Source organism: Actinia tenebrosa, unplaced genomic scaffold, assembly GCF_029948245.1.
Source record: "Actinia tenebrosa isolate PJP-AT-01 unplaced genomic scaffold, QUT_ActTen_1.0 PGA_scaffold1__47_contigs__length_23844297, whole genome shotgun sequence".
Lineage (NCBI taxonomy): Eukaryota > Metazoa > Cnidaria > Anthozoa > Actiniaria > Actiniidae > Actinia > Actinia tenebrosa.
In genome coordinates this window covers 18,699,035-18,907,148 of record NW_028292578.1, presented here as the reverse complement: position 1 = coordinate 18,907,148, position 208,114 = coordinate 18,699,035, and the positions used below count along the sequence as shown (strand labels likewise).

The following is a 208,114-nucleotide window of genomic DNA, read 5'->3' as shown; positions in this document are numbered from 1 at the left end:
TATTTTAATTTTTGAAATTCAAAACTCGAGAAAGATGGAAAAATTTTTATTCAAAACTGTGCAACAGAGCTCACAAGGAGAGATGTATTTTCATATTCAAAATTATAATCTTTGTTTATATAAGGTGCTTCCTGGGAATGAATAGAAACAAAGTGCCGCATGCTAGCAAAAAACATGTTTAAATTCCCATTACTTTCTCGCTTCCACTTTAGAATACATTGTAAACTCGCTCATGCTGGGTCAGAATATCGCCCTAAACATTAACAGTACATAAGATGTCAAAAACTAACACAATAAATTCAAAAACTCATTGGATTTTTTAATTTTCCATTTTAGGTTTTTTTTCTTTGATATTTTTCCACTTTCATCAAAGCTGTTTTTCAAGCACCTTTTTTTAATTAAAGGGTTACTTTTCCACGTGATACCCTACAGTTTATGTTTTCATTCATGATATTTAGATTTTTTATTTTTTCATTTGAATGAGCCGTCTATCCTCAATTACTTTATCTATAATCCCTGCCAATGAAATTAATTTTTACAATGGATAGTTCATACTTTTCAAATCAAATGAGTCATCCATAGCGTAGCTTGGGATATCAATCAACGATGGCAACTACATACAGAGCAGATGTTCTGAAAATAGGTTTTTCTTCACGACAGGCGGCCCGACATCTGAAATCTATTTCTTTCCTATCTCGCAAATACAGTATTTTACTCACCCCCACATTTGGTTATTAAGTTTGTGTTAAGTCTGTAGCTCTTCGCTTTGATAAACACCAGAACACACACAAGTGAATTCATAAGAAAAGACTACCAAAAATAATGAAACAATCACAGCCCCCACAAAACTTGGACGTTAGTGCTTCTCCTACTCAATCAACATAAGAATGGCACGATTCAAGCTAGTTATATACATCTTCTTCAAGCTTCTCTTCGTTTAATGAGTATCTCTTGGTAACTACATGTAACATCTTCGAGCGATTTTAACACTCGCTTCAAAACTGCTCGCTACGTTTTTGAAAAGTGTGGCGCTTTTGCAAGGATCTGAATTAGGTGTCAGCTATCTCAATCCTAATCCAATGCTATCTGGATTTTTCGCTGCGGTTTGAAAACGTTAATGAAAATCTTCATTTGGAATAACTTTTCTAGGATCCTGAACCCCATCGCGTCTTATCCAAAGCCTTCTTCATATGATACATGCTTGATATCAACGCGTCCGTTGCTTGGAGTAGGGGATTTTCATAGGAACGACTTTCAGGAGTCTAAGTTCTCGTTTATCTGCAATAAGTCGACTAGAATATTCTTTATTCAAGTGGATAGCTGTTATCTCGTACATGGATATTGAGTTGCGATCTTTATTTCCGTATTTTTGCACCGGAGAAAATCATTGCATTACATCGGCGGCACGTCAAATGGTGTCTGCTCGATAGAAGTTAATTTAGAAGTTTATCAACGAACTTGTCCACTTGTATCGATCTTTCTGCTCGCTGCACACAGAGAAACTGATGAATGAGACTCTGAACTTAACAGAAACCAATGCAAAGCTGGTTTCAAGTCGTTTTCTTCCATTTGCAATAATATCCTTTATCCTGGCGACAGGAGCGGCTATAGGCAATCTAATGCTAGTGACAGCAATCTACAAGAACCCTTTCCGCAATCTGCGCACCAATTCTTCACTGTTAGTTACCAATCTAGCTCTTTGTGACTTCATTGTTGGAGCGGTAGGCGGGTATGGTATGTTTTCGTACGAGCTCTTTCTTTATTATGGTTCTTTTCTGAGTGAGAATGTTGTTAATGGGATCGCTGCTACAAGTGGTCTAGCGGTTGTATGTGGGGTAGGCACTGTTGTCGTAATGGCTTTCGACCGCTATCTGGCTGTCAAGTCACCATTTTCGTACACGTCTAAAGTAACAAAATATCGCATAAAAGGAGTTCTGATCGTCATCTGGACCTACACGTTCGTAATCAATACAATATTCTTCGTTGCAATACCCAAAAACTTGGGCTGCTTTCTTTCGAGTCATCTTCACATCACTATACCAGCCTGTATCCTCAGCTTAACATACATCAAGATGCTACAACAAGTACAAAAACAAAACAAACAGTGGAAGACTAACCCAAGAAGAGTTAACGTTGCCAGACAGTTATCGATTCGAAACATCATTGAACGAGAGCGCAAACTCACATCAGCAATAAAGCTTCTCATGGCATTTTTTCTGCTCAGTTTTCTTCCCGTCTACATTACCATGAATATTCAGTACTTTTGGAAGCATCGTACCAGGTTGACATGGCTTCGAACGTTCTTAGAAGTATCATTACTCATAGTGATATCCAACTCGTTTATCAATCCTATCATATATGCTTTAAGGGTTCCTAAATACCGCAAGGCCTTCAGACACGCAATGGGGTTACGAGATAATATTGTGAACATCATGATGTCTGCTGTAGGGCCTATTTGAGAACAATGAATGCTTTCCAAACCTGGTTGGTATCTGAGTTTTTCTTAAAAACCTGCGTTATGTCTTCATTCATACACCGAAGTGAATCGAAACATGGTGACCAATTTGAAACAGTAGGCAGATTAAGATTCCCATTTTTCCTTCCCGAAAACGGCAAACGTGACCACGTTTTCATCGTTTCCCTACATTTCACTTTACCTTTTGCAAACCTTCTCGACAAAGACAAGTATTCTTTTGTTTACCTACTACTTGGAGATTTTTTCGATTCCTTTTCACTAATTTTAAAGAATTTTTTAATGGTCAACTGACGTTTCACGTTTGCCGTAAATGAGAGTCTTAAACTCTCTAGTAACTATTGTTCTTGACTGACTAGCGACTCGACTCGGACTAGCTTCGTGTTCACATGAAAACATAAAAGAATATTCACGCCAGTTCAAGAGAGGCTAGTGAGTTTTGCCCTGCTTTCCACACACACTGTTTTACGCTCAATCAAGGTTGTAAGGTAGTTTATTTAATACTTTGTCAGTGTTTGACCGTAGGTCTTATGTATGCAAAGTGTTAAACGTTTTCTTTCCATCTTGCTCTCAGCTTTTCAGTGTTAGTGTTATTTGTACTGGAAATAGAATAAACAAAATAAAATATTGGCATTTTTTAAAGAAATGAAGTTCGATCATGGCTCTTAAGTCTTGTTCACACTTACTTAGGCATCGTAATCTTGGTCGCAAGTTACGCTCTAAGTAAATCAATGCGACGCAAGCAGAATCTTAAGCCTCGCTTCCTTGTTATTTTCCGCCAGCTTCGAAATATTTATCATCATGATGATCGTGACGAGCTTAGTGATTGTTCAGTCCTTACGATTACGGTTACGTTTTCTTGGTGCACACCCGATCGCAAAGTGACTGTGATCGTAACTGTAGTCGTAAGGAAACAAAACCTGATCCTAGCTTATGATTACGACGCTGCTACGATGCACCTTATACGACTGCGCTCAAAGCTACAATTTTTGATTCAGGCTGAGTTTTAACTCTGCTTTACGATTGCGATTGCGATTACAACGCTAGTGTAAACAAGGCTTTATTGAATTTGGCTCGTATCACATTACGCGACACACCCTGAAGACACCCCTATGTAACCCTAATTATCCTAGCACACACACTACCTCAACACACACCCAAAGAACTCAGTCTAATATATACTGTTGATTCCATTCTTTTGGATTGAGAGGCGGTGGAGCAATTCCAAAAGTGAATTTTTCCTGTGACACGACATTCTCGGTTCCACATGTAGACATCCTTCCTTCCCGTTAACAGTGTACTTGCAACATTTTACAACTGCATTTTCTGTCGAAAGATCCAAACTAGACCCCTAATTGAAATTTACTTCGATTAACAATTTTTCTAGGTTTTTCTTTTCTAAGCTTTTCTTGTCTAATTTGTCCACGTATGCCTAATGGACTACTTCGACTATACAGCCGCCATCTTGGATCGCAAGGCACTATGGAACGTCCAGGGAGCAAATATGACGTCAATTGATATTAACAGCTCACCACAAGAGATTTCAACAAAAGGTGAATTAAGACAGCACATCGATCAGCTTTATCCATAAAAGAAGAAAAAACACGAAAATCTTCATCTTTGCTTTGTTTTGCCCCCTGGCAAGTTGGCCGCCGTATCGTCGAAGTAGTCCATTATATTGCGTGTCACAAAATACATATCTTGTCTACGTTGTCCATGCATGACGTCTAATTAAATCGTGGTCTTAAAGTCTTAAAATGCAAAGAACATTAATCCTAAGTGGCGTTTTCCGCTGTTTATGGGATTGGGTAATACATGTCTTGTTTAAGTTGTCCCGGCCATGCATGACGTCTAATTACATCTTGTTCTTAAAATGCGAAGAGCATTAATCCTAAGTTGGGTGTCTCCGCTATCTATGGGATTGAGTAATAATGCCGAGCGCCGCACACGTACGACATCCCACGGGAACATCGTAAGTGTATAGCCAATTTCTTGACCAATATTTTACAAATTTAATTTCTTTTTGCGTAATGAATAATTTTGAAATATATGGTTTGAGTGTTGATCTAATGTTGTGCTGTTTCGCTATTATCATAACTTCATTTCGACGCATACTAAAATTGATTGAAATCCCCCAGTCCTTAAAACTAGAGTATCCCATATATCTCTTGCCCGTATATTTTGCTCAAATGCGCTTGGTGGCGTTGCCCCTAGATATTTTTCGCCTTCACATTATATCATCGCGGCTATGTTGGTGGTATTAAACAAAAGTTCACTCTCAAATAAAGATATCCAAATCAGAACAGAGTCGTACGATTAAATTTAACACTTCTTATAAAAGAACTGTCATAAGTTTCGCTTTTTGATTGGTTGGGCAGGGGCGCTAGCGTTGTGAGAGCACACAGCACACAAAAAACTGGGTCGAGTTAGCATCGCAGTGCGTTGTGGGACTGTTTTAGGTGACATATTTCCAAGTTGGCGTCCACTGATTTCGTCCTCTAAAACAGTCCCACAATGTACTGCTATGCCTAATTAACCTCGTGAAAGGTATGATGTTTTTAACTAAGCTAGGCCACAATGCACAGGAGCACAAGACATGTATATTAGGTGATGCGTGGTCATAAAAGGCAAATTTCCTACTGTGTCTCGCATTTAGGCGTTGGAGTCTTTATAAAAACTATTTATCCCAACTTTCCCATTCATTCACACCAAGGCCGATGAAAAAAAATTGGTGAGGAAAATCCTCAATTTTTATTGAGACCCTGAACTGAAACAACCTGCCTCTGATCTTATCTACGTGAGGGCACGGTTTGGGAACGGCGCCTAATTCACATATCGACTTGGAATTTAGCTTGCTAGGTTTTGCAGAGGGAGGAAATTTGGAGAAACTGGCAAAAACCGGCCTCCAATCAAGGGAGAGACCTAATAAACTCTACTCCCTTGTGATGGTGAGTTCCTAAAATCGCCGGAACCCGAGACAGCAGGGATCAAGGCGAGTGCGGCGCTACGCCCAGCTTTCCTGCATTAATTCTGTTACCAATTATCTATACTATGACAGACAATCTAGAAGATCTTTGCGTTTTCCATTGAACTTTTGCCTATAAATTTGAAGTCTTTTCTCTTTTCCATATGCGTTGATGTTGATCAAGTTCAGATCTCAGTGGTGGCCTTCATCCAGAAAGCGATAAATGACTTGAAAATTAAATTTTTCATGATGTTGTGAAATATCTATGGCATTTAATATCACTAGTGGTCTCAATAGGATCAAATATGACAAGTTTATTGACTGAATTATTTATAACTATATTAAGACTGAGGCGATATTTAAGTCTCATTCGTTTAGTCTGGGACTTCTTTCGGGAAGTCAACCCCAATTCATTATTTTCTCTAGTATAGCTAAACTTTGTTGTGTGAAGGCGAGGCCAAAAGAAGAGATTTAAAATATTAATATAATTTTTGACATGCGATTGAATAAACTTATGTAAAAGTTGAGGTAAAACAAAAGGAAAGATAAAAATTTTGAATCTAATTATCGCATTTCTGCCACCATGCGATTGAATAAACTCATGTAAAAGTCTGGGTCAGCCAAAAGAAAAATATAATTAATAATTTTTTGCCTTTCTGTTATGCGATTGATTAAAACTTTGAGACAAAGGTTAAGAAATTTAAACGGTTTGCGTAGGGTGTTTGTTAATTAAAAAGGCCAATTATGACATTCATAGCGACCGGTGTTGACCATCACCACTCGCGTGGCGGAACCCCAGAGCATTTCACGGGCGTTTTGACTGGTATCGGACACAGGCATTTGACTTTTAACTTCCATTATAATTCTATTTTCTTATAAGTGTAGCCTTTATTCGTGGTAACACCATAGTTAATAGATTGTTAACTAATAACTATGGTAACACTTGGATTGCGATATTTTCGAAGGAAAAGCATAGGAAGCCCAATAAACAATATATTTCAAAGCACAGGGTTTCAGACTCACCTGCCAATGTATAAATTTACATTTAACACTTCAAAAGACCGCTTGTATTTTATTAGCTGTATCAATATGTTGGTGTTTGTTTTCAACCCATAGGCATAATAACACTGAAACAAAAATACCCTGTGCTTAAACTTAATATCTAATATATTGATCATATATTGAATATATATTGACGTGATCATGCAGAAAAACTTCAGTTATTGGACTGTCAAATAAACCCTCGACGAACATCAGTACCGACTCCCCTCCCCTTTCTGATATAGATATATTTGTCAGTATTAAATAGATCATAAATGCTTCCATGCATAACATCTCATTTTCTGTAAACAGATAATTTCCTATTCTTTTGAAATTTTGTTCGTTTTAAAAAATGGGTGTTTAGAAATGACAGTTTACACACATTTTTCCTGTATTAGCATTAAAAATAATAATAGTCCACATACAGCATAATCTTTTTCTTTATTGATTTGAATCTTTACTATCTTTCAAACGCCCACCTATTTGTATATTTAAATAATTTTAAAATATTTGTTTGCATTGTTAGCGGTGGCACTTGATTGGGTTTCGTGGACAATGGCAAATGGCGTGTCGCGGTTATACACATGTAATGTATAATTTGTGCATTTTGTTTGCAGCAAATTGAAGATCACAAACATAAACTGGGGGTTCAAAATCTCTCGAGTCACAAGTACACGTATTTCCTAAACACCAGAACCCTAAAAATTAACGATGTTACGTTTTCCCTGGGATGTAATCGTGTTTTTTAGTACAGCTGTCGTAGGATTTCTTCTGTATGTCGTATTCACACGTCCTCGCGAGGCTTACAAAGGTTATAAAAAAATATCAAGAACATTCAAAGATTCTAGCCTATCGATAGCTCTGGGACTTAAAGAAGACTTCCACGCCATTCAAGATAAGTTTTTCTCGGTCTTAGAAGTTTCTAAAGCCATAAAAACAGCAGGACTTGAAACAAGTAATTTAATCATTGGAGTGGACTTTACAGCGAGTAACGAATGGCAAGGGAGGAAGAGCTTCCATGGCAGATCTCTACATCATATTTTCAAGAACTCATCCAAGAAGTTAAACTCGTATCAAACTGTAATAAAAACTATAGGGAAAACCTTAGAACCTTTTGATGAAGATAATCTAATCCCAGTATATGGATTTGGAGACGTAAAGACCAAAGACCAAAGTGTGTTCAACTTCAACTCGAATGATCAGCCATGCAAGGGTTTGGATAGCGTCCTGGAAGCGTATAACGAAGTCGTACGAAAAGTTTCCCTCAGTGGACCGACAAGTTTTGCACCAATCATCGAAAAGGCTATCGAAATTGTAAGCAAAGACAGAACCTATTATATACTAGTAATAATTGCAGACGGACAGGTCGTGGAAGACCAGGACCTCAAGACTAGAGAAGCCATCGTAAAGGCATCGAACTACCCGATTTCTATCTTAGTTGTTGGAGTCGGGGATGGCCCTTGGGATCGAATGCATGAATACGACGAACTTTTATCCGAAAGAAAGTTCGATAATTTTCAGTTTATTGAGTTTAATGATATTGTTGCAAACGCTAAATACCCCGATGCTGCTTTTGCCCTCCACGCCTTAATGGAAATACCAGACCAGTACCAAGCTATCAAAAATCTAGGACTTCTGAGAGAAATTTCTGAGAACAAACAAAATGACACCTAAATTGGAATCTGTATTGAGTATTCGTGTTGGTTTGGTTGGTGTAGATAACTTATCAAGATACACATGAATAATTTATATCTTCATGTGTGTCATCGTCTCCCAGGAGATAGAAAAAAGTATACCATTCTTATCAGATGGTTTAAAATCAAAAAGAAGATTAAACAGGAATAATGAAAGCGTTTGGTAAACTAGAATGTTTATTACATGGAAAATACATGTACTCAAAACTATAAATGGAATAATTAGGCCTATTACCAATGCAGAATCCTTGGAAACAATAGGCCAGGCACTTAAAAACTGAGTGTAACTGTACATTTATATGATTCGTGAAACAATTTTCCCAAAGGGGCCAAGATTCAAGGGGGTTAAATGAGAGTTAAGATAGAGGCAAGGGGCTGGGGAGGCATAACACTTGACATTAGATTTTTGGCCTTAGTAACATTAAACTGTAAAAAAATGGACCCATAACACTTAACAAAACCCCATCTACACCCTCTAAATAACATGAATTGTGAGTGTTTCAATTTGATTACTTTTTTTGGGGTGAAAAATATTATGCAATTATAATTGGACAAGGTTGAGCAAAAAATATATTGATTTTTAATCAGTTATTTCATAATTTAATAGTGATCTAGTAGTCGTATAGACCTCTTGCATGCAATGTCAAAGCAGCTCAATTTGGATGACAAAACCAGAGAATTTCAATCCCATGAGAATTGGAAACTTATCATCATTGTTCTCCGAATTGAGCTACTGCAAGGTCTATACTTGTAGAATTGCACAAGCTCAAAATATGTTTCTTAAATATACTAGTAAGTTCTTCAGTGGAAAATCACAGGCAGCCCAATCTCGGTTTTTTCTGTATGTATATTGCTAAAACTCGATATTTATGAATCATTATTTATTAGTAATAAAATCGTTCAGTAGACTTGTCTAGAAACTTCTTGTGTCTATTTTAGTTGTGAACGACTCCTCTGTTGGGCTTCCTGTGGTATTTGAACCAGGCTCCTGGCCGTTCAAAAAGGAAGATGGCGGCAGAAAGTTGATAAAGATGGGCAAACGGTATTATTGTGATTTTTGTGATAAATCATTTGCCTACTCGCTGCAGAACCGTAAAAAACACGAGCAAGGAATTCAGCACCAACGAAATAGAAAGCTTCATTACGATTCTTTTAAAGGTGGATAAATATTGTCAGTTAATTTGAGGGGATTTGAGTCATCCTCTTTCAACTTGGGGAGTTTTGGTGTTACAATTTATACAAATATTTTGTCTCTTTCTGAACATTAGACCCTGTAGAACTGCTTGCTGAAGAAGCAAGTAAGCAGCCATGTCGTCGCTTTTTCCAGACAGGTAAAGTTTATCTTGACTGTAAGCATAAAAGTAGTATGAATTTGGACACCATTTGTCAAAGGGCTAGAGCCAGTGCTAGAGTCCAATGACAATTACCTTAGTTCTAAGCATGAGTGCTAAGTGCATGTAACTGATAACTTATAACTGACATGTATTTTTCAGGAACATGTAATTTTGGGACCAATTGCAGATACTCGCACACCAACCCACAGTTGCTACTTGCTCAAGGTAAGATGATTTTGTAAATATGAATATGCACTGTGTCTTGCCCTCACTGCACACTAGGCAGTTAGTCACCAAGTTCAATATTCATCTTGCCCATTTGGACAACTAATTATCAGTTAATTACAGATTACTTGTTAATTTATACTCTTGCATATTATTAAATTATCTCCTGTGGGATTTAGTGGCAAGTTTGAACACTGTCCACCATACATGTGTTGTCAGCCAGAAAGAATACTATTGAAAACTTATAAATTATTCTGTTGATGAACATGCTGCACAAGACTGGAAATAAATGATATCAAGTAATCAAGGATCAATTTTCTATCAGCTGAAGCTGCAAAGCAAGGAAAGGAAAAAGATGAACCATCAATAGAAGATTGGCTAACAAAGTGGAGAAAACGCAGAAAAAAGATGGAAGAAAAAGATAAAGCAAGTTTGGAAACTGAAGAAGAGAATACCCTTCCTGCTGGACTTCCCCATGTGAGTGTCTTACCCCCTTCTCTCAGACCCCCACCCCCTGGGGGCTATTCCTACCACTCTAGGGTAGAGTGGGGATAGTTTCTCAACCTACTCTGTGAGAATGGTTTTTATCTATCATCAGGCCAGTACTTGTTGGGGACTATTCTGACCTCTCTAGGGTAGGGTGGCGATAGTTACTCTACTCTATAAGAAAGGCTTTCTTCTATCTTTAGGCCAGTACTTGTCAGGGGCTATTCAAACCTCCCTAGGGTAGGGTTGGGATAGTTACTCTACTCTATGAGAAAGGTTTTTGTCTAAATCTTCAGATCAGTACTTGTTGGAAGCTATTCTGACCTCTCTAGGGTAGGGTTGGGATAGTTACTCCACTCTATGAGAAAGGTTTTTTCTATATCTTAAGGCCAGTACTTGTTAGGAGCTATTCTGAACCCTCTAGTGTAGGGTGGGGATAGTTATTCTACTCTATGAGAAAGGTTTTTGTCTATATCTTCAGGCCAGTACTTGTTAGGAGCTATCCTGACCTCTTTAGGGTAGGGTGGGGATAGCTACTCTACTCTATGAGAAAATTTTTTGTCTATATCTTCAGGCCAGTACTTGTTGCAATTGAGGGCTATTCTGACCTCTCTTGGGTAGAGTGGGGACAGTTATTTTACTCTGAGAAAGGTTTTTACCTAGAAAGGTTTTTATCGACATCAAGCTAATACTGCCACTTCTTTTGTCTCAACAATTTTAAAACAACTTTATTTTATTTCCATGCATATAGGTTTATGTACAAATAATAATTGACTAATAGTGATTAAAGAAACTAAATGAGATAAGACAATTGAGCTCTTGGACTGCAAACCAAAGCCCTATAATATGGCTTTTCTAAAATTTGTCTACCATTTTTTTAATGTACAGTGAACATTTAATGAGCATTTTTCACTGTGGTATATAAAAATTAAAATTTATTTTCCCTGAAATAGATTATTCTATTTCAGTTCCAAAATCCTTTGCTTTTAGTGTTGTTAATCATTATATTATTCCTCTCATGCATCAAGGAGATTTTTTCTTGGTTGTACAGTAAGTGATATGTTTTTTCAGGGTGTTTTCCTCACCCCGCTATCTACTCTGATAGGGGATTTTATTCCCCTCCTAATAAACTCTTATTTCTCCAAAAAATGTTGTCAGAAACAAATACATCTCTTCAAAATCTAAGTCATATATATAAATATATATACTCCTACATATTCCACCTCCCAGTAGAGCTTTGCTGGTTTGTCATTTTGCTATGCAGTAGTTTTCCAATGTAACAATCTTTGTTAGTTCATGTTAATCTTACACACAAGGCTATCATTGTACTCTTCCTTAGGCTATCTGTTTTGAAGTTTATCTGCACTCTTTCTTTTACCTTTGTATTGAGCCTTCACATCTGGTTTCATTTATGCGTTATTGCGAAAGGAACCTTTCCCTCCTAAGGAAGTAATATGCCTTTGAATGTTATCCTAACCTAAACCAGATGCAAAGGCTGGAATACCAAAGAAAGAGTGTGCAAGTAAGGTCATAAGCATGTCAAAACAGACTTCTCAGGCAAATGAAGGGTTATTAGGATCTTAAAAACCTGACACCCAGGGCACCTGATACTAAGTAAGGTCTTTATAGGTGAAGACAAATAGTAGTTTCAGTAGTGTTTTTGGCTCAGCCTCTCCTTAACTTCCTTTCTCTGTATTCTTTCCATGACATTCTTGCCAACATAGCTTGTAGACTCTCCTCTTTTCCTGTGGAGAGGTATGTTTTGGGGTTACAATACCCACAACTGACTGGACAGTTCATTTTGATGTAATCTGAATTGGGCCTGTCATTGGCACACATCCAACGAAAGAGTCTGCACACTGAGTGATGTCGGTTTAGACAAGCTTTTGAAAGTAAAAATAAATGTTACATGAATATTAAGTGGAGGATTGCTGCCGAATGTTTTTTCCTTTTGTCCTTCCCTCCCCAGCCCCCTCCCCTAGGGACTTTTGACTTGTAACCAATCTTCCTTGGCAAATCAACATGGACAGACAGATAGTGACCAAAGGAAATAGAGGGACTGCTCACAGTCTAGTGAATACAACTAATTAGTCTAGATGCAAAGTTTACCTATTTCAGACCACATGTCTTTCCCAAGAGTATCATTACTTTGTTTAAGAATTGTGCATGGGAAGACATATGGATATATGAATGAAACTCAAAAAAAAAATCTTATTCCCTAAGGAATGACATGTGGTCTGAAATGGGTAAACATAAATAATTTGGTCTATTTGAATTGAAAACTAGGGTGTGTCAAGGGCCATTTGGTATCTGAACCCCACCCTCTCTCCTCCTGCTCAAAATGGGAAACGACATCAGTCCACTATTAGCCATTTGGATGTTGAGGAAAAACTGGGCCGAATGGGCATTGCAATGCATTGTGGGGGCATATTTGATGGCAGCTATTCCATCCCCTAAACAATGTCAAGATGTACTACAGTGCCAACTCAACCCAGTTTTTTTTTTCAACCCGAGAATAGCTTATATTGCAAACTGAGTCCACCATGGTGCAAGTCATTTTTGTTCTGAAGGGGTAAATGAGGGGGGTAAAATGACAGTGTGTTTACTTACGTGGGCATCCTTGGCCACGTGGTCCAGTAGCCCTACTCACTCTATCCCAGCAACATCCATAGAGAGTACGGCTGCACTTGATAGGTGGAGCATGTGCTCTTCTGGAACCTCCTTCTGATAACATTCAAGTCATGTGTAAATATACCGACAACAAACCCCAGTAATCCACTACTAGTAGAGCAAACGAATATTGTTTTATTCCCATACAGGGCATTACATGTGGGTAGAGTTTGTTAGGTCTCTCCCTTTATCCAAGGTTTTTCTCTGATACCCCTCCTCCCCTCCTTTGAGAAACCCAACCTGCTTTTTGAATATTGGCTATTTATTATAGCCTGGGTTGCAACCCAAAATAGTTGGGGGTGGGGCGGATGCGGGAAGGGGACTCTTCCTATTTCCCCTAATCCCCACCCCTCCCCCCAGCCCCATCTCTTTAGGCCACAATGGAGGCTAATTTATCGTTACCTTCTGGACATAATCCACAGGTTCCTCTGCATTTAGTTTGAGCTACTAATCTGATGCGAGTATTTTTCGATAAACATATTCGTTCACCAAAATTTTTCTTCATCTTGACACATTCTTTTGCCCACGATGGCTTGTCTTCACAAGGTTCTGGAAACAAAAAATGCCAACAATATATTATCAATTATTTATTCGTGATTTTTTAAAATTATTATTATTATTCTGTATTTCCCAATGCTGGTTTCTGTAACCGCCATCTTGGCTGGACAAACCATTTTCGAGTTTATATTGGCCGTTCCCTGAGCTCGAGTAAAAACAGGGTCGAATTGGAATTGCAGTGCATTGTGGAACTGTTTTAGGGGACGATAGACACCATCTTGGAAATATGTCCCCTAAGACAGCTTCACAATGCAATGCAATGCCAACCATTTTTTTCCTCTCGGGATGGTAAGCCTGTGTTCCACAACTATAGTATCCTACATGTCCACCATGTCTTTTGTTATTTCATCGGAGGGAAACTTATCGCTCGGCATGAACTATCTTATGATTCTGGTCAATCGCAGTGGCGAAAATCCAAACTGTTCAATGCTTTTTTGTTCATAGGTGTCTGCTCTAACGACAGGGTCTTAGTACCCAGAAAAAGACTGTAGGCCTTTACTTTGTAAAGCGCATTGAGTCAATGTGAAATGCGTTATACAAGAACCCCATTATTATTATTATCGTCATCATCATCATCATCATTTTTATTATTATCATTATTCCCTACACTTAGGAAGCCTATACGAGTCGCATGTGCACGAAACTTTTCTTACGGACGTGAAGGCAATTTATATTCTTTACAGCCATTCTCAATCACACGCGCCCTCTAGCGATTGTTTCTGTCGCGACGAAGAAGCTTTTCGTGGACGTCAATCAAGAGGTTTCCATGACATTCTAGACACGTGCCCTTATAGCTTTGTGTTTTCCGACAATGTTATGGAAACGCCTTGTGATTGACGTCCACCAAAACCTTCTTCGTCGCGACAGAAAAAATCACAAGAGGGCGCGTGTGATTGAGAATGGCTGTAATTCACCCAGTCCACGCACCAAGGCGTGCGCGCCGCACCAAGCGGCCTCGATAGACCTGTGTACCTTGAGTGTTCGGACGCAAATGCAACATTTTCAAAGGAATGACACGTGGTCTCAAATGGGAAAACAAACGCCTAAGTTTATTAATAGAATTCTTTCTGGCTGACAGCACATGTTGGTCAGTCTTGGACCACCATTTGTAGCAGATAATGATCGAGATTGTAAGACGTTTACCAACTGATCGAAACACAGCAACACGCAAAGCATCAAACTTTAAAAATCTTATCTGGATGAGTAAAATAATTGCGTTTTTTTTTTTTTTTTTTTTTTTTTTTTTTGATTTTGGATTCTTAATTATGAAAAATAATATAGAAAAGCATAGTTAATGTTTCTCTAGGAACTATAAAGTATATAACTACAGACTACGTAAATGAATCCAAATAATTCGCGTTCTATTGGCTAACTGATCTCGTAACTCATTGCTAACTTATAAGACATAAAAGCGTTTAAAATCCAATCAAGAACTGAAAACTCGTGTGTCACGGCAGAAGAATAAGCGATGATTACAAGTCTGGCGATATACTCAACAAATACGCTCCAGCAGAATGCGCTTTGCTACTCATACTTTTGTGTAAAATTGCACAATCTCTGCGGTTTATTCGCGGCTCCGAGCAGCAGTACGCCAACGCAGTTGTCACTGACGCCCGCATAGTCAAATGGTTTCCCATTTCCTGAAGTCTTTTCAACGAAGTATAACATATGGTGAAAGTTTGGCTATAGAAAGATTGCACCTTCCTATAGCTTTCTTTTCTCCGCTGTTCGCTTGTGACTTATAAATCTGTTCAAAAAGGTTTTAACTGTTAAAGATGTGTTTTAAACAAATTTGAGTGAACCGCAACTTTTGGTCTATGGTCATGCGCAGGACGAGTCGCGAGTACAAGGTCACGTGGGAAGCGCAAAGTTCATTTTGATTTCCGCCAAGCGACGCTCTCAGGAAATTGCTTTCCTTTAGACTTTTATAATCTTTTATTTACTTCACTGTTTGTTAATACCGTGTGAGCCCTTAGGCACATATACTGAGCCGCCGATTTTTAACAAGCTAAGATCACTTGAATCTCTAAACTAAACCAAGTCACTCCGATTACTAGAAAAGAAAGATAGACTCATTGATACGTTTGAAATAGGTCCTGTCTTGAGAGAGAATTACAAACTCTTGATAATTCGTAAGATAACAAAAAATCGGCTGATCTGATCAATGAGGTCATTATTAAAGACGATATGATACTGCTTGGATATAAAGCAGCCTTTATGTTATCGCAACCTCAAGTTGCCTACATGATTAAGATTTTCGCCTCAAAATAAGGGCTTTTGGTCATTCTTTCACGTAGTGCCAATTTGTTTTTAGCGTTTGATTATTGCCCATTCGAGATCACGAGGCAAGACCTGAATTACCGGGTATGAAAAAAGCTACTCTGAAATACACTGTATTCAGTTTCCTTAAAGAATGATGATGATTTCCCAGTGCTTACATCTGTTTGCATTCGCACAGGTCTACTGTCTTATAGTCTTGTTACAGGGTTCGTGCTACTCCTTGAAATCCTTGAAAAGTTCTTGAATTGAAAACACGTTTTTAAGGGCACTTGAAAAGCTCTTCAAAATAGGGAAAAACGCCAAAACTCCTGGAATACTTCTTGAATTGAATGCAAACTTAATGCTATTTCTAACTTTCCTTTTGAAATAAATAACGATTAAAATTGATTGAAGAGTTTTCGTATATTTTGTAAATAGCCTAGCTGAATATCTTGGTACTTTTGGTAAGAATGCGTAAATTAAAGATCTATTTATCTAAGCTAGTGGCCCCGGCTGAATTAGCTGCACTGTAACATTCAATCAATGTTTAAACCACGTTCTAATGCAAAAAACCTAGTCCTTGAAAATCGAATTTTTGTGCTTGAAAAGTGCTTAAAAAGTCCTTGAATTTTGTAACGAAAATGTAGCACGAACCCTGTTAGATCAGTGGCGCATAATAAAACGGGCCCCAGTATTCGAAGATATGAAAATAAATTGTATCACATCAATTGTATAGATAAGTCATCCATAATGGCCGCGAAGAATATAATTTTGCGCGAGTCCTAAAAAGTTATGTTGCAACAATTTTTTTCCTCCGCGCAGTCGGCAAGAACACGAAAAAGAGTGCGTGTAAAAGTTTTGACTGAAGACTGCCCATTTCTTTACTTTAAAAAATCTTTTAAAATACCGTACTCGAACTCGGCATTTCTGAAGATGACACTTGTCGAAAAAGTTCAAAACTTTTAACAGGCTCTTACTTTTGCCTATATATTTTGAAAAGTTCTTATCAGCGATTTTCTGAAGTTGCGACAGAGTCTGATGACTTTATCTTTAAGATTTGACGGTCACTTTGCAGGTCAGATAATATTAGATTGGTTATATCTCAATTATATTAATTAAAAAGCTAACCTAGCGAACCTGACCAATGCAATTAAATTTGATGATTGAGCTGGAATATTGCCGCAAATGCTTCCTAAAGAATCAAAGGAAACTACTGCCAAAATCAAACGACCAAAAACGTAACATTTATAAAGCGCACTTTCTCAGTATATGGATATAATCAAAGGCGCTTTACATTGTAAATGTCAGATCGCTTTTTATACAATTTACAAACATGAGAGATGGTTAGTATGAGTGTAGGCACTAAGGGTGGTCACTGCCAGGACGGTTTTTCTTTACGTCCTCAGTGGTTCTTTTCAAATCCATCCAAGTCCTCATGAGGGAGTGAAAAATCTATGTATCGCGGAACGTTGCCTAAATATTGGACAGTTGAAGTTTAGTCTTACAAACCCCTCGAAATCCACCACTCCGTTTAGTCAACGCCTTAGTGACCATGATATCTACAACGACTTGAGAAATCTAATGTATCGCGGAACGTTGCCTAAGTATTGAACAGTCGAATGTCAGTCTTACAAACCCCTCGAAATCCACCGCTCCGTTTAGTCAACGCCTGAGCGACCATGATATTTATAACGACTTGGAAATACTTTTGGCTTGCCCGGCCAGTCAATACGCGCGACGAAATGAATTGATTAAACTCGATTAATCCAACAGAAGGGCTGTAGCAGTAATAACTGATGACTGGACCGTCAATGGAGTTGACAGTAGAAGTAGAATCTAGAAGGTCAATATATAGAATGCCATGTTTTATCCCCTTATTTAATTAAAAAACCCTAAAAAATTAATGAAAGTTTCCAAAATCGTCAATCAGAGTATTCCATACTGAAACTTTTTCTTGAAAATTGTTGGTTGAATTTTTGAATGAACACTGAGCTCTTTCACTTTCAGCCAAAAGATAATCGGACTTCTTTACAAGATTAAATATGAGCATGCTATGTTACAAAATTATTTGGAAAAACTAAAGATTCTACTCTGAGTTTCTGAAATTTTTATTCTGAACTAGAAACCGGAATGTAAGCACACCGGACACTGGTTCTGTTAGTGGTTAAATAGGCCATTTTCGAACTGTCTTCTACAGCGTCTGAATATTCACAAATACCAACGGCAAAGTAAAGAATGCACAACTTCAACAATACAAACACTTTGAAATTCCACGGACCTTCACTGGAACACATGAATATTCTACACAAAATCTAGGCTAGCCATGAGCAACAGAGTATTTTAAGGAGGCTTAGTCGCCGTTTTTTTTTTGAGAGTCGTTCTTTCCTTAGCCTGCGCTGCATCCGGAATTTTCTGTCATAACTTTACGAGTAAACGTTCGGAGGCAGGCAGGCTATTCTTTCCTACGCGTCACGCCGGAATTTCTTAGCACAAAGGGTGTCTGAGCTAAAGGCCTTCTTGGTAATAAAGAATTTACTTCTTTATTTTATCTACATGTACATCTCAGGACACCCGTCATGATAAAGTAACTTTCATTAGCTCTCTCTATTATTACCCTGAACATATATTATTTTCTGGATAATGACCAATAGTGCAAATCATATTTCCGTGAAATGGAAACGAAACCAACGAAAGAATTGTAAAAAAAGGGGAGTGTTTAGTGCTATTTATTGTCTATGCTATTTCATTGATATATATGGTTTGCACTCTCATGCTCATTAATAGTCGAGAAACAAACACTTGCGCTTGCCCGTCGTGAATAACGTTTAAAAATGTACAGCTCTCAGCGCGTTTGTAATTGTTGCATTCTTATAACTTCCGTACAGACTTGTCCCGCAGAAAACCGACCCTTCCATTCATAAGGACATGCAAGTCTACGTTTTCCAACCGCGAATTTAAAACCTAGATTGAGCTGCAAATGGACCTCAAGCCACAGGGTAGCCCATTCAAGAGTCTCGTACAGAATGGAAGAAATTCTTTATCCTACAGGGAGCCACTACCCAACTGTTCGTGGATCGTATTGTATGATAAGTGTTTGAGGAAAAAATCTCGCTATTACTTTCCTGTTTGATCTTTTTTTTTCTTTCTACGACCAAATTAGTCGTGTTTTGTTTAGGTAATGTTAGAGTACATACCATATATCCGTGAAAAAGTTTGTAAGAAATTTCCGGCAAAGATTTGTACAAATAGCGCAGCGCACTTATTCTAAAAACAGCTTAAAGATTCGGACAAACATTGCATTCTGTTTAACCGCTACGAGGATTATACGAACCGATTTTATTATTTTTACTTAAAGTTACAATAATAACCCATGTAAACTAAGACCAACTGCGATCGGCTGTGAAAATTGTCTGCTGAAAGTAAACTTGTAAGTTTGTTTGTCCGAATTTCGCCTTTGTCTTCGTTTTTATGACGTCACGGTTGCGCTGCGCTATTATTAAGTCTAGTAGACCTCAGTAGACCGTAGACCTACAAAACTTTGAACCAATTTGTACAATTTTGTCAGTTAACGTTTTCACGGATATATGGTATGCACACTACTACTATGTTATAAAACTGACCAACATTATGGGTGATAAGTCGCGAATGATGAAAAACGATAAAGGTTTTAAGGTACGAAGCCACGGTACTGATTCCAGGCTGCAGTCTAATAAAAGGTAGCCTGCGCGTAGCAGCCCAAATGCGCCGCTACGCAAGCTAGAGAAATGGATCCTGTTCAGCAATTATTTTAAAATGCATAAGTCGACATTAATTAAACACGTTAAATATCAGGGACTTCAATGAGAAAGAAAATAGCGAACAGGATGTCTCGATTTGTTTGCTTTACAAGGTTTTTAGCACGCGCAGTTATGTTGTCTGATACTGATGGGGTTATGGCCTGCAGAGATGATTATCACTGAAGGGGTGAATAAGGGCGGCAATTTTAACTGACAGAAGTAATCAACGTGCAGAATTGTAACATATCACTTCATCTATTCTGTATGCGTCAATCCTGCGTCCGTCATTCTATACATCTATCAATCTATAGCTACAATCCTGGACAAAAGTCATTGGGACACTTGAAAAGTCAACGCTAAATTTTTTAATATTGTCTTAATATCCATAATTTCTCAATGTTTATACGCCATTTCATCTCTATGAAGCTCGCCCCCCCTCCCCCAACTCAATGTTGGTCAAACCACACATCATCGCAAACGCCCCGTTTGCCCCAACATTAAATTCGGGGGGGGGGGGGGGGGGGAGATAACAATTTCATGTAATTTATGTTGCTGTCCCAATACCTTTGTCCAGGATCGTAGATCTGTCCATCCATCCATTCTTCCATTTGTCTGTTCACAATCGATGCATGCGATCTAGATGCCAACAGCACATGCAAGTAACCCATCCCAGACTCACTAACTCTGGTTTGTTTCTGTTTAAAATAAATTAAACCTCCAAACAGACAACGTTAACTGATTACATCAAGTGTTCGTTTCTGGGAAGAAAACTGACATTCTAATTATATTACAGTTAATTTACTCACTAAGACAAACAGGCAAATGAGATTCTAGTGGTCATCGTGGCACTTCTACTCGGTGATAAAGACATAGTCAACTACACGATTTGTCTTCGGCTTATCCGACTCAGTATCCTTTTAAAAATGTTGATTTGCTGTTGAAGCAGACGGTATGTTCTCCGTCTTTATCAACGACGTTGTCTGGTATCATCGGTATAACGGATAACTAAACAACAAAACAAAGTGCAAAAGAAGTGGAAAAGTAAATGGGAAAAAGTATGTGTGTTTTTTTCCTTCCTAAAGTCGGTTCTGGGATATAAAAATGTACTTTTCGCTTTGAAAACGGACCTTAGCTTAACGGCCTCGGTCCGTATACTCAAAACCTTGGGCAAAGTGTTTTCTTAGGTTATATAACCTCTATGTAAAAAAAACCCAGTTTCATGCGGTTGAATCAAACAGACATTTGATCAATGAAATAACTACCCAAGTTTATGCAAGATGGAAATAGTAGGCGTTTGCTCGTGCCCCAGCTCGTCTGAAAAAGCAGTTACATTCGGTATTTGACAGCAGGAAACCGACCCTGATGACCGAGTTGGCTTGCGTATCACAGTATGTATTTCTATATACTCTCTCAACACCGAGAGTAGTCAAACAAAGTTTTTTCAGTAACTGGAAAAACCTAGATATAAGATCTTGGCACGCGCGCAATATTCGGGAAATTTAAAAATTCAATTGCTTTTTCCTTGAAATTTTTCCCCGTATGAAACGCTCGACATACAAAACACAGTAGCGTGGCAGACACTCTCTGTACAACTAGAACAAGCTATATAGATCATGGTTGCGCGTAATCTACATCAATAAATATTATATTTGTTCTTGTGTTTAAAGAAAATGAATTGTAGAATTATTTGGCACCAGACTAGGAACTAGTTACTTGTTATATACTACGTAGCTAACTTTAGATTTCGGTTTTATATAATGAAGATATTTCAATTCCGAGACTAGTCGTCGGCGCTCACGAACATATATCGATTATCATACGTCAATGTTTCCGAGTCCCCTCATAAGCAATGACAATGTATTGTTTTTGCTCTATGCAGTAAGAATCGATGTACTACTTAAAGGATTGTGGGGGAAAATGACGTAACAAGCGAGACTATGGGAGAATAATGAGCTAGATCTCGTTAACTAAATACCTTGCAATGTTATCGCCGCGGCTGTTTATTGACTTAAACGATACTAATCAGAGAGCTAAAATGGCTTCTTATTCATTAGAAGCACGTCTAGAAAAATCCCGTCAAAATTTGAAGTACCAAAAAGTATTCTTTTAGAAATATTCATTCAGTGATATTCATACTTATTATTACCTCTCGTCCGAATCCAGAAAAGTCTTTGATTGATAATAAAGAATTTGTACTTTCTAAGAGCGTTTTGGACATGCGTAGAGATGTGAGACACTTTTACATGACTTAACGACTGTCCACGTATATGATTGACTCGCGAGTTCCAATCGATATACTCTCGTAAGATTTTAAGCCATCCTGAGCCTGTGAGCAATTAGCCTTCCTGTTTCACTTGTAAGCTTGAGTTTTATCCCTGAAGCGGGTTTATACAGATAGATATTAGCAGGGTTCGTGCTACATTTTCGTTACGAAATTCAAGGACTTTTTAAGCACTTTTCAAGCACAAAAATTCGATTTTCAAGGACAAAGTTTTTTGTATTAGAAAATGGTTTAAACATTGATTCAATGTTACAGTGCAGCTAAGTCAGCCGGGGCCACTAGCTGAGATAAATAGATCTTTAATATACGCATTCTTACCAGAAGTACCCAGATATTCAGCTAGGCTATTTACAAAATATACGAAAACTCTTCAATCAATTTTAATCGTTATTTATTTCAAAAGGAAAGTTAGAAATAGCATTAAGTTTGCATTCAATTCAAGGAGTATTCCAGGAGTTTTGGCGTTTTCCCCTATTTTGAAGAGCTTTTCAAGTGCCCTTAAAAACGTGTTTTCAATTCAAGGACTTTTCAAGGATTTCAAGGAGTAGCACGAACCCTGTATTAGAATACCCGGCACCAGATGAGAGGAGATACCATGTCGATGATTTAATGAATAGGTTTTTCCGGAAGGAGGTTCGATGTTAAACTCCAGGTCTCACGCAAAGCGTTCTCTAGATGCCCCAAGACTCTGGACGTACCACGCTATCTGAACTTTCGACGCCCTAGCACAGACCTTGCAAGAAACTCCCATGTATTGCACCGCGTTTGGCAGAATTTACGCATCTTGTTATCGAAACCACTTTCTTAGTACATTAAAAATGATTTAGTTCTAAATCTAAATTCCTTGTGGATTATCTTGTCGATTGAATCATTTGACACTAAACTCCAATAGATATGCGTAAAGGAATCATGTTATTTAAAACGAACGCCTTGAGAGAAAAAAGTTATTTACCAAAAATCTTCAGTGCAAAAATTCTCGAAAACCCTTTTCCAAAAACTCATATTTTCCTTCATTCATGGTGAACAATCCTTCGCGGTTCCGTGGCTTCTTTAGACAGCCTAAAACGTCCAATAAATAAAAATTTTGCACAAACTTACCTCCCGTAACTGTTATCGCTGTTGCGAAAACCAGAAACACTACACAAGCGAACATCTGCTTTGTCGCAGACATCCTTGAACGATTTGTTGGTTGACACTGTTTCTCTGTTGTAATATCTACGAAGACTGGTTCAATATGAGGAGGTAGGGTTACGACCAGTCGCTTTATAAAGGCGGGACTATTTAGTAATGCGCTGTTGGTATGTAAGCCAACCCATAACCCAATCCAAGACCCACGACCATCCTAAGTAAGGGTCATAACTAGACAGTTTGTTATCAAATTCCAAGAATAATCGAAAGCGGAATCCACCCTATTTAGCTGTTCGCTCTATATACGTACATATATGAATATGCAGCTTACCAATTATGGAATAGTTTTCTAGATTTCTGTTTCGGATACCTTTGCTCGTTATGTTAGTAACTTGTTCAGCGCAATTTGTTGGGATGTTCAATATAGGTGCGCGATATCCAGCCGTCTCCTAGTTTTTTATACAAGATATCTCCTGCTTTGGAGGTTGGCTCTTGTGTGAAATAGTAGAATACATTTTGCATGGGACCGCATTAAATTAACAACACTGCTTGGTTTAAATCTGAAGATCTAACACAGCGCTTACGAATCCTACTACAACATAAATGTCTAATCGAATAACAGATCAATCGTTCAAGACACGTGTTATACGTAAGGAGCAAAATCAGCCCACGGATCAAGAAACGCTTTCACTACTCCTTTACATCGGAGCTCTGGTTCAAAATAAAATACTCAATAAGCCAGAGATTGTGAGCAAGCTCATTCAATGAAGAAACAGAAGTTACAAAAGAAATGACAGCTTTGCTCTTAGCACCAATACCTTTGACGATTCTATCCGGCGTACGACGCACACTTCACTAGGAACTGCTATTTTGATACACTCTAGAAAAAAAAAAAAAAAAAAAGCCAGCATTTTCCCCCCTCCCCACGAAAAAAATCTTCAGAACTCAGCTTGGGAGTTAGTTGAAGTAGACCAAATGCAAGACTGGATAGCGGAGACCAATCTAGCAACATTTTTCCATCCAAGAGATTTGCGATGCTACTCGTTTTTTTTTTTTGCTTTTCAAACCTTCGTGAAATGTCAAATATTTCTGGGCTCTTCATTTATAGATTGATTTAGAATGACTTGCTCAGCAAGGCGCTTAAGTGAGTATTAAAAATAATCTTCTTCACTCTAATTCCTTAAAAGCGTTCAAGAATCTGTTGTAATTCTTCAAACAAAAAAGGGTTATCACTCACGAGTCCATTCCATTGTTCCTGCTTACTCAAAATTAAGTCCTTGGAATGGTTACAGATAATATTTGATAACTGATAATTTAATTCTTATATTGCGCGTGTTACATAGGAAGATGCTAAGTATAAAGATATAAATTATGATCTATACATGCCATGTAGGCCCGTTGCATCAGCCCCAAAGCAGCGCAACCAGGAGGGTAAGCAACAAACTGGCCATAAGACAAGACAAACAATCGGAGTAATTTTTAGCTGTATATTAACGAAAAAAGGCTAAAATAGAATAACGCTGTCTGACTTCGACCTCCTATCGTGACGAACTAAAAAACTTTATTTGGATTTTGAAGAGAATTTTCTGGAAGAATATTATGACGTCAGTGAAAATAACTGATTTCGTTAGAACCTAAAACTGCAATGGTTTTAAAAGTCATGCATGTTTGTCTTGAAATAGACATTATTATTTGTATTATGGCGGACAGAAACGCAGGCCCTACATTTTGCCTAGCACTTTATCTAATAACAGAAACGTGGATCAATCCGGCATGCACAATGGCCGGAGACGACCTGTGTTTAGTGTATAGTTATAGGGAAGAGAAGTCAAATTTTGAGGCATTGTTAAATGTTGTTCTCTGTCATAAAAGACACTGATTGTACTACGCTTTTCATCTTCCTTATTTCCAACTCAAGGAATGCTAATGCTTAACGCAACCACACAGAATACATTACGATAGAGGATCGATTTATTGTTTTTTCCACGCAAATCTACATATTAAACGTCACGATAATAAGACTACAACACCCTGGCACCCGAATGATACGGAAAAACATATCTTGCTTAGTTAATGCCTGGCATCTTCGCGGCCGGCAATGAAAACATGGCTCGTAATCCCCTCCAAAAACAAACTTTATATTCAGAGAAGTAAGATCAATATTGACTTAGGTGTAATTCTATCATTCTGGCTATCTAAGGATTCCATAGCATAAGCTCTAATCATTTTGTTATGTAATTTTCTTATGCTATGCTCTAAGTAGTCTCTCAGTGGTTGGTAGAAACCCGTCTGATTTCAGAGTGATAGCGGAACTTCTACATTGATACTTTGAAACAATACGTCTGTAGGTGCTCTGAGGGGGTTGAATATTGATAATGATTGATGAGACTTCCACAGTCAAAACATATTAGTAAACATGATCAGATAGTTGGTATATGGTTACTACCTTAGAGAGTAAGCCTGCATATCGTGCGGGGAGTTATATAGCTAGCCGACATGCGTAAGTCAACGCCATACGATCCCCCCATACATGAATCTTACTCTCATGCGACATCAGTAGCAACATTCCAACGAAAGAAAACAGGATGCTCGTTATTTAAAAGTTAAATGCCCTAGTTAGTTGATTGAAATCAATTGCGCGTTGAATGTTCTGCGCATCTCTATTGCGCATATTACTTTGCCTTGCGCCTCGTCTTATAGGTGCAGTCTTCCCGAGTGTCGCCAATTTGTAACAACGTTTGTGTTCATAAGGACTGCTTCTTACAGCGGTCATGACAGAACGGGAGCGTTTACGATTGTGCGCAGCTAAAAATACAAAGTAAAATAAACCTGTAAGATCTGAGTCAGCAGATCGCAGTCCATTAGTTGTCAGTCCAAACCCTGCAAGGACAAGTAGTTTTCTCATAACATGTCAAACCCCTGTGATCCATAATGATATTCAAACAGCGAGAAAAATTATATATCATGCTATTGTTTTCGACCCTCAGCAGGCAGCATGTTTTTCTGTTCTTTTTTCTTATCCCCTGCACAGGTACAAACTATTTAACAAGATAAAAGGATAATCTGGTTTAGATTAGTTGAATCTGGCTTATTTTTCTATGAGAAATTGCACGGAACTGATTTCATAGGTCTGAGATCAGACCGAAACGAAAATTTCTCTTAAAATATTTGGAAACTAATGTAATTCAATTGCATGGACCCTGGTTGCAACGTTCTAAATTTCAAAAATATAAGGCTATTATTTTCAAACACACGTCGCGTTTTTTTTAATGATTGTCTTTCAGGCGCCTCATGGGAAGGTAGAGAAGTGAAATCGTTCATGCAATGTCACACAGGAAATATTTTTTACTCATAAGTTCCCCCATGCTTATATACACCTAAAATAAATGGCTCAGTTAAGGCTGGTTTAGACGGTACGATTTTTGCCTACAACTATCGTATACAACACGCTCGCGTCTGTCGTAGGCGAGTTGTAGGCTTGATTTACACGCTACGACTCGAGTTGTAGGATGGCGCGACCGTGTTGTATACGATAGTTGTAGGCGAAAATCGTACCGTCTAAACCGGCCTTTAGAAGTTCTAGTTAGAGAATTTTAATTTCCTTATGATCTTACTTGACTAAGATTTAGTCTCTCTTTTTAAGCGGTATCATTCCAAAAGAAATTAGTATTAAATGAGATAAATTATCTCAATAAAGATGTTTCCGGTTTGGCCTTCAAAAAATCAAGCTCATGGGTGCGAAAATTAACTCAGTACAGGCAAAAATGTTTGGAATATTCAAAGTATCTATTAAACACTTTTGTAAGACTAGAGTTCCAATTTACTTTCCTCTAACATGTGCCGGGGTACCGGTTTCACTGTTTCACAATCCTGCCCAAGACTTGAGGTGAAAGAGGTAGGCTTTCGTGGATAGCGATACTAAAGGACATACAGTAGAAAAAATCGGGGCAAGTTTGCTAGGACAAAGAATCAAATGATTATCAATGTGAAGTCGGCTGTCCTTTATTTTAAAATTTGCTACATATGGTGGGAGTTCTATTTAAAAACCTCTCCTCTCGCTGAGAAGTACAAATAATTAGGAACAGATTATGGAACGCACCCCCAACATGAACACTTATAGCTGCACGACTGATAAATGGCTTCCGAGCATTGTCGCGAGCTGTTTCTTTGGGATTTGATTAGTTCAGACAAATTTGTCAAAGTTTAACCACCAACTAAATCAGACGATTTGCCTTTTAATTCTTGTTGTGTGATTGGTTTAGACCCGGGTTTAGACCTGATCAGACAGGGCGGAAGGTATTTTGAGTGTAATTAGATGAGACACTGATACAGCACGTTTATAAGAATGCTACAAAAGTCATCCTTGCTTTATCGCTTCCTTGCTTCCTTGCTTCCTTGCTTCCTTGCTTCCTTGCTTCCTTGCTTCCTTGCTTCCTTGCTTCCTTGCTTCCTTGCTTCCTTGCTTCCTTGCTTCCTTGCTTCCTTGCTTCCTTGCTTCCTTGCTTCCTTGCTTTTTCAGCTGACTTTCCTTGCTTACGAAAAGCTATTTTGGGTAAAGGAAGAAAGTGTTTACAGAAAAAGTTTTCCCCTAAATTCTGTAAAGTGGTGCTACCGGAGTTTTAGTGTGTGCAGCGCATGTTTGCTTGTCATAAAACAATGGCATTTTAAAAGCAAAAACTGTTATTTTTACCGAAAAGTTCAGTAGCCACAAGGTTAAATAGCTTGGATTTATTAATGTCAAAAAATTCATGTGTTGAACAAATTCAAGCCAGATGCTATTCGAAGCAAGACGGCTGTTAAGATTCTACACTGTAAGGCAAGTTTGCGGCAATTCTCAGTTTTTCCCTTACTTTCAACTCCGAAAGCATTTCTACATTATCTTTATCGATCTATACACTCAATCGTACAACCTTTATCTTATAGTCGGAAGCAATATACCTATATTCTTATCTCGTTCTTCTGATAACTCCTCAAAGGTAATATGGTTGATTATTTTGAGGTATGTAATTTCATTTTCGTTTCATTGGCGTTGTATTTCTTTTCGTAACGAAGGAATTACCCTCCGGGTATTTGCGGTATGATCGAGAGGTTATAACACCTTCCAGATCTACTAACATGTATAACGGAACGCTAACAAGAAACATTTTCTTATTTCAGACCCCTCCAGCGTTACTCGGTTAACTGTTCCACATGAGAAGACAGTCACATGAATATGAATACAACTCAAACAAAGAATCTTATTCTCAAGAGAGTGACACGTGGTCTGAAATGGGAAAACATTTCACCCAAGCTAAATCGGCCTATTTCTAATGTATACAGCTTAATTTTGTCCTCTAAATTGAGATAAAATTATATTTGAGCTGGCTGCATTGAGAATATAGTACTGCAAAGGGTCTCGTGACAAATCTAGCAAAATGCTTTTCAAATTTGCAAGGTGATTCCCTTATAAAAAACAAAGGCCATAGTCACGATATCATGGACCTCAGTCCGTAAATAAACTGACATCGATATTGAAAACTTAAAAGAAAAAACAGATGGGTTCGCTGTAGGTGCTTGTCGCTTCCATCTGGTCCGTCACCCCTGGACCGCCATTACGATGTCTTCCATTAAAAAGCATCCCATTGTTGACTTTGCAAGTTACACACTGACATCAGACAGAGCGAGTAATTTTGATCGATATATAATGGACGTTCATTTGATATGTACGTCTCCATTATACTATTATGGGAGATGGCTGAGATTCAACACAATGGACAACCAGCTACAACCGACCCCGGTTAGCTAAATAGTTTGTTTACGTACCCAAGTCTAGAGATACAGTATTCACTTGTTCGTATTAGACATTTCCGATTTAGCGGCATAGGGAAAGTATATTCCGCATTCTATAATCCGACCGGAATAGCATAAATTAAAAAGAGCTATCATCATTTTATTCCAGATTTAACCAATAGAATTTTCAAAACTCCTTATCTTACTGTTTTCTCAGCTAGTACAATGTATTATTAGGTAAATAACAACTGCGAAAGTTGTCTGTAACTATTGTTACAGACGTTACTCCTTCGTCTTACTACTATGGTCCTTAATATTTAATCCTCTTACTACGAAGAACTAATGTCCCAAACGTGATATACTTTTGAACTTTCTTATACACCTGTTATATTCAACGCACCAAAACAGTCACAACTGACTAGTAAGCGCTAGTTATTATCAACATATCTTGAGATTTGTTTACAATATCAAGCTAGGAATTTTTCTGCTCTCACTAATATAAATGTGTTACGCCAGTTTGTTTTACTTTTCCGAAAAGTATATCAAAAAGAACATATATAACACTACAGTGTTTTTAGAATTCTTTTCCTTCGATTAGCAAGAGCACCACTAGTTGCTATTACAAAGGGTTGAAATGGCCTCATGTGTCGAAAAATATCCGAGGTCGCTGAGTAAATTTTCAGCCGGGAATCCAATGGCGTGCTCTACGCGGATACGAAGCGACCTTAGCGCTCTGTTGGCATTCTGTTGTCGTCTGTTGTAAGCAATACGCCTTGGAGTGATAAGAGGTGGGGCGTTAGCGTATCCCCCATCAGCTAGCAGCCTTGCTCGTCGTGGTAGATTCCTTCTTCTTCCATGGCCTATAGCAAGAAGTCGTCTGTATGACTCCGCATCGTTCATGTGCCCCGGAAATCTGCAAGACGTTTGTTAACTATGAATACGTGTAGTACTAAATTTTGCTTATGTTTGTGTTTGTTTATATATGCAGTAAAATAGCAGCTAGATCGAAATACTTATGCACAACGTGACAACGCTACTATATAGCAAACTTACCCAGCTACAAGGAGTAAATTCAAACCATCTGCAGCATCAGCAGCTGTACTCTTACTGGTTCCGAAAATAAATGCCAGAACATGAAGTTTTAGGTATTGTCTCAACCACATAATCACCAGTAGAACTCTGTTGCTGACGTCAAGATTACAAGATCTTCTTCTACCTGTAGTTGGCACCCGAGGTGTGTGTCTCGGACGGGTAACTTCTATACCAATTCTTCGTACAATAGCATCAAAGTATTCTGGTGTTTCCCCGGTCATGTACCATGTGTGGATTTCTTCGTGCTAAACAATAAACATCTCTGCCACATGTTACGATGGTTAAGCAGCTGATTGCCAAAAAGTCGGGCTAGGAGATTAGCCCCTGTTGGTGCCGTAGAGACAAGCGCAACAAGTGTGATGAGCAGGTTCCCTTTTACATGCATAGGAAATAAAGGGACCAAACGTTTTGGTCTTTGAGGACTCAATTTTATAGCTGCAAAGATACACAGCAGGGTTACTACAATAAACATTGGGAAAGGTGGGACATCCATTGTTGACTGACGCGAACAGGTAGTGTATTAAATGTATATGCAACTTTTCCGTTCGCAGTCACGAAACCAAACAAAAATATTTAAAAAAAACATTACGACCAGTGCACGTGTGCACGTGCCTATGTATGCAAATTTTTAGGGCTCTTTTCACTTTTCTTAATCCTGCGAGAAAGGCGCGATGGACAACAACAAGCAAAGAAAACCAAGGAAAAACTACACTCAAGTGGAAGATACTCTTCTTCTTCAAGCTGTGCAAACATGTGGAAGAGAGTGGAAAAGTGTTTTGAGTTTTATGAGAAGGCATGTTGAGGTTTTGGGAGAAGCAGGTGATCAGTATTTGGCTAAAAGAAATTCCAACAAAGTGTTGGAGGAGCAATTAAGGAAGAGAGCTACTTAACTGCGTAACAACGCTCTTCCTTCATGGTAAGAATGCTGTTGACCAAAGAAGAAAGGACTCTCAATAACGGTATTATATGGAGTGCGATGATTCTTTTATTTCCTGGTAGGAATGCCAGTGAAGCAAGCACGTCAAATAAAATAATTGATGAAGAATACTCGTCCGCATCCAGTGTGGAATAAACTTGTAATAAAGATACTGAAGAAGTTGAAGACATTTGCAGAGCTATCAATGACCGCGAAACAAAGTATGTGTTAGATGCAGAAAAGAACGAACCAAATGACGACCCTGCTGACATCCTTACACGAATCAAGAAAACAAGAGAAAGCGAGAGGATGGAAGACAGGTAATTTATAAGCAGACAGAATTACTTTTAACGTTGCTCATACCTATTTGATAATAAAACCTCGTTAATTTTGCTATTATCCTTTCAGGAAAAGACCTCTTAAGGAAAGCTCAAAGTCAAGTAAAAAGCTGAAGTCATCTAGGAACTCCCAGGTCACCAGAGAGAAAAAACTGGACAGCTTACTCGAAGCAATCCCCGCCGTTCTTGATGCGGCCCAAAGTGCTGCACGAGAGCACCAGAAAGCATTAAAAAGCTGGAGGGCAGTTCATGGTCTTGACGTGACAGATTCTTTGTCAGATGAAGACTAGCACCTTATATGCTTTATAAGTTCTGTTCACGTTATTAGTAAATAGACATTAAACATCACGTTTTTTCTTACCGCAGAGCCTGGCCGGCATGGGCACGTTTTTGTTCTTTCCCTGTAATTTAACTAGTACCTTTTACAAACCTTTTCACCAAAGACAAAGGTTATTTTATTATATATCTATTGCTTCTTGAAAAGCTTTTCAACTTCTTTTTACTTTTTTTTCGTTTGCGTAGCACAAATGTTTGTCGAAAACACGAGATTCTTACTGAATCTCTCAAATATCTTGTTTTGTTCTGAATTTCAACGCATTGGTTATGTGCACAGCCATTTCCACTGTAGAAGAACTAACAGAGAACTTGAATAAAATCATGTTTTTCCCCGCAGAGGGGGTACAGAGTTGGGAAGCAAGTGCGTGTTTACAGGCAGTGGACAATCTCAGTAGGCATCCACATATCAACTATATGTTAGCAATACGTACGTGTCCATGCAGAAGGAAAACTTCTCGAAAATAATAACCGTCGTGATATTCTACATTATATGCTAGCATTCTTAGTTCTTTTATAAATTTAAGGGCGAGCATTTACATTAGTATATTATGAACGCAACTTTTTTATATAACTGCGTTTCAACGGGACGAGATCTTATTCTCGAGCACACTGCTCGTCAGTTAAGCTAATAAAACAGGTAGTGTTAACGATTATAATTGTGCAATACCTTAAGTTAAATAAAACAGGTATACTGAAAGCTGTTTCATTATCTTATTGAATTTTCTGGTCATAACGATGATTCTAGCCTTATTCCGCTGGTTAATGCTTATTCCGCTAGTATATGCCTATTCCGCTCATATGCCGCTAAATCGGAAATGCCTATTCTATTCTATTCTATAAACCAATAAGCTATTGTATAGTCCGTTTGGAGACATGGACCTCAATAACATAGTTAATTCCTATAACCATTTTACCGCACTTCACTCAATGCCTACAATCAATTGAACTTTGAATTACCTAATCAATGTTACAAATAATAGCCTGGTTAGAGTATTCATGTAAGACGAGTTCGATACATTTTGGCGTTACTCTGCAGTTTAGAGGTATTTTCGACTGAAATCTCCACAAAGAGAGTTACTCCAGTTTTCAGCGTGTTTGTCTCCCCACCTGAGTTTGCCAGGGCTGCGCATTATCTAAGACAACGTGCATTATTGAAGCGGTTTCTCCGGGGAGAGAAAAACACCGACGTCATAGAAGCTTATACAAGAATGACAAACTCATTCTTTTCCATCTTCTCTTCTCTCTTGTACAACACGTTTTGCGATAAAACTTTCCAAAGTGTGATACCTATATTATATAGTGTGCCAAAAGAAGATAGAGTACATACCATAAATGAGGGGGGATTGGGAAAATTTTGGTAGGAAAAAGGGGCGATGGGAAAATTTTTATCAGAAAAATGGGGGGATGCACAATTTTTGGAAGAAGCTACAAGCCTTGCTTAGGGGGGATCGTATTTTTTTGCATGACTTTAAGGGGGTGTTAAGAATTATTCTGGACATTTCAAATTTTCACCTGCCCCCCCCCCCCTCCCCCTCTGCCATAAAATGAACGCAGCCTAAAATAGTGCAAAGTAAGTCTATGCATTCTAATAAATCGCTCTTCTCAGGATCGAAGCGTCCCCGGCTTTGAAGATTAATTCCTCTCGTTCTAAGACAATTACCTGCAGATGCTTGGGCTGTCTAGTGCAAAGGTGAATGAGATATTACCACTACAAAAGACTGATAAATTCTGTTTTATCGTTGGCTTATCTGGGATTCAGACATACTTAAGCCCTAAAAGATAAACGCACAAACGCCCATCTTCGTAAGAACTTGATGTTAGTGGAAAACGTAAGAAATAGAGATTTCCTGGACTGCGACAGATCGATCAAAATTTCAGTTGATAGATGTATTCATTTAAGTTTTATAAGTTTTTGCGAACTGTCGCAATATTGCGTAAGTAAAGATACGAAAACACTATTAAATGTAAAGCAGTTTTACATCGGACTTTGCATTTTTTTAAATTTCTGACTCCTTTAGACAACGTGTTTTAAAATAGTTTTAGAATGGATGGAATCTGCCGTTAGTGGAACGAAGATTGATAGAACAGTAGTAGGTTGTCGGAGATTTGGTATCATTATGGGCGGGAAAGTATACCGCCACATTCATGCGTACACACCGCTGTATAATCAATAATTTTACGATTTGTACGATAAAAACAAGGCGAAAAGCCATTTAAATCATAGTTAAGGCATACTGTACCGTGCATATGAATATATGAGGCGCCTCTATCACGTGGTATATAGTAAGCTGAAGTTGTGGACTTTTATACAGCGCCGGTTATGCTTTCGATATTAGATAATTTTACTTATCTAGTAAGGCTAAAAACCTGAAACCAAAAGAAGAGTTTACACTAGATGCATTTTTGACTGTTTTCGTTAAAGTAAACCTTCTGGGTTTAAAATTATAATCTTACGAGTTTAGATAAAACATATGGCATCATTTTGTATTGAAGAAAAAACACCCATAATACCAGAAATAACACTCGCTTTGTCGACTACGAAGATCTTACTGATTATTTGTAAAATACGTTGAGCTGTACACAGAAGTTCCCACGTTGCTCGAACCGAGATACCATCTCTGTTTACCAAAGATAACAGAAAGATGGTTGACATGCTATTAAATGTTGAGGACTATAACTCTCTAAGTTGGGAGGAGATAGACAGTCATATGCCCATTATACTGAGCTGGCTTCATGATCTTGCTCGTGCTGACAGGTAAACAACAACGATGAAATAGCACTTTATAAGGAACTAGAAGTTTGATACGCTTAATTAATGGCTGGTTCTTTGAACGTAGTTCATAATAGTAGCGAAACGGCTTGTACAATGAAGGTTGTCCATGCAGTCATGCAGAAAATACCCATAATACCAGAAATAACACTATCCGACAATTTTAATTATTTAACGTAGTTAGTAATAGTAGTGAACTGGCTTGTAAGATAAAGGTTGCCCAGTCTTGCAGACGATTATCAATGAAGTAGAAGATAAAATGATCACTAGAACGACCAGATAAGCTCGATAAACATATATTTATCGTAGAGATTAAAGGTCATTGAAGTCAAAGAAATTACGCTTAATTGAAAAATGTTGATCAGAAAATTTAGCTGACAAACAAAGTCTAACAATAAACCACTTAATGGGATATTTTGAATTTATTTTGAATTTACTTTGATATCAACAGGCCAAAGACGGATAGCGCCCGCCATTTCCAGCTTCTTTGGACGGTTGGGCGGGCGCAATGTATATACTTGCGACAAACGTTACAAATGTTGCAAATGTTCTTGTGGTCAAAAGCATTTAGCAAGAGCTTAAAAGGCCAAAATCCCCACCAACATCATTTCTGTCGTTAGCTAATAGTGTTTTTGCTTTTGATTAAATAGTCAATGTAATGGAAAGTTTTATACAAAGGATCTCTAAAGGTCTAAACATAGCCTTAGGGCTAGAGATCAGTAGATTACATTTTTTTCTGTATTGATCATCTGCTTTTAAGCTTAAAAACTTTCTTAGTCCAATATTTATTTAGAACTTGTTCTATAGACTGATTTTTAATCCGTGAAATAAAACTTACTTTATAATTTTGTCGGTACTGTATATTCGCAACATTACGATGTAGTGCGTTTTACAATAGTCCCCCGGCCACCCAATATGTTTGACTTTTTTTTTAACTTGTTATCGGTAATCACCAGTGGCGGAGCTCAAAGGGTCGACTGTTGTCTCTCGAGCGGTCTTTTAGAGATTTCTAAAGATATACATACTAAATGCAAAGCAGCAATTGAGATTCCCCAAATATAATCAATATATATGGTAGTGAATCATCTGTTAATATAATTGCCGTTATCATCTTGAATTATTTTATAGTTTTTTCAAACCTTCCTTAATGAAATACAATGATAACGATTTTTCTTATCACTTTTTATCACCAATAAAAACTCGAAAATAACATGCCAAAACTGTTTCATTCGTATTCAATGTCGAATCAATTAGGCTAGGCGGGAAAGACAAAGAATATGGTTTCCTATGGGGGTATATACCTGCACGAGTTTTACCTGAGTTTTTCGGAGACCTTTCTAACAATCTGCTAATACAATTTTCCTTCGAGTGGCTGCAAATTTTATCTTGAACCACATCTATCATAACCCTAATCCAACCCGTAATATAAGTGTGTTCAGTTTAAAATCAAGTCAGACAAAAAAGCAGGTCGCGAACATAGTTAATGGGATTATCCCATAACAAATTGCTGTTGTTACGAGGCTAGCTTATGTTATTAAATAATCGTACTTTACTGAATAAGTTCGCGAACCTTTTGCATATGGTTGTGTCTTGCGATTCCTTAAAGAGTCCGTGGTTCAGGTATTTGTCAACAGGCATTAGAAAGACATCAGTCGAGTAGCGATGTCAGATACGGAGTGTCGATAAATGCTGGATGAGAGAAAGGTCACTAACACTGAAAACACTTAGGATATTTTGATACAAAGAAGTTCTGATGCCCGGTGATATGTTTGGAATTTTATTTCAGCGAAATAGCTAGATTGATCAAACCCCAAAACAAACTAAAACTAATTCGATGACTTGCTATTTATAAGTCAAATGCTAAGAAAAAATGTTCGAAATTATACGTTGAAAACGCCTTTTCTTCAATCGTATGATCAATTTGGTGGCATTCATACCAGATACGAGCCGAGGTCGTTCTAGAGCTAAAACCCTATTTAAGAGGTTATCAAGGAAAGGATATTTATCAAGATCGCACGAGTGATTCCCCTACTCCGCCCGGTTCCAGGTATGTGATTGTTGGATTAATGATTCATGATATAGTCAAATGCTGGGTGACTATTGAACAAATCACGCAGGAACAAATATCTTTTATTGGGTAATCAGGTAATATATAGTTGTGATCTGTTTGCCTATTGATGGTTTTCAACCATTCCCAAGAGAATTAAATAACAAAAGACACGGCTGCCATGTTGGAGGATAGAACAGAAGAATTCATTGACAATTCTTTTGTACCTCCAACATGGCCGCCGTGAAAACCATCAATACATGTAGTTGAGATGTAGCTGGGGTCAGTACTGGTAACATCTCGTCTGAGTTTTGATGGCACCAGTTACATGCAGCAAGTTAGAAGATTCAGTTGATGGGAAAAAAAGAGTTGCTGCATTTTGGACGAGTTGCTAGAAAAAAGGAACGAGTTGCTGCAAATAAAAAACGAGTTGCTGTATGTTAGACGAGTTCACTGCAAATAAGAAACGAGTTGCTGAAAAAACAACAACAACAACAACAACAACAAAAAACAACGAGTTGCTGCATGTTAGACGAGCTCACTACAAATAAGAAACGAGTTGCTGCAAATAAAAAACGAGTTGCTGCAAAAACGAAACTGCAGTTGCAGCCACTTTTTCTAAAAAGATACTGCCAAATTGATTATAATATGCATTTATAAAAATAAAAAACTCTAATCTGGATACGATGGGGTTCGAAACCACAGACAGAAAAAAAAACAAAAAACGATTCAACTTTGCCATACCCCCGAGACATCCGCAGAGCTGAGGCGGCGTATGGACTTCGGACCTGACGGCGATTAAATCCTTCTGCCCTTGGGTGTACGAATTACGCAAGAAAATGTTCTAGCCGAAGCATCAGGGGAGAGACTAGCCGGCCCCTAGACCATATCGGCTAATCCCTTGCATCTCTGCCACGCACGGAATCGGTTGAAAATATAATGTTAAAAAGTCTAGCCTATCTGGTGCATTGTTTTCACGGCCATTGTTATGCTGATTCACCTGGAACCGTGGCTCAATGGAAAAAACTTGGGCTTCCATATCATGATACTGAGTCAAGCCCGGTTGAGGGAAGTTAGTATCTGGATGGGTGACCGGAAACTTATTCCTACTTAAATTTTTTGTAAGTTTACTTTCGTAGCTTTTAATCGCCATTATAATCCGTTTTAGCTGATAATTCGTCTAAAATTTTAAAAAAATTGGGCATTTAATCTATCTAACTTGCTGCATGTTCCTAATGGGCCAACGTAAATGTTGCTCAAAGGAGGATCCACTAGTATCCCAGAATGAATTGCGAGTTAAATATAACGTTTTTTCATTTAAACAGCTAAAATTAAAATTGTCGAAATTGAAAACTCAATTGTGCTTAAGTAGAGCGCATGTCATACCTTTTAGCGATATCTACGGGGTCGCTATACCCGCGCGTGTACCACGAGTCAGCCTAGGGAAACCTCCTGGCCGGTCACAGCGCCTTGTTGAAATCTTATAAATTTTTTTCTGTATGCGATCATCCCCCTAAATATCGCTTGACTTATTAAATGTATCGTTTATGATGCTAACACAAGTACAAAATGGTAGTGGTAGTGGTAGAGTGCAAACAATATATCCTTGAAATATTAGTATAAAATTATTCGCTCGACCGCAACAACCGTACGAATAAAAATCGCGAATAATTCGTACGGGAGTCTGTCAATGTCACCTCGTACGGGAGTCTGTCAATGTCACGGAGGGAAATGTCACGCAATAGAATTTCTGACGACTCCCGTACGAATAACGATCGCGAATAATTCGTCAGGAGTGACAAATGCTGGTAAATATTCGCTGAACAGATTCCTTTACGAATAACGACCGTGAATATTTGATCATACGGGAGTGAAAAATGTTGGTAAATATTCGCTGAACAGACTCCCGTACGAATGACAACCGCGAATAATTCGTAGGGGAGTGAAAAATTCTATTGTTTTCTTCTGTTTAAGGTATGAGACCTGAGTTGTGGCTGGAAAAAAATCCTCACTTTTTAGTAACTAGTTAGCTTGTTTACGATAATATGAATCCATATTCTCGATTTTAATGCATAGAATTGAACATTGAATTTGAACAATTTAGTAATTAGTGTTTCACGGATATATTGTTTGCACTCTAGTGGTAGTGGTAGTGGTAGTGGTAGTGGTAGTGGTAGTGGTAGTGGTAGTGGTAGTGGTAGTGGTAGTGGTAGTGGTAGTGGTAGTGGTAGTAGTAGTGGCAGTGGTAATGGCAGTGGTAGTGGTAGTGGTAGTGGCAGTGGTAGTGGCAGTGGTAGTGGCAGTGGTAGTGGTAGTGGTAGTGGCAGTGGTATAGTGGCAGTGGCAGTGGCAGTGGCAGTGGTATAGTGGCAGTGGCAGTGGCAGTGGCAGTGGCAGTGGTAGTGGTAGTGGTAGTGGTGGTGTAGTGGTAGTGGTAGTGGTAGTGATAGTGGTAGTGGTGGTGTAGTGGTAGTGGTAGTGGTGTAGTGGTAAAGTACAAGAAGAACCCACTAGTGATTATGGGTTTCCTGTGTCAGGCTAAGATCCAGATCTCATCAGGATTTTTACAAGTCGTGGTTACCAAGTAAAATATGGCCGACTGAATGAAGTATGTACATTTCAATATAGTTTTTTGAAATTTTTCAATCATTTCCCCTCTAAAACCATTAAAAGAAACCAGGAAAACCTTAAACAGAAACCACAGGAACGATTTTCACAATGGTAAGTGTTCTTTCAAGCAAAAATTGAACGAAATTTGAAATTTCTCTTGAAGATTTGATGAGTCACTCCAAATTTAAAATTTTCTTTTTTCTTCTAGTTCGGGTTCAACATGTTTGAGCCTATGCCAAGGAATTTTAAGACTCAATATCGTTGCTATTCAGTGGTGATGTTTCCTGGTAATGAAAGAGAAGACGTTGAGAGAGGAGGAAAAAGTAAGCCAAGCTTCAATATATTCTGCAGTCTTTCATTTAAACTCGTGTTAATTTTTAAGTTTTCATGGTTATTCTTATCGGGGTGGCTATTCGTACGTCACACGTACGGCGACTTGTAATTGCTATTCGTGCGGGAGTCAAAAATGTCGTCGATTTTCTCGGGAACTCTGGAGTCTTTTCCAACCTAATAACGATATTTCTTTTAGACCAGTTAGGCGAGTCATGTCAGTAATGTTATTTTGATTCAAACTTATTTGGCGAGTCTGTACTCAGTAGTAAGCAACCCCGGGGGGTACTCCCCTATATTCGCTGTACGGGTGCTTGCCGCCAAACAGGGTATGGTTTTCAGCGATTCTACTCTGGAACAGGGTATATAAAATCGTGCTCGCTCTGGAACAGGGTATATGAAATCACACTTGCTTTCAGCGATCTTGCTCTGGAACAGGGTATGAATTTCAGTGATTTTTACTCTGGAACAGGGTCAGGGTTCAGAGGGCTCAGCGGCACATCCCTACCCTAAACAAGCAAGAGTACCCCCCCCCCCCCCCCCTCCGGGCAAGCAACTCACTTTCGCAACACTTAGAATTTTTTTCGTGTAGTCTCAGGTCAGTGTCACAGCGGGAATTATCATGCAATAGAATTTCTGACGACTCCCGTACAAATTATTCGTGATTGTTATTCGTACGGGAGTCTGTTCAGCGAATATTTTATCAACATTTTTTACTCCCGTACGAATTATTCGCAATTGTTATTCATACGGGAGTCTGTTCATGAAATATTTACCAACATTTTTCACTCCTGTATGAATTATTTGCGATTGTTATTTGTACGGGAGTGTGTTCAGCAACATTTTTCACTTTTATATGTATATATAAATTTTAATTCTTTGTTTTTTTCCTCTCATGCCAGTTATTATGCCGCCATCTGCATTGGATCAGCTTAGTAAGTCCATATCAATTTTTTCTAAAATAGCCATAAGTCTATCAAGAAATAAATAACATTTGAACTTAACATAAGATTAGATAAAGAAAGTATCAATAGTAAGAATCCATTTAATGGTATCTTTCCCAGACCTTTCTCACTTGAATGTTGTCCATTGTTTTTTTTTAAATATACCACATTTCTTATGTCTTTTATTGTACTTTTCAGCACGACTTAACATTGTATATCCAATGCTGTTCAAACTAACAAACAAGAAAATCAACAGAACAACTCATTGTGGAGTCCTGGAGTTTGTCGCTGATGAAGGCAAGATATATCTACCCTATTGGGTCAGTATATCATCTTTCACTGCCAGGATATAGGTTTTTTTTGGATAGAATAAAGAAATGGTGAAAAAAACCCCCAGAAACATAATTATGATATGTACATGTAGAATGATACACATTGTTTCGGCATAGTTCAGTGTTTCTTTTTTTGTTTTTTTTATTCAGAAATACTATCAGTAGGCAGCCCCACGCATGCTTTATGAATGTTGATGCACTACTAAAGAAACCAAGGTGGCATATCCAGAGGCGGATCCAGGATTTTGTTCAGGGAGGGGTGCTGGGCACAATTGCTTACCCAGAGAGGGGTGCACCACTTAGAATCAAAGGCAAAAAACAAAATTGCTTATCTTCGAAGTAGGAGCACGAAGTGTAACCAGGGAGGGGTGCGCACCCCCTGCACCCCTCCCCTGGATCCGCCTTTGTATAGTGTACTCACCTCTCAATTAACTCTGTTGTCTCCGGTTCAATTCCTTGATCCGTGAGCTTTTCTCTGGACTCTCCAGTTTTCCTCTCTCCACAAAACCTAATGCTAAATTAAGTTCAAATTTGTTCTGTGAGTTAGCTTTGCCATGACTTTGATCAGCTAAGAGGTTTCAGGGTATTGATAAAAGTGGAACAAACACGTATGAAGTTTATTTGTTTCAGAGTCCTTAAATATGACAAAAAGTAACTGGTTCTCAACCCGTACTGATTTGTACCTATTTTATATTTTTCTACAGATGATGAGAAACATGTTGTTAGAAGAAGGATCAATTTTAGAAGTAGAAAGTGCATCTCTACCTGTTGCTTCTTTTGCAAAGTTTCAACCACAGTCCTGTGACTTTCTGGACATTACCAACCCTAAAGCTGTGTATCCTTAACATATTTAGAATGACTGAGCTATTGTGGTCAACCTACACCGTACAGTGGAAGGTGTCAACCACTTACTGACCCCTTACAACCACTTATCAAACCTTTACCAACTACACACCAACCACATACCAACCAATTACCAATTACAACCACTTATCAAACCTTTACCAACTACACACCAACCACATACCAACCAATTACCAATTCTTTACCAATCACTTTTCAATTCTTTACCAATTGCTTACCAACCCTTTACCAAACTACTTACCAATCGCTTACAAACCACTTACCAACTACCTACCACCTACCAACCACCTACCAACCAATTACCAACCCTTAACCAACCACTTACTGACATCCTACCAACCACTGACTGACACCTTACCAACCACTGACAGACACCTTACCAACCACTGACTGACACCTTACCAACCACTTACTGACACCTTACCAACCACTGACTGACACCTTACCAACCACTGACTGACACCTTACCAACCACTGACAGACACCTTACCAACCACTGACAGACACCTTACCAACCACTCACTGACACCTTATCAACCACTGACAGACACCTTACCCACCACTGACTGACACCTTACCAACCACTGACTGACACCTTACCAACCACTGATTGACACCTTACCAACCACTCACTGACATCTTACCAACCACTCACTGACACCTTACCAACCACTGACTGACACCTTACCAACCACTGACAGACACCTTACCAACCACTGACTGACACCTTACCAACCACTGACTGACACCTTACCAACCACTGACTGACACCTTACCAACCACTGATTGACACCTTACCAACCACTGACAGACACCTTACCAACCACTCACTGACACCTTACCAACCACTCACTGACACCTTACCAACCATTTGGTGACACTTTATCATAGAGTGTAGCTTAATCCTGATCAGGAAAGGCAAATCATTGTTATAAGTTTTGCTCTCTCATCTGTTGTGAGAGACAAGTATGACTTATTCCTTAACTGCATCTTGTAGTCTAGAGAATGCTCTTCGATCTTTTGCTTGTTTGACAACTGGTGATATCATAGCAATTAAATATAATGATAAGGTAGGAATAAAACTGTCATGCGTCAGATGTATAGTAATGTAGTTTCAAAGGATTATTCAAGTTTGAACCTTTGCAGCTTCTCCTAAATGTTTTGTTTTTGACAGTACTGATACATGAAAATTTAGCAGTGAATGCTACTGTATTCGTCATTGGTTTAATATACTTCAACCTGGGGCATAAAGTTTTCCCATTTCAGACCATGTGTCATTCCCTTTGAGAATAGGATTCTTTGTTTGAGTTGTATCCATATTCTTGTGTCTTCTCATCTTGTGCTACCATTAAACAAAGAAATGATACTCTAGAGAATGACAGGTGTTTTGAAATGGGAAAATTTACTCCCAAGCCAAATTGGTCTTTAATAATATCTATTTCTCGCCTCAGCATCCAATTGAAACAATACACAAAGGGACACTGTGTTTTAAATGACTTGCTCTCAAATTTATGTAAAATTTTTTTTGATATCACAATCAGGTTTATGAGTTTTTGGTTATGGAAACCAAACCAGGTAGAGCAGTATCTATCATTGAATGTGACATGCAGGTATACGTCAAATTAATTATTAATTAAAATTAATATTTATTGGGGATTAAAATAATGGCCTGTCATCAGACAATGTCCTGCAAAAAATGGAACTTTTCTGCTGGAATCTTTGCCTTGTTGGTCATTTTGACCAGGAACGAGGTATAACTGAGCTAAAACTATTTTAGCTAATCATTATGACCAGCGACTGATTGGCTATTATTTTGATTAAATGCATTATATTTTACAACCATTGAGCTCCCCATACAGGGCTCTTCCATGAGGTTTGCTTCATGTACACTACATTATATATTTAAAACATACAACACTCCAAGTGCATGTTGATTTTAAAGAGGGGGGAGGGGAGGGGGGAGACCAGAGAACAGAGAAAAAAACACGCTTGGAAAGAGAGGAAACAAAACATCAAACAAACTCAACTCACAATGTCATGTGATCTATTGCTTTTTGCTATCATGATATTGAAGTGCTTAATTTAAAGGTAAATGTTTTTCACTACTAAGCCTATTATATAGCCTGCGTCACATCCGGAATTTTCTTCGTAAATATGAAGAAAATTCCGGATGTGATGCAGGCTACCTATTATAAGGATAAAAACAAGTGTCTACAGCAGCAGTTACTTGATTTTGTTAGGTAGAGTTTGCTGCTCCTGTTGGATATGTCGAACCAAGTAAACAGGGAACTTCACGGGCACCGATGGATGAGGTAAACAGTTTGATATCTTTGAGGTTTGAGATCCTAAATGGATCCAGAGTTATGGCAAATTTCGGCAATAGAGTGTTTTCAACTGACGACTCAACAGTGGCCATGTTACTAAAACAATACATTTTCTGTCCTTGGGGAAATGAACTCTATTTTTATGCAAAAACTGTGCAGAAAGTTTTTATTGTTTGGTACACCAACATGGCTGCCTTCTCACATGAGTGAAAACTCTCTGTTCTAAATTAGAATCAGTAAATTGATCTTCCTTGTTTTATGAGGGTACTATATAATAGCCAGTTGCTAACAAACCTGTGCCTTTCCTTCCATGATTGATTTGGAATATAGAAGTTGTTTTTTTTGTGGAGGTAGGAAAACCAGATAATCTGTAGAATAATCCTTAACACAACAAGCAGCTCTACTCACTAATGATGGTGAGTCCAGGGATCAGGAGCATAGCAATGAGAGCAAACTATTGTTCTGCCATTTGACATGGCCAGTGGCACTTGATTATACAAAACTTCATCTATGTAGTTCTGCCTCGTCTCCACATTATTGAAAGTATTACTTATTATTTAACAAGTAGAATGATAAACTTTGATGTTTTTGTGCAGCAAACGGACCATCCACACCCAGCAACACAGGTCGTCACACCAGTAAGTCTACAGTATAGTTGCCAAAATAATGAAATAATAATATATTATACAATATGTTACTAACTTCCATGGGGAAAGATGAGGAGGTCCTATCTGAGGTCATATTCTTGCATTTTACCATTTATGCATGGTTTAATCTCAACATAGTATCAATTGATGAAATTGTCAATCATTGTTATCCTAAGATTGAGTGACAGACAATGGATAGTCCTTGACAAAGGTCATCTTTCACACATTTCTTTTAATGAATTGGTTAATCAAATCCATTTGTTACTGGTAACTGATAAAACTATCCCCCTTTAAGGCTTTTCCTGGAGAAGGCAATCGCTTGGATGGAAAAAGAAAAAAGAACAATTCAGCGACAGACTCTTTACCCCTGAAACCTGTCATCATCAAAAGGTTGGTCATTAGTAGACATAAATATGTTTTCATAGTTTGGAAACTAAATTTCATTATTTAGTAAATAGTGAACCTTTCTCTCTATGCCTTTTCACGACTAATCAATTTCAGAGAGATCTTAAGAAACCCTGGCAGTGACCTCCCTCAGTATCTACATTCATACCATCTCTCATGTTTGTAATCACCTTTGAACATACAATATACACAAATATTACTATATAAACCATACATTATCATCAATAAACTATCCTATATAACTCTTATATTTTGTAAGTAAACTCATCATCGCTATATTATGTAGTGCTTATATTGCTGCTGTCATCAGTTATTTTGTGCAGTGGAATCTTGCATGAAATAGCACCCACAAATGATAAAACATATAATACTATGTACATATTTTCTGCTTCTGAGCCCCGTAATTTGTTTATTTACTCAAGGTTCTCCATGCCAGGAGGTGCATACGGCAATGAGCTGACAGTAGCTCAGTGGTAAGAGCACCTGTCTGTCAATCATATTTATTATTTTTTGCATTTATGTATTCTAGGGGTATTCCTAATTATGACTACAAACCAGGAAAGATAACGTTCAAGAGGAATTTAATGAAACCTACCAACAATCAGGTACAACATACCTACAACTTAGATATATTATTACATTATTATTAGTAACATTGTCTCGTCACGATAAGGTGGCAGGGTATACTAGATAGCAAAGAGTTCAACCTGATATCAACAAAGTACAATCAACAATAGAACAGTTTTGGCCGACATACAGTACTGAAGTAGGAAACAAATGTGGCATGAAACTGCTATATAGAAGTTGACTTTAATGCAGTACTGACTTGTATTTACATGGTACAACATGTCATTTCACTATTACACACTAATGAAAATCACTAATGAAAATCACTTCAAAGTTAAATAAAACAAAACAAAATGAAATGAAATGAATATTATTATATTATATGTAATAATTATATTAATGACAATAGTTATTATATAATTAACAAAATTGCCAATAGAGTGCAAACAATATAACCGTGAAACTTTAGTAATACTAAATAGCACAATTTCATGCAAATTCCATTGTTTTCTATTGTTTAATTAGCACTATTTCGTACTATTTAGTAATTAGTGTTTCGCGGATTAATTGTTTCCTCTCTATGGATAATTATTACCGTAGATTATTATGATCATACAGAAATTTATTTTTTTCCTGTCCGGTATCCTAAAAAATGGTGTGTTCTGATTGGCTGTTTGAGCGGGCGGTATTTTGTCAGTATCTGCCCGTGCGCGTGGTCCGGTATCCTTTGCCGCTAAACGACAACACAAAATGATTACAAAAAAAAGCAAAAAAATACGGGAAAAAAATAAATAAGTTATTTACCGTCCTATAGTCGGTCCGGATAGGGAAAAACTGTGCCCTCGGTCTTGAAAAACGGACCTCAGCCTAACGGACCTCCTGGCCTGTAAATAACATATATTTCTTTTTTAGCCGACAGAAAATATTGAAGATTTTGAACCTTTTGGAGGAGAAGGGCAGACAATCCGACAGAAGAGAAAAAGCAAAAGGTAGAACTGCAAAAGATTTACTTCAAGAAAAAAAATAGTCATGATAACCAAAGAAAATACAGATTAAAGCAAAGGACTGAGAGACATTATTTGACACTCTTTCAATGAGAAGTTGTATTTTCATATTGGTATTGTCTAATTCCCTGTGTTTCCATGCCTCATAGTGTCAATAAGGGTATTATATATGTATTGGTATATAGGATAAGTTGACAAATTTACTTGAATTTGAAAAAAAAATAAAAAAATGAAGATGTAAATTTACAGACAAAATTTTGTTGCTTGAAATTTTTTTTGAAAGCACTAAAGTCCCAACACCAAAATAGATAAATAATAATATTCAAGGGAACAACATGTGTTTATACTTTCAAAAAAGACAGTCTGTGGACGAAAACCCCTTCGCATTTGATAAAATGCAATTGGTATTTTTTATATTTAATTATTTTGGGACAAAGGTCGTATTTCCTTTTGATATTATGCATCTAGACATAAAATACTAGTTTCTGAAGTACAAAAAATGCTCCATCTTTTCATTTAAAACCATAATACAAGGTATAGAGTTCCTAGATGTGTGCAATTAATCAATTACACAGAATGAAGAAAATGAAGAAAAAATGTATAACCATTTTTATTTGGCCAATCAGAAACGAGTATTAAATGAAGATGTGTTATTTTATATTCTTACACAACACTATTCAATTTAATCTCTTAAATATTACAAATTAAAAAACATAGTCAACTAATTGAAAACATGTACAATGAAGTGAAATTTAGGTGGTTTATATTGTCAATAAGACACTTTTGACTCATTCCAATGTGTAACAGTAACTTCAGCAGTGAACTTAGGTGTAATGTTTTCCCATTTCAGACCATGTGTGATTCCCTAGAATATTACTTCTTTGTATACAACTCAAACAAAGAATCTCATTCTCAAGAGAATGATACATGCTCTGAAAAGGGAAAACAGTGTGGTTGGCTTTCAAGCTATCCAGCAGTCAATAGGCCTCCTCGGCTCTGACGTGATGTTTTCCCATTTCAGACCACGTGTCATTCCCTAGAGTATCATTTCTTTGTTTAAGGTTTGCGCTCAGTTGCTCGGTTGAATATGGATACATCTCAAACAAAGAATATTATTCTTGAGGGAATCACATGTGATCTGAAATAGGACAACATTAAGCTTGAGTGCTCCAGAGCCGAGGAGGTCTATATTCCATACCTTGGATGCACCCTTTTAGACTTAATCTGTAATCTGTGCACTGATACATGAAGATGATTGCCATTTGAAACTACATGCGATCAATGAACTTTTTTTTTTACTGAAAGGGAAGATTCCTGTTGATCATGTTGTCTTGAAGTACTTCCCTGAACTTGATAAATGAACATAACTGCTCAACTGCAGTGTAATATAAACGTATATTCTTTTGAATTGTCAAGCTTCTTCAGAAAGCTAGTCTTTTTTGTAACTGTACAATACATGTAAATTGGATACATGAAGTTTGTTGCTCCATGTACTTACAAGGCAATGACATTTAGTCTTCTAGATACAAGTCTGGTCACCATGGTTGCTATGTATATCTTGTGTTGCAATATTTTACTGGACACATGAAGATGATTGCCCCTGAACGAAGCAATAACATCTAGTCTTCTAGGTATAATGCAAGTCTGATCACCATGAAGATAGTTGCTGTACAATGTTTTACTGCGTACATGAAGATGTTTGCACCTTTACAAAGCAATAACATCTGGTCTTCTAGGTATAATGCAAGTCTGGTCACCATGATGATGGTTGCTGTACAATATTTTACCACGTACATAAAGATGTTTGCACCTCTACAAAGCAATAATTCCATCTGTGATTTATAAAGAAGGAGGGCTTGCACAATAGGAAAAATCAAAATGATTTCAAAAGCAAAATTTTCGAGTCTTTTCATAACCATTCCATCGACAACATCTTTGAACAGTGATATATAAATTGAGTATTTTTCTCATCCTTGTATTCTATACATTCTATACAGTCGTTGCTCTGAGATTCCTCTGGATCTCGTAAGGTGGAGGTGGTTCATTGGGGATGACCTGTGGATTTGGGAGCTGGTGTTGAGTTTTACATTTGTTGACATTGCGAACAGGCGTATAAGGTGGAGGAGGTTCAAATGTTCTTTCTTGTTGTTCCTCTCGTATTGCTGGTAATCGATTATTTAAAGGTGCTGTGATTAGAGTACAAAGACAACAGTAATCAGTACATTCATAATTATCAATTAGTATCCAAATTCACAATTGAATCAATAGGAAAGTTTGATCATATAATTATTTTAAATGAGTAACAAAAAACTATTGGTAGTTTTTAAGATCTTCCTCTGCTACATTGCACTTATAGCCACCTTCTGTCAAAAATGTCAGAGAATCAAGTTCTGTAGAGTGCAAACTATATATCCATGAAGTAGTACAAACGAAATAGTACGAAATAAAATGAGTGAAACCATTAAAAACAAAAGAAATGGATGTTGCTATCTATATTGGGTACATCAACTACTGGTACCAAATTTTTCCCCTTCACTCCCCCCCTCCCCCCTGCAAACACAATGTATACAAGCAGCATAATCCTATTCTAAGGTAATGAGCCGTCAGGTGCTGTAGTAGAGTACAAACACTATAACCATGCAACATAATTAGCATTAAATACTACTAAACAGTGTACATATTGTATAATATTATAAAAAGTTAACTAACAATATTGTGTAAATTAGTGCAACGTTTTGTAGGTCTCAATCTACTGAGGTTTACTAATTTACTACTTGTGCAAATTTGTGCAATTTCTGTGACGTTTTTCACGGATATATATGGTATGCACTCTAGTGCAAAATGTTGCACACTTTTAGTGTTTGTACTCGAGCAAAGCTCAACTCGCTGGCTATTATGTTATTGTTCCTGTGCTGCTCACCCTGTTCTTCTAGATTCTGATTGGTTGCTCTATATCCACGATTCTTTTTTACATTTCTGACAATCACCACAATCAACAAGATGACCAGAATCAGTAGACCAAGAGAAAGACCGATTATTACTGCCAACTGTGTGCCATCAGTTCTCTCTGGTAAGCAAAAAAGTATGTTAGTCCTATCATAATTTATCAGATTTTACTAGGGCTGCGTTCATAATGTATGGCAGAGGGGGGAGGGGGGGGGGGGGGGGCAGGTGAAATTTAGGGGGGAACGGATGCAAAATTTTTAGAAGAAGCTACAAGAGATTGCCCCGGGGGATAGTTATTTTTGGGGTGACTTCAAGGGGGGATCTTAAGATTTTTTTGTCATTTAAAGATTTCACCTGCCCATCTGCCATACATTATGAACGCATCCTAGGTAGTACATGCACTTTGATTGGTTGAGAATTGTGCTGTATTAGTGAACAAAGCATGGTCTGACACCAACCAAACAAACATGCGGCCTGCTTTGCAATATGCAAAAGAACTGAAAAGTACAGCAGATTTTTTTTCTTCCATATTTCTTTCTCTTTGCCTTTTTGTGTGCTTTTGTCACTTCCAGTATGCTGTATTATTGAACAGAGAACAGAAAAAGCTATACTTCTTACTTAGAGTTCAACAATATTATAGTGTTAATAGAGTGCCGATGCTTTACCTTCAGGACAGGTATATTCACAGCACTGTCCATCTACAGCCTTGTAATCTGGGCATGTTGGCACTGCACATTTCGTTGCGACGCACTTTTGAGGCTGTCCAGATACACACTTACAATGCAGACAAGGATTCTTGCCTGACGGCACAAAGTATTTTCCATTGGATATAAGATTGCTGTTGATATCTCGGCATGACCCTACAGCTGTGGAAAAGAAATTAAAAATTAACAAGTGGTATAAAAACGTGGGTTTTCAAATGAATGTTTTCGTTGAATTATGGATGCTGGAAGTTTGTCATGGCAGAAAATTGCTTTTTGACTGACAATACATCTTTGGTATTGCTTCACAGATATATGGCAAACACTCTAAGTGGTACTTTTATGACAATTATTTATCTATCCATATCATTTTATTCAGTATTATTAACTAGGTATGGCTAGGTAGAGTGATGGCTGTCAGAGGAATTTTTGAATTCAATTATTTCCAAATTGAACAGACATGTAGTCCTATTGCAGATTAATTATATCCCAAACTATACTAAAATGATTCCAAAAGTCATAGTTTTCCCTTGAAAGAATAAGAATAGAAATGATCCAAATTAATCTTTAATTTGGACAAGAAAGGGAATTTGAAAATAATACAATAGTTGGGATTTAGATCCTAATGGATACATGTGTTTATAGAGTGATGATACAATTGGTTACCCTAATAAATTTACTATAAACAGTATGTATGGTGTTTAAACATGTAATATCTGATAAGGGCGTGTGATGCATTCATGCTTCTAGCATTGAGACTACATATAATTTATTTTATTCTTATTACAATCAACACGCAGCGAAGGTACTGTATTATGTTTTTAGTAAATACTGGAAGAAGAAAAACCTTGGATTTGAAACGGATGAACCTAAGTTTTTGCTTTCACCTTTTAATCATAAATAAGTATGGGTGTATATCTGGAATTGTAATTAGACCAGCTGATAGGAGTATGTTACACCTTAAATCACAAATGTACAATGAATGAATTATCGTTGACTGGATGGTACAACATTCAAAGTGAGAGGTTAAACAACTAATTTAAAATAGGTTTCAAGTAAAGCACATAGCAGTTTAACACTGCTTAAAGTAGAATCAAGATTAGTCTCTAATACTATGAATATTTAGTAAGCAATTTTGATATATGAAATATAGGGTACTACATGTAGATCTTTTACCTGACATGGTAGCAATTTCTTTCAACTCTAAGTTAATAAATGAAACTATGATCTTGACTTGAGATTAGAACATATTAATAGACCAAACATGATGATACAGCTGAATTCCACAAGATGGATAGCTCCCATGCACGCACCCTGTTTGCTGTCACAGTGTGTGATCTATAATGTGCCTAGCTTGATCAGCTAATATCGTATTTGACATGTGGATTAGCTTAAGTATTTGTTTATGTAGAAGGAAGCATCTAGAATATACCCAGACTGAAAGGTCAATTGAAAGTAAAAGAGCTAACTATACTTGGATCATAAGCAAAAGCATTTGACATTGAAAGTAGCAACTAGGAGTATCACAACCAGCATATAAACATGTGCTGTGCTTTGCATGACTGCGTGATAACGTTAGATTCATTCACATGCATAAAGTTATTCGAGTGGAACAAAGTTCAGCAAGTCTGGTCTTGCATGGTTTTAACCCTATTAGACCATGAAAAACCTATTCTTATTACTACAATGGGTTGATCAACATCTGAGTAATTTGTGTTTACTGATTAATGTCTCTGGAATTTAAAGAATGTAGCTGTCTATTTAGATTACAGTAAGATCATTACATGTTGTCTCATAAATTTAGTATTGGAGTAATTTGATAACAATGTGGTATAAATTACAGAATAACTCTTGTAACTATTTATCCTAGTGACGGCCTAAGGGTGATTTTTAAGATCTTTATTAAAATACCACCGTTTTCCCATGACAGATTAAGCATATGTTAAATATTTAATCAGTGTAGACAAATACAGTACTGTTTTTAATTATCTGATGTAAGTAGAACTCAAATGCTTTTCATTTTAATAGTGGGATTGTCTAGACTGAATCTATTTAACTGCAATCATGATAGTAACAAGATCTTTCAAGTTAAGACTACATATTTTTTAACTTTAGAGTTCAATCATAATACTCAGGATGTGGGGGGGGAGGGGATTCTGATTGGAGTAAAGGGTCTTGATTGTCCTTGACCTTTTATGGTTTCAGATTTGTGATTTGGAAAAACAATTTTTCCTCCTATATAATTTATTATCCTTCACCTTTCCAAAGGTGGTCAAGGGTTTATATAACAGCAAAGGCATACAGCTATTTCTAAAAATATTGAAATAGTGAACGGCAAATGGCGATTGGTGATAATATATTGCCAATTGCATGACCCAAAGATGAAGTGGGCATACATCCAAACACTAAGAATTGAGGCATTTTAAGTGGTTTCATTGACTACAAACAACACTAAATATCTCAACGACAACATCTGTGTTATTTATAAGAATAACAATAAGAAGCACAAGTCATTCCAGCTATTTTTGGGTCTTGGAATGACCTATCACCTATTGCTTATTATCTATCTCTGTTCACCCATTCAACTTTTTTTGAAATTGCTGTATATAAGAAACCAAAGTATATATTACATGTATGAGAATATATAAGAAATATATATTTGTACTGCGGTTGTAATGAATTAAATTGAGCTGATCCTCGCAGTATATGAAGCAACTTATGCAGCTGCAAATTGAAAAGAAAAATTTTTTCTGAGTTTTTCAATTTGCAGCTGCATAAGTTGCTTCATATACTGCGAGGATCAGCTCAATTTGATATATGTATCATAATACTTCGATTAACATTGATATATGTATATATTTACCTCTAACTGCTCTGTGGACTCTTCTCATCAGCAAAGGAGGCTCCTACAAATTGAAAATAATTGAACATAACCAAACTAGCAATACTGTGTATGGCAGTGTAGTCTATCAGGGACCATGGAGTGTTATTTTGATTAGGGAGGAGGGGCGGGGAGCTTTTGATTAGGGGGAGGGGGGCTTTTGATTAGGGGGAGGGGGGGGGGGGGGCTATGATGCTGAAGGTGGAAGCACATAAGGGGTTTTGAGTGCAGGTCCCACCATAATATCTTTAAATTGGAGCCTTAGAATTGTATTTTCAGTGTTTTTAGGGGCATTTGCAACATATTTATTGCATTCTATTGCATTAAAGTTACGACAATTTTTCCACATTCTGGCTATTGGTATTTTAAGTAGCAATAATAAAAAAATTATTTTTATAAGTAGTTCAAAATGGTAGAAAAATTATTGTGTGAGCAATACTCCCCAGCCCCCTATATGTAGCTCTGCAGGTCCATGGCTATAGTAGTATATGAGAGCCAACTATAAATCTTGAATCTTGAGATAAAACTTCGAAACTCGGCAATAGACTAACATCAATCAAATAAATTGTTCAGTATTTTTACATATTGGTACTCTGATTGACAGCAGTGTATTGCCTGATTTCCCAGTCACTGACTGATGTTATCTTGATCAGGGCACAGCAATGAAAATTGTGGTAATGCTCAAGATATATTATATAAATTAATTAAATATAACACTGAAGAGATAACTAGCTAAAAACTAGTGTGAGCTGCAGTCGATGTTTGTAATGAAACAGTAATGATAAAAAGGTAAATTATACACAGTGAAAAGATGAAAAAAGAAGCAACCAAAAGACAAAAGAAAGGGTTAGTTTGCTTTCAACTAACCCATTCTTTTGTCTTTTCATTGCTTGTTTTTTGTTTCCTTGCCTACCTTGTTCTCATAATTGCTTTCTTTTGTCTTATTCTATCATATAAACACTCCTTTCTACCACCTCTTTCTCGTTTACTCCAACGAAGGACTAGCATCGGAAAACGTCAGTAAGTTTTTTCATCTTTTCACAGTGTATAATTTACCTTTTTATCATTACTGTTAAATATAAACACTGTATCTTGCAAGGCTTCTGACAGGTATCACTATTTTTATACTATTCATTACAATTTATTCTTCTAAAAGAAATTAAAAATGAGTACACACCTTCATTGCTGGGAAACGTGCATCTTGTATTTTTCCTGAAAATTCAAAGAATTCAAATTTAACACATTTTAAAGTGCAAAATATGGTTCCCAAACAAGTGTTTTTTTCCCATTGCATAATAAGTAATTTCTTACTGAACAAAAACTATAACAGAAAAGCATTCATTGATACATTTTCAACAACATTTGATCCTAAAAGTAAATCTAAAACCTTACATTTAGATCCTAATGGACAATAAAACAAGTATAGAATGTTGCCGTTATAATATATTGTAGGCAAACAGCGAAAGCTGGCTCTATGTAGAATACAAAAAAACCTTTGCCCCATAGAGATAAGCTGTATTTTGAAAATCCTTCTTTAAATGCAAATGAGTTAGCCTTCCCAAGGTCAAGCTTGATTGAATAAATTACATCTATATATTTGTCTGAAATGAAATCTAAAGATATTGAATTTGCAATTTTAAGATAATTGTTAGAATGTTGAATGTAAACATAATTTCAGTGAGATAAAATTGAAAATTATGATATATATATTTTTCTATAAATGATAATTAATTAAATTTGTTGTTTTTGTTGCAAATTTTTTGTAGCAAAAATCTTATCCATAATTAATATCTTTTTGGCAACAGTCCCTGACACAAGTAAACATCAATAGACCTATTTAGCTTCGTTGTTTGTTGTGAACCATTTCAGAGCATGTGAGTTACTCTTGGGAGTTGATTCTTTCATGTGTAAATATTTTAACAATGTTCGTCATAAAAGAACAACTCTCGAGGGAATGTCATGTGATCTGAAATGGGCAATTTGCATACGAAGGTAAATGGGTCTATTATATTTATATTATTAAAAAAATCATAAATATGAAAAATACAAAAACACCACAGGAAGCCCACACAACAGAAGGTTTTGTAGAATGGCATATAATATCATCAAGAACCACAGAGCACCCTAAAATGTATACATGTGTGTGTTGAGTGTTCTTTTCCCTCCATGGTCATAGATTTGTAAGACCACATCAATACTAGGTTCTTCCTCTCCCAGTAAAGAACTTGATCTGGCATTAAATTCTATACTAATGGATTGGGGGCTAGGAAAGTATGGAAACACAGCCATGTGTTAATCAGATTACGCAAGCTGATTTCAGTCATATCCTGATAACAGCCTCATCCTAGACTGTATTCAATTTCATGATTACTGCATGGTGATATAGTGAAGCCTATATGATTATTTACTGAGCGCACATGTGTATATACATAGATATAGCAAAACACTTATGTGGTTCATATTACAAGACAGATAAGCTATCTAAGTAGAATCATTGGTTCAAAATTAGTATATATTATTATGAACCTAAGTTTTTTAGTTTTTTCATTTTCTAATTGGCGGTCTAAAATATTTCTAGCCTGCTATTTATAGAATTTGAATACTAGCAACTGGATAGCAACTATATAGATCCATTATTTACCCTTTATAGTAAAATTCATTAAAAAATTTAATCTATGGTCAATATATATATATATATATACATTAGGACAAAAATGTCTGGATTTTTAAACCAATACTTACTCATGGTAAGAAGCTGCACATGGCACAATGACAAAAGAGTAAGTACAGTTACGGATATTTCTGATTAATGTGAGTAACAGCTCAATATTTGAAATGCAAATAGCTTTTTTATACTCTAATTTCAATAGTAATACCCTGACATCTTCCTGGTACCATGAAATCTCAGCTGGTAGTATTTCCACATTTTCATTACTTTAAACATGTGGAAGTCATAACATTAATCCTTTTTTAACCCTTTTAAACTATTTTTTTACAGAAATACTTGATGTAAAAGAAGGAATGGTTCAGAAATATCATTGAAAATGCCTGGTTAACGTTTTTTCAATTTACGTTTAGATACAAGTCGAACATACAAAAGGTAAAAGATGATAGTTGTTTTGATAATGAGAAATAAACAGATCATTTTATAACGATAAAAACTTTAAATTTATGACGTCTAGATTCTATAGCGCTGTTTATCTCTCTGTGCTCTAATGATTGGCGTCCATCAATCAAAAAATAAAGAAGTCTGATGGAATAATAGAAAATGACAAAAAAAAATTCTAATTAAAAAATCTAAATTAAAAAAAGGCAATTTTGTAATGATGCAACATAAGAATGTTTAGTTTTTAGTGAGCATCATTTTAAAACATCCTTTTTTGTTCAGAATTGACAAAAAGGAATAAAAAAAACAATGAAAAATTGGATGTGAATTGGATGCTCATAAATTGGATGGTTTTATTTCTTAAAAGCGTGACTTGCGAGTGCTAATAAAACAATTTTTCACGTTTTTCTTGACACGTTTGAAAAAAAAAGACACTTCACGACTATATGAACAATAATTTAAGGGTCCTCAATGACAAAATTTAAGTAAACTGCATATTAATAATGGGATTTGAAGATAAGAATTTTTTCCCTTTAACACGATTGTCTTTACGCTCCGTCAGACGTTCGCGACCTCGAATGAATTAAAATTTCAGTATTTTGACTAAAGTCGTGGTTTATATTTTAGTAAAAGATTAATTTTTAAACTTCTAGATTAAGAAAATATTGTTAAACAAGATTATCCATAAAAGTGAAGGATCTGAGTTATTAAAGGGTTTCATTTTTCCATTTTCATTGAAAGTCAACCTACGAACCTTCGCAATATGCTCCGAGCTATAAGGTCAAGCGTAAAGATCCATTAAATCAGTTTACTCCAACTCAAAGTAAACTAATTAGGAAAACAACGTTTTATTTGGAGTACGTATGAAAGACAAGACAAGTCTATGAGAAAGCTTGTCGTATTTTACGGCTTATATTATGAGGCTTTTTGAAAGCCATAGATCGTGTTATAATTCGAAGGACACCGGGCAGCAACAGCTTGAACACTGTTTTGCATCATTCGAGTATTCTTAGCCTTCCGTTCTCGTACTAAAGCTAGTTTTCATACTTATTTTTTAAGCCAACACAGGTATTTAGCCTGGAATATAGAGCATTCGCATCTAATAGTTTGCAAATAGCTAGTAAATAGAATGTTAATGAAGGACCGTTGTGTGTCGAAGGACACACAAGACCTTCTCTCTCACTTCAAAGTAGATTCACAGCACTGCACGCAACGCAAAAAATAGCTTATTCTTACCTTGCCCGCAACATAGGGTCATCAAACATGTAAGAAGCCAAAATAATACGAGCATTCCGTGCTAAGCTCCGCTAAAATCTTCTTTTAGTCCTGCCATTTCAAAACTTGCGGTCTAAATATTTAATTTTACCAGTTTACTAAACAGATGCTAATTATGCTAATTTATACCCATTGTTATGGTAACGGTTTTCTTACTCCAGTTCAGGAGGTGGTTTAGTTTGTTCAGGTGAAAATACCTGTAAAAATCCATCGTTAAATTTCTCCCTAACATTTCCCTGCTTAAACTTCCCTTTCTATCTTCCTTTAAAAACTGTTTTCAGAATCTCAAAATAGTCAACCGTGGACGAATTTTACTCTTCTTTTGTCCCTTGCAACAATGAACACTTGAAAATAGAATAGAAGCCATCAAGAAGTATAGTAAACTCTTCATTATGATAATATTGTATAACTGATTCGTTACAAAAGAAAAAAAGAAAAGTTTAACTTCAAATTATCGCTTTTTTTAAGCATTTGTGCAATTAGTTAAACAATAGTATTGGCACTCCCCCAATTCTGGAGACGCATTAATATGAATTAAGTATAGTTGTTATCTAATAAAACAACTTGTTATTTTCTTAACATGAAGGATAGCTTAAATTAAATCGGCAACTTTTCAATACAGGTGGTTTTCTTGTTCCGCCATCTTCTCGAGCTACCCGGCAAAAAATCCGGTGCTGACCGTGAGATTATTTGTACTGTCGACTTTCATCCAATCATTGTCTGATTTCGAGATATTTAATGTGGCATTAAATGAAATAAGATTTCCTGGTCCAAAATCTCTTATATTTTAGCAGTACACATGGTAGGATTTTATTATCATCCCAGCCATTTGTTTTTCATGAAACACATTAACTATTGATTGCTTGGCTTTTCTGATAACACGAGGTCCATCTAAGCTATGACTGGTGCTTAGATTGATGAAGCGACTGAGTATTCTGACAATGGGTTTCAATAAAGAATGCAAATAGCAGCCGGTGGTGCACTAACAGGGGGTCGATATTATGACAAAGTTTGTAACTTTGAAAATAATGTTATGGAGCTAATTAATATCCATCACCGGGGGGTACGCAAATTAAATGCAATGATCCATTTAAACTTTAAATTTCACGAGAAAAGAAAGTTTCAAACCCCGAAAACAACTTCAGGGCTGATGAAGTCAGGACACGGCTTCCCCACAGATCTAACCCTGAAACAACCTCTCGGGGCTGATCAAAGTCACGGCACGGCGAACCCAAAGATTGAATTGGAATTTAGCGTGTTAGTTTTTGCAGAGGGAGGTGTAGCCTCCCACACAGACGTTCTTAGGTCGGAGCTCAAATCAGAGGAGAGACCCAACAAACTCTTCTTGCATGATTTCAAGAACGACAGAACTATAACTGATGAATTGAAAAGTTCAGATTTCCTTTTTTAACACCTTTACATCCTTTGAATGAAAATTAGCGGACCTGTAAGGCAGTACATTGGTTGATTATCCGCTAGTAAGCCCGTGTCAAAAATGGTATTTGGTGCTTTCTAAGGGGGCTGAAAAATGGCCCAAAATTCGTTGGGTTAAATTATGGAACCTTTTTTCATGGTCTGCCAACAATTTTGGCATGTGATTTTTGATGTTAGAGGAATATTGGGCTCGTTTTTCCAAGCTAGTTTTTCCGATGAAACGACGTGGCAAAATTTTGCCAACAAAAGTTGGGCCGTTTGTTAAAGGCCTAACGATGATTGCAGACCGCTGCATATTGATTATAATCAGTAAAATAAATGCAATAAGACTAAGACCAAAATCCTAAAAAAATAACGTCATGTTTTTGGTATTCTCGGCAGTCGCATTATGACGTAATCGGCAATCAAGAGAATTAAATACCACAAAAAAGAGGACTAGTCAAGGTGCAACATCTATGGTGTTCACTTGCCGATTTATTACCTTATGGAGACAAAGCTCATCAACATTGTAAGGCCGGGGGCTTGGGAAAAAGCGAGGATGCTCGTCGTACCTCGTACGGATATATAGTTTTGGTTCGGCATCAAATGACTTCTGCTAATAGCAATCAGACAAATGAGTAAATTGTTTTAGAGTTGGTACCGGCTTTTTTGGGTAAAAATCATTAGTTGCCACGCCCACCTGGACAGGATTCGGGTACCTTTAGGGGGACATTTTAAAAATTTCTGACGAGCATCCCTGTACTGATCCTTGCCCTATTGTATATGGGAATACCCCCGGGGTAAAATGCTGCTTTTGATGAACCTAGTCAACGAAAAAATGACAGTGAGCCGTCAGTGCTCACCGAAAAAAAAGTTCTCTTTATACAGTTTTTAAATGCTTGTTTTAGTCCGAGTCTGATCCCACGTCACTCATTTCCTCTTCTTCAGATTTCTCTTCATCCATTGACTCTTCTTCCGATTCGTCTTTCTTTGTTTTCTTTTTTGGTTTAGCTTTCGATTTTTTCTGCTAAAAATAGACGAAATAGATTTTTAATCAGAGAGCTACACAAAATACCTTGTAGGTGGAATATGGTTATCGTATAACTTACAGCACATACACGTTGCGACATACCATAACATTGAAATGGCTTCCCATAAGAATGGTTATCGTATGAGTGGGAAACATACGATGCTAAATTACAGCACGTACACGGTACGACATGCCGTAACATTGAAATGGCTTCCCATAAGAATGGCTATCGTATGAGTAGAAAACATGCGATACTAAATCACAGCACGTACATGATACGACATGCCGTAACACTAAAATGGCTTCCCATAAGAATGGTTATCGCATGAGTGGGAAGCATACGATACTAAATTACAGCACGTACATGATACGACATACCGTAACATTGAAATGGCTTCCTATTTCCATGCAATTGCTTTTCAGTAATTCACCCAATCACAACGCGTAGTTACGGTTACGGTTCGAAACGTTCAGACCTCTGGATTTTTGGTTTTCATCAATCAAAGAATCACTAATAATTTTCAAACATTAAGATATATGATCAAAACGGGAAGCCAATCGAGGATAATGTTCCACACCTTTTTTCGATCGTCGTCCGAATCTGATGAATCGCCACTGGACTCTACGAATTCAGCGCTCTTAAATTTTTGTCCCTCGATGCTTTTTCTTGGTGAACCTTTCTTGGCTTTCGTTGGCGTGTCCTTCTTTTTACTCGAACTAAAAGAATAAAGAGCAAAGTTGAGACGGCTTGGACCTGCGAATGGCGCATGCGTGCAGATATGATTGGTGCGGAGGGCGGTGACAGCATAGTTAATAACTATGGTGATAGAGGCAAACAACAGAAAGCGGCTCTGGTAATAGAGCGGTTCTCTTATGAGTGGGAAACGTACAGCACTGTCTTACTGCACTTACATAGTACGACAAGCCGTAACATTATAATGGCTTCCCGTAAGAATTATTATCGTACGAGTGGGAAACATACAGTACTGTCTTACTGCTCGTACACAATACGATATGCCGTACTCGGTAACTTGGCTTGCCACTGCCTTCGAGGAATTATTCCAACATATTGGTACAACATAAGGCAATGGATTTCTCGTATTGTTCCCACTCATATGAAAATCGCTCTGGTTCTAGAAATATTAGTAAATCTCAAGCTTTAGCGTTGTTTAGCACTTTCAAAATGGATTTGAATTGACGGTAACAAATGGTTGAAATCAACATCGGTGTGATGTTTAAAGAGAAGAAAACTGTAGTGCGAGTGTAACTGACCTAGCGCCTCCACCCTCCAACAATTCTTTCTTGTAGTTCTTCATCTTTTCTTGGTACTTCTCCTTTTCTACTGCAGCTAGTTTTTCCCATTTCTGAGAAACAAAATCATATCATGAGCCAAAGAGCAGTGTCAACCTCGGTGGAAAACGTGCTACTGTAGTAACAGTGTCCATTGTTGGGTTGCAAGCAATCCCAAGAGAGTCAACGGACAAAAGAAAAAAAAGAAGAAAAAAAAATGGCGGCCATTTTGGTACCGTTAGCAATGGATGCTAATGAGAAATCTTTAAATTTTTTTAAATGGCACCAAAGTGTGGTGGAATGAGAGCTTGTCAAGTAGTAATGCCAATGCTGCGACATGTCGCCTCAAGTCTGCTAAGATTCCAACAGGCACCCTAAACTTCGTTTGTGTTGAGTTTATGATGGAAATATTGAAACCAAGCCACGTTTTTAAAGCATAATAATTACGCAATGCTCCTAAATTAGAGAGTATGGAAACTGAATAACTCTTAGTGATTGAACCCTGTTTTTGACTCTCTCAGCCATTGTTCAAGGTATACTCACACTTTTGTCGGTGAGGACTTTCCACTTTTCTCCAGCAACCTTTGATACTTCAGTAACTGAGATTCCAGGGTTTTCGTCTTTGATTTGCTGTCGAGTATCGTTAAGCCATAACATGTATGCACTCATGGCTCTCTTGGGTGCATTGGGGTCTTTTTTCTTCTTGCCCTTCTTAGAAGAGGAGGCCTTAGAAACCTGGGACAAAATACGGATTGAATGAATATGGAGAGAAGGGAGGAGATAAGATGAGATAAACATGAGATGAGATAAGAGAGATAAGATAGATAAAATAAGCGAATATGAAGAGAAGGGAGGAGATAAGATGAGATAAAGATGAGATGAGATAAGAGAGATAAGATAAGTGAATATGAAGAGAAGGGAGGAGATAAGATGAGATATAGATGAGATGAGATGAGAGAGATAAGATAAGCGGATATGAGAAGGGAGGAGATAAGATGAGATAAAGATGAGATGAGATGAGAGAGATAAGATAAGCGAATTATGAAGAGAAGGGAGGAGATAAGATGAGATAAGATGAGATGAGATGAGAGAGATAAGATAAGCGAATATGAAGAGAAGGGAGGAGATAAGATGAGATAAAGATGAGATGAGAGAGATAAGATAAGCGAAGGGAGGTGAGGAGAGAATAGGATACGATAAAGGATCGTAATTTCACTTGTACGTTTTTGTTTAAAATGCTGTCAGCAGATCTAGAAATGAAAAAGAAGGGGCAAAAAATGTGAATACTCACGTCTGCTTTAGCCTTTTTCTTAGGAGATTTTTGCTTCTCAGCTTTCCTTTTCTTTTCAGGTTTACTTTTGGATCTCTTGGATTTTTTCTCTGATTCAGAGTCAGATCCGGCTTCCGAAGATGATGTTGATGCTTCACTATCAAATCTGAAGAAAAACACAGCAGTAACGTATTAGTAACAACCTCAAAATATTCAACAATGGTGAAATGAGAAACTAATAATAATAATAATAAAAACAATAAAAATAAGAGGATAACTGGATCAACATATTTAATGGACAAGGCCACAACAAAAAACAGTATACAAATTTAAAAAGAAAGACCAAAAAACAACAACAAAACATACAAGCCAGAAGGTCAGAAGTGAAAAAAAAGACAAATAGAATGCATGAATGAAAAAAAAACCACTCATAAATATATATATATATATATATATATATAAGAAACAAAGAAAAAAAACAACAATAAATATATATATATATAAATATATATAAGAAACAAAGAAAAAAAACAACAACAAAACCCACAAGCCAGGACAGAAGCGAAAAAAAGACAGATAGCATGCATGAATGAAAAAAAAAACCACTCAAAAAAAAAAAAAATATATATATATATATATATATATATACATAAGAAACAAAGAAAAAACAACAAGAAGGAAAAAAAAAAAAAGAAAGAAAGAAAAGAGAAATGACCAATATTGAATAAAAGCATGAGAACAAGGCTACTTACTCTTCCCTAATATCTCTATCACTCTCATCACCAGGAGCAAATGATTCATCATCTGAATCTGTATAACATTAGAAATTGTGAATGAGATATTACAACATAACTGAATAAAGCAACTGTTGGTAGTGTAGTGTTTGACTGTTTTATTCTAATTACTGTGCTTTAGATTTAATTCCTAACTAGTTAGCTGAGCTTGATTAATGGTTTTTCTTAAACAAATCTGTTTTCCCTTCTTTACCTAATATCAATATGAGTTGAGTGTTGTGTGTTTTACCACTTTTTCATAGGTACACACCAATTGAGACAAATGTTGTGACAGGTAAATTGCCTTTAAACTACCTTAAGACAAATAAGTCAGTCCCATGTACCTTCTATGAGTACTATTTACTTTTACAAACTTTAAAAAAATTACCATTAATCAATAAAATTGTTAGAGTACATATATGTAACAGTATATGCAAACTGAAAGAAGGTACATGGGAATGTTTTATTTGATTGACAGCAGTGTATTACATGATTGCCCTGTCACAATTGTCACCTCAATCATCACATGGTGACAACTTTCTGCAGTCGATTAACATTGCCAATCTACAAAAAGCATGTAGCATGTCCCTACCATCTTCTTCGGACTCTGAATCTTTTTCAGCGGCCTCAGCTTTGACTTGTTCCAGATAAGCATCATGTTCATCATCATCAGAGTTGAACAAGTCCTCATCATATTTTTGACCCTTTTTGGAATTTTTGACCTGTAGAAGTTAAAAAAAACTGATATAAGGATTATTGTGTCCTACTCTTACCATGAACACTCAAGTCAAATTGTTTTTATTTATTTTTCAGTTTGGGCGCAGCTACCTAACTTTACAATACAATACAATATGCTTTATTAGAAGCTCCCAACTATTAACTAATAGGCCATTTAACGGATCCCGTTACTCAACTTCAGCCTCGTCAGCATGTAATTATTCTTTAGAATTTGACTACATACAGTCCGCAGTAATGAAAGGAATTTATACATCAACGAACAATTGAAACACTTAAAAATTTCACAGGTTGTAGGCAATTTCTAAAGAATATATTACACACTGACGAGGCTGAGGTTGAGTAACGGGATCCGTGAAATGGTCTATTGTATGATATTAACATGTTGGTTTTAAATAATTTGTCTATTAGAGCTAAAAACTGTAACCTTGTACACTAAAATAGTTACCTTTCCTGTATTCTTGATACGCAAGTTCTTTACAGTCACAAAGTCAAACAGTCTGCTATATTCTTCCCTGAATTGAATGCGTAATAACATGATAAATATAACAATATTCAACACAAATCATACTCTTTACGGCCTATGAATATGTGTGTGTTTTTTGTTCACCTTAGTTCTTCTTACCTTTCAATATTGCTGAAAACAATTGTAGTACCATTTTTGGTTTCCACTTCAAAGTCAAATGACCTGCTTGAACTGCCACCACCAGATACACGAGCAAAGTTCACACAAGAGATCTCGTCAAAGCGAACATGGACTGGAGGCTTGTGCACGAAAATGAATCCTCTTTCCAAGGGATACAGAAGACCACTGCCAGCTCGATAAGAACAGGTCATGCCACTTCCACCAGCATTGCTGAAAACATATTGTTTTTTAAAGATATATTATATATTCCAGTACCACTGATTTTTTTAGTAGTAACTTCGCCAAAACCTACAGAATCTTGAAAGCAAGAGTTATTTAATGGTATGCTAGCCTCTCACCTCTTGGAACATCTCAGGTTTGATTCCTGGACTTGGTATCACATTTGAGTAGAGTTTATTGGGTAATATATATAGCAATATCCCTCTCCCTCAATTCTAGGGCTTTTTCTCTGGGTTTTCTGGTTTTCCTCCCTCCGCAAAACCTAAGATGCTAAATTTCAATTTTATTTTAGCCATGCCCTGACTTTGTTTAAGATCAGCATGGATGTTGCTTCACAGTTTGGCAGATAAAATTGAGAAATAAAAGCATTGTTAAAAGTAATATGACAATCATCTGCACAAAAGGAATGGCACAATCCACACACAGGTACATCTTGACAGACCTTTTTAACTTAAACATGATTTTTCCCCATTTCCGACCACGTCATAATTTCCTTAGAGTAATAATTTGTCATTAAATGGCTGCACATGAGAAGGCACAGATGAATATGGATGTGACTCAAACAAAGAATCTTATTCTCGAGGATATGCCAAGAGGTCTATTTGGTCTTACCTTTTAAAGGAGCCAGGTACTGTAATCTTCTTTCCTACAACCGCCTTCATAAGCCTACTAATGATTTCATAGACTGGTCCACTCATTTCTTGTGTTATCTTATCTTCATATTTTTCTTTGATTTCTTCTCTATAAAACAAGCAAAAGATTAGTATAATGAAATGAAAATGACTAATAATTCATTGCTCTTCGACAAAAAAAGTTCTTTTTATTAAAAATATTTAGATAGCAACATAACCGAGGTTAAATAAGTTTTTCGTGTTAAACACAAACAACTTACTCTGACATGTTCAACTTGACATCAAACTCGTCATGCTTTTCGAACTGTGTTATCAGGAAAGGATAACGTGTCTGTCCCTGCTTGATGGGTGGATCCATGCTTATCTACAACAAAAGACACAAACTCAACTGAGTATTCTAGATTGCTTTTTGGTAGGGGTGCAAAATTGTTATGGCGTTGCCCTGAAACAACCTCTGGGCTGATCTAAATCAGGGCACAGGTAATTCACACATCAAATTGGAATTTAGCTGGTTTTGCAGAGAGATGAAAACTGGAGAACATAGAGAAAAACCCTAGAATCAAGTGAGAGATCCAATAAAGTGCACTTTCACCAAGAGGTTTATAATCAATCCACTACATAATTTTATGTGACACTCAATACCCTCCATTTCATAATACTGTGTTTTAAATACTAGTAAAAGATCCAAAATTGCTTTTTGTTTTCTGAGGTAAGATCAAGCTGAATCTCTGAGGGTCACCATAATAAAAATAGTAATAATAATAATAATAATAGTAATAATAATAATAGTAATAATAATAATAATAATAATAATATAATAATATATATATATATTTTTTCTTCACAAACCGTTTTAAAAGACAATGATTTTATAGGGACATCTATTTAAATTTATTGTAGTTAGTTTCCTTTTAGACTGTATAGGTTACGCTGTGCGCCCCTATACAGGTCATAGATTTTTTGCATCTATACGTTTTAGTACTGCACATATATAAGAATAATAGTAATCATCATAATAATCATAATAATCATAATAATAATAATGGGGTTCTTATATAGCACATTTCATATTGTCTCAATGTCCTTTACACTTACGAGCAGAGGGTGTTTTGTGGGCTGTATATTAAGGAGCTAGTACATGTAGCAGCAGTGCACTTTAAAGTCATGAGGGATTTGTTAGTACATTAGTGTTATGACCATGTAGTCACCAGACTTGCTACTTACCACAAAGAACATGAATCTCTGGTCTTTATGAGGGAGAAGGAAGAGTCTGAGAATGGTTGTGTATGGAATTTTATAGTCATAGGTTTTACCATGAAGCTGCAAGAAGGTAGGGAATACTTTCATGGTGTAACGACCCCTAAAGAGAAAAAGTAATGAGATTAATTCTCGGCTGATAGTTGTCCACTCATGGTACTAATAATGTGTAATGAACCTTGGTGTTAAGCAAGCCACATCAGGAATAGTCACAATAGCATCTCCTGTTATCTGGATGATATCAGCTTTGGATATAACATGATCATGGAAAGTCTGAAAAAAAATAGGTTGGCATAAAAATATCATTGTAGACACACACTGCTGCAAGAGCTCAATGGACAACTTAATTGGCCTCTATATTATCTATATTATTTTTTTATTTAGTAGCTTTAAAAGGGCAGCGAAAGGACCCTAGGTCAAGGTCCATGTTAATCTAAGTTCAATACAATTTCTACATCCTTTAGAAATGAATCCTTCTCTATTCTTCACTTCTCTTTTACTCTGACGAAGAACTAGCGTCCTTTCCTTTCATCTTTTCACAGTGTATAATTTACCTTTTTATCATTACTAATCCTTCACTATGTAATCTAAGTTTTGAAATAGTTTCTACATGCTTAAAAAAAGAATCCTTCACAAAATTAATATGGGTGCCCTGGAGGGCTGCTTTAGGCCTCACTCAACCCTCCTCCCACTTAATAACTACTCCTGAGAGTACAGCATATGTTGAGTGGGCATGTTCTAAATTGGTATATATTGTACCTTGACTGGGTCAGCATCTGTGCTGTCTGCTACTTGTGGGATATAAAACCTCATTTCCATTAAAGAAATCTCAGCATCATCATGTTGATGAAACTCAAGGGTAACTTCATTGTTGCCTGTTCATGACAGTCCAAAAAATAAGAATTAACAAAGAACAGCAAGACTGAGCCCTAGAAAAAGTGGAATTTACAGTACAGCTCACAGGAATATGCATGCATTATGTGTGTCCAATGCATCCTATAGTGCCAGCAAGTATGTCAAGTACACAATACTACACGTTACAAACTACACCAAGCTATATGTTACTGTAGATGTCTAGAGTAAACAAGCTTTGTCCATCCATAAAGTGCTTTAAAGCCAGAACAAGAAAATTTGAACTTCAAAATGGTAGTCCTGACCGGTACCTTCTGACCAAACTTCAGGATTTTGACCACTCAGAGATCCAATTAGATTGCTTCATTTTCACCTGGACTAGCCTTGCTTGCAAATGGCAATGAAATAATAGAGAGCTCTATTTATACCTGCAGTTGTTGCTTGTGAAACATCCTTCAGCGGTATCTCAAATGCTGGTTTTCCATCCACATCAAATGATAAAGCTGTCCCTGAAGTATAATGATAAAACCTTTTAGTTACATCTGTTGAAATCCAGTGACTATGTGTATGTTTGAGACACTGAGATATCGTATTGAATCAACCAGAGATTGATATAAGATTACTAAATTGTAGGTACTGGGATCAACCTAACTGCTCAAATTTGGGTCATAAACATTGTATTGTGGTGTGGTTAAGTGCCAATCAATATTTAGGAAGCCCTTAAGTCAACACAATTAGATAGACCTCTTTATCTTGATTGTAATGTTTTCCCATTTCAGACTGTGTCATTATCTCAAGAAAGACATCCTTGCTTGAGTTGTATCCATTTATGGGTCTTCTCATGTGTAACCATTAAACAAAGAATTATTAGAAATGATACTCTAGGGAATGACACTTGGTCTGAAATGAGCAAACAATATACCTAAGGTAAAGATGTCTATTGAGTACTGGGATTCATCCCTGATGGTACCTTCAAATTTAGCTGTTCCCCAGTTCCATCCTTTAACAGAGAGCTCAGTATCTTTGATTTTGGTGTTGTAGAATTGGGAGAGAAATGCAGAGAGATTTTGATAGTCCTACAAGAAAAAAATTAATTTCAAAAAGTAAAGTTATTAATGGATAAGCTTGCAGTGCAGACATTTCAACTGGGGCAACTTTGAAAAGCTATCTGAGGGCTAAAAGTACTGGTTGATCAATAATTGATTGCAGGTCATGATGACTGGGCAATTGTTTTAGCTCAGTTATACCATAAAATCATAAAATTTACTTACACTTTCTTTAAATCCATTAAATCTATACTGTGCCCCAGATTTTAACAAAACTTTCAACTCATGTCCTCTTGCAACACGCCTCCAATTAGCTGCCTCAATATCATCTTTGTTAATTTGGTCAACTTTTCCAGTTTTACTTGCTTTAAAAACAACCCCATTTTTGTGAAGTTTTAATCTTCCTGCATTCTAAAAAGAGTAAAGATGTATAATCAATACATGAGTAAACCTGAGGAAAGATAAAGGCTGTTTCGAGACCAAATTCAAACAGCTGATAACTAGTTGCAAAACCTTCAAATTTTAAAGTGCTACTCAATCACAGGATCAAGATGTTACAATTTGCAGTCTCAACAAAGTAGGCTTTGGTAGGCATCAATCAAGGCATTTCCATGACATTCCATAGGCATGTGCTTTTGAAAACTCTGTGTTTTATGATAATGTTATGGAAACGCTTTGATTGACATTCACCAAAACTCTATTTTGTAACAACAGAAAATTGCATGAATTCTTGGGTGTGAAAGGAGATAAAAAGGTGAGCCTCTAAATATAGTGTCATGCTGTCAAACATGTTGGCCAATCAGTCAAATATGAAATACAGGGTGTTTTATCTTGCATCCCTGATAATACCAGACATATCAGGGGCCGCGGAGGTGATGGGGGAAGGAGGCTACAGAACCCCTAATTTTTTCCTTTTTCCATACTAGTCTCTTATATTTTCCAGTCTTAGCCCCAACTTTTTCCAATATTAATCTCTCATATTTTCCAATCTTAGCCCCCCCCCCCCCCCCCCACCTTTTCGGGTTGTCCGCGGCCCCTGCATATATTCATCGTCACAGATTGATACCAAAAATTAGTTCCCTTCAGAACCAGGACTCAAACTGAATAAAACATAGATATTGTTGGGCACATTATGGAAGTGAAAGAACAGCGCAAAAAGATTTAAAAAAACCACCATACCCAACTGACAAAAGAAATAGATAAGCTTAAGCTTAGAGCTCATTTCGGTAAAACTTAGATGCAAACTAACTAGAGATTCATCCATATTTATCCATACGACACACGATTGGCAAGTTTATTTATCTCTGTTAGTTTAACGTTTAATAAATGCTATTATTACGAAAACTAGCCCTTTCTAATGAAGTTTACCAGTAAGAAATCGAAAGGCTAATTGACAAAGTTTCACGATCGCCATTGCTTACCAAAGATCCTCGAACAAGAAGAGCAACTTCGTTGTACTCCAACCCCTCAGAAGCCATGGCTCTTCTCTCTTCAAGTCTTTTCGTCTATTAGTCTTTGAATCTAAAGGATTTAGGCCAAGATTGGTTTATTTTATCTTCAACATATGAACTAATTCCAACATGGACGTTTATTATTCCCTCGTGTGGAATTCAGGGAGACTGGCTCTAGGTTTTAATTGGTCCAGGAAAAATTCGCGGGAAGATCGTTCCGATGGAATATTTGCGCGGAAATAAAAATTCTTAATATTTTTTCTTTGCTATCCTTCTCATAAAGGTGAGTTACTCACTCCTCTAATATCGGCTGCGTAGGAGACTAGTGTTTGAGCTGACTGTTGTGCTACCGGCGAGTCCCAAGAGACTCTCACGAGAGGAGAAGGGAGTCGAGGACAAGGGAGCGCCCACTCGCCCAAATCCTGCACATTTTTTCACACTTTGGCTCTCAACCTTGGCAAAGTAATTGATCAGCTGTCATATAAAGAAGGCATAGTCAAAACCGCCTCTGATTTTTGTTGTTAGAAGACAATCAAAATTTAAGAGATCATCTCCGCTGTCAATCAAACAATCGGTCATGATCAATCAATCAATCAGTCGACCAATCAATCACCTTGTGGTAAGACTTTGTGAAATCCAATATCATTTCCGGTCTGACTTGCTAGATACCTAACTAACCCCACCTTCCAAGTAAATCAATCCTACAGTGACCTTCGCGCTTGTCTAGCGGCAAGGTAGCTCAGAGCATTATTCAAATCTCTGTCTCCGAGCTTTTTGCAACCATGGATAGGTTTGGCTTACTAGCAATTCCTATTCTGTTGCTTTTGAGCGCAAGTCTCTACGAATCCCAACTACTTCGCCCCCCACCTATCAACATAGCGGCTGGGAAACCTATAACGGCTACAGCAACATGTGGAGTGGGAGTCAGTGAGCCTGAACTGTACTGCAAGTTGGCGAGTGTCCCAGGCAAGTTTGGAATCAAAGGACTGGAGTGTGATCGCTGTATTCCTGATTCCTACTCCAAGGATCATGCTATAAAGTACGCAGTTGATGGATCAGAAAAATGGTGGCAGTCTCCACCGCTTTCAAGAGGACTCAACTATCAGAGTGTCAATATAACGATTGATCTCAGACGGGTATGAGTTTTATACATAACCTATTTAAAACCATTCTTAATTTTGCGTCTATCTTTAATGAGAATCTTTTAGACCAATCAGCATATTTTGAAAGAAAAAAGAAACAAGTCATGTACTCATTGATATGATATAGGACTGTGATAGGGGTTTTTTGATTGACATTACAGCTTCGCGTGTGGCGCGCGCTTCATAAAATTTGTCACGAAACTTTAGTAATCTTCCAAATACAGACCTCTTTTTAATTGACTTAGAGAATAAGTTCATCCACAGGTTTACTAAATTAGTATTTAATTCAAAAGCGCACATTATTATTATTATATTTAGTTTTGTTACGGTATATATTTTTGCTTTGAAGCCATTTTGTAACACGAGAAGTGATGAGAAATCCTCATGACCCAAGGTGTGAACCGTGCAAGCAATAAAAAGTGTTTTAAAAACATTCTAATTTTTTTACGTGTTTTAAAGCTTATGGATTATCATTACAATGCATATCTACTTCGGCAGTTATCTAAATTTTATTTAAGTTCAACTTCGTTTTGCGCATTTCGATGGTAAACAAAAGAATTCGATCTAGAACAGAATGAACCAAAAGGCGAAAGAATGCAAAGCATGTTATACAGTCCAACTGAGGTTTCCGGTTTCATGACTAGAAAAAAAATCTTCCCTCTTTATAGCTTTCTAATCATTTTATTTTTAATGCATATCGAATATGAATTCTTTATAATTATTGTTTTTTGAAGGACGCATAGAAAAGCTCATAAATTTGAGGGGGGAAATCGGACAGACAGACTACTGACTAATACCCAGGCTTTCTTCACCTTGTACAACCACGTGTGCAAGGGCGACGAAGCGCGGGTATTTTGAGCGACAAGAATCAGAATTTGAAAGAACTTTTCTCTTACTTTTGACGAGCTGGTTTTTTCTAAAAGTTAGAAATTTTCTTTTACTACCTTATTTTAAAAGTTGCTTGACATTATTCAAGTAATTTTGGTTCGTTTAAGATGAAAACACGATAATATTTCAAGTGTTTTTTAAAAGCTTTATGAGAGTTGCATGTAAATTGAAATAATTATTCAAGGTTGGTTTTAGCTAGAGTTATTATATAATGAGGCGTAGTCCAAAGAAAGTACCGCAAACAATTAGTTATTAGTTAGTTAAGATTGTTTAATGGTCCTAGGATTGTTTGCTCAGGGTTAGACTTCATTTAATGAAGAATATTCAGTTTATAATAGTTAGTTCCAGTTTAAAATGTTGGAATTTCAAAGTATTTGTATTGTTGATGTTGTGCATCCTTTACTTTACCATTGGTATTTGCAAATATACTGGTCCTGAAATGAGGCAAACTCTTGAGAAAATTAGTCTAGAATATCTGGATGCAGCAGTATTTTAGAAATTTTTGAAAATGTCTATTTTTAAATATATTTATTTTTGATTTGGTTATCAACAGGAATATCAAGTTGCATATGTCATCATAAAGACTGGTAATGCTCCTCGACCAGGTGTCTGGTCGCTTGAACGTTCTGTTGACAATGGACGCACCTTCACACCATGGCAACACTTTGCCACATCGCCAAGTGAATGCCGAAGATACTTTGGTATAGAGACCTTGCTTGCTCTAACGAGGGATGATTCTGTGAAATGCTCTACGGAATATTCTAGTATTCCACCGTTTGAGAACGGGGAGGTATGTAAACTCTTTCTCTTTGTATATTGAATATTTTTATTTTTTTAATGATGGCATTCATAAATTTAAACTCTGGTTCTTAATCTACCTGATGAACACCCTAAGAGGTACCAGCTTACTCTCTGGTGGTCCATTAATTTTGTGACACCCTAAGAGGAGGTATTACAATTGAAATAATAAGATTTTAAGCATATTATAGATAGTTAGATAAATAGCTTATGCTGTATATATATATATATATTTATATTTTGATGTAATTCTATTTTTAGTCCACACGCCCCTTGTGGAAATCAGCTAAAAGTTGTCGGGGCAAGCGTGTTTTAAAGTTGACCTACCAAATTGCAGATTTGGAACCCTAAAAGGTACAACGAGAATCCCCGCCCATTTCCAATTGGAGTACCCCCTCTTCCCTTGGGCTTGGAATATCACTATATATATCCCTGGATTGGATACTAGCTTTTGCATGTTATCTTCTACAATAGACATAATTTGTGCAATGTTTTCCCATTAAAGATCACATGTTATCCTTTGAGGATAAGATTCTTTGTTTGAGTTGTATCAATATTCATGTGTCTTCTGATGTGCAAACGTTAAACAAAGAAATGATGCACTTGAGAATAACATGTAGTCTGAAATGGAGAAACAGGGTGTCACGGTCATAAAGGTCTTTCACCTGGACCTTTTTATACACTTTTGTTGGGACAAGACATTTGTGTATAATTGTGTGTTTTCCCCATTTTCCATGGAAGTTGATTTCCCAATCATTTTCTTCTAGATTCATATTTCATTGGTTACAGGAAGACCTGGTGCATCAAACTTTTCCTACAGTTCTGCATTACAGGTAGTTATTATGTCTGTTATCATTATTAGTTTGATACTGACAGCTATTTGCTAGATTATTTTAATATCAATCTGGATGTTTGTAACATTTTAATGAGCACTTCTTAACGATTGCTTTTTCTATTATTAGGAATGGACCAGAGCTACTCACCTTCGTCTGCGACTGATGAGAGTCAAGACTCTTTTAACAGATCTTCTTCCTCTGGCCAGGGAGGATCCTACTGTTACGCGTCGGGTAGGAAATTGCTGTATGGAAAGCACGGGTAGTGGCCATTGCTAATGAGCAGCCTCTCACCAATGCGACCCGGGTTCGACTCCTGCTGATCCTGGTGTCATATGAGAGTAGAGTTTTTTGTTGGTTCTCTTCTGTAATTCGAAGGTTTTTCCTCAGGGTTTCCCAGTTTTTCCTCCCTCCACAAAAATCAACTTTTAAATTCTAATTGGATCTGTCAGCTGCCTTATCATTTGGGCTGCAAAACCTGTTAAAGGTGTTACGCCATCCACCTATGAGTGGTAAATGCATTAGATTATGCTACATATTGCGAGCCTTTAAAGTATAGAAGGCTCAGCAGCCGTTGAATTTCCTTGGGTATTTTATATAAACTCGCCACCTATTTTGGTTAAGGTTCTCAAAATTTAAAGGTGTTGGTTATTTTTGGTTGTTTTTAATGTCCATTCTTCTTATCCATTTTCAGTACTTTTATTCCATCAAGGACATTTCTGTTGGTGCTATTTGCATGTGTAATGGCCATGCTGATCAGTGCGTGGAGTCTCAGAGAGGCTCAGCAGTTGAGTTTGTTTGCCGCTGCAAGCACAACACATGCGGTGCGCGATGTGAGAAATGTTGTCCTTCGTTTGTGCAGAAAAGGTGGAGGCCAGGAGCACCAACTAGTAGCAATGAATGTGAAGGTTTGCAATTTCATTCTTATTTTCATTTTCTGAGTTTAGTTATTTAGGATCAAAGGTGTACAAAGAGAAATCTTTGCTAAACCTGTAGATATGGCGGGGAAATCTAAAGATGAAATGCGCACTACAAGTGTATTCACAGTAATATGGTTCATTGCCCCCCAACTATGACCAAGACCTTGCTATGCCCCTGTTTAGGATGTATTTTCTCAAAAATATATTTCTGACTAAATATATACACTTAATTGAAAAAACATAGTTGGGTTTGAGAAGGTCATATCATCAAAGCTAAGACTGAAAAGGATTTTGGGTACTCTGAAATGTGTATTATATTTGTATATAGACGTGTAAAAATGCACAGTAGAGCAAAGTTTATCAACCTGGATTAACAACATGTTAAAGCCATGATGCATAAAATGTGCACAGGAAGGGAAAACTGCACGCATGAAATTAACAATTGTTTGTCTTCCCATGCTCCCCTTCAGTCTTAGCTTTGATGATATAACCTTTTTTTGAACCTGACAACGTTTTTTCAATTCAGTATGAACATATGAAGTTCAAACAGTATTGCTATTAAAATTTTGTATCTTCAATATACTTATTTTTTCTTATTTTTCCCACGATCCACAGCTTGTAACTGCCATCAACATTCATCAGAATGTTATTATGACCCAGTTGTTGCCGAGACCAAAAGAAGCCTTGATTTGAACAATCGGTATGAAGGAGGTGGAGTCTGTGTCAATTGCCAACACAACACAGTTGGAATTAACTGTGAAAGATGTAAACAAGGATACTATAATCCTACTGGAATACCCAAGACCGCTCGGGATGCTTGCAGACGTAAGTGACAAGAATCTATTAACTTTGTATTAAAATTAAAGAGGATGACAAACTCACTGCTAGATACTCTGGAGTAAGTTTTTTGTAGCCAGCCTCTCATTAATGTGACCTGAGTCCTGTCGGGCTTGGTGTCGTTTGTGAGTATAGAGTTGTTTGTTGGTTCTCTTCTGCACTTCAAGGGTTTTTCTCCTCGTTCACTGGTTTTCCTCCCTCCATAAAAATCGACTCCTAAATTCCAATTCAATCATGGAATGAGGGCTATTAAGTACTACCCTCATTAAAAAAAACTAGGATGGTATTTAGTTGTGGCTGTGATTTTGGCTAATCTAGTAAATTTGAAGATATTCTGCAATTGTTCAAACTTAAACTTTCTTGACCAATGATCTAGTATTTTCTTACATTAATATTTTAAATTAATTTCAGCTTGTAACTGTGATCCAAAATACTCTACTGGTCGCTGTTACGATGGCAGTGGTGACTGTGAATGCAAACCCAAATATGGTGGAGCGCGTTGTGACAGATGCAGAGAAGGCTTCTATGGATTCCCAGACTGTAGACGTATGTACCGCAATCAAAAACCCCTTTAACATGATTATTTTCTCCATTGCTATGCTAACTCATAGCTCTGACTCCCCTTAGTTACCGTCGCAATGTCCCACAGACTCAACAAATTAGCTAGAACATTCCAGAATTTAAAACTCTGATTGTTGAAAATGGAATATAAATTGTTTCAATTGTTCACTGTGATGCCAAAATAAGATAAAATTGCCTCATATTCCTTGTTTTACTTTTTAAAATGGGTTCTACCATGCCGTTGTTTGCGGGTCAAGATTTTAATTCCACTATTCTATTGTATAATTCAAAACCATGACTGGATTCTTTTTTTTCAGCCTGTGATTGTAATCCTGCTGGCACCACTGGACGAGTCTGTGGACCTACAGGAAACCAGTGCCCTTGTAAGCCAAACTTTGCTGGTAACAAGTGTGACAGCTGTGCACCTGGTTACTTTGGATACCCTCAATGCCAACGTAAGATTTTTATCACTGTTTTAACTTTTATTAAATGGCACTATTGGCAACATAAAATCTTTCAAATGATATTCATTGCCTCTGAGGAGGGGGGTGTAAAAGGGTTTCTGTTTAAGGAAAGGTAAATCAGCAAAAGCATTTTCTCCATTGAAGTATAAGACTCCATTCTGAGGCTTCAATGTGAAGATTCAAACCTTGCCTCTTTCATGTTAACTCCTAGTGAGCATTGCATGAAGATCTCAACACTAACCTACCCCAACACTGTCATGGTTACTACAGTATGCCAACCATTTACATCAAGACCATGGCCTTTTTGAGTCATTTGATTATTTGTTTCTTTTATTTCTTCAGGCTGTAACTGCGATAATTATGGTTCCTATGATAGCTATTGTGAATCTACAACTGGTCAGTGCCGCTGCCGACAAACCTACCAAGGCAGACAGTGTAATCAGTGTAACAGGGGTTTCTACAGCTTTCCTGAATGCAAGCGTAAGTATTTCAAAGTATCTACACTATCTCCTCATTGAATACCAGGTGGTCATGGCAACACCTTGAGTGTCAGTCTGGCCGGGTCGCACAACAGACACCAATGCTGTACCAAGTTGAATCTACATGTGGATGCTTACACTTGGCATGGTTGCAAACCATTGTTTATATAGGGAACGCTGCTATTATTGATATTTTTTCAGGGGCTTAGGTAGGGGCGCTAATGGGCCAGCCCTCCCCCTTCACACAACAAAATGGCGGATTTTTAGAATCTAAAATTTAATTAATGATAAATTAAAGTTGTAATGTTAAATTCAAACGTAAAAAGTAATGCAAGTTATTTTTGGTTCAGAGTTTCAGGTGCTCAAACAAAATGAAGGATTTTAAAATTTGGGCCTCCCCCTTAGGAAAATCCTGGCTACGCTCCTGCTCTTTCCATTCATTCATTTTATACAATGGATTAATATTTTCTCTTTTGGACTTGCGTCACTTCAATTCAACTTTAGACGTCTTGCACCCCATCATTTCGAATCTGTTCCATAATCCCCAAGAGGTGTGCACAAGATCTCACTGTAGATCTTTTTAGTTCAATGTAATATGTATATTTCTCATGGTTGTGTTTGATGCCTTTTCTATTTGTTTCTACAGCTTGTAACTGCGATTCAGAAGGCACTGCCCCTGGCATTTGTGATCCAGTATTTGGTCGCTGTATCTGCTTGAAGAACTTCGCTGGTGCTCGTTGTGATCAGTGTAACGATGGCTACTACAGATTTCCTGAGTGCACAGGTAAAGCTACTCTTAACTGAGGCCCTAATCATGAGTTTAATGGAATTGATATCAGGGATTACACTTCCGTAGCACTTTTTAACTCAGGCCATGAGACCCACAAAATTGCTCAAATTTGGGTCCCATGTATTGTGTTGTTGGTACCAATCAACTCTTTGGAAGATATCATCAACATGAGTGAAGTGAGTAATGGAATGGTACCAATTAATGAAACACATTGGAATTGTGAAAATGCCTTGATCGTATTTTGTGTAAGAATGCAAGATTTCTGTGTTAATATGATCCTTGGATATCTTGTACTTTATTCTAAGGTGGTTTTTTTCTGGTCAATTACACTGCAATAAATTTTCATTATTTAGGAAGAAATTCAACCGCACATTTGAAGTCTTAAAACCTTAGATATGAATGGTTTAAGATTACGGTCTTTAAATTATGCAAAATGGAACTACCTTGATGGATGCCATATTTAGTGCTCCTTTTGATGACAGCAACATTTTTTGTAACTGAAAGAGCTGCCCTGTTAAAATAAAGGTGTCATTCATTCATTGATTCAATAAATTTTCGCTATAATATTCCATGCTGTTATTAATTATTCATAATTTATTGTTATTCTTTAATATTATCAGCTTGTGGCTGCTCTGAAGAAGGCTCTGTCACCCCACGCTGTGACGCCAGAGGTATCTGCACTTGTAAGGACAACTACATCGGCACCAAATGCTTAAACTGCAAGCTTGGTTACTATGACTACCCAAGGTGTATCAAGTGTGCATGCGACCCACGAGGTGCGGTCCATGAATTTTGTGACCTGAATACTGGTCAGTGTACGTGTAAAAGAGATTACAGAGGGCTGAACTGCAACCAGTGCAGTGCGGGAAACTATGGGTTTCCCAACTGTAGACGATGTCAGTGTAACCCAGCTGGTATTAAACCAATCAGTGGACGACCATTTGGAGATTGTTCTTATTCTAATGATGTAGGTATTTGTATGTACATGCTTGCCTTGGATAGCTAACAACATCTGGAGCCATGGGCACAGGGGGGGGGGGGGGGGTGGGGTGTTGCTTGATCTTGGCAATCAGTGTAAAGGTCAAGGATTTGTTGGCTTGAAATCTTCTGAAAAACATATCCTTATTCAAGATTTAGAAAGATATCTCCACAAATGTCTCTAAAGCTCTTTGTGACCCAAGATTTTACGTAATTTCCGACTGATAACGTCACATAATATTTTTTATATATTTAGGCTCCCTTAATGTCATGAAATTATTCTAGGGTCAATGTGATTTCAAAGACAAGTGACTGACAGATGGATAACGTCACATTTTAGTACTGTATATTTAGGCGCCCCTTAATGACGTCATGCATTTATTCCAGGGTCAATGTGATTGCAAAGACAACGTCCAAGGTCTGGTCTGTGGCGAGTGTAAGCCTGGGTTCCATAATCTTCAGTGGTGACAACCCAAGGGGCTGTGATGCGTGCTATTGTGACTTGGCAGGGGTAGTGGCGGGAATTGCCAACTGTGATGACAAAAATGGACAGTGTACATGCAAACAGCACGTGACAGGCACGAGGTGTAACACGTGCAAAGTTGGGTACTTTGGACTTGAAGAGAAAAGGGAATTTGGCTGCACAGGTACGGTTTCATTTCGTCTTACTGCTGGGTTTCAATCAGCTAATAAAATTCATATTTTCTGAATCTCATTATCTGCTTCAAATGGTGGCCAAACGCTGACCACCATGTGCTGTTAGGCAAATCTGTCAATACTCTGGTTTCGAGTTCTCTTTGCTCGGTCTTAGTCTCGGTTGTGCGTTAAGATATTCCGCTATTCAACTAAAACCTGTGGCATTTATTCAACTTGCATTGTTCCGTAGTACGTACATGCCTTACTATATATTGGGCCTTAATATAAAAAAAGAACACATTTGTACACGATCGAGGTTAACACTGAGCAAAGAGGAACTCAAAATGGCGTAAGGAAATGAAGAACATGCATCATGCTTTTGAATTTTTCTTCCCACTGCTCACAAACTGAACTCAATTTATCCAAATAATCAAAAACAATGTTGTTTGGATATATAGGTTACGCAAATGTAAACTAAAGATGCATCAACTTTATTTAGAGGACTTCTCCATTTTAAGTGGTCATCTGAGCCACAGCGAAGGTCTACCCATTCACAATAATATTTTTCAACTGAGTGTTCATTGGTCCGGCTAGGGATTTAACCTATTACCTCCACACAATAACGTGATCTCCAACCCACTGAGCCAACAGGAAGGCAAAAGGCCAAAAATTATGAATGTACTGATAAATATCTCAATTTCCTCAGGGTGTAACTGTGACGTGGGTGGATCGTATGACCAAGTGTGTGACGCTAAGACTGGTCAGTGTAAATGCAGACCTCATGTCGAAGGTCTTGACTGTAGCAGGTTAGTGCCACATTACATGATCTCGTTATTCTATCTGCTTTAGCTTCAAATACCCGTTATGAGGAGCATTGATAGTTTTAAAGGGTTAAGGGCGCAACTACGAACGCTTTAACATAGGTCCTTGGCTCGAGAGAATTTGGGCAATACGCAACTCTGCGGTTTTGAAGTAAAATACATTATCTTTACCTTTGGTGGCGTCCGTAAGGATATGGATAATGAATGCATAATAATAATGATGATGGCGCTAATGATGAGATGATGCCGGATGATACATAATCAGATGATGAAGTATGTTGTAGGAGAGTACATGATACAGGCATGATAATGACACGGTTAATGATAATGATGAACGTAAATAATGGTGATAAGAAGATGTTGATGATAACAAGGAATGCTAGCGATAATATTGTATTGTGATAATGGTAATGTTGACTAAAATGGCGATGATGACGCAAAATGCGACAAATTGATGATAACTTAATTATGCTATTTATGATGATACTTAATGATGAATGATAACACTGATGTTACATGATGATGATGATGACTTTATTATGCTGTTTATGATGATACTTAATGATGAATGATAACACTGATGTTACATGATGATGATGATGACTTTATTATGCTGTTTATGATGATACTTAATGATGAATGATAACACTGATGTTACATGATGATGATGATGACTTTATTATGCTGTTTATGATGATACTTAATGATGAATGATAACACTGATGTTACATGATGATGATGATGACTTTATTATGCTGTTTATGATGATACTTAATGATGAATGATAACACTGATGTTGCATGATGATGATGATGACTTTATTATGCTGTTTATGATGATACTTAATGATGAATGATAACACTGATGTTGCATGATGATGATGATGACTTTATTATGCTGTTTATGATGATACTTAATGATGAATGATAACACTGATGATACATGATGATGCTAATAAACAATGTTTTGTCTGCACTATTTTTTCTTACCAAGAGTTAATCAACACCTCTCACATGACAAAATGATTTATCAATTCAGGCCAATCAAAGAATACTACTATCCAGATCTACTTCATGTCAAGGCAGAGGTAGAAGATGGCTGTGTCCCTGCTCCAGCTAATGGCGTGCAAGGTCGTGACGTACCCGGTCTATTCCAGTCAGATCCCGCCAGGCAAGGAGATGATAATGCTAACTGTAATCCTGTGCGATATGGCTTTGACGAGGCGATCTATCCCGGTTTCTCGTGGAAAGGATATGTTGGCTTCAACGCTTTGCAGGTACTGTAAGAAATATTCAAATGTTTTTGAACTCTAAAACAAACAATGAGCTGATCAAAGTTAGGGCACGGCTAACGCACAGATTGGATTGTAATTTAGTTTGTTATGCTTTAAGGAGGAAGGGAAACCGTAACTTCCTGAGAAAAACTTTCGAATCGAAGGCCTTTTCTGAGCTCGACAAACCAGGTACATTCCGGTCTAGCTTGGGTAAGCAACATCATGAAAGACGTGATGAACAAAAGATGTTTGCACCCAAGCTAGACCACAATGCACCATGTTCGCAATAACAGAAATGGTGGAGATCTAACAAACTCCACTCACATATGAGTCCAGGAATCGAACCCGAGAGTCCATAATTTCATTTTAAAAATGTTACAACTTAATTTTTGTTCGATACTAACAGAAAGAAGTCAAGATCACCTTGGAAGTCCCAAGGACAGGCCGCTACCACATTGTGTTTAACTACGCCCTAAACCACAGCAACCCCGTCAAGGGAGAAATTTCACTCAGTCCACGTGGTCAGGGATCAAAGCAAAGCAGTGCTGTTACATTTGGTTCTACTCAAGTTGGATCGACTTATGTCAGCGGGTTTGCTACAGCAGGAGAACCAGGACAACCATCTCAGTTTATGTTGACACAGGGGACTTGGGATTTGACATTTAAAGTACCCCCCTCTAAGCTTCTTGTTGTAAGTCAAAATGATTATAAATATCCATTTTGCTTTTAGTTAGTAGTTAACATATGTTTCTTGGAGGGATATTGGGGAAAGAACACGAAGAAGAGCAAATGTTGGAGGTATATAATAAGAGACGTTCTTTGCATATACCGCCAACATGGCCGCCATGTATGTCTTTTGACTTTCGTGGAGACCAACAGTGGTATTCAGGGAAATGCCCAAAGACAAGGCATCAAAGTTTGAGGAAGCTTAGAGATCATGGATCAAAACGTCTAGTTTTATTTTTTTTAGTATATATGAATAAAAATTGATTACTGCGCAAAATGGACATGTGACATTCTTTGCTGATGAATTGCAAACGGTGTAAATGATTGCCTGTTAATGTAATTGAAAGTCACTGCTTATGCAAAAATCTTTAATGCAATTGTATTCGGCTCTAATGAATGAACAGTTGGATGTAGTTGGAAGTATTTGCGCGTATATTGGGCTAATCTTTGCGTAAATGTATAGATATTTTCTGTATTTACCTCTGACGAAGGAATAACGCTTGAAACGTCAGTAAAGTCACACAAAGTAAGTTTCCTTGTTATTCACTCGTTTTTTAGGATTACATCTCAGCAATCCCTCAAGAATACTACGAGGCGTACATCCTCCAACGTAAAGTAAACAACCCGTGTATAGTGAATAGCCAAGACCCGCTGTGTGTTCAGTACTCGTATATCAACACCATCAGACCTGACTTCCCTACTGTCGAACTGGAGACAGGATACATCATTACACGACAAGGAAGACAACAGACTCATGTGTTTGACGACAAGAAAGTATTGAAACAACTGGACTTCAACGCTATGGCTTATCTGGACAGAACCCAAGTTAGTAGTATTCTCCGATTGCACGTTACTACATCGCAAGGGCGGATCCAGGGGGGGGGGGGGCAAAGAAAAAATTAGATGTTTTCTTTATTGTTTTGCGTTGTGTTGATGGAAGAAAATTAATTAGCCCCCCCCTAAAATTTGGTTTGTTCTTTATCGATGAAATAAAGAAATTTATTTATTTTTATTCATCAATTCATGTTTGTAGACTCGTGTAACAGAAGACGTGAACCTTCCCAAGGTAGGAGACTATGTACTCGTCATGCAATACTACCATCCTTCGGACCAAACCAAGACGCTAGACGTGTACCTCCGATCAAGACGCAGCCAGCAGAAAGGAACCTTTTATCTTCACAGCTGTCGCTTTAAGTTTGGCTGTCGGCAGGTTGCTTTGGATAAAGACAGGAGACTAAAGATATTCAAGGCCAATGAAATCGAGCGACGCGTTATAACTCTTCTGATAGATTCTGATACATCTGTAGCTGTGGTAAGTAAATGTTACAATTCGCATTTCTACCGGAAATACGTCATGACTAATGCTTCATTGTTTCTTTTACCCAGGACTCCATCACCGCTATTCCACTTGAACAATGGAATCTAGACTACGTAGTTCCCAGGCCTCTCTGCACCACCAAGAATAATAAATGTATTTCCACATCGTACCCGATCCCTAAAGGTGCTGTCGAGTATGACGTCGCTGCAGACGGAAGTAAACCGCCTCCTAATATATTGGACCCTAGAACCACTCTCAAGTATTTAGAAGGCCAGGTGAGTCTACACAGAGTACCCAATTGTCATAAATCTCTTTACCCTTTGCTTAAAAAAATATTAAACGCGCACGTGCTGTGTGCAGTTATAAAGCACGCGGAGATTGGCAGAACACGAGAGAAGTGTTAGAAGAAGCACAACATTTAGCAGAGTGTTTGTTAACGCTTTTCAAGTGTTCTGCCGATCCCAAAGTTTATGACTGTACACAGCAAAATACAAATTACAAATTAGAGGAGCTGTTATTTCAAATAAGAATGACGAAATAGGATGAAATAGATGTACAGAAATAGATGTATAGAAATAGATGATCACCGCGACCTAACATCTATTTCACCCCGGCCTGCTCTGAGTCTGACCTCTAGCTCAGCTGGTAGAGCATCGGTAGTACAATTCCGAAGGTCGTGGGTTCGAATCCCAGCGAGGTCGGAAATTAATTTTTCCGAATTTAATTCCAAGGGCTTTCGCCCGGAATAACCTCGTTCCCAAGCACTACAACTTACCTATATTATCTTCTACTATTTCATTAGTGCCACGCGGTCCACATACTCTCATCTTAGCATAACACATAATTGAGTTTCTTCTGTCTTTTCTAGACCTCGTACAGTATCAGTAAACTGAAGACGGGCAACTACACCATCGTAGTCCATTACTATCAGCCAAAACATGTGACCTTCATGTCTGAAGCCACCGTAACCAGCGATAAAAAGATATCTGGGCAAGTCCAATTTGATTATTGCCCTAATGTTGAAGGCTGCCGAGCCGTTGTACAAAAGAAAAATGACAGGACGAATGCGTTCGATATCGGCAGGCCATCGGGAGAGTTCCAGATGGAAATTCCACGGGGATCCTCGGCTTGGATAGTAAGTATTTAATTAACCTCTTTCAACAAGACATAGGGGATGGTACTCAGTGGCCTAGGGTTTAGTAGAAGTGGTGGGTTGGGTCGTTTGTCATAATTTCATTATATTTTGCTTACGAAGCGAAAATGAAAGAAATTGTTTAGGATTACTGAAAAGTGCTTATAATGGGCTTTCTGTGGATTTGGCGGGAAAATTCTCGCTAAGCGCGGCGCGCGCCTTTCCGACTCTCGCTACACCGCTGCTGGGACTGAGTTAAATTATATGATTGAAAAAAGAATTATACAAAGACTCAAAAATTTAGTGTATATTAGAGGGCAGGTTAAATAGAGGATATTACATAGCCGCCGCGCAGAGATACGGATTTTATCTCCGAGTGTTGAGTGAACGCAGCGAATGAGTAAGATATTTTCAAAACGAGAAGGTAAGATCCGTAACTGCAACGGCCATGTAATATTCTGTTTAAAATATGTTTATCGAATTATTACCAATGATGTTATTTTCACGTGTGAAAATAACACTTTTAAGTAACAGAGAAAAATAGATATTTCATCTATGATTATATATTAAAGCCCCTTCTCCACGGTACCTCCTAAAATTCAGTGATAACTCTTGTGGTTATTTCCAAGAAATATTGACTCAAAAGAAGAGCGACTGGTCAATTCAATTTATCTTTTTTTTATTTTCTACAGGACTATGTTCTCTTCATTCCACGAGACAAGTTTTCTCAAGAGGTAGCTGATCCAAACCCCGTTTCCTTCTCCAAGGATTTTGTCGTGGACTGTGCTAAGGACAGTTTCTTTATCAAGCCCTCTGCTTCATCCATTTGCACTAAGCCTGTCTTCTCACTTGTTACGGCATTTAACGATGGGTAAGTGGTTTTGAGTGTGTAAAAGCTAGATTTGGTAAAACGAAGATTGTATTTTCTTTGAAAAATCGATCGAGTTGAGATCATGGAACCATGTTGGAAATTGCCACTTCCAACCCTCGATTAAAATCTAACAAAAAAAAGAAGAAAAAAGAAAAGAAAAATAGAGAAAACATTAAAGCATGGATGAGGTAGCGGTGTGAGCGCTCGCCTCTCACCAATGTGACCCGGGTTCAAGTCTCTCCATGCTCGGTATCGTATGTGAGTAGAGTTGTTTGTTGGTTCTCTCCAGTACTTCGAGGGTTTTCTGGGTTCTCCGGTTTTCCTCCCTCCGCCAAAAATCAACTTCTAAATAAGCCTGAAGCGAGATGACGTTTTACCCCCGACTCTAGACCATAATAGTTTTTAAAATTCTTTCATATTAAAATTTTTGATTCTTTAGAGAATACAGGAACAATAGTCATAACTAAAGAACAAAAGCAGTTTGAAAAGGTTTATGGTCTAGAGACGGGGGTAAAACGTCATCTCGCTTCAGGCGTATTCCAATTGGAATCTAGTGGATGAGGAGCTACTCTGTGGAAATGCCACTGCTAAATCCTATTTATTTTATTTTATTTATTTTTTCATTAAATGTGTTAGCGCATGATAACTAAATGATACCCCTTCCGGTCAGTCTCCAACTTTATAAAACTTAATCTTAAAACCGGAACTAAAGTTGCATAGAATGACTGGTAATAATTGAATTATTCTTTCTTTTTTATCTCCAGGACATTCCCTTGTGAGTGTGACGCCCAAGGAGCTGTAGACAGTGAATGTAGCAAGTTTGGTGGTCAGTGTCGCTGTAAACAAAACGTCATTGGTCGCAAGTGCAACAGGTGTAAGACTGGTTACTATGGTTTCCCAAACTGTTACAGTAAGTGCTTGTCTTGCTTGTGCAAATAAGTGTGCCTGGTCGTTCAAAAACAGCAGTATTACTCCATTTTCCAAATTCCATTCATTTCTTTCACTTTTAGAATGCCAATGTGTCTTCTGTAACGAGGTGACGGGAGCATGTGATTGTCCTACCAACACCGTTGGACGCAACTGTGAGGTCTGCCTCAAGGGGACCTACGGATATGACCCCATCTTGGGCTGTCAGGACTGCAAGTGTGACGTGTCTGGTGTTATTGGTGGTGATGTTGCTTGTGATCCAGTCACGGGAAAATGTCCCTGTAAGCCCTCACACACAGGTCGCCGATGTAATCAATGTGTACCTGGTCGCTATGGTTACCCGTACTGTGATAAATGCGACTGCGATAACCGGGGTGTGGTCAGTGATGTATGTGATGCTAAAGGAACTTGTCTTTGTAAGGTAATTCTTAATGTTCTCGATTATCTTAAATACTTAGCCTTTTCCCTAGAAATCTCTCATTCTATCTTTTTTCACCGGCATTAATATATCATTGACATCCTCCTCCTCATCATCATTATCATTTGTGAGAGACACATTATTGATATCATTATCTGTAACAGGCTGGTGTATTAGGAAGACGTTGTGATGCATGTGCACACATCATCATCTTCATCATCATCTGTATCAGACACATTATTGATATCATTATCTGTAACAGGCTGGTGTAATAGGAAGGCGTTGTGATACATGTGCAGCGGGCTACTATAACCTCGATGCCAAGAACCCTAATGGTTGTACATCGTGCTGGTGCTCAGGATTGTCTAAGATATGTTCAAGCTCCATTCTTAAAAGGTAACAGAAAATCAACCCTGAAATAGGCCGTACGGTACAAGCATCTTGTTCATCAGGCCTTATGTAGTGTTTTTTGTAAACAAACTAGACCAGAATGCACCTTAAATTGTTGTGCTCGGAAAAAAATATTGACCATGCTAAAGATTCTTAAACGAGGGTAGTCCTATTCCTTCCAATAGACCTATCCCGCATTCGCTTGACTGGTCACGAAACAATGGTTTCAAGTCGAGGTTGAACTTGATGAATAAAAGAATCGAGTTCAGTCTCGACTTCAAACCATTGTTTCGTGGTCAGTCAAGCGAATTCGGGATATGTCTATTCCCTATACAGGCTGCACCTTAGATTCTCCTCGTAGTCTTAGGAATTCCATGTCTCAATAAATCCAAAATGCTAATCATTCCTATAACTCATATCGTGTTATAGATTCGCTATCAGACAAATGGATGGCTGGCGCATAGAAAATACTCCTGCTCAGGTAATCAAGAGTGCCCTGACCACAGTAATGGTGTCTGTAGCTGGCAAGAGAACAAACCCAGGCAAACCCATCTACTGGATGGCACCAGACAAGTACACAGGAAAACAGGTATGGAGGATTTATAACCAGTGTACCTTACTGCAGGGATTCATAGTTATAGGTGGTGCGCGTTCTTTCGTATGAGACTAAAAGAACAAAAGATGGCCGCCATGGTTGTTGGCATAACGTAACAAACGACCAAGTCTTTTGGTCATCCAACATGGTGGTTAGCACGTCACATGCACTCGGACAAAAGTCATGGCCGCCTTGTTGGTTGGTATAACTTAAGCAAACGACCAAGCATTTTTGTCATCCAACATGACGGCTAGGACGTCACATGCACAAGGACAAAAGACATGGCCGCCATGTTGGTTGGCATAACATAAGAAAACAAGACCAAGTCTTTTGGTCATCTAACATGGCGGCTATGGCGTCACAAGCAAACCAAGAATCACGTCTCTCGAAGATATTCACGTAGACAAGAAATAGAAGCCACTTATGTGAAGTGCACACACTTACTGCGCATCTACATTGAGGGATTCCCGCTGGACCTCGAAAGCAGCACTCGCAAATGCACAGATGAATGGATGAATGGAATAATATTTGAAAGTGCTAATTGTTTTTTGGACACATTTTTAAAGCTTTACTTATGCCGTCATATTTCAGATTTATTCATATGGAGGTAGTCTAACTTACTTACTAAGGTATACAGTACCAGTAGAGGTGACTACGCCAGTCCTGACTACCTATCCTGATGTTATCATCAGAGGGAAAAATGGAGTAGAAATGACCTACAAAAAACAAATGACGCTCCAACCGAACAGAGTCCACAAGATACAAGCACACTTCAATGAGGTACTACCTTTAGTTCCAACCATGCGCTTGAATTAAAGTTTTCACAAGTTTTGAGTGGTGCGCAAGATGATAAGGTTAATAGTGAAGGACGAGTTGGTTGGCACTGCGCGTAGGAAAGGGATATACGCATTTAGGCTGGGTTTACACGGCACCGGACGAATTTCTAACCGGTCAGGAATTTGACCTGTACATACCGTTTACACGTAACCGTTTCTACTTTTTATAAAAAATGATACGTTCGGTTTGTGCTCAAACTTGGTGGCTGTCAATCTGATCTTCTTAGAAATACCTGCATTCTACTTTCTTTTTGACATATATATAGCTGTTACGCAACTCACTCAGATAGATATATCTATAACTTTTTCATCTTTATTAGTGAATTCATTTTTGATATCTTGCTTTCTTTTCTCCAGTCCTTGTGGTCTGTTGCTAACAACAGTCGATCAAGCCGTGCAGACTTCATGTCTATCTTAGCAGACATTGAGTCAGTCAGGCTGCGTGCTTCTTACAGCACTGCTGTAGCTGACACAACCATTTCTGACGTGCTCATGGAATCTGCTTTAGAATCGAGTGTCGGTGAAATCGCAAACGAAGTCGAAAAGTGCGTCTGTCCAGCCAAGGCTTCTGGTACCTCTTGCGAGGTAAGTACCGCACCCTTCATGCTCCTTTTTTGTTGTCGATGACCTCTTAAATATTAAGAGAAAATTCTTTTCGTATTCAAGCGGTGAGCACAAAAAAAAAAACCTATTTTCTTAAAGAAAGGCTGTTGTACAAGGACTAAAGTCTTGTTATTAAGAAAGTTTAACGGCTTGTTTGGAAGTGGAGATGACCGATGAAAATGGAATCAAAATGCAAAAATTTTATTCGAAAATGATAGTTATGAGGTTTAGGCCTTCGTTTTTGAAAAACATTTCCTCTTGATTTGCACCCACAATATAATGCTAAGAAACCCAAATTTGAGCAACGAGAGTGTCTTTAACTTTTACAATCTTGTATGTCAGTTTTGTGGTAAAGGATATACACGTGGTGCCGACAACAGGACCTGTGTCACATGTCAGTGTAATGGTCACTCTAATGACTGTCATCCAGAAACTGGCGAATGTTATGGCTGTCTCCACAAAACAACAGGTATGAGAACCACTGCAACGAACTTCTTAACTGTGTATGGGGGAATATATATGAAATATATATTTGTACTGCGGTTGTAATGTATCGAATTGAGCTGATCCTCGCAGTATGTGAAGCAACTTATGCAGCTGCAAATTGAAAGACTTCTTAACTTTAAGGTGGCTGGACCCCCTCACGCTTGACCGCTACCTTCCACGTTTGGAACGCTAGTGCATAAACGTGTTTTATCCGATTGCAAATCTTTTTTGCACATAAGTCACATAAAGATTGGATTAATGTTTGATTCAATTTTTAATAAGATCGGACGTCATAACAAGTGATTATGATGAAATATTTGTTTTCGTTTAGAGAGCAATTTTAGCCTTGCAGAGCGTTCAACACTAAGATGCTTCGTACCACATAATTATATACTAGATGCCTCCATTTGTAGGGATTTTTGAAAAAATCTATCTACCTAATTATGAGATATTTGAGATTATTTGAATATGGTTCATAATCTACTTCAAAACTAAACAATGGATTTGATACGGCCGAAATTAATTTTCAGAGCTATATATTCACAAAAGTCATTGCTCATTTAGTTTTACTCTGTATCTAGTCTTAAAAGGAACATTTTGAAGGTAATCGACTTATGCGATTTTGTGAAAACGTATAATGCATAAGACGGGGTAAACATTCGATGCGCACTTTTCATCGCAGTTTTCTAGTCAATCTTACTAGATCTTCCATTATTCTAATATTCGTAAATAATTTGTCTCAAAACTACGTCAGGATACAAATTAGAACTTAAACTAATATTACACAAAATTGCAAGACTATTGCATGGTGCGAAAGAATTTGGTGTTATGGTCATTAGCAAACAATAGAATTCCCAGAGCATCAAATCATTGGGAAACGATCAATGTTTTCTGTATCTCTCGTTCGCTTTAGACCGCTTTAAATGAGTTCAATAATCTTGCAATTTTGTGCAATATTAGTTTAAGTTCTAACTTGTATCCTGACGTAGTTTTGAGAGAAATCATCAGCGAATTTTAGAATAATGGAAGATCTAATAAGATTGACTAGAAAACTGCGATGAAAAGTGCGCATCGAATGTTTACCCCGTCTTATGCATTATACGTTTTCACAAAATCGCATAAGTCGATTACCTTCAAAATGTTCCTTTTAAGACTAGATACAGAGTAAAACTAAATGAGCAATGACTTTTGTGAATATATAGCTCTGAAAATTAATTTCGGCCGTATCAAATCCATTGTTTAGTTTTGAAGTAGATTATGAACCATATTCAAATAATCTCAAATATCTCATAATTAGGTAGATAGATTTTTTCAAAAATCCCTACAAATGGAGGCATCTAGTATATAATTATGTGGTACGAAGCATCTTAGTGTTGAACGCTCTGCAAGGCTAAAATTGCTCTCTAAACGAAAACAAATATTTCATCATAATCACTTGTTATGACGTCCGATCTTATTAAAAATTGAATCAAACATTAATCCAATCTTTATGTGACTTATGTGCAAAAAAGATTTGCAATCGGATAAAACACGTTTATGCACCAGCGTTCCAAACGTGGAAGGTAACGGTCAAGCGTGAGGGGGTCCAGCCACCTTAAACCTTTAAAGTCTTATCGATACCCTCAAAGAACCCGTCAGAGCTGATCAAAGTCAGGGCACGGCTAATTCAGCGGTATGGTTTTACAGAGGGAGGAAAAAAAGAGAACTAGGGAAAACCCCTCGAATGAAGGGGGAGACCTAATAAACTCTACTCATATATGATGCGGAGTCATCTGGGTATCGATTCAAGACTCCAGAGGTGAGAGGGTAGTTTACTATCGTTACGTCACCCTAGACACCCTTGATTAGGTTCACTTTTGTATCCATGCATAACAGAATAAGTTGTTTTCCTTAGCCTCTCAGTTCTCAAACAGCTCTCGCTGTACCCTTTATGGGATTCCTGTGTTGTGCTGATCACTAGGCCTGCTCATTAACGGTAATACGCAGGGATTCCAAGCCCGAAACCTAGCTGATTACGGTATACAAAATGCGAGGACAGTCACCAGAGGAAGCTACTCTGGTGTATGCCGAAACTATTTTTTAGTTTAAGTATTTCATTGAATACTTAGTGTGAATGGTACTCAATATTGTTATATTTACGATATTTACGATTTGTTTTAAATTTAAACGTTTCAGGCGATCGCTGTCAGACCTGCGTCAAAGGATACTATGGCAACGGTACCAAAGGAACCCCAAACGACTGCCAACTTTGTAAATGTCCTTTGGGGATCTCTTCCAACAGCTTTGCATCTGAATGCGCCGTCGATATCAATGGCCAGCTGACATGCGTATGCAACACGGGCTACACAGGACTTCAGTGCGACCAGTGCGCAGACGGTTACTATGGAGACCCAACTGTGCCTGGTGACTACTGCAAGCCGTGCAAGTGTAATGACAACATAGATCCTCAAGCTCCAGGCAGCTGCGATCCTTTTACCGGAGTGTGCACCAAATGCATCAACAAAGCTGCCGGAGATAACTGTGAGCGTTGTCGGGATGGTTACTATGGAGATGCTGTGGTTGCTAAGAACTGTCAAAAGTGCAAGTGCAGTGCGTGCGGAGCTATGACGTCATTGTGTAATTATGCGTCCGGGGCGTGTATGTGTAAGAACAATGTGATGGGTGAACGATGTGACACGTGTAAGGTGAGTTGAAGGGGATCTTTTGGTACATGTACTTATTCATTCACTGACAGCACGCCTTGTACAATTTGTGGTTGCGACAAAATAAAGTTTTGGTGGACATCAATCGATGGGTTTCCATAACATTGTCGGAAAACTCAAAGTTTTCAATGTTTTTTTTTTCCAAGGTCGCGTGCCTACGGAATATTATTAAAACGTTCAATAAAAACCTACTTCATCGCGACGACGTTTCTGTGCGCGCTATTGAGAAGCATTGTAAAATTCAGAGTTATTTTTGATATGACTCCATCGATGTGAAGAAAGCGATCAATTTGACTAAGAATCTAGCTAGAAATTCTTCAAGTAAAAACTTTTTTTGTCACCAATTTTTTTGACGTAAACATTTTTTGGATGCAAATCTTCCTTTTGACGTAAACTCTTTAAAATTTCGAAAACGACTCCATTCTTCCAGGAGAATAATAACGGTCAAAATAACTCTAGTCACTAAAGCAAATTTGCGATCTCTAAAATTCTCAGGCCAACACATGGAACTTCGACAGTTGTCTCGGATGTGAAGACTGTAACTGCGCCAACGCGTCTCTAGGAGCGTCGTGTGATGTCAAGACCGGTCAGTGTATCTGTAAACCAGGAGCAATCGGTAGGAGATGTGAACGATGTCAGGCAGGATTCTGGAACTACCAAGTTGATGGATGCCAAGGTATTCTAGACTTCAACTCATTGATTGCCTAAGATTGAGCGAGCATGGAACTAGGTAATAAATGCACAACATAGCAAGCTCTCAAGCATGGAATACATTCCTCACAAAAGAAGACCCTAGTGTGGCTTGAGGGGCATCCCGCGTATTGCTGTTGCGAGAGAGACTGCTGGCCAGAAACTCCTCGATGTTAACTGTGCCTAACGCATATAAAATTTAATGCGCACTAAAGAATTCATAGATTTTTAAAATTTATTAGACACTTTGACATTCATTCGGTTTGTTTTTATTTGTTGTTAGCTTGCAACTGTCCTAAAGATGCGGCCAATCTGTGGGGATTCTGTGATGTCAACACAGGACAGTGTTGTAAACGCGGTGGAAACTGCACCATTTGTCCACCTAACCATATCCTGACACCCAGCGGTTGTGAATTCTGCGGGGAGTGTGTTGGACGACTGCTGGATGTTGCGCAAGGGTTAGACGAGAATATCACCACTGTGTTGAATCGTCTAAAGAAGGGCGCAGCGGGACAGATTGCACAAGCCAAGTATAAAGACCTCAACGATACTCTCAATAAGTAAGAAATATTACACCAAAGCAAATTGTTTTAGTCTTTACTCCCTTTCGTTTTCGCACTGGACTCTGAAGATGACTTCCGCTTAGGTTGTCGAAACGTCAAGGACCACCAGCAACAGTCTTTCTCAAGACTACACTCACCCGGACGATCACACTTCACAACAACAAAAATTTCATATGACTGTGAAAATCTACTGGCTCAAACGCTCACGCCAAGGACACGGCACTGCCTTAGTACGCCAGACCTATTGCGCGATAAAAAACAAATCGGCATTGGTGTTGTACTAGCTATTCTTCTGCAAAATTGCATTTATAGTTGTTTCTAGTGTTTGAATTGCCCTTTGTTATCCAGGCTTATTCCACCAACTAACAAGTATAGTAATACTATGGAATCGATGTCTGTTATAGTTGGAGTATCAATCGTCAATGGCACAGGTAAAATTTTGAATTCGTCAGTTCTCCCTCAAATCTTTACGAAGTTTTTACATGTTTTATCTGTCTGGTTAAAGTAAAAAACGTTTAGGTGTCGGTTTTCAATAGACCAATTCGGCTAACGCAATGTTTTGGACAATTCAAATCTACTTTTTTTCTTAGTGTGTGACGAATTAGAGTGAAGTCACTAAACCTGTGAAATAGAAATTAGACTAATACACTGCTGTAGACCCTAATTCTTTTCTTTTGTGTCTATTTGAGTATTACACGTTGACTAATTGTTTTATTATTTCACGGCCGGGATTAAATGCTTTCACTCTATAATACACTAAACTTATAAACTATATTATTCATCAGCCAATCCCCGACCGTTGGCACGGTATCCGCTGGACAAAAGGACAGGAGGGAAAGATATCAGTAACCGGGGACTTGTTGATGCACAACTGTCTAATACTGATTGGGTAGATGGTCCTGATGGACCTGAGTCTGCGGTACAGCTACAGGGAAATCAAAACAGCTTCATCCAAGTGAAGAACGACGGAAAACTACACTCCAAGAGGTTGGTATACCGAACGTGGTGCACAAACATCTTTTGTTCATTGTTGTCTCATATGGTGTCGTTTGTACCCGAGCTAGACCAGAATGCACCTTGTATTATTAAACTTAGAAAAGGTCTATATTTCGCTCTCATTAAAAATATATGTGGTTAATCATTCTTGATGTTTTGCTATCATGCTTTATACGGTGTTGTTTGTATCCAAGCTAGACCAGAATGCACCTTGTTTGTCGAACTCAAAAAGGAGTCTATTCAAACATGTCACTCACAGAAATAAAATGCATATTTATGTGTATGATAGTTAATAATTCTGGATATATTTCCATAATGCCTCATATGGTGTTGTTTGTACCCAAGCTAGACCAGAGTGCATATGCCAACATGTCGCTCTGAGAAATATAACGCGGAACCATGTGTTTGATAGTTAATCATTCTGGGATGTTTTTCAGGTCCTCGTCGATTCTCCTGTGGGTGAAACATGAAGGCATGGTAGGCCCTATAATGCACTTTGGCCTCAACAAAGCAAGGATTTGGGTGATTGAAAACGACGTCATTGAAGCGTGCTTTACAGTTGGTCGATTTCCAAACTGTCGAAAAAGCCAGAGTATGACTAGGAACAAATGGATTCACCTGGCAATGGTTTATGATTATGAAGCAGGTTCGTACGTTGTTTCTTACATTGTTATTACCTTCAGGGTTATCACGTGATATATCACATCAGGGGTTTTGTTTTGTGGGTGGGTAGTCTAGGGATGGGTTGGGCTGGGCACTTAAGAGCGGCAACATCAGTAAAACGTTAAACTTTCTTTAAGGAGTGATTACACGGAGCTATTTTCTCCGCAACTTGTTTTGCAGCAGCACTTGCTGCAGTTCTTGCTTCACAGTGGAGAGACATCAGATAAAATATTTACTAACAGTTGCCATGTTTTTCAGGAATGATTGAATTTCGGGTTGATGATCAACTGGTACAACGAACCCCCCTGAACTCAAAGTTACCCCTTGCTACCGATTCTAAGGAAGTGCGAATGGGTGCTGTGCCTAATGTGGATGATTTCTTCAGTGGTGCTGTGGCTTGTCTTCAGATATTCGATCAACCACTAAACGCGCAACAGATATCTGTGTTAAAGAAAGCCTGTCATCCAGGTAGTAATTAACCTAAAAAACCTTATTTTATCAATACCCTGAACTTATTTTTCAGTAAAGGGGTTTTTATCTTGTAGTTATAATTCTATAGTTTTTTATACACATATCTTCATAGTTTATATATTAGAGGGCCACAGGTTTGTTAGCATATTGCTATTTAGTGCTACCCTCAGTAAATAAAGAGTTTATTATTATTATTATCATTATTATTATTGTTATTATTAGCTGAGCAAAATAAGGGCATAGCAAGAGAGCATGAATAAGAGAGGGAAATTTCTTGTATAGTGTTGTTCTGATTCCTTCAAAAAAAAACGAAACCGCAAGAGAACACGCGCGCAAGTTAATGACGCACGACAGTAGGGTAAGGCGAAATTTAAACTGCATCCGGTTACTAAAAATAGCTTAAACGGGAATTTACATGGCGCGTACGATAATAAGAAGTCCCCCCTCCTCTTATTTATGCTCTCTCGGGCATAGATAGCTTACTGGCAGATCATACCCTAACTCACAGATCGACTCAAACAACCAAACCAGGGCATCGCTAACTCACAGATGCAACAGGAATTTAGCGCGTGAATTAGGTTCTGCGGAGCGAGGAAAACCAGAGAACCCGGCGGAAAAAAACCCTGGAATCGAGGAAGTGATCTAACGAACTCTACTTAAATGACATGCGGAGTTCAGAAGTCGAATGTCAGCCCCTAGAGGCGACTGGAATGTGCTACCGTTACGCTACCCTTGACTCAAACTGATACAGAATTTCTTAATAAATTAGTAAAGAATTTTGTCTTGAAACTCGCGTAAAACATTTTAAATGTTAAAACTAGGGGGAAATGGTATCATCCGACTAAAACTCATATGACTGTTTCACAATGAAAAGTTCTTATATAATTTTGTCTTGAAGCGCACTACAAACGTGGGGACAACTCTTGTCCCTGGTCTTCACTTGTCACTGTGTATTGCTGTCCTCTGTTGTTTTCTCTAATAACCATTAACGTCTCTTTGATACCTCAGATTTCGTCCAGCCAGTACCAGGTCCAGATAAATCCTTGTTGGAAAGAACCAGTGAAAGCGAGACCAAGACCAACACAATGCAAGACCAAGCGTCTATGGTCCATAAGGGTGCCAAGGAGTCTTCTAAGAATGCAACTAAAACCAAGACAGATGCTTTGATTCTGGAGCAGGACATTCGTGACGCTCTCAACAGATCGCGCAGTAAGTTTTTTTTAACATAGTGTAATGAATCTTTGTATTTTATCGACACTCTAAAGCAACCTCTGGGCTGATCAAAGTAAGGGCTGGCTGACTTACAGATCAAATTGGAATTTAGATTGTTAGGCTCAGGTCAAACGTCGAACTTTGCATGAGCCGAACCTAATTGAAACAATGGATAACAAGGCAGTCTTCTTTGATGTATTTAGGTTCGGCTCATGTGAAGTTCTACGTTTGACACGAGCCTTAGTTTTTGAGGAGAAGAGAAAAAACCGGAGAACCTGGAGAAAACCGCCTCAAATTGAGGGAGAGACGTAACAAAGTCTTGACTTGGTAAACCCAAGATCTAGAGTTGAATGCACTACCGCTTTCACACCCTTGATTTCTATAATAAAACTGGGCTGTTGCTTGACAGAACCTTGTTATTAGACTACATTGAGGGACAAAACTTGTCCATCAAGCTCCATCACCATCCAAAAAGTGAAAGTCAAGTAGCATGCGCCTATTACACAAAAACGAGTGTTCTGCGCTTAAAGAACTATGAGTCATGTTATGTGTGAAACTAGTGCAGAAGTACTCTACCTTGGCTTCCATGATGTGCGTTAAACCAAACACTCTCTTCCCAAAGATTAGCAGCGTGTGTTCGACTCTGCCTTGAATAGAACCTTGTATCTTCAACGTAATGTTTTCCAATTTCAGACCAAGTGTAAAGGTGCTGACACACGGTGCAACATTGCACGCAACAAATTTGAACCGGGGTGACACACGTTGCAACGAAATCACGCTTGTGTCAGCCCGCTTTGCTAAGAAATTTGATCAGCGGTTATAGATTTGTTGCAAGCTGATTGAATCAAAATTTTAAATGTTGCACGCAATGTTGCAGCCATGCACGCAATGTGGCAAGAGTAGAGCTCGATTCAATTTCAGATTTGTTGCATGCAACGTTGCACCGTGTGTCTTAAGCTTAATTATCTTGAGAATAACATATTGTATGCATATTTATGTACACTTTTAATGCGCAACCGTTAAACAAAGAAATGGTAATCACGAAAACGACACGTGGTAAATGGGAAAACATGAATTATGTAATCTTTTCGTTTACTGTTATTCCTGTCTCTATTTTAGGTATTATCAACTTGTCTGGCAACATCGTCGAGAAACTGCAAACAGGTACTGCAAACCAAACCATGTTACTAGAAGAAGCAGAGCGAATCCTCAAAGAACTTCAGAACAGAGACTTCACATCCTTAAACAACACCGTCAATCAAGAGCTGAGCTTTATCGAGTCAGTATCTGACAATGCCAAGATGCTGCTAAATGAGACTCTTGGTCTCCACAACGAGGCCCAGAGGGCTAGGGAAATGATCGCTAAGCTGAAAGGAGAGTTTAATGGGCTGTTGGATAAGATTTTAGGAATCCTGAAGAACGTCAGCATGGCAGAACAGTGGAACGAGAAAAGCAAGAAATATGATTCAATGGTTTGTAAATAGAATATAGTAAACTTCATGTTTGCGCCAAGCTTGCGCCAAGCTTGGTGTATGTGCACGTACACCAAGCTTCGTACCACAGGATCAAATTACTCCAATTACGACGCAAGTGAAAACCAGACCTAACAGAAGTGCGCAAACACTTGATAACTGAAAAATGCGTATTTTAAAGGTCATTTTACAACGGTCTTAGCTCGGTTTTGGTGGTAAACGATACGAAAACTTCGTAGACGTACCGTGACTGCACCATAGCCGTGTTGTGATTGGATGAGACACACGGAGACAATAAGAAGCCCCTTCAATGTTACGGCATGCCAAACCGTGTACTTGCTAGTCAAAACCATAAATTTCTTACTCAAACCAAAACCACTTTATCATGTTTAGTAGTGAAATCCTCAATTGTTTGATGTCTTTATTCATACTTCAATCTCCAGACTCCAATCATGAAAGCAAAGGCTAAAAAGAAACAAATGGAAAACTCTCTGAAGATGGTTCAAGAAATTTTAGGCCGGGCCTCGTCCAGTCTAATGAACGCTACCAGAAATTTTGAGGTAAGAGTGCTGTATACATAAATACAGTTTAATATTCCGTAAACATCTCTACAAGATTATGGACAAGTATTTTCTGAAATTATTTTTTGGGAAGCACAGTTGATGCATCACCTCTTATTTTTTTTGCTTTATTTTTGTTTTATTTATTTATTCTTTTTTACTTTAAGGGGGCAGTTGTCAATTGGGACTGTGTCATGTTACCGCTACCTGTCACATGCTCGTCTTTTCTTTCCTTTTTGGTGTTGTTTTGTTAGTAATTTCTCTTAGGCGTAGTGTGTGTATCTACTTTAGTGACGAAATCAGCAAACTAAACTAAACTGTAAAAGGTCAAACACACTGCTGAATAACTCTGTATGGTAACCTTTGAAAACTGTTGTGCAGCGACTTCTCCAGAAGAAATGATGTGCGCAAACAAAACAAAGCAAAGCAAAACAAAAAAACAAACATCAACATAAATGCCCTTCACACCCCCTTTACAGAAACCAGTGGAAGTTCCGGTATATTTGTTTTGGTTTGAACTGGGCAAACCGTTTGGGTGGAGAGTACCCAAAGGAGCATAGGAACGTGTCCAGCAAGATCAAGATACTGATGTTTACATTTGTTTCCTATATATGTATACAGCACTTTAATGGTAGCTTCGGAAGACTAGATGATCTGATTCGTCAAGTCTACGACAGGTTCAAGAACTTAACCATGGCAATCGATATGCTCCACCCTTTAGCAGCTAAAGCGTCCAATCATTCCGAAGTTCTTAGAAAACAGGCCAAGATTCTGGAAGATCTCCTGACAGACACCCAACAGTTTGCTGAGAAAGCAATCAACGCTTCAAAGGCGTATGCAAACATTGCATTGAAACTCAACGAAGCGCTGGCAATTGCTAGGCAAGCTGAGGGAAACGCAACCGAAGCCCAGGAGCAGGTATGTTGTGTGAACACTTGCCTTAATATAATGTATGGTATATTTATTTAAATGATATCGATTATTCTGAAAAGGACCCCAAATACACAAAACAAATGGCACAAATTCTACTGAGAAAAAGTGTGATGTATTTTTCCAGTTTCCCTTGCATCCAAGATAATTTTGAAAAGGGTTAACTGGAAAAGGAATAACTGGACCAATTTGGAAATAAGAAGCGAGGAGAGGCGAGGTGAGGTGAGGCGAGGCACGAGGTGAAGGAGAAAGAGCAATGTTTTGAACTTATTACAAATTATTCTTTTTTCTACTAGTCGAAAGCCGTCAACTCCCGAGCAGAAGCCACGAACGCCGAAAGTCAAAAACTGGCTAACTCTTCCTCCTCGGTCAAAGACAGAGTTGACAATCATTTGCAGAAACTACTGGATAATTTAAAGGATCGCATTGCGCAGCTAAAAAAGAAAATCACATCAGTGGAAGAAGATCTAGGGATGATAAACAACACCTTTGATGACATAGATAAATATGGAGACATGGGTAAGTAAAGATCATGGAGTTAAAATATCACTCGAAATATCACTCATATTATCAATTACATATTAGCACAGGGACCCAACCCAATATTTAAATACATCTACTTACAAAAAGGTCTTTATGTTGGCATACTAGTTGCAGCAATGCGCTTGTTTTGATCATGATTCTTACGTTGAAAAAGGTGTCACTTAAAACAGGAACGCCAACGCGATTTAGGTACATCCACATCCCCTCAAAAAACTCCCCCCCCCCACCCCCCCAAAAATGGGGCCTTCTATAGGATGTGAGTATTTTGATTTTGAGTATTGACCAATATTTTTTCTCATATTCAGGTGCAAAGGCAAAAAGTGCTCAACAAAATGCCACTGATTCTGAAATGATGGCAGATGATGCTTACAGAATCGCTAAGGATATTGAGGTTTGATTCCCATGTTGTATATATTGTTCAGTTTGAAACTCCTCCTCAAAACAGTCCTCTGGCATGTGTTGCTCGTCGGTCTGCAGTGCTGCGAATAGGAGCACTGCAACGCCGCAGACCCCCAAGAAGGCAGGCTAATAGTCTTCTTACTTCAAACAGCAGCGTTAATATATCACTATGGTAACAAATCAATTCGGCCCAAGGCCCCTTGGGAAAGGCTATTGACTCCTCAGTCAAATATGTCTTGATTTTGCTGATATAACACAAAGTCATGAGAGCTGTTACTTGATCTTGTTTAGGGTCAGCTGCCTGGACTGAAAGAACTCCAGAACTCGATCGTTGCAGCAAACAGGAACATCTCCGAGGCTGAAGATCAAGTAATGGATGCTTTGAACAAGTCAATGCACATTAAGGAAAGCATCCGGATTGTGCGCATTAATCAAACCAGGATTCTTAAGGAGTTGAAAGATAATGTCTTGGATGTAATAGAAGAAATTCAGGTAAGACAAACCTGAGGCTGGTGTAAGAGTTTCTTGCCTTCTTCCTGGAAAAAATGAAGGAGTCAAAGTTTAAAGGCCAGTACTTCTACAATAAAGTAGAGGTGAAAGTTCTAGGTCTTCCTGGACGAAGGAAGGCAGTGTAAAATTCTTCCTGGAAAAACTGTCGTTGTTTTAAGGCCATCATTTTTTCCTGGACAAGCGAGGGTCGTGTAAGTTTTAAGCCTCCTTCCTGGACAAAGGGGAATTTTAAGATTCAGGCCCTCTATTTGGAAGAATGCAATCGACCTTTGGTCATGCGGCAGCCATGTTCTTTCCCATGAGAACTAAAGCCTTTGTTTCTGCCTGTTTAATGTTAGCCGGACAAACTGCAGTTTCGATGTCAGGCGTTTTCCGTCAAACTTTCAACACTTTGCAAGGCATCATGAAAAAGTTATTGCTGGAAGAGCCGCCATATTTCATTGATGCTGAGTGCTTCTCCGTGTTTGCTGGCGTTTTTCGGTGTCTTATCCCGAGCAGTTAGCGGTAAACCTTATGCTAAAGGTCTCTATTCTCAAGTTTGGCTACTGACATTTTACTTTTCGTTATCAGGATATGCTGAGTGATTCCCGGGAGCTGCTTAACAAGATGTCTGTGGTGATGGACTTCACAAATGAAACCGTTTCTAATCATCTTGCACCTCCTGTCTCTCGAGACTTCTCCACAATAAAAGACATCGAGCTGTTTATCAAGCCACGACTCACTGATGCCCTGCTTTTGTACCTTGGCCCAACTTTGTTTACCAAGAAAAGGATAATACGACAAGCTGATCAAATGTGTGAAAATGACTTCGTTTCTCTAGAATTGAAAGCTTCTAAGGTAAGCTCATTTTTTCCTTGGCTTAAGCCATGAGTAGACGCATAATTTTGTGTCAGATACATGCTAGCCTGTGCTGCTGCTCGGCAGTCTGCGATGTTATGAAGGAAATAGAGGTCTTCTATGCCTGTCTTTTTTCTCTTCTTTGCCCCTCTCCTCTTCTTGGCCCCTCTCCTCTTCTTTGCCCCTCTCCTTCTCTTCTTTGCCCCTCTCCTTCTATTCTTTGCCCCTCTCCTTTTCTTCTTGGCCCCTCTCCTTCTATTCTTTGCCCCTCTCCTTCTCTTCTTTGCCCCTCCCCTTCTATTCTTTGCCCCTCTTCTTTTCTTCCTCACCTCTTCAATCACCACAGACCACCAAGCAATGCAAGCAACATACATGCCCATCAGTCGATAATATTTTTACTATAAGTTCTCAATGTTGTTAACAATCCTTTCCCTCAATGAGTTTTGCCTTTCTACTATTGATCCATTTCACTTAGTACCTGAGATAAACTTATCTAATGAATGATTGATTTGAAGGTTCGAGCTGTGACGTGTGTGTCTGGAAAACTTGTGACCCTTGACAGCACGGAGGAGATTAAAATCGTTAAACCTGGTACCACAACTACTATCAAACCACCTCCAGATCAGCTAGCTAAGCCTGTCTTGGACCCTTGGTACAAGATTCACTTCAATATGTGAGTACATTCGTTCTGTCATAGTTATTATGATTTACGTGTTGATGACGTCAGTGATAGTGATGTGAATGATAATGGTGAGGGTGTTGGCACTTCAGGATGATGCCATATTGATGGTGGCGGTGGTGGTGATAGTAATAGTCACTGTAATGGTCATTGATAGTGATGGTAATAATTGTAATGGTAATCAATAATTACACAGTATAACAGGATGACTATACTGTCTCATAATGATTGATTTCCTGTATTTCTTGACTAGGTCTGGCAATACCTTTATACTAAACTTTGAATACTATGAAAGTAACAAGAAGCCAATCAAAAAGATTAAACCTTCAATAAATAAGGTAAGTGAGCTAGAAAATCTTTAGAATGGAGATATGAGATAGGTAAACGCTCATTGGATCATAGAGTGAAGTCACTAAACCCGTGAAATAGATATTAGACTAATACACATTAGTAGACCCAAATCCCATTGTCTTCTTTCGTGTCTATTTGACTAGAGTGAAGTCATTAAACCCGTGCAATAGATATTAGACTAATACACATTAGTAGACCCTAATCCCATTGTCTTCTTTCGTGTCTATTTGACTAGAGTGAAGTCATTAAACCCGTGCAATAGATATTAGACTAATACACATTAGTAGACCCTAATCCCATTGTCTTCTTTCGTGTCTATTTGACTAGAGTGAAGTCATTAAACCCGTGCAATAGATATTAGACTAATACACATTAGTAGACCCTAATCCCATTGTCTTCTTTTGTGTCTATTTGACTAGAGTGAAATCACTAAACCCATGCAATAGATATTAGACTAATACACATTAGTAGACCCTAATCCCATTGTCTTCTTTCGTGTCTATTTGACTATTACACCTTGACTAGTATTTTTTATTTCACGGGCTAAATGCCTTGACTCCACTCTTTAGATTGACTTGCCCAACCCTGTGTTGTTGATGGTTGGTGGGATAGATCACTATATTCTATAGTCATTAACCACCTAATAACTCCTACCTCTCATTGTATCGTACTATTTAGATTGACTTACCCAACCTGTGTTGTTGATGGTTAGTGGGATAGATCACTATATTCTATAGTCATTAACCACCTAATAACTCCCACCTCTCATTGTATCGTACTATTTAGATTGACTGGCCCAACCCTGTGTTGTTGATGGTTAGTGGGATAGATCACTATATTCTATAGTCATTAACCACCTAATAACTCCTACCTCTCACTGTATCGTACTATTTAGATTGACTTGCCCGACCCTGTGTTGCGCATTGACAAGGACAACAACTTCCTGTTGGTTGGTGGGATACCGAGTGGCGTCAAAGTCCCACCCAACATCAACATGAATAAATATCAAGGACCTATGGATGGACTGAGGATCGACTTTCTTCCCGTTGGACTGTGGAATGCAGAGGTATAATAATTGTACTTGTCAATAGAGCATCCTTCATTGCGCCGTGATTGCGTGACAAATGTGTCTACTGTGCAGTGGTTGTGTGACCAATGTGTCTCCTGTGCAGTGGTTGTGTGACGAATGTGTTTCCTGTACTAAATCTATACTAAAACTATTCATAGTTACGAGTCAGACAATAGCAGCAGTTTTCCCAATGGAATAAAGATCTTGTCCCACAAACAGCTACACCGTATCTGTTTTAAAAAGTACTACAAGGATTACGAGGCAATTTCCTTTTATTTTCACAGGACATGAAACAGTTGAAGCAATTTATAACCAATTTTCCGCGATCAGAGTTTTAAATTCTGAGATATTCTAGATAATTTGTTGAGCTTGTTGGACATAACAACGGTAACTAAGGGGAATCAGAACTATGTCAGAAAGAACCCATATCTTCTTATGTATTTTTCTATTATTTGGCCTTCCAAACAAAACAAGAGTGCGCAATGATTGTTTGATGGAAATCTGCTTCCCTTTTCTAAATTAAAACTGTGACTTTTTATATTCACAGAAACTCGTCTCCCCGACTGTATTTTACGATCGCTTGGCCTTCAAACCCAAAGAAGAACTCAACACATACAGATTCAATGGCCACGGTTACCTCAAAGTCGGCCCCTACAGAACAAGTCAGTTAAGTAGAGTCTCTTTCAAGTTCAAGACCACCGAATCACGTGGTCTCCTCCTGCTCGCCGTCAGAGACAAAAGGCCTGAAGTATTCATGATGATGGATATCGTCGACTCCACCTTCAGGTTTATGTATAACCAAGGTAGAGGGATACGCACGATGATGGCCCCAACTCCCTGCAGTGATGGTCAGGATCACGAGGTGTCACTGCTAGAAGACCTAGACACTCGACAACACTTTACACTGAAGTTTGACAGTGACATATTAGCCTATATGAAACGATATTATGATATTGGAGGTGCTGATTTAGTGTCTGCTAGATATATTTACTTCGGTGGTAGAGAGAGGGGCAACAAGAAGGAGAAACCCACGCCTGTCGGGGTGTAAGTATAACTTTCTATTTATTGTTTATTGAATATGACACTGCACTGAAATAATGCTGGCTGGCTGGCTGGCAAGTGAAACGTTCAACCGAAACGGCTTCAACCACTCACCATTTCATCTTATCACTATTCGACAAATAATGGACGCTTTTTTCCCATTTCAAATCTCTTTGGAGTAGGAATTTTTGTTTGTCTATCCATATTCATGTGTTTTATCAAACGTTACATGGACTGTATAGCGCAGGGTTCGTGCTACTCCTTAAATTCCTTGAAAACTCCTTGAATTTAATTCACATTTTCAAAGGCACTTGAAAAGCTCTTGAATTTTACGATTTTAGCAAAACTCCTTGAAAACTCCGTAAATTTTTGCTTTGATCATTACTTGCATGGTGCTGAAATAAATCTAGTCAGAAAGATCGGAAAATCTGAAAGTCAGCCATGTGCAACCACCGTGTAAAACCTTGGCATATTTAGCTGAACATACTCCTTGAAAATTCATTTTTGGGTCCTTGTATGCTTCTTGAATAGTCCTTGAATTCTAAGTGGTTGCCTCGGCAAGAACCCTGATAGCGGCTGCCAGACGCGCTTTCACATGCTTTCAGTTCGACCCCGTTGAGCTGCGCCACTGCTGTACTCGCGGTGGTGATTACTGTCAAACAAAGAAATCAAACTCAAGGGAATCAGACATGCGCAGTCTGAAATGAAAAATGATTGTAGCGTCTCTCGCAGCCGGGGAGAGGATTGGGGGACAAAAAAGGGGAGAAGGCCATGATTGCAGAAAGAAAATCTGAACTACGGTGTTCTGGACGGACCTTGACCAGTCTTTCTTCCCTTCTTCATTCTGTGATTTAAGTTACCACAGGGAATCCATTCCATATTTTGTTATAATTACACTAATGACGCCTTGGCATCTCCTTACAGGGACTTTGATAAAATAGTGGACTTTAGCGGCTGTATTGCTAATCCTACAATAGCAACAGTTCTGAGAGAAGATATCACTTCAGTTGGTTTTGAAAAAACATGTTTACCTCGGGTAAGCAATATTTAATAACTATTCGCCGAAGGCGAAGTGAATATCGGGGAATAATAACCGAAACGAAGTTGAGGTTATTATTCCGATATTCACTGAGCCTGAGGTGAATAACTGTTTTAGTATAAATACACAAGTGATTCTTTCAAAAATAAAAATAAAAATAAAAAAAAGGAGATAAAAGACACATTTAAGACAATAAAGCGGCTGGCCGCCATTTTGTATTATCGCTGGAGGTGATTATCGTGTGATTATCTGAGTTTCTCGACCAATCAGCGCGCGAGATTTTCGATAATCATCTGTGTATTTATACTAAGCATAAAGAACAATGACATACATCTTTCCTGAGATAGCGATCCGCGAATATGGTGCATTGTGGTCTAGCTTGGGTACAAACATCCTTTTTCCACCATGCCTTGAATGGTGTTGTTCGTGCCCACGATATACCACAATGCATCATGTTTATCAAACTCAAAAGAGGCCTATGAAGAAATCAGAATATTGTTATCAGTAATACTTTCACATCGCACAGCAGACATTTATTTTCATGGGAATAAACATCTCCAGGGGAGCTGACGGGAAGAAGACCTTGTCTTTACGTGCAATATTCAGGCCTCTTAATATTTCATGTTATTTACTTCAGTTTATCCTACTTGGATTCAGTTAATGATATACTATCTTGCTTGTTTTCCAGCCTGTACGATACCTAACCTTACTAGCGCCCGACAGCTATCTTATCATGGATGGTTTGGGAATCAAAGCTCGATCTTTTACCTTGAGCATCTCTTTTCGCACCAAACAGAAAACTGGTATCTTCCTCCACCAGGCTAACGTAAGATAGCTGCATTTATCATTTGTTCTTTGTTTGTTTGTTGTGTATTTGTTTTTGATTTTTCTTTACTTGTTACTTTTAATAAATAACAGAATCGGGAGCTCATTGTTCTGTGAATCTATTCATCCATCTATCTATCCATTCTTCCATCCATCCATCCATCCATCCATCTTCCACCCATCCATCCATCCATCGTTCCATTTATCCATCCATCCATCCATCCACCCATCCATCCATCCATCCATCGTTCCATTTATCCATCTTCCACCCATCCACCCATCCATCCATCCATACTGACTTTTGTTCATCTACCCATCCAATCTTCATTCTCATCCATCTCCTTCATCCATTAATGATCACTATTTCTTCTGATTCCAGGGCGAATTCTTGAGCCTTGGAATGATTGGAGGTAGAGTTGTGTTGAAGGCAAACACTGGTGGGACTCCTAGGACTCTAGAAACTGACCTAGAAAACTACAACGATGGCACATGGTACCATGTCTTCATTGTCAAGAGAGAAACTGAGTAAGAATATTGGTTTGTGGTTGAGTTCAATATCTCTCTTCCATCATCTTGTTCTCATTGATCACTTTATATTCACGACCATCATCACTTGTTCATCACCATTACCAGAACTATCATCAACGATCATTTTTATTAGTAGTAGCATTCACCATCAGCACCAATCAATATCATCGTCACTTTTATCTTCATCATCACTGGTCATTACTAATAATATTATCACCATCACCGTTCATTATTATTGTTGTAATCATTGATTTACGATCATATAAAACAACCAAGTCAACCCATGACCTAAGTTACCTTTACCTATTCTAGAATATCTCTAAATGTTGGATACGAGCACAAGAAAGCTGAATTCCATCAAATGCATCAGTCGATTCAAACTGGAGGAAACCCACTCTATGTCGGTGGATTCCCCAAGGGCTACGATGATAGAAAGCAAAATGACTTCTTCTCTGGAATGAAACCTAACTTGGCTGGTACAACTCTACGAGACTTGGTCTTCATGGGAGAGTAAGTGTCCTGGCCATGTATATATGATGGTGTATCTATGAGGTTGTAGAGTTAAAGTTATAAAATGCTTCTCAGTCACACACACGGAATCGGACAGTTTTGCCGTCGCGAGGAAGTAGGTTTTGGTGGACGTCCATCAAGACGTTTTCACAACATTCCATAGGCACGCGCCCTTGACAGCTTTATGTTTTCCGGCAATGTCATGGAAACACTTTGGTTGACGTCCACCAAAACCTTATTTTGTCGCGATGGAAATTTTTACGATTTAGCGCGTGTGATTGAGAAGCCCTGTAAGGTTAAAGTATTAAGGTTAAAGTCGTTCTGTACATTTTTTTCTCGTGATTTCTTACATAGTACGCTCACTTATAATCTTTTGGTTGAAAAAACAACCTAATGTTACTCGTAATACTAGTCTGTAATGATGCAAACACGTTTTTCAAAAAAGTAATCAATTAGATGCTATCATTTCATATTTGCAAAGCGTGTCTGCGTCATCAAAGACCTTTTCCAAAATGATCTTTGATACAATACTTATTCTGGTCCTTTTTCTTTCAGAATTAAAAGCTTTATTAATTACCGAAGGAAGATGAACGTTATTTTCGATGAAGAGGACTTCCCATTACCTCGCCCTAGAGACCTTATTATCCCTAAAGAACCGACCACGCCTCCTATAGATGACCCGACCGATAAGTCTACGACTACCGAACCGACCTCAATGGAACCAACTACAGTGGAACCGACCACAATAGAACCGACCACGATGGAGCCGACAACAATGGAACCAACCACAATGGAGCCGACCACAATGGAACCGACCACCATGGAAGCCAACCACAATGGAACCGACCACAATGGAACCAACCACAATGGAACCAACCACAATGGAACCAACCACAATGGAACCAACCACAATGGAACCAACCACAATGGAACCGACCACAATGGAACCGACCACAATGGAACCGACCACAATGGAACCAACCACAATGGAACCGACCACTATGGAACCAACTACAATGGCCACCACACCTACTATAACAGCAGGATGTTTTTCTGGTCCCGCACTAGCCACGGATAACTCTATCATGAGTTTTAGTGACGATCCTAACAGCTTTGCTAAGTACGAAAAGGTTTCAAAGGACCCGGTTATGAAGAAAGTCGTAGGATCAAGGTTTGTCATGAATGGGTTTAAACTCCAGTAAAGGTGTTGCATCATCACGTGCCAGCCGCCATGTGAGAATTAAATTCTCTTTCATGAAGAACGACTTTATTGCTCTTGACATCCAACATGGCTGCCGTCACGTGATCATACAACTTCAATCCACTTTTGTTTTCCCATTACCAACCACGCGTCATTCCATTGGGTATTATTTCTTTCTTTACCAGTACCGATTATAAGTCACATCGATAAGAGTGATGAAACTCAAGGGATATTGAAAATATTTTGAAATGGAACAAAACAATGGATATTATTTAACATAAGAAAAGAGCACTTATTATTTTGTCCTCCAGAACAATTCCTCTAAGAAATCAATGCAAGGAATGTATACCCAGCAGACAGGACATTGTTTTCGACCCATTAAAAACACGCTTTTGAAACTTGGAGCGTATTTCTTCGAGGCCATGATAACACAGGAAGCCCGATTCCATTAGGAAACTTCTCCTCCAACACCCCACCACTATAAATGTTAAATGAACGAAGGATCTTCAGTGATAACGGGGAGGGAGTTTATAGAATCTTGCAAAAAAAAAAGTTGATATCCAAATTTTGCAAATATTTTTGTTAAATTAGAATTTTATCTTATTTTATTTTATTCGCCCACTGTAGCTCTCTCTCATTGGCTTTTGGTGAAACGTTTTACCACTAAAGGCGCGATTACACATAGCAATTTTCTGTGCAACTTGTCTCGCAACGGCGTTGCGACACAAGTTGCAAGAATGTCTTCACGATGCAACGGAGACTCAATCCTTGCCAAAAGTAGAAACGAATTCTAGTTTAATTTTCGCAACGATTGCTGCAACTTGTTTCGCAACATTTTTCAAATTGTGCTGTAGGTTACACGCTGCAATGCTCCATGCAACTTGTGTTGCAACACCGTCGCTACACAAATTGCAGAGAAAATTGCCCCGTATAATCGCGCCTTAAAAGACTAACTCTTGTCCATGAATCTCTCTCAGGACCAAGATATCTCTGGAGTTCCGTGCCCTTGGTCAAGATGGTATCATATATTATGCAGGTAGTGGTGTGCGACAGGCAGACTTTCTTACTTGTTATCTACTGTCTGGTAAAGTCAAGTGCCAGTTCAGTGCTGGTAGTGGTATAGCGGTTCTTGTTTCGACCAAGACCTACAATGATATGAAATGGCATACTGTAAGTACTGTGTAATAATAATAATGATAACAATAATGATAATAATAATAATGATAATAATAATATTTTTATCATCATCTGTATTAGATATTTGCAAAAGGAGGGGGAGTGGTGGTGTTAAAGCCGAAAAGCCCCTCCCCATGTACGCGGTTCCTGTGAGACACGTGTCCTAACAATCCCCGTGTATGACTGCACACAGCACGCATGCGCGTTTTCTACAACGGTTTCTGGTTTTTCTTAAGAGAAGCGCCGGTAATGCGCCGCTATTCACCCGTCATTATGTATGAGTAGTGTTTTTGACGATTTATACCTGATCTGCAAGAGTTTTTCTCCAGGATTTAACGCTTCCTTCTTCCTCAAAATATTTATCTAAAAAATCCAATTCAACTTAGCTTCGAACGCTGCCATTAGAAGACTCTGACTCCTGAGACGCATGGTCACTTCCGGCCTGTATATTTATGTCGTATTTTATTTTATATTATTTGATTTTATTTTTTGAAGATTAATTCAATTGAACTTCTCGGTTTTTGCAGCTTCTTTTCACCCGCAAGTTAAAACAGGGAACCCTGAAGATTAATAACGAAAAGGTCGCGCAAGCTACAGCCACTGGGGACTCCAGTATGGTAGATGGACTGTCAGACTTCTACCTAGGGGGAGTACCCAAGGGATATGACACTAAACGTATTCAGGTAAGCAAGAGAGAAGGCTGGGTGGACAGAGATGAGCTCCGAGATTTTTAACATAACGAATTGGTCGGTTAACGCAGGTGGTCGCTTACGAGAGTGGTCGATGAAAGAGCCGAGTCAACTACATTATTCTTTGACCTTCCAAGATGGCGGAAAAACAAAACGGGAATTTTATGAGAGTGATCGCAAGGGAGATGGGCGCTTGTAAGAGTGGTTGTTTAAAGGGGCACCTAGATGAAAATCGATGAAAATTGGAAATGACTTTAAACTTGGGTAAACCTATGTATATGGCCCCAATAGTAGCCAAGCAACATATTTCTTGACAGTCAAAAGTGGGGTGTGAAAATGATAAGTTTTATTCAGCAACTAAATTGTGAGTAAATAACGTCATTTACTCAACCCTATTGTTCTTTTTGCTTTTAAACCAAAATTTCTCAACAGCAAGTGGCTCCCAGGCTAAAATTTTCACTAATCTTGTTTACATAATCATAATTGAGTCATATTATCTTCAAATACTTCAATTATTCGGACTTTCAAAAATTGGGGCGTTTTCATCCAAGTGCCCCTTTAAAGAGATCCATCTTGGACCTTCTAAGATGGCGAAAAATCAATTTATGTTCTTAGGAACCTTTTTATATGAATAGACTTTATATTTAGTTTTCCATACTCATATATGTTGTTCTTTACCAGGAGAGACAGGCCGCGGTCAGTTTCCCTGGTTGTATTCGTAATTTCGTGGTTTCATCCAAAGATCCTGGTGCTCCCGCTGATGTGCTCGGTGTCGTAGGTTGTGCCACCAATAATCTCGAATCTGGTTCGTTCTTTGATGGAGGATTCATTACACTAGGTAATGGCGGGCATCAATCATACCACCAGCTGATCTGAGAATAAATATTAGCCAATCAGAATCGAGAACATTTGCAAAGTTATGGATTCCAGGCCACGAAATGGAAGAAAAAAAACCGTTGCTAATACACGCTTGGTAACAGTGACACAATGTGTTTTATATCTTTATTCCAATGGCAGGCATGTTTTTACTTTTCGCTGCATCAATTTTCACAGGCTTCATGACACCACAATTTTGGGGTGACGTCATTTCTAAGTCACTATTTCAGATCAGCTAGGATATAAAAACGATTATTATAATTATTTTAAGGCAGGGGGATTACATACTTTCTATCTCATAACAATGCTCCGGTATTGTCAGTATGATGTCAATTAGTCAAGTTTTTCGTACGTTTTTCATTCTTAGACCAGAGACAGCAAAACATCCATCCATACCCTGTAATATAGACAGCATAGTATGGGATCTTAGTTATATTCACAGTTTCTTATATTTTCTATCCATACAATGCTAACGAACGTGGCGCGGAAAATCAGACTCAACATAATCACCTTCTATGTTTATTAGTTTTATAATGCAAAAAAATCAGAAAGAAAATCATTCGCGGTTCACGGTATGAAAAAAAAAACCTTTTAAAGAGCAGTGAAAATAACCACGCCCTTTAAGTTCGTTTCACGCCTTCAAGATACAAACTAGCTAGAATAGACAGAGTGCATATAATATACCCGTGAAAGACTTTGTGAGAAATTGCACAAATTTGCCCGAATTAGTAAGTTCAGTAGATCTCAGTAGAACCGTAGACCTACAAAACCTTTAACTAATTTGTACAATTTTGTAAGTTAACAAAAGTTAACTAGTTATGGTATGCATAAGTTAATTAGTTATGGTAGCCACTCTACTGCATTTATACAGAATATTGACCAAGAAAATTCGTATTTCTACAGTTGAAACGTTCCGTGTTGGTTTAAAGAAGACACTAATGCTGGAGATTAAGCCACGAGTGGATACAGCTACTATCTTTTCTTCCATTAACAAAGGAGGGGATTTCTTGATCCTGGAGCTTGTGCAAGGAGACGTAAGTTGAGGGCTTCATTCTACATAATACAATCAGCATAATCATTTATACGTTTGCACGTTACGTCATTGCGGCCATGTTGGTGCCATTTAACAAAAGATTTCTCATTAGCATCCATTGTTAACGGCACCACAATGGCCGCCATGTTTTTGTATTTTAACTCTCTTGGGAATGCTTGCAAACCATCAATAGACCGATACCAGCTTTGCTTTAGTGTCCACCAAAACAATGGGTAGTTTTCCCCAATGGAATACAGAATGTCAAAACTCGAAGTCATAAGATTTTTTAGTAGTTTTAGTATTTTTTCTTAATTTACCTTACATGCGCAATACAATGCGATACAATGCGCGATGCTGTAGAATGCCTAAATCTTGCAGTGCTGGAACCTTTTAAGTACTGTCCAAGCAGCTGTTATGTCCTCCAAATTGAGCTGTGCACTTTCCGAAGTGCTTCAAGGGGTTTACTGCTATGCTTTTTACGAGGAAAAATGCAGTTGGAATTTTTTTCAATACTTTTTCTTAAAAAATTTGCAGTTGATTCTTCGAGTGGAAAACGGCAATGGTGCTTTCGAAGTGATCTACTCTCCAAGCGACAAGAAAGAGTTGTGCGATGGTCAGTGGCATCGCATTAGGATTGTCAAGGATAGGAACACAGCGTCCCTAGAAGTAGACAGCAATGGCCCGACTAAAGTCAAGGGAAAAGGATCTCTGAGCAACACCGATGTGAAAGACCCACTCTACGTAGGTGGAGTACCAGGTGAGAGTATTGTAATAAGTACACTTTGTTTCACAGGCTAATGAAAACCATTATATAGGGTCTTCTAACATTTTGGCACAACTTTTCAAAACACTTTTTTTCCCTTTGCAGATGGATTTACCCACAAGGCAATGAAAACAACTGCTCGTTTCAAGGGATGTATTCGAGGGTTCCTGGATGGTGACAAGGAGATTCCTCTCTCCCGTCCTGTTGAAAAATTTGGTGAACTCTTTGTCAGTGGCTGTCCTGCAGTGTAGCCTTAAAGGGTGGGACTGACATCATTAGATAAGTGATTTTTTCCAAACTAAAGCATGTTGTTTGACCAGACTCTAGAACTTCTTCATGTAAGGTAATCCAGAATTAGATTTATAACATTTAGTAATGAAAGTCCTAGCAGGGACCACGATATACTTGTTATTCTGGCATGCTTTACATGAAAAGAAATGCTAGTAAAATATAAAAATGTTAATCTTTACTTTAACGGTAGTCATTATTTTACGTTGTCAATAAAGGTTGAAGTTTTAGGCTCAAACTGTCTTTGTTGTGTCGAAATTAAAATCTACATTCTGTCTGCAGCTAACAGCAAATGATTAGTTCCAAAATCATGATATTCTGGGTCTGACAGATAGCATAATAGTAGTAGTATAATGATAACAAGAAAATATTTGTGTTAATTTTATTTAAATTCCTTTAAAATCAACAATGACTTAATCTACTTGTTTGTTTTTTTTACATTCCCACTCATAAACCAAACAGTACCGTTCTTTACCACCTTTTTTACAATCTAGTATATTTAAATTACATACATAGCAGATTTTATAGAAGTAGAAGCAGAAACATTGCTCCATAAGTTGTACTTTTATATAAGATTTGCAATATTTCTTGACCTGTACAAATTCTGCATTGCATGAAAATAGTTGAATAACTAAGTGCTTTAAATTAAATAACTTATAACCTGTAAATGTTCTTTTTGTATTTGAAATACTATAGTCTACAGCAGTTTAGTTTTGCTTTTGAATTATTTTTCTCCTCCACTTCATCTCCCTCTCCACAGAATGGGAATGACAAACCTCTTACACCCATGTTGTCTCAAAAAAGAACTATATGTAAACTACATACTCTCATCAGTTACCTTACCCATCAGAAATTACATTCCCTGTATATAGACCTTTACTCAGACAGTGAACCTGGTGCATTGTGGTATAGCTTGGGTACAAACATCTTTCATTCACCATACCTTACATGATGGTGTTTTACCCAAGTTATACCACCATGCATTGAGTTTATTAAACACAGAAAAGGCCTATAGAGAGATGTGGAACCACCCTTAATTTTTTGCAGCAGCATGAATATAAGACTATTGTTATCATCGATTCTACAATAAAAGGGTTTATGAATGTTGTGTACTAACAGCAATATAAGGAAAACAGTTTACTTGTATGTCAATCAGACCCAACTCCTTCCCCTTCATTAACTCTAACATTTGCTACCAACTTTTCCAACAAACTTCTTCTATTATCACTATAATCTTGTCAAAGCTTTAACATAATTTATATTGCATTGCTAATACACTTGCTTTAGGGAAACTGGACATGAGGAGTGTCTTGTGTTTAACTTGTAGTGTAAGGTGGTGGACTCTCCTTTGGGGTGTCCTTGACAGCATCTTCATAATTTGGCAACAAGCCCTGTGTCTAAAGAAACAAAGCAATAATCTATCAGACATCTTTGTCTTTAGGTCGATTTTAAAGATTTTTTCCCCAAATACTGTAAAGTTTCTTAAGTGTCTTGTTATATCTGGAACTCAAATGAGACAACAAACTCTACTCATATGTGGCCCTAAAGGTGCAAGGCAAGTGCAATACTGCTGTCCCACCTTTAATTGATCCCTTCTGTTACTAGCTTCTATCATGTACATGCACCCATCAATATTGTTCCCTCCCTTGCCACAAGAGGTTAAATGATTTGAACCCAGGTACGACAAATTAATTGTAGTGGTAATGATATATGATATATGCATCATATATACTTGAACATAAGCCTCTGGCTAGGGAGACTCAGCAACGACTCCCTGTATCATGACATAAAAAATTAATAGAAGATTCTATTCAAATGATTTTGATCATTTCTTCATGTATCGCACTAGTTTACCTCAGTATCACTGCCATCCACTTCAAACATGAAGGTCTGTGTAGCCCGTTTGATGCGATAGTTTACTAGCACCTTGTAGCATGACCACACACAACAGATCAGATATCCCTGTAGGCAAAAAATCACTGAGAATTAAAAAACGTTTGGCCAATACAACAGGATAAAATTCCAAGGAATGCTACATCCTCTAACGTGCAGACTGTTATGTCAGGATGACATAGGGGGTTCCATGTGGCTCATGTTTAGGGCTAGAATAAGTGAGCGTAACACATGAATACAGCAAAAAGTAGATTGTGATTTGTTTACTTCGAGTAAAAATTGTTTTCTTGGAATCTGTGTGATTCTTCCATGAGTTATTTGATTTCATTTGTTATTGCGACCCAAAATTACGCGACGTGAAGTTTAAAAATACTGGTGTATGAAACATGATGCCACACCCACCCCACTTTGTCATATAGATGAATTGTCATGTACTGTACATGTATGTGCAAATAGATGCAAAGACAAGAAGTCCAGCACGATGACATTGTTTATTAAAACACTGTACCAACCTTAATCAGGAGGATGATCAGGCAAAGCAGGATAACAGTCATCATAAGGGATCTCATGTCTACCTTGTCAACATCATCTGCATATGGGAAGTTTTGCTGCAAAAAAAAAAAAGGTAAAATAATTATCATTTTATCTGCCTGTACATGATCATCTTTTGTTAGGAGCAAGTATCACTGACATTCCAGTTAGTTATTCAGTGACTGAGACTTCATCAGGGGTGCATCCAGGGGTAGTAAAAGGGGTGACTAGTATCGCATGGCTGGTAAAACCTTGGTAATAGTCACCTTCAAAGATTCCCGGATCTGCCACTGCTCATATGTTTGGTCTCATTTTCTTTCTAGTAATGTGATTGGGGATTACTGAGTACATGTACAGAGAGAAGGAGAAGTGGACGAAATCTTTATAATAGAAAGGGTAAATGGGCTACTTACATTGTTCTTTAACATAAGCTTGAGTTCTGGAATGTAACTCACAGCACCAATAGCACCCAGTAGGTTAACACAGAAATCAAAGACTTGTAGACAGAAAAATGGTAGAAGGTAACTCGGCTGGCGCTGTAGAAACATGCAAACAAGTATATTCAATATACGAGGGTTCAGGGTTTTTATTACGTTTTGAAATAGTAGAAGGTCATGATGGAGAGTCCTGGCAGGGGTTTATTAAGTTTTGAAATAATACGAGAAGGTCATGGTAGTTTAAGCTGGAGAAGTTCACTCACTTACCAGAGCATTCTCTGATCTCTGACCCCAATGAAAACCCAGAGGGCTATTAATAAAGCATTGCTCAATATGACTATGGAGATTCCTATTTCTATTAAGCTTTTACATGTAGCTGTTATATCACAAAATAACAATAACTCTCAAACTACACTGTAGGTAAAAGCCCAAAGATCAAATTGGAATTTAGAAGTTGATTCATTAAGAAGGAAAGAAAACCAGAGAACCTGGAGAAAAACCCTTGAAGCACAGGAGAGGACTAACAAGCAACTCTACTCACATACGATACCGAGACTGCTAGGACTTGAACTCGGGTTGCATTGGTGAGAGGCTGCGCATTAGCAGCACAAGCCACCTGTGTTTCCCTATAAAGGTGTTTGTGTCAGGTATTTTTTAATTACAATTCTTGTTTTTATTTAGCTAAGATGTATCATTACTTACTGTTATAGCACCATAGATGAGGAGACTTGTAATAACAAATGAACAGAAGGCAATTGCCAGGGCTACTGAATTATCAGCTGGGAAAAAAAAATCAAAATAAACAAAATTATAGCAAGCAATAGTGGTATAACAAAAATTTTTATGTACCCTGTTCGTTTCCCTTTTTTAAAAAAATTCAAATTCCTTTTAATTTTTTTGTGAGTAAAAATAGCTCAATATTGTTTGCCACTATTTCAAGCTTTCTCAGATTTCCAAACTGCTTTTAGTATGTTCTTAAAGTTATAATCATTCATATTATTATAATATAAAGAGATGTTTTCTTACAGGATCTCGGCACAGTTCCATATGTCTGGATGTATTTTTCTTCATACATTTCAGGATGAAGCAACATCTGTGATAATACTACGACTCCAGCTATGTGGACGAGCTGCAACAAGATAATTATTGGAAAAAACATTATAAGATTATCATATCGCTGTCTTTTACAGAAGAGTTGGATCTGAAAGAGCAGGTTTTTTCCAAGAATAAAATCAATTTGGGGAATTTTTTGCTTAGTTCAAGTTGACATAAGGGAGTTTCTTTTATCGAGCTAAGACTAAGCACCCAACCTTATCCATAGCAGTCACTATAAATCAAATGAATTTATTAGATCAGGTGATCAATCCCTACATTATTATCGATTATTTATTATCATTGATCTTTACTGGTTATTGGTTTCAATCAACTACTCTCAATTTAAACTTAGCAGGAACAACGTATGCCCCTCCCCACCAACCCACACTTTTATGAAAATGGTATATTATTGTCTTAGAGTTCTGTTAATAGAAAAACAGATATTAGCCCCCCTAACCCCACTTTAAAATAGTGCTCCAACGCCATCCTTAACTATCTAATAACTGGGTATTTTAAGGCTTTATGTTAGGAGTATTTATAATAAATTTGAAGTGGAGATGTGGCATGGCTGTCGCCTCTGCTATTTCAGTCTTGTGATTGTCTCGAGAAAAGTTACAACATGAAAAATAACATTGTTTCAGCATCTTATCTTACTTCCTACTAAACCAACTCATTTTCGTATTTTCCACGATTGTGCTAAATCCAGACAAACATAAGAGGATATATAGAGGATATTACATGGGCGCGCGGAGATACGAAATTTATCTTCGAGTGTTGAAAAGATCTCTCACAATGAAGTATGTTTTAGCTTTTTCAGGCAATTCTTTCCGTGTATTTTCGAATAGCCATCACAATGGTGTTATCTTCACACGTGAAAATAACATGTTATTTTCACGTGTGAAGATATCAATTTTTCGAAATAGAGAAAAATAGATATTTCATTGGTAATTATATAATAAAGCAAAATATTATACGGAGCCCAAATATCTCGAATAAAAAATTTAGAAGAGCTACGACTTTTGTTTTGTTTTGCTGGACCTTTTGTTTAGACTAATTCTCCGAAAGTCTGTAGAAAGGGAATGATTAAATTCCACCAAAAAAAGGATTTTTTGACACTTAATATTGCAGTGTTATGGCTTGTTAAAAAGCCTTTTTTATTGCCGAAAAACAAGAAAATACAAAAAAAGGAAAAATACGAAGTTACGAAGTCACAAAAGTTCGCGACATTTAACTCACCAAATGACAAAAACCAAGGACAATAGTCCCAATACGAACATCCATACAACAACAGCAAGTCTTCATGATACTTCCATCATCGTCTAGATCGGTAGAAGTTCTTCTGGGCTTCATTGTGAAAGTCTTTTCTCGAAGGACGTTTTCTTTACGAAAAAAACAAAATGTCCTCCAATATTTGCCTTTCGTTTTCTAAACATGAAGGGCATCACGGGAACAGTGATGTCATTGTATAAACACCCATGCCACTTCCGAGTAGTTCCGAGTACTTGGCGAACGCATTGACGATATCAGCATTGAATGTCAACTTTTATTATTTTGCAAAAATTCAAGCTAATCCCTTCAGAATGTAAATTCATTCGATAATTGGGAATCCCTGAGAATTACAGATTACTGCTAGTTATATTTTATGCATAATGAAACTATATAAAGTAGTAATATTTTATCTGCACTATATACTCGTCGATAGATCGGGATCAGTCGGGACGTTGGACTGTACCGTCGATGACCGTCGATACTAAATTCGGAAAGATATCGGGCATATCGGGTCGTTTGAGCTTTTCTGATGGTTGTCTCCACAGAGATATTGGCCAAAAAACAAAGATTACCAGTTGCACGAAACACACACAAAAAAAATGACAGAGAGGCCGTTTAGCGTGGCTTTTCTTTTTGGAGCATCCCTAATAGCGGTGTGCTATTATGTTGGCTTTGTTCGTCTTCCAGAGTGGACATTACTCAACATTTCCCTTCATGTTTTGGGTGTCCTTGTATGCATTGTTAACTATGTTAATGAATACCTTGGTTTTAATCAACTGAGCTATAGGTTAGTAGCCACTTAACTACGGATGGAAAATTAGGGTGTTCTCTAATGTACTGCCATTTAACTTCAGAGACGCATTTTAGAAGGGGGGTGACTATTATTAGAATTTTTACAAGGGTTTGGCTGGAGTGCGAGAAAAAGGGGGTTGGTTGTTACTAACGATATTATGAGAAATGTGAGCAAAGGAACATTTCCAAATGAGCTTTGCAAATGAGTGACTTTCAAATTAAAAGTTCTAAGACTTGGCCAATTTTCTACCTATCCCCCACCTTCCCTTTGTTTCAAAATACGAGAAGATGAAAATAGACCTGTTTAGGGAAGCAAAGGAGGCTTAGTGGTGAGAGCCTCTTATTAAGTGTGACCTGGCTTTGAGTCCTTCTGGGCTTGGTGTTGTTGTTAGTAGAGTTTCTGGTTGTTTTTCACCTGTTTTCTGAGTTCTCCGGTTTTCCTCCCTCCTCAAAAATCATCTTCTAAATTTCAATTTGAACATGGAACGAGGTTTGTTAGCCACTAGCTATTAAGTGTTACTCTCATAAAAATAAGGCAGTTTTTTTGGGGGGCATGTAATGTTTTCCCATTTCATGCTGTGTCATTCCCTTGAGTATCATTTCTTTCTTTGATGGTTGCACATGAGAAGACACATCACATGAATATTGATTCGTCTCAAACAAAGATTCTTATCCTCAAGAGAATAACACTTGGTCTGTGATGGGAAAACATTGTGCACAAGGTAAAGATGTCTGTTGTATCAATAATTGAGGAAATTATTATATTTCATGCATTTTAGCAAATTTTCCAAACAAGTTGGGAGTTTAAATGCTCGTCTTGGATGGACAATAACATATGCTATGCCTGCAGTAACCTACGACATACTCTGGTTCATCTATGGTAAACCCTCAAGTCCTTTTCATTTCATTGCTCTTGGAACTTATAATGCACACTTCATCAAACGTATTCTAGAATGCTTGTTTGTCCATAAGTATTCCAGAAATATTGAAGTGATGTCTGTCATTCAGGTAATTTAAAAAGTATGATTATTTTCTTTAGCACCATTTATTGTTTACTGTTATATTTAGCACTGGCCATACTATCTGGTTATTAGCTGAGCAGAGCCAATGTAAAAAGGCTCCCTAGCCCCTTCCCATAGGGATATTAGACTCATCATTAATTCTTCCTGGGCCAAATTAAACAATACACACAGTACTAACAAAGGTATACACAGCCAGATAACTAAAGGCAAATAAACTGATTGTTCTGTGGGAAGCATGGGTTGTATACATGTAGCTATTAGAGTGGTTGCTGGCTAACCAGTGCAACCTGGGTTCGATCACTGGACTGGGTGTCATACAGTAGTAGAGTTACTAGTTGGTTCCCTCTTGCACTTCAAGAGTTTTTCTCTGGCTTCTTGGGTTTTCCTCCCTCTGATAAAATCAACTTCTAAATTCCAATTCGATCACGGAATGAGGGCTTCAGCTTTGTTAACCACTGGCTATTAAGTGCTACCCCAATAAATCAAGGACCAATCATTTTAATATATATTTATTAGTCTTAGTTATTTTCTCTTTAGATTGGTGCATTTTACACACTTGGAGCATCAGTACAACATTACTGGTGTAATGTATACACAAGCGCAAATGATGGAAACCGGCTAATGAATAACAAAATCCTTTTGATTGTTGGGTTCGTTGCTTTTATTGGCGGAGAATTCATAAACTTCTACCACCATGCTTTGTTGGCAAGCCTACGACCAAAGGGATCAGCACCAGGCAATTATGTTGTACCATCTGGTGGTCTTTTTGATTTGCTTGTTTGTCCACATTACTTTGGGTAAGAAATATCTATGATATTAATACTATGATATTAATATTATGAGATAACTGTCGTAAATCTTTATGATTTATAATAGCATATTAATTTATAGTGCACAAATAACAATCAAAATTTTTTCAAATATGCAAAATTTTCAAATGCATATTCTGTTTGGTCAATGGTGCATGCTTTATGAGAACACACTGGACATGTGCAAGGATATGCACCAAAATTAGTGCAACAACTACAGTGCAACCACATTTATTATATTCTATGAACAGTGGTTTTGCTGCCAAACAAGCTTTTACCTGCCTTTTTTTGATGAAACCATGCCTTTATGACTGCACACAGCATGAGCGCGAGTTTTTTATTTCTTCATTGTCATACTTTTGTGTAAAAAATTATACTTTTCTAATAATTTTCCATTTTGATTTAAATTTCTTTCTTTTCTTGCTAGGGAAATCATTGGATGGTTTGGTATGGCAATTTTAGGTCAACATTCCTGCCTTTACCTATCATGGTTATCTATGGTCGCATACCTGGCAGGCCGCAGTCACCAGACCAGGGAGTGGTACCTTAATAAGTTGGATCACTTCCCTAGAGAACGCAAAAATCTCTTCCCTTACATTTACTGAAAGATCTCAAGAAAAAGCATAGCATACCTCATAGAAATGATTATGAATGATTTGTATTTGTGTTGATTTTATTTTTATTTTGTGTTTGTCTGTTTTGGAAATGACATTAATCAGATTAAAAAAATATTATAAGATTTTAATTTCGCATCTTACTTTTAGATTATTCCATCTCAGTAAAAGATCTAGCAATCTGATGATGGTGATTTTGAGCATTTTTGTCATTTTAGCAGGTTACAGGGTTCATGCTACTCCTTAACTCCTCGAAGACTCCTTGAATTCAATTCGCGTTTTCAAGGGCACTTGAAAAACTCTTGAATTTTATGATGTTAGTGAAACTCCTTGAAAACTCCTTGAATTTTTGCTTCAATCATTACTTGCATGGTTCTGAAATAGATGTAGTCAGAAAGATCGGAAAATCTGAAAGTTGGCCATGTGCAACCACGGTGTAAAACCTTGGCATACATGTAGTTAGCTGAACATACTCCTTGAAAATTCATTTTTGGGTCCTTGTATACTCCTTGAATTTTAAGTGGTTACCTCAGCACAAACCCTGAGGTTAATAATCACAGATCACAGATAAACATCCACTTAACATCTCCCTTGATTCATGAATTTTTCTCCAGGGTTTTCAGTTTTCGTCCCTCTGCAAAACCTAACACACAAAATTTCAAAACAGGTAGACCTTTTTCGAGTTCCAAATTACCATCGTTTTCCTTGATTACAGGCTTATTTACTCAGGGTTAGCCTTATACCAGTCACAATATTAACAAATACTAATGGTAAAAAATGCAATACAAACACTCTGAAATTCCACTGACCTTCACTGGAACAGGAGTATTCTGCACAAAGTCATACCATATTTTGATCAGCCCAGAGATTGTTTTCAAGATATAACAGGGTTTGCTGAGGGAGAAAAAGCCTGCAGATAACTAAACTTGGCATCACATGTGAGTAGAGTTTGTTGGGTCTCTCCCTTAAATTGAGTTTTTTTTCTGTGGTTTTCTCAATCAGCAATGTTTGCATAGATCATTTGCATAAATGACATATAAATTTTATTAGCACCACAACCAAAATGACGGGGTAGTGCAATATGACATTTTAGTCTTTGCTATATCAAAGTTATTCCATTACAAATTTTAACCTTTTTATAATTGTTTTTATTTAATTCTTTGCATGTTGCACAAGTCTCTGGCAACATACAAGGTCAACACTGTACATGAAAAGTTACTAACTAATATAACTTTAACAAATATAAATATAACTAAAAAGAGGACAATTGGTTATGCATTATGCTTTCCCATTTCGGACCATGCCATGTGCCATTCCATTAACAAATACTGTATCTTTGTTGAATAACTCGTTCTATGATGATATGCAAAGGAGTGGAATAACACGATCAAAATATAGAAAGATATCATAAATTGTCTAAACCACTTATAGATCTATTTTTTTGGGCACAAGTAATGTTTTCTCATTTCAGACCATGTATATATTATTCTTCCAAGTTTTACTCACTGGTTCACAAAGGAATATTACTCAAGGGAATTGTAAGATATAAAATGGAAAACATCCTAGGTCTTTGCACCTCTTCAGCTTGGGGTATAGACCTGTAGTGTGACCATAATGTTGTTTTTTTTTTTCATTTAAGACTTCATCAATCCCTTGAAAATAATGTTTTGTTTGAGTTGTGTTCATATTCATGTGTCTATTTTAAACAAAGAAATGATACTCTAGGAATAACATATGGTCTGAAATGAGGAAACTCATACAGTAGTAATAATCTATCATATGACAACTTATAAGACTGTAAATACTAATAGCCATTAATCAGAAACTTGCTTTTCTTTTAATAAATACATGGAATGTCATTAATATCAGAGTGCATGAAGAGAATGCATGTCACAAACAAAAATATTTTCATCCATTGCCAGCCTTATTCAACGTGATTATTGACCGTAAAGCTAGTCACTTGGTGAAAACAAAATTTTAACCAATACTCCATTTTACAGTTCTGTTTGAGTGACCATGAATAATAGTTGCAAATCGAGGCTGCAGTTTCCGCACATAGCAAAACTATACTTTTTATCATGCGCGAAAACTCCAGCCTCGGCTTGGAACGGAACTGTAAAATGGAGTATTGGTAAGCTTATGATAATTACATTGTATAAAAAAAATTACCTTATAACATATGGTAGGAGAACTTTGAATTAATATATACTTTCTCTTTAGTAAATGATGCTCTTATATTTAATTTTAAATTACAATTTCAATTGATAGTTTTTGCTATTTCTATCTGAAGAATGATTAAGATGCAGAATTATAAGATTATATATTTATAATATATTATTTCCCTATTTTGTTCTGGTTCATTTTTTTTTCTTTATCTCTGGCAGTTTGTCATGTTTCTCTGGTTTCCTTTCTGCAAACCTAGACAGCTCCAGGAATAGCATGTCAAATATGCAAGCTGTAGAAGCAATTTTTGGTTTAAAGAAATTATCCTGCTTGTAGGCCTTCGCATGAAATAACTTATTGACACCTGTACTAAACAAAAAATTTTTTCAAGGTCTTATATTTATCAACTTCCCCTTGATCATGCTGCTTTGATGAACGTCCAGCTGTTAAACTTGGATTAATACTCTCAACTGTCCTTTTTCCAGCTTCCAAGGAACATAAACAAAATACTGAAGAATATGAGTGTAAAAAATGGCTGTCTTTCAAAGGCTGTCCTTCAGTTGACTGCAAATCTAGACCAAGTTCACCATTCCCAAAGAATCCTCCAATAGGAACTTTAGGGAACACTTGTTTAAAGATTCGAGATTCTACATTTCTGGAAGAGTAAAATTTCTCTCCTCGACCGACACAAGACACCATGAAGCAGGCACAACTCTCTGAACAGGAAACATCAAAGTTATGAAGTTGTTGCAAACTCTTGGTAACTCCATCAGCAGTTTCACCATGGTGCACAATAGAAACTGCCTGAACATCCTCGCCAGCTATACCAAGACCTATAACGCCAGTATTTTTGATTTCATTGTCTACAAATAGTAGAGAGTCTACCAAGCCACCAATTATAACAATGTTTGACTTTTCTCCATCTTCACAGCCATTTATCTATTAAAATGAGATATGAAACAAAAGTGAAGAAATATAAAACAAATTTATGTTTAGGTACTCTTATGGAAGGCATGTTGTTTTACACAGGGGAGAGGGCTAGGGGATTCGCCATAATTCCCCCATTGTGGTAAGAGTTTTTCATTTGCTCTTTTTCCCTTTACTCCCAAGATTTACAATACAATACAATACAATACAATAGACTTTACTTTAAGAGGGTAGCACTTCACAGTTTAGGAAGTAAACTGATGACCCTGTAGCCCTCAAAAGGGAAAAGATAAAAATGAAAAAAAAAAAAATCCCAGCATTTTTTTTGTTTTGTTTTTGTTTTTTTTCATTTATTTTGCTAACGCACTCATGCAGTCCAAGATCTTTCATGAATTCCCTCAAAATAAACCATAGCTTCCCCTCCATTTTTTTTCTTCTCAAGCAAACCCTTACCTGCCATATCCCTGACGCAACTTTTCCTATAATATCTAGATTGTATATATCTCCTTTTGCAAACAGAATGGCAAACTTAAGTTGCTTATCAGCAGGAATGTTCAAGGATGTTTCCCAACGTGATTTAAAAGACCTGTTGTTGCGGACATCAGTGCAGCTCATGTTGAAGGTACACGTACTAATGCCATCCACTTTTGGCATGATTAAGAGTGACACCCCTTCTGCCATTTCAATCTCTTCAGGCTGCTCTCCCTCTTCACATCCTATTATTCCACTTCCAACACAACCAATGACTGTACAACTTGCTGGAAGTCTCGACTTCACTGACGTTATAAGACCGCGAACTTCATCTCGTCTAGGTTCACAATAATCTTGAGATCTGCTTACAAATATTATTGCTGCTGCGGGAAAAATTCGGAGATTTTCCAAAAAGTCATTGATACAAGAAACCATCAAATCCATTGATAACTGAAATGAAAGAACGAGAAATGAGAGAATGAAAGAATAAAATGAAAGTGAAACAAATAAATTACATAAACAAACAAACAAACACACACACATATATACAACTTCGAGAATTTTATAACTAAACTATAACTAACTTTGTTTACAGTTTCTTTTACAATCTAATAGATGTAAATGAATGAATTATACGCGAAAGCTATATCCCCCTACGAATGTGATAATGACTAAGTTTAATGAGTTTGAATTTAAATTATAGCAGACATCACCAGACCAAAATCCTCTTACCAAACAGCATTTAATTTCTATTTATCAGAATTTTTGTGTCACTTGATCTTAAGATACGACAAATTTCAATAAAAATGATGTTCTTAAATAGAATTTATAAGCTGATGTTTTCAAGGTCTCACTCCGGCTTGAATTTTCTCAGTTTTAGAAACCGAAATAGCTAGAAGATTCAGCGTAATAAACACGGTTTACCCACCTTGGAACTACAAGGAGTACCAATATTAGTGCCATGATGAACCACAAAACTCGCCCATTTTGATTTTCGGAAGCGAAAAACCCTCTTGGTCATGTCTCTCCATAGACGACAAACTTGAGAGGTATTCGCGAGGTCTCTGGCAGGAAGGAACGATAAAACAAGCTCTACAATTTCTCCGAGGGCTAATATAGACTGTGGAGTCGGTCTGCCTAGTAAACTCGAAGTCATTTTAGGGTTTGAAGTGAAAGAAAATGGCTCAACTTGCTTAACCAATCCTTCCCTTTTAACCTGTGTTTACAGGGAGGCCGCTATAAATAAGAGAAAAGACTGGGTCAGAGTAAAACACAACCCCCCTCCCCTCCATAGATACTTAGAAAAGTGCTAGACGTAACTTGAAGGACTAGCTTTAGGTATTTAAAACTACCAATTAGAGAGTGTGAAACAGGTATAGTGTATCTCTTCCCTAGTCCTTAGAAAAGAAATGAGGATTTTACCCCACCTTGATAGGAAAAGGGGTAGCAATATTATCACCAATGATCAGTCTTTGCTATTGATTCATTTCAAATGCAAATTATTTTTATGTAGAAAGTTTGTGGCACAATTATCCCAGTTTAGATAGTTTTAATACAAAGAACAGGCAGCACCCTTGAAAGTGTTGGGGGCTTGAAAAACATCTGCAAATAAATATAAGTGGGCTCCCTGTGGATTTTACGAGTACCTCATAACCTCTGGGACTCTATAGTACAGAAGCTGGCCCCTCTTTTGACCGCTCCACTTTTGTTGGGCTGCCTTTGCTTACAGAAAGGAGCACAGGAAGCCAACAAAGGCAAAGCAGTCAAAGGAGGGTCCAGCATATGGACTAGGGACTCTCTTGCTATGACACTGCTTTACATTTTCTGAAGGTAAAATTTTCTAATCTTATTCATTTTTCTTTATTCAATCATTCTTTTTATTTATTCTAATTATAATGAACTAGATACCTTTTTGCTAGTTTTGTTAACATTAGTTTAGATACAAATAATATTATATTACAATTATTTATTTGAGGGTGGGGTGGGGGCAACCAATAATGTGGTAAGATCTTAAATTTTTGTTTTTTTTTCCATTTTTTACATACACTTGCAAATTTCCTGAAGTATTGGAGTGGGAGGGAGGACTCATATTTCATAAGTCAGGGTTTGGGGTGTGCAAAACCCTAATGGCTTAAAAATGGGCCTATGTTGTGGGATCGACTTGAAGTTCTTTGGTATTTTCTACCCCACCTTCCATACTACAATAAAAAATGGTCCATCAAGATACTATTTATGTGCTATCTTGAATCCAGTATACTGAATGCAACAATCTGTTGATTACAAAGAAAATGAAACAAAATATTAATATACTTTCACATCACAAAATATCAATAATCATAACTTTCTCACAGTTACTTTCATATTGAGTTTTCATTTATTTTCAAATGCAATTTCTTTCCGTCGGTATGCCTTTATTCTTTATTATTCATCAAATGATGGTGATGATGATGGTGATGATGATGATGATGGTGATGATGATGGTGATGATGATGGTGATGATGATGATGATGATGATGGTGATGATGATGGTGAAGATGATGATGATGGTGATGATGATAATTATGATTATGATGTTGACGATGATAATACAATGGGTTTGACAATGGATGATAATCATGATAAAAAATACCTTGTCTTTCAGCTGTTGACAGATTTGTAATGCTGCTGTAAATAGTACAACACTGTCTTTAAGTCTCGGAATGCTGCAATCAACCTGAAACACAAGCCTGAACATCAATTGACTTCAATTTGGGTAGAAAACATAAAACTTGTGATCAAAATGAAATTAATATATCATTCAGTAATATACAAAAACAAAACAAAGTGATCAAAGACTTTAATTTAATCAAACTGCAACCTGTGAAATATCATCATATTGATAGGTTGCAAACATTTCCAAGAGAGTCAAAAGACAAAAATATGGTGCTGTTAACAATGGATGCTAATGAGAAATCTTTTGTGAAATGGCACCAATGCTCACCAATGCTCCCTGCAATCAAAGAATATTAAACCAGGAAATGGCTCACAGATGAAATTGAAATTTAGTGTGTTTTTTTTTCAGAGGGAGGAAAAATGATTGAAAAACCTGGAAAAATATTTCCATGATATATGAAGCAATTTTTTGTGTATATAATCTGTTGAATTCAGTACCTCAAAGTGGCTGTTTATTTCCATCCATTTTGAATTGTGTTCACTGAAACAAAGTATTGTCACATCATCATGAAAAAAAGAAATATTGTTAACAGAAATACCAAGATTACAGAGCAATTTACTAATGTCCATAACACTGAAAGTGGGTAGGGGTGCGCTGAGGGTTGCAAATGTAGTGGTTATAATTATTTAGCAGAAAGTGTGTGCAATTGGGTGAGAGTATATATAGCTTCCCCAGCCCCTCCCTCTCGGCAGTTTATGGATACCATACACAAAACATTCTTAACTAACATTGGAGAAAATGCAACAAGATATAAATGTGGTCAATATTTTCTTACAATGTGTGGCCCACTTGATCTCCTTCCATTACTTGTTTCTGGTGACAAAGAAAAATCTATAACTATATATATTTGTATACTTTACATCCTTGAAACAGCAAGAAAAACCATCCTACTCATTTCACACAGTCCAAGTCATAGCATAAATTTACTGTCCATGGAATCAATTATTTACTGCTATAAGTGTTTAAGAGTGTTATTTTACAAAATTCTTACAGGATTTTGAGGAGGCACAGGAAGGGTTATCAATGTAAACACTGATAATACTAGCTTGTCACAGTTGATGTAAAAATTAGACGCCACATCTTCAGGAAGGCTGGGCTTGAAAGATTTCTGAAAAAAAGTTTCAAATGTATGTTCAACTCTCTAACCAAGTAGTAGCTACACTACCTTTAATTATTAATCTCTTATCACAAACCTTGCTGCTAAGACTTAAACAAATTGGTGAATTTGGGTAAGAGTGCTTGCTGATGCAAAATCAGTTCGATTTCCAGACTCTGTATAGTAATGTGAGTACAGTTGCTGATTGGTTGGTTGTCTCCTCTGCTTCAAGGGTTTTGCTTCTGGTTCTCCTGTTTCCCTCTCTCCAAAAAATCCACTAATTCCTATTTGAATTTCAGTGTTTGAACAGCTATTGCTAAATCTCACTCATTCATTTATGACCTGAGTGTCAGGCCATGGGGGAGGGGAGGGGGATGGACCAAGAGAGCCAAGAGCCTGATACTTGGGTTAATTCATATATTTATTTTTTTATACCTGATTACTTGAGTTAATTATATCAAGGACTGGCATCTTTTTGGGAACCATCAAGCAATTCTTTCCTTTTGTGAGACAATTAGCTATATCATCAATGATCTTGAATAAAGACATAAACATCATCTATTAATAAATCTTAGTCATAAATGTATGCCTTGACTTAAAATTTCTTGGGTAATAGGAGTACCTTGCTGACTTCTCTGCCAGATGAATAATTATTCATATTTCTCATTTCCTCCACTTTTTCAGTGCAAAGTTGGAGGTAGTTGATTGCATCTTGAATCTGTTAAGCAAAATAATATTAGCCTTATTGGAAGTACTATAGGTATAATTACCATTTTCATTGCTACATCAAAGCTTTCGAATGTCAAAGTTGGTCATAAGTCTGAAGTAGCTGGCTGTGGTTCAATATAAGGTACATTATATGAATGTCTATATATTCAAGGTAATTTATTTTTGAATTTCATTAGTTTTCTAACAATCAAACATACCTGTTGAAGCCTCCATGGATGGCTGTCCCTGATAAACACTCTGAAACCTGAATTTGAAACCTTTGGGAGCCTAAACTTAATATCCTGAAAACAGTACCAATAATAAATATACCAAAAATGCTTACTGGTGACTTTCTTCTATTTTATGATCTGGCCTCCTGGACAACACTCAAATTCCAGATCCTTGGATGGCCAATCACTAAACTTCCTTTAGATCTTGACCTTAGTCCTATCTTACACAGAAAATTAATTTTCCAAAAAAATTACTAATGGTATTTAATTTTCTAAATATCAATTTATTAAAACCATAGCACCTAGCTTTTACTGGGAAATGGTGATGATTGGGCCTCATTTGCAGATATCCTCTTTGGTTGCCATGCAAGACTTTAGTGAAGCATTGCATGACAACAATACGATAATGACAAAGGGTGATGACAATTTAAGATATAGTGATAATTATTGTTTGTGCATTTACTTACTGCTTTGGAGATGTCTTCTCCTTCAATGGCAATGTAACCCTTTAATAAGTCGGCACTAAATTTTCACACCATAAATAAACAAAATAAATAAATAAGTTTTACATGTGAAATAATCCTTTTTTAGTTTATAGAAATGCATATTTTTTAAACATGTTTTATATACAGTATTATGTTCAGTTCAAGTTTAACTAACATTGATTTTTATTATTTACTAAAGATTAAGTTTACTACCTACATACGTGATATCATCATTATTCTGCAGCCCCCCCCCCCCCTCACTTTTTGTGGCAAAAATACAAATATAATTAAAAAACGTTTACTATCTTTTTATAGCTATTTTCCTTTTTTCAATATGCTTAATTTTCAAATGCCAGCCCCCCCCCCCCCCCCCCCCCACTTTTCAATATGCTCCGCGGTTCCTGCATAAGTAGACACTCAGTCACTAGACCCAATCATCTATTATTTCATTTCCAAGTATGTGTGATTCTCTTGAGTATTATTCATTTCCTCACCAGTAGGTTATGAGTAGATACATTTATTTTTTAAATAAAGAGACATTCTTACTTGGGAGTTGATAGCATGAAGTAGTCTTGAGGCTTTGGAGGATCTCCTATAAATTCAATTAGCTATAAATTATGGTTTTGACAATTAACCTTGGCAAACTAATTATTATTATTTTATATCCATGGTTGAGAATAATAGCTGATCATCAGACGATGTCTGGCCAGAATACTCCATTTTCGGTTCCGTTCGAGTGACCACGAATAATAGTTGCAACTCAAGGCTGCTGTTTCCGCGCATAGCAGAACTATACTTTTATCATGCGCGGAAACTCCAGCCTTGGCTTGGAACAGAACTGTAAAATGGAGTATTGGAACTTGTCTGGTCAAATCTTTGCCTTGCCACCAGTCAGTTTGACCAGTAACGTTGAGCCAAAAACCAGGTATGACTGAGCTATAACTAATTTGGTCGGCCATCATAACAGGCTACTGACAAGCTGTTGTTTTCAGCCATGAATATCAGACCCAAGCAGAAAGTGAAAACATTTTTTTGTCAGACTTAAAACTCTGTTTTCAAATTGTTCAAATAGAAATGATTAACTAACATGATGTTGGTAACAAACTAAAACAAATAACATATTGTCATCTTAACTTTCTTTATAAAGCTTTTATTTTGCTTTCTAGTTCTGTAATTTACTTGTGTGGAGTTGACAAAAAGGTTTTCAAAATTAATCAATATGTACATTTGTACAACAATTTATATATTTTTGTATAATAAATACCTTGTCCCTTGTTGGATGTGGATACGCTGGAAAACTGTAGCCACATTAGACATTCCTTCAAAACAATAAATATATCTCAAAATCATGTTTTAAAAAGTGTTTTTGGGAGAATATACAGCTGATCTATATCATGCGTGACCAGTAATTCCAGTAAGTCAAAAGTAGGACTTTATCACGACTTTATGCTTAGTTTCAAATCTCCAATCAACTACTCCGATACTTCGATACTTCTTTCTATAGATTGTAAAGCTGGAATTTGTTTTCTGGTATTGCGATGTCAGTTGTGCTGGAGATAGGCCCATATAGCCATCATATTACTTAAATTTAACGAAAGATTTGTCATTAATTTCTTTTGTTATATCAACTACATATTTTGTTTTTTTATTCCTCTGAGAATTATTGCAATTACCTCCTAAATTATGCTTGGGGGGAGGGGGGGGGGGGTGGAAATCAAAGTAATTACACAAACTTGCAGTGATAACACCAATAATATACTTAGTTAGTTTTTAGCCTTAACTTCGTCTTGTCTTGACCTACCTGAAGAATTGCATCCATATGTCTGAGAACTTTTGGAACATGCTCCCTCAGTAACCAATCAAACTCCAGTTTCTGGAAGAGAAACAAGAAATCATGTAATGCTAAGCAATTCCGTAATGGTTGATAATCAGTTTTTATTGTATTAAATGAAATATTTTAATGAAAATCTTACGCACCATCACTTTTAGTTCTTCTTCATCCGCCATCTTGAAAAATGACAAGTTCAACCACAGGAAGCCCAATAGAAAATATTCAAAACAAAAAACTTTATCAATTGTTCTAGATCTTACATTATATCTTTAAAACGTGGTATCAAAATTATAAAAATCTGAGTCTCAAGGATCCCATTATAAAAATAATACAATAAACTGTAAAATCGTTTTTGTTTTTTTAGTATTAATGGGTTGCCTGTTTGTGGGCCCGCGATCTCAAAACAATAATATTAGAACCTAGTTTTCCCTCGGTTAATACATTAGAAAAAAGTTCGCAAACAAACAAGACGTGCGTACACAGTCAAATATGGCCAAAGAATTTTTAGCACTTATTGCCCTTTTTCTCCAATGTAAGTACTAAATTACCTAGTTCTCATGAACAGCTACGTCCTCTCTTTCTTGTACAAGGCACACTTTTGATATTTTATCTCTTTTTCCCAGGGCAAATTAGCTTTGAAAGTCAAGAGTACGAAGCAGACGATCCAAGAAATGCGTTCGAATTTGGCGCGTTGACGGTAGGTGATTCTTTTAACTTTTTAAGGAGAAATTGTACTCTTATCTTGTTAAGCTATTTCTAAAATCATGCGTTTATGACTTCCGCTTGCTGTTATTTTGAGTTTGGGTTTTGAAGAGGCGCTAATCCCCATATATTAACCTTAAAATGTTCATGCCACTTAGTAAGATGTTCATCACCTATATTCATCCAGGTTAAATCTTTTTGGATAAAATACAGTTAATAAATAATTTTAAAAATCAACTTTAAAATTGTACATTTTTCTATTTCTAAGACTTAAGTAAACGTGTTATTTTTACAGAGGATAGACAATATACACATTTTCTAATTAGTGACAATATAAAAAATATATCATTGCCATGACAGTAATGATTAACGTTCCCTCGAGTGATAGCATCATTATTACAGCCAGTAATCTCCTAGCAGCTGTTTAGTAAAAGAAGCATACACATTATAGACGGTAAGATAAATAAAGCGTCCTATTTCTCGTTCTAGAACAAAACCTCATGATCTATCCGTGTTAATTAAAAGTTTTATGTAATCAAATCTATTTGATCTGGTTGTCCTATTGTATACTGGCTGAAGTACCATGTGCAGCTAATCAGCCAATCGGGTCCTTTTATTGTCTAGCCTTTTTGAGCGGTTGTTTATTCTTTTTTAGTCCAATATCCTTGTTTTAATATTTATTTTTTCTATTGCACTCTACAATATACACTCTGTTTTCTATGTGATCTGACTATCACACTCAAATAAATAGACTTTTTTTGTGGGTTCAAATGAAAACCACTCATATAAAAATATATTTTAATATTTTTACATTTAAAATGTTTGTCTATTTTGGCAGAGTTTTAGGATGTACTTGTTTAGATTCATTATTATCTTTATATGATTTAACGAGAGGATTAGATTAGATAACAGATATATCTTTGAGATTGCATATGCTTAAAATATGCAGGACTATATCTGTTGATCTTCGACATCATTAACGAAATTGTATATTGTTGTGATTTATATATTGTTATTCATTTTTTTAATTTCTCTTAGAATTAAATAGCAAAAATTAATATATTACAAAAATAGTAAAAGTGATGAATAAATAAATAAAATAGAAAATACAGATAGATGCTGTATTAAAGTGGGGATGCAATTACTTTTAATGGAATAAAACTTTTAAGTTAATGTATCAATTACCGCTGACAATATATATATATTTAAATATTCATTTTATTGACAAAGTCTAAAAATTGCTTACTTTGGTAACCAAACCTGAATTAAATGCCTTAAGTGTCTTCTCATGCAGAACTGTTGAACAAAGAAATGATACTCCAGGGAATGACGCATGGTCTGAAATTAGAAAACATTCTACTTCAGATAAAGAAGTCTTTTAAGCTATATGTGAAGGTTCTGGTTACTATGGTAACCTGATTCAGAAATAAGGTTTATATGAAGACTTTATTCACCTTGGTAACCAGACTTTGGTTGCCTTGGTAATCGAAATCACTTAGGTTAAATCTTGTTTTCACACTCGTACGACAATTGAATGAACATAAATATCAACTAGTATTTTCAAAATTCTGTAGAAATCTGATGCTGAGAACTCCACCAGTCAAAGCTCATTAGGTAAGAATTAGATGAACAATTTAATTTAAGTTTTTTCCTTTTACTGTTATATTTGGAGCAGTGTACTATATGGATGGATGGACATGAAACAATTTATCAATTCCTAAAGCAATTCAGGGCACAGCTCACTTTCAAATCAAATTCAATTTTAGCTTGTTAGATTTTGAAGAAAAGACCTAACAAGCTCTATTGATAATTAAATGCCAAGCCCAATACCCCAGAGGTGAGAGGTGATGATAATATCACTCTACCACCCTTCATTCCCCATGTGCTTTTATAAAAGATATCCTTTGAGCAACCAACCAAACAATTGACATTTATAACTTGAATTTATTTCATAACAAGTTTTATTGTGAACTGTAATATTCTTTAATAGGTATTGAAGATATTGTCATGATTGTCAGGACGCAATCCAACTCATTTCACAAAAAGAAGGCCAAAATATTCCTCAACCATATCAAGGACCAACTGAAGCCTGAAGATAAGGTAATGGTTTGTTTAAATTAAAATTTATATTGTACATACCAACCCAGAAAACACTTCTTCAGCTATTATATAATGTTTTCCCATTTCAAACCATGTGTCATTCCTTTGAGTACTATTTTTTGTTTAATGGTTAGTGTATAAGAAAATACATAAATATAGATACAACTCAGACAAAAAATTATATTCTCAAGAATGTCTCATGGTCTGAAATTTTAAAGAAACTTATATTGACTGTTTTTCTTAATTGAATAGCTCCAGAAATTATCTGCCACCCCCCCCCCCCCCTCCACGGAGGATTTTTCAAAAGACCCCATACCCCCAGAAATTTCAATTTTCTTTCATGTCAAACTCAATATTTCTAATTATTCCTTCTTTCTCTGACTCCCCCACCCCTCAGAAATTCCAAATTACTCCATGGGGGATTGTGTGGGTATAGATAGTTTCTGGAACTACACATTACCATTTCATTCCTTATTGCTATTGGTGATAAATGAATTTTATCTCTTTATTTGATTTCAAGGAAAAATTGGTGGTTAAAATGGTTCACCAGAACTGGGCTCCCTTTGGTGCTTGGACAATATTTCCTATGTTAACAAAGTTAGTTTGAGTCAGCCTTTAAATCTTGAGTTTAATTGCAATAAGTATGACCGATAGATGACCATGTAGAATATTAAATCTTATATATTTATCCCCTTATTTTCAGGTTAAATGAAGAATTTAGTGAATCAAAATCCTGGATATTTTTCTGTGAAGAAGATACAATCATTGATTTGCCTGCACTTCTGAAAGTGCTTCAAAGGTTTAATAAAAGTCAGGTAATGAATCAACTTACCATCAACAAAAGTGTGTACTGTATGGTCAGTATCAATAATTATGGTGGCAGCAGAAGTAGAAGTAGTTGTAGTAGAAGCAGCATGCAGCAGTAGGAGTAGTAGTAGCTTTAGTAGTGGCAGTGGCAGTAGTAGTAGCCTTAATAGTAGCAACAGTAAATAGTAGCAGGAGCAGCAGTAGCAGCAGTAGTAGTAGCAGTAGCAGTAGCAGTAGTAGCAGCGCGCAGTAGCAGTAGTAGTAGCTTTAATAGTAGCAACAGTAAGTAGTAGCAGGAGCAGCAGTAGTAGCAGTAGCAGTAGCAGTACAAGCAGTGGCGGCAGTACCAGCAGCAGTAGCTTTAGCAGTAGCAGCAGTAGCACCTATTGTTGCAGTAGTAGTTATAGCAGCAGTAGCAGTAGCAGCAGTAGTAGCACTAGCAGTACAAGCAGTGGCGGCAGTACCAGCAGCAGTAGCTTTAGCAGCAGCAGCAGTAGTAGCTATAGTTGCAGTAGTAGATATAGTAGCAGCAGTAGCAGTAGCAGTAACAGTAGCATCTAACAGCAAAGTCAGTGCTAGCTGTTTGCATATAATTCAACATTTATGAAATTTTACTCTCTCTTTTTTCAGCCTTTGTTTCTTGGTCATGGCATCCAAGATCACTATCCAGCCATTATCCATCACTTTGCATTTGCGGAGAATCCATCTAAGTTCTCATTTCCTGATTTCTCTGCTGGATGGGCCATCAGTAGTTCTCTTCTTAAAATGTAAGAAAATCACTGAACTATTCCTAATATTTTGATAAAGGAGTACTAGTACATCCTCCTAAACTTGCATGCACTGTATTTTGGTATAGTCCCTTGATTTGAAGGTTTTTTTGGAGGGGGGAGGGGGGTCTTTGGTTTTCCTCCTTTTCTCCTTCCACAAAGCCTATATTAATAATTCAATCTAAGATTTAGTTATAACCTGACTAATAATTTGTCTCATAATTTTCAAACCTCAATATTTTGAATTTATTGAAAAGTGCTAACAAACCAGCTGGAAATATTTTGTTGAAAATTGAAGTTTTTTTGATGTGCTTTTGTTCTCCAGTTTCAATGTAGACGTGTGGTTTTTTTTCCAGGTTATCATCAAGATTAGAGAAAAATCCAATGAAGTCAGATTTTACAATTGATGTTCAGCATGAGGTGAGACATTATATGACATGGCCATAGGACATATTTGTAAGCTTTGCACCATCATGTGATGGCAGCCATGTTAGATGGCAGGAACAATACAATCGTTTTACATGAGAAAGAATTCAATTCCCAAAAGCTAAGGGATTTTATTGTTCTGCTATCTAACCACAGGTAGTCCAATAGAGGCTTTGTACCATCCCATGGTGGCAGCCATGTTAGATGGCAGGAACAATACAATTGTTTACATGAGAAAGAATTCAATTCCCAAAAGCTAAGGGATTTTATTGTTCTGCTATCTAACCAGATGTAGCCCAAGCTGTACTATGGGACTAGGCACATGATGGTGCAAAGCCTCTATTCAATGTTGAACATCACATGAGCAATTAAGCCTCCATTGTTGCCAAATTAGTGTACTGATACCCATTTAAAAACCTGGATGAGTGGAGAAAATATTCTAACATTTTCTTTTTTGTCTTTCAAAGGTTGCAATGTACATCTGGAATGATGGAAAAGGAATTTCTTTAACTGACGTGCCTGAATTCTGCACCAGTAAACCAGGAGAAGATAAACTGTGTGCAACGTCTTTTAATAGTACTCCATTTGATTGTGTAAGTACAATTATCTGTAGCTCAAAGTGACTAGAGGTAGAGTGCATACCATACTGATCCGTGAAAAAGATGAATTCAATAACAAAGTTGTACAAATTAGTGCAAGGTTTTGTAGGTCTATAAGGTCTACTGAGGTCTACTCAATTGACTAATTTGTACAAATTTGTGCAATTTCTCACAAAGTTTTTCAGAGATAAATGGCATGCACTCCATCACTCAGTGCCTTCTGCTATCAAAACAGACCAGCTTGGGTGTAATGATTCCCACTTAATGCCAAGTTTCATTCTTTTGAGAATAAGATTGTTTGTTTGAGTTGAACAATATTCATGAGTCTTCTCATGTGCAACCGTTCAACAAAGAAAAGATACTCTAGGGAATGATACGTGGTATGACATGGGCAAAACAAGTGTCTCTCCTCCTCACCTTCTGGATGGGATGCTACTCCATAGTAGGTGAAAAAAATAAGCTTACATAAATTTATTACATTTTCTTAAGCATGTATCTTGGTTTTTTTTTTTTTTTTCGTGTTTTCCCACTAGGGAGAGGTATCTTTAGACGACATATTTTTTGCTGTAAAAACCACACAAAAGTTTCACAAGACGAGAGGTACAATTTATCACACTGCAAATGTTATGCTTCATTTACCTGCGTTTAATCCGGAAGGTGTACAGCCAATCACGTCCTCAGCATGAACAGCATCGTCATCGTCGTCATCGTCATCGTCATCGTCGTCATCATCATCATCTTAATCATCAACATCAATAATATCACTATTATCGACAATATCATCATAATGATCCTGATATTTTATAGTCAGTAGTTTACTTATTAGGCTTACTATTTGTTTTACAGTTCCTATCGTAAAGGACACACTAGGCCTTCATGCAAAACATCTAGTGTATTACAGCGAGACAGAAGACCCTGATGTTCCTACAGAAAACATTGGTGTACCTAACACAGAAATGGGTGGGTATTTAAAGGCCCTTTTCAAACTTTACTGACATTTTCTTTGTTCAAGTTTATCTTTGCCTAAAAAATGAGCGTATTCAAATTTGTTATGCGTCAACCGCGCAAGCATAGACTTCGTTGAAAATTCGCACTAAAGTTCAAGAATGAAAGAAGATGTGGTCTTTTTCTAGGTCACTGTGCCAAGCTGCAGGCCATTATCGAACGATCATCGAAAGACAAAAGATTTAACAAGAAACCCTGGCTTGTCGTGGTCGATGATGATACGATCATGAGGTAACGGCTCCCCTGTGACCACTGGGGTGAGGCTGGGAAAATTGGTTAGAAAAATGAAATAAGAAAGAACAATGAATGGCAAAATCTGATCACTGCATAGCTAAGACGAATCAAATCCCCGCAATTGAAACCGTAAGACAATTCACCGATATTGCATTAGGGGTAAAAGTACGTTTTTCCTCAAGAATCTTTTGAAAAAATATTTTAGATATTACAATATAGTCAAACGATGTTGGTAAACTATGAAGAGTTTCAGTACATTTCTTCGAATAAGATGACAATCGCTCCGAAACAAGTTATCATGGATTACGCAAGTAACAATTTTTAGCGCACACTCGGAAGTTAGGCGTGCTAGGGCTTAATAAGAAAATAAATATTACAGACCTAAAGTCCGAACGGATAATAACGTTGATATATAGAGTTATAACTAAGTTATTAATAATTTTTTTGGCTTTACAGCGCGCCTCGAATGCAGCGTCTTTTAGCTTGTTATGATCCAAAAGAGGTCATCCTTCTGGGTGAAAGATATGGTTATGGAGTGACGACTGGCTTCGGGTATGAGTACGTCACAGGAGGTGGAGGGTGAGTCAACTGCCTTCAATAAAATTTAATAAGGGTTCATGAATACTGTTCCTGGAATTACTGGAAAACTCTAGTGCCCTGCAAGGCTCCATGGAAATACTCATCATTCCCACCAATTCCTGGAATTCGCTGGTAAATGTGACATATAATGAAGGAATAAGGGCTTTTTGATAGTTTTTCTTAGCAAACAATTTATATATTAAAGCAATTTTTCCCTTGGAAATTTAAATGAATAGACCCCTTGCATGTGACATCAAAGGAGCTCAATTTGGAGGACAAAACAAAAGAATTTAACAATCTCCTAAGAATCGAAAACCTATTGTTTTCCCCTCCAAATTGAGCTGAATTCTGAAGTGCTGCAAGGGGCCTATTACGCACTAGGGTCCCCTTGGGACGTTTGCTGCAGGCGTACTTCCAAGCCCTGGGCCCTGGAAAATTTACATTTAACCATAATAATAAAAAACTCTTGGAATTTCGTCATCTGTCAGTAGTACTGTATAGAATAATATTCATATGTGAACTTCATGAGGCAGTCCGTTAATCTATTTTTTGCTTTCTTGTTAGCATGGTCTTGAGTAGAGCAGCAATCAACGCAATAATTGAGAGTGGCTGTTCCTGTTGGGAGCAGAATTCCCCGGATGATATGTGGCTTGGAAACTGTTTTAGAAATATAGGTGTTCCAATCATACACAGCCCGGCGTTTCACCAGGTAAGCTATCATGCAACATGCTCTTGTATTGCATCCCAAATTATGAAGACTCAGTGTTTCAGGATAGCCCAGCGTTTCATTGGGCAAGATGAACAACATTTAGATGGCTTTCACGTCACTCAGAGATAATTTATTCATACCACATGAATTTTGAATCAACTTAATTCAACTCAAACGTTTAAAAACTGCGTTCTTTCTGTTCACATTTAATCGGAGTTTAACTGCAGAAAGTGTAGAAATTGCAACTTTCATACAATCCCACGTTTCGTGCACAACTAAGGTAAGCTGTCCTGCAACCTGGTCCTTCAGGAAATGGTCGTCTTAGCATACCAAAATAGTCACTTCTTTAGGAATCACAAAGACATCGTTTTTTAACTCCCATTTATCATTTTCCCATTTCTTAAAAACTTTGCTTCCTTGGCTGGAGGTTTACTTATCATACTTAAAAAGTCTCATTCGTTTTTAGGCACGGCCCATTGAGTACGTCCCTTCCCTTCTAGCTCACCAGACTCCTGTGTCGTTCCATAAACACTACGAAAACGATCCTTTGGCAGTCTACAGAGATTACTTAAGCTAATGGTCAGAATATATATCATTAGATAAATTGAATGCCAAAATCTCAGTTTAGGCAATTTGAGAATTTCCGGCAATGAGAAATCAACCAAGATTTTAATGCGGTTTTAAACAGTATTCATAAAATTATATATAGTTCTTAAAGAACTTGTAACAATTTCAAATGACATTGCAATTAGCAATGGAGGAGTGAACCCGCTGCTAGGACTCTCTTGTCATAGCGTTGCTCTGCAAAGGGGAGATTTTTACGTGACACACAGTGCACAAAATTTTCAGGAACAATTTGAAGTTGAAGTCTGTTTCCTGCAAGACTAGTTAAAGGCATCCAAACCGTTCCACATTTAGTTTTGAACCACTAGAAATGGGTTCCAATTTATTAATAAAAATAATTATATTATTAATATATTAGTACGTCATTAGTATTCTGACTAGGTTATAAGTATATAAAAAAAAAACGATATTAGTACAGTAAGATTGAAATCTTTAGATTTAGCTTAATCTTTAGCAGACATTGATAAGATTTAATTAGTTTTTTTCTGAACTGTGCGCTTTTGGGCGTTGAACTTTTAAAAGTTGACAATTTTTGAAACGATAAAAACAAGATAAAAATATTCACATGCTTAATTTTAGTTTGAGAATACGGTTTTATGCCTTCTGTAGCGGGTTCGATTGCATTCATTCGTTCCGATCCCGATTCCTACGCAGCCCTGCCAACCATATCCCCTGGAACTGATCAATATATGTTATTAGATGGGGGGTGTTGCGTGAAAACGATTCAACGTCACGCTTGGATCGTCGTAAAAAATAGGAGGGCCTGGAACGGTCATAAAAACAATATAAAAACATTATAAAAATATGTTTTAATAAAGTATACGTCTTCATTGAAAATAAATATTCCAGCTAATTTTATTATTTCTTAACGAACTTTTTTTGTAATTGAATTGATTGAATTTTAGCTATGATTTACATTGTAATTAACAGTGAATAGTAAACTTGTACTTGACACTCTACTCTACCTTTGCTGTGTTTTGCTATCATAATGGTGAGTAGACTTTTGTATTTAAAGCTAAGCTCCTTAGTTATTACATGTAGTAAGGGCTCTAGTCCTTAGCTTCCACATAAACTTCATTTCTTCGCCCCCATAGTCTGAAAGGAGCGTCGTGGCCAGCAGTGTAATACGTATCTGTTACGTAACGCTTTCCATCACGATCCAAAGCAGCTCTGAGCTTTTTCAGATGTTCTGTATTCAGTTGATGTTTGGCAAAGCCTCCAAAATTGCACACGTAGAACTTCTTTTCCCCTTCTTCTTCGAAGAACAGGCCTTCTTCAGTCGGGGCTGGGCAATCTTTAGTAGGATCGACAAAGAAAGACATTCTTGCAGACTTGACCTGGTCTTGATCCACTTCGACTGTCAAACGAACTGGACAAGTCATGGCAACCTTAGATTTGGTCTCATTCTTGCCTCCAATGTAATTGAAAAGCTGCCAAAAAGACTTGCTCGATCCTTCCTCGTAGTCTTTGACTTCCATCTTTGAAGTAATCCATTTAGTTGGTCGGTATATTCTCGTTTCGTAGTCTTCGTTACTTTCTGAGGTTAGAACTTTGAAGTTCGGCCCCTGATTACCGTGGTAGAATTCAGGCTGGTGGAATTTAGTCTCATCGATTTTGGGTTTCTCTTCTCCTTTCAGCCAACTTAACATGGTGAAAAGTCTTACGTTCGATGTGGTACAAGAGAGTTTTATAACAGACCTTGCAGTAGTACTGTTTGTAATAAACATGAGAGTGAGTCAGCATAACATTGTGTGACATATTTCTACATTGGTCACGCCAGGTTTTCGGGACTACACTTCACTTTGCATTCAAGGATGACAAAATATATTCATACTATTGAGAGCCCTTTCTATCCATTATTCTATATCCTCCTCACCAAAAACAGTATCTTTCAAATAAAGATTTGCATCTATAGCTAGTGCTTGTCGTGGCCTGTTTATATTACCCCATAATAGGATAAACCCTCCCTCCCTCTACGAATTAATTTACCGAAATATTAAGCAAACAATAACGACAGCGAACAACAGCTATGAAAACAATCAAAAATTTTAATATTTAATTTGTACCTAGTTTCACTTCCCGGCCGTAGACAGTAATCTTAGAATTCACTACCATGTTGCCCTCTATCATTGAACACCATTGTCTGATACTTGCTTAATTGCTTATTTTCTTCCCCACTTTCCTACAGGTCGACTGGCAAAAAAATCCCAAATCTCTCAATTAATTTCCCTCATTTTCAGTATTTTCTTCTTTCGTTTTTTCTACTTCCTCTGTCTGGTCATCTGCCTGGTCATCTGCTGCCAGAAGAATCATTTCATTGCGACGGTTCCACAGCTTGTATGGCGGGTCATAACCGGCAGAGAAATATTCTGCTCTTACGTAACTTTTTCCGTCACGATCCAAGGCTTGCATTAGACGACATCTACTGTCTGACCAGTCTTTATCCTTAGCCATTCCACTAAAATGTGCAACGTAAGTAACTCGACTGTCTTCTTGCTTAAGAAAGACCTTTTCGTCTAGAGGTTTCGGGAGGTTAGGTAAAAGTGACGATGACAGGAAGAACGACACATTGAACACTTCGACTTTAGTTCCATCAGCATCGTCCTCGCTCAGCTTCACATGAATTCGTACGGGCATATTCATATCCATCTTCTTCCCTTGGTCATTTTTACCGCCGATATAGCTGTATAATCTCCAAAATGCGCTCATGAATTCCCCTGGTGGTGCGTTGGACGAGACCCATTGGGACTTGTCGTAGAGACGGGTCTCGTAGTCATCACAAGTTTCAAGAACTTTGATCAATGGCCCATCAGCTCCACGGTAAAATTCAGGAATGTGGAACTCACTGGTGTCAATTTTGGGCTTTTCTTCCCCCTTAAACCAGCTTAACATCTTTAGATATCTTTGATTTTAGCAGGGAGGATCGTGAAAGCACGAGCCAGGTACCTAAGCAAATCGAATTCAGTTGTTATGAGTAAGCAGAGAGGACCCTGGGGACAAAGTTACTGCCCGGAAGCCAGAATCTTGCGACCAGGTCGTCAGGGCGCATGCTCTATCTCAGGATCGCTGACTTTAAAATGCCGGCTCAACCTTTCTGACGGCTTGTTTACGTCTTCTATTTGCAAAACTGTATATGTTCGAAACTGGAAATAGGATTTCATTCGATTTGACTCAAGATTCGAAGATATATAACCATTCTTGTCGATTTGTCTTGCTTGGTTTCCGTTGGTATGTTTGCTTATCCTGCTAATCAGAGTTCGTTGCTATGTTATTCTGAACATCCAATTCATAGAATTTTAAGGCCGGCACACACGAGGGAGATTGCTCCCGCAACACGCTCCCGGAGCAAAGCTCCCTCATCTGTACCAACGATTTCACGCGGCAAAAAAATATTGCGCAACAAAACTTTTGCCCCCGGGTTTTACTCCCTCATATCAAAATGGTTAAATATGATGGAGCAAGTTGAGGAGCAAATCTGTTGCAGAATCGTGTTTCGGGAGCAAGTTCCCTCGTGTGTACTGAAACTTTTATTGCTGCACAACAACCTGTTTCCAGTTGGCCAATCAAATTAATTGTTGGATTTATAACTAGTTCCCATGCTCCAATCGGGTTGTTTCAGCGTTTAGCTCCCTTGTGTGTGCCGGCCTTAAATTAGGGTTTCCAAAATCCTACGATTTTCGCTATGAGGAGGCTCTGGGTACAAGAATGCGAAGTTGGTAAGACGCGGGATGCGGTAACCTGAGTATCAGGCCTTCAGGGTAGCTGGGGGAAGAGAGCCTGCATGATACTCAGGTTAGGGATGCGGAGGTCCCAACGACCTCGCCCCTTTTGAAACTACTGACACAGGATCAGACAGAAAACCTTCGGACTTTTTATAGTACTTTTTAGGTACGTATACTGTCACTGCTGGAATTCTTTCAAATAAGATGGCGGCATCATATATCGTTAGAGGCATTCCCGAGGAAGAGAAATCCCTTTTATGAACTACTTGATAAAAAAATTTTCCACATTGATTTTCATTTCCCTCAAATTTGAAGCTTGTCGAATTGTCCTATTAAATTAAGCGAAAATCATAGCCTGCGTAGCGACGCTTTGGGGAAGGGGGAGGGACTCTATTATATATCCAGTGGCGGATCCAGAACGATTTCGATGGGGGCGGGGGGGTACCTAGAAAGGCATCACATGAGCGTCCCTTTTAGGTCTTTTCTTATACTTTATTCTTCATATTTTTAAACTCTAATTGTTCAGGTGAATTGAAAGGTGACTAGTCAACTTCATGATCATCATGCGAGTTTTTGTAGCTTGATATTTTCATAAAAAAGTTAGTGTTGCACGATTTTCCTGACAAAATTTTTTTGAAAAAAGATACGTTATAAGAAACGTGGCTGGATTTCGATCTTTCCTTCGTTTATCTAAACTGAAAATGTCCTTATCATAAGCCGACCCATGACGTGACCCTCCGTGGCTGCGTGTCCTTGGTTGTTTTTTTATTGGAATTTTGTCTGATATCGATTACTTATGTATCTTGAAAGCAGATCGATCGATGTAATTGAAGAAAACTAAACAAAGCTTTATTAGAGATCATTTCATCTCGGTTATTGAAGCCGGATCAATCTAAACAGCGTATCCAAAGCAAGGTAAGGTGAAGAAAGTTATACACTGCACACAGATAAGAATTTCTTTATATAAGTTCTCTTAATATCTAGGATGGGTGTTCGAATGTTTAGAGTACCAACTGAATAACTGTCTTTTTGACTAGAGTGCACGCACTAAAACCGTGAACAGGAGGGAGGAGATGACTCAAATGGTTTTCCTATTAAAATTCTGAAACAGTCATGTATGACAGTGTGACGTCACATAGCAACCAAATCTTGGCGCGACGCGTCTACCAAAATGTCACAATAAAATTGTAATTTTAAAGGCCGGAATCTTGAAACAAAAAGCGGTCAAAACAAAGATTTAAAAGTTTATACATCTTTAATTTAACGTAAGCATAATAATTACTCATTAACTTATCAAGTTCAATACTTTTTTTTATCATATCAACGATCTAAAACTCTGAAAAGATAAATAATTTGAGCTACTGGCCTTTCGTTTTCTCTCCATTTTTTTCCCTGCAAGAAAAGTTATCGCGTACTTAGAAAAATCTTTTCTCTTCTTTCCCTTCATTTTATAAACCCAAACAAGGACGTTTTACTACTAAGCTGTTGGGCTTTTAACTAAGCTAAAGTACGTTTTCCCTTGTCTTTCCATTGTGCTCATCAATCCTTTTAAGTGTCAAAATTTACTCAGTAACTCGTTTATCGTATTCGCCTTCGTAAACCAGTCGTACTTTTTGAACATTTTTTTGTCGCAAAATCAACATTTAGATAATAAATCATATCTGCGTTCAGTATCTTTGACCTCCTTTCCTCGACCTTGGATAAAGCATATTTTTTCTTTGTTAAAAATCGATTTTTTTCTTCTGAAATTCTATTTATTTTACAGTAAGCTTATATATTGTTGTCAAAAAATAAGCTTATACAAAAATATGTTGATGACATTTATCAAGTTTAATTGAAAAATATTTTCAAACATTTCATTTTGTGGTTAAAAATAAATTTATTATTTTATATGGAAAAAATTATTTGCTTAAATTGCATGATTTTTTTATATTAAAAATTGATTGAAAAATATTGCAAGTTGTTAAAAATACATTCATTGGATATTTTTTTTTAAATATTGAAAAATTGATTTATATGATAACAATCATCTTTTACCCCACAAAGTGAGGTGAAATTTAAATACTGAAATCCATATTTGTATAGTTGAAACCTCACTGTTAAAAATGGCAATTTTGAGGATCTTCATTTATATCTTCCTTTTGTATGACCTGTATTTTGACTCTGTTGGTGGTTTATTTTCTCAAGACTACTATCACATTGCACAGGGGATGATAGCAATCATCCTCTACCATGTTTTAACCTGTTTTATTTATCAAAATTCTCTCCTTGGGCCATGCAAAGTCCCATTTCTGGACTCTCCTTTTGAAAAAGACACTATGACACAGAATAACTCATTGCTGAAGAGAGACAAGCTGTACAGACGCACAAAAAAAACACAAGATTCGACAGTTTGCCTTGTCTCTGTGTTTAATATCTTTTGTTGTTACAAAGATGTGTGTTTGTGTGTGCTTTAGTGGTACATTTGTTACCAATAATATTTAATCTTCTGTGACAGAGTCAAAAGACACTATTTTGGACAGTAATTATTTAGTCATAAATCTATATTTTTAATTAGGAATGCCTCGTGTACACATAGGAATGTAATTCTTTAGTTAACTGTTTGCGTGGAAAATGCGTAAGCAAGAAATAATTTCCGTACGTAATTACATTACAGTGAGTCATGCCTAGGTTTGGCGCTTGTTTACGTAAGTTCGTGTTTGGGACATCCTGTTTGCGCCTAGGGCGTGCAACATTGCGTAGGATGTGTAAGGTCTTAAGAATGCAGGTTTTCCCATAAAAGTAGGCCCAAACTAAGCTTAAATCAGTGTAGTAAAAGTTCTTGAAGACGTTGCACATATCAAGACAAGGAATTCTCTACGATGTAAAGAGATATCCTGTAATCTCGTTCCCGTTTTTTTTTCGTGTATTGTAAAGTTGTGTGGATTTTTCAATAAATTCTTTTGTCAAAACCACTTGCAATCTGATTCATAGCTGAGCGCCTTGCCGCCGGTTACATTTTTGGTGTCAGAAGTGGGATTGCAAGAAAGTTGACATTAGTAGTTACTGATTATTTACCAACGGGAACGAGATTGAAATCATGGCAGAAGAAGCTGTGGCTGCACTCACAGAGCAATTGGCTGCACTCAAGGCACAGCTGGATGGCATGCAGGCTGAAGGAGGACCCCCTGCCCAACCTGTTCCTGCACCAGTGGTGAAAGTGACAGTGCCAAGGGAGAAGAAGCTGAGAAAGTATGCTGGTGGCAGAGACGACAAGGTGCTTGAAGACTGGATAGCGGATGCACAGAGGTCTGTGGCTGCCCAAAAGTTAACTGATCAAGAGGCGGTGGATTTCCTGTACCATAGCTTAGAAGGAGCGGCTCGAGATGAAGTTCGACTAAGGCCTGCGGATGACTGGACAGACCCGGAGGGTTTCTTCAGGATTCTGAGAGACGTCTTCGGAGAGAAGCTCACCAAGACCCAGCTTCTCCAGAGGTTTTTCGCCAGAAAACAAGGTGACAGGGAGCCCATCCAGGACTTTGCCCATGCCCTGATGTCGATGGCGGAGCACATAACCAGAGTACACGTAGGAGCCCTGGAAAACAAGGACCAGAACCTCAGAGACACATTCGTTGAGAACTTGCGTGACAACCTGTTGCGCAGGGATCTCAAGCGCTATATCAGAGAACATCCCGAGAAGACCTTCAACGAGGTGAGGCAAGAGGCCTATCGTAGCTCGGAAGACACAGATAGAGGAACACATCGCCATGCAGCGGCCAAGGAGGTGTTGGTGGAGAGCAACCAAGTAAATGCCATCCAAGAGCTTACAGCAGGACAGAAGGCCCTGGTGGAGAGGCTCATGCAGCAACAAAAATTGCTGGATGAGCAGCAGAAGCTGCTAACCCAACTTACCATGAAGTTAGCAAGCCCATCACCACCACGAAGTCCCCCACGTGGTCCGAGGAGATGTTACAACTGCCACGAGCTTGGACATCTTCGGCCGAACTGCCCAAAGCCCCTGAAAGACAAGGCACCAGCAGCACCACAGAAGGAGTCAAACTCCAGCTCTCCACGGCAGTGAGCCACGCCGTGGAGAGGAACTGTAGTGGCTCTAACTCTCTTTTTCAGAACGAAAAGGTTGTCGGGACAAGTCCCACAGTGGTGGCGAGGATTGGCGGAGTACCTGTGAAAAGCTTAGTGGATACGGGCTCCATGGTTACCCTCATCACCGAGTCGTTCTACAGGGAAAAGCTACAGCCAACCCTAGGAGACCTACACCCTGAAACAAGATTACTGCAGCTGCGAGGAGCTAACGGTTTGGACATCCCTTACATTGGATATATCGTCGCTACAGTAGAGATCGGAGGAGTGGTGGTCCCTGGGTGCGGCATCTTCATCACGAAGGACACAGCAGCCACTACAGTAATGCAGAGGAGGGTACCTGGCCTACTGGGAACCAACGTTCTTGGGCAGGTGCCCCAATACCAACAGATCCTGCAAGATGAAGAGAAGAAGAGTAAACGTAAAACTGGGTTCGTGAAAGTAGCCGGCTCAGACAAAGTCTGGGTCCCTGCTTTCACAGAATCTGATATCTTGGTCACAGGCCCATCATGGGGCACTGATGCTGTGATCGAACCCCTTGGTGTACCAGTAGAAGGAAACCTCACCGTGGCCAGTACTCTCGTGGATACTACCAAGACGTGTTACTATGTCAGAGTTGCCAACCAGACGGCAAAGGACATATGGCTAAAGCCGAGGACGCGGATTGGAATTGTGCGAGAGGGAGAGATGGTCAAGAGAGGAGAGCAGTTGGAGTTCCTACACGAGAATAACATGGTGACAGTGTGCTGTAACCTTAGTGCTGACCCTCAGATGCCACCCCAACGGGAAGCTGTGGGCAAAGTACGTTGGCAAAGGATACAGACACCCCCTCACGGGATTACCCTGGAACATTTCCCTGGGACGGAACTTCAGAGGGAGAAAGCTCTCCAGATGTTCGAAAGAAATGAAGAGGTGTTTGCTTCATGTAAGGAGGACCTTGGCTGTACAAAGACAACATATCATCGCATCTACACAGACGATGATGTGCCTGTCACAGAGCGTTACAGAAGGATTCCTCCAAACCAATACCAGGAGGTGCAACAGCATCTACAAGACTTGCTAGAAAAAGGAGTGATATGTTCAAGTGAGAGTAACTATGCCTCCCCAATAGTGCTTGTACGAAAGAAGTCTGGAGCCTTGAGGATGTGCGTCGACTACCGGAAGCTGAACCAGAAAACCAAGCGTGATCAGTACCCCCTACCAAGGATAGAGGAATCACTGGAGGCACTGCGTGGCGCAAAGTACTTTTCCACCATAGATCTGGCATCAGCCTACAATCAAGTTGAAGTCCATCCTGATGATCAGCACAAGACTGCATTCACAACGCCCATGGGTTTGTTTCAGTACACTCGGATGCCGTTTGGACTACAGAATGCCCCAGCGACCTTCCAAAGGTTGATGCAAGGAGTCTTCCGAGAGGACATACTTCACACCCTGATGGTCTATCTGGACGACATCATAGTCTTCTCATCCACCATTGAAGAACATCTTGAGCGGTTGGAAACGGTATTCAGTAAGCTGAAGCATCATGGATTAAAGGTTGAACCAGCCAAGTGTCAACTCTTCAGAGATCGGGTGTCCTACCTGGGGCACGTGGTCTCTGCTGACGGTGTCGAGACAGACCCTGAAAAGACAAAGGCAGTTAACGAGTGGCCAGTTCCCCAGACAGTGCGCGATGTGCGATCATTCCTTGGTTTCGCGTCTTACTACAGAAGATTTGTCCCCAAGTTCGCTCAAGTGGCAGGTCCGCTGCACAAGTTAGTTGCTGAGCTCGGGAGCGGAGGAAGTAACATGACCACCCGGAAGCAGATTGGCGTACTGTGGACAGAAGAATGCCAAAAGAGCTTCAACAAGTTAAAGAATCTACTAACCTCAGCACCAGTGCTGGCCTACCCGGACTACACCAAGCCCTTCATCCTAGAGACGGATGCGTCCAACGAAGGATTGGGAGCCGTGCTGTCCCAAGAACAGGACGGAAGAGTCAAAGTGATCGCTTATGCCAGCCGAGGCCTGAGAGGTGGAGAGCGAAACATGGAGAACTACTCATCGAGGAAGCTGGAACTACTAGCCTTGAAGTGGGCTGTATGTGAGAAGTTCAGGGAGTACCTGCTGGGATCGAAGTTTGTCGTCTACACAGACAACAACCCGCTGACATACCTACAGTCAAAGAGTAAGCTGAAAGCTGTGGAGCAGAGGTGGGCTGCAGAGTTAGCAAACTTCAACTTCACCATCAAGTACCGCCCTGGACGTCACAACCAGAATGCAGATGCTCTAAGTCGCATCAACCGAGATGAAGAACCAACCACAGTTGAAGTAAGAAGTACACTAGCCTATTCTACCAATACTACAGACCTACCAGAAGAGGTACGTCAACATTTGATGGTATCAGCAGCGTTCATAAGCAATACAGAGACAAGTGCGCTGGAGGAGCAAGCAACCTCATTCCCAACCACACCTCTCACAGAGATCCAACGACTACAGCAGGAGGACCCATGTATCAGTCGTCTCCTCCACTACCGAAACCTTGGACGTCGGCCAAGTAAAAGGCAAAGCCAACAAGAGACAAGGGATACAAGGAAGTTGCTTAGTCACTGGAACAGGATTGAGGAAAGCCATGGAGTTCTCTACCGCCGTACAGGAGTCGGACAGGGAAGTGAGCTTCGGTTACTGCTACTCCCCACATCAATGAAATCACAAGTACTGAAGGGTGCGCACGATCAATGTGGACATCAAGGACAAGATAGGACAGAACAGCTCTTGAGGAAAAGATGTTGGTGGCCCGGTATGCAAGGAGATGTGAAGCAATGGATCTCAAATTGTGAAAGATGTGTCATTGCCAAAGGATCCTACCTTCCAGTCAAGACGCCGATGGGCAGCCTACTAGCTACTAGGCCATTGGAAGTGCTAGCGATGGATTTTACCTTGCTTGAGCCTGCAACAGATGGAAGAGAAAATGTCCTCGTGTTAACAGATGTGTTCACAAAGTTTACAATTGCTGTACCTACCCGTGATCAGAAAGCTACAACCGTAGTCAAGACCCTGATTAAAGAATGGTTCCTTGTGTATGGAATCCCCCAAAGAATACACTCTGACCAAGGCAAGTCATTTGAGGCAGAACTAGTCAAGGAGTTGTGTGCAGTGTATGGAATTAAGAAGTCAAGGACAACCCCCTATCATCCTCAAGGAAATGGGCAGTGCGAAAGATTCAACCGTACACTACATGAGCTTCTAAGAACTCTACCAGCAGAAAAGAAAAGAAGGTGGCCTGAACACCTGAAAGAGTTATGTTACGCCTATAATGCTACGCCACATGCAACGACTGGATACTCACCCTTTTACCTGATGTTTGGTCGAGATGCCAAGCTACCTTTGGACATTCTACTTCCTGATGATGACAGACAAGTGACAGTAGACAACCAGCAATGGATTACCAAGCACCAGACTCGTCTACGAGAAGCTTACACCACTGTGACACAAAACTTGAAGGAAGCTGCTACCGTCAGAAAGAAGATCCATGACCAGAAGGGCAGAGCACTGGCCGAACCACTACAAGTTGGAGAGCGAGTACTCCTTCGCAACCGTAAAGTCAGAGGAAGAAACAAGATTCAAGATAAATGGGACAACCAAGTGTACAAAATCGTCGAACGAAGAGACAACAATACATATGTCGTTGAAAGAGCTGATGGACATGGAGGAGATAAAGTTGTTAGTCAAGGAGAAATGCAAGTGTGTCCAAGACCAATGCTGGAGATACGAGGACGACACAGGCAAGCTGACAGGTCTAGACAAACATGTACTGCATCGCCAGAATCATCAGATGAAGAAGATGACATTGGAGGAATGACAATCGCCTTTCAACCAATGACAGAACCAGCTGAACCTGATGATGATGATGATAGTGATGATGCGTCTGAGGAAGAACTGGCTGCACCTGTACTCCGACGTTCCACAAGGACAACGGCAGGCCAACACAGCAACCTCTATAATCTTCCAAGATCCGCACTTCAGTACTGACGAGTCCACCTGCGTATCATTGTTCCTGAATTTGCTCGAGGACGAAGCAAACAAAAAGGAGGGGCAAGTGTGACAGAGTCAAAAGACACTATTTTGGACAGTAATTATTTAGTCATAAATCTATATTTTTAATTAGGAATGCCTCGTGTACACATAGGAATGTAATTCTTTAGTTAACTGTTTGCGTGGAAAATGCGTAAGCAAGAAATAATTTCCGTACGTAATTACATTACAGTGAGTCATGCCTAGGTTTGGCGCTTGTTTACGTAAGTTCGTGTTTGGGACATCCTGTTTGCGCCTAGGGCGTGCAACATTGCGTAGGATGTGTAAGGTCTTAAGAATGCAGGTTTTCCCATAAAAGTAGGCCCAAACTAAGCTTAAATCAGTGTAGTAAAAGTTCTTGAAGACGTTGCACATATCAAGACAAGGAATTCTCTACGATGTAAAGAGATATCCTGTAATCTCGTTCCCGTTTTTTTTTCGTGTATTGTAAAGTTGTGTGGATTTTTCAATAAATTCTTTTGTCAAAACCACTTGCAATCTGATTCATAGCTGAGCGCCTTGCCGCCGGTTACACTTCTATTTTTTCCCAAATTCTTTATGACACAATATTTGATGGTAGTATTATTGTATATTTCTTGCTCTTTGAGGTGGGAACATTTATTCCTTATGTTCTACATTTAGACTGCTGTATCTTAGTTGAAGAGGTATTCAGTGAACTATTAATTCCTAGTATGAACTTTTTATAAATGTATACTGAATGTTAAGCCTGGTCATAATAATTGTGTGTATGATAATTGCAATAATCAAAACTACACTCACCCCAACGATCACACTTCACAACAAACTTCAACACCTGGATTCAAACCACTGATCAGCCGTTATCTTAAGCCCTGCTACTTATGCCCAGGGTTGGGGGGGGGGGGGGGGGGGTAGAGAATTGGGAGGAGATGCTTGTCAAAAATGTTGAAAATGGCTTCTAAAATAATTATTTTTACCCCCAAAAAGGTACAAACTATCTATGAGTGCTAAGTGACAGAAGGGAGGTAATAATTCTAAATTTCAACTGTCAGTTTGGCTTTCATTTTTTCATTTCATTTTTTTGCAAAGAAACCACCGAACCCCCTGGGATATAATAAACAATCGATCCCTTATGAAAAGCTGCATACAGTATGTTCATGTAAAATGTTGTCTTTTCCCCATGTCCTTTTATTTGCTTGACTTCTTATTTTAAATCTAGTAATAGTTTATGGTTCAATCGTCTATTTTGTATGAATAATGTTTGTCTTTGTTGCTCAGTTGTTTTCATCTCTGCCTGCATCTCTGAGTGTTAAGTGGGAGCCCTGACATAACACCCTGGTCCTGGTATAACAACTTGTGCAGCAATCGTAGAGATTATAAAAACATTATGCATCACAGGAAAATTTCAGTGACATTGATATCTACTCGTTGATACTTAGAAATCGCTCGAATTATGAAAAACAACCACAACAACTTTCAAATACACTTTCCTTTCCTATTTATTAAACTTCATATATTTAATTGCGAAACACGCCAGTTTAACATTTGAGTTAAAAAGAACCAATATTAAATATGAGCTCGCCCAACCTGGAATATAAGATCATATTTCATGGATTAAAATCATTTTAGGATAGGAATAGAAAAGTACAACATGGATAATACAAGCTTTACTATACGACTTTTGTGTGTTTAGAATAAGGTGGCAAAATATTATCTACAGATAGAGTATAAACACTAAAAGTGTGCAACACTTTGCACTATTTAGTAGTAAATAGTGCTAATTAAACAATAGAAAACAATAATAATTTAACAGTATTTAGTGGTATTTATGTTACACATTTATAGTGTTTGTACTCTACTCTGGGGTAGTTTATTATTTATGTAAATAGTTAATTTTAAATTTGATGACTTTTGATTTTTTGATTCACTCTTATCGAGTTAATTATTCACATATTTACCTTTTGCAAGTCTGCCTTGTTGACTTATGATTTGTGCAAAACATGGTGTCAAACCCAAGGGAACGTTTTTCCAACTTCAAACAGATAGATGAGCAGTTGTGCAAAAGGTTTCTTCACGAAACTCCGCAAATACGAAGATGAATACCTAGGTTCCTTAACCTCCTTTTGTGATGCCATAGATCAAATCTTTAAGTCATCAAGGTCTTAAAATATTCTTGTGTGTCGTCGTTTTTCGAGTGGCTCTTGGAAAGGTACTTCGCAAAGAAAAATTCAATAACTAAAGATCTTTTTCGTTAAAAGCATCAAAGTAAGTGAAAAAACATTTTCGAAGGACTCCTTTACCCATATGACTGGTTCATAAAGCAATATCTTTGAGATTTTTGGGGGAAAAACGGGAAGATAAACACGAGCGTTTAGTCTTCCCTCTTGGCCGCCATTGTGAAATCGCTGAACCGCGACGTGACGTCATACTGTCATACATGACTCATTCATTGTTTACCTTGGAGACGTCTCCTCCCTCCTGACCGTGAACATTAAATAGTACTAATAAGTACTATTTCATACAGAATCCTTTGTTTTCTATTGTTTATTTATCACCATTTAGTACTAAAAGTTAGAAGAACGATTTCACGTAAGCGTTTTTAACATGCTAATGCCGAGTATTGTCGAGTATTTACAGTCAAACAAGCTCACGCGTTGACCCCTAGAGTCGATTAATGATTTGAATTTTCGAATTTTGATTTCATTATTCAGTTGAAATTTACGTCGAAAACGAAGTTGGTGAAAATTCCAATCAACTTTAAATTCAATATACGACATTTTGATTGGTTAATCAGTGCTAACACAGGAAGATCAAGAAAACATGGCGGCCAGAAATAGTCTTGGCCGTGTTTATGTGCCGGGAAGACCTTTACCTGATATTATTCAACAGGAAATTGTTCATCTCAGCGATAGCGGATTGCCCAGTAAAGCAATTTCGCGACAACTGAAAATTTCTAGTTGGGGAGTCCAGAAAATACTCCAACATTATCGATGATATGGAACTGTGTCTCCATTCGCTCAAGGCGGGAACGTTCCCTACAAAATACTGATGATATCCTCCAAGTAATTGAGGCATGGAAATTACAAAACCTAAGGGTTCCACCCCACGTGGGAAGGCAAACGTTGCGTGACAAACCCTAAGATCGTCTGCATAGATGGCTACGTATGGATCGCCTTAATTAGAGCATTATTTTCTTATAACTATCTCGTGATCTCTGTGTTTTGAAGAATGGGAAATTAACTATTGTTCTTTTATATTGTTGTAAATTTTATAGTGCGTGCCGGTCAGGTAGTTGGACAAAACATTACGCCAACCAAGAACGTACTAGCATAAACACAAATCTTACCACGTGGTCATCCACCAACAAAAGATAACATCAGTTCCATTCCAAATTCCGTACTCTACGTCTTTCGCGGGGCATTCCTTTGGCCTCTAAACCCGTTTGGAACATCGTAGGAGAACAGATAATCACTAGAGGTAGTTACCATTCACTACCATTATCGTTGAAGTGCGACCCACGAAGTTCAATGTCTTGTTTGACGACTAGCATTTCAACTACCGTCAATCAAAGAACTGCAAGAAAAAAGCAAAATATTGAGGGGAAAATTTGGGCTGAATTAAAGATTTTCAATCTAAATCGCACTTCAACGATAATAGCAGTAAAAGGTTTGTGCCGATACTTTGACCTGGTACTGAATTCAATCGAACTCAGTCACCTATTCTTTTATTGGCAATCGCGCATAGGAACGAACTGAAACCTTTATTTGGTGAGTCCAATGAAGCTCGATAAGTTCGGCTTGGTTTGGTTCGATTTAAGAATCGATTGCGAACGCAACCCAAATGAATCGAACGATTGGAGTTAGATAGAGTTCGATTACTGAACTTTTTATTACAGTTCAGTACGCCGGGCATTAGAGAGCATTGAAGCGCTTAGCTAATGCACCAAAACGTTTTATTCAAGCTTATCCCCTAGAACGAATAACTACTCGACTAGAGAGCTCTGACTACGGAAAATATCAAAACTGTGTTACTTTATTTTAATATTTTTTTTGCCGTGATTTTACACTTGAATGCGTACGTACGCGTGAGTCGTTTCTTTGCTATTTTAAAATCTCATCGAATGTACAGCCAAAATGTTGAAATACTGAGACAATACAGAGACAGAACCGTCGCCCATATGAAAAATTGATTTAATTAAATTTAATTAGATTAAATTCACATGCTTTCAGTTCGACCCCGTTGAGCTGCGCCACTGTTGTACTTGCGGTAGTGTTTTTACTTTTACTTTTTGTTTTTGTTTTTACTCGGGCTACCTGTGGTTTACAGTGGCCCACAAGTCTCACGGCAAAACAAAAACTCACGGCAAAACAAACTAAACTCACGGCAAAAGGAAATAAATTCACGGCAAAATAAACTTAATTCACGGCAGAATAAAGAAAGCCACGGCAGAATAAACTAAACTCACGGCAGAATAAAGAAAGCCACGGCAGAACAAAGAAAGCCACGGCAGAATACAATAAAGGTTGTGGTGGGCAACGACGTATTGGGTTCCCTGTTGATTTTTTTACCGCGAGCAATTTGTCAGCGGTTTTGATGTTGTAAATACAAATGGCGTCTGGTTAAATACTCATAAATTTACAATGCAAAGTTTATCAATTTATCATAACCTTTAAAAGACTTTAGACTTCAATATTGACCCTGAAACAATAAGAACGCTTTATAATTATTCCAAAACAAAAAGTTTCAATGATAAGAACCTAAGCTTGACAAGAAATAATTAAAAATGAATGTATGTAATGAAATTAATGGTTTTAGGAGATATTTTTGAAGAGAAAAATCGGTTCAAGGTTTGTCATCGCCGGGTATGTGATTTCAAGCCGATCGGTTGTTTGGATGCTCGATGTTCTAGCTCAATCAATCGCGTTTGAATAAAGTTATCAAATGAAATATCCACCACTTGGCACCATTTTGAGGCGCGCAAGTAACAGCTCTTATGGTCAAAGGCCACCTTTCCTCATTTAGTTCTCGGGATGTTTTGGCAGTCAGGAAACAAAACAACCCTTCGTTCGCGAGGGTTGCCAGTGAAGTATTGTGGCCCTCAACTAGTTAATTGAAAGTATACACAGTGTAGATATAGGAAATCCCCAACTGCAAGAAAATTCATACAAAACCGGAGAGACAGATTTGACATTCATAATACTTTCTCGCCAGGAGATGTTCACACAACGACGGTCAAATGCAAATGAAGCAAAATGAAACCTTTAAGGCACAATGCTTCACGCGACTTGATCACCCTCCTCTGATTCTGCCGTGGCTTTCTTTATTCTGCCGTGAGTTTAGTTTATTTTGCCGTGGCTTTCTTTATTCTGCCGTGAATTAAGTTTATTTTGCCGTGAATTTATTGCCTTTTGCCGTGAGTTTAGTTTGTTTTGCCGTGAGTTTAGTTTGTTTTGCCATGAGTCTAATTTGTTTTGCCGTGAGTTTTTGTTTTGCCGTGAGTTTTTGTTTTGCCGTGAGACTTGTGGGCCACCGTAGTGGTAAGCCCGAGTCTAGGTTTCGGTTTTAACTATGATCTATCTAAATATCGACGTTATCGAAAATGTGTAAGCCTGCGCTGCTCGGCGGTCTGCGGTCTGCTCAGCGGTCTGATGAGAGAAAACAACAAATCTCTCTAGATAAAAATGCGTTTCCAGAATCAAGAATTCTTGGACTTACATCAATAACAGTGAGGATAAGTTTTTTGTTTATTTTTTTGTTTGCAATTTTGAACAGTTTCTTCAGCAGTTTATCGTTCGTTCAGCTATCATCACGAGCGTGTTGATCGTTGCCTTGTGCATGGTTTTGGTTGTACAACATTTCATAAATGTGTCAACAAAGACTTTGGCAAACTCTTTACAGCATAACTGCGATATATTCGAAAAATTTGCACAATTATCTATATTTGTTCATCCCAATAAAGAGTCATTGGAACGCAGGTCTCGTTATGCTTAAAATTCCTTATTCATCAGTATGTTGAGCACAAGCCTTGTGTTGTTTCGCGTGATCGAAAACCAAGTAGAGTTCCAGTCAAACAGCTCACCGTTCTTTTGCACAAAAGCAGAAAAATACGGCCGTAACTATAAAATATACGGTCATGGTAACTATACATGATATTTCATCTACTGTCGATTTCCTTTTCTCTAGTGCATGCCCTTAGGTAATGCTTTGCAAATTTTAATTAGAGAAAATCACCAGTCATTCCTGTTAACTATTTAATGTAATATTACAAATTTGAATGTCAATATTATACCAATTGTATTCCTTTGAGAAGTTGCTGTTTCCCATCATTATGCAATCCACACACCAAAAAACTTGGCTGGGGCTGCAAGTGCTTATACTTCATCAAATACACTACGGTAGCCCGAGTTCACGCCACGAAGGGCGTCTAGTTTTTTTAAATTGATTAAATCATGTTTATATTAAACAATTCCTGTTGGTTAGTTTTCTTCGCGATTGAGTAACTCTTGACAATCAGATCTTGAGATAGTATGAAGATTTTTTTCTAGAAACTGAGTCATTTTGTGCCATTACTAAAACCAATTATAACAGCGAACCAATTATGCATGTTTTTTCTTAAAACCACAGCCGGCTAATGCGTAGTCTCCCCCACAGCCGCTTTCATAGGGGAGAAAGCGTTGCGTGACGACACTGAAAACGGCTATGGGGGAGACTAGCTAATGCGGTCCCTGAGCATGAGGTCGCGAAGCCACGAGGAAGCAAAAACAGGTTGGCGGGCTCAGTATAATAATAGAGAGTAGAGAGTTTTAGATTTACGTTCACGGCAAACGTGAAACGTCAGTTGACCATTTAAAAAATATTTTAAATAGCTGAGAAAGAATCGCAAAAAAGTCCAAGTAGTAGAAAAACGAAAGAATATTTGTCTTTGGTAAGAAAGTTTGCAAGAGGTTAAGTTAAATGCAGGAAAACGATGAAAACATTGTCACGTTTGCGGTTTGCGGGGAGAAAAAAATTAATCTAAAACTCTCTATCAACTCGGTGGTGCTCTGCTGAGAACGCTTTCCACCCCCTACCTCTTTGTAATAAGAATTTGTATCAAGGAATTAGGCCATTACAGTGCTTTCTGTGTGTCTCTTAAAGGGGGCAGAGGATAGGATAGAAAACGTGTGCGGAATAAAAATCAAAATCAAAACAAAACAAACAACTTGGAAACGTGCTTAGATGCAAGGTCACTCTTTAACTCTTTCTAAACAAATTCTAAACGTCAACTCAAGATTAATATAAAATATCTTAAAAATCTATTTATCGGCTCCCATAACTATGGAACAATCATCTCTAGTTTTAATGTTGTAGTTGAATTGAACAGTTGAAAGATGGAAAATTATTTTCCTTCCCTTGGGCTTCCTGTGTCATTGCCACCTGAATCCTAATAATCCCTTGGAAGGGGCTCAAAAACAGTACCATTGTCACTCAGATTCTCTTGGTCAAAAATGGACGAGAAGCTTGGTTCCAGTGAATCAACGCCCAAATCTCCTCTTGAACGCAGCGAAGGCCACGAGTTTGATGACGTCTTCAATCACGTCAAGTCCTTTGGCAGATACCAAAAAATCGTGTACTTCTCCTTACATATGCTGATTTTCCCCATCACCACGCAGTTTGACGCGCTGGTATTTGCCTTCAGTACGCCTAACTTTCACTGTGAGACTGCCAACGTCACGTGCCCTTCCAAGAAATGTTGCAAGGGATGTACGTCATACGTGTTCGACGGACCTTTTAACAGTACCGTTTCCGAGGTTAGTAAGTTTTGCTTCTGTATCTTGTTGTGCTCCGCATATAAACAGGTTTCTTTCCAAAGGAATAAGGAAAAGGGAGTCTGAATTTGTCTAGTAGTTCCCTTCACAGTTCCCTGCGCCATCGTTAAAGGTGACCGTGCCTGTGCATGGAAGAGAGAAAACTTTTTTTGTTTTTTTCTCCAAATTGTGCTGCTTTGACGTCACATGCAAGTGAAATAAGTCGCCCACTAGCCTGTGTATAGCCGCTTCACACCCCTTTCCCCTACGGGAAAAGGAGGAGGAAGTGTCTGTATTGCGTGACTTTGTCACTCGCAAAATAATTCGCTCACCCGTTATATCGGAGCAATAAGAGTGTTTCAATGTGGCAAGTCATTGTAGCCTCTACGATACGTCACCAATGATGCAAGCCGTAGCTGTATTACTTGATCGTCTTATTTTCTATTTTTAGTGGAACCTGGTTTGTGACCGTGCGTACCTGGGTGCCATTATACAATCTTGTTACTTTGCCGGGATGACGATTGGTTCGTTTGCGACCGGGATGATATCCGACGCCTGGGGACGAAAGAAGTGTATCTTCTTTTCCACTGCCATCATGGTATGTCAAATACGTCAATATTCAGTTTGAAAAATGACGGCGCTAAGCATGTTCACGCTATGTAATAATACTGTGACACGGCGCCGTCACGGTCACGTCACGCCGTCGCCGTCACGTCGCCAGTGGAGTGAATGATTTTAGCACACGAAAAGAACTGTGCTTAAGCAATACATTAAAGCATTGTAGTTCGTGTAAGCTCGGGGTCACCTTAAAGCTCCGCACCGCACTTCTCCCGTGAAGATGAAATCAAAAGCTGATATATACACCTTTTAGCTTGGAGTAATTTTTCCCCATTAAATACCACGTGTCATTATCAACATTATCATTTCTGTTTAACGGTTGTGCATGAGAAAACACATGGATACAACTCAAAGAATCTTATACTCAAGGGAATAACACATGGTTTGTTTGAAATAGGAAAACATTACGCCCGAGCTAATAGAGTCTATTACTGTCATTTTGCAGCTTTTAGGTGGTATTGGGTCTTCTGTCGTCGACTGCATCTCCTTTCTTGGATTTCTTCGGTTTGTTGTCGGGTTTGGATTGAGTGGAGCCATGCTTGCTCTCTATATCTACTGCGTGGAGTTAGTTGGCCCCAAACGACGTACACTTGTTGGAAATATTACGTTCGTTTACTTCAGTGGCTTTGGAATAGGCGCTGTCTTCTTTGCGTATTTTATTCGTGAATGGAGAATGCTTCTTTTGGTCCTCACACTTCCTGCTGTGCTGCTGTTTCCTTTCTGGAGGTTCGTTTGTTACTGATAATTAGTCCTTCCTTGCTTGCTTGCTTGCTTGCTTGCTTGCTTGCTTGCTTGCTTGCTTGCTTGCTTGCTTGCTTGCTTGCTTGCTTGCTTGCTTGCATCCATCCACCCCTCTTTCCATGTGTCAGTCTATTCAAATGTTTTTTCAAATTTCTTTCTCCTTACCTCCATTACGTACCCCAATCTATCATGTACTTGGTGTGTAGACCTACGCCTGCTTGACAGGTCTTTTTAAAACAAATCTCACAGGGTAATGCCCGAGTCCCCTCGTTGGCTGATCGCCAATAACAAGCTGGATGAAGCTGAAAGAATCCTCATGAAGTTTGGAGGGAAAAGGGGCAGACCAATTGACCGCGACCAGTTAAGAAAACTAATTTTAGACGTAAGGGAAGATCAGGTAAATAAGGAAGCAAGTGCTAAAAGGTACACACCTCTGGATCTTGTTCGCACCGCAAAGATGAGGAAATGGGCCATCATCATGAGTTATCAATGGTTAGTTTATACTCGATTTATTATTTATATAGCGCCTATATTTCATATGGATAAGATTAAAGGTGTTTTACAGTGAGTTATAAATTAATAAGAGGTGGTCAATTGATTAGTATGAACCTGTGAATGTTGCTCTGACCACCCCTTGAACCCACTACTTTATGCAAACAGTTCGATGCTCAACCAAAGGTGTCACATTTTCTTGATAATAGTCTTCTTCACAGTTGCCTGCGCCATCTTTAAAGGTAGCCGTGCCTTTGCATCGAAGCTAGACGAACGGTGAGCTTGCAATGATAGAGACCTTTTTCAACGCCTTAGACAATTATTCTCATGTCTCTAACATTGCAAGCTCACCGTTCGTCTCGCTTCGATGCAAAGGCACGGCTACCTTTCAAGATGGCGCATGGAACTGTGAAGGGGACTATTATAATGTTCTGTATTTGAGTTGTAACCATATTCATGCCTTCTCATGCGCAACTTTTATATAAAGTCTTAACTAGCTCCAGTCAAACTTGTTGGTTTTCCAGTCCAACAGACATTCTTATTCGAAAGATATTTAGTTCCACCAAATTTATGTCATTTTTTCCCAATCACCAGGTTCGTGGTTGCATTGGTGAGCTTCGGTATTCTGTTGTTTGTGTCTCAGTTGGCTGGAAGCGTCTACCTAAACTTCCTGATTATCACTACTGCACAGGCATTCAAAGTTGTCTTAACGTACTTTGTTTTTTTGAAGTGAGTTCTTCAATAACTTTAGCTCGATCATTTTATTATGCCTCGAATATCTTGGTTTGAGGTTAAAAGTTGATTTATTGACCTAATTCGTTGTGGGGCAAGGTTTTCTCATTAAAATTACGTGTCATTGCCTTGAGAATAAGATTCTTTGTTCAAGTTGTATCGATTTTGATGTTTTTTCTCATGCACAACCATTAATTTAATGGTACCCACCGATACGGTTGGTCCGGTTTCAACCGGACGACCAACTTTCGGGAAAAAAATATCAAAAACCAAAAACCCTCTAAAACCGGACCAATCAGAGATTTGTGGCTACGGCCCTGTTAAACCAAGAAATGCATGATAATCGTTAATAATGACACGTGGTATTTAATGAGAAAACATTACATCACCACACGAATAAGGTCTACTGTCAGACTCACTAGGCTATACTACTTTATTCAGGCGATTAAACAACTGCAATGGGATCTTAACACTACAATTCGTAGGTCATCAAGCCCATGCTTGGTTGTTTCTACAAATATTTAGAAAATAGATCAAAATCATAAAGGCGGATGATGCATGACTAAGAGTCGTGACGTCACTTATCTTTTCTCAGGTTTGGTCGTCGTATTGGCCATGCAGGCTTCATCGTGCTCGTTGGAACCATTCTCCTTCTTGTTCTTGCCGTAAACAAAGGTAAATCGTAGATTAGATTTCGTTGTCTAGACTTTGTCAAAAACACTCTGAGCGACCCGCCCTCCCCTTTGCTCTAAATACCATACAACATTAACAGTATCTCCCATTACTATATCTAAAATGGCGGATATGACGTCAGTCAAATTTACCGCCAAAAAAGTGAGGGGTACATAAAGGACGTTTTAATGTTCTTTAGTGTTGCCGGATACCTTTCAAACCCTGAAACAACCAGCTGTGAGAATGTAGCTTTAGGTTTTGTGGTGGAAAGAATTGCAGATGGCATGTAGGTAAAAGACTACATTTGGCCCAGCACCAAACAGCCTAGCTAGGGTGCTTTCCATTTACCCCGAAAAGACGGAAATTCAGGTTGGAAAACAAATGTTATGTATTATTCCGATCGGAAAGCTCCGGAAAACTCGGTCTTCCGCCGATTGAGGTAATCCACTTTTCCCGCTCTTTTCAGTTCTTTTGGTAAACGCGTGTACTATTTTTCAAAAGTGAAAGTTTCCCGCCTTTTTTACTATAAGCAAACGCTTTTCCAACCAGATAGATTGGTCTAAATGGTAAGCGACTGTGATCTATTAATGAATAACCGATTGTTTCAGATTACCCTTGGGCAACCACAGTCCTGTCACTTCTTGGTTACATCTTGATTGACTGTAACTGGACGGGTGTATATATCATCACTCCAGAACTCTTCCCAACTGTACTAAGGTATGTTCATCATTGACACTATATATCACAGGGGCGGGACTACGTTTTTTAGTTGGGGGAGGGGGGAGCAAGTTCGACCAAAACTCCCATCAACCATTTACTGTAATGCAAGGCTAACACTAAAAATATGAAAGAAATGCCACAAATTCCATCGAGAAAAAGTGTGATTTCTTTTGTGTTTTCATGTTAACCTCGCATCCACAATAATTTTGAGAAGGATCCATTTGTAGTTGGTTAATAACATATATTAGAATTAGACTCTATTGTATGGCAAGCCGTTACTGCCAAAAGGGATCGAGATTTTTTTAAGGGGGGTTGAAATTTTTTTCTTTGTCCAGATTAACTTTTTAGCGATCGAAATATATATATACACTGTTCAATTTTTTTATTCCAGCCTCAGTTGCTGCTAGCGAGTTTTTCTGCTTATTCTCGCTAGCGAGTTTTATCGAGGTGGAAATTCTCGCTAGCGAGTTTTTGAACCGAATTCTCGCTAGCGAGTTTTATCGAGGTGGAAATTCTCGCTAGCGAGTTTTCTTCATGCTTCAATGACACGTTAAACTCATCGTTAATGATGAGCTTGGCGTTAGGTGCATATTCGGTGGGATGGGCGGAGCCAGGCACAAGTTAGCGGTAACCATGGTCACCCTGTCACCACCCACCGAACACCTGTCACATTGACCGCGATCAGTCAATGGAATACTTACCTCTACTTACCTGTACCAGTGGTAGGGATGGCGGGCGGGAAATTAAACTCGTGTTGTAGCGTAATAGCGTAATAGCGTAATAGCGTCGTATAGCAAGTGCTAGCGATAGATAGCGATGGCGAATAAAGGTTCGCGTGGTTGGCATTAAGCTAGCGTGATCACGTGTGTAGCGTCTTATCGAATTTCGTAATGATAGCTATGATCCATATCTCATACAGGCCACAGAGATCGACTAGAATAGATTGCGACATGCTATAAACAACTTGCTAGCTGAGTCGATCAACGATCGCGTGAGGTAATAAATGCGTTGACAGCGGAGATAGCGGTATGCGTCCGGACAACGCTACTGCGAGATGTCATTGACCTCGAGTCTAACTTAGCCTAAATTACATTTAACCACATTGATACTGGCGCGTATGGAGGGCTTGGGTCAGAGTGATATATCAAAGATGGCGGCGCTCTCGCACAAAGAAGAACTAAAGGAGTTTTTCGTTGGTATTGATAAAGTTTTGCAGCAACTGGAAGGTTGTACTGACCTGCTACTACTTGAATATCGCCGTAGGGAATTGGAATACTATTTAGGCATCCTGGCAGGAATTATTTATGATTTGGAGTTTAAGAACAATAACGACAACCAAGATAGCAATACTACCGACAGTGAAAATCTCCGGCTGGTAAAAGAGCTATATGACTTTTCTTACCATAAATGGCTATCCTCAGCCGAGAAAGAAGAGGAAAGCCATGAATCAACCTACCAGCTTCCCACCGAGGAGACCATGGGGCGCCCAAAATTTGTAGTAACAAAGCAACAGCTGGAGAGTCTGAGAGAAACCGGGATGACATGGTCCCAAATAGCTTGTTGCTTGAATATTAGTGAACGAACACTGTACCGACGAGTACAGCAATTTAATTTAAACCGGACGTTCTCACAGATTACAAACTCAGAGTTGGATGAGGTCCTTAAAGAAGTAGCATCACTCACTCCAGGAGCAGGAGAAAGCTATATCCGTGGAAGTCTAAAGAGTAGGGGAGTGTACGTTCAACGTTGGAAGATTAGAGAGCGATTGTACCACCTTGATCCTGTTGGTAGGGCGTTCAGGAGGAACAATTCAATACAACGTCGTGTTTACAATGTCCCAGCACCCAACTGTTTATGGCACATTGACACTAATCATAAATTGATCAGTTGGCGTTTTGTAATTCATGGCTGTGTAGATGGCTACAGTAGAACAATCATCTTCCTGAAATGTGCAAATAACAACTTAGCTGAAACTGCACTCCATTTTTTTCAACAAGGTGTAGACAATTATGGTATTCCTAGTCGAGTTAGAGGTGACTGTGGTGTGGAGAACTGGGATGTAGCAAGGTTCATGGTTGCATGTCGCGGTACAGGGAGAGGCAGTTTTATTACTGGCAGGAGTGTGCACAATACAAGGATTGAAAGGCTATGGAGGGAGGTCAATCGTGTTGTCAACCATTACTATATGGCCATTTTCAGACACATGGAACAACACAGAATACTCAACTCCAATGATGAAATCGACATCTTTGCTCTCCACTATGTTTATCTCCCCCGTATTTCAAGGTCACTTTACGAATTTAATGAACAGTGGAATTATCATGGCATGCGAACAGCAAGTCACTGTTCACCACTTGCTCTCTGGAATTCTGGAATGATAGCAAACCCTAGTGACAGTGTGCTGGACTTTGATATTGACAGCTATGGAATTGATTATGACACTGTAATGCCTCTTGACATTTCTGATGTCAACAACGTTGCTGTCCCTGAGTGTCTCTTTAGTCTTGGAGAGATTGAAATGGCACAATTAGAAAGAACTGTAAATCCATTAACTGATGATGGTGACTCTGGAATTAATCATTTTTGTGCTACACGTTCTTTCATTGATACCTTAGAATAGAATGCCGTTGTGCAAAACAAGTATGAAGGCTAGTAGAAATAATGATTTGTCAAGGTTTGGAATTCTTCAAAGCATAATATTCTTGATTCACGTTATCAACACCCTGATTATCGATCTTATTCCCCTTCCTCCTCCCTCCACACGCACGTCCAACCTTAAGTGAATATCTGGATAAACCCTATTCATTGCGTTACACTGTTTTTCAAGATTCAGGCCATGTGTCATTCCCTAAAGAATATGATTCTTTGTTTAGGCTGTGTTCATAACCATGTGCCTTCTGATGCTTGTAAAATAAGGATTGATACTCTAAATAGATATAAAAATTTATTCCCACAAAATGATTACTTACTATTATTAAGTACTGCCAACTATCTTTTCCTTAACAAATAATCTTTTTAAATCTAGTGCTACATGGTGAAACAGCAAAACATATGTCAGCAACAAAATGATAAAATTTAATCTGAAACCCCAAAGTGTTATATGATATTATAAATGTAATGCTTGTTGTTTTGAACTGTTTAAAAACAGTTTTTGTTTCTAGACATACAGTAATAATCAATAAAGTGAACTGCTTGATCCGAAAATTCAATGTAAACAAAACAATGTAATTAGGGAAACAATTCTAGCCTATTAATAGGTATTGACACTCAGTGCATTAAGCAATTTAGCCACTTAGCCAAGGCATGGGAATATTTCCATTAACTTGAACACAACATTAATATATAATGATAAATGCTTAAAAGCAAAGTATTAACTATGGCATGAATAGCAAAAAGTCTCTTGTATGAATAAATATCTTTATAATCACATGACACCAAAATGGTTGTTGGCAAAGGCTAGATCATACAGTTCAAACAGCTTCTCTTCAGAAGGTAAAACTTTGAGAAGTGGTCCTCTGGGAAGGACTAAGTTGTTGGTACAGGTGTGAGCTGTTGGTATATAACAGACAGACTTTTCTGATGCCTGAAGTATAATAAAAATGTATGGTATTAGATATCACTGTCTTATCATCATCATCCCAAAGATTTCAAGTAGACATGCATTTCCTTATGCTAACCAAATTGCCCTATCCCCCCAACATATGCTAAGATTTTTAGGAAACATTATTTGGCTGAATTATTGGGATCAACGCATCAAAAATACAACCCATTTCTTTCTTTTTCCAATTTTTGGACACCTTAATTGTCATCAAGCACCATTCATCACTTCAAAGTATGAATAGTGTTTAAGAACTCCAAATAATAGAAGCAAATAACAAAGGCCAGATTACCAGGTCGTTTGTCCATTCATGGGCAAATGTGATACTTGGATGCTTGGCAAAACCAAGAACTGGCTCCTCTTCTGCTCCAGTGACGAAGGCCAATATGGAAGTCAACATCACTGGTGCCCGTCTACCACTTGCAACTTGCCTGATGTACTTCACAAAAATTGCATAGACCTCCTTTTCTTTGGAATGTGCAGTAGAACCGTCTGGGGCAAAAACTGGAGATAGCAACTTAATCAACATTTTTGCATTCAACGTTTCACTCCTTGGTTTGAGGAGATAAAGTAACACAGGCTTTCTTTGGAAAATTCTAACCAATCCAAACTTGTTAAGCCCTTTTTGTAGGTTGACAATGCACTTGTTGATGCTTGGGTATATCAGCTGGTTAATCATGTCTTCAGGAATAATAGTTGGCAATTGGCCATTTTGCAGGAGTGCCACTCCCAGCATAATCCCTACATAGTAATATTCATCAGAAAGGTACTCTCTCAGACCCTTGTCAAAGTACTTGTCTTTCATTGCAGCATTTACAAGACGGATCCACTCTTTTCTGGGCCCACCAAAATCTTTGGCCAACTCTCCCATGAAGTCTACTTCAAATGTTAGCAAAAAATTCTCAATGGATTCTAGTTCTGAAAAGGTTGTCTTCAGAATGTTCTCACGGTCTACACAAATGTAATTTGTGGCACCTTCTGAGCTATTGCTTACATCAACAACATCTAGATCTCTTCCCTTAACAAGATGTGTTTGTAGAAGTCTTAAGATTTCTACAGGATCAGTGAGTTCCTTTTTATTGATTTCCTCTATTATTGCATCATAGAAACTGACATCAGTAGGTAATGGGGTAGGGGTCTCTGAGTCATGATGGTAGTGATTTGTGTGTTGGTTGCTGGGCAGTTCACTTTGATCTGAGGAATAAAAAACATTCTTGTCATTTAAAAAAAAATATTATATAGTACATGAGTTTTTTTTTTGCCTGGAATGAAAGAACTTTGATTGTAAATAGATATACTCTCTCGTTTTGACTAAAATCTTTTCTTCATATGAAAAGGCTGCAGTTAGGTTTTTACTTTGTTAAGAAGGACAAATTATTCTGGAAACTTAATGGACTTGGACCAAAATCTGCCAAACTTAGTAGTACCTATAGCTCTTTGCTCGTTCTTTGAAAATCCTTTTCCAGTGGATGAAATCTATACAAATACTATACATTTGGATAAAGTTATCTGGTGGATAACTTTATTCAGCCTTTGTACGACTGGCTCCAGTTAGTTAAATAGACTAAAAATTTTATACTTCTGCAATGAGTGCATACAGTACCATTTTTATCAGCGGTTTCATCATTATGCAGTGTAGCTTGATCTGGGAAAAGGAACAAAAAGTAAATTTCTTGTACTGGGCTAAGTTATTTTAAACACAAAGTAACCCCAAGTTTTAATTGTGAAATATTAACAAAAATTCTCAATGCAAGCACTGATCATTACATTTCATACTTATTTAGCTAAGGGTCTAACCTGATTAGAAACCATTCCTGGCGTTAACATTATGAATTTAAATGGATTAACATGAATGGTTACATTACCAGTTACATTTCTTAATTCCTCAACAGCCAATCCAGATTGTTCTGAGGAAAATATAAACTAACCCTAATATTGGTCAAGGATATCTCAACTGAAGTAAATAACGGATTGCACTTAAACTTATTTCAAAGGGTTCTGGAATGATATTTGAGTAAAATTTGAAATAATTACAGTACCACTTGCTGCAATAGATTCACTTATAGGCCTTGCTGATTCAGCTTGATCTGAAGAAAGAAACATTACTTTGCAATTGGTTTTGATAAATTGATAGATAGATAGATGGATGGATATATAGATAGGTAGGTTTATTAAAAACACACCGATTGCAACCGCTAAGGTTGAAGTATAATAAATATTTTCGTTTTCTACATGAGCTGCAGAGGGAAATTTGTATGCATTGCAATTATGAGGAGTAACAATGGCTAATGGAATACAGTAATTATTAAGGACACCTTGAAATGCAGAGTACTTAAATTCATCATCACTTTTTTTATCATCATTTTTTTCATCGCCACTACTGTGAATCTGGTAATCAAAAATGGCAAAAAACATTAGATAATTGTAATTAAGTGCAGAGGGAAGTGAAAAAAATCATTTTGGCAAGGGCAGAGTTTATGTGAGCCCACCCCTCCCCCTATCAAGAAAGTTAGGTATTATACACCAATATTTTCAGCTAAAAATATTTGTGCATGGCTTTTGCTAAATCCACTCCTTTTTATTTGCGTTAGAACGCTGAATTTTTCTCCATTACTAATATAAAGATGCTTTTTCACATCGATGGCCATGTTGAACTCAAGAATAAAGCAGAAATACAAATTCCTTTTTCTATGACTTTTCATGGCTTTAAATTAAGCTTAACTTTACCTCAATTTCCTCGTACTTCTTCTTACTTGGGGGTTCTTCGTAAATCTCCAGTAATTCCTTCGGAGGTCTTACATAGATGGGCTTGTCTTTAAAAACTTTTTGAATTAGCTGGGCACTTAAAGTTTGACCAGGAGAAAGTTGAGGCACCATAAGCTTGTGATGAACAGGCATCAATAACTCTACCTCATCAAATTCACCAAGCTTGTCGGGAAACAAGCCTTTAACCTTATCCACAACAGTCGAATGATCCCAGTTCTTGTCAAACTCCACACTTGAAACTATGTGTTTGTTTTCCATCAAGAGAACTTTGGTGCCTTGCCGTGGTACTACACTATCTTTTGGCCCCCCAAGTAACACAACATCTTTCAAAAACACCTTCTTTGCTTGGACTTTATGTTTTTGTCTTGATTTTGAACCGCCTTTATTTCTCATAAAGTTATAGCCAAGCCTAAATCTCTGGGTTTGACTGGAACTCGCCAATAAAGTGGATCCCTGAGCCAAAGAACTCGAAGCCGCGGCATTGCTAGTTTGCGATGATGGCGATGAAGTAGATTGTGAAGATGACCTCCCGAACGCTTGAGAAACCTCCCGTTCTTGAACAGCTTGTGAACCCGAAGTTGGTTTTTGTAGCTCCTCGCTTAGTTTCGCAATATTTTCCAGCAATTTACGCACAGTTGGATTCATAGCCAACAAAAACAGCAGGGTAAAACACGTAAGAAATAGGCGAAGAAAGCAAAGAAGGATTTTTTTGAATTACAGAACCATGTGCTTAACGAAATGAATCATGAAATGTCATCAGTGAACTTATTATTGGGCTTCCTGTGTAGCAAATCTTCTCGATAAAACTCGCTAGCGAGAATTTCCACCTCGATAAAACTCGCTAGCGAGAATTCGGTTCAAAAACTCGCTAGCGAGAATTTCCACCTCGATAAAACTCGCTAGCGAGAATAAGCAGAAAAACTCGCTAGCAGCAACTGAGGCTGGAATAAAAAAATTGAACAGTGTATATATATATTTCGATCGCTAAAAAGTTAATCTGGACAAAGAAAAAAATTTCAACCCCCCTTAAAAAAATCTCGATCCCTTTTGGCAGTAACGGCTTGCCATACTATTGCCTTCAAAGAGTCGTGGCAATTGTGCAAGCTTCTATACATTTCGTTTTATCGACCGAAATTCCTCGACTTGAAACAATTGTTTGAAGGCGAAGGAGTGTAACTCTTATTATACCGGCTATTAAGGCAGTAAGATTTGCCGTCATGATAAACTACAATAATAATAGATCATATCTCCTATTAAGCCTTTCCTTTCTTCATCTGTGTGCAGGAACACAGCCCAAGGAACTGGATCGACAAGTGCTCGTATTGGTGGAATCTTGGCTCCTTTTGTAGCAATGATGGTAAGTGCAACCCAGTCATGCATACATATACCATATCAATAAACCTTTTTCCAATAGCGAAGCGCATTGAGTCTAAAAATAGCTTAAAGATTCGGACAAGCATTGCATTCTGTTTAACCGCTACGAGGATTATACGAACCGATTTTATTAATTTTACTTAAAGTTACAATAATAACCTATGTAAGCTAAGATCAACTGCGATCGGCTGTGAAAATTATCTGCTGAAAGTAAACTTGTAAGTTTGTTAGTCCGAATAGGCCCTTTGCAGTTAACGGTCACGTGTCTGTACTGGACTGCAAAATTTTTGTTTTTATATTAATTTGGTGATTCTTTTTAGCTATTGTGGTATTACGATTACAGACTCATTTATTCACGGTCAACCTCTTTCAGTGCCAGAATATTCACAAATACCAACGGTAATGTAAAGAATGCGCAACTTCAAAAATACAAACACTTTAAAATTCCACGGGCCTTCGTTAGAACACACTTGTGATGACTATCAGTCTACTCAAAATCGAGGCTTGCGTTAACCCTGAGTATTAAAGTTGGGTATTCTGTACAAATTTTCTAAAACTAAACGATTCTCACCAGTTCACAAGTAAAGAAATTACTCCCGAATGAAATTCCATTTTCGAAAATAATCTTGCTCTATTTTAAAACAGAGTCAGTTGCCAGGTTTTGGAATCGCTGGGCCTGTCATCATCTTTGGTGTGCTGGCGTTAATTGCTGGGGTAATGATGTATTGGATCCCAGAGACTCTGTACGCCCCGATGCATCAGACCATCGAGGAGGCAGAAGCCGCTAAGGAAGACTTTGGAATACCTTGCTTCGGTGGAAGGAATAAAACAGCTTTGGAAGTGGGAAGTGACATCGAAATTAGTAAACTGTAGATTTTTTAATTTGCGAATTTCAAAAAAGAGAATGAATGAAAGAAAGAAAGAAAGAAAGACAGACAGACAGACAGACAGACAGACAGACAGATAGACAGAAAAAAGTATAAACTATTGTATGTTAATTGTTATATACGTTTGAGTCTAGCTGCTCAATCAATTATTGCATCTCGGAATACCTTTATAACTCTAAATTAAGACATATTATGTAGATAACGACTAGTTTTGGAACTAGTTTGGACTGCGTCGGTGTTTTTTTAGTTGAATCAAATGTGTCGTAGTAGATAATTTAATCACCGTAAATACGAAAGACAATAGACTGACGTTTCGGACGTTAGTCCTTCGTTAGTCCATTGACTCCGACGAAGGAGTAACGTCCGAAACGTCAGTCTATTATCTTTCGTATTTACGGTGATTAAATTATCTACTACGACACATTTAAGACATATTACACCTATTCCAAAAATCGTTGAGTTGTCCGGGTCTGAAAGCGTACGTTTTCATGACATATACCAGACCACAAACTTTGCGGGCCCAGATAATTTAGTTCGGTGCATGCGAGGAATGTCAAGAGTTGAAAATCGGCTTTTACTTGAAGCGTACTGATTTTTTCTTTTTTGACCCCCTCCAACGACCATGATCCTTTGTGTTTAAACAATACATTGTTTTGATGTGACGTCATAGTGAAATAGGGCAATTCTGATTGCCAAAGAACAATATAGAAAATTCCTGGAATATTTCTGCCCACGGTTTTTCTTGTGGACAAGTTGACTTTACTGACAATTACTGTCTTAAATCGAGTCTCCAAAAAGAGAAACATTCTCACAAAGAGAAATATTATTTCCACTTTACGTCGTAGTCGTAGATTGTTTACATCTTACCTGTCCTCTATTTAATGTGTTTATCAATGTAAGAGTTAATTACCGAGAACGGAGGCAATATATATTTGACTTAAAAAGAACAAGAATAAAAGTTAACAAAGATAAAATAAAGCCTGGTGAATAACAAAGAAAACTGCGTCAATTGATAAATAAACGGTAATTATTCCCTCCTACTTTGTATGAAAAAAGAACACAATATTGTTGGCACATCATTAATACTAAGCCTTTATTGATCTGGGTACAATTGGTATAGAAGTTTAAGTGATTAGTACATTAGTCAAGAGCTTGTAAAAGCCATTAAGGGTTGATTCATTGCATTGAGTGTAATGTAGTTACGTCACTGATTATAAGTTATGATTATGTATGTACATAAATTAAGGACATAAATAAATGCACGAGGAGATACAACAACTGGCGACGAGGATGGCTACAAATATTCCCGATTTTCCGCCTTTTAACGTCCATCTTGACAACAACGCAGGCCCTAGATGGGAAAAATGGTTAAAACGACTTGAACGACTCTTCATTGGAATGAAATTAGAAGATAGCAAACAGAAACGAGCACTTTTACTTCACTATGCGGGACCTGATGTTGATGACATATTTGATACACTTATTGACACCGGAGAAGATAAAGATTACAAGAAAGCAGTTGAGAAACTAGACGAGTATTTTAATCCTCAGGTTAACACTACCTACGAAGTCTACAACTTCAGAACAGCGAAGCAAAAGGAAGGAGAATCGTTGGATACATATCACACAAGATTGCGCCAGCTTGCTAAAACATGTGAGTTCGCCGACGTAGACAAAGAGATCAAAGAACACATTATTTTGACCTGCACATCTAACGCCTTAAGACGCCGCGCTCTAAGGGAAAATTTCAGCCTTAAAGATCTACTTCAACACGGAAGGGCATTGGAATTAAGCGAATCTCAAGCAACCCAAGTAGAAAAAACAGAATCCCAGGTCAATACAGTGAAAGACAACTGGAAAAATGCCCAAAGATACGATCAAAGGCCCGTGCAGAATGCCGGCAAATTCCGATCACGTGCTAGGCAACCAAAACCACAGTCACGCAACAGATCGACGTCACGCACTAGCGAAAACAAGCAACAGAAACCTAACTCCAAGAAGTTAACATGCTGGCATTGCGGAGGAGACTTCCCTCATCGAAATGAATGCCCTGCCAAAGGCCAAGAATGCCGTTCATGCGGAAAGATAGGTCACTTTTCACGCATTTACAAAACAAATCCGCCGAGAAACAACCGTGTACGAAATGTCACGCAAGACAACGAAGGCGACGAATACTCTACCGAAGAAGAAGAAGAAGAGGAAGAATACTCGTACACAGTCAAGCCCAAGACAAATTCAAAGCTACCATCCTGCAACGTACTAATCGGAAAAACCCAAGTCAAGATGATGATAGATTCCGGAGCTACAGTCAACCTGATCAACGAATCGACGCTCAATACTATAAAACAGAACGTTCCACTAGAGCTGGAAAATGCAAAGCACAAGATATACCCATATGGCTCAAAGATTCCAATACCTGTCAAAGGCAAGATAGAGACAGATATCCAATTTCAATGCAAGAGCACAGCAACCACAGTGTTTGTAGTTCAAGGAGATGCAGAAAACCTGTTAGGCTACGACACAGCGAAGGAACTAGGTATTATTCAGATAACGGTGAATACCGTCACAACTGGCAAAGGATACAACCTAGATTCAATGCTTAAGGAATTCGACTGCCTGTTCGGACCAATCAAGAAAGTCAAAGGGAAGACAATCAAGCTGCACATCGACGGAAACGTCCCTCCAAAGCACCAGCCTCATCGCAGACTCCCATTTCACATTAGAGCAGATGTAGAGAAGGAACTTGAACGCCTCGAAAAGTTAGACATCATTGAAAAAGTTACTGGCCCCACCCCTTGGGTCAGCCCAATTGTTGTAGTACCCAAGAAATCTGGCGAAGTACGAATATGTGTTGATATGCGAGAGGCAAACCACGCCATAAAAAGAGAAAAACACCCGATGCCAACTCTAGATGAACTCGCAGCTGATCTTAACGGAGCAACTCGCTTCAGCAAACTTGATCTGTCTTCGGGATATCATCAATTCGAACTAGACCCTGAAAGCAGACACATCACAACCTTCACAACGCACAAGGGTCTGAGAAGGTTTAAGCGACTTATCTTCGGAGTGAATGCAGCTTCAGAGATCTTCCAGAACGCACTTGAAGAGATCCTCTCGGGATTACAAGGATGCAGAAACCTGTCTGATGACATCATCGTTTATGGAAAGGACCAGGAAAGCCACGACAACAACCTCCACGCTACACTTACCAGGCTTAAAGAAATGAATGTACGTCTTAACAAAGCAAAATGCAAGTTCTCCCAAGCAGAAATTTCCTTCTATGGTCACGTATTTAATGCAGAAGGCATGAAACCCGATCCACAAAAGGTCGAAGCAATAAAGAATGCCAACCCACCACAGAGCGCAAGTGAAGTGAAATCCTTCCTTGGAATGGCTCAATATGTTTCCAGATACATACAGAACTACGCTGACATCACAGCGCCTCTACGCAATCTTACAAAGCAAGAGATAGCCTGGAAATGGGGAGATGAAGAGCAACAAGCCCTCGACAAGATCAAACTAGCCCTGACTGGCAACGAAGTAATGTCCTACTTTGACCCTGACAAGAAAACCGAAGTCATCGTCGATGCAAGCCCTATCGGACTCGGAGCTATCCTGCTACAGGAGGACAAAGTTATCAGCTACGCAAGTAGAACACTGAGTGATCCCGAGACACGATACTCTCAAACTGAAAGAGAAATGCTTGCTGCAGTCTGGGGATTAGAGAAATTCCATCTATATGTGTATGGTTCAACATTCGACATCGTCACCGACCATAAACCTCTACTAGGCATATTCCCAAGCCATAAAGCAGCCTCAGCTCGAATGGAAAGATGGAAACTTCGACTTGCTCCATACAATTGTAATCTTGTTTACAGACCAGGGAGAGACGACAAGAATCCCGCTGACTTCCTAAGCAGGCACCCAAACACGAAGGAGCCGGATGATGACCATATCGCAGAAGATTATGTCAATTACGTTTGCAGAAACGCCATTCCAAAGGCAATGACATTACAAGAAGTCAAAGTAGAGACCAAGATAGACACAACCATGCAGGCTTTGGCTCGAGCCATAGAAAACGAAAACTGGTCAGATCCTGCAGTACAAGAGTACAAAAATCTCAAGGAAGAACTGTCCATTTACAACGGAATCATTCTCAGAGGAAACAGAATTGTGATCCCAAGCTCACTTCAAGCAAAAGCAGTTGATCTCGCACATATCGGACATCAAGGGATCGTCAAGACTAAAGGACTGATACGAGAAAAGGTATGGTTCCCAGGAATTGATAGAATGGTTGAGACCAAAGTAAGAAACTGTCTAGCCTGTCAAGCTACAACAAAAGGAAAGGTAACACCGGAGCCAACCAGGCCAACAAAACTACCAAGAGCACCTTGGAAAGAGGTCGCAATCGACTTTTGCGGACCATTCCCTTCAGGAGAATATCTAATGGTAGCCATAGATGAGTACAGTCGCTTCCCGGAAGTTGAAATACTGACATCTACCTCGGCAAGAGTAGTTATTCCCAAGCTTGATGCAGTTTTTTCCAGACAAGGAATTCCGGATGTTGTCAAAAGTGATAACGGCCCTCCATTTAACGGCGCAGAGTTTAAAGCCTATGCAGAAAACTCTGGATTCCATCACAGAAAAGTCACACCCTGCTGGCCAAGAGCTAATGGAGAAGCTGAACGATTTATGAAAACACTTGAGAAGTGCATCAGATCTGCTCATGTAGAGAGAAAGAATTGGAAACAGGAGATGTACAGATTTCTTCGTCAACACCGAGCTACGCCGCACTCTTCAACCTACACCTCACCTAGTGAAGCGCTCAATCAGAGAAAGCTAAGGACTGAACTTCCTCAAATTACATCAACGATCATGCCAACAAGCAAGCTACAACAGAAGGATGCAGAATCCAAATTCAAGATGGCTGAGTACGCAGATAAAAGAACACATGCAAAGGAGAATGCTGTAAAGCCGGGAGACACAGTGCTAGTACGCCAACCCAAACGAAACAAGTTGAGCACACCTTACAACCCAACACCGTTCATCGTGGAAGAAAGAAAAGGGACGATGATAACGGCATCCAACGACAACAAATCAATAACAAGAAACTCATCACAGTTCAAATTAATACCAAGTCATCTTGCACAGTACCAGCCCAATGACGAAGACGACGACTCCATCACTGGATCACCGGAAATGACGCAGCAAGAAGATAGCGCCCCTACGAGACCACCAACACCTGTGCAGAGACGTTCCAGCAGTCGTCAAGTGAGACCACCTGTCAGATTCTCAGACTATATCGTCTACAAGTGAACTCTAAGTGAACTCTAAGTGAATATTAAGCACTGAGACGACGCAAGAACATTGTTGACATTTATTACTAATTACTAACGAAACACGTTCATGGGGATGATTAGTTGTTTAATTCAGAGAGCATTGATTTAAGAGGATGTAAGCTTTTTCCACGTAGAGAGGGATGTAATGTAGTTACGTCACTGATTATAAGTTATGATTATGTATGTACATAAATTAAGGACATAAATAAATGCACGAGGAGATACAACATTGAGTTCCCTCTATCTTTCCTTCCATCCTGACGTTTGGTTTCTCTACTTGGTTTTCTTATTTCTCAGCTTCAACTTCTTCGAAAGCTCCGCCTGTGCTGTTTATTATTTTTGCTAACATCATCTGAGGTATTTCATAGCCATAGAAAGCGCAGTTTGTTAAGGAGGGGTTGTAAACAAAGCCGTGTCTGACGAAATAGATATATTTATTTCAGAAAGTATATATGGCCAAAAAAGCGACACAAATTCGTTTAGAAAAATATTTAAATGGTTATTTGTTTTTCGCTAACTTTTCTAAAGTTCTCGATCTCTCCGATATTGATTACTAGTCGAGAAACCCGTGAAATTTCACTGTTGTTCCAAGTGAGAAATGATTTCTATCAAATCTCCATCGATCCAGCAGACTTATCTTATCTAGCAGACTTAGATATTGATATAAATTTGCCATTTGATACAAACTTCAGATACTATAGCCCTCATGATTTCCACAGTGATAATGATATCAATGAATGCTCATCAAATTACAAAACATTCTCTGCACTTCATTGCAATAATAGAAGTTTGGCTGCCAATTATGATAATCTTGTACAAATGCTTTTTGATTTAAAATTCTCATTTTCTCTAATTGATCTTTCTGAAACTAAATTAAAATTTGATAAGGATCCTCTGTCTAATACTGACATAGACGGATATGAATTTGTTTCCCAACCAAGTCATTTAAATGCTGGTGGTGTAGCTTTCTATATAAAAGATGGACTAGATATTAGTATCCGTTCAGGAATATCCCTATCAGAGCCTGAGTTTGAAGCTCTCTGGATTGAAATTCACTCTAAGAATCAATCAAATCTATTGTGTGGAATTATATATAGACATCCAAACAGCAATACTGATAAATTTTTGGACTACTTGAATTCCACAGTTGAAAAGATACACCAAGAGAATAAACTTTGCTTAATAATGGGAGACTTTAATATTGATTTATTGAAAGATCATTTACCTAATTTTATCATTTTTGACAAGCCTGTGCATTTAAAATCTAGGGGAAATGTTCATAAAAGAAATTATTCTAAACTAAACAAGTTTGCATTGATCGATGAAATTTCATCAATAAATCCCTCCTGAGCTTGATCCATCTGAAATGTTCAGTTGTTTTCACAATAGAGTATCTGTAATAGTTGATAGGCATGTACCAATAAGACAACTGTCCAGGAAAGAAATAAAATACAAATCAAAGCCCTGGATAACCCAAGGAATCAAAATATCTATTCATGTCAAAAAAAAAAATTATATTGTAAATATTTAAAATCAAAATCCACTTACTATCACATAAAATTTAAATTGTACAGAAATAAATTAAATCATTTGATAAAAATAAGCAAAAGAATGTACTACAATAACTTCTTTCTTGAAAATAGTGATAACACAAAGAGAATTTGGAAGGGTATTAGACAAATTCCATTCCATCAAAACATAACAAAAACAAGAGGACTGTATCTAAAATTATTGAAAATGATGTTGAAATCACTGATCCCAAAAAGATAGCTAATGCTTTTAATAGCTACTTTACTAACATTGGAAATAATCTTGCAAATTCTGTCCCAAATGTAGAAAAATCACATCTTGACTTCATGAAAACCCCAATATGTAATAGTTTTTATATTTTTCCTGTCACTTCCACTGAAATTGAAGAAGAAATCTCCAATTTGAATATTTCAAAGGCAACAGGTCCTTTCAGCATACCAACCAGGTTACTAAAGTTACTTAAAAATGTTTTGGCAAAGCCTATGTGTTTATACGGTGTGTTATTATGCTCATTATTATAATTGTAAATAGCAGAAATCCCGACCCTAAATGTAATGACTTTTAATTAAGAATATGTAAACCGACTTCCAAGCATTTTTAGCTTTTTAGTTATTTTTGGAAGTTGGTACCCCTCAATCTGTTCAACATAAAATAATGTATCAAATTAGAACAAAAAATGTAATAATGGGTACAAATAAAGTTCTTCTTCATCCACCAGCCCTTGCCCAAATACTCCCCTCCAGTCAAGAATATGAAAGGTACCGACTGATTAGGTTTGATTGACGGCAGCGAAGAACCAAATTCAGCATCGCAGACACAGCCTGTGGGCTGCCACAGGCAATCCAGTAATAATTTTATGAGCGCTGGCCATAAACCAAAGTAATGAAATATCGGTTAACTATTAGATACTACTGCTAGTTTCTATCTTCATTTTTCAAAAGATTTTTTTTCTTCATAAATGTTTGCAGTAGAAAATTCTAAGTCTAACACCTAACCTCATTACGCATTCAATATAGTCCTTGAATGCGTAATGACCAAGAATATGTGGAGTATAAAGCCCTACAAATAACAAAGAAAACCGTGTTAAGTAGGAACTAATCACTGTTTCTGCGATTGCCAGTCACACGCGACCAACTGAGACCTAAATCAAACCTAAAAAATATTTATATTTTCATCCAGAGGAAATGGCTAAACAGTCCGATCTACATGAGTTTGACAACGTATTTCGTCACGTGAAATCCTTTGGTAGATACCAGGTCATCGGGTACTTGAGCATAAACCTGTTGATATTTTCCTTGTCATCTCAATGGGGTGGCATTGTTTTTGCACTCAGCTCTCCTGGCTTCCACTGCGCTAACACTACCGGGAATACCACTTGCGAACCAAACGTATGCTGTGATGAATGCACTTCGTACGTGTTTGATGGGACTTTTACTAGTAGTGTAACCAAGGTGAGTACAAATAATGTACCTTATGCATAGGAGTTTGATGGTCTTTATACTTGAAGAGTCTCCAAGGTGAGTACAAATAATGTACCTTGTACTAACAATGAATAGGTGCTTCATGGTCCCTGTACCAGTAGGGTTTCCCAGGTGAGTACAGATAATGTAACGTACCTTGTTAATAACAGGTCATACACACAATACTAAAGGTGCTCATTGCTCTCGGTGTTGCAACCGATTCTCATTGTGTGTTATTTCCTTTGTATTTTCAAGTGGAATCTCATTTGTGACCGCGCGTACCTGGGTGCTACCATCCAGTCGTGTTTCTTTGTGGGGATGCTGATTGGTTCATTTGTGACCGGGATGGTGTCAGACGCCTGGGGCAGAAAGGAGTGTATTTTCTTCTGCAACGCTTTGTTCGTACGTATTTGTATAACTTATAGTTATTGTTCATTATCAACGCAAAAATATCTTACACCTTGATTGTATTTGGTTTATTTAAGGTTATTTCAAAGGCGTAACAATGTACCATTTTCCCGCCAATTCACACGCGTACGCGTTTCCTCTTTAGGGTATATCCAAAGGTTCATGTAAAACGTTTTAGGGGACGGTCGTACCCCTCGATCGCCCCCTCACTACATCACTGGGATGTTTGTCTTTCAGATTGTATCCAACACTGCCTCAGCATTTGTCGACTGCATTTCATTTTTCGCCTTTCTACGATTCACAGTGGGCTTTAGCATGACTGGAGTGATGCTAACATCGTATATTTACGGCGTGGAGCTGGCAGGACCCAAGAAGCGTACAGCAGCGGGCATCATCACGTATTTCTACTGGTCTGGGTCCTCGGTTGTGTTTACTCTTATTGCTTACCTGATTCGTGACTGGAGATATCTCCTTACGGCTACTTGCTTACCTAACATCTTGCTCTTCCCATTCTGGAGGTTGGTAATTGTCGTAAATATGATTGTGAACTGACCACCCTCAGTGCCTACACCTCATTATTAACCACTTCTCATGATTGTAAACTGACCACCCTCAGTGCCTACACCTCATTACTAACCACCTCTCATGATTGTATACTGACCACCCTCAGTGTCTACACCTCATTACTAACCACCTCTCATGATTGTAAACTGACTACCCCCAGTGTCTACACCTCATTACTAACCACCTCTCATGATTGTAAACTGAACACCCTCAGTGTCTACACCTCATTACTAACCACCTCTCATGATTGTAAACTGAACACCCTCAGTGTCTACACCTCATTACTAACCACCTCTCATGATTGTAAACTGAACACCCTCAGTGTCTACACCTCATTACTAACCACCTCTCATGATTGTAAACTGACAACCCTCAGTGTCTACACCTCATTACTAACCACCTCTCATGATTGTTAACCATCCGTCCTTAGTGTTCTAGTTATATTGATGATAGGTTGATGCCCGAGTCACCTCGTTGGCTGATCGCCAACAACAAGCTGGATGAAGCTGAAAATGTCCTCATGAAGTTTGGAGGTAAAAGGGGCAGACCAATAGACAGCGACCAGTTAAGAAAACTGATCGAAAACATAAGGATCGACCAGGAAGAAAAAGAGAATCATGCCGAGAGACACACTCCCTTGGACCTTCTCCGTACTCCAAAGATGAGGAAATGGACACTCATTATGGGATTCCAATGGTACAATATTTGAACGTAAATCCTTCAAATCTTATCGATAATTTAAGCATCCTTTAGGCTGATCAAAGTTACTTGACGTCTAACTCACAGATCGATATGGAATTTAGGTTTTGTGCGGGAGTGTTAAAACCGGAGAACCTGGAGAAAGGCCCTTGAATCAAGGGAGAGACCTAATAAACCCTACTCATGTGTGAGTCCAGCAATCAAGACCGCGTTATGTTTACAGGTCCCTGCGCCATCTTTAAAGGTGAATAAAGGTGACATGTGAATGATTGATGAAGGTCTCTATCATTGCAAGCTCACCTTTCGTCTCGCTTGGATGCGAAGGCACGGCTTTCTTTCAAGATGGCGCAGGGAACTGTTAAAGGGACTATTAGCACTTATTGTTCCTCTCTTTGCCATCTTAAGGTTTTCGACGGCTCTGGAATCTTTTGGAATCCTGATATTTTTCACTCAACTTGCTGGTGATCCGTACCTGAACTATCTTATCTTGGCCATAGCAACGGTCGTTAGGGTTCCCTTCACATGGGTCGTCTTTTTGAAGTTAGTTCAATCAGTGTTTATCAAGGTTAATGTTTCAATATGTTAATGAGTGTGATGTCATAGGAAGGTCTATTAAATGCATGAATCATAAATCGAAAATTATTAAATCATTAGATTCGGTCGTCGTATCAGTTACGGAGGCAGTGTTATCTTTGTTGGCGTAGTGATGCTTGCGACATATGCAGTCAAAGGTACGTGTTGTCCGACGAAAAACGGATATACAGAGACGTACGGACAGACAGCTGACAGGCAGAGGCGTACGGATGGACAGACAGAGACGTAAAGACGTACAGCCAAAGACATACCGCGGATGGACAGACAGAGACATATATACGGATGAACAGACAGAGACGTACGGATAGACAGACAGACACCTACTGTCAGACAGACCAAACAGAAGCGATGAGTACACAAACAGGCAGACTAATCGGTTGATTATCTATAAATAATAAAGAAATTATAACAAGAGTAACACACAACTAAGATAATTTTTATCATCGTTATCAGACATCCCAAAAGCAACTACAGCGTTTGCTATAATCGGATTCGTTCTCCTTGACCATATTTGGTCAGGTGTTTATCTCATCACCTCGGAGATCTTTCCTACAGTGTTGAGGTAGGTTGACAAAGCGGTAGCGTAAGAGGGAAGGGTTAGGGGAAGGGTTAGGGGAGGAATGGATTCCCTTCAGTTATTAAGATTCATAAGAAGAGTTGCCTAACCAAACAACAGGGAGCCCAAAAGCATTTAAAAAACATTTCCTTATACTACTTATGACGGTGAAAAAGTGAACACAGATAGCCTAAAGAAACATTATTATTGTAAGACTTGATGTTTCAATCTGGTTATTTGCAAAGGAACACAGGTCAAGGGACTGGGTCTACGATTGCTCGCATTGGTGCAATCATTGCTCCGTACGTTGCAATGCTGGTGAGTTACTTTATGTGCAGCCCAATCGCTTTTTCCAAAAGAACAAGAGCTTACCTGTATAGCTGTGTTAGTTTCTGAAAGTCTGTGGGGGTAGGATGTGTGCGTGTGGTTTTGTGTGTGTAAGGGGGGGGGGGGGGGCGTGTGTGTAGGGGGGTCTGCGCGTGTGGTTGTAGGGGTAGGTTGTATGTCGTTTGTTTGTGGGAAGGGGGATCGACAAGGGATTGAAACAATTGTTGGTTTTAGACATCAACACCTTCATTGATTATAACCAACAGGTGTAGGAAAAAATACAAATTCCTATTCTAATTTTAAAAGAAACCCTCCCTCTTCCCCGTGGAATACCAAGCTATCGTATCCAGTATTAGAAGCGCTATTTAGGCCAAAGCTAAATGATTCTTATTTCAATTGAAGTTGTTTAGTGTTGTTATTTTCAATTTATCTACCAGAGCCAGATCCCAAGCCTGGGGGTGATAGTTCCAATCGTCATCTTTGGTGCGCTGGCGTTAATTGCTGGGGTAATGATGAACTGGATCCCAGAGACTCTGTACGCCCCGATGCATCAGACCATCGAGGAGGCAGAAGCAGCTAAGGAAGACTTTGGGATACCTTGCTGTGGAAATATACTTGACGAAGACGAGAGAATGGATGAAGACAAGCAGCTGACGCGCATTTGTCTAGAATAAACCATTTTTTCCACTGTCACCAGCATTTATATGGGCAAGTTTTAACTCACAAAGTTCGTCTTTTTGCAAGAATTTTTAAGCGTCTTTAGTATAATAAGCACCGATCAATCGCGGACTTCTTTGCACCTCACGTTATCGACAATATAACGCATGAAAAGCGTTGATTATTGACAATATAACGCATGAAAAGCGTGCGTTATTGATGATATAACACATCAAAAGCGTGCGTTATTGATTTCATAGCACGGCTTGGCACTGCTGCATGCTAAGATGGCATTGGGGTCATTCAGTAAGTTTGGTGAGTTTGACACACGAATCAATCAATTAATCGCACTGTGATGCACAATTTAGGATATGAAACACACATAATTTCATGTAAAAAGCATAAGCTCATATTTTAAATATTTTTTCCTCAACGCCTTCGGGAAGCCCATTCGATAAAATTGCATTCAGGCATTACATTATTTTTTTAAAAAAGCAACGCTATTGTTAAATATTAAATTTTCTGATCACTCAGGTTCTTTCAATCGTCTTTCACAAGGAAGACTTTGGAACATTAAATCTTGAGATCTTGAACGGCCCCATTTCATAAGAAGGCCTTTCTCCAAGTGCAAGCTGGTATAGAATCTTGCCAACCAAGGGTGCCATTTTAAATCCATGACCTGGGAATATCAATATACCTCTTTAGCTTCAGCGTAATCTTTTCCCATTACAGACCAAGTGTTATTCTCTAGAGAATGTGATTCCTTGTTTGTTTTGTATCCAAATTCATTTGTCTTCTCACGTGCAACCGTTAAACAAAGAAATAACACTCTAGGGAATGACAGGTGGTCTGAAATGGGAAAACATGAGAGATTCATAGAAGCAAATGTCTATGACCTCTGACCATATTTTTTGTCTGATGGATTAAACTTACTTTTTAACCTAGTAGAAGAAAATAATCCTGAAAGAGGGAGGGGGAGGGGGGAGGGGAAGGGGGAAAGGGGAGCAGGGGGTGTGGGAGGTGGAGGAGTATACCTTAAAAAATACATTTTGCGATACTAAGTAGTTTTCAGGAAGGCATCATTTTCTCACAACTACAACAAATGTTTGCAGATTCAAATTTTTATTGCCCTGTAAAATTAGTAAGACACTTGTTGTTAATCAACTGAACAAAAGAAAGCATGTAAGGGATTCTGGTAGTTTATCTCGGGCATAATGTTGTTCCCATTTGAGACCACATGTCATTCCCTAGTGCATCATTTTTTTGTTTAACAGTTGCATACAATGTGTCAGATTCTCATGTGCAACTGGAATGACATTTGGTCTGAAATGGGAAAACATTATGCCCAATCTAAAGATATTTCATCTCAATCTCAAGCACTCTTTCAAATAATTTATTTGAATAAAGAGTTTTACCTGAAAATCCTGCACCAATTACAATGTTAGAATGTGATGGATGATAGTCAAGGACAAACGAGCTGTCTGGAGTTACCTGGAAAAAAGTCAAATGCAACATGTAAAATTTTTAATTCAGTACCCTAATATTTAAAGATATCTAATAAGCCACAACTACTATGCTGGATTCGGAACATAAAACTGTGTACATGCAGGTGTCTACTATTTTTGAGTTGGGGTCAATGTTCCTACTCCTAAGCACAGGAAAAAAAACCCAGATTCCCAAATTGGGAATTTGTTGGGAATTTCCTTGAATTCTCAACGAATTCCCATCCAATTCCCAGAGAGAATGAAATTGGGAACGTGGCACTGATTCCCAATGTTAGTTTGTTGGGAATTTTGTTTTTCTATTGGGTATTAAAAGGAAATTCCCAACAATAAATCCCAATGTTGGTGTTCGAATTGGGAATTCAAGGAAATTCCCAACAATTCCCAATTTGGGAATCCGGTTTTTTTCCTGTGATGCTGGGTTTGGAACATAAAACTAACCGTGTACATGCAGGTGTCTACTATTTTTGGGTTGGGGTCAATCCCTACGAATCTCTTGGAAATACATTTAGATGTTTTGTCAATGTATTTTTCATCTTTTCTCATATCATCCCTTGACTGAGGTCCAGAGACAGGAACTCCACCATGATGACAAATCTAGAAGAACCAAGAAAAGATGATAATATTATCAAAATTATGTTCAGTCGCAGAAAACGCATTGCTGAGTTTCATATTGTGGGAGGACTGGGACAAAACTGGGTTTATCATTAAAATGGTCTCCCTAGTCCCTTCACTCGATATGAAACCCTGTAACGGTCACATTACTATATGATGGTTCCAGTACTATATGTTGCTATAATTCTTGCCGATACCACAAAATGATCAGCCGTTTGTCAGTGAAATATATACTAACCGACGGTTCACTTTTACCCTCTTCAGTCATTTGAGAAATATATATATATATACCTCTAAAATAAGCTGAAGCCAGCAATACATGTACATACTGCAGATTTTTCTATACTACACGTAGCAATGCAATCTTAGATTTTGGTGCTGCAAAAACTAGAGCAGTTTTTACCAAGCTTGTTGCCTATACTGTAGTAAAAAAAAGTTGCAAAAAAGTAAAAAAAAAATGAATTGAGCTTTCTGTCATTTTTCAGTCCATGACTTTACATACCTTGATCAGACCTGGAAACTCAAACACAGGGAATCCATAGACGTGCTCATGACCCAAGCCATCTAGATCTTCCAAATACAAGATGAATCCAGGAAACCCACTTTCTATTGAAAATTGTTTTGGATCTTTAGGCTCCCAGAAACTCAGATTAACTCTCCAAATCTGAAATGAAACATTTGTTTTAATATGTCCTGAATAAATGACTTTTAATTGTCCAGTCTTGCTATTACAATGTACATGTACCATTAAAAACAATTATTTCAAAAAGGGTGCCTGTTAAAGAATGAATTCATCTCACTTTTCCTAATACGTTTGGATGCATATCAAATTACTGCAGAGCTTACTTCAACTGGTAACTTCACACCAAGTGGCTTCAGAATCTCATTTACCCAAGGACCTTCAAACAAAAGAAAACCCCTGAATTAAAACACTACGAAACTCATGCAGAACATGCTGAAACTTGTCTTCCTTAAAGGTTGTTGTCCTATTTCTTGAAATCTATAGGAAACTCTTCTATGTCGTCATGATATAAGTGGAAATTAAGCATTTAGGACTTCAGAAAAACATCAAAATTAGGGGCTTATAGATTTGAAAATATAGCATTTGCTAGTAAGGATAAGTGGGGAGAACTGAGATTTGGAAATTTAGTAAGAAGGCTAATGCCCCCAGCCACCTATCCACTAGTCCCTGCTCATATACAGCATATAGTGTTATAAAGACATGTCACTATATGGTGGTCACTTACCTGCCGTAATGATGATATTCTTTGCTTGATATACACCTTTTGATGTGTGTATGGTAACTATATTACCAGGTTCAATCTTCACTACCTTTTCACCATCATGAAGGTTCCCACCAAATTCAACAAACTGTTCCTGTCAGTAATAAAAAAGAATTACTTTGCATGCTCTACGTGTTGATCAATGTAAAGTTTCAAATTCATCAACATTGCACATTTTACAGGCTAGGGGTAAGGTCATTAGCCTTGCACCCAACCCCAACCTGGAGGACCAGTGGATTACTCTTTGTCTGGTCTACCATTGGATTTGTTTGGCATGGGCGGCCTTATGGAGGACAAGATTCCAGCTGATATATAGCTTTAGACGTCATAGGCACACACAAATGTCCCACCATAATAAGGTAATGATTCCCTCAAAGCAGGGCCTCATGTACATGCCTTCTGTCATAAAGAGTGATAATGATGGTAACTTAATTGACATTGGGCATTCCAATACATGTATGGCTTGCAGAGGGCTTATAACAGCTGGAAGGATACTTGCATTAGGAGAATATTGGACTTATAATGAACATACAATAGCAAACCATAATCCATTGGAAAATTATTTTTTACTATGAAAAAAAAAGCACTCAAAAAGTTTGAAAGAAAGATATTTTCAAGCACGCACCAGTGATTTGTAATTTGTTTACACAATTATGCTGGTATATCCTCTCATTTACCATGGCTATTGATCAATCAGGAAGTGAAGAAATTTACATTTGTGGTAAAAAACATACCTGGACAGCCTTCAAAGCTTGGTTGGCTAGTATGAATCCTCCCTCAGGTTCAAATGTTCCATTCCAGTCTGGTGGCAGACTAAACTTAGGGAACCTCTTCTTGATTTCTTCAGGTGACAATACCTCACATATACCACCACAATTTCTGACATTAAGTACAAGCTTGCTAACTTCAGCAAATGGTGGCCCTTCTGCAGAAAAGAGCCCCACTTTCCTGCAACAGGGTAAGGAGAATCAAAAATAATAACAAACCTTCGTAACTGCATGTTATCAACTTATATGAATAATTAATGAGGAAAAACCTCAGTCACAGAGAAAAAGTCTATACATTGCATATAGAATCATTCTCATTTCCTTAGATTTCCCTTGTACATGCTTATACAGATTGGCTGCTCATACGTTATATACTACATGCATATCCCTGAAGCCAAGGAAATTTTAAGCCTGGTTCATACTTGCTGTGGAATTGGAATCAGACTCATTAGTGTACTGCTCAATAAACACTGCTTGTCTTATTTCACATCTAAGTTACAAAATGCGATACTAAGTTTGTTTATGTCATTTCCAATTCTGATGCTAATGTGAACCAGGCTTTATAGTGGAGGAAGTCCTTACTCTACTTGGGAGTAACCTTTCCAAGGGTGGGGGGACATTTCTAACACAGTACTTATAAATCATACTCATACTCAAAAATAAATGTATCTCACTTGAACAATTGTTTGCCAGCTTTCTTTTCAACCTCTTCCCACATTTTATAGGATTCAGGCATCAGATCAGAGAATATAGAGTTACTATAACCATAACGAACTAATCTGGTGGTACCATGAGAGCTTCCATGAGAATGTGGAAGATGAAACTGGCAAGTGAAATACGATTTTTTAGTTTGAATTTAATTTATTGCTATGCGTTGTGGTTTCCTATGCTCCTCTCATGTTCTCTCAACATCCCGCATGTTTTGATCAGAGTATCAAACATAGACAACTTTTTGTGTCTACTGCATATTAATAAGTTTACCCAGATATACTTCATATCCTATTTACTAGCGAAAAATATAGTTAAATGACATATGATATAACTGACATAGAGTTCATCCCGGTGTAAGGGGTGTAAAACTTTGGATTACTTTCAGATCCCACATTGCACAGCTAGCAGCGCATGGTGAGGATAGCCGATGTTATCCAAAGTCCCGAGTACTGGCTGGTCAACTTGGCTGCTCTGTTTGCTACTCACGTCGGCTTATGACTTTTTATCGACTGGGAAACGTATCAACAACGTTTCTAAAAATCATGAATATTTAATGAGGAGAAAACAAAGCAAGTCACTACTGTGACGGTGGTTTGGAAATGTGTTCTTAATTTGCATTAAATTTCGTAAACTTTTTCTTTGATTTTCTCGGCTGCGCCTCGTTTTTTCAACTCACTTTTCGGTGTTTGGAAATCGGAGGAAGAACTCTCTCGCGTTTTTGAAATATTACTTCAAACCATGATTTGGAAAGATTCAGTGATTTCTAGGTAATATAAGGTAATATAATCGCATTCATTTTTGTAGTGAATTTTATCTGCTTTTTGGAACAAGCTAGGCACACAGGTTTCATCGAATGTGTCAAGTGTTGTTTAATTGAAGTGCTTTTGGGTATTTGCAATATCTAGTATATATATATAAAGAATTTATCGCAAAAAACGACCACTGTTCAAATTGACGTGTTTGTGCTACACGATGTCAACAAATTATGTCGCTGCATGAACGATTTACATAACCGATGCGATTTGAAACTAACTCAGATTTTTACAGTGACAATATTTGATCCCTTTAAAGGGATAACTGAGCTCCGTAAGCAGAATATTAAGCTCTGAATACCTGCAAGTGAATATTTTACACATACGTGATTCAAAAATGTTGCTGTATATATATTTTATTGATCTGTTAAACACTGACATTGGCTGACGTAATATCATCTAGCTAAGCACAAGTTTACCTGTTCTAACAGCAAAGTTTTCTTTCCACGAGAGGCTGAATATCGAGCAGCACAACTGCCCTCAATACCCGCTCCAATCACGCACACATCGTATAGAGATTCATTCATTTCCCAGATTGTTTTGATTTGATTCTAATGACTGTGATCTTGACAATCTGTTTTACGGAGCAGCTGCAACCGCGCGGGAACTGGGAGCAAAAGATAACCACAGGGAGCCCAAGCCTTCTCCAAGCTTTCGCGCCAAAACGCGAAGACACTACTTCCGTTCAACCTTCAGGTTTTTAGCTTCTCGCTCCACCAAGAGAAGCGAATTGGTCGTCCTAAATCAAGCTATTTCCCCTAAGATATTCGACCTTTTGATTTCATATTTGTCTACTTTGCTTTCTCTTTGTTCTGCAAACTTCTAAGAGGTAGGTCAAAGCCTTTCATATTCGCGATAGTTTACGACTTGTACACTGCCTTTTACTCTTTACAAGCAGTTGTGCTTTATTATATTTGTGCTCCAAAATGTGTTGTTTTAGTAACTATGTTAAATTTTAGGCCGATATTGCTAGCTTTCAGTATTGCTCACATATCATGCATAGAGTTATCATCCGCTACACGTGCATGGCAGTATTTTGGGCGGCTCCTTGTTGTTGTAGTCTAAGGTGGGTTTAAAGCTAGCCTGCTGTGCAGACGTTATTAGAGGGAAAGCAACGAGCCGACACTAAAAACGTCTGCACAGCAGGCTAGTTTAAAGCTGGAGTTAAACGAGGCGATAGATGCGATGCTTTACGAGACACCCGGTGGATTTTGCAGTTAGATAGAGAGTTTGCACTCTCTGCAGTCTGGCTGGAAGATTTAACACACCCGAACCATGATATGTGAATTTTTTTCAATAACCTCTCTCAATATTCGTTATTCAGTGGAAAAATCATTGGAATTATTAACATGCTTGATCTATTAGTCCCCTCCCCCGGGGGTGTTGGACACGAGTATCCACGAAATATTCACTGGATAAGATTTATCCGTCGGATAGCACTATCCACCCTAGTACCCTTCGTACAACTGGGGCAGGTGATTTGGAATCAGGTGCGCAATACATTGTTTGTCACAGCGAAAACTGTTATCTCTTGTCAAAACCGAAATGTTTTCGATCTCCAACAACGACGAAATACACTGTTTCTAAAAAAATATGTGATGTATTTTTCCACGGATTAGTTTTATTTTCTTTAATTTTAAGTAAAACCTGTGATTAATTAATTAATGAATTTATCGAGCAAAAAATCTGGAAATAGGAAATATTGAGCTTCGAACAAAATGTTCGCGGTTTGACTAATCCGATCGGGCTGAGAAAAGCGAAAGCACCTATGATAGAAAATTTCCTGATTTTATTCGATCAAACAAGTGCGCACTGACGGAGTCAGTATAAGAAAGAGGTTTTTTGTCTTGAGTTAATTAGCACGAACATGTGTTGAAGCAGATGACACCAAATGAATTTTGAAGGAGTTAAGAGGTCCTACTGTAAAAGCAAATCAGGTCTAAGGGATCTTGATGTATGACACTAAAAAAAGATTGTTTTCACATGACATCACGTTATGAAATATTGGACTATTTTTTTCTCAGAAACAAATGAGCTGTTTCTATGGCAACTTTGTTGACATGACAACTGATAAAACATTGCTGAGGCACTTGACAGCCCGATAAATATCACATATTGGTGAGCACTTAAAACATGCGTTTTTTGTCTTTTTTTTTTTTTTTTTTTTTTTGCTACCGCTGATATGCACGTTAATGAAGATTTAAATATGTTTTGTTATATTATGATTAGCTTTATCTCATTGGTTTGTGACCACGTCCGGCAAAATAGATAAGAAAAACGTACGCCCAAAGTGAGGAGCTTCATTTCGTAGTGGTTTGTCTGGTTGGGAACACTGAAAGTATTTGCCCGCGATGTTACGACTGACAGCTACAGGCTATGCCATGATGACTTCCTTCATCACTTTCCTTATTGTCTTTGGTGGATTCATTCAGAGCATTACTCTGTTCATTCTTTTACGAACCCCAGATCTCAAGTCCAAGTCTCTAACGCCTTATCTTATAAATGTGGTTGTCGCAAATTCTGTCATGATTCTTGGGAGTTTTCCCAGTACGCTGGCTTCGTCTATTGCCAATCGGTGGATTTTCAATGATTTGGTTTGTCGTTTGGTGGGGTTTTTCGGTGGTATTGCGGCCATAGCTATGATAGCAACCATGACGTGCATCACCATTAAAATTTACAGTACACTAACAATACAGTTTGGTAACAACAAGTTGTCATTCGCGGCGAATAAAGACCGAACTCACCTAAAAATTATCGCAGGTATTTGGATCTACTCGGTACTCTCTATGCTTCCACCTACTGCAGGCTGGACGAGGATGATCATCGAGAGTGCTGATACGAATTGCGCACCCGACTGGATGGCGGAAAGTACAGCAGAACTAGTGTACATCTTAATACTAACATGCATGGCCTATATCATACCTGTTAGCATCGCTGTCGTCTATATCTGGAGGATAAATAATGCCTTATCAGCTCATGTTAAACTGATGGCGCAAATGTTAAGCGCTCAACGACAAATCAAGGATTTTAGGAACATTACAAAGATGGCTGCTTTGGCGATTGTTGCCTTCACGATTACTTGGCTACCTTACTGCTTGTATGTTCTCATCTGCGCTTTTGGCGAAGGGGAGAAAATCTTTAATGCTGAGACTAGCGTCATAGCTTGTCTTGGGGCAAAATCAAGCATTCTCTATAACCCGTGTGTTTACGCTTTCGTCAATCCAAGGTATGATGAATAGTATACTACTCCATTAAAAGAAATGTTTTTTGAAACCAGTATATATGATAAGTTGTGATTCGTAACCCACCACCTACCAACTGGCCTATTCTCATTCCAATTAAAGAACGTTACACGATATTTTGTATTTATTCACAAAAGCTCTTCAATGCACCTGTGGTTTTGGGCGGGTTTTAAGTTTTTTCCCTCTGTTTGACGTTTACATGGTATTTGGTCTACAATTCTGTAAAACAAAGATCTATAGAAGCTGAAAAACTAAGTTTTGCACGAATATTTGAGGACATTTATAATATAACCAAGCAGTTAGAGTGATGGGTTATATGCTAACATTGCGTTATATTCGGTCAAAACATTGTTCTTTTAGTTAAGTGCGCTTTTCTCGGCTTCTTTTTCGACCTCCAGCTTACACTTAGTGCCATATTGATTCAATCAAATTATTTTAGATTATCTCTGAATCTGAAATTCAATCTAAACACTTTTCAAAGTGCCCCAAAAAAATTAAGGATCAATCGATCATCTGTCATCAGTGATGAGCTAAATACGTTGAGTGATGACGATTTTATATAAATTAAACTTGATAGCCGGCTCCATATATATATTATATAGTGTATTCAAGTGATAATGATTTCTTATCAATTTTATTCAAATTAGAAAAAAATACTTAATGTGCTTCCTTACTAAAGAGGGTTTACCTAAAACTTGATGGCTCAATATATTTGTCATTTATCAGTGTTGTTTTGCTTAAAAGTACTCGTATTTCATATTATTTGTATTTCATTATTTTTAAAGTCATTTTATAGACGCTTGTTTCTAAACCCTTTTTAAGCGGATTTCTTTGCGGATAGGCCTTGAAAGCGCAACTTTTCTAAAAACGCTACGTGTGGACAGCGCTTATATGGATAGGTTTTTTTTATATTTTCGTCATGAGTCTGAGGAAGCGAAGAACGGTTTCCCTTTGTGTTAGAAAACCTTTTGATTTCATTTTATTGTATAGTTTGTATTCTTTCGCGATAGGATGTGAACGTGAACAGGGTGTTTAATTTTTAAGATTGTTTTATAAGGATGTAATTAAAGTGGAAAAACAAAACATAGGCCTTATTTAAGTAAAGCAAGAGAATATTAAGTAAGTAAAGCAATGAAGTTGGGTGCATGCTAAAGCATGTTGAAAGCCTTGGAATAAAAGGGAGCTTTCTGATTTTTTAGAGCCAAAACCGTAATCAGCCAAAGTATTTTATTATTGACCGCGGCCAGTGTTAGACTATTAGTTCGCGCCAGACATAATAAAAATTACGTCAGCTATTTTAATTGGAAAGATATGTTTTTTTCTTTTTCTTTGATCATTATATAATTGTTAGAAAACACCGGCTAGTCAATTAATATGATTAATGAAGAGAAAAGAAAGAAATAAGGAGAGAGAGATAAGGTAATGAAAGTAAAGAGATGAAAAAGTTCTCCTTTGCTCAGTCTTGACCTCGATCGGTACACGTGTTCTTTTCTTTTATTAAGGTCCATTGTATAGTAAGGATGTACGCACTACGGAACAATACGAGTTGATTAAAATGCCACGGGTTTTGGTTGAATAGCTGAATATTATAAGGCACAAATGAGACTAAGACTGAGCAAAGAGAACTCGAATCTGAAGTATTGTACTCGTTTACATTCACCTTACATTTTCGACTCATATGTCAACAAAATACTCGGTTACCCTTGATTTTGGTATTTACAGCTTCTATAAGTATTTACAAGTTTAATATTTATTATTTAGTTTTGAAAATAAATATGACTTTTTGAAAACACTAAAATTTCCATATAATCTAAAATATTTGAAATATATTGCGCCTTCTGATTGGCTGGCTAGCGTGTTTATATCAAAGAAAAGAGACGCACTAGCGCAAAATTGTTCAAGAATGTTTCATAAGAGCAATAAAAAAAGGCTGCTAACGTATCTGTGCTGTGATATAAACGCTCTGTACTCTGCCGTGTTCCTTAGCTTGCTTCTCTCGTGCTCTACAGCAGCCATTGTGTTGATATTTCAGTACAGAGATATGCACGCGTTATATATTCCTTAATTAAAACACGAAATGAACATTTTTTACGTCAAAGTGTTTCCTCATTAGTTCAAAACCGGCCATCTAGTTTACGGTAAACGCGAAACGTCAGATGAAAAGGAAACAATTCTTCATAACAAATGAAAAGGGATCAAATCATTTCTTTAGGGGTGGAAAAATGAAAGTGAATATTTGTCCTCTAGGTGAGAAGGTTTGCAATGAAGGTAAAGTGTAATCATAGTTAATACTATGGTCTAATGGAGGAAACGGATGAAAACGTAGTCATTTGCGGGAAGAAAAAATACGTGAAGCTTTGAAATAATTTCATTAAAACCATGAACATTAATTCATGATACAATTTAAAACATGCGTTGTTGGTTATTTTTCTACCATTCGACGATTACAACCCTCCAAGTGTCATTAGCTTTAGCGGTAATCCTGAAGTTAGTTTTATTGAGGAGCTTAGCCACAACCATTAGATTTTCTCTTTAAGATAACTTTGTTTCGTAGCCGTCATGTCTTCATTTTAAAATATTTTTAATGATGGTGAATGGAAAATTTATGAGTTAAAGATTGATGAGTAGTGTTGTGCCCTTTCGTTTTCGTTTACCAATGAGACATTTAATATAGTCAAACAATCCAATTTTCTTTGGATACCATAACCGATAAAATATTTATCTTAATGATACCAGATGACAAACATTAATTGTGAGATTTTGTGCGTAAGTGATAAATATGGTTTGATCCATTTTACGTTAAAATTAGTGATAAAAAATGTGATAAGTGACAACATTAGTTGCAGGGTCTGGAACAAAAGACCATGCAGGGAAGACATTCATAATGCTTCGAGTTTCAAAACATCTTACGCCGATTAACGAGCGCTGATAGTAGTATTATAACTAGGCGTGTCAGTATATTGATGTCGATTAAGCGTGAAAACTCTGTGAAAAGATTCGCTTTTTTCAAGGCAAGTGTTTTAATACAGTGTTGTACGTAGGTTTCATTAATTTCGAGTATACAGCTATTTCCAAAAAGGGGGAATACTGAATAGTGCATTCCAAGACCAAAGGGCATTGTGGGTCTCGTTAACTTGAAATAAAAAGTAAATAAACAGCAATTAACTTTCTACATGTAGTTAGTATATTGTTTCAGATGGAATACACTAAAAATAGAATAAATAATTATTAATTCTACTTTAGATAATGTCACGATGACCCACAATTCACTTCGGTCTTGGAATGTACTATTCAGTATTCAACCTCTTGAAAAAGCTGTATAAAATTCAACATAGAAGAAACATAGAAATTTTACTCTAAAAGAAGTGTTTCAGTTCTGTGGGTTGCAATAGTTAAATATAAAACTATTGGGGATAAATGTGAAGTGTTTTAAATAGAAGTAGGAAAAAAAAAAAAACAAAACAAAAAACCAAAACAAAATAAAACAAATAATAATAATAATAATAATAATAAAACGACAAAAAACGACGAAAACGGCTTGTTTCCAATCTCAGTCCTTAATTAACGAAAAAAATAACAATAATTAAATATTTACATCAGCTTAGCCGGATAAGTTTTATCTGTCAAATGTTCAGGTTTCTTCATATTAGTAGACAGCGTTATATTACCATTAGGCCTTTTAGTTTGGTCTGTTTTAACAAAAATTACACTTTAACCCACGAAGTAATCCCCTAATGTTTTCATAAAAGATCACAAGGCTTAAACAAGGGCTTATTCATTTTCAGTGCTTTTTAACAGGGGGCTTATTAGAAGTGGGGAAGCCTTATTAGAGGTTGGCTTATTAGAAGGAGGGCTTATAAGAAGAAGAATCGATTTATTAATAGCTGGGGACTTTTCCTGATCATTCGATTTATGATCTCAACAGACGTAATGACTTTCAAAAGTCTTCCACGGTAAAAGGACCACAATGTTCCTCAGGGGTGGAGGCTCAACCGATTTAATTTTCGGCGTCTAAAGGGGCGGATCCAGGATTTTTTCAAAGGGGGGGGGGGGGGGGGGGGTTGTAGCATTGATTGAGGTACTTGTTTGGCGGGAAGGTAGCACAGGGTTTCCAAACGAAAGTAGGTCTTATGGTAATGATTATTTGCTGCAGGTGAGCATGGTTGTTTCAGGTCCCACACACGGTGTATAGGGGAAAAAAAGCGAGCGAAATGTGTTCGGCACCCCTGTTTTAATAAAACTCACGATGCTGTTGGTGTTGTCATGAAAATAATAATAATAATAATAAATCACGATGGCTCTCATGGGGGGGGGGGGGGGGGGTTGCAACCCCCAAAACCCACCCCTAGATCCGCCACTGCGTCTCAGACTGGGGGCTTATCAAAAAAGGGGACTTAGGGCTTAATAGATACGATACTCTTAAAGTATAATGAACAGCAATAATCTGAGATTGAGCAATAATTTTTAGCATTGAAACGGCAGGAAGAAAAAACTTGATTTCCTCTTAATTCGCTCCGGGGAATCCATTGCACAAAAGCACGTACACAACTGCATTGTTCAGTTGTAGGATGGGCTACTTGCTCTTCTCTCCCCTCCGAAGCCCACGTCGCACTTTACCATCAATACAAATAAAGCGGGTGTGTTAGCATGTGCGTGTAAGTCAATTAAAGACGCCTATCAAGCTCAGCTAAAGTACTTAATATGATCAAGTGAGGACAAGCACTTTTTTCATATTCTTTTTAAATTGAAACGTTAATACACATAAATAAATCCAGGCCATCATCATGGTGACTGGACAACTTGGTTTCTCGTCAAAATTGCCGTCTATTATAAGTATATTGAAAAATGTGCTTTTATCTTCAGTTTTACTTGTCGCCGGATTTACTCACTTGCTGCTTATGATCTCTTCCGTTATTTCGATCAATTGAAACGTTAATACACATAGATAAATCCAGGCCATCATCATGGTGACTGGACAACTTGGTTTCTCGTCAAAATTGCCGTCTAATTAAGTATATTGAAAAATGTCCCTTTATCTTCAGTTTTACTTATCGCCGGATTTACTCACTTGCTGCTTATGATCTCTTCCGTTATTTCGATCAATTGAAACGTTAATACACATAGATAAATCCAGGCCATCATCATGGTGACTGGACAACTTGGTTTCTCGTCAAAATTGCCGTCTAATTAAGTATATTGAAAAATGTCCCTTTATCTTCAGTTTTACTTATCGCCGGATTTACTCACTTGCTGCTTATGATCTCTTCCGTTATTTCGATCAATTGAAACGTTAATACACATAGATAAATCCAGGCCATCATCATGGTGACTGGACAACTTGGTTTCTCGTCAAAATTGCCGTCTATTATAAGTATATTGAAAAATGTCCCTTTATCTTCAGTTTTACTTATCGCCGGATTTACTCACTTGCTGCTTATGATCTCTTCCGTTATTTTGATAACAGCTTAGTATTCCAGCAGGGGTTTTGCGTCAGTTAACGTCAGCCAATAACACTAATTATATTGTCATCGTTTCTTACGCAAAACAAATTGGCTCAAGAATTGAATATTTTATACTAGTATTTATCATATGATTATCCATAAAATACTTTTATTTCTTCTTTTATTTTCACATGTGAAAATATCGTTTCCATGTGTATTTAAGCTATTAGTTTATAAAAAAAAACTTTTTATCATAATAAAAAGCTTGTTAATTTGATTTTATGGATAATTATATGTAATAAGCAGAATATTACATGGGCGCTTGGAGATACGAAATTTATCTCCTCGTGAGAGATCTTTTCAACACTCGAAGATATATTTCGTATCTCCGCGCTCCCATGTAATATCCTCTATGTAATATACACCTATAATTCAAAAAAACTATGCCATCGCCAAAGGCGATGAAAAGCGATAGGGTATATGTCATTCCAAGATCCAAGAATAGCTGGAATGACTTGTATTTTTGCTTCTTATTCTCGTCAGGAGTATGGACCTTAGTGTTGAGACTGATTCGATGTTCTTTGTATTCAACGAAACCATTTCCATGTCAGAATGACCTATCGCCTATTGCCTTTGGCGATGACAACGTTTTTTGAATTAGGTGTATGCCACATGAACGATCGAACTTTATGGTGGCAATTAGAATGGCAAGCTGCACATAGGTTCACAGATCTTACAAAATGAAAAAGTCTTCTCGTACGACAGAACTTTAATTTTCGCGTTGCCCTATAGTACGTGCTTGTAATGATTTGACACTCAGCGCGCATCTTTCTTTGTCGCTGAACATAAAGTCTGCACTTGATATGACGAAGAAAATTTGTTGCGCGCGCGTCAAAGAAAGACTCAGAGACTCAGAGAGACAGAGAGAGAGAGAAATAACCAGAGTTGACGTGGTGATGGTGTTTATAATGATATTCGGATCTAAACCTCAATTGACCTGAAATCATTTCATAGCTACACACCTTGCTGATTAATTGATTATTCTTTTTATCCCTCAGCGGAAAGGTTAGTTGAGGTGCAGTGGAATGTTTAATGCATGCCTATTTTTAAGTCTTTTATGTTAAGGTTTTTAACGTGCGTGTAGCCCAACCAGAGATAATAGTTAGATTGCACGCAGGCTAGTATATTCTTTCTAACTTAAATACTAAAGTCTTCTGATGATATCTTCCAGGTTTAGAGCCAGTTTTATGACTCTTCTGAAGATCAAAAGACCCCCAATTCCAGTAAATGCTGTCGATGTAATAGTGGACACAAGTACAAATCGGCGAAGAATGTGCAACAAATCTACAGTACTTCAAACACGACCTGCCGTCGACAATCAAGCAACAGCAATCGAGCTCTTGGTACCTAGTTTCCTCAATCCTAAAAATAATGCTGTCAAATTAATCAACACTGAACGTAGTGTCTGTAATAAAAGTGTCAACGATGATGCCAAATCAGGATAAGACCAATATATATATATTTGATGTACTGATCTCAGAATGATCATGGATCGAAGTCATGATTCCTTAGTCATCATCCGTTTTATTCTGTCGTCAATGAGATGAATTCTTGGCATCTTTCACCTCTTCGGTGGCGTCTGTCTGGTATACTCTTACTGCAAGATAACTTGGTTAACTTACAGTAAGGACTTCTCGTGACCGTGATCATGACGGTCGTTATATGTCTAATAACTTCAGTGCACTGAGAAGCATCTCACACTGGAATTTGGACGAATATTGGTGCCCTAAATTCCATGCCTTGATTGGCCTGTAGTGGGCATACGCAACTTCTCTAGCACAGATATTAGTTTTCAGAAAGCCAACTGTGTCAAAAGAAGGTTTATTTAGCAACATAGTACAGCACTCATAAGATTAGATAAAAATCTCAAATTAAAATAAAATCTCTAAGGAGTAGATAGACATCCTTGCCTGGACGCAACTTATGTCGCGGTGCAGCTGGATACCAATCAATCATACAAGGAGCACCTAACTGCTTCATGAATTAGCATTGGATAAAAAAGAACACTACTGGTGTTCCACAGAGATCTGTTTTCGGTCCTTTACTTTTCTTGATTTAAACTCGTAACTTCAAATATTTTCACGACTGATAGTCTAAATCTTTATCTTTTTGTATTTGCAGAGGATGCTAACTGTTTGTTTGAACAGACAAACGTCTGTGGCTATTTAGCCAACCCCGGCCATTTCATTCTGTATTTGGTTTTCTTCGCTGAAATGAAGCAACTCTAAAATCAAATGGATCCGAGGATCAAGCATACTGTGAAAACGGCCATACCATGCCGGCGAACTTGGAGGAAAGGTGGCGTCGACTTCCCCTTGAGTTGTATTTCAACAAAAAATTATTTTTCAAAGTAAAACATTTCCTGCTTATTCGCTTTGGCTCCAAACTGACCTATATTTTGCGCAAATTTAAATTCAATAACTTGAAATAAAAGTGCAATCTGGATAGCTAGGGATGAAAAGGTGCATTAAAGAATAGTTGCAAATGATCCAAATAAAGTAAAATATAGAGCATTAAATTCATTAAATAAAATTTAATGAATGTTCTCAAAACCACATCTTTTTACGTTATAAAAGCACGACAAGAACCGAATGCGATGGAACTAATGCGGAAAAGTATATTCATAGAAATAAATGCAACGAATGATATGTGCGTATACGATTTCAAACTAGAGTAAATGACACAAGTCATTGAAGTTTATTAAGACTTCAAGACGACTTTTTACAATTCAAAAACATGACAACTGAGTGCGACGAAGCTAAATGCCTGAGGTAAAAAATACATTTGAAACAAATGCAATGAATAAAATGTACGTCTGTCAATGCCGGTGCCCTTAAATCCCACTTGTGCCTTCTTAAAATTATCGCCCAAAAAAATCCATTAGAGTTACGATCCTTTAATAAACATTTAGGGAATTATTAGAAGGCCAAGCGTCAGTGTGGCCATTTTTTTTGTTCATTTAGCATTTTCCATGATAGCATTCCATCTTCAGGAAACACATCAGTCCTGGACGTGATGTTGTCGATGTGAGAAAATCTGTAATGAAATCCTAAACAAAGATCATATTTGGTTTCCTCAGACTGACAGAAAACATCCAAAAGATCGAAAAAGAACACGCTGAGAAGAGTGTTCGTTAAATATTTTTGTTATACCTGATCAACTAGATTAATAGTTTTTTAAACGCTTTATTCGAAGGTTCACGATTTAAATATGCATTTGTAATCCGAAAACGACTAAGGAAGCAAACCAAGCTAAGAGGCATAGTTAACAGTGGCATTTTCACAGAGTTGGCTCTTCTTCCAAAGAATCCAATCAGGATTGATACGATTTAACAGATAAAAATTGTCAAACCAAAAGCCCCAAAAAGATTTCTCAGAAGTACATATCTTTTTCCACTATTGATCCTCGTATTTTTCTTTTGTGATCATCATTATGGCTACGATCAAGGAACGTGCGCTTCAAAAAAAAAAAATTGCAAATCAAAGAACGACTGAACGAACGTAATTTCATTTTGGGAGGGTAACATTGCGTAACATTGTGGTACCCGCCGCGTTTATAATGAATGTAGCTCGTTTTTGAAAAACGTCCAGAATATCCAGACTATTGCGTATGCGATATGCAAACTCAAGCCAGCGCGCTTCATCACGGATTCATGACGTAAACGTTCATATTCTGACATAAACAAATTCAAGCAACCGCTGACCACTTCAAAACGTAATTGTGAATAATTAGATTTAATTGTATAATTAAGTCTTTGTTTAACGTAATTCTTGATTTTACCTGAAATGAATTATCCATTACAGTCCAAAATGTGACAAAACTCTGCGGAATCGAGGACGGGAGAATCTATGAATGTTGAATGGCGATCTTTTTATTCAGTTTTGCTTATTTTAATGATCTTTGTGAATAACACAGACGGTCAGTTATCCGGTAAGTAGATTATAGAATGCCTCGGATTTTCTTATCCAAAGAATACTCATACTTATGAGATCAAGATAATTATCAAAGACGTGATTCAATCAAACTAAAGTAACAAAAATGATCAAGGGCGGCGGAAGCTGAAAATCTTTTATGGGGGGGGGGGGGGGCACAGCAAAAAATCTTTTGCTTATTTTAATGATCTTTGTGAATAACACAGACGGACAGTTATCCGGTAAGTAGATTATAGAATGCCTCGGATTTTCTTATTTTCTTATCCAAAGATTACTTATGAGATCAAGATAATGTCGAAAACGTGCTTCATTTAAATTAAAGTAACAAAAAGCGACACTATTTCTAGTTATCAGGGGCGGCGGGAGCTGAAAATCTTTGAGGGGGGGGGGGGGGGGGCACTGCAAAAAATCAAAACAACTTAATAACAGTAATAAAACTCGAATGTATACATTTATATTTCATGTGAACCAATATTTGGTTTTGGAAAGGGGGGGGGGGGGGGGCAAAAAATTTCGTGTGGGGGCACATGCCCCGCCCGGTTCCGCCGCCCCTGGACTGATGTACGAGAGCCGAGATAACTGCATGAAGATATTGGATCAGATATTTTCCCCGGCTTTTCATTCGTCTTCTATTTATTGGGTCGGTTATTTACGGATTGAGATAAAACAAAACTGAAAACATTTCCTGTTTATTAATCAGTCTTATATTTTTTTCCATTTCACTCGTTATTGTTGGTGTAAGTTTCCCATGCTGTTTTCCTTGCCATGGACTGTGTTTTTCTTTCTGTGGTTGTTTATGTCGAGATTGTCTTGATATGATTGAATCTTTTTTTGAGACTCGTTATTTTTTATCTTTTTTTAAAAGCGGTTCCGTTTTAAAACGTCTACTGATGAATCCACCGGCACCGTCAATCTGAACAAACATAAAAGTTAACTTGAAGAGGCAGAAATTAAACGGGGCTTTATAGAAGCCGTTAGTGGTATCTAACTGATTTCATTCTGAGTAAATACATTTGCTAGCAAGATTTAAAGGTTTCTATTTTAGAGCGATTCATGTATTTCTTACAGCTAGTACCAAGTACACGATATTACGTTCAGATACTCGGTTGCGGTTAAACCACTGTACTGTTGTACTTTCCCGTATCGCGGTAGTAGTACGCTTTCAAATTTGGCTTATCAATTGTAAATCGTAATTTTAATGGTGAATGCATAGCGTGTGAACATCGACTCTTGAGCGCATGCGGTTATTTGGAAAGGCATCAGTGACACTAGCGCATTGAGGTTCACCCATACTTTCCTAGCCATATCACCCATGGGTGGCAAACAATTCGGAAATATTAAAAAAACTCTATATAAATCAATATTTGTTTCGAATTTTGAAAGCGACACGCATCAACAAACGGCGCGCGCGCAATCCTATATACACCTCTTTGCATCATCACGTAATAACAGTCATGACAGGAGGCAGGAACAATTGAATCTGGTCTAATCTGATTTACACACGAAAGAATTCCAGTTTCCAAGTGAGAAAAGACTATTGTTGTGCCTCCTGTCATGGCTGCCATCACATGATGGGCAAAACCTCTATTCAAAGTTCTCGACTTAAATCAGCGAACGCAATTATTTTCTATTCACCTGGATAATGATACTAATAGCTAATATTATTACAGATTCCTCCCTCAATTTTCTGCATTCAAAACAGAAGTTCGAAGTTCTTTCCGGAGCCCAAGTTACTTTTAGCTGTCGAGTTGAAGATGGAAGCGCAAAGGTGTTTTTAAGGCACAAATTCACCCCAGACACACCTCAGTACCGAGTTCATGTCAACGGGAAAGTTGTTCAACAAGGGCAGGACTTTTTGATAAACAATGTTGGATACCATGACAACGGTGTGTATTACTGCCTGGCAATTTCACAAGATGGACGACAAGCTACGAAGGAAATAGCAGAACTGGTCGTGATCAACCGTAAGTAAACATGCCTACAGAAGTACACATTGAGAATATACCTCTTTAGCTTGGGCGTAAGGTTTCCCATTTCAGACCACGTGTCATTCCCTAGAGTATCGTCTATTTGTGAAACGGTTGCACATGAGAAGACACAAATATCGATACAACCCAAACAAAAAATCTTATTTTCAAGAGAATGATAGGTGGTCTGAAATTGAAAAAGTTATGACTATACAAATATATTATCATTATTACTTCTATGTTAATAAATTTGGACGGGATGTGCCGCGACCGTGACGGTGTGATAATTAAAAAAGTCGCGGGTTACTGATGACTCACTCACCAAGAATCTGTGAATCCTTTTTCAGAACCCAGACACGCCTTGAAACCAGAAATACGTAAGTAGAATACTGTACATTTTGTTGAGTAGAATAAAAGCAGAATGCGAAAAGTCGTTACGTTTCTCATACCATTGCAAGTTTGTGATGAACATACGCTCATTTACCACTGTTTCCATCAGTCAAAAAGTTTTTTTCCCCAAAATCAAAAACCATAAAAAAAACATAAACCACGATGCTTCTTTTTTCCAGATTCTTTATTATTAGTATGCATAGGAGGTTTGGTCGTAGGGTTTTTTGTTGTATGTGTCATGACTATTCTTCTGATTCTCAAACAGAAGGGGATTATCTTTAAAAGGTAAGGGCCAAAATATGTTATTACAATATTTTGCTTTATCAATGCTCTTCTTCTCAGTGCGATCACTGTTGCTTCCAGCACACACGCAGTATTTTATACGCGCATAATATATATCCCTGAGTATCAAATGTTTTTATGATGCACAAGCAGGCTTTTGCATTTCGTTTTCACGAATGCCTCAAATTTCTTGCTGAATAACAATCATTTTCGAGCCCTAAAGCTCGTTTCTATAGCGCTTTGTAATCAGTGAGGTCTCTATTTCTCTTGCACACAGCTTTGTTTAATCCCAAAGCTTGGTCGTACTTATTGCGCACATCGAGTACCTAAACCAAGAGCTGTGTTAAGATTGTGCTCCTCTTCTTTCGCTTCCAAATCTTGGTCCTACTTATTGCGCGCATCGAATACTTTAACTATGAGCTGTGTCTTTCAAGGCTTGGTTGTATCTTATTGTGCACATCGAGTTGCTAAACCAAGACGTGTGTTAACATTGCGCTCCTCTTCTTTCGCTTTCAAGTCTTGGCTGTACTTATTGCGTAAACTATTCTGGTTGCTGCATGTTGGACAAGTTTTGCATGTTTATCGTGGCCCATAATAGACTTGCAGAAAGTTAAAAGAGTTTTTAAGAGTTAACAGAGTTTTAATTTTCAACGATTTCTAATCTAAAACAGATTGTAATCGGTTACGAAAGAAGAAAAAAAATTCAAAAAGTTACGAAAAAAAACTTGCAAAAATTTTTTAGAAGGCATTAGGTTTTAGGTCACCCATCCAGGCACTTACTTCCCCCAACCGGGCTTGACTCAGGAGGCCCAAGGTTTTTTCCACTGAGCCACGGTTCCAGGTGAATCAGCATAACAATAGCCGTGAAAACAATGCACCAGATAGACTAGACTTTTTAACATTATATTTTCAACCGATTCCGTGCGTGGCAGAGATGCAAGGGATTAGCCGATATGGTCTGGGGGCCGGCTGGTCTCTCCCCTGATGCTTCGGCTAGAACATTTTCTTGCGTAATTCGTACACCCAAGGGCAGAAGGATTTAATCGCCGTCAGGTCCGAAGTCCATAC

General features: G+C 38.0%; 23 protein-coding genes and 1 long non-coding RNA gene across 32 annotated transcripts; 13 read left to right on the top strand and 11 right to left on the bottom strand.

Annotated features, from left to right (window-relative positions):
- The first annotated feature begins 432 nt into the window (after window positions 1-432).
- Window positions 433-3,119, top strand: LOC116293961 (beta-1 adrenergic receptor-like). Its single transcript, XM_031701463.2, has one exon. The coding sequence runs from the start codon at window positions 1,506-1,508 to the stop codon at window positions 2,457-2,459; it is 954 nt and encodes a 317-aa protein (XP_031557323.1). The 5' UTR covers window positions 433-1,505; the 3' UTR covers window positions 2,460-3,119.
- Window positions 3,120-7,035: 3,916 nt separating this feature from the next.
- On the top strand, window positions 7,036-9,081 carry LOC116293960 (uncharacterized). Its single transcript, XM_031701462.1, has one exon. The coding sequence runs from the start codon at window positions 7,191-7,193 to the stop codon at window positions 8,151-8,153; it is 963 nt and encodes a 320-aa protein (XP_031557322.1). The 5' UTR covers window positions 7,036-7,190; the 3' UTR covers window positions 8,154-9,081.
- A 57-nt stretch (window positions 9,082-9,138) lies between these two features.
- On the top strand, window positions 9,139-12,141 carry LOC116293982 (zinc finger matrin-type protein 5). The gene is made up of 4 exons (XM_089032896.1): window positions 9,139-9,331; window positions 9,442-9,504; window positions 9,667-9,732; window positions 10,058-12,141. Exons 1-4 carry the CDS (start codon window positions 9,205-9,207, stop codon window positions 10,285-10,287), a joined length of 486 nt encoding a protein of 161 aa, XP_088889022.1. The 5' UTR covers window positions 9,139-9,204; the 3' UTR covers window positions 10,288-12,141.
- On the bottom strand, window positions 10,932-23,073 carry LOC116293962 (uncharacterized). 2 transcript variants are annotated; one of them, XM_089032895.1, is made up of 4 exons: window positions 22,861-23,073; window positions 13,291-13,437; window positions 12,829-12,939; window positions 10,932-12,101 (listed from the first exon to the last, which is right to left on the bottom strand). In XM_089032895.1, the coding sequence occupies exons 1-4, from the start codon at window positions 22,931-22,933 to the stop codon at window positions 11,884-11,886; spliced, it is 549 nt and encodes a 182-aa protein (XP_088889021.1). In that variant the 5' UTR covers window positions 22,934-23,073; the 3' UTR covers window positions 10,932-11,883. The 2 variants fall into 2 exon arrangements, with proteins under 2 accessions (XP_088889021.1, XP_031557324.1); XM_031701464.2 differs by having other exon boundaries at window positions 12,829-12,942; window positions 22,861-23,057.
- A 5,725-nt stretch (window positions 23,074-28,798) lies between these two features.
- LOC148910033 (uncharacterized) lies at window positions 28,799-29,972 on the bottom strand. The gene is made up of 2 exons (XM_089033182.1): window positions 29,713-29,972; window positions 28,799-29,572 (listed from the first exon to the last, which is right to left on the bottom strand). The coding sequence occupies exons 1-2, from the start codon at window positions 29,970-29,972 to the stop codon at window positions 29,269-29,271; spliced, it is 564 nt and encodes a 187-aa protein (XP_088889308.1). The 3' UTR covers window positions 28,799-29,268.
- An 8,006-nt stretch (window positions 29,973-37,978) lies between these two features.
- LOC116293998 (ubiquitin recognition factor in ER-associated degradation protein 1) lies at window positions 37,979-46,252 on the top strand. Its single transcript, XM_089033007.1, has 13 exons — window positions 37,979-38,132; window positions 38,696-38,879; window positions 38,977-39,091; window positions 40,001-40,033; window positions 40,241-40,362; window positions 41,079-41,209; window positions 42,236-42,308; window positions 42,780-42,848; window positions 43,479-43,550; window positions 44,159-44,200; window positions 44,505-44,599; window positions 45,144-45,219; window positions 46,094-46,252. Exons 2-13 carry the CDS (start codon window positions 38,877-38,879, stop codon window positions 46,172-46,174), a joined length of 912 nt encoding a protein of 303 aa, XP_088889133.1. The 5' UTR covers window positions 37,979-38,132; window positions 38,696-38,876; the 3' UTR covers window positions 46,175-46,252.
- Window positions 46,253-46,931: 679 nt separating this feature from the next.
- LOC116294000 (uncharacterized) lies at window positions 46,932-57,185 on the bottom strand. Of its 4 annotated transcripts, none has more exons than XM_031701508.2 (6): window positions 57,056-57,185; window positions 53,891-53,925; window positions 52,696-52,738; window positions 49,797-49,997; window positions 49,106-49,252; window positions 46,932-48,371 (listed from the first exon to the last, which is right to left on the bottom strand). In XM_031701508.2, exons 1-6 carry the CDS (start codon window positions 57,108-57,110, stop codon window positions 48,175-48,177), a joined length of 678 nt encoding a protein of 225 aa, XP_031557368.1. In that variant the 5' UTR covers window positions 57,111-57,185; the 3' UTR covers window positions 46,932-48,174. The 4 variants fall into 4 exon arrangements, with proteins under 4 accessions (XP_031557368.1, XP_088889134.1, XP_088889135.1 ...); XM_089033008.1 differs by lacking the exon at window positions 57,056-57,185 and adding an exon at window positions 54,547-54,595; XM_089033009.1 differs by lacking the exon at window positions 57,056-57,185 and adding an exon at window positions 54,106-54,126.
- Window positions 57,186-58,984: 1,799 nt separating this feature from the next.
- LOC116293980 (FACT complex subunit SSRP1) lies at window positions 58,985-69,850 on the bottom strand. Of its 2 annotated transcripts, none has more exons than XM_031701483.2 (18): window positions 69,679-69,850; window positions 68,483-68,668; window positions 68,182-68,287; window positions 67,640-67,720; window positions 67,119-67,234; window positions 66,538-66,632; window positions 66,327-66,462; window positions 65,363-65,466; window positions 65,083-65,211; window positions 64,231-64,461; window positions 64,054-64,120; window positions 63,463-63,592; window positions 62,850-62,907; window positions 62,119-62,263; window positions 61,371-61,562; window positions 60,810-60,901; window positions 60,116-60,254; window positions 58,985-59,534 (listed from the first exon to the last, which is right to left on the bottom strand). In XM_031701483.2, the coding sequence occupies exons 1-18, from the start codon at window positions 69,733-69,735 to the stop codon at window positions 59,412-59,414; spliced, it is 2,187 nt and encodes a 728-aa protein (XP_031557343.1). In that variant the 5' UTR covers window positions 69,736-69,850; the 3' UTR covers window positions 58,985-59,411. The 2 variants fall into 2 exon arrangements, with proteins under 2 accessions (XP_031557343.1, XP_031557344.1); XM_031701484.2 differs by having other exon boundaries at window positions 58,985-59,531.
- Window positions 69,851-70,422: 572 nt separating this feature from the next.
- LOC116294006 (laminin subunit alpha) lies at window positions 70,423-114,284 on the top strand. The gene is given in 59 exon segments (XM_031701524.2): window positions 70,423-70,844; window positions 72,292-72,528; window positions 73,304-73,369; window positions 73,499-73,603; window positions 74,064-74,277; window positions 74,905-75,114; window positions 75,538-75,672; window positions 76,005-76,142; window positions 76,494-76,631; window positions 77,277-77,414; window positions 78,041-78,387; window positions 78,786-78,860; window positions 78,862-79,045; window positions 79,741-79,840; window positions 80,894-81,131; window positions 81,535-81,819; window positions 82,413-82,679; window positions 82,888-83,166; window positions 83,241-83,447; window positions 84,041-84,307; window positions 84,997-85,175; window positions 85,940-86,085; window positions 86,186-86,523; window positions 86,783-86,916; window positions 87,340-87,499; window positions 88,097-88,285; window positions 88,699-88,926; window positions 89,287-89,413; window positions 91,606-92,114; window positions 92,628-92,808; window positions 93,106-93,382; window positions 93,734-93,816; window positions 94,171-94,372; window positions 94,819-95,027; window positions 95,303-95,512; window positions 96,524-96,724; window positions 97,847-98,199; window positions 98,643-98,759; window positions 99,381-99,677; window positions 99,986-100,208; window positions 100,538-100,623; window positions 100,923-101,123; window positions 101,712-101,978; window positions 102,494-102,651; window positions 102,911-102,995; window positions 103,904-104,074; window positions 104,625-105,121; window positions 106,043-106,154; window positions 106,846-106,983; window positions 107,362-107,507; window positions 107,823-108,020; window positions 108,576-108,867; window positions 108,869-109,191; window positions 110,199-110,391; window positions 110,925-111,080; window positions 111,768-111,924; window positions 112,866-112,996; window positions 113,530-113,752; window positions 113,864-114,284. Coding segments are annotated over 59 exon segments (12,027 nt in total). The 5' UTR covers window positions 70,423-70,490; the 3' UTR covers window positions 114,010-114,284.
- Window positions 114,285-114,414: 130 nt separating this feature from the next.
- On the bottom strand, window positions 114,415-119,439 carry LOC116294007 (lysosomal-associated transmembrane protein 4A). Its single transcript, XM_031701526.2, has 7 exons — window positions 119,239-119,439; window positions 117,934-118,036; window positions 117,610-117,686; window positions 116,884-117,006; window positions 116,452-116,547; window positions 115,901-116,008; window positions 114,415-115,443 (listed from the first exon to the last, which is right to left on the bottom strand). The coding sequence occupies exons 1-7, from the start codon at window positions 119,350-119,352 to the stop codon at window positions 115,363-115,365; spliced, it is 702 nt and encodes a 233-aa protein (XP_031557386.1). The 5' UTR covers window positions 119,353-119,439; the 3' UTR covers window positions 114,415-115,362.
- Window positions 119,440-119,755: 316 nt separating this feature from the next.
- Window positions 119,756-122,639, top strand: LOC116293953 (uncharacterized). Its single transcript, XM_031701454.2, has 4 exons — window positions 119,756-120,058; window positions 120,843-121,071; window positions 121,623-121,882; window positions 122,322-122,639. Exons 1-4 carry the CDS (start codon window positions 119,871-119,873, stop codon window positions 122,497-122,499), a joined length of 855 nt encoding a protein of 284 aa, XP_031557314.1. The 5' UTR covers window positions 119,756-119,870; the 3' UTR covers window positions 122,500-122,639.
- Window positions 122,640-123,641: 1,002 nt separating this feature from the next.
- On the bottom strand, window positions 123,642-127,358 carry LOC116294004 (F-box only protein 22). The gene is made up of 3 exons (XM_031701522.2): window positions 126,998-127,358; window positions 126,052-126,519; window positions 123,642-125,610 (listed from the first exon to the last, which is right to left on the bottom strand). The coding sequence occupies exons 1-3, from the start codon at window positions 127,223-127,225 to the stop codon at window positions 125,041-125,043; spliced, it is 1,266 nt and encodes a 421-aa protein (XP_031557382.2). The 5' UTR covers window positions 127,226-127,358; the 3' UTR covers window positions 123,642-125,040.
- Window positions 127,359-127,915: 557 nt separating this feature from the next.
- Window positions 127,916-133,449, bottom strand: LOC116293995 (protein rogdi homolog). Its single transcript, XM_031701502.2, has 13 exons — window positions 133,279-133,449; window positions 133,103-133,174; window positions 132,566-132,620; window positions 131,848-131,893; window positions 131,284-131,338; window positions 130,805-130,888; window positions 130,501-130,596; window positions 130,314-130,412; window positions 129,774-129,890; window positions 129,558-129,595; window positions 129,220-129,262; window positions 128,699-128,782; window positions 127,916-128,339 (listed from the first exon to the last, which is right to left on the bottom strand). Exons 1-13 carry the CDS (start codon window positions 133,306-133,308, stop codon window positions 128,307-128,309), a joined length of 852 nt encoding a protein of 283 aa, XP_031557362.2. The 5' UTR covers window positions 133,309-133,449; the 3' UTR covers window positions 127,916-128,306.
- A 105-nt stretch (window positions 133,450-133,554) lies between these two features.
- On the top strand, window positions 133,555-142,564 carry LOC116293990 (beta-1,3-glucosyltransferase). Its single transcript, XM_031701497.2, has 15 exons — window positions 133,555-133,664; window positions 133,756-133,829; window positions 135,409-135,448; window positions 135,825-135,934; window positions 136,455-136,531; window positions 136,638-136,749; window positions 137,372-137,508; window positions 137,865-137,928; window positions 138,402-138,527; window positions 139,067-139,133; window positions 139,380-139,493; window positions 139,667-139,769; window positions 140,229-140,351; window positions 140,916-141,060; window positions 141,527-142,564. The coding sequence occupies exons 1-15, from the start codon at window positions 133,622-133,624 to the stop codon at window positions 141,635-141,637; spliced, it is 1,446 nt and encodes a 481-aa protein (XP_031557357.2). The 5' UTR covers window positions 133,555-133,621; the 3' UTR covers window positions 141,638-142,564.
- On the bottom strand, window positions 137,457-156,599 carry LOC116293994 (heme-binding protein 2). 3 transcript variants are annotated; one of them, XR_004196876.2, is made up of 3 exons: window positions 156,394-156,518; window positions 139,173-139,271; window positions 137,457-137,500 (listed from the first exon to the last, which is right to left on the bottom strand). XR_004196876.2 is itself a non-coding variant. In XM_031701501.2 (2 exons), exons 1-2 carry the CDS (start codon window positions 156,594-156,596, stop codon window positions 142,734-142,736), a joined length of 864 nt encoding a protein of 287 aa, XP_031557361.1. In that variant the 5' UTR covers window positions 156,597-156,599; the 3' UTR covers window positions 142,522-142,733. The 3 variants fall into 3 exon arrangements, 1 of the variants encoding a protein (XP_031557361.1); XM_031701501.2 differs by lacking the exons at window positions 137,457-137,500; window positions 139,173-139,271 and adding an exon at window positions 142,522-143,394 and having other exon boundaries at window positions 156,394-156,599; XR_016120279.1 differs by lacking the exons at window positions 137,457-137,500; window positions 139,173-139,271; window positions 156,394-156,518 and adding exons at window positions 143,261-143,394; window positions 143,751-144,659.
- Window positions 146,239-173,953, top strand: LOC116293988 (organic cation transporter protein). The gene is made up of 11 exons (XM_031701494.2): window positions 146,239-146,321; window positions 156,796-156,998; window positions 160,993-161,311; window positions 161,760-161,906; window positions 162,372-162,652; window positions 162,917-163,159; window positions 163,754-163,888; window positions 164,487-164,566; window positions 165,172-165,280; window positions 172,932-173,004; window positions 173,667-173,953. Exons 3-11 carry the CDS (start codon window positions 161,009-161,011, stop codon window positions 173,892-173,894), a joined length of 1,599 nt encoding a protein of 532 aa, XP_031557354.1. The 5' UTR covers window positions 146,239-146,321; window positions 156,796-156,998; window positions 160,993-161,008; the 3' UTR covers window positions 173,895-173,953.
- Window positions 155,003-156,237, bottom strand: LOC148910032 (uncharacterized). Its single transcript, XR_016120136.1, has 2 exons — window positions 155,480-156,237; window positions 155,003-155,108 (listed from the first exon to the last, which is right to left on the bottom strand). It is a non-coding gene; the product is annotated as an uncharacterized LOC148910032 (long non-coding RNA).
- Window positions 165,587-168,712, top strand: LOC148910031 (uncharacterized). The gene has a single exon (XM_089033130.1). It carries the CDS (start codon window positions 166,401-166,403, stop codon window positions 167,901-167,903), a length of 1,503 nt encoding a protein of 500 aa, XP_088889256.1. The 5' UTR covers window positions 165,587-166,400; the 3' UTR covers window positions 167,904-168,712.
- LOC148910030 (uncharacterized) lies at window positions 168,215-172,708 on the bottom strand. 2 transcript variants are annotated; one of them, XM_089033129.1, is made up of 6 exons: window positions 171,609-172,708; window positions 171,197-171,269; window positions 170,921-170,968; window positions 170,485-170,526; window positions 169,174-170,075; window positions 168,215-168,866 (listed from the first exon to the last, which is right to left on the bottom strand). In XM_089033129.1, the coding sequence occupies exons 1-6, from the start codon at window positions 172,290-172,292 to the stop codon at window positions 168,708-168,710; spliced, it is 1,908 nt and encodes a 635-aa protein (XP_088889255.1). In that variant the 5' UTR covers window positions 172,293-172,708; the 3' UTR covers window positions 168,215-168,707. The 2 variants fall into 2 exon arrangements, with proteins under 2 accessions (XP_088889255.1, XP_088889254.1); XM_089033128.1 differs by having other exon boundaries at window positions 170,921-171,269.
- A 1,245-nt stretch (window positions 173,954-175,198) lies between the features above and the next one.
- On the top strand, window positions 175,199-179,224 carry LOC116295422 (retrovirus-related Pol polyprotein from transposon opus). The gene has a single exon (XM_031703219.2). It carries the CDS (start codon window positions 175,199-175,201, stop codon window positions 179,222-179,224), a length of 4,026 nt encoding a protein of 1,341 aa, XP_031559079.2.
- A 261-nt stretch (window positions 179,225-179,485) lies between these two features.
- LOC116293989 (organic cation transporter protein-like) lies at window positions 179,486-186,078 on the top strand. Its single transcript, XM_089032494.1, has 10 exons — window positions 179,486-179,604; window positions 181,957-182,228; window positions 182,493-182,639; window positions 182,883-183,163; window positions 183,663-183,905; window positions 184,314-184,481; window positions 184,563-184,639; window positions 184,956-185,064; window positions 185,304-185,376; window positions 185,823-186,078. Exons 2-10 carry the CDS (start codon window positions 181,962-181,964, stop codon window positions 186,057-186,059), a joined length of 1,602 nt encoding a protein of 533 aa, XP_088888620.1. The 5' UTR covers window positions 179,486-179,604; window positions 181,957-181,961; the 3' UTR covers window positions 186,060-186,078.
- On the top strand, window positions 179,743-180,597 carry LOC148910029 (uncharacterized). Its single transcript, XM_089032495.1, has one exon. The coding sequence runs from the start codon at window positions 179,743-179,745 to the stop codon at window positions 180,595-180,597; it is 855 nt and encodes a 284-aa protein (XP_088888621.1).
- Window positions 186,079-186,428: 350 nt separating the features above from the next.
- Window positions 186,429-192,316, bottom strand: LOC116293991 (peroxisomal sarcosine oxidase). The gene is made up of 9 exons (XM_031701498.1): window positions 192,152-192,316; window positions 190,884-191,032; window positions 190,177-190,390; window positions 189,407-189,536; window positions 189,006-189,058; window positions 188,662-188,823; window positions 187,986-188,141; window positions 187,458-187,533; window positions 186,429-186,721 (listed from the first exon to the last, which is right to left on the bottom strand). The coding sequence occupies exons 1-9, from the start codon at window positions 192,257-192,259 to the stop codon at window positions 186,594-186,596; spliced, it is 1,176 nt and encodes a 391-aa protein (XP_031557358.1). The 5' UTR covers window positions 192,260-192,316; the 3' UTR covers window positions 186,429-186,593.
- A 1,673-nt stretch (window positions 192,317-193,989) lies between these two features.
- LOC116293992 (blue-sensitive opsin-like) lies at window positions 193,990-202,378 on the top strand. Its single transcript, XM_031701499.1, has 2 exons — window positions 193,990-194,958; window positions 201,647-202,378. The coding sequence occupies exons 1-2, from the start codon at window positions 194,084-194,086 to the stop codon at window positions 201,918-201,920; spliced, it is 1,149 nt and encodes a 382-aa protein (XP_031557359.1). The 5' UTR covers window positions 193,990-194,083; the 3' UTR covers window positions 201,921-202,378.
- The last annotated feature ends 5,736 nt before the right edge of the window (window positions 202,379-208,114 follow it).

What these genes read in the sequence shown, in the direction of transcription:
- LOC116294007 (XM_031701526.2), bottom strand. Translation starts at nt 119,352, where the DNA reads ATGAAGCCCAGAAGAACTTCTACCGATCTAGACGATGATGGAAGTATC. An exon ending in TCCTTGGTTTTTGTCATTTG is followed by an intron (nt 118,037 to 119,238) that starts GTGAGTTAAATG and finishes ATCTTGTTGCAG; the next exon opens with CTCGTCCACATAGCTGGAGT. An exon ending in AGCTTATGTTAAAGAACAAT is followed by an intron (nt 116,548 to 116,883) that starts GTAAGTAGCCCA and finishes TTTTTTTTGCAG; the next exon opens with CAAAACTTCCCATATGCAGA.
- LOC116293990 (XM_031701497.2), top strand. Translation starts at nt 133,622, where the DNA reads ATGGCCAAAGAATTTTTAGCACTTATTGCCCTTTTTCTCCAAT. An exon ending in TCGAATTTGGCGCGTTGACG is followed by an intron (nt 133,830 to 135,408) that starts GTAGGTGATTCT and finishes AAAATTCTGTAG; the next exon opens with AAATCTGATGCTGAGAACTC. An exon ending in GATGATGATACGATCATGAG is followed by an intron (nt 139,770 to 140,228) that starts GTAACGGCTCCC and finishes TTGGCTTTACAG; the next exon opens with CGCGCCTCGAATGCAGCGTC.
- LOC116293989 (XM_089032494.1), top strand. Translation starts at nt 181,962, where the DNA reads ATGGCTAAACAGTCCGATCTACATGAGTTTGACAACGTATTTCGTCAC. An exon ending in TTGCTCTTCCCATTCTGGAG is followed by an intron (nt 183,164 to 183,662) that starts GTTGGTAATTGT and finishes TATTGATGATAG; the next exon opens with GTTGATGCCCGAGTCACCTC. An exon ending in CTCCGTACGTTGCAATGCTG is followed by an intron (nt 185,377 to 185,822) that starts GTGAGTTACTTT and finishes TTTATCTACCAG; the next exon opens with AGCCAGATCCCAAGCCTGGG.
- LOC116293953 (XM_031701454.2), top strand. Translation starts at nt 119,871, where the DNA reads ATGACAGAGAGGCCGTTTAGCGTGGCTTTTCTTTTTGGAGCATCCCTA. An exon ending in AAGTGATGTCTGTCATTCAG is followed by an intron (nt 121,072 to 121,622) that starts GTAATTTAAAAA and finishes TTTTCTCTTTAG; the next exon opens with ATTGGTGCATTTTACACACT. An exon ending in GTTTGTCCACATTACTTTGG is followed by an intron (nt 121,883 to 122,321) that starts GTAAGAAATATC and finishes TTTTCTTGCTAG; the next exon opens with GGAAATCATTGGATGGTTTG.
- LOC148910031 (XM_089033130.1), top strand. Translation starts at nt 166,401, where the DNA reads ATGGAGGGCTTGGGTCAGAGTGATATATCAAAGATGGCGGCGCTCTCG.
- LOC116293962 (XM_031701464.2), bottom strand. Translation starts at nt 22,933, where the DNA reads ATGTCTGCGACAAAGCAGATGTTCGCTTGTGTAGTGTTTCTGGTTTTC. An exon ending in AGCGATAACAGTTACGGGAG is followed by an intron (nt 13,438 to 22,860) that starts GTAAGTTTGTGC and finishes TTTTGTTTCCAG; the next exon opens with AACCTTGTGAAGACAAGCCA. An exon ending in CTGTGGATTATGTCCAGAAG is followed by an intron (nt 12,943 to 13,290) that starts GTAACGATAAAT and finishes GAATGTTATCAG; the next exon opens with AAGGAGGTTCCAGAAGAGCA.
- LOC116293992 (XM_031701499.1), top strand. Translation starts at nt 194,084, where the DNA reads ATGTTACGACTGACAGCTACAGGCTATGCCATGATGACTTCCTTCATC. An exon ending in TACGCTTTCGTCAATCCAAG is followed by an intron (nt 194,959 to 201,646) that starts GTATGATGAATA and finishes GATATCTTCCAG; the next exon opens with GTTTAGAGCCAGTTTTATGA.
- LOC116293994 (XM_031701501.2), bottom strand. Translation starts at nt 156,596, where the DNA reads ATGCCTCAATTACTTGGAGGATATCATCAGTATTTTGTAGGGAACGTT. An exon ending in TTCCTGTTGAATAATATCAG is followed by an intron (nt 143,395 to 156,393) that starts GTAAAGGTCTTC and finishes TATTACAAACAG; the next exon opens with TACTACTGCAAGGTCTGTTA.
- LOC116293998 (XM_089033007.1), top strand. An exon ending in CGTTGAGAGAGGAGGAAAAA is followed by an intron (nt 39,092 to 40,000) that starts GTAAGCCAAGCT and finishes CTCTCATGCCAG; the next exon opens with TTATTATGCCGCCATCTGCA. An exon ending in CACGGGCACCGATGGATGAG is followed by an intron (nt 43,551 to 44,158) that starts GTAAACAGTTTG and finishes GTTTTTGTGCAG; the next exon opens with CAAACGGACCATCCACACCC.
- LOC116293982 (XM_089032896.1), top strand. Translation starts at nt 9,205, where the DNA reads ATGGGCAAACGGTATTATTGTGATTTTTGTGATAAATCATTTGCCTAC. An exon ending in TCATTACGATTCTTTTAAAG is followed by an intron (nt 9,332 to 9,441) that starts GTGGATAAATAT and finishes TCTGAACATTAG; the next exon opens with ACCCTGTAGAACTGCTTGCT. An exon ending in TCGTCGCTTTTTCCAGACAG is followed by an intron (nt 9,505 to 9,666) that starts GTAAAGTTTATC and finishes TGTATTTTTCAG; the next exon opens with GAACATGTAATTTTGGGACC.
- LOC116293995 (XM_031701502.2), bottom strand. Translation starts at nt 133,308, where the DNA reads ATGGCGGATGAAGAAGAACTAAAAGTGATG. An exon ending in TTCATGCTATCAACTCCCAA is followed by an intron (nt 131,339 to 131,847) that starts GTAAGAATGTCT and finishes GTGAAAATTTAG; the next exon opens with TGCCGACTTATTAAAGGGTT. An exon ending in CTGTGCCTCCTCAAAATCCT is followed by an intron (nt 129,596 to 129,773) that starts GTAAGAATTTTG and finishes CTTTGTCACCAG; the next exon opens with AAACAAGTAATGGAAGGAGA.
- LOC116294004 (XM_031701522.2), bottom strand. Translation starts at nt 127,225, where the DNA reads ATGACTTCGAGTTTACTAGGCAGACCGACTCCACAGTCTATATTAGCC. An exon ending in GTACTCCTTGTAGTTCCAAG is followed by an intron (nt 126,520 to 126,997) that starts GTGGGTAAACCG and finishes CTTTCATTTCAG; the next exon opens with TTATCAATGGATTTGATGGT. An exon ending in TTGCGTCAGGGATATGGCAG is followed by an intron (nt 125,611 to 126,051) that starts GTAAGGGTTTGC and finishes TCATTTTAATAG; the next exon opens with ATAAATGGCTGTGAAGATGG.
- LOC148910030 (XM_089033128.1), bottom strand. Translation starts at nt 172,292, where the DNA reads ATGAATCCAACTGTGCGTAAATTGCTGGAAAATATTGCGAAACTAAGC. An exon ending in AGAAGTACGAGGAAATTGAG is followed by an intron (nt 171,270 to 171,608) that starts GTAAAGTTAAGC and finishes TTTGATTACCAG; the next exon opens with ATTCACAGTAGTGGCGATGA. An exon ending in TGAATCTATTGCAGCAAGTG is followed by an intron (nt 170,527 to 170,920) that starts GTACTGTAATTA and finishes TCCTTTTCCCAG; the next exon opens with ATCAAGCTACACTGCATAAT.
- LOC116293960 (XM_031701462.1), top strand. Translation starts at nt 7,191, where the DNA reads ATGTTACGTTTTCCCTGGGATGTAATCGTGTTTTTTAGTACAGCTGTC.
- LOC116293991 (XM_031701498.1), bottom strand. Translation starts at nt 192,259, where the DNA reads ATGAATGAATCTCTATACGATGTGTGCGTGATTGGAGCGGGTATTGAG. An exon ending in GCTGGCAAACAATTGTTCAA is followed by an intron (nt 190,391 to 190,883) that starts GTGAGATACATT and finishes ACCCTGTTGCAG; the next exon opens with GAAAGTGGGGCTCTTTTCTG. An exon ending in GAATATCATCATTACGGCAG is followed by an intron (nt 189,059 to 189,406) that starts GTAAGTGACCAC and finishes TTTTGTTTGAAG; the next exon opens with GTCCTTGGGTAAATGAGATT.
- LOC116293980 (XM_031701483.2), bottom strand. Translation starts at nt 69,735, where the DNA reads ATGGCTTCTGAGGGGTTGGAGTACAACGAAGTTGCTCTTCTTGTTCGA. An exon ending in GTACCTGGCTCCTTTAAAAG is followed by an intron (nt 64,462 to 65,082) that starts GTAAGACCAAAT and finishes ATATGTTTTCAG; the next exon opens with CAATGCTGGTGGAAGTGGCA. An exon ending in TTCAGAGTCCGAAGAAGATG is followed by an intron (nt 62,908 to 63,462) that starts GTAGGGACATGC and finishes AATGTTATACAG; the next exon opens with ATTCAGATGATGAATCATTT.
- LOC116294000 (XM_031701508.2), bottom strand. Translation starts at nt 57,110, where the DNA reads ATGCTCGTATTATTTTGGCTTCTTACATGTTTGATGACCCTATGTTGC. An exon ending in AGTCCACAGAGCAGTTAGAG is followed by an intron (nt 49,998 to 52,695) that starts GTAAATATATAC and finishes TCTTTTCCACAG; the next exon opens with CTGTAGGGTCATGCCGAGAT. An exon ending in TGAATATACCTGTCCTGAAG is followed by an intron (nt 49,253 to 49,796) that starts GTAAAGCATCGG and finishes TTTGCTTACCAG; the next exon opens with AGAGAACTGATGGCACACAG.
- LOC116293961 (XM_031701463.2), top strand. Translation starts at nt 1,506, where the DNA reads ATGAATGAGACTCTGAACTTAACAGAAACCAATGCAAAGCTGGTTTCA.
- LOC148910029 (XM_089032495.1), top strand. Translation starts at nt 179,743, where the DNA reads ATGGTTATTTGTTTTTCGCTAACTTTTCTAAAGTTCTCGATCTCTCCG.
- LOC116295422 (XM_031703219.2), top strand. Translation starts at nt 175,199, where the DNA reads ATGGCTACAAATATTCCCGATTTTCCGCCTTTTAACGTCCATCTTGAC.
- LOC116293988 (XM_031701494.2), top strand. Translation starts at nt 161,009, where the DNA reads ATGGACGAGAAGCTTGGTTCCAGTGAATCAACGCCCAAATCTCCTCTT. An exon ending in TCTTTTCCACTGCCATCATG is followed by an intron (nt 161,907 to 162,371) that starts GTATGTCAAATA and finishes GTCATTTTGCAG; the next exon opens with CTTTTAGGTGGTATTGGGTC. An exon ending in ACGTACTTTGTTTTTTTGAA is followed by an intron (nt 163,889 to 164,486) that starts GTGAGTTCTTCA and finishes ATCTTTTCTCAG; the next exon opens with GTTTGGTCGTCGTATTGGCC.
- LOC148910033 (XM_089033182.1), bottom strand. Translation starts at nt 29,972, where the DNA reads ATGACCGGGGAAACACCAGAATACTTTGATGCTATTGTACGAAGAATT. An exon ending in AATTTACTCCTTGTAGCTGG is followed by an intron (nt 29,573 to 29,712) that starts GTAAGTTTGCTA and finishes AACGTCTTGCAG; the next exon opens with ATTTCCGGGGCACATGAACG.